Source organism: Artibeus jamaicensis, unplaced genomic scaffold (assembly GCF_021234435.1).
Source record: "Artibeus jamaicensis isolate MK-2021 breed Jamaican fruit bat unplaced genomic scaffold, CSHL_Jam_final contig_1132, whole genome shotgun sequence".
NCBI lineage: Eukaryota > Metazoa > Chordata > Mammalia > Chiroptera > Phyllostomidae > Artibeus > Artibeus jamaicensis.
In genome coordinates, this window is record NW_026521221.1 from 7,573,195 (window position 1) to 7,809,562 (window position 236,368).

Here is a 236,368-nt window from a genome sequence, read left to right on the forward strand (position 1 = left end):
CCAGCAAGAGTCCTTTCACCCCTCTCCTTCCCAGCAAGGTCTCTCCTGCTTCCTAAGCCACATGGCAAAAAGGGAGCACCCCAAAGCTACACGGTCCAAACTTTTGCTAAAGGCACATGGTCCCAAAACCCCCCCAGCATGGGTTTAAATCCCAGCACCAATCTTCCTCTGCAGCCCCATTTCCAACTCCTCCCACAATTGGCTACACTTGCCGGCATTCCTATATTTTTGCAGCTTTACTGGGTTGCCATAGTAAGTCCAGGCAGGCATGGCCCCATGGTGTGGAGTCAATCATCTACAAGCTTTTATGCAGGTGCTATACCCAGGGGGAATTGCCTCCCAGTTGCATCATGGGTTGAAGTTTCTCCCATCCCCCTGGCTCAAACAGGGCCACAGCTATTTAACATATCTATGAAACCAGTTAAAGGTTATAGATATGTTAAATGACCATGCCAGAGGTTATCTGCAAAGCTGTTGCTATTCAAAACAACTCTGAATGGCCCTACTCCATGCATCCCATCCCCCAGCTCAGACTTGTGGGGGTGAGAACATCCTATATATATATATTTTTTCTAATATTGCCTGCACACCCTGAATTCTGGACCCCATTACAAATCCCCATTTGGGCCCCTCCCCCCTTGGCTGCAGTCTGTTATGGTACAAGCTGCCTTTCTTTCACCCTAAGGCAGTATACCAACTCCAAGCAAATAGAGTGCAATCAAAATTAAAGTTTACATAACAAACACACTCAAAAGAAGCCCAAGCTTTGTTAGAAAAATCGGCAAAATCTTATAAAAGTAAATCTACTGAAAAGAAATTAAAACTAGAACATTGCTTCCTATAACATTAACTGTTGTTTGTGACATAAGACAACGGATTCAAAATTCAAAAATAAAGTTAACATTTTTAGCTTTATTGAGATATAACGGACAAATTAAAGTCAATATTTTTAAGAGGTTAAAATAACTAATAAAGTTGTCAGGTACCAATTATTTTTAAACTTACGGCTAAGAGTGTTCATCAGCCCTCTTCAGCCCCTAAAACACAACAAAAACATAGAAGCATAGATTCTTCAAAATATTAAACCCAAGATTTTCCCCTTCTTCAAACACTCTAAACCCAAGTGATGAGAAATAATTCACTCTGGCCACTGGGGACATTTCTTCTGCCAGTGACACAATCAGAAATTTTACTTCTTTCATTATTTAACTTACTCATTCCTATCCTAATCAAATCACAGAAATGTAGGAGTAAGCAAGAGGATATCATTTCCCCTGTAGGCCTACCCCTATAGCTCAGTTGGTTAGAGCACCATGCCAATACACCCAGGCTGTAGGTTCCATCCTGGGTTGCATGGGAACCAACCAATGAATGCATAGATGGGTGGAACAACAAAACAATGTTTCTCTCTCCCTCTCTCTCTCTCTCCCTTGCTCTCTCTCTAAAATCAATAAAAAATAGCTTCAAGTGAGGATTAAAATAAATCGGTAGGTAAAAACAATTTTTTCAAAAATCTTTAAACAAAATTAAATTAAAAATTTAATTCCCCCTGAAGCCTATGAGTGAGGCATAACTAAATTTATAACATGAGAAACTTAAACACCGAGGAAAGCTGTGATGGTAAGGGAGATGAGCCACGTCTGTGGCCTGCAGAACAAACTGTAGATCTCTAAGGCAGATCTGATGAAGAACTTATCCAGGAATCAGTCTCCTCCAAAGCTGGACAGGGAGGAAGTGTAGGAAGCACAGCTTTTCTAAAAAGATGAAACGTGTCACTTGGAGACACTCTGGTTTCCTGAGGAAGGGAAGGAGACACTAAGCCATCTTGTTTTGTGCATTTCACATCTTCCTTGTTTTCCAACATCAGTAATTGTTCTATCTCCTCTTTCAAAGATAAATTTGCTTGAAATTCCTTTTTGAAAATCATCAGGTGTTCCTTCTTATTTGTTTCCTGGTCTTCCGACCTCTCTGACTCAGGGCAAATGATTTTGTTACTGGAATCCTCATGGGCTTCTTGTTTTATGGGAGGTAAATGTGGAAGTTCTGCTGTTGTTTTTCTACTCTTTGCTTCTTCTTTCAGCAAATTTCCATCTTCATTGGATGTAAAACTTAGAGCTTTATCTAGCCTAGAATTTTCACAAAGTAAGAAACTTCTTACTTTTTGCTCTCTCCTTGTCATGTCTATCACTGATTTCTTTGGATGCAGCACTGTCCTTATTAAGAGTCCCTGTGCATTCATCCTATATTCTTTTGTGGCTTTCTCTCTGCGCTGCTTCTGGAAGTCCTTGAGTTGAAGCAGTTCCTCTGGAAGCTCCATAGATGCAGGCTAAGAAAAGAAAATGAACAACAGTATACTCTAACTAAAATTTTGAATATGCCTTAAAACCACTTCTATACTTAACAGTATTTGGCCAGCAAGAAGCTATTGAAATGTACTCTCACAGCACCCTCTAGTGTCTGTAACTATACTTCTATTTTTTGCGTAACAAATAATTTGATTTCAGTTTTGAGTGTATCTTTGTGTGTCTATTAAAACTATACAGTGAAAAGTATATCTCCCAACTGTGATTACATAAATACTACATAATGAATATAATAAGAAAATGTCTTCAACTTCTGGTCACGACAGTGGCATAGGTAAACATGGCTCGCCTACTTGCACAACCACATCATATTTACAGCTAAACTATAGAACAATTATTCAGAACCATCAGAAATCAAGCTGAATGGAAGTCCTACAACTACAGAATTAAAGATGAAACTACGGTGAGACTGGTAGGAGGGATGGAAATGCAGAAAGGTTGGTCCCACCCCTGCAAGTGGCAGATAAAAACTGACCGGGGTATCTTAGGAGTGACGGGTCCCAGCTCCCCAGCTCTAGCCCAGGATTCCAGTACCAGGTAGAGAAGTCACCATATTTCTGGCTGTTAAAATTGGTGGGGATTGAGGCTGTGGAAGACAGAAACAGCTGCACGCCCTGCTTGTTCCTCTTAAAGGACCTATGAGACTCAGGCTCAGACTCACTCCCTCTGAGCTCCAGCATGGAGGCAGAAGATTAAGGCATTAGAGACATACAGGGAAGAACTGAATTGTCCAGAATTGGGGCAGATCTAGGGGTGCATTTTTCTACCAGACAGAAGTGTAGGCAGAGGCCAGGTTTCCTTTTCTAAGCCCTCTCCAAACTAAGCCACACAGCCAGCAGATGAGCACCATATCTGAGACTCCAGCAACCTGGCTCACACCCTACTGATTCCCTGAGGCTCTGCCGCACCCAAATTTTGAGCCTACCCAAGTGTTTTCAGTGACTTTTCTATATGAATGAATTATCTTGGCCCATGATTCAGATTTTCCTAAATTCAATCAAACAAACAGCATCTGGCTTCAGTGAGCCCCATAACTCATGTTAGGTTGCCCTACCCAGCAGTAGCAACAATCGGCCTTGCTTCAGATTGGCCTCTCTTCAGATTGGCCTCTCATAGGTACCTCCAAGCCCAGCACAAGTAGCAGCCATCTGCAGATCACTTTGTAACTTATATTGTGTGACTCTGGACCGAGCACAGGTGGTGGCTCACCTTGCATGTGTCAATAACAATCAAGGCTCAAGTACAACAGGAGGGAGTACATAGCCCACACAGTGTGCACAACTTAAGTACCCAGCTTGGATAATAGGGAGGAGGCTGTGCTACTGGACCCTAAAGGACACTCTACCAAGCCTGGGAGATGTAGCACCTCTACCTAATACATAGAAACAAACACAGGGAGGCTGCCAAAATTAGGAGACAAAGACACATGGCTCAAATAAAAAAACAGAATAAGACTCCAGAAAAAGAACTGAACAAAATGGAGACAAGCAAGCTATCAGATGCGGAGTTCAAAACACTGGTTATAAAGATTCTCAAGGAACTTACTGTTATTTTGCCATATATAATGCATACTTTTTGCCCAAAATTTTCAGGGAAAAATAACGATGCATGTTATAATAGGTATAATGATTACATACCATGGGTATAATAATGGGTATAATGCATACAAAACCATGAGTGTGCATTATACATGGCAAAATATGGTAGGGAGAACTTCAACAAAATAAAAAAGATCCAGTCAGAAATGAAGGATATACTAATTAAAATAAAGAACAATTTACAGGAAATTAACAGTAGAGTGGATGAAGTTAAGGATAAAAACAGCCATTTGGAATATCAGGAAGCAAAAAACCACCAACCAGAAGATCAAGAAGAAAAAAAAAATAAGGATACCCCTGGCTGGTGTGGCTCAGTGGATTGACCACTGGCCTGCAAACCAAAGGATTGCTTGTTCAATTACCAACTGGGGCACATGCCTGGGTTGTGGGCCAGGTCCCCCATCGGGGGCATGGGAGAGACAACTACACATTCATGTTCTTGTCCTCCCTCCCCACGTTTCCCTCTCTCTAAAAATAATTAAATTAAGATAGTGTTAGGAGCCTCTGGGACAACCTCATGTGCACCAACATGAGTATCATGGGTGTGCTGGAAGGAGAGAGCAAGAAATTTGAAATCTATTTTAAAAAATGACAGAAAACTCCCCTACACTTGGTGAAGGAAATAGACATACAAGTCCAGGAAGCACAGAGATTCCCAAACAAGTGAACCAAAAGAAAAGCCCATACCAAGACAAAGAGAGAATCTTAAAAGCAGCAACAGAAAAGCAGTCCGGCCAAACTTCTGGCCAAGATGGAGGCATAGGTAGACACACTGTGCCTCCACACACAACCAAAAGGACAATAACAATTTAAAAACAACTGACACAAAATCAAACTGTATGGAAGTCTGACAACCAAGGAGTTAATAAAGAAGTCACATTCATCCAGACTGGTAGGAGGGGCAGGAGATGAGCAGTCAGGCTGAGAGGACTCATAGCAAGGGGGCAGCTGGCAGACCTAGTGAGGAGGCAGATTGTGGAGCAGGGCAGGTAAGGCTACAGCTGATGGATGGGGCACTCCCACATTCACATGCTGATAAACAAAGAGGAACAACTAGGGGGCAAGATAGACCGCACAACCCAGGGTCCCAGCCCAGGGAAATAAAGCCTCAAACTGCTGATTGAAAACACTGGTGGGGAGTTGAGGCTGCAGCAGGAGAAACTCCCAGCCTTACAGGAGAGTTCGTTGGAGAGACCCATAGGGTCCTAAAATGTACACAAGCCCAACCACCTGGGAATCAGAACCAGAAGGGCCCACTTTGCTTGTGGGAAGCAGGGAAAGTGACTGAAATCCAACAGAGTAGAGCAAGTGCCATTGTTTCCTCTCAGACCTCTGCCCGACATACAGGGCCATAACCCAGAGACTGGGTTGTCCCTCCTGGGCAAACACCTAAGGCTCTGCCCCTCACTACATAACAGGGGCATTGAGACAAGAAAATGGACCAAATGAAAAAACAGATCAAAGCTCCAGAAAAAATACAACTAAGTGACGAAGAGATAGCCAACCTATCAGATGCACAGTTCAGAACACTGGTAATCAGGATGCTCACAGAATTGGTTGAATTTGGTTGCAAATTAGATGAAAAAATGAAGGCTATGCTAAGTGAAATAAAGGAAAATGTACAGGGAACCAATGGTGATGGGAAGGAAACTGGGACTCAAATCAATGAAGTAGACCAGAAGGAAGAAAGAAACAACCACACAGAAAAGAATGGAGAAACAAGAATTTAAAAAAATGAGGAGAGGCTTAGGAACCTTCAGGATATCTTTAAACATTCCAACATCTGAAATATAGAGGTACCAGAAGGAAAAGAAGAGCAAGAAATTGAAAACTTATTTGAACAAATAATGAAGAACTTCCCCAATCTGGCAAAGAAAATAGACTTCCAGGGAGTCCAGGAAGCTCAGAGAGTCCCAAAGAAGTTGGACCCAAGGACAAACACACCAAGGCACATCATAATTACATTACCCAAGACTATAATTAAGGAGAGAATCCTATAAGCAGCAAGAGGAAAGGAGACAGTAACCTACAAAGGAGTTCCCATCAGACTGTCAGCAGATTTCTTAAAAGAGACCTTACTGGCAACAAGGGGCTGGAAAGAAGTATTCCAAGTCATGAAATGCAAGGACCTACATCCAAGATTGCTCTATCCAGCAAAGCTTTCATTTAGAATAGAAGGGCAGATAAAGTGCTTCTCAGATAAGGTCAAGTTCGAGTTTATTATCACCAAGCCCTTATTATATGAAATATTAAAGGAGTTCATCTAAGAAAAAGAAGATAAAAATATGAACAGTAAAATGACAGCAAACTCAGTTATTAACAACTACACTTAAAACAAAAACAAAAGTAAACTAAGCAAACAACTGGAACAGGAACAGAACCACAGAAATGAAGATCACATGGAGGGTTATCAACAGGGGAGTGGGAGAAGGAGAGAGAGGGCAAAGTCACAGAGAATAAGCAGCATAAATGGTATGTAAGAAAATAGACACGGGGAGGGTAAGAATAGCATAGGAAATGTAGAAGCCAAAGAACTCATATGTAGGACCCATGGCCATCAACTAAAGCAGGGGAATGTGGGTGGGAGGGGGTGTGCAGGGTGGAGGGGAATGAAGGGAGGAAAATGAAATAACTGTTATAGCATAATCAAGAAAATATATTTTTTAAAAAGTTCAAGGGAAAAAAAAAAGAAAAGCAGTTAGTTACCTACAAGGGAGCCCCCATAAGACTCTCAGTTGATTTTTCAAAAGAACTTTGCAGGCCAGAAGGGATTGGCAAGAAATATTCAATGTGATAAAAAGCAATGACCTACAACCAAGAATACTCTACCCAGCAAAATTATCATTTAGAATCAAAGGATGGATAAAGAGCTTCCCAGACAAGAAGAAGCTAAAGGAGTTCATTTCCACCAAACCAATATTATATGAAATGTTAAAAGGTCTTCTTTAAGATGAAAAAGAAAATTAAAAAATATAAACAATAAAATGGCAATGAATACATATCTACCAACAATTGAATCTAAAAAACAAAATATACAAACAAGTAGAACAGAAACAGAATGATACAGAGAATGTTTCAATGGTACTAAATGGAAGGAGGGTCAGAGGGATGGATGAAAAAGGTGAAGGGATTAAGAAGTACAATTTAGCAGTTACAGAATAGCCATGGGGATGTAAAGTTCAGCATAGGAAATAGAGTAGCCAAAGAACATATATGCATGACCCACAGACATAGACAGTAGCATGGGTAGGGGTTAGGTAGAGCGGGCAAAGCAGGAAAAACTGGGATGAGTGTAATAGCATAATCAATAAAATATAACTTAAAAAAGAAAAAAGTCACCTTTGTTACAGGAGGTAAATAATTTTTCCTAGGCTGTTTACCTTTGACTTTGTTCAAGGTATTTTTGCCATACAAAATTTTAAAGTCAAATTATTAATTTTTAAGAGTTCTGAGTATTTCTGTGTTGCATAGAAAAGCACATACTCCGACAACTCAATAGCAAAAGAGCAAATAATCTAATTAAAATGAGCAAAGGACCTAAATAAACTTTTTTCCAAGGCATTCAAATGGCCAATAGGTATCAATATATTAAAAAATGCTCTGATGATACTAATCATCAGGAACATGCAAATCAAAACCACAATGAAATATCACCTCACACCTGTTAGAATGTCTGTTATCAAAAAGACAAGAGATAACAAGTACTTTGCGGGGGGACATGTGGAGAAAAAGGAACTCTCATAATGTATATGGGAATGTAAAGTGGTTTAGCCATTATGAAAAAGAGTATGGCAATTCCTCAAAAAATTAAAACTTAGAGCTACCATATGGTCCAACAAATCCACATCTGGGTACGTGTCTGAAGAGAATAAAATCACTGTCTTGAGGACATATCAGCACTCCCATTTTCATTGCATTATTCACAATGGCCAAGGCATGGAAATAACCTAAGTGTCCATAGAGGGATGAATGAATTAAGAAATTGTGGTATGCCCTGGCCAGGTGGCTCAGTTTGTTGGAGCATCATCCTATGTAACAAATGATTGCAGGTTCGATCCCTGCTCAGGTCAGGGTACATACCAAGGATGCAGTTTGATCACTGGCTGCAGTGAGTGCGCAAGGCAACTGATCAATGTTTTGTTTTCTCTCTTCCTCTAAAATCAATAAAACATATCCTGGGGTGAGGACTGAATAAAAACAGAAAGATGTGGTCTGGCCCTGGGCGGTATGGCTCAGTGGACTGAGTACCAGACTGCAAATCAAAAGATGTGGTCTACGTGTACATACAATGAATATCACTCAGCCATTAAAGGAAGGCAATCCTGCCATTTGCAACAACATGAATGAACCTTGAGGGTATTATAAGTAAAATAAGCCCTACAAAGAATGAAAAATACAAAAAAATAGAGCTTATTTTATAGAAACAGAATAGAATGGTGGTTGCCAGCAGTTGAGGGAAATGAGAAGATGTAGGTCAAAGGGCACAAACTTTCAGCTACAAGATGTAATAGTTCTGAGGATCTAATTACAGCATGGTCACTACAGTTACTAATTCCGTATTAAATACTTGAAAGTTGCTGAGAGTAAGTCTTAAGAATTCTCAGCACACACATAAAAAATTAACTATGGACCTCCGGACAAGATAGAGGCATAGGTAGAAATACTGTACCTCCTTGCACAACCAAATTTAAGGACAACAAAGATTTAGAAACAAAAACACAACCAAAACAGACAGAAAATTGAACTGTACCAAAGTTGACAACAACGAACCATTCATCCAGACCGGTAAGAGGGGCAGAGTCGGCAGCTGGTGGAGAGGGGTCCTGGCAGGAAAAGGCAGTGGTTGGAGACCCCACAGGGAGGAAACCAGCAAACCCAGTAAGGCTCACAAGGTGGTTGGCTGACCATGGACACACATTCGCACGCAGATAAACCAGGCAAAAAAACGGGCGGTGAGACAAATTGAGCAACCCAGGGCCCCAGTGACAGGAATTAAAGCCTAAACACCAATTGAAAAAACTTGTGGGGGTTGAGGTGCTGGGAGAGGCTCCCAGCCTCATAGGAGAGTTCATTGGAGAGACACACAGGGTCCTAGAATGTACACAAGCCCATCCACCTGGGGACTAGCACCAGAAGGGCCCAATTTGCTTGTGGGAAGCGGCAGAGGGGACCAAAATCCGAGAGAGCACAGAACAAGCATCATTGCTCCCTCCCTGACCCTGCCCCCACATACAGTGTCATAACCCAGCAACATGGGTTGCCCCGCCCTGGTGAACACCTAAGGCTCGGCCCCTCATACATAACAGGCTCGACCTGACCAAAAATCGCTCAATCAGAAGAAAAAATCAAAGCCCCAGAGCCAATATTTTTAAGCGACCAAGAAGTAGCCAACCTATCAGATGCACAGTTCAAAACATTGGTGATCAGGATGCTCATAGAACTGGTTGATTCTGGTCGCAAATTAGATGAAGAAGTGAAGGCTACACTAAGTGAAATTAAGCAAAATGCACAGGGATCCAATAGTGATGGGAAGAAAACTGGGACTCAAATCAAGGGAGTGGACCAGAAGGAAGAAAGAAACAACCAAACAGAAAAGAATGAAGAAACTGTTCATTCTTCTGTTCCACTGATCTGCCTACACATGTACTAGTTGCAAACTATTTATGTATTATAGACTTATATAGGTTTCTTCAACAGATTTTATTTATTTGCTTTTAGAGAGAGAAGGGAGAGAGGAAGAGAAACATTCATATGCAAGAGATACATCTACCAGTTGCCTCTCACAGCCCCCCAACTGGGGACCTGGCCCACAATCCAGGCATGTGCCCTGACTGGGAATCAGATTGGTGACCTTTTTGTTCATAGACCAGCAGTCAATCCACTGAGCCACACCAGCCAGGGCAACTTATATGTTTCAATATCTGATAGAACTTATTTATTTTTATTGATCTCTACAAACTCTATAATCACAGTTTTCCAAAATAATGCTGGTGTTAATATTTTTCTTGGAATAGAGTTAAATTCAAAAGTTAATTTAGAAATAACTGATAGGTAAAAATACTTAGTGTTTCCATTCAAATTCTCTTTTATGTTATTCAGTAATATTTTAACATTTTCTTCATCTCTACATTCCACATTTCTTTTTTTTTCCTGTGGTTTTCTTTCTTTTTATTCAAAATCAAATTCCTGAGATTGAGCCACACTGATCATATGGCTCATTCATTTTTTTTATAATTTATTTTTTTATTGACTATGCTATTACAGTTGTTCTATTCCCCCTTCATTTCCCTCCACCCTGCACCCCCCACCATTCCCCCCTTTATGACCATGTGTCTCAAGTTCTTTATGACCATGTGTCTCAAGTTCTTTAGATTCTATATTTCCCATACCATTCTTGCCCCCCCATCTATTTTCTATCTACTGTCTATGCTACTTATTTTCTATACCTTCTCCCCCTTTCTCCTCTTCCCACTCCCCTCTTGCTAACCCTCCTTGAGATCTTCATTTCTATGTTCCCACTCCTGATCTAGCTGTCCTTTTAGTTTGCTTTTGTTTTAGGTGTGGTTGTTAATAACTGTGAGTTTGTTGTCCTTTCACTGTTCATGTTTTTTTAACTTCTTTTTCTTAGATAAGTCCCTTTAACATTTCATATAATAAGGGCTTGGTGATGATGAACTCCTTGAATTTGATCTTATCTGAGAAGCACTTTATCTGTCCTTCCATTCTAAATGAAAGTTTTGCTGGACAGAGCAATCTTGGATGTAGGTCTTTGGATTTCATGATTTGGAATACCTCTTTCCAGCCCCTTCTTGCCTGTAAGATCTCTTTTGAGAAATCCGCTGACAGTCTGATGGGAACTCCTTTGTAGGTGACTGTCCCCTTATCTCTTGCTGCTTCTAGGATTCTCTCCTTTATTTTAATCTTGGCTAATGCAATGATGATGTGCCTTGGTGTGTTTCTTCTTGAGTCCAACTTCTTTGGGACACTCTGAGCTTCCTGGATTTCCTGGAAGTCTATTTCCTTTGCCAGATTGGGGAAATTCTCCTTTATTATTTGTTCAAATAAGTTTTCCACTGGTGGCTGTGCCTTTCCCCCTTCTGGTACCCCTATAATTCGGATGTTGGAGCGTTTAAAGATATCCTGGAGGTTCCTAAGACTCTCCTCATTTTTTTGAATTCTTGCTTCTTCACTCTTTTCTATTTGGCCATTATTTGCTTTCTTCTGGTCTACTCCATTGATTTGAGTCTCAGTGTCCTTTTCATCACTATTGGTTTCCTGTGCAATTCCATTCATTTCAATTAGTTTCACCTTCATATGTTTCTCTAATTTGTGGCTATAATCAACCAGTTCTGTGAGGATCCTGATCACCAGTGTTTTAAACTGTGCATCTGAGAGTTTTGCTATTTCTTCATCACTTAGATTTATAGGCTCTGGGGCTTTGAGATCTTCTTGAGCCATTTTTGGTCTGTTCGTGCCAATTAAGTGTGAGGAGCGGAGCCTTGGCCTCCCAGGTTGCTGGGTTGTGATGCTGTATGTGGGGGTGTGGTCAGAGCGGGGAAATGGCGGCCCCCTCTGCTGTTTGGTGCCACTGGGTGAGGAGCAGAGCCTTAGGTGGTTCACCAGGGCTGCGCCACTCAGAGTCACTGGGTTATGACGCTGTATGTGGAGGTGGGGTCAGAGCGGGGAAATGGCCGCACCCTCCACTGCCGCTTGCCATGAGACCCGCTGGGTCCCGGTCCAATCGCCCACTCCCTCACTTGTCTATCCGCGCACCAATGCGCGACCACAGTCAACCCGCAGCCCTGCTCCCTCGCTGTTTCCCCGTGGTCGCTGGGTCTCTCACTAGGTCCAACCCTGTGCCTGGATTCCGCGCGCCTGAGTCCGTCTGACCAAGTTTTCCTGTGCTACCCTGCTTCGCCAGCTGCTGGTTTCGCCCCTCTTACCAGTCAGGCTGAAGAATTTGTTGTTAACAGACTTCCGAAAAGTTCAATTTTCTGTGTTCTGGCTATGTTGCTAATATTTAGTTGTCTCTAAACTTGGTTGTGTGAGAAAGCACGGCGTATCCATCTATGCCTCCATCTTGGTGGAAGTCGTGAGCTCCACATTTCTTGTTGGACTTTTTTCTCGGTTACAAAGAAGTCCAACAAGAAATGGACTTACCTTTTTTGTTACAACTATAAGTTGATGTTTTCTTTCATTAAAATTTCTAGCTGTGTATATGGGTATAGGAAGGCTATGAATTTTTATTTTACATTTGTTGCCACTTTACTAAATTGGTTTTTTGTTTGGTATCTTTCTCAGTTGATTCTCTTCAGTTTTCAGTTGTACCATAGACATGCCATAATCCTGATTCTTCCTATTCAAGTTTTATAGTTCGTTTTTAAAAATTTATAGTTTTTAAAAAAATCTCAGTGGTTAATAACTTCAAAAATAGTAAAGTAATGGTAATAGTCAACATTAAAATGTTTTTCTTTATATTAATGGGAATGCTTTTAGTGTTCCCAATCAAACATTATGTAGCCTTCTTGCTTGAGATATATTTTACCATGTTAGCATATGTATTCCAACTTCAATCAGTAATGTCTGCAAAATAATATAAATGTTTCTAGCATTAAACAGTGGGAGCAAAATATAAAAAAGTTATTAAATTGTCCTTGGCTTTACAGTGATAAATAAAAAACTTTAAAACTCTCCAATCAAACAAGGTATGCAAGAATTTTTGTGTTGTTATTTATTGCTAAACAGTGAGAGCAAGATACAAAATGTTATAATTTTTTCAGCACTTATGGAATAATCATAAGACTTTCTTAGCTCTAGTAAAGTGAAAAATTTCTTAAGATTAAACCATGCTTGCAAATAGAATCCAGCTGGGGTTCATGCTAAAAATGCTAGCACCACATTTAGGACTCAGCATCAGAATTCCTAAGTGAGAAGCTAGCCGCCTGCAAACTTTTTATGTAAGGAGCCAAATAGTAAGTATTTTAGCTTTTGTGAGCCACAGACTGTCTCTGTTGCATACTCTTTTTTTTTAATCCTTTAAAATGGTAAAAACCATTCCTAGTTTGTGAGCAGTACCAACTAGGCCATGGGCCAGATTTAGCCTTAGGCAATAGTTTCTCACCTCCTGGTGTATAGTTTTCTTATATTACACTGGCATTGTAAAGTAACTAATGAAATCTTAAATTTACCTATTCTTTGATAGAAATATTTATTGGAAATATAACTTAATATTTTGAAAAAATGCTCAAGGAGATGAAGGCCAGCCTATAACCCCTTCAAAAATATTTATCACACCCTGACCAGCGTGACTCAGTTGGTTGGGCATCAACCAGCAAAGCAAAAGTTCACCAGTTTGATTCCCAGTCAGGGCTCATGCCTGGGTTGTAGGTCCAGTCCCCAGCTGGGGTGTGTGCAAGAGGCAACTGATTGATGTTTCTCTCACACTTTCATGTTTCACACCCTCTCTTTCTCCCTCCCTTTCCTTCTCTCTAAAAATAAATAAATAAAATATTTTAAAAATCTATTTGTTACCAAGTCTGCCTCATGCAATTTGCGGCAGCTGTGAAGAGTGGGTATCACTGTGCCCTCCAAGAAGAATAGGGCAGAAGCAGAAGTCCTCAGGACACAGCCACAGACAGCTGCACCTACCTCCGCGCCTCCCAGCCAGTCAGCAGACCCTTCTCGGTAGGTGTTCAGGTACCCATCCACCAGGGTGGTTAGGTCAGACATCATCTCGTCTAAGAGCACCAGGCGAAGGGGTAGCAGGTAGGTGGCTTCTAGAGCCAAAATTTTCAGTAAGGAGGGTGGAAGAGGTCGTGTAAACCACACTTCTGTATTCTCCTAGAGACACCAAAACAATTTTCTCTGAATAGTAAGCAAAACCTTAAAGAAAATAATTGTTTATTTAACTGTTGTTTAACTTAAAACACGATTACTGTCATTTTCCTCAGTTATTACCTTCTACTTTCACACTATGGCTGGGCTTTGGAGAATACACACACACTTTATGTGTGTTGTGTGTGTAACTTGGGGGGAATATTCAGGGAGACAGGAATATTCGGGGAGGGGGAGGGAGGAAAGGAGAGAATGGGGAGGGAGGAGAGGGATGGAGACAGGGTGAGGGAGAGAGAGAGAAATCAGAACTTATTTTAAAATGGAGGCCAGAGCAGGGGAGAGGATAATGGGGGAAAGAAGGGGAAGGGCTGTGGAGGAACATGTATAAAGGACCCACAGACAAAGCCAAAGAGGGGCAGGATTGAGGTGCGAGGTGGTCAGTGGGGCAGTGGAGAGTGATGCAGGGAAAATGGAGACAACTGTACTTGAATTAAAAAAAAAAAAAACTGGAGGGAGCAGACTTGGTTATGTGGACAAAATTATAGCCAGTATGGTCTAGACCCCAGTCTGGCATGAAAGACTATCAGGAGGTAAATAAAATCTACTTTACTTTGAGAGAAATAATTGGGATTATTTTTGTTCTATTGCTTAGTCCAAATTCTCAACCTAATCATCTCTCGTCCCAGCTTTGAAATGTATTTCAGACTGCTTTTAAATTGATAAACAACCAATTTGGACCCTGGCTCTTACTCACTTGAGACCACAAACAAACTGTTCCCATTAGGAACAACTGACATTTTAGCAATGTTCCCATGCTTACATGGCAACTGTCATTTCTCTTTGGAATATGCTGATAAACCCACTCAGAAAACCCTTGAAAAAATTAATGTCATAAGGGATATCCTTTAATACTCACCCGAATCAGTTTCTGTCTCTCTTCCAGAAAGGAAAGATATTTAGGGGCTACTTTAAGGTGTCTTATTAAACTCTCCTGTAAAGTACTGATGCAGTTTGGAAGAAAGCCACCTGTTTCCACGGAAAATTGAAGGACATCTGCCACCTGTGGCAATTAAGAAAAAAAAAACACAGACCAATTTGTAGAATGTATACACAGAGCCATCTTCTGGAAGAAATATATTTAGAGAAATGTCTTTAAATACCATTTTCTCCAAGAATCCACATGAAAATTTAAAGTGGTACAGTATACTTATTCTGAAAAATTAGGGGAAAAAAAGAAAAAGGATCACAATTTTAATGTGTCCTTGTCTCCTTTCTTTTCCACTTTTTTATTTGCCTGCTTTATGGCTATTTATTTCTTTTTGGGTACCTTTGGAGAACAGGGAAAGATAAAATTCAAGAATTATTTTTATTAATTTATTAGCAACTCTGGTAAAGTTTTGGTAAGGAAAGTTAATACAATTAGGAATTGAAATAATTATTTAGCTGTGTGTGATTAGCTAAATGATGGTCCCCAAAGATGAACCTGTGAACGTAATTTTATGTGGCAAAATGGAATTTGAAGCTGTAATTGAGGATCTTGAGATGGGGAGATTATCTTGAATTATCTGGGGGCAGGGGCTACATGTATCATAAGTATTCTTATAAGAGGGAGGCTGAGAGAGACTCTGCTGTGGCAGGAGGGACTGGAGTGGTGAGCTGTGAAGATGGAAGGAGCACAAGCCAAAGAACACAGATGGAAACGGAAAAGGCAAGGAGACAGACTCTTCCCCGTCAAAGTCTCCAGAAGAAACCAGCCCTGCTGACACCTTGACTTCAGCCCAATGAGCATGTTTCAGATTTCCGACCTCCACAACTGCAAGGGAGTCTAATGTTGTTTAAGCCACTAAATTTGTGATTTGTTACAACAGCAAGAGAAAACTAGTACATTGCATTAAGGGAAAACAAATTGGGAAAGCTCAATTCCTGTTTCTTACTCTATGGAAATCTGAAAAAAAAATATATGAAAAAATATGCCTGTGTCTTCATTACACAATACACATGGGGTCAAGGGAACAATGAACAATTATCTTGCATTTGGAGTAAACACAAAGGCAATCTCTACAGAGTGAAAGATCCTGAAAGAAGGCCCAAAGGAACATGTAAATGAGCAGATACATAAAGGGCAAACTGAATCACATATAGCAATTAAAAATTGAACTTTTAGGAATTTCCACTCAAAAATAATTGGCAACTCATTAGTTTAACCCCTCTCCAAAGGCTCTAGGGCTTATATATTCAAGATCCCCCTTCCACTAGCATAAACCTAGAAGAACCTTATGAAAACTAGTGGTTTTCCTGCTCTCACAGCCAAATCATGCTCTAAGAGATAGTACAATATAAGAATTTCTCATTTCCCTAGGGTCCTTTAGAGTGGAGAAGAATCACACATCTTCAGGCTATTTGGGGGCCAAAATAGACCTTTGGGGCATGTATAGTACAACCCGCATCCCTGAGCTAGATGCCAACTAGCCACAAGTTTTAACTCATACATATGTGGAGAAGGCAGAGATGTGATTGTTCACCTCATACTAAGTGTCCCATGTCAGACTTCTGAATGACCCCCAACTTGTTCAAGTTTCTAAATGTTGTAGAGTATGGAGCTTGCTCCTTATTTGACAAATTCTGGAGCAAAATAAGGGGGAAAATCCTAAATACTTTTATGTAACTTTTCTGCAGTGATTTTAGAGTTCATCAAATGATCTCACATATTATACAATCATCTTACATGAGAAATGAGTGGGAATGGGACACACATACAGAAAGACTTTCAACTGCTCATCAGACAAGACCTATTTCCTAGAGGAGCTACGTGCAGTAGATTGAGCCAGTGTTTCCTTGCATGTACCTGTGTATCGAAGACATTATTCAGCACAATTCCATACTGATGAGAGAGGCAATCAGAAAGGCAACGACAATCATGGATAACCTAACGTATCAAAAGACAGAGACAGAGTAATTAGAACCTGGCTGCAAATTTTATGAGCAGAGGAATCTGCCTACACACTCACCTTCAAAATTCTCTTGTCTTCTAACACCATCTGTAGTCCATTGTTGAAAGCACGACTTCCCAGCAGGAAAATGTCAAATAAGTAGACACGACTATTTGTAGCCACCTACAATAAACCACCCAGACCCACATGTTATAGAATAGGAAGAACTAGGAAAGGGAATTTGGGGGCCAAGAAAGACATGATAAAATATTTAACAGCCTCACTTTAAAAGTAAACAATAGTGCATTCGATATTCTTAGAGAAATTGGGTTTATAGTGATCTTAAGTTAAGAAAAAAGACAGTATGACTGTAATTTTAAAAAAAAATAGAAATAGACAAGCTGATAATTTAGCCTTTCACTTTTCACTGTCACAACTGTCTTTTACCATTCTCACCTATGGCATTCTAATATTCCAGTCAGTCCCGTGACTATTAGAGGTTTAAGGGGGATAAACAGTATTTCGTTAACAACACAAAATGCTATTTTATGTTTCTGAGTTACCTAATGGGAATGAATGGGTTAAGTATTACAGGAAATTACTCATAAGAGAAGATCCCAGTCCCCTAGCAGGAAAAAACAAAACAAAAAATGGGCAACAAGTATACTGGCACAAATGGCAGGATGTGAAACACTGCTTTATAGATCAATTTCATACAATCATAAGAATTCTTGATTGTTTCTGATCACAAAAGTCACAGAAGCAGCACAGTGAGATTATCTACTGAGTCAGGAAGTGCAAGGCAAAAACGATGCAAATAGGTCTAGAGAGCCAGCCAGCCATGAGACAGGCCGATGCCATCTGTGTCATTTCAGGAGCTAACTGTTGTTATAGCTACAACTGCCAGGCCTACTTGGTGCCTGTCCTTAGATCCTTCATGATAGTTGCTAGAATTTGACACCTAAATAATCAATCGCTGCTCTTTTTCCCTACATTTTTAATTATAAAAATTGAATTAACACTAAAAGTTTGGAAAATAATTCTCTGCTAGACTGTAAATTCTATGAGACAAGAGATTATGTTGGATTCGCCACCACACATGCGACCAGAACAGAGCCAGGCACATGGATGGCTATTACACATTTTTCAGCAGATCAATGCATGCCACCCAGTATTTGCTTTTATTTTTTCATATGCAAAGAATGTACATGGCTCCAATAATATGCATCCAAATCTATACCCTGCTTTTTCCATTAATGAATTTTCAAATATTTTCTACATTACACTTGTCATGATTTTTTTGGCAACCATAAGGAGTTATAAAATGTATTATGACTTCTGTCATTAACTATTTAAATGGTTTCTGATTTTTGACTATTATAAATGATACTAAGATAAATAAATTCTCACATATTCTTTCTTCACATTTTGAATTATTTAGGATAATTCCTAGAAGTGGCCCTGAGAAATGAGCCAAAGGGCATTAAAAAAAACTTCCAACTCTCAACAAATATTTGCTAGCTTCATCTTATTATTTTTTAATTTTAAATAATTTTATATTTTTCAATTACCATTGACATACATTACATTAGTTGCAAACATACAATCCAGTGAGTAGACATTTATATAACTTATGAGGTGATCACCCCCATAAAACTAGTACCCATCTAACACCATTCATAGTTATTACTTGACTATATTACCTATGCTGTACTTTACAGTCCCGTGACTATTCTGTAACTACCAATTTGTACTTCTTAATCCCTTCACATTTTTACCCATTCCCCACTAAGGTACTCATTCCACAACTGGGAATCGAACCAGCAACCCCTTGCTTTATAGGCCAACCCTCATCCACTGAACCACACCAACCAGGGCCATTTTGTTCATCTTTTCTTTTGCTGTGCATAGCTTTTTAGTTTGATGTAGTCTCATTTGTTTATTTTTGGTTTTATTGCTTATGGAGGTTTAAGTAATTTTCATTGGTCCTGCTAACACAAACCTAGTCATCTAAAAGCTAAGGTTTACCTAGACAGTGCAAGGAATGAGAGACGCAATTTAATCCTTAAGCAAAACTGAGCTTGATACCTCCATTTATTTCTCTTCGAGAAGGTGAACATTCCAGAAAAAGAACATCAAAAGGGCAGAATGCCAATCCTAATAAAAAATATCATCTCAGTAGGTGGAGGTACATCTTGACTCAAAGGATAGAGACTTTGTTTGGGTATTCCACCCCTTAAGTGTGGATGCTGCTCACTTTGATGCAAAGGTAGCTACCCAACCTCTAGCTATGCAAGACTCACCACAAAGTTCTTTTGATATAATGGGGATCCTTACCTGACATCTCTCAGGTTCAGAAAAATAAAAAGGATGTAGTAGAAACCTGCTGTGGAAAGCTACCAAACAAAAGGAAAGATGGGCGACTCTCTGCATATCTAAGGCAAGAGAACGGAGCTGGGAAAGAAGACCAGGGTCTGTGGGACGGCAATAACAATGATAAAAGCGAATCTGTGGACAGAAACTCTTCTTTTGAGAAGAATAAATTCAGTAGTAAAAGAGTGGAAGATGTTCCATATAAGTTACAGTACAGTGCTACTTGGGTGACATACAGAAGACAATTAAAATAAATTTACCCAGTGAGTCTACAATCATTTGAAAATGAAAAGTTTTTTAAAAATTATTTTTTACCTGAAGCCAGCATAGTTTCCCATGACGACAAACATTTGCTCCTTCTGCAGCCACACCCAAGACACTCTGCTTCTTGATGTGGAGCATCTAACAAGAAAAGGAAGAAAATACAATTCTCTAGGGAATTAATTTTGCAATTATGATATCATTGATGACACAAGTAAAATTAACAAAGTAGATCATATTTTTTAAACTCACAAAATCTGACTAATCCAAAACAGGAGTCTGCTTCATATACACACCCGCCCCCCCCACCACCACCACCACGTCATACCATTAAACACTTGTGATCCTTTTTTTCAGTTTTCACAGAATTATTCCACAACTGGAAAAATAAATCATTCACATCCCCAATGCTAGTAAGAACTGAAAACTTTGGTACCTTTTGTTACCACTGATGCAACAGAGAAAGATGCATCAAAGAACAGCACCCTAACACAGGGCAACTTACTGTACCTGAAGGGAACTCATGTAGTAGCTGAGTTCCACAGTATCTACTGTTCAGAATCAGAGAAACAAGGATTCAACAGGTCCCTTAAAGTCTTGGATTCATTAAATTACTCAAGACTATGGTCCTTTGATTATCTATACTCTTATCCTACTAGTATTTCAAAAGATTATATAACTCTAGGATTCTTAATCCACAATCTATAAAAATATCTGCATGATATAAGACACTCCGTATTTTATAGGTAGGTAAATTACTCAAGAATTCAAGGGTGTGGTAACTTACACTAACACAATATCTTCCTTTAGAGTAGGGGTGTCAAACTCATTTTCACTGGGGTCCACATCAGCCTTGCAGTTGCCTTCAAAAGGCCGAATGGAATTTTAGGACTGTATAAATGTAGCTACTTCTTAAGTAGGGGCAAGGAGTTCAGCGCTGCCAGGCCAAATAAAACAAGGTGGAGGGCCGGATTCAGCCCGAAGGCCTTGTGTTTGTCACCTGTGCTTTAGAGAGTATCTTTTATCAATGAAAAAAGGAGAATGAAGTTTAGTTTCATTCTCAATCAACAACAAGGCTGCAGAACTGGAAACAAAGGCTGTACTTCCCTATTGATAAGAATTCCCAACTACCTCTTCAAATTTCCCAAACAAAAGTTCTTACTCCATTTCTGTTGTTGTCATGGACCCTTTAAGCAATCTGTTGATATAGAAAGAATTCTTATAACTTAATTTAAAAGTGGGCAAAAGTCAGAAACTACTATAAAGGACACATGGACAAAACCAAGGGGGAAGGTGGAAGCAAGGGAGGGAGGGAGGTTTGACTGGGGTGAGGAGAAAATTCAGACAACTGTAATTGAACAACAATTAAGTAATTTGAAAAAAAAAAAGTCTCAAAAAAAGTGGGCAAAAAATAGACATTTCTCTGAAGAAGGTATTCAAATAGCCAAAAAGCACATTAAAAAATAGTCAGCATTATTGGCTAGCAGGGAAATGCAAATCAAAACCACAGTGAGATGCCATTTCACATCCACTAGGATGACTGCAATCAAAATGACAGGCACCATAGTCTCAAGGCTTTAAATATCACTAGAGGCTAAGTCTTGGATTTGTATCTCCACCTGAGACCATTTTCCTCATCTCTAGAATTACATTCAAACTTAGGTTGACAGAAACTAAAGTCCTAATTTTCTTCCCCAAACCTTTTCCACCCATACTCTTTCCCATCTCAGTTTAACAGCAAGTCCACACTTCAGGTGAGAATGTGGAGAAATCAGAACCCTCCCATCCTGCTGGGGGATCAAATGGTACAGCAGCCTTGGAAAACAGTATGACCAATCCTTAAAAAATTTGACAGCAATTCTACTCCCAGGTATCTATCCAAGAGAAATAAAAACATATATCCACACAAAAACCCGTGCATGAATGTTCACAGCAGCATTGTTTATAATAGCCAAAAAGTAGAAATAATCCACATGTCCCTCAAATGGCAAAAGGATAAATTAAATGTGGTATATCCAAACAAAGGAATATTTGGCAATAGAAGTAAGTGAAATACTGGTATAAGCTATTACATAGATGAACCTTTAAAATGTTATGCTAAGCAAAAGAAGTCAGCTACAAATGAAAATATATTGTATGGTCCCATTTGTATGAAATGCCTTAAACACTCAAATCCATAGAGGCCAGAAATAGGTTAGCAACTGTCTGGGGCCAGGGAGGGGTCAGAGGTGATGGCTAAGGAGTATGAGGTTTCTTGCAGAAGTATTAGAATGTTCTAAAAATTATTTTGGTGATGTATGTACACAACTCTTTTAATACATTAAAAGTTAGAGAACTAACCCTGGCTGGTGTAGCTCAGTGGATTGAGCATGGTTTGATTCCCAGTCAGGGCACATGCCTGGCTGGGTCGCAGGCCAGTTCCCAGCAGGGGCCAGTTCCCAGCAGGAGATGCACTAGAAGCAACCATACATTGATATTTCTCTCCCTCTCTCCTTCCCTTCCCCTCTAAAGATAAATAAATAAAATCTTAAAAAAAAAAAGTTAGAGAACTGTAAATTTTAAGTCAGTGAATTTATGGCACATACATTATATCTCAACAAAGCTATTTTTTTAAAAAAAGAATCTGTTGGAAGGTAATGCTCTCTCAAAAAATGTACCCATGAGGCTTCTGGTCAAGATGGCAGTGTAGGCAGACATGGCTCGCCTACTGTCACAACTATATCAAACTTAACAACTAAAAGATAGAATAACCATCACTCAGGAACATCAGAAATCCAGTTGAATGAAAGTCTGACAACGGAGTTAAAGAAACCACATATATCCAGACTGGTAGGAGGGGTAAGGATGCTGAATGGGCTGGCCCCACACACATGGGTAAAAATTCAGGAGGGATATCTCAGGAGCAAGGAGTCCCAGGCCCCCCACCCAAGAGTTCCAGTGCCAGGAAGATAAGTCCCCACAACTTCTGGCTGCAAAAACGAGCAGAGATTGAGTTGGTGAAGGAGGCTGCTGGAGCCCTAAGCAGTTCCTCTTGGGAACCCACACATGGACTCACCTACTCAGACTCGCTCTCTCTGAGCTCCAGCACCAGAGTGGCAGCTTGAAAGGCTCTAGTACACAGGGAGAGAATGAGTGTCTGGCACTGGGATGAGCAGAGGTCACTGTCCTTTTGCTGAGCTCTCATCACAAGAGCTGGTAGACTGGTACCATATCTGAGATTCCATCAACTAGGCTAACACTGTGGTAACCCACTAGGAGATCTACAGAGGCTCTGCCCCGCCCAATTTATGGCCCCACCCAAGCTGCTTTTCTTTAAGAATGGTTGGTCTTAGCTCCTAAATCCTATCAAACAAGCAACAGCAGGCCTCAGTAAGCTCCAGGCTAGACACTAGAAGCAGCTAGGCTAGACTCACATCTTGGCTCCACCTGGGAATCTATAAGCCCAACACAAGTAGCAGCCATCTCAGAATGCTTTACAGTTCAGGCAGGGTGGCTGTGGGCAAAACACAGGTGTGGCTGACTTTGACTTGCACCACCCAGGACACCCCAGGGTCAAACACCAGTGAACAGCTACAGACTACATCAGAGCACTGCCACCCTGCCCCTGCACAGCTGATCCTCCATGGAGGGTGCAGGTTGGTGGTCAGTGGTCATAGCCAGTCCTTACAGCTCACTGGCCTGGGTAAATCCTTCCCATTGATCTGCCAACAGCAATCAAAGATCAACTACTAGAGTGAGTACTCTACCCACACAAAGGATGCACCTCGAGTTCCCAGCTTGAGTGACAGGGGAGGCTATGCCACTGGACCCTATATGACACCTATATTAGGCCACACTACCAAGATGCAGAGTCAAAGCAGCTCTACCTAATACATAGAAACAAATGCAGGGAGGTTGACAAAATGAGGAGATGAAGAAACATGGCCCAAATGAAAGAACAGATCAAAACTCCAGAAAAAGAGCTAAATGAAATGGAAATGAGCAATCTTTCAGATGCAGAGTTCAAAACACTGTTATAAGGATGCTCAAGGACCTTAAGGAGGACCTCAGCAACATAAAAAGACCCAGTCAGAAACGAAAGACACACTAACTGCAATAAAGAACACTTTACAGGGAAACAAGAGTAGAGTGGATGAAGCCAAGAATCAAATCAATGATTTGGAACATAAGGAAGCAAAAAACAACCACACAGAACAACAAGAAGAAAAAATAATCCAAAAAAATGAGGATAGTATAAACAGTCTCTGGGACAACTTTAAGAGGTCCAACATTTGCTTCATAAGGGTACCAGAAAGAGAAGAGGCAGAGCAAGAAATTGGAAACCTTTTTGAAAATATAGGGAAAGAAAACTTCCCTAATTTGGTGAAGGAAAAAGACATGTAAGTCCAAGAAGTGCAGAGTCCCAATTATGGTGAATGCAAAGAGGTCCACTCCAAGATACACATCATTATTAAAAGGCCAATGGTTAAAGATAAAGAGAGACCCTTAACAGCAAGAGAAGTTACCAGTAGGTTGCCAGATGGGAGAGGGGGAGGGGAAATGGGTGAAGTGGTGAGGGGATTAAGAAGTACTAATAGGTAGTTACAGAATAGGTGTGGGGATGTAAAGTACAGTATAGGAAATGGATTAGCTAAAGAACTTATACAGGACTTCCGCCAAGATGGAGGCATAGGTGGATGTGCCGTGCCTTCTCACACAACCAAGTTTAGAGACAACTAGATATTAGCAACAGAAAACACAACCAGAACACGGAAAATTGAACTTTTTGGAAGTCCGTTAACAACAAATTCTTCAGCCTGACCGGTAAGGGACGAAACCAGCGGCTGGTGAAGTGGGGTTGCACAGGAAAACTCGGTCAGACGGACTCAGGCGCGGAATCCAGACTCGAGGAATCCAGACGCACGGAATCCAGGCACAGGGCTGGACCTAGTGAGCCACTGAGCGAGCAACCAGGCGAGCGACCGTGGGGGAGACAGCGGAGGAGCGGTGCTGCGTGTTGACTGTGGTCGTGCATTTGTGCGTGGGTGGACAGGCGAGGGAGTGGGCGGTTGGACCAGGGCCCGGCGGGTCCTGTGGCAAGCGGCAGTAGAGGGCGCCGCCATTTCCCTGCTCTGACCCCACCTCCACATACAGCGTCATAACCCAGCGACTCTGAGTGGCCCGGCCCAAGGGAACCACCTTAAGCACTGCTCCTCACCCAGCTGTGAGAAACAGCAGAGGGGGTCGCCATTCCCCACTCTGACCATGCCCCCACATACAGCGTCACAACCCAGAGACCTGGGAGTTCAAGGCGCTGCTTCTCACACTTAATTGGCACGAACAGACCAAAAATGGTGCAGGAAGATCTCAAAGCCCCAGAACCTATAGATCTAAGCGATGAAGAAATAGCAAAACTCTCAGACGCACAGTTTAAAACACTGGTGATCAGGATCCTTACAGAACTGGTTGATTATACCCACAAATTAGACAAATATATGAAGGCGAAACTAATTGAAATTAATGGAATTGCACAGGAAACCAATAGCAATGAAAAGGAAACTGGGACTCAAATCAATGGAGTGGACCAGAAGAAAGCAAATAATGGCCAAACAGAAAAGAGTCAAGAAGCAAGAATTCAAAGAAATGAGGAGAGTCTTAGGAACCTCCAGGACATCTTTAAACGCTCCAACATCCGAATTATAGGGGTACCAGAAGGGGGAAAGGCACAGCCGCCAGTGGAAAACTTATTTGAACAAATAATAAAGGAGAATTTCCCCAATCTGGCAAAGGGAAATAGACTTCCAGGAAATCCAGGAAGCTCAGAGAGTCCCAAAGAAGTTGGACCCAAGAAGGAACACACCAAGGCACATCATAATTACATTCGCCAAAATTAAAATGAAGGAGACAATCCTAGAAGCAGCAAGAGCTAAGGGGACAGTCACCTACAAAGGAGTCCCCATCAGACTGTCAGCTGATTTCTCAAAAGAGACCTTACAGGCAAGAAGGGGCTGGAAAGAGGTATTCCAAGTCATGAAATCCAAAGACCTACAACCAAGATTGCTCTATCCAGCAAAACTTTCATTTAGAATGGAAGGACAGATAAAGTGCTTCTCAGATAAGATCAAATTCAAGTAGTTCATCATCACCAAGCCCTTATTATATGAAATGTTAAAGGGACTTATCTAAGAAAAAGAAGTTAAAGAAACATGAACAGTGAAAGGACAACAAACTCACAGTTATTAACAACCACACCTAAAATGAAAGCAAACTAAAAGGACAGCTAGATCAGGAGTGGAAACATAGAAATGAAGATCTCAAGGAGGGTTAGCAACAGGGGAGTGGGAGGAGGAGAAGGGGGGAGAAGGTACAGAAAATAAGTAGCATAGACAGTAGATAGAAAACAGAAGGGGGGGGCAAGAATAGCATGGGAAATATAGAATCTAAAGGACTTGAGACACATGGTCATAAACTAAAGGGGGGGTAATGGAGGGGATGGGGGGTAGGGTGGAGGGGAATGAAAGGGGGAATAGAACAACTGTAACAGCATAATCAATAAAAAAATTTAAAAAAATTAAAAAGAAAAGAACTTATACATATGACCCCTGGACATTAACAATGGACATTGTTTGAGGGAGCAGGGGGTGCTGGGTGGAGGGGGGCAATGGGGGAAATATCAGGATAACTGTAACAGCATAATCAATAAAATAGAATTTAAAAATTAAAAAAAAACCCAGACTGGTGCGGCTCAGTGGATTGAGTGCTGGCCTGTGAACCAAAGGGTTGCCGATTTGATTCCCAGTCAGGGCACATGCCTGGGTGCAGGCCAGGTCCCAAGCTGGGGCGTGCAAAAGGCAAACCACACATTGACGTTTCTCTCTCTCTCTTTCTCTCTCCCTTTAGAAATAAATTAATTAAATCTTTAAAACATTTTTACAAAATGTACCCATGCAGACACAAGCATAAGCTTGCACCTAAACAGAAAGCATAATGACTCCCCAGAAGTCCAACTGTGAACTATACCCCTAAGCTGCCATGCCTCAAAATAATAAATGGTTATAGAAAAACTGCCCAAACAGAGCAACTAGAATTGTGTCTTTAAAACATAAGTAAAAACAAATTTCCAACTTTCCTCTAAAAGTGCCAGGGGTTGTCCATCTCACTCAAGCCAAATTCAAAATCCTTATAATGTCTAAAAAAGCCCTACCTGAACTACTTCCTGTTTCTTCTCACTTCCTGTTACTCTTCTTCACTGTGGTCCTGCCACACTAACCTCCCTGCTGTTCCTTCACACAAGCCACACGTGCTCCAGTTTCAGGGCCTTGGCACTTGCTAATTACACCTTCTTTAATTTCTTTAACTTAGGTAGCCACATCCTTGGCTCTGTTCTTTCAGGTCTGTGTTCCAAAGTCACCTCTTCACAGAGGTTTTCTCTGTCTAAAAACAGAAACTCTCTGTCGCTCTATTCACCACACCACACTTCATTTGTTTTTCATAAATCTTATCACCAGGTGATATATAATTATTCATCTTCTTGCACTAAAATGTAAGCTCCTTGAGGGCTGGAAACTGATTCTTGTTTTATCCCAAACTTCAGAACAATGTCTGGCATACAGTAGGCACTCAAATATTTTGTTAAATTATTAGAGAAAACATCAGTAATCTTATAGTAAGAGAAAAATGTGTGAGACATAGACATGATACTCATATGCAGACAATACTGAGCATGAATGAGGTGATACTTACTGCGGCACCAAACTTCTGCTGGAACTGATCAACGACTGTGTATGTCACCTCTTCTTCCTCTACAGGGGAATGACGGTATGAGATATATTTGTCTTCCTTGGAAATAGAGTAGCCTTCCCACTAATTTTAGCCATATTAATAAATTCCTACTCTATTGTAACTCAAACATCCAATGTTATTTTACTATCGCCTGCATCAGCCCATCACACAGTGAACACTATTAGCATCCTGTTTGTCAACTGAGAATAAACAAAAGCCCCACCATTGATAATTTTATGAATTGGACTATTCAGTCATTTCCTGTGATAATCCAGGAATGTTTTCTTCCTATAGGTTGTCCTAAAATATTTCAAGATATGCACTTTTTTAAACTTTATTTTTATTGTTGACATTATCACAGATGTCCCCATTTCACTCCACCCCTTTGCTTGTCTCCACCCAGCCCTCACCCTGCTTCCCTCTGGCCATCACCACACTGTTGTCTGTGTGCGGGTTATGCTTATATGTTCTTTGGCTAATCTCTTCCCCTTCTTTCATCTAGTGTCTCCCTCCCCAGTCTGTTCCATGTATCCATACCTCTGGGGTTTGTTTTGTTTTTTGTTCAGCAGTTTATTTGGTTTATTAGAACCCACATCTAAGTGAGACCATGTGTTTTTTTTTTCTTCTGGCTGGCTTATTTCACTTAGCATAATAATCTCCAGGTCCATCCATGCTGTCGCAAAAGCATATTCAAAACAAAAAAATTACAGTTTAAAATAAATTTTTTAATTAAAAAAAATTAGTCCTGGAGAAAGGCCAATGTCCAACCTTTTGGAATTCTCTAGGTTCTGAAAATTAAATATTTTTAAATTATGTAATTGAAAAGATTACAATTACAGTATAACATGTAGTTCTTCTTCATCTCCCAACCTCTAAAACTTTGGAGTGGCACAGGACGCAGTCCAGGAACCTCTTTCTTTTTTCTAACCATACTCACTCTTCTGGTGAGCTATGTCTTCTAGTCTCAAGATTTTAAATATCACTTACAGGCTAACTCTTGAATTTATAGCTCTACCTCAGACCTTTCCCCTCATATCTAGACTTAACATTCAAACTTAGGTTGACAGAAACTAAAGTCCTAATTATCTCCCCAAAACCTTTTCCACCCATAGTCTTTCCCATCTCGGCTTAATAACTTAGGCTCAACCCCCTGAAGTCATCCTTGATTCTTCTCTTTCTCTCATATCCACATCTGATCCATCAGTACGCCGTGTATGCTCCACCTCAACATACATCCAGAATTCCACCATTTCTTTTTTTCTTTTAAAGATTTTATTTATTTTTAGAGAGAGGGCAAGGGAGGGAGAAAGAGAGGGAGAAACATCGATGAGAGAGAGAACTATGGATCTATTGCCTCTTGTAGGTGCCCCAACAGAGGGATGGAACCTGAACCCCAGGCATGTTACCTGACCAGGAATTGAACAAGTGGCCTTTTGCTTTGTGGAATGACGCCCTACCCACTGGGCCACATGGGTCAGGGCTGCCACTTCTTACCATCCACACAGCTACTACTACAGTCCAAGCCCCATCATACCCACTCATCTTAAAATATTTCAATAGCCTCCTGTACATGCTTTCATCTTTGCCCTCTTGTCAGCATTTCTCTATACAGCCTTCAGAGAGGCTTGTTCAAACAGAAGTCAGATCATGTTACTCTACTGCTCAAAACTTTCCAATGGGAAATAAAAGTTTTAAAATAGTATACAATAGTATAATATGAAATACTTAGAGATAAATATGGCAAAAAATATAAAGACATGCTGGGGACTATAAAACATTGCTGAGAAATTAAATCTAAAGAAATGGAAAGATATACTAGGTAAATAGACTGGGATACTTAATATTGTTAAGATGCCAATATTTCCCTATCTATAAATTCAATGCAATCTCAATAAAAATTGCAGTGGGGTTTTTTTGGGTAGAAATTAACAGGCTAATTTTAAAGTTCATAGGGAAATTTAAAAAACTGAGAATAGACAAAACAACTTTGAAAAAGAACATCACCAGACTTCAAGCATAAATTGATTGTAAACAGTCTATTGTTGGTGTAAAGATAGAAAAATAGATCAATGTCAGAGAATAGAGTGTTGAGAAATAAACCTACACATTTATAGACAACTGATTTTTGACAAAGGTGCATAAACATAATTGAGTGAAGAATATATAGTCTTTTAAACAAATGGTGCTGGAACAACTGGTTATTCATATGCAAAAAAGAAACTTTGATTCATACCTCACATCTATACAAAGATTAACTGAAAATGGACCATAGACCTAAATGTAAACCTAAAACTTATGAAATAGCTAGAAGAAAATATGGAGAAAATCTTTGTAACTTTGGGTTATGAAAAAATTTCTTAGAAATAATATCAAAAGCATTATCCATAAAAGACAATATAGATAAAATGTGGTTCATCAAAATTTTAAAAGTCTGCCCTTTGATACTTTAAGAGAATGAAAAGCCAGGCCACAGGTTTAGAGAAAATATTTACAAAGCATTTATGAGAAAAGGCTTGTACCCAGAATATATAAAGAACGCCTAACATTGAATAATAAGAAAATACTTCAATAAGAAAAATGAGCAAAAGATATGAACGGACATTTTAGCAAAGATATTCAATGGGAAATAAACACATAAAAAGATCTTCAAAATCCTTAGTCATTGGGGAAATGATAAATCCAAAAACTCCTCAGTGGCTTCTCTTCTCACTTCAGAGTAAAAGCCACTTCAATAATTACAATGTCTCCCATGATCCACTGACCCCGCTTCATCTCCTCTACTCTCCTCCAGCACACTGATCTCCTTGCTGTCATGTCAAGACCCTGACGTGTTCCCATCTCAGGGCCTTTGTATTTGTTTTCTTTCCTGCTCCCCAAATATTTCCCACAGATACCCATATAGCTCCACCCCTCGCCTCCTCCGGGCCATTACTCATGTCACCATTTCAGGAAGGTGTATCCTGGACACCCTAAATTGTAAAACCACCCTCTCCACAGACTTCCACTCTTTCTTCCTTTTTTCTCTCCACAGCATCTCGCACTAGCACACTATATATTATAGCCATGTATCTTATTTAATTATTTAGTGTGTGTTTCCTAAACCAGAGCTCAATGAGGGCACAGATACCACACCTCAGTATACCAAATGTCCAGATATAGTGTGCACTCAAATATTACATCGACCAAGGAAGCAAGATGTTATCTTAATCCAATGACTAAGAAGCAATGACTTAGCTGAACATTCCACATGGAACCCTGACTCAGGGTCATGCCAACTCTGAAGAGTTGTGAACCACAATAAAGAGAGGCCCAGCACTCACCCGACAGGCTGTACTTGAGGTCATTCAGGAGAGAGGTGGTTGGTGCCTCAAAAGCAGGAGAAGGAAGCTCACATACACTTAGGTCTTCATTTTTCATTTTATCCATCCTGGTGCTCTCTGTATTTGGACTGTGCTTACAAAAAAGCAACACTCAGGTGAATTGTTCTTTGTTGTTAAAGCCATACACAGATTTTGCCACATGTCAATGATAAGAACTCTAGACATTCATCTGTTTCATAGCTGGCCCATTCATCCACTGCTTACCTGACTTGGATATACCATCTAAAGATGGGGAAAATACCCATCTATTTTTTTCTCATTTCTATTACCTCAGGTCATTTTAGGAATTACCCAGCTAGTGAATTAGAGTTAAGACATTCTACCCTGACGTGTACATTTGGGTAACATCATAATTAAGAAAATTATTCCATCATACCTAACAGAGGATGACTTTTCTCCCAATGAAGTTTGTCCTGCTTCATCCAGTAGCTCCACTGTAAAATAAACAAATGGCTTCCAACAGTTTCCAACCTGAAAGCAATTAACACCCCATCTATCCTCAGATGGGCTGTGGATGTCTGACTGTATACCACAGACAGTAATTAGAAATGAAATGTTGGTCCCTGGAGGACCTTATACGCTATCTATAAAAGAGAGTAGAAAAGACTATCATTTCGATTACAGTTGACATTCAGTATTGTGTTAGTTTCAGGTGTACAGCATAGTGGTTAGACATTTATATAACTTACTAAGTGATCACCCAGACACCTGGCACCATATATAGTTACTGCAATATTATTGACTGAATTCCGTATGCTATACTTTATATCCCCATGACTATTTTGTAACTGCCAATTTGTGGTTCTTAATCCCCTCACTTTTTTCACCCAGTCTCCCAACCTCCATCCCTTCTGGCAACCACCAGCTGATTCTCTATGAATTTGTTTCGGTTCTGTTGTTCATTTATTTTGTTTTTTAGATTCCATATATGAGTAAAATCATATTTTTCTTTCTCTGATTTGTTTCACTAAGCATAATACCCTCTAGGTTCACCCATGTTGTTGCAAATGGTAAAATTTCATTCTTTTCATGGCCAAGTAATATTCCATTGTATATATGTAGCACTTCTTCTTTATCCAAATGCCTATCACTATATCTCTATGTAGCTTGGCCTTCAGAAGGATTAGAAAACTCTTTACATGTGCCCTTTACCCTTTGTGTTCCAAGGCACCTTTCTGGTAATACAGATTGGTTCTAGAGATATCTTTTTTCTTCTACTCATTCTCATCCTAATGCACTTTCCCTCACACTATATACTGTTTGGGGGTTTTCTACAAAATCATTTACAGAACTGTCCCCTTCAAAACTCTCATAGACTGCTACATTAGTAGTTCAGTGACATGAAAGGTAATAAAAGCTAGACTGGAAGTAATAAAAGATATATAAGAGAAAACATTCCATGAGATTCAGAAACTATTTTTGACCTAGCAGTACAAGGGAATGTAGGAAATATCATATATCATTGATTTGATCAGGCACATTTTAAACAGCTCTGAAATTGTATATGATTTACAGTAACTGCACATGACAATTTAACTGGCAGCTTTTTTTTCCTTCTTAGGATGGGAAAAATAATAGTGTATGTTACAATTAATGGCATCTTGATTCAAGTAAGTACACTTAGTTACTTTTCAGGGGGAAAGGCTGTCAAGGGCCTCTCTCAAATGTCTCTTTCCCCTGCACTACCTAGAAGTGTTGAGCCAGGGGCAGAGAAGGTGAAATTCACTAAAAACAATGATCAGCCCATTATTACCCTTCATCTTGATAATTCTTATTCAAGGTGCTTTTCAGGGAGACCCCCTCCACCCCTGATTGAGACACAGGGCAAAGAAGGAGGAAGTCATTTTTTGAGCTTAACAGTGATGAACAAACACTAAGCCTTGAGAAAGAATTTAGGAGGAGATGAAATCCATGTGTACAGACCACAAGCTAGTCAATGGTTAGTATTCTCCTGAGTTAGGGAGCTGGTAGTACTGATCCCTTCACCTCTCATTATGAGCCCATCCACAGCCTAGCTTGGAGCCAGTCCAGAGCTCTGCTCCTCTGCAAAGGCTAATACTTAAAACACAATGAAAAATCCCACTACTGCCACCACTCTCACTGCCATGTTATAGAAAGGTGTTCCAGGGACAGAGTGCTTACAGTAGCATCTTCAGTGACAAAGGACAGTTAGATAGTTGACTAGAAGTGGGTCTGGATTGGCAGTCATTAATTTGGCAAGATTTTCATCTCTCCCTAAATCTTACTTTTCTTATAAAACAAAGTAATCTTTCAAACAGCAGTAATCTCATTTATAGGAGTCCTTTCCTTTCCTCATATTTGCCCAAATGGTAAGAAGACAGAAACCTATGCAGTCTGAGACCTCCCTCCCTACCACCCTCTCCACCCTGCACTGATCTTCATTCCTCCTTGGTGGGCTTTCTGCTTTTGAGCTCTTGGAAGCAAAAACAGTTCCTGCTCCCAGCCATTTTCTTAGCCCATTTGGCTTGTCTGAAGCACATGGACCAGCTGAGCTTCTGTATTCTTTCAGGCAAACAACTGTACCTATTCTTGCCAAATGGCTTTGGTTGGCAGAAATAAAGAACAGGGCTGTTTCCTGTGATTCCAAAACCCAAAAAAGCTCTGCAAACCAAGAAAAGTTTTGGTAACTCTTTTAGTAGGAAACCCAAACTGACATGCTATTTATAATGCTATATTATTCCACTTAATATGATTATCCGCCCATTTCTCTGTAGAAATGCACTTCGTTATAGAGTGTTGACCAGATCCATTTGAGGTATTATGTAATATGAACAGTACATATCCTGTGTTAGGTTTTCCAAAAGTCCTGAACCATTCTGGACTCTGAAACATTTAGTCTCAAGGTTTCAGACAAGGGACTATGAATGTACTATGAACTAGTAGTGTTAAACTTGCTTGCTGAGCAACACAATTCCTTTCTGTTCAGATTCCTGTCTGGTGGCTGAGTTCTAGTAGTGAGCACCAGCCACCCTCACATTGTGAAACCAAGATGACTAACGACTATCCTGCTCATAATATCCATCGAAACAGTAAGGGTCAACTCTCAAATACCAACTTTAAGAGTTCATACATGCAATATTAAAGGCAAGATAATATATTTTTTCAAACATTAGAATGAGGTAGTGCAGTGAATTTCTTACTAATGAAAATCCCAATATCAGAATTCCAGGAATATGAAGCTCTCACCATTCACAATCTCATGGCCAAAAAACATCTTCACTCCTGGGATACTTCGACCAGTCTCCACATTCTTCACTGTTATAGAAAACAATTCAGTTCGTTAATAAAAAATAATATTCCCTAAAACTATAAGAAAATATGATGCTTCTCAAAAGTGCCCAATCTGAGTTTTATAAAAAATTCCCAAATTATTTTTCCCAAGGAATGAAGAGTGAACAAAAAATTACAAAGCTATAGTTTTGAATCAAGTAGACTAAAAAACAGAGGAAACCGCTCTGGCCGCTGTGGCTTAATTGGTTGGAGCATTGTCCCATAATCCAAGTAGATTGCAAGTTTGATTCCTGGTCAAGGAATACGCTTAGGTAGCAGGTTTAGTCCCTGTTCAGGGCATGTATAAGAGGCAACAAATCAATGTTTCTCTCACATTGATGTCTCTCTCCCTTTCTTCCCCTTCCCTTCCCCTTTCTGTAAAATCAATAAGCATGTCCTTGAGTAAGGATTAAAAAGAAAAAAAAAAAAAAAAACAGAGGGAACCTGCGAGGAACTAAAAGGGCAGCAGTAGCACACTGAATCTGAACTACTCCAAAGAAGCAAAGGCTGGGTAGCTCAGTTGTTTAGAGCATCATCATCCTAATACACCAAGGCTGCAGGTCTGATTCTCTGGTCAAGGCACTTAAAAGAATCAACCAATGAAAGCATAAAGAAGCGGAACAACAAACTGATGTTTTTCTCTCTCTAAAAATCAATAATAAATAAAAATTTAAACTTCTTCCAAGAATATGCTAAAGCCTTTGGGGCTAAGTATATATACTTACTATGTTTTCATTGATTTTTATTCCATCAAACTCCAGAAGAATTTTAAGGCAGCTAACTATTTCTAGGGTTCATGCTCACAACATGCTACATGCTAAAAATATTAATTGGCAGGGACAACAATCAAATTCCTCATAGTAGTTAAGGAATTGGGAGTTTAGATGTCACGTGTACAACATGGTGTTATTTATCTAGATGGAAATGCTCACAGCAGCTGTTACATGAGAAAATACTTGTAATAATGGAAGCTAAAACAACTGTGTATACGACATACCAGACTTATATTATGTCAATTACATAAATCTGTGTCACTAAAGACTAGAGAGAAACTTACCAAAATATTTCATTTGGACTGAATGCTTTGTTGAACAAGCATGAGGCATTTACTGATTATTGTCTACTCAGTATCATCTATTCAGGCTAGAAACACGCTCAACCTCCCTGTAGACAGTGGTGTCCTACTGGACTTCCAGCGCATCTTTTAGGGGACTGACTCAGCTGGGTGGAATACCCTTTCACTGTATTTCCTCTTCCTCTTGTCTGGAACTCCGAGGTTTGAGGTCATGTGCTAAAGATGGAAGAGCAGAAAGATGAAAAACCCCAGATCCCTGACAACTTTGGGGAGTGTCACAATAGGCCTGGGATGTCTGCCTTATAAGAGAGAATAAAATCCTAATTTGTTTAAGCCCCTGGAAGCAAATCCTTCTAGCACCTGAGCATGGTTCCTAATGACACAGCATTAAAATTTGCAAGTAACTAACTTGAAAATTCTTATTCCTCCCACTTAAAAATTTTTTTAAATTTAATTTATTTATTTAGAGAGAGGGGAAGAGAGGGAGATAAACATCACTGTGTGGTTGCCTCTTATGTATCCCCTACTGGGGACCTGGCCTGCAGCCCGGGCATGTGCCCTGACTGGGAATCGAACCAGTGACCCTTTGCTTCCCAGTCCAGTGCTCAATCCACTGAGCCACACCTCACTTAAAAATCTTTCAGATTGTTTCACATTGCTTTCAGAAGTGTCAAAATGATATGATATGTAAGATCCTTCTAAATTATCCATGCCTACTTCTCCAGCCTTATTTCTCACATCTTCACCACTAAAATTTACTTAGGTTTTCTAAATGCAGTAAATTTTCATGTCTCTATATTTTTGTACATGCTGCTACTTCTGCTTAAAACAATAGTTCTCTCAAAGTGCTCCCCAGCATAGCATCAACAATACCTGTAAACTTGTCAGAAATGTAAATTTTGATCCTTGTCCTAGACCTTAAAAAAACAAATCTTCCAGGTTATTCTGATGCACAAAGTTTGAGAACCACTCGCTTAAAACAGCCTGCCCCTTTCTTCCCATCCAGTTAATTCCTACTCACCTGAATAAAGTTCTGCCATCAATTCCTCCTTTAGGGAAGCCTTCCCCACTGTACTAATCCTACCACTCAGATCTAAATTACCGGTACCTGAACCTTTGTGTTTCCAATGCATCTTGTGCGTCCCTTTATCAGAGAGGATATCACACTGTAGTACCGCATTAACACTTCCTTATGTCTCATTACTAGGCTAAGTTTTTTGAGTATGGGGACAGTGTTTTGGTTTTTTTTCTTTTTAAAGATTTTACGCATTTAAGAGAGAGGAAGGAGAGAAGAAAGAGAGAGTAACATCAACACGTGGTTGCCTCTCATGCCTTCAACCCAGGCCTTGTTGGGGACCTGGTCTGCAACCCAGGCGTGTGCCCTCACTGGCAATCAAACCAGCGACCCTTTGGTTTACAGGTCGGCACTCAACACACTGAACCACACCAGCCAGGGCAGAGATGTTACTCTTATCTATATCCTTACTACCTAACACAACCCTGGGATATAAAACTACCAATAAATAGTTACCAAGTGAATTAATGCTAGCCCACAAAAGTCATAATATGGTTAACAATAACACTAATCTCTCAAATGCCCTTTATGCATATTTTAATAGTGAACTTGAAACTTACCATGCCAGGAAAACAACTACCCTAGCAAGTCAATATTCTAGCTGAATAAAAAACTACATATTGTAGCTTCAAGGTAAACACATGGAAGATCCAGGAGAGTGGCACACCCAGAGAGGGCATGAGAGAGTCCCTTCCCACATACCTTGCCCTACGCATCTCTCCCATTTGGCTGTTCCTGAGTTGTATCCTTAGTAATATACCAGAAATGAAGCTGGGAAGCTGGCAGGTGTAGGTTATTTTATTACCATGAGAATAATATTGGGTTGGCCAAATAGTTCATTTAGTTTTTTCTGTATGATGGCTGTAGTAGTGCTTAGTTGTTTTAACTTCAATTGTAACAATTTTGTTAGATTGTATTGTGACAGTTGTCATATTATCGTGCACTTAAAAAAAAACCTTACCAAAATCAGTGGGGTTTTGTGCAGTTATTTTAATATTGAAGATGGAAGAAGATATGTAACATATTTGGCATATTTTGCTTTATTTCAAGAAAGGTAAAAACACAATGGAAATGCAAAAAAAGATTTGTGCAGTGTATGGAGAAGGTACTGTGACTGATGGAACATGTCAAAAGTGGTTTGTGAAATTTCTTGGTACTATTGACATTTTGGCCAAATAATTCTTTACTATGGGACAGTCTAACGCATTGGAAGATGTTTAGAAGCACCCCTGGCCTCTACCCAGTAAAAGCCAATAGCAGGAGATAGCTGACATACTCAAAATATCCAAATCAAGAAAGTTATTCGAGAAAATGAAAAATGCATGGTTTTGGGGGGTTTTTTGCAGAAAACACTAAATGGACTTTTTGGCCACCCCAATAGACAATCACTGAGGTGGCAGAGCGGGAGCACAAGGCATGAGATCCCTCCTGGCATGTGCACTATTCCTAAGCAACCTACCTACCTATGGACTTCTTTTTGCATAAGAAAAATGTCTTTGTGCATTTGTCTGTTGAAGATGAAAGCAATTCTAACTAATGGAGAAGTTATTTATAATTTCAAGATGTATATGGAGAAAAATGAAAAGAACTACCCAATCAAAAAACTCTCTATATTGAAATTGTCCACTATCATGTCAATAAAAGTACAGAAATGGAGACAAATTGGCAAATGCAGCTATGTTGTTCTGCTAGAGAAAATAGCATTCTAATCTTCCTCTTACCCCTTGCCTAAAATAGGAATAATGCCTACTAACGATCCCTGTGGAGCCCACAGTCATCATTCGAACTCAGTTATTAATCTCTATTAAATGGCAGAAGAGTATGAGAAATAACAAGAGACCTTTCTTCAGGACAACAATCTTGTTAGGGTCCACATGCTGGAGCACTCCCTCAAAGATGCCACAGACTAATGTGAGTTTCACCCTTCTCCACAAAATCTGATTGAGGAAATGGTAGTCACTGCTGAGATCCATGCCTTTTGATTCCAGAAGCAGTCTTCACATAATCTTCTTTGAGTATCTAAGCATTTGAAAATAAAAGAGATCTACTATTTTAAAAATATTTTGGGAAGAGTGGGTTTTTTTCCTCTTTCCCCATACCTGGAAGGGACAAGAAAATAAAAACTATGAGAGTAATTCAGTTTCGTTCAACTTTTTAGAATGATAATGAGAAAAAGATCTCTTTAAGCACCAACTCTAATATTTACATGGGAAACAGAAAACCATAGGACTTAAGGCAAGGTAGGCTTGGCTTTTTTGTCTATAAAATGCGGTAATACACTCTTTCCTTCCTTTGCTAAATAAATAAGCACTTAGAGGCTTTTAAATGGCACACACTTATACCTTCTTAATACCAACCCAAAACATGAAAAGAACAAATGAACAAAAATTGATACTAACAACATTTGTGACACATGCTGCAATAAGCTGTTTACCCAGAAATGTCTGTGATCTACCTACCCTCTTCTGGATCTAGCCCCTTCTAGATCAGTAACATTTCCAGAGTTTGACATTTCCAACCAAATCATAAGTGACTTAGAACTCTCACAATTTATCCATTACCATTCCAGCTGCCATGTCACTGCCAGGGCCATTCCATCCAACCTGGGCCACAGCTCGGGCACTGGGCTGCCGGAGTGTCATCAACAAGTCATCACCTAACAGATTAAACTGCCACATGCCATACACAAGTTTTATAAATCCAACTGTTTTGTGAAAATGATGCGTGCTTATTATAAAGAATGATAATGCAGAAATGTACAAAGAAAAAACTTTATCTTATAGACATAAGTATCATTCATAGTAGACACTCATATTTGTAGTGTAACACTGTATATTAAAAGATGAATCTTTTTTAAAGTATCTTTTAGAATCCTGTTATTTGGATGTTCTTGCATATAGAACCCCAGATAAGTTTTCCTCTATGGTTGAAGCTGCTTGCCTTTGCCACACTACAAATAGTCAACCACTGAATTAGCAATTTACTTTAAAATGAAAATTGATGCAATAATTAAGGCATAATTCAACTAGGAAGAAGGTAAGAAGATAAGTAGTAATTTAAGCTAGATACATAACCTATATTTTTATATTTTAAGGTCTAGCAGGGGTGTCCAAACTTGTGGTGTCTCAAGGCTACACTGAAAGAAGAAGAGTAGTTTTGGGCCACAAATTAAATACACTGCAACATGTAATCACACACACACAAAAATCTCACAATATTTTAAGTAAATTTACGATTTTGTGTTGGGCCACATTCATAGCCATCCTGGGCCGTAAACAGCCCACGGCCCCAGGTTGGACACCCCTAGGAGAGTGCTTTCACAAATGTTATTTGTTGCCTACAACAACCACTGCCTAATTTACATATGCAGAAACCGAGGCTTAACAATTTAAGACACCTGCCCAAAGTCACACATTTAGAAGGTAATGGAACCTGAACTAAAACCAGGCACCTAGGGGAGGGTATGTGTAGTCTAGGGCAAGATCAAGCGTCAAGCATCCAAAGAATATTGTCACCAAAGTGTCTGAAAAAATCATTTTTCTTTTTTTAAGTCAATCCAATAGGCAAAAGGGGAATTTTCACAGAAACAATAGGACATAATACTGGAAAAATCAGACCAAAAATTCACTTATATTTTTAAAAGATAAGAAACAAAAGTTTGTGAAATGCTCGGACAGTAAGGCAACTTAAGAAATGCTAAAGTCAGAAACAAACAAACAAACATTAACACAAAGCAAAGAAAGCTTTGACTGAGGACACCTGCAAATGGAAGATTCAAGATTAGGAAGGAAAAACTAAGGTCAGGATCTAGAGATGGGCTTCAAGACGGACTCACAACAGGGACACTCAGGTGGCTGACATCAAGATTTTTCTACCATACCCATACACACAAGATTAAAAAGAAGCTCCTATGGCTTCTAGACAGGCATATCAAAACCATCACACTCTGGACCTGGAAGCAGACATCACCAGCTCCCTCAAGAGCAAATCAGTAATGAAAACAACTCAGTGAGTCTAGAACCTAGGTCTCGTGGTAAGCCATCAAAGTCTTAGGCAAAGGTAAAAACTAATAACCCAAGTTAAATTGGGCAGCTTGCTAAGAGCCCCGCAGTGTGTAGGTATTAAGTGATAGCGCTTAGAATCTGGTTCTAATCATATCTCAAACCTAATCTGTACAAAACATCTCAAGGCCTGGCCCAGCAGCTCAGTTAGGCCAAGGTGGGGAAGGCTGTGGGGCTTGATCCCAGGCCCCTGCACATACAATAATCAACCAATGAATGCATAAATAAGTGGAACAGCAAATCGATATGTGTGTGTGTGTGTGTGAAAATTAAATTTTAAAAATTTAAAAAGAAAAAAAACACTTCAGGGGTGGTGTGAGGAGGTTCTTAAAAGGCACAGGAAAAGACCTACCGGTAGTTCACCTGAGAGGGTGTACTAATTTAACAGGTAGGGTTTCTTCAAGAAAATAAAAATGTGTCATAGGAACAAAATGCAAAATTCCTCATTTTAAAGGCAAAGTAATAAAATAATAATAATAAAAGGCGAACCATACACTAGGAATTTACTCTTCTCTGCTGTTTGGGTTTTTATCCGAAGGGAGTTTGGGAAATCCTGACCCAGTTTTCGCCAAACGGTGAGTTCCTCCAGCTTCAGTCTTTACAACTTTAAAACTGGATTGCTGTTGAAGAAGAACTCTGGGCGAGTTCCAAGCCCAAGGCGGCGGTTATCTAAGGACAAGGGAAACTTAGGGAGCACAGGGAACCCGCTCAACTCAACGGACGCGCCCAACAAGAGGTCCAGCTGTTTCCTGAAGAGCCAATCAGAGCGCGGCCCTGAGACAGATTTCCCAGTGCCCCTAGTGGCCAGGAGGGAGAGAGGGGTTCTCAGAAAAATAAAGAAATGCAACTCCCAGCTTGCGGTTCCCAGGAGACACACCCTAGAGTTAGCCCAAGCGACGTTTTGTCTATTTTTATTGTTTTTCTGCGCCGACTGCTACCCATAGGGTGGGATTTCTATGTTATAGTTCTGTGAGACCCTGCTTGGTTACGGGCTGCCTGTCACAAGTTAGCTTGTTGTAAAGTGAATCAACGGCATTGCCCCTTTAATTGCGGTCGCTAGAGCCAGAGTGGCATTGCCCTTTTAAGGAGTTGCATCACAGTTCCGGGGGCGGGGCTTATCGGTAAAGCTACTCGGCTGGGCGCTCTGGTGATTCATTCTGCTGCCTGAGCTAAGATCACCGACGACGTCGTCTCCGGCGCCGGGCTCAGCCTCGCTCCTGATTGGCCACCCTGGAGGCCGCCCCCGGCCGCGCACCACCCACGGGTACCGTCCCCAGTCGGCGGTGGATACGCTACCCTCTACCTTCCTGACCCCTGGTCCTTCCTCTTTCCCCCCCTTCCCTCCGACTGCCGCAGTCCCTTCTTGCGCGCCTGCTCCCGGAGGAGCTCCTGACTCAGTGATGGGGTCTCGGGCCTCTACGTTACTGCGGGACGAAGAGCTTGAAGAGATCAAGAAGGAGACTGGCTGTGAGTTCGGGTAGCGGGTGGGAACGCGACTACGCGCCTCCGGCAGGCTTCAGGACCGAGGGCTGGTGCCGCTGAGGTCTGGAGCTGGGGTACCTGAAGGTGGCGGGGGCACTGGAACTTCGGGGCTGAGAGCTGGGGAACCTGTTCTTCCAGCTACGGCTACCCGGAGCGGTGTACTGGCTCTTGCGGGGGCTGTCCTTTGCCTCAAAGGCAGGCGTGTAGATTTCTTGTAGGGCTCAGACACTGCTCATTTCTCCTCTCCAAGCTAAGGAAGGCCCCCAACCCCCTTTGTCTTTCTTCTCACCAACCTGAAATTCGGGAATTCTAGATGGACCCTGTAGAAAACAAAATTGCTTTCTGGGCAAGGACATAAAAACCACTGACATCTGTAGGAAATCACAAACAAAATCTTGCCACAGCTGGAAAAAAACACCTGCAGGAAGTCAGTCATATAGTAAGAGTTTGAAAGACGTGACTCGGTGACCGGAGACCTTGAAAGAATCAGGGATCTGACAGTATAAGACTTACGAACTTGTGGAGAAAAAGCAGGATACTGTGACCGCTGGTTTTTACTGACTCAGGATGCTTGCTGTCCCGATTTCTGCTATATTGATTTCTACTGTGCTCTTGTACTTTATGCAGTCACCATGGAAATTGGATATGCTCCAAAAACTTCAGCGTGAATTTGTACTAGGAACTGATTTTTTTAATAGTCCAGTCTATTTTTCATTAACCTGAGCAAAGGAGTTAACAGGGCTTTGGGAATTCAGATCTCTGTAAAACACCATCACCCACGTTGGTATAGCCCTTAATAATGCATATGATACTTTCTATTCTCAATAATCCATTGTGACTCTTGTATTTTACATGAGTTAATGTAAGCATCTGAGATTTGTCTCTTCATGATACCTGTCTTTGATAATGAGGTGACCAGTGAGTAACTCAGCGGCCTATATGCAGTTAATATTGGGGTATAGTGAGAGAACTACAGAATTACATAGGCAGTGTGACCTGAGATCAGTTAAATGCTGTCCATTGCCTTCTGACAAATTAAACTTTCTAGAACCTTAAAGTTGGAAGGGCTATTATTTAGCCTCAGTTCTTGTCAGAGTGGATTACTGCTTTCAGCATCCCCTAACATATGGCCGTTATGCTTCTCCATAAAGACTAATGATGATGAGCTCACTACATACCATTGCTGTCCTTCTCATGGTTTTGGATAATGACAGAAAGTAGTTAGCTGTTTATAATGTGCAGTATTTGTTTGGCTACTTGACTTTCTGGTCAAGCATTTTATTACATTTTATGGCCACGATCCCTGGCCTTTCTTAAAAATATAAGAACTGTGTTAGGTCTAAGGTGACACCAGAGGTAAAACATTTGTGCTTAAAATAAAAAGTCACATTAATGAGGAAATGTAAAGTGTGAGGATGGGAAAAGGCTATTTTTTGCCTCAAGATAAAGGGAGTAGTAATCCCATTCTGACATATTTACATTTGACCAAATGAAAAGGGCCTGGGTGCTATAGGACTCTGGGTTATTTTACTGTATGACTTGTGGAAACACAGAACTAAGTACTCCTGGAAGAGCTGTTTTCCTCCTTACCAAAAAGTGAGTCAAGCCTCACAGAGAGTCTTAATCACAACCAGTGCAAATGTATGTACTGAGCCAGAAAGCCTAAAGAAACAAGTACTTACTAAATTTCTGCAATGTCTGTATTCAGTACTGTTCTAGGTACTCCAAGCAAATGGTGATGAAAGATGCCCATGACTTGGTGGTGGAGATAAACCCACAAGAGTTAGGATTAGCATCAAGACATAAGGTTACTGAAATTGTATGACACCCACGTAGAGAACTCAGGGAAGCTATGTGGGCTGCCCTTATGGAGGACAGGCACTGGGCTTTGACTCATGCATGAACAGGTTACATTTGGGTAAATTAGGGCATTTTGGTGGCTTCCAAGAGCATTACCCCAAGCCTGCTACACAGTTATTCCTCCTCACTGGGAGTTGAGTCATCAGTTTATCTAGTTAGTGTCCATCAGCAGAATTTATTTTATTTTATTTTTTAAGTAAGTTTAAAAGTTTTCAATTACAGTTGACATACAATATATTAGCTCCAGGTATACAATGTAGTGATAGTTATATAACTTACAAAGTGATCACCCCGATAAGTGTAGCATCCACCTGACACCATACATTGTTATTAGAATATTATTGCAGAGTTAATTTTTAAAGTAGTAGTTTGACATGGTGGGGGAGAGAGAGATGGAATTTGTCCTGTTTTTATCTGCTTCTCAGTTTGGGAAACTATCAATCAGAAACACTTCAAGTTAAACACAAGTGTAAGACATTTCACTGTACCCTTTGCATGTAAGGAAATGTAGCATAATTGAGGAAAATTGACTTTAAATTACAAGCAATAAAAGATGTAAACGATTTTTCCTAAGTCTAAATTGATTAGAATTCATGTATCACTAGTGTAGCCAGCATTTGAAATTTAATCTAAGTGATTCTAGGAAAGTAATTATAGGTAAGAATTACTGGTAATACCTAATGTTAATTAAGCCTAGAATTAGTTAACTCTTCCTTCCTGAGAGTTAATTTTGGTATTCTTGATTTAGTTTATTTTGTATTTCCTTTCATTCTTTAGCTTTTAAATTTTTTCCTTTGACACTCTAGTAATGAGTTGAGTCATTTCCCATACAAGAATCAACCAATGAATGCATAAGTGGAACAACAAATCAGTATTTGTCTCTACCTCCCATTATCCTTTCCTCTCTTTCTCTAAAATCAACAAATTAAAAACGCTTTTTAAAAAAATAGTCATTTAGAACATATGCAGTCCTATGTTCATTGAAGCATTATTTGCAATAGCCAAGATATGGAAGCAACCCAAGTGCCCAGGAATAGATAAGTGGATAAAAAAATGGTAATGTGTGTGTGTGTATACATATACACAATGGAATATTACTTGGACATAAATAAGAAAAATCTTAACATTTGGGAAAACGTGAATGAACCTAGAGGGTATTATGCTAAGTGAAATAAGACAGAGAAAGACAAATACCATATGGTTTCACTTATATGAAGAATCTAAAGAGCAAAATAGCCCTGGCTGGTATAGCTCAGTGGATTGAGTACAGGCCTGTAAACCAGAGGGTTGCCAGTTTGATGCCCAGTCAAGGCACATTCCTTGGTTGTGGGCCAGGTCCCCCAGTAGGGGGCCACGTGAGAAGCAACCACACACTGACGTTTCTCTCCCTCTCTTTGTCCCTCTTTTCCCTTCTCTCTAAAAATAAATAAAATCTTTTAAAAAATGGTGGATGTTTATTTTTTTTAAAAGAGCAAAATAAATAGAAACAGACTCAGATACAGAAAATAGACTGATGGTTGCGAGAGGGAGTGGAGTTAGGAGGCTAGCTGAAAAAGTTGAAGGGATTCCCTGGCAAGTGTAGCTCAGTGGATTGAGTGCGGGCCTGTGAACCAAAGGGTCTCTGGTTTGATTCCTACTCAGGTCATATGCCTGGGTTGCAGGCCAGGTGCCCAGTGGTGGCCATGTGAGAGGCAAACACCCATTGATGTTTCTCTCCCTCTCTTTCTCCATCCCTCCCCCTTTCTCTAAAAATAAAGAAAGAAAATATTTTTTTAAAAAGGTGAAGGGATTAAGATATACAAATTGGTTGTAACTATGAAATAGTCATGGGGATATAAAGTACAGCATAGGGAATATAGTCAATAATATTGTAATAACTAGGTACAGTGCCAGATGGGTACTTGAAATATCGGGGGGGACACTTTGTAAAGTATTTGATTGCCTAACCATTATGCTGTACACCTGAAACCAATACAAAATAATATTGAATGTCAACTGTAATTGAAAAATAAAGAGTAGATTCAAGTAAGGGAAAAAATTGAGTTCCACAATCACTTGAGGCAAATCGTGTAAATAAGAAGTAAAACATATTAATACAATGCCTGAATAAATATCAGAATATATATATCCACAAGAAAAGAAATAGCCACTTAATCCTGTGAAAATTAATTTATGCCAACTGATTAGTAATGAATACAGATTCATTTATTTTTAGTCTGCAGCTTCTGGTGTGTGTCATTTGGTATGGGGAGGGTATTAAATTGGTTTACGAAGTAAATTTTACTTCCTGGTGAGGTTTGTGTATGTTTCATAGGTGTAGTGATGATAGAACCAGTATGGACTTCTAGACAGTTGCAACAAAGAGCACGAGGCTGGCAAAGGCAATTGAGAATAATTTCCTGGGCTAGAATATAAGTGGAAGTTCAACTTCAGGCTGTGGCTGCTACTACCTCCTAATGTAGTGACACATGCACTGACCAGCAGTGCCCAAGTAGTTATGGATGATCAAGACAAATTCACACGGACTATCGAATCCTGTGGAGAAAAGGGGCAGGACACTCTCTCTAGGGGAGAGTGCCGCGTACCTTTTGCCTAGACAGGCTTTTATTGGTTTTTTTGCACAGGCATTCAGGTACAAGCTTATTAATCATGGATAGACAGTAAACAGTAGATAGTATACAAAAAATCATTCGGGCTTGTCCTTAAATTAAGGTCTGTCAACTAAAAGGCTATTAAACTATGGGAAAATAAAAACATTTAACTAAAAGCATTCTTAGCAGAGTAGGTCTCACAGGTTTGTTAAGAATTCTTTATCTTGCCAGATTACCTGGGCCCTGTGCTAGCTGGTGAAAGGTTGCACGGTCTTCCCTGTCACAGGTATTTAGGCTTAAGTGGATTAGAGCCAGGAAACGCTTCTCCCAGAGGACATGGGGACTTGGGCTCTGTTAGAGTAGCCAGGTGAGGGTTGAGGGTCTGTCATTCCTTCTTTGTCTCAGCACCCATGATGGCCTCCCACGTGATTGAGTCTGGCTTAGGTTGCCCCCCTAGGGGGCTCTTACCCCTCACTGACTTCCAATCATGCTTTGGGGGCAGGAGAATGAAGCACGGGCAGCATCTGCTGCCATAGACAAGCCTTGTCTCAGTGGCTCACATCCCAGAGGTCACACACTCAGCCTTAAATGGGTACAATTCCTGAAACCGGGCAGAGCAGTTCCCAACAATGCAGGGCCTCTTCCTGGCCCTCATCTGCCATGCCATAGTCCCTGAAGTTTCTGTCACTATAGAAGACCCTTTTATCTTCTGGCTTTAACTGAAATAGAAATGCACATAGTATAACTTAACTCCTGTAGTTGGTTTGGGGTTAAGTGATTTATACATCTCTATACTCGCCCACCCCCCAACTTATTATAATGAAAATTTTCAACTACAAAAAAAGTTGAAATAGTATAATGGTCTATATACACCTTCTACCTTAATTCAACAGTTAACATTATGCTGTATTTACATATTATACATATTTTTAAGGAACCAGTTGAAAGTTAGATATCAGAACTCTTCATCCCTAAATACTTTTGCACCAATAGGGATTTTTCCTACATAACTATAACTCTATTATCACACCTGAGAAAGTTGACAGTAATTCTATTATACTATCCACCATTCAGTCCATATCCAAATTTCCCCCAATTGTAAAAAGGTGGTTTTGGTTTGTTTGGGGTTTTTTAATGGCTTGTAAGTCTTTTATTTTTTTAGATTCCCTACAAGAGTAGCTCAGCTCTTGAAGTTCTCTTGTCAGGGGAAATGCTGGGGTGTGAAGTGTTCAGGGAGAATAATTAGGGGTACAGGGTTTAACACCTCAGTCTTTTATCTAAAGTTACCATTGGTTGCAGTTGTATGCTTTACCTAAGTTATCTGTTTTCCTGCATGAAGATTTAAAATAAAAGTAAGGGCAAAATAACTTTTTTTTGTTTGTTCCTCCCTTTTCATTTTTATTTTTCCCTCTGCTATTCCTCCTTAGTGTTTGGTACTTGTCTGAAATGCCTTCCTCCTCTGAGCTCGAGGCAATGATGATAGAAAGATTAGTAGGGCCTTCTAAATAATCTTTCAACAATATAAAATAATTATTTGTTCATCAGTGGAGAAAAATACAGCTTCATTCAAGACTTGTCCATGTGCACAGCCTTCTGAGAGTAGTTGTTAACTCCTGAGACTTCCTCTGAGTCCAAGATTTGTTCACCCTCCCTGCCGGCTAGCCTAGTGCTTTCTGGTGAGAATGTTTTACTGGAAACTTGTCCTGCCTTCATTGGTGGCAGTTGCAATAGCCTTTCTGCTTCTTGAAGTTGCTCTCAACACTGTGCCTTGAAGATTGCTTTATATTCTTGGTCAGAGTGGATTTAGCACCAAAATTAAAGCTGGAAAACTTTCCCTCCTTCCCTTCCTTCCTTCCTCTCTCCTTCCCTCCCCCCACCTCTGTTTTCTTCTTTTTCCTTTTCTGTCTTTTTTTCTTCTCCTCCTCCTTCAGTTAACAAAATTCTTTTCAACAGTATCATTGTAACGTTAGTTATGAAATTTAGGAAATAGATTTGAGATGTGACTGTATTCAGCTGTGTAAAAAGTTGACATATATAGCCCAGTTAGTCCTAGAAGATAGCAGTCTTATGGTTGTTTGGCTACTTATTTATATACGAATTCATATTTATTTATGAATTTGGCTACCAATTCATATTGGTGAATTATGAACTCAAGTAGCCAGAAACTGGTCTTTTATTCTGAAATATGGGATGTAAATGCCATACCAGTATTTACTAAGAGAATTTAAAAAATTATACTATAAGAGGTTTCAGTGCCCAGTAATTTCAGTTGGTGATCTAGATTAGAAAGGTAGCTGATGGTTCATTTATAAATTGACGGGGTTGGACTAGATGACAACATTCCTTCCAATTTTAAGACTGTATAAATCACTATACATGATTATTTATATACATGTGGAATTTCTAGAAGGATTCACAAAAAAACTGGCAATAATGTTTGCCTCTGGGGAACTCAGTTGCTGCAGAGAATTCAATTTGAATGATTTCCTTGTTAAAGAAAAGTAATCTGCCCTGGCTGGTGTAGCTCAGTGGATTGAGTGTGGGCCTGTGAAACAGAGGGTCGCCAGTTCAACTCCCAGTCAGGGCACATGCCTGGGTTGCAGGACAGGTCGCCAGTAAGGGATACATGAGAGTCAACCACATGGTGATATTTCTCTCCCTCTCTTTCTCCTTCCCTTCCCCTCTCTCTAAAAAAATAAAATATATTTTTTAAAGTAATCTGAAGTATGTATTAGTCTACTAAAAACCAATCCAGTGGACTAAATATTATGCAGTTATTAAAAAGGTCTGCAAGACTTCCGCCAAGATGGACTGCACCTTCTCACACAACTAAGTTTAAAAACAACAAACCACAGAAACTTTGTTTTTTAGCAACAAAAACGCAGCCAAACCACAGAAAATTGAACTACAAGGAAGTCTGACAACAATGAACCCTTCAGCCAAACTGGTAAGAGGGGCAGAGCCAGCAGCAGAGCGGGGTCGGGCAGGAAAGATCCACCGGACTGACCCTGACCCGGGCACGCGACCCAGGTGCGCCAGCAGCCATGGGCGGATCCCAGGTGTGGAGAAGCTGGCAGACCCACTGAGGGCTGATCGCGGTCACACATTCATACGCAGATAAACCGATGAAGGAGCAAGCGGTGAGACAGACTGTGCAGGCCCCAGTGGCAGGAAGCAGAAGAGGGGACCGCTATTGTCCCTCTCTGACCCCGCCCCCACATATAGCGTCACAAACCTGGGTGGCCCTGCCCTGGTGAACAACTAAGGCTCCGCTCCTCATATGTAACAGGCATGAACAGTTCAAAACATGGCTCAAGAACAACTTAGAGCCCCAGAGCCAATAAATCTAAGCAACCAAGAAATAGCCAAACTTTCAGATGCACAGTTCAAAACACTGGTGATCAGGATGCTCACAGAACTGGTTAATTTTAGTCACAAATTAGAGGAACATGTGAAGGCTAAACTAATTGAAATGAAGGGAAATGCACAGGAAACCAATAGTAATGGAAAGGAAATTGGGACTCAAATCAAAGGAGTGGACCAGAAGGAGGAAAAAAATGACCAAGCAGAAAAGGATGAAGAAACAAGAATTCAAAAAAATGAGGAGAGGCTTAGGAACCTTCAGGACATCTTTAAACGTTCCAACATCCGAATTATAGGAGTATCAGAAGGGGAAGAGGAACAGCCACAAGTGGAAAACTTATTTGAACAAATAATAAAGGAGAACTTCCCCAATCTGGCAAAGGCAATAGACTTCCAGGATATCCAGGAAGCTCAGAGAGTCCCAAAGAAGTTAGACCCAAGAAGAAACACACCAAGGCACATCATCATTACATTAGCCAAGATTAAAATGGAGAGAATCCTGGAAGCAGCAGGAGATAAGGGGACAGTCACCTACAAAGGAGTTCTCATCAGACTATCAGCTGATTTCTCAAAAGAGACCTTACAGGCAAGAAGGGGCTTGGAAAGAAGTATTCCAAGTCATGAAATCCAAAGACCTACAACCAAGATTGATCTATCCAGCAAAGCTTTCATTTAGAATGGAAGGACAGATAAAGTGCTTCTCAGATAAGATCAAATTCAAGGAGTTCATCATCACCAAGCCCTTATTATATGAAATGTTAAAGGGACTTAACTAAGAAAAAGGAGATAAAAAAAGATGAACAGTGAAAGGACAGCAAACTCACAGTTAGTAACAACCACATCTAAAACAAAAGCAAACTAAGAGGACAGCTAGACCAGGAGCAGAACCATAGAAATGAAGATCACATGGAGGGTTAGCAACAGGGGAGTGAGAGAAGGAGAAGCGGGGAGAAGGTACAGAAAATAAGTAGCATAGACGGTAGGTAGAAAATAGGGGGAGGGCAAGAATAGTGTGGGAAATACAGAATCTAAAGAACTTGAGACACATGGTCATAAACTAAAGGGGGGGAATGGTGGGGGGGGGGTGTGCAGGGTGGAGGGGAATGAAGGGGGAAATAGAACAACTGTAATGGCATAATCAATAAAATATATATATTTTTTAAAAAGGTCTGCAGAGCAATATAGAAAACTTGTGAATTAGTAAATTAAAAGTAAGCTATCATACCTATGTGGACAAGTGACTGATATTAGATGGTATATGAAAACAGTGCTGTTGAGTTGTGAACAAATTTTGCTTTTTCAAAAAATCTTTTGGGAAAGTTAGTAATTCATTAACTAATTAATTTTGTTAAACTAAAAGGAATTTGAGTTTGAGGCCCCAGGCCAACTCATCAGGTTCCTGAAGAAAGTGACTGTGGCTGGCAGAGAGTTAGGAGAAAGGTGGAGAGTAGTCAGTGCAGATGTAAAACTGCACCTTCAGGCTTGTGATGTAAATCCTTACCTCATGATGATAACAACTAACCTGGAGTGCTTATTACCGTGTGCTGCTTTGGCAAGCGCTGTTGTCTCATCTACTCCATTCGGCCCACAGCCCTGTTCACGCACTCCTCACGGGTAGGCCTGGCGAGGGGCATGGAATCATTCTGTCAACCTGACCCTCCCAACAGTGTACCCTTTAAGGTCCACAGTGCTTCCTTAGTGCCTGGACCCTCCCCGGCTTTGTGCTGGCTGGGGATGATTGGGCCACCTTCTCTGCTCCCTGCTCTCTGATGCTGAAGCAGCCACAGCTGCACCTGGTGTGTCATCTCAGCCTAGCCTTGGGCCACTCACTTCCTGCTTTTCCTGCTGTGCCCCTGTTTACTTCGACCTATTGTTCCTCAAACTGCAAGTACCTTTTTGTTTCAGGAGCAGGGGAGGGAAAGACAATCAGAACTCTTTAAGCCTGACGCACAGCCTGGGACAGAGTCCACATTTGCCACACCCTCTTTGGCTGTTGTCTTTTCTCCTTTGATAACTTTTTTTTTCCTCCTACCTCCAGTCTGTCAGGAGACTAGACTATTTCCCAGAAATTCCTTTTTGCATTTTTCAAAGTTTTATCATGCAGTCATTACCTCATTTTAATTGTCAGCTTGTGCCTGAGTTAATCCAAAATGAGGAGCAAAATAGGTTCTTTGTAGATGTCATGTAACAGTAATATGACAATTTTACGGATTGCCTTGTTTATTTTCCTGGAGCCCATATTCCTTTACTCTGGGAGCTCAGTGGAGCTCTTGCAGTCACAGGAAAGAGGCCGATCCAAGTCCCGTGGTGATCCTTGACTGAGGGAAAGGTCAATACCGAGGGAAAAGATAAAGCCAGTAATGCTTGGTGCAGGAGTAAACCAGATTTTAAAAATAGAACCTGAATGCCCCAGTCTTAAATTCAGTACAAGCTCCCTACCTAGGAGTGCCAACCTGAAACCTCAAACTGATGAATAAGTATGTGTTTTTAAACAAAACACTCATTTTCATAGCCTCTAAGTGAGGGGACTGAAAGGTGGAATTCTCACAATTTCCTTTTAAACAAAAATTGGCTTTGCGTTGTTAAATTTTAACCACCTGAAATTTACTGTGACACCTAGTCTTAATTAAGACTTTATTCCTGAGAGTTAATTTTGGTTGTTCTTGATTTAGTTTATTTTCTAATTCCTTTCATTCTTTAGCTTTTAAATTTTCTCCTTTGTCATTCTGGGGATGTTAGTTGAGTCATTTCCCCCTTTTGCTCACTTTGAAGCAATTAATGGTGGGCTCAGGCCAGAAAGACAGCCAGCTTCCAAAGGGCCACAGGGTTCAATTTGAGTGCAGGGCATCTTCTCCATCTGGGACTAATTTTGTGTTCTTTAGTTTCCCACAGTCAGATCACCCGCCTCTACAGCCGGTTCACCAGCCTGGACAAAGGAGAGAATGGGACTCTCAGGTAGGCAGTTCCATTATTTTCCATCAATGTCTGAATAGCTAGCTCCCTTTATCCCAAAGGCAGACACGATAGGCGCCTCTCGCATGCAGTGAGGCATCTGTTGTTTTTCTTTGACTGTCTTTGATCCGAAAGGGAGTTAAATAAGCAGAATATTACATTTTATTGCTAGGTGCTTGTTGCTGTACTTCAGCTCCCCTTAGTTTGGGTGGCCACTGTTCTGATCCTAAGAATGTACTTTTGAGAATTTCAGTTCTCTCTCCTTGAATTTTCCCACAGCCCTTTCCCAAAAATATTAGTTTTTAGACGGCTGACCCATCATAATCCAAGATGGAGTCAGGCTGTTCTGGCCTCTCTCTTATTTCCCAGCACAACCCATAACACTAGGGTATATCACTTTATATGTATTAGTGTTAGATAAGATGTTCAATATTTTAATCCAGACCAGTGGTGCTCAACTGAGAGCTGTTTTGCTCCTTGGTGGCAAAATGTCTGGAGACATTTTCAATCGTCCCGACTGAGAAATACCGCTCTCCTCTAGTGGGTAGGGGCCAGGAGTCGGTCAGACGTCCTACAGTGCACGGGACACCCTCCCACAACAAAGAATTGTTCTGCCCTAAATGTCAAAAGTGCCACTGGTCTAGATTAAGTACATGATTTCAGAGTAACTTAATGCTGTATCATTTCATATTCATAATTGTTTTATCAAAGTCAAATGAAAATATGCCTCCTTACCACCACGTCCCAACCTAACTTTCAGTAATTTTGTTACTGTTATTCCTCAGCTTTGATTGACTGGTGTAGAATGAAGCTGTCTGCCTTTCTGGTGGCTGGCAGAAAGCAGTTTAGTTCTTCCACAGGCTTTTAGTACATGCGTGGGATGTAGCATAAAGAGGAAAGGAATATAGCAGCTAAGCCTTTATGCATATCCTAAGGCAGAAGAGCTGGAGAATGTTGGCAAATCCATAGAGTTGTGTTTCGTTCAAGGCAAAATCTGCTGTTGCTAGAAGCTGGGATTAACCAAAACCATGCTATACAGTCATTAAAATATGGAATGCCCACCATGTGCAAAGGCCACACTAGGTGCTTTTTCTTATTCTTTTTTAAATTAAGGCAAAACACATATAACATTTACCATTTTAAAGGGCACCGTCAGTGGCATTGTGTTCACAGTGTCATGTAACCATAACCGCTCTCTAGTTCTAGAACATTTTTGTCATAGATGGAGACCCTTACCCGTTAATCGGTCTAGTTTCTCTTCCTCTGGCAACCACTAATCTACTTGCTTTCTCTCTCTGGATATTTTATATAAGTGGAATCATACAGTAGGTGGCCTTTTGTGACTGGCTGTTTTATTTAACATGATGTTTTCAAGGTTCTTACATTATAACAAGTATCAGTACTTCATTCCTTATTATGGCTGAATAATATTCTGTTGTAAGTATATTCCACATTTTATTTATTCATTCATCAGTTGGGTTGTGTATGCCTTTAGGCTATTATGGGTGTGCTACTGTGAAAATTTTTTGTGTGGGCATGTGTTTTAATTCTTTTGGGCGTATACCTAAGAATAGAATTTGAGTCTGTGGTAATTTTATGTTTAATTTACTGAGGAACCACCAACCTATTTTCCCAAGCAGCTGTACTGTTTCATTTTCCCTCCCCACCAGCTGTGTAGGAAGGTTCAAACTTCTCCACAGCCTCACCAATACTTACTATCTCTTTTGATTCTAACTGTGTAAGTGGGTGTGAGTGGTATATCGTTGTGGTTTTGATTTTTACTTCCCTAGTGACTAATCATGCTGAGCATTTTTTCATGTGCTGGTTGGTCAGTTGTATATCTTCTTTGGAGAAATGCCTATTCATGTCTTTTACCTGTTGTTTAATTGGTTTGTTTGTCTTTATTGTTGTTGAGTTTTGGGAGTTCTTCTTATATTCTAGATATTAGACCCTTTTCAGATATATGATTTGCAGATATTTTCTCCAGTTCTGTGGATTGTCTTTTCACTCTTTATAGTATTCTTTGAAGCACAGAAGGTTTAATTTTGATAAAATCCAATTTATCTGACTTTTCTTTTGGTGTGTATGCTTTTTTGATACCATATCTAAGAAACCATTGCCATATGCAAGGTCACAAAGATTTACCCCTGTGCTGTCTTCTCAGAGTTTTGTAGTTTTAATTCATTTTGAGTTATGTATTATATATATATATATATATATATACACAAAAATATGTGTTATATATATATGCTCTCTATATATATATATATATATATATATATATATATATATATATATATATGTATAGTGTGAGGTAAGAGTCAAACTTTTTTTTTTACATGTGGAGATCCGCCTGCCCCAGTACATTTGTTGAAGAGACTATGTAAATTTGCACTTGAAAAATAAACCAGATTAGATTCTCTATGGCTCCTCCAAGACTCCAAATCTTCAGCTCCAATACTTGAATATTTTGCTTGTTTGGGATTACATCTTCCTCATAAATTTAGATTTAACCATTAAGTAAATATATAGATTCAAATTGGTTCTGATTCCTTTTTTTCTTTATATAAAGTGAGTGATTTGTAAATGTGTGTTTTTCATCACTCTCAGTCTTTGCTGGGGAACAGTGGAAAAGCTTTTGTAAAAGGAACTCTTTCTCCTTAGAAAGGGGTGAAAACTTTCCAGATGTCAGCTAATGTTACCTACTCCTTGAAATCTAGGTAACACTTGCTCAACCCTTAAAACATTATTTCACACTGGAAAGCCAATGAATTAACTCACTCATTTGATAGGTATTTATTGAGTACCACTGCTCGCAGTGCTGGCTTCTACAGATTCTTAGTGGGAGAAGAGATACCAGGAAGTGATGGGATAATTCTCGATTTCATGGTTACCTGGATATAACTGATTTTTTAATATCTGGCTTTATAAAATACTAGGTCTTAAACCCGTTCTTTAATCTCCATCATGGTATGCATTAAAATATGGGGGAAGCCCCAAGCCACCTTAAGTGCAAGAAGAAATGGCCTCATTGTACTACATAGTAAACAACTAGAATATCTGTATAAGTCGTCTTGTTGGACCCACCAGCTATCAGTGAGTTCACGCTGGCTATGCCTCCTGACAATGGCCATCTCAGCCTCTGGCCATCTTATTAGATTGTCTTCCCCTCTCCCCCAACCCTGTCTTCTGTTCTACTCCCTCCAGCCTTGAAGATTACCTGGTACACTCTAAATCCTTCTGTCCACATAGAGCAATTTAGTGTCTTCAGTCTCCTACTGCCAAACTCAGTTCAAGGCCTATCTCGACCTTTCCAGAATCTATCAGTGTACCCAACCAAATACTGATGACCTCCAATATTTTGCCTCCTAGAACTACTTTTAGGAGAAATATTTTCTCTTCTACATTTTCTTTACTTTCCTCTTCCAAGATGCTCAATGTCTAAAGCCAAATTCTGCAGAGTGAGAGGCTGTGGCATTTCACCCAAAGCATTCTGCATTCCTTTGTAGCATGGGTCTCAGAGGGAACATGAAGCAGAAACTATGCACGGCTTTGGTTACAAATGGAACTTGTGCAAAGTACTCTCAGAGATTTGCCCAAAAGTATGTTTTATAAAACACTAGTTCCTTGGTCTTCCAACTAAGTGTTGTGTTGAGAAGAAGACAGACAAAAGTTATCCACTAAACTTTGTGAAAGCTTAATAATAAATATGGCTAACCTGGCTTGTACTATGGGGTCTCCCAGCATCTTTAATATGCTCGCGTGAATTGGGCATCTTCAAGAGGGGAGTATTGTAAACAGTGTTTGCCAAATTGATTAATTATTTCTATGCAGAATCCCTTTTACATGGACTGTCTCTTCAAGTTGGTGTTTCATACAATACTGTAACCTCACAAATCTTACTTTCTTCAGATGCCGTAATGTTGGGTGAAATTTAACACTGCCGTTGAAATGGGTCTTTCTGAAAAGGCAGTGGGGTCCTGTAAGGGATCCTGAAATGGTCCGTTGAAGGGCAGATCAAAATGGGAACATTTAAGTATAATTTGTGCTGATCTAATCCATAGTCTTGGAAGTCAAAATATAATTACCATTGGGGACGGGAACAGGTAGAGACAAAGGAGACATCTGAGTACTGATCATTTTCTTGACTCGGGGACCAGTTACAATCTTCACCAGCAAAATTCATCATGCTGAATGCTTCTGGCTTGTCCTCTTTTCTACATATATGTTATACTTCAGTAAAAGTTTACTTTAAAAAGATCCCCTGCCTTGAACATTTTTAATATTGTGTCTTTGTCAGATAATTCTTTTTCTCAAATAAGAGCTTGATGAAAAATATTTCTGGGTATTAAATTCTGTAGGTTAGGTTGACTATAGGGGACAGTACAGACCAGCTAAACTCTGCAACGAAGTTATTACTGGGAATTGCTGGTTGGCTGTATTGTTTGATATCACTTAATGATTACCTGTAAATGTTAGGAGACTGTGTCCTGAGTGGTAGCTGTTTTTCTGCTTAAACAGTAAGTGTTTTTTGAGGTTCATTTTCTTGTTTGATTTTATTGAGGACAGATGATTTCAGTATTCTGGACAAGCACTTGCTCTGTAAACAGTGGTAACAGTCATTTCAGAATGGAGTTTCACAGATGAGAAACATGATGCCAATCTAATTCTCATTTGATTTCTTAAAATTTATTTATTTTTATTGTTGTTCAGTTACATTTGTCCCCAGTTTTCCCCACTGTTGCTCTTCCCTGCCCCGTCCAACCCCTGCTCCCAAAGACAGTCCCCGCCCCATTGTCCTTGTCCACAGGTCTTTTGTACATGTTCCCTATCTTCCCCCCGTTATCCACAACCCTCCCCCACTCCCGTTACTGTCAGTTTGGTCTTTATTTCCATGTCTCTGGTTCTTTTTTGCTCATTTGTTTTGTTCATTAGGTTCCACTTATAGAAGAGATCATATGGTATTTGTCTTTCACCACCTGGCTTATTTCACTTAGCATAATGTTCTCCAGTTCCATCCATGCTGTCGTGAAGGATAGGAGCTCCTTCTTTCTTTCTGCTGCATGGTATTTTATTGTGTAAATGTACCATAGGTTTTTGATCCATTCATTTAGTGATGGGCACCTAGGCCATTTCCATCTCTTGGCTATTATAAATAATGCTGCTATTAACATTGGGGTGTATATGTATAAGTTCTCTTGAATTGGTGTTTCAGGATTCTTAGGGTATATTCCCAGCAGTAGAATCACTGGATCAAAAGGCAGTTGCATTTTTCATCTTTTGAGGAACTTCCATACTGTTTTCCACAGTGGCTGCACCAGTCTGCATTCCCACCAACAGTGTACTATACTAGGGTTCCCTTTTCTCCACAAACTCACCAGCACTTGTTTGTTGATTTGTTTATGACGGCCATTATTTCCTCTCTCAAAGATCCAAATATCTCCTCTTGATATTCTGAAATTTCACAGTGATGTACCTTTTTGTGGGTTATTTTCTATTACTAATTGCTTAGCCTTAGGAGGCCCTTCTCAATCTAAACATATATCCTTTAACTGAAAAGTTTTCTTCTGTTATGTCTTTGAGTATTTCTGTCCCTCTATTAATTTTCCCAAAATACCTTGGTGAGTCCACTCATATTTAAGAAAAGGCCTGGTTGGATTACTGTAGAAAACTGACGTGGGTTGGCTTGTGGTTGGTTCCTCCACAGGTCTTTCCCTTCTATACTCTGAGAAGCACCATCGAGTTGATAGGCTTCATTTTAGGGTATGTGGTCAGGGAGCAAGAGGACAGATTTGCATCCCCCTACTCCAAATAAAAGGACAGTGTTCCTGGGTGGCTGACCTCCCACACTTAGTTGAAGTTCTGCCCAGGTAGGTCAGTTTCTTTCCATAGCAGTGCTCCCATTTTTATACCAGGGACGAATGGCTTTATATTGTGAGGATGGGCACTGGCAATAGTAGGCAGCTGCTGGCCCATTCTTTGTTTCTTTAATTAATTACCCTGAATGCTGCTGCCTTTGCCTGGCAACTTGGAGTGTGGTGCCTTGCTGAGACTCTGCAAATAGAATGTCTCTCTGCTCTGCTACAGCCTTTCATGGGCCTTCTACTTTTACTGTTAATACATTTGTATCTCTTTTCTGACTTCCAGAATTTGTCGAAATCCCTTGTTTACACACTTCTCCCACCCTTCTTGTTTATGTGTCAGATATATTCCCATGTGTAAATTTTTTGCTGACGTGTCAGGGAGTTCTAGAAAATGAGGGCAGGAAAACATGTATGTGCCCACCATCCTCAGCAAAAAGTCAGATGCAGTCTTTGATAAGCCAGTCTGGCCCTTGAAAACTTAAACTAGCAAAGACTGACACTTATTGACACTGTATATTAAGAAAATTCTATTATCTGCCCTGGCCGTAGTGGCTTAGTGAGTTGAGTACCGGCCTGCAAGCCAGGGGGTCACTGGTTCAATTCCTGGTCATGGCACCTGCCTGGGTTGTGGTCTGGGTCCCTGATTGGAAGTGTGTGAGAGGCAACTGATTGATGTTTCTCTCCTGTTCTTCCTCCCTTCCCCTCTCTTTAAAAATAAATATTTTTTTAAAAACAGAATTCTAGCCCTGGCTGGTGTAGCTCAGTGGATTGAGCGTGGGCCTGTGAACCAAGAGTATCAAGGTTCAATTCCCAGTCAGGGCGCATGCCTGGGTTGCAGGCCAGTTCCCAGCAGGGGACCCATGAGAGGCAACCATACATTGATATTTCTCTCCCTCTCTCCTTCCCTTCCCCTCTGAAGATAAATAAATAAAATCTTTAAAAACAAAAACCAGAATTTTATTATCAAAACAATAAAGTTATTTTATCAATTTAATTTAAAATATAATCAAATGCTTTAAATAATAGAAACTACTACCATTTCAATGTTAATAAATATAAATAATTCTAAACATATATTTATATATAATATATAATAAATACAAAATTATAAATAATAAATTATGTGTCTCTATTATACTAAATATGAGAAACTTTTCCTAATTGAATGTGTTCCCATGGGTATGTCCTGTTAACAGATTTTAATGTCTTCATATGTATACTATCTAAGCATTAATCCTGGGTCCCTGAAATATAAGCAGTTACTGCAAGGCCAACTCTCTGAGTAAGAGAAGGGACTTGCACGGTAAGGTTCGGTGTAGAAGGCTGGCGCTCCTGGTTACCAACAGCCTCTCAAAGTCTGGTGTTCCAGAGCATCCCTGGGCCTGTGAGTATCTGGAAAACCACTCTTCATTGGGAATTTTTTGGCCACAAAGACTTGCCTACTACCAGTAATAATGTTTTTTCTTTGAATGTCTCCAAGGAAGATTTTCCTAGGTGTACTGTAAGGTAGAATATAATATCGGTATGCTCTTATATGAGCACATACGAATCTGCATTTCAAGTACACTTGTGGTATGGACTCCTTGGAGTATTTTTCTATTATTATTTGAGAGAGGGAGAGAAACATCGATGTGAGAGAAGAACATTGACGGGTTGCCTCTCATACATGCCCTGACCAAGATGAACCCACAGCCGAGGCATGTGCCCCGACTGGGAATGGAACCCACCACCTTTCGCCTTGCAGGAAGACACCCTACCAACTGAGTCAACACTGGCCAGGACTGGAGTGTTTTTATTATGTTTGTATTGGCGGATAAATTTGAAATGCTAAGTTTAGAGAAATATCCCAGATGACTTTCATTTTATATTTTGTTTAACAGTTTAAAAACTATTTTATAATACTTTTACTTTCATTTTAATACTTTCAACAGTATTCCTATCGGTCTTATAGAACAGCATTGTATTTATAGTATAAATTTTAAGAGTAGAGATTAAAAGTGTCAAAGGACAGGGTGTAGGTCCTTATTAACATTGGAAGTTCGAGATTGGATCCCTTATTGAGACTGCAGGCCCTCAGGCTAGGTCGTGCCTTCGCCACTTGATCCTAGACCTGGTATTTAAACTGTGCTCTTAGCTAAAATTACTTGTTTGTTAGACATTAAACTGAGGTGTGTTGCCATGCATTTCAAGTCACCTTTAATCTTCATATAAAAGGTAATAGTTACTTTTTCTCAACCTCTGTCAAACAAGAGAACATTTTGGTGACAATGTGGACTCCGTAGTATAGTATGAATTATGTAATCAGAGCTTAGTACATATTTGTTGAATTAAATAATCAGGGCCTCAGTAATTTCATTTATCTTTTATCATCTTAAGGAACCTGCTTATGTAGGAATGACTTCTGGTTTATTCATTGCTATAAAGATTATTATCCTACGTGATCAAGGAATATTACAGTCCAGAGTTACTGATCCAGAGCTTTGTCCTCAGTCTCCTGGGTCAGTTTCTGCTTGTGTCACCACCAGATGTGGTGGAGATGAGTTTATTCCTTTTTCTTTTTAAAAATTATTTTTATTTTTTTGTGTTATTTATTACTGTCGTCCCATTTTTCCCCCCTTTGCCCTCCTCCACCCATCCCAGCCCCCACATCCACAGTTCATTCCTTCACTGTGTCCATGTCCCTGAGTCATTCGTACTTGTTCTTTGTCAGGTCCCCTCCCTTCCCCTTCCTTCTACCATTATCTGCCTCCTGCCTCCACTCCAATCACTTTCAGTTGGTTTCATGTTTTCGTGCCTGTGGTTCTATTTTATTTATTAGTTTATTTTGTTCTTTAGATTCATCTTGCACATGAGATCATATGGTATTTGTCTTTCATTAACTGGCTTACTTCACTTAGCATGATACTCTCCACTTCCATCCATACTATCACAAAAGGTAGGAGTTCCTTCTTTCTTTCTGCTGCATGGCATTCCATTGTATAAATGTACCACAACAATTTTAAAAAATAATTTAAAAAAAAAGAGATGAGTTTATTGAATTAAGTATTGTATAAACATTAAACCCTAAGAGAAACAGAGTACTGAAGGTCCCTGGTTAAACAGGAACATTAACATTTCATTTGAAGATGTTGGAGGAGTTTTATCTTTTCTGTTATAAGCATCTTGAAGGCAGGGATCAGATTTACTAAGTTTATATTCCTTCACATACTTGATACCCAGATTTACCAATTGTTAACATTTTGCTACATATTTCATTGTGTATTTCCTATAAGAAGGGCATGCCCATATCAAAATCCAGAAACTTAGCATTTTGATATGATACTATTATATTTCATATTCTTTATGGTTCATATTTCATTTTTACCTGTTGGCTCATTAATTTTTTCATAACAATTTTTCTCCTAGTCTAGCTAGGATTATTGAGCTCAGCCGCATGTCTCTGTGGTCCCCTTTGATCTGAACAATCCTCTGCCTTTCTGCGCCCTTCAGAACATTGAAGGGCGGTATGTTTGAAGAGTACAGCATAGTTATGTTATAGACAGCTTTATATTGGCACAGAATATCAATCAAGTTTTTTTTTTTATCTTCACTGAGAATATGCTTATCGATTTTAGAGAGAAGAGAATGGAGTGAGGGGAGAGAGAGAAACATTAATGTGAAAGAGAAATATAGATCAGATGCCTCTTATATGTGCCCCAACTGGGGACCAAATCTGCAACCTAGGCCCCAACCAGGAATCGAACCCATGGCCTTTTGGTTTATGGGACCATACTCCAACCAACCGAGCCACACCAGCCAGGTCTCAATCAAGTTTGGTTTTTTTTTTTAATACTTACTGAACATTTTGGGGAGGACATCTTTCTTTCAAAATGTTAACAAGGCAAAGAAACGTGGTTTTCAGAAAAAAAGAGCATGTGCTTTGACTTACAGACTTTGATTTAAATCACAGTTCTGGCACTGAACTAGCTTTGTGACATGGGGCAGTTACTTTGTCTTACTCTCAAAAAATTTCCTCAGCTCTAAAATGGTATATAGGTCACAGGTGGCAAACACAAGGCCCGTGGACCTAATCCAGCCTCCACCTTGTTTTATCCAGCCCAGCACCTTGTTTCTACCTGGTGGCAGTGCCCAGCTCCTTGCCCCTAGTTAAGGAGAAGTTACATTTATATTTATACAGACCCAAAATTACATTCGGCCCCTGGTGAAAATGAATTTGACACCCCTGATACAGGTAAAACATTGGCATTAAGAAATGAGATACGATGTCCTGGCTGGTGTGGCTTAGTGGATTGAGTGCTAACCTAAAAACCAAAAGGTCACTGGTTAATTTCCCAGTCAGGACATGTGCCTGGGTTGCAGGATAGGTCCCCATTTGGGGGTGTGTGAGAGGCAACCGATCCATGCATCTCCGACACATCAATGTTTCTCTCCCTCCCTTCCCCTCTCTCCGAAAGTAAATAAACTCTTTTAAAAAAAAACACAAATGAGGTAGTGTATGTAAACAGAGGAGCACATAATGTGTATATAGTGAATGGTAACTAGTACTCACTTTAATATAACTTCCAACTTGTAAAAAGATAACTGCCCTTGCCCTGTTTGAAGATTAAATACTTCTCTAACTCTAATCTGTAGAAGATGGTGGAGAAAAAGTCAGACTCAGAGTAAGAAAGTCTAGAAATCAGTTAGTTGTCACATTTTATTCTTTCCTTGGACTTACACATTGCATATCTAAGTGCTATAGATCTTCCTACCAAGAGCATAGAGGCCCCTCTAAATTTTTGCTGTCATATTCAAGCTCTGTGGTATTTGATACTTTACATGTGCTATTCATTCTCTAAACTTAATAAGTACAAAGTGGTAATGTTCAAAGAATCATTTACAGGGACAACTGAGTGTTTGCTCATCAGTGTGTATTAATGTGACCTATGAGCGGATTCACTGGAACGTGGCATAGTTAAATCTGGCTTCTTCCACTCCAAACTTGGTGCAAGAAACACTCGGCAGCTATTAAATCGCTATTCTTTGCAGTTATTTGCTATAATTTGCCACAGAAGTAAATTCCAGGAGGTAATATCCTTGCTAGGTTGAACTCTTGCATGACTGAAGGAGTTCGTACTAAGGGCCAACGGTCTTTAACTCCAAGTGATTCTCTTGGCAGCCGGGAAGACTTCCAGCGGATTCCAGAACTTGCCATCAACCCACTGGGAGACAGGATCATCAATGCCTTTTTTCCAGAGGGGTGAGTCCTTGTAGTTATTGGGCTTCTTTGTGACACTAATCTGGAATACTGACATTGGTTGAGTCATCTCAGACCATGATCCTCCTGATTATATTGGACATCTCTAACTTGGTCATATCTAGAATATGTTTTTTCTTCTACCTTCCTCCCATTTTAAACTTCAGATAGGTATATAAGCCCATCTTCAAAATTCTGTTTTTAATGTCTTTATCTTTGATGTGAAACTAAACTCTTTAAAAACTGTATTTCGCCCTTACTGGTGTTGTTCAGGGCATTGGACATTGTCCTCCTGCAAACCAACAGGTCACTGGTTCGATTCCCAGTCGGGGCACATGCCTGGGTTGCAGGCCAGGTCCCCAGTTGGAGACATGCAGGGGCAACTAACTGATCGACGTTACTCTCGCTGTCCTTCCCTCCCTCCCTCCCTTCCACTCTCTCTAAAAATAAGTAAATAAAATATTTTTAAAAAACTATTTGGAAATTATTTCAAATTTACAAAAAAATTGAAAATAGTATAAAGAACAAATGTGTATCTTTTACCCAGGCACATCTGTTGTTAAAGCATTGCCTCATTTGCATGTGCTTTACGTCTCTCAGACTGAGCCAATAAAAATATAATCAAGACACATATATGATTATAATTTTCTAGTAGCTACATACTACAACATTAATTCATAAGTGAATAAAGATAAATTAACTGTAGCAAGATTTATTTATTTAATACAATATATTCAAAGTATCATTTAATATGTAATTACTATTTTTAAATTATTAACATATCTTAACATACTTTTTTCAAATACCTTTCATCCAGTGTGCTCTAATAATAAGACAAAATATTAGGTAGTTTATTCTTTTTTTCCAGGTTTCTTGAGATATGATTGACATATAAAATTGTGTAAGTTTAAGGATTACAACATAGTGATTTTATTGATGTATATATTGCACAATGATTACCATAGTAATGTTATTGAGGTTATATCCATCACCTCTTATAGTTAACTACTTTGTGTGTAGTAAGAACTTTTAAAATCTACTTTATAGCACTCCCCACCTTCAATCCAAGATCCAGTCTGCTGTCGTCCAGTCCGTTGTCGGGTGTCCTTAGCCCCCTTTAATCTGGAACACTTGCACAGCCCTTTTTTTGTTGTTTGTTTAAATGACATTGGCAAAGGATACAGTCATCCCCAACACACACTTCCGCAAATAGAGTTGGGTTTGTCTAATGTAAAACTAGGCTTTTGATATGCTTCACTACTTAATGCCCTGCCTTCAGAGTACTGAGTAAATATTTATTGATTTGATTAGGTGCCTTTTCATGAATAAAGTTAATCCTACAATCTTGTTTTAAGTATTCTCTTTAACAATCTCTTCCTGGTTCCTTGTGGCTTCTCTGTATGACCCAGAGGGCTTTAAGAAGTTACATGGTTGCCAGTTCTAAATAATGAGACTAAGTATCAATGAGGACACCATCTGATAAAATGCCTGGAGAGGAAATTTTCTCTGAATTTGAGAGCAAAGGAATTTGCAAGTTGAGAAGTTGGGTTCTCAGCAAATCTGAGTGACAGAGGAGGAACACTGGCAGCAGCCAGTTTATATGGAGTATGAAGGAGTATGAAGACTGAGACCTGCCCTTTTCTGACTGCTGTTGACCATTCAGAGTTCCACAGTCATGCTTGATTATTTGAAGAAGTAACTTGTGGAAAGCTGTTTATAAGGCCAAACCACCTTTGCTGTGACTATAGTATCACCTTACCTGCCATCCTACCCAGATATCTGCCGCTAAATAGGCAGGTGTACGTGAGAATGCTGAGGCCAACACTGGCTACACTGCTAAGCTCTTAGCAGGCTGCACCTGCTGCTTGCTCTGTCTAATCAGTTATAGATTTTTGGCTTCCGGGTTCTTTGTTTTTTCTGTAATCTTGTGCAGGTTGATTTTTTTTAAAGTGGAACATTGGTATTTAATTACTTTTCACTCAGATATTATGGCAGTAAAATATGTACTCATTAATCTGTTTTTGTGTCATATAACTCAAATTTTATTTCATATTACTTGATTCTTCAGATCTTACATTTTTTAAAAGATACTATTCTATTAGTAGTATAGCTGCCTTGGGGAAATGAAGGTCACTCTTTTGAGTACAATGGGTTCATGAGCGTTGAACTCTACCTTTAAAAGGTCTCTGATCTGTGTGTCTACCTGGCACTTGAGAGGCCTGACATACTGCATCTGTTCAATGGGACACACAAAGACTGGGGTTTATTCTTAGGGAGCCATAAGAACCAGGCAACTAACTGTTCTTTTCATGACTGCCTTAGATAAATAACTGTCACATGAGACACACTTTTTTTTCTTTTACTTTATATACTAAGATAACTTAATATGGTTTATTTTACAGTCTCAAATCATGGAGGATATTAACAGTTTTTCCTGTGATGGTTTTCCACTGTATTGTACCAAATCCTTTTCATCATCATTTAATGGTTTTCTGGTCATTTAAAAAGATTTTTATTTATTTATTTTTATAGAGAGAGGGGAAAGGAAGGAGAAAGAGGGAGAGAAACATTGATCAGTTGCCTCTTACATACTTCTAACCAGTGGCCTGGCCCACAGCCCAGGCATGTGCCCTGACAGGGAATCTAAATAGCGACCTTTTGTTTTTTAGGACGACACCCAACCCCCTAAGCCACACAACCCCGGGCTCTGGTCATTTTTTTTTAAGATTTTATTTATTTGCTTTTAGAGAGAGAGGAAAGGATGAAGAAAGACAGGGAGAGAAACAGCAATGTGTAGCTGCCTCTCATACATCCCCTATACTGGGGTCCAGGCCCACAACCCGGGCACACTCCCAACCAGGAATCAAACCAGCGACCCTGTGGTTTGCAGGCCAGCACTCAATCACTGAGCCACACCAGCCAGGGCATCTGGTCATTTTTAAGTGGATTCATCTGCTAGTTCCCATCCCATGTGTGATTTTGTGAAACTCTGTTACCACCCCTCTCACTTTCCACCTAAGTGTAAGCAATCAAGGTGTCAGGAGGGTCCGCTTCTCCGACAGACTCCCTCCTTGGCTTTTAGAAAGCTGTTTCACTCATTGTCTTCACTCGGTCATCCCTCCTTATTGGGACATTCTTCTTCAATAGTAAAGAACTTTCTTCATTTATTCAGATTTTGGAATTATTTCTGAAAGGATTATTGAATAGCCTGTGGCATGATAAAATGCTTTTCTCTAAAGTACCAAAAAGCTTTACACATAAAAAGGTCTTTCAAAACATTATGATCATAAAAAATGGTGGTGGTAGGGGAAATCTGTCCAGTTATGAGGGGCATAATAGAATCATGATATATGATGCAGGCATTTAAAGTGTTTCAAAGTATTTATATTGATTGGAGCTTAAAAGTTTTAAAAAGCAAGATGCAATAGGAACAGACTCATACATACAGAGAACAGACTGATGGTTGACATTAAGGAAGGGTGTCGGGGGATGGGTAGAAAAGGTGAAGGGATAAAGAAGTAGGAAATGGCCCTGGCTGGTGTGGCTCAGTGGATTGATTGAGTGCTAGGCTGCGAAACAAAGGGTCGCTGGTTCGATTCCCAGTCAGGGCACATGCTTGGGTTGTGGGTAGTCGGGGTGTGAGGGGCAATCACACATTGCTGTTTCTCTCCCTCTCTTTATCATTCCCTTCTCTCTCTAAAAATAAATAAATAAAATCTTAAAGAAAAAAGTATGAAATGGTAGTTACACAATAGTCACGGGGATGAATAGTACAGCTTAGGGAATATAGTCAATAATAATGTGATAACTGTAGGGGTGAGGAAAAGTAAGTTTATAGTTGTGATTATGTGAAAACACAGAGTTTATTTTGTATTATTATTTATTTATTAATGATTGTATTATTTTCCATATGAACAATTGTAAACCTATGTTTGCCCCACCCTGTATGTATGGTACCAGGTGGGTACTGAATATATTGAGGGGAATACTTTGTAAAGTATATGATTATCTAACCACTGTGCTGTACACTTCAAATAATATAAAATAATATTGAATATAAACTGTAACTGAAAAATTTAAACTTGAAAATAAATATGTAAAACCAAGATACAAAATCACATATGCAATATCTTCACAATTATCCAAACAGCATAGAAAAATTGCTGGAGGAAAATAATATTAATGATCATTATAATTGATTTTTAGAACAGGAATGGTTTTTTTCTTTCTACTTTTTCCAAAAATGTATTTATTGCTTTTATAACAAAATAAACTTTATTATTTTTTTAAAGATTTTATTTATTTTTAGAGCAAGGGAAAAGCAGGGAGAAGGAGAAGGAAAGAAACATCAGTGTATGAGAGAGACATCGATCAGTTGCCTCTTGCACACCCCAACCAAGGACCTGGCCTGCAACGTAGGCATGTGCCTGACTGGGAACTGAACCAACATCTTTTCGTTTCACAGGCTGGCATTCAATCCACTGAGCCACACCAACCAGCACTAAACTTTATTTTAAAAGCAGCTTTTCCATAGTATGCCTTACCTTAAAATATCACTAGGTATACAGGACTGCAGGGGAGACATGGGAGGTGGTTGGGAGGCATTGGTTTGAAATGACCACCTTGCTGCTTGCTGCAGAGTCTAAAACAGTGAGTTTGAATCCTGGCTTGCCTGATACCATGGCCCTGGAGTTTACTCAAAATCCTCTTTGGGAAAAGAGAGAGAAGTATATCAGTAGGTGACTCTGGCCCTGGTTAATCACTTATAAAATGGGAATAATACTACATGTCTTACAAGGTTTGGGTGAGACTTCAATGAAGATATTTTTATGAGCACTAAAGTATTGTACTGTGCATATGGAAAGAGACTTCGTTAAATCATTGCCAGTGTATTGAATTCATAAGAGATGATTACACGGTGATCATCTGACTGACACGGTGTTGTCTGTTGTTTCCCAATCAGAGAGGACCAGGTAAACTTTCGTGGATTCATGAGAACTTTGGCTCATTTCCGACCCATTGAAGATAATGAAAAGAGTAAAGATGTGAATGGACCAGAACCCCTCAACAGCCGAAGCAACAAACTGCACTGTAAGAAGCTAAAGTCTTCTGTTGTAAAATATTTGCCTTTCACTTCTTACAAATTAATTGCTCATTCATGTATTCAACAAACATTTATAAGAGCATAGTGTTTAAGAGCTCAGACCCTGAAGCTAAACTGACTGTGTTTGAATCCCAGCTCTGCCACTTTTTAACCATGTGACTTTGGGCAAGAGGCCTACTGTGTGCCAGGTACTGTGGTAAGTGCTATGGTGACAACAGTGAAAAAGATCCAGCCCCACCTGTAAGAATAATGATAGTCCTTAGCCCACCTGAGAGAGAATTTGTTAGATATTGGATGTGACTTAAGTAGGAGTGGACAGCTAGGTTAGTGCAAGATTTAATTTTTGTCTCCATGCCTTTTGCCTCCTTCCCTTGGATGTTTGTTTGAGTTCCCTCTGCCCTTGTTGGTTTATATGATATTGCTGTCACTTACAACACTTCTCTAAGACATTTCAATTTAATTTCTTTTTTCATTTAACACAAATCAAAATTGGCATTGAAATTGTATTGAATCAAAACTTCTCTTCAAGGGTACACAATGGTATACAGAGAGGTCTTTGAAAAGGCTTTCTTTTTCAAGATTTTATTTTATTTATCTTTAGAGGAGAAGGGAAGGAGACAGGGAGAGAAACATCAATGTATGGCTGTCTCCCATGCGTCCCCCGTGGGGAGCTGGCCTGCAACCCAGGCATGTGCCCTGACTAGGAACAGAACCACAATCCTTTGGTTCACAGGCCTGCGCTCAATCCTCTGAGCTACGCCAGCCAGGGCAAAAAGGCTTTTTAATATTGAAACAAGTACAGGTTAATATTTATAGACTATCAGGCATAATTTACATTCATTTTGGAAAATGGCACAGAAGACTTAAAACAAACTTTAGATTTGTGACCCTTGGGCCATATTCCCAGTCTCCTTGTCTATAGGATTGGAGTATGAGTTCACTGCTTTGTTCCGGAAAAGAGTTTAAGAAGCACTGAAATAAGTGTTGTTATATAAGATAGGGAAGATTTTTTTTAACCAAAATAATGAAATACTGCTCTTTTTATTACAAGATCATGTACTTAATAAAGAGTAGAACACTTAAATATAAACAAAACTGGATGTAAAAGAAAATAGAACTCTAATGAATTGTGCTCAAATTTACTGTGTACTATATTAGTGAATTTTAGTTGTTTCTTCAAGACTAAATACTGTTTGAGACAAAGCCTTATGTCTTGCATTGTAAGAATTTTAGCATACATTTAGTACATGTTTTCCTGATTCTGACATTGGTGTAGTAGAAATTTTCTTACTCATTTTTATCAGATGAGCAATTGATCAATAATTGAAAAAGTAAGCTCTAGCATAGATTATAGAAAAGGATACACGGTTAAACATTTTATTTTGCCTAATATGGTTAAGAACACATTTACTGTCCAACCTTTTGATATAGCACTAAAAGTTGTTTTGTTTGGTTGTAGTCTTAAGTCTGCTCACGGGAGTGGTGTGACTTTTTGTAGAGCACATCTATAATGTATAGCCTAAGGTTTCTAGTTGCAGTTTAAGGAGAAAGAGAGCTTAAAGATACTCATTAAAGCATTCTGAGAATAGAATCTTCTTAGGTGTTTTTTCCCTCAATATTTTATAGTTGTTCTGCCATAGTTACTTTAGCAAGGTTTTTTTCATTGACTTAATAATTTTAAGTCTTTTAGAAATGGTCTTATTTTCTTAGAAGCAATAACTTTTCACATGTGGTTTGGTTTTTATTAAATTACACAGTTTTATTGAACGTGTAAATAGTACAAATAGTTTTGGGACTATCAACATACCCCGACTCTTTGTAAGCAACTCTTGGAAAACAGGTAGAGGGAACACTCGCAGAGCCTGTCTGCTGCACGTGTCCGGGGTGCCACCGCCTCAGTCAGAGCAGCTTGTAGAGGGGCAGGAGAGCACCCAGGGGTCCGGCGGGTTAGTTGAGAAGAAGATAATGAGACATTTTTTGCGCTTTAAAACTATTGCTTGAGTTCCAGTCCAGGATGAGTGGAAACTTTTTAAAGGTCATCGGGTCTAACACAAACCTGTTGCCTGCGTTTCGTCCACAGCATGGGCTCTACTTTCTCCAAGTCAGAAGTTGGTGAATCTTGTTGACCTCATCTCAGAGTGTTTTGAATCATAAAATAAAATACGTAGGATTAGAAAGGAAACCAATTATATTGAAATACAATTAACAAAATATTAAAACAACTTTGTGATACAGTAATAGATGTGCTTCTTTTTTTTTAATTAATTAATTTTATTTAGTTATTTTTCAAGTACAGTTTTTTTGTCTATTTCTCCCATCCCAGCCTCCCCCGCCCCTTGGGGGGCGTTTGATTACTCTTTTATGAGGTCCCTAGTGTAGTCAGATTCATAGAGAGAAAGTTGCCAGGGCTTGGGACCAGGGGGAGATAGGAGTTATTGTTTAAGCAGAGTTTCAGTTGGGAGAGATGAAAAGATTCTAGAGATGAATGGTGATAATAGTTACATGATAATGCTAAAATGTTTATGCATTTTAAAAGGGTCAAAGTGTAAATTTTATATATATTTTACTATGATTTTTTTTAAAGGACAGTGATTAAAAGGTAAAGGTTTGACTGAGACCATTCATTGGTCTTTCATTAAGCAAATGTATGAGCAATTACTAAGTGTGAGGCACTATTTTAGGCCCGGGATATAATGATTTATAAATCAGATAAGGTCTTCACTTTCATAGAGTTTATGATCTCATAAGGGAGACAGACTATATGGAAAAAGACAAATGAATAAGATTATCATTGTGGCAAGTCCTATGAAGGAAATGAATAAGGTGAGATTAGAAAGTGACAGGGGGCTGTCACAACTTTAGTGGTGAGTGAACTCTTTGAGGAATTGAAATTTGAGCTAAGAATGAGCCAACCGTGTAAAGAACAGAAGAGAGCTCTAGGCAGAGAGACCAACTGGTGGCATAAAGGCCCTTAGGTAGAAAAGAGTACTTGGAGAACAGACAAGCATTATCAAGAAAGGAGTGAGTGGTAGGAGAGGATGGTAGAGAGATGGCAGGTAGATGACACTGATTGAGCGCTTATTGTGTGCCAGGCACAGTTTAAAGTACCTTTCGTGTACCAACTCGTTCAGTGCCCAGAACCCTGTGAGATCGATTCTGTTATTTGTTTGCACCCCTCAGGAAACTGAGTTACTTTGCCAGTATGTGTCAGAGCCAGGGTTCGGCAGAGCCAGTGTCTTGACCACTGTACTATCTCGCTCTGAGGAGCTCAGGCGAGGGGTCTGAGCTGGAGCTGCATGTTTGGAAGTGGTTGAAATTAGATGACATTTGAAGTTGTGGAACTGGAGATTTGACATGGCAGCTCTGGAGACAAGAGTGTCCAAGTCATAGGACCAAGAATCAGGAAAGGGAGAGAACCTAGTAGAATGCTGTCATTTGTTCATATGGCCGTTATCTTAGGGAAAGTGTTTCTGCTGGTTCAGGGCCAGAGCATACTGACAGGAATCCAATTCAGTTGAGAAATAACTACTGTTACTGCAGTTTTTTTTTTAAAGGCCCTATCAAGTGATGATCTCTCTAGTTACTCCTCTGCTGGTGTTTTATTCTGCTCAGGCCACTATAACACGATACCCTAGCTGGGTGGCTTCAACAACAGATATTTCTCATAGTTTTGGAGGCTGGGAAGTCTGAGATCAGGATGCCACGTGGTCAGGTTCTTGGTGAAGATGCTGTACTGGTTCACAGGCAGTCATCTTTTTTATTTTTTTAAGATTTTATTTATTTATCTTTAGAGAGAGGGGAAGGGGGGAGAAAGAGAGGGAGAGAAACATCAGTGTGTGTTTGCCTCTCACATGCCCCTACCAGAGTCCTGGCCTGCAACCCAGGCATGTGCTCTGACTGGGAATCGAACTGGTGACCCTTTGGTTTGCAAGCTGGCATTCAATCCACTGAGCCACACCAGCCAAGCCAACAGTCACCTTCTTACTGTGTCCTCACCTGGGGAGGGAGAGAGAGAGAAAGAGAAACACAAGGAAAGGAGAAAGGGATCTCCTCCCATCATCAGGGCCCCACCCTCATAACATAATGTGACCCTAATTAACCCCAAAGACTCTACCTCCTAATAGCATCACATTGGGGGTTAGGGTTCCAACATGAATTTCGGGGGGACACAAACATTCAGCCATGGCAGCTGAGTTTCAAGAATAAGCAGTTCAATACAAATGGCCAACAGATACATAAAAAGATGCTCAGGTTCACTAGCTGTAAGGGAAATGCAAATCAAAACCAGAGCCCTGGTTGGTGTTGGTCAGTGGATTGAGTGGCCACTTGGAAACTGAGAGGTCGCTGGTTTGATTCCCAGTCAGCGCACATGCCCGGGCTGCGGGCCATGAGCCCAGTTGGGGGTGCGTGAGAGGCAACCAATCCATGTATCTCACAGATATCAATGTTTCCCTCCCTCTCTTCCTCCCTTCCCCTCTCTCTAAAAATAAATAAATAAAATCTTAAAAACACCACAGTGAGTACCACCTCATACCTGTTAGAATGGCTGTTATGAATAAGACAAGAAATAACAAGTATTGGAGAGGATGTGGAAAACCATCATACACTGCCGGTGGGAATGTAAACTGGTACAGGCAGTATGGAAACCAGTATGAAGTTCCTCAAAAAAAGTAAGAATAGACCATATGATTCAGCAATCTCTCTTCTGGGCATCTGCCTGAAAAATTTGAAAACAATTCTTTGTAAAGGTATATGTACCCCTGTGGTCATTGCAGCATTACTCATGGTAGCCAAGACATGGAAACAACCTGTGTCCTTTGATGAATGATTAGATAAAGATGTGGTCATATATGCAATGGAATACTATTCAGCTGTCAGAAAGAATGACACTGCTATTCTCGACAATGTGGATGGATGTCGAGAGTATCAAGTTAGGCTAAATAAGTCAGATAGCAAGAACATATGATTTCACTCATGTGGAATATAAAACAAAGCAATAAGCAAACAAGCAAAACAAACAGCTCATAAACACAGGCAACAGTATAGTGGTTACCAGAGGAGGAAGGGGTGGGGGAGGGATGAAGACCGTAAAGAGGGTCAAATAAATGGTGGCAGAAGAGACTAGACTTTGGGTGGTGAGTACACAATGCAATATACAGATTATGTGCTACAGATTTGTACACATGAAACTTATAGAATGTTATTAACCAATGTCACCCCAATAAATTCAGTTTTTTTTAAATTAGTAGTTCAGGCTTCTGTATATAGTTTGGCAGAAAGGAATGTAAGTGTTCATTCCAGTTGCCCAATTAAAATTCAGAAATTAAAGAATTTAATTTAAAATTCTTTAATTTTAAATTTCTTTTAAAAAATTCAGAATGAGATATTTATGGGTTGTATAGCAAACAGGCTTCCATCCCCAAATCATCCTGAAGATAGCTTAGTAGATAACACATTTTATGGTTACTTCAGAAAGCCGACAGCATAAGCAGAAGTGTGTCTGTTTAATTTGGTGAATATAGTAAACATATTCCTTTAGGAATACTTTTGATCCTCATCTCCTCTTTCCCTCTTAGACTCTAAACTGCTTAAGCATATAAATTCTCAAATTTGGTAGTTACTCAACTAACCAAATTAAGAACAAACATCAGAGAAAAATCTCTCCCATTACTTCCCACTCAAGAATTTTGCCTTATGTACCTTATGTACCTTAGGAAGAGTAAATTAGATTTAAAAAATTTTTTACTTTCTCTTTTAGAGGATGCACTCCTTTTTTTAGGAAGGGTGTGGTGTTTAACTGTGTAGATACTTATCCGTGTTCTCATGCCTTTGTACCTAGTGTTAGCTGTGCCTGGAATGCCACTTCTTGTCAGACTTGTTTAAATGTTACTTGAACCAGAAAGGCATAGCTCCCTTTGTCACCCTGAATTTCAGATGTATGATGGCACTTTGGATGTGTTAAAGTGAGCAGTGCACTCTCCTCTACTAAAGCATGAGTCCCTGAGGACCAGACCTGTATCTGTGCTTTATAATAACTGTAGGGCAGTGGACTTTGGCCTTTTAGTATTCACAGCCCTCTACTGAAAATCAGAAATCTTCGTGGCATACTTGAAGTGATCCCAAGCCTCAAAACCACACTGAATTCAGATACGATTACAAGGCCCTCACTTCCGCAGTGCGACTGCCTATTAAGTCATCCATTATCACACAGTTCGTGTGGTAGCCCTTCTGCCGCTTGACTGAATGATTTTTGCTCTTCTCGATTCTCTCTCTTATGTATCTATCCTACTTTCTACAAGCTTTATCTGTTGTTAAAGAGAAAGAAACATGAGAAGGTTAGAAGGCCATCAAATTCTTGGCATTTTTATTTGAAACTGAAGTTTTTTACCTATAGGACTCCCAAGTGGTAGAGAATTATTTGAAAATTGGCTCAAATTTGCCAGTGGACACTTTCCCAGGGCAGTACTTGGTGTGGTCCGCCCTTTGGTGCCTGTAGGGCTCTGATGGTTGGCTCCCCTGAGTGGTGCTCGGTGGGCTTGATGGCTTATGTGAGATGGCCTAACTGACAGAACCACCTTTATGGGGTTTTGTTAAAATTCTAAGATAAGAAAAAGGACATTTGACTTCTTTCTTTTTTAAAATTGTATTTATTTATTTTTAGAGAGGGGGGAGGGAAGGAAAAAGAGGGAGAGGAACATTGATGTGTGAGGGAAGCACTAATCAGTTGCCTCTCGCATGCACCCCAATGAGGAACCAGCCTGCAACTCAGGCATCTGCCCTGACCAGGAATCGAACCCATGAACTTTCACTTTGTGGGATGATGCCCAACCAGCTGAGCCAGGACAGCCAGGGCTGACTTTTTCTTATTGTTTTCTTATTTGTTCCACAAGGGTCCTCTATTTTATCAAATGTAAGATGCCATCAATTATGAGATGTATCTCAATTTCTTAAATGTTACAAAGCTTTTGAAAGCTCTACAAGTAATAGAAATTGCTCTGGGGAAAACTGTTAATTGACTTCATTTTCTGTCTAGTGTCCTTCACATTTTAGTTCCTTGAGAAGGGGCAACACACTACTGAATTTCCACTAACTTCATGTTTTTTCCTACCAGTTGCTTTTCGACTGTATGATTTGGATAAAGATGACAAGATCTCCCGCGATGAGCTGTTACAGGTATGTGGGAAAGCTCCCATACACAGATAACTTGTGTTTGGGCCCTGCCTGCTGCTGCTGCTTCTTTTTTTTAAAGATTTTATTTATTTATCTTCAGAGACAGTAAAGGAGGGAGAAAGAGAGGGAGAGGAACATCAGTGTGTGGTTGTCTCTTATGCGCCCCCCACCAAGAACCTGGCCCTCAACCTGGGCGTGTGCCCTGACTGGGAATCAAACCAGTGGCCCTTTGCATTGAAGTACGGTGCTCAATCCACTGAGCCACACCAGCCAGGGCCTGCCTACTTATTCTTGTGGACGGGAATTGTTCTTTACTTGTAGGAAGCATTTATTTAACACCTGCTTTGTGCAGAGTTGTATCCTAGATATAAGACAAAGCAAATAAGCTAGGGAAATTTGAAATGGCTCATTGAGTTCTCACAGACAGATGTCTTCACTATTTAAAAGGTAACTTTAAATGTGTTTTGGGTGCTGGCTAGCACAACTAAGTTATGTGAGATGATTTAGATTAAAATGTTTTGTTATTGTCCAGTCAGTTTATTGGCAGCCAGGTAATTCTGATGACACTTGGGTAATTACCGCTGTGTCGTCTATTTTGGGGTTTGACATAAGACACAAGGAACTGCTGCTGGCCTATTGGCTCCTTGTCCTTTGTTGCTCCTGTGGATAAGTTCCCTGTCCTCTTCTAGTAGTGACTGACATTTCATCCTGCTCACCATTCCCTTCTATTTTTCCTCTCCTCCCTCTCCAAAACACGAGTTTAGGAGGGGAGAAAACCCTCCTCTTTTCTTTTTAAAATATTGTAAATCTGGAGGACCCTAGGAGGCTAAAACTTTCAGGACTTCATGTAGAGAAATTTGTCTATTTCAAGATGCACCTAAAAAGTAAAGTGGTTTTTATTCACCTTGAAGTAAATCTGAACTCATTTGGTGAATTGAGTGTCTTCAGAAATCTTTTAAGTTGCAGGTAACTCAGGTCAGATGAAGCTCCATCTCAAGGTATTCCTATACTTCTATGTCTGAGTAAAAACTGAAGTGGTCTACAGGTCAGTGTTAGCATCCTTTGCTTCTTAGTTGGATATCTTTCTTCAGTGGGAAGAATTTATTTCAAATTGCTACGTACAAGTTCTGAAGAGAAAAAATGGAGGCAGTCACCTACAGGTGTGTGTTTTCATCCTCTGGCCCAGATCTGGCTGCCAGAAGATTTTTTTTGGTTTTTTGGAGTGGAGGGTTGATTTATTTTCTGTGATTTAGGATTTGAAAAGCCTGAAGCAGGGAGTTGTGGGGGCAACTTTTCCCGCAAGTACCCCTGTCCACCACAGATGAACGTAAACACTACCAAGACATGATCTGCTTGGGGAGGAGAGGTGGCTGATCCCTCAAAGGGGAAGGGCCTTGAGCAGTGGCCAGTTTCTTAGGGGAAAAAGGCCTTGAGCCCCTTCCTCTAGGGACTTTTATTGGGTTATAATACACAGGAATACAGGGAGGCAAGGATCAAACAGTAGATAACATTTCAAAGCAATCTGAGGGCTTAGTCTGAGTCAGAGTCTGTCAGGAAGGGAGTTTTGCAGAAACTTTGGGGTTTCCTGCTTGGACCCTTAACATGTGGATGAAAGCACTCTTAGCAGAGCAGGTTTCACAGGTTTCCAGGAATTCTTTGTGATGCCCTATTCCCTCCCCCACCCTGAGATCAAGATCGCTCTGGCAAGGCGAGGAGCTGCACCCCTCCCCATCAGGTATTCAGGCTTAAGTGGATTAGAGCCAGAAGCACTTCTCCCAGAGGACAAGGGGACTCGGGCTACGTCACATAGCCAGGGGGCAAGGGTCTAATGCTCACTCTTTGTTGCAGCCCCCCCCCCCACCTTTCATGAGGCATCCCAAGTGATCATGTCTGGCTTAGGTTGCTTTGGGGGCAGGAAGAGGAAACTGAGGCAGCGTTTGCTACCAGAGACAAGCCTTGTCTCCTGTGGCTCGCAGTCTGGAGGTCACTTGCTCATCCTTAGCCACGGGGGTAGAGTTACAATTCCTGAAACCAGGCAGACCAGTCCACAACAGGGAGTAGCGCCAGAGTGCCAGGCAGTGCCACTAGAATGTTCCTTAGGCCTGAAACAACTTTTGGACAAAAGTGCTCACAGTCTGTTGAGATGTCAGAGAACTAGGTTTATCCTAGCCAAGAGAGGGTATGAACAGTTTACCAAAATGAGAAGGGAACAAAACCTACCTTTCAGATACTACCATTTCTAAACATTTGGTGACATGCAGTTCTTAACTATTCGGTGGATGTTAAAAAGTTTGTGGTGAGTGTATCCTAAGGAAAGGCTGAGTGGTCATGTTTTCTTGATATGATTTTTGTAAAAGTCTTGGCTTGTTTTTGTTGAAGTCTTGGTTTTGCTTTTGGGGGGATAGATAATTCATTATTTTGATTATGGTGATGGTTTTATAGGTAGGCACATATATCAAAACTTATCCTAGTGTACATTTAAATATGTACATTTTATTGTGGATCAATTATACTTCAATAAAGGCAGTTGCTGTAATCATTTTATGAAGCTGACATAACTTTGATATGGGAACCTTGTAAACACTGTACAAAAAAAGATTACAGCACATTCTCTTTCATTCATATAGATGTAAAAATCCTAAATAAAATATTAACACACTGAATCCAGCAATATATAAAAAAGACACTATGTTATAGCCTAGGTGGGTTTTATACGAGGAGTTCAAAATTGGTTTAAAATGAGAAAATCAGTGTATTTTGCACATTAATCGATTGCAAAAGAAAAACCGAATAGCCCTTTCCATAGAAAAAAGGGCATTTGGTAAAATTCATATTCACTCATGATTTTTTAAAAAGAAGTCTTAGAAAAACAGAGAAGAGAGCTTCCCTTCACTAGTAAAGGGTATATACAAAAAAACCTCACCAGACATTAAAATAATAATAATAAAAGTCCCATCTGCTAGTAAACACTTCTGGCCGGAACCGAGAGTGGGACCGTGGAGAGGTGGAAAGCGCACCAGCTGGCCAGGGAACCCTGGGCGGACAGCTCAGGGCCCAAGTGCTGCGACCTGTATCCACCCTCTTCCTCACGTCCTCACTGATGGACTGGTTGAGTGATTTTGAAGACACCACCACTCCTGTCCCCACCCCCTATACACACAGCACACCTGCACGATTCACTTTCACAATTCTAAAAATAGAACACAAAGTGTTATCTTTAAACACTTTAAAGAATAATTAGGCTGAGATCTGAGCTGCCAAAGAGGTTTGAGGATAGAGTGATTTGTCCAGTTGGCCACAAGCAGTCAGGAAAGACAGCAAATGGCTTGGCTATTTTTTTATTTTCACTAGCATTGCCTCTTTTTATTAGTCCTTCAATTTGTGTACATTTGTGCCGCAAATGTACAACTTCCAATTTTCAAGAACTGAGTTGTGAGAAAAATGGTCACCATTGATACACATCAATATTTCAGCTCTTCTTTTCAGAAAAAAATGTAATTTACTTTTTAAAAATCGTTTCATAAGATTGGAGAAGGCTGTAAAGGAGTGGGGGAGTGGAAGGTGGGTGAATGCTGGGCGAGGAGGCCTTCTTTCCCTGTGTGAAGTCTCCGCCCTTTCGAAGACAGAGGCAGCTGACTGCAGTGATGTGAGGCGGCGCAGAAGTGCCCTTTTTCCCATTTCATATTGTCTTAGGGTCGTATGGTTAGAGTGGTTTATTTTGTTTAAGGTAGCAATTTTCAAAGTATATTTACACCATAAAGGTGTTAGCAGAATCAGGAGGGGGCATATTTGTTATATTTGAGACAAATTTGGTGAAACAGTGTTAACTCTCTACTGCAGTTCCCACAGCCCTTTAATCTTATTTCAGATGTATGATAGCACTTAGAAATGGAGGATTTAGTATTTAACCCTTCAAGGATCTTAATGTTTCTTGGCCATACTTTAAGGATGCCCAAACTTATAAATGAGTGAGAAGCTAGTTTGCTCCCTGGCTGAGCTAAAACACAGATGTCATGCCCGAGCAGAGCAGCACAGAGCAGAACACCACAGCGTAAAACAGACCAGCACGGAGCAAAGCCAAGCCAATAGAACATAGAGGAACAGAGCAGAGCTATCTAGCCAGAGATGAGCCTGGCCGCAGGTGCTGTTTTTACAGTGGTGCTGGGTCACAATTGAGCTTTTGTGCACCAAATAAAGTTTTCTTCCTTCACTATAAATGAATGAATGAACAAATGAACAAAAACAAACTATTTTGCCTCATGCAGTAAGTCTGGGCATAGATTGTCCAAGTTGATACAGTGCCTAAATGAAGTCCAGGAACCAAACTTCTGTACTCTTGCTCTGACATTCATAGCACACATGATTTTTTTTTTCACCTCAAGGTCTCAGGATAGCTGCTGTTCCACCAGGAATTATATCTACATTCCAGGCGGGAAGAACAGGGAAAAGCAAAATGCAGAGGACTTTGCCCAATGAGACTTGCTTTCCTATTCAGTGACCTTGCCAGAGAATTCTGTTCATGTCATTGTCTAGAATGGTCTACATGAGAAGATAAGGGTGTTGGCTTTCTGGCTATTGTATTTAAGGGCATCTAAGGAAAAGAGGTTTGGGCTTTATCATCAATCTTAGTAAAAGAGTCCCCCTGACCTTAGTCTCATGTAATCCTGGTTCTTCATCCGGCAGGTGCTACGCATGATGGTTGGAGTGAACATCTCAGATGAACAGCTGGGCAGCATCGCAGACAGGACCATCCAAGAGGCTGATCAAGATGGGGACAGCGCCATATCTTTCACAGAATTTGTTAAGGTCAGTCAGTCATCTCGTGGTTTGAAAAGTTAAGCTCTGCATAGGAGGGAGGGAAAAAACATTCAGAGAAGAGCATGGGACAGTTTCTGTAATTGTTTTTTTCCCCCCAGGTTTTGGAGAAGGTGGACGTAGAACAGAAAATGAGCATCCGATTTCTTCACTAAAGGACCGAGACCAAACTATTCCTTGCTGTCTAGTATTTAAGAACTGGAACTTGGGAGTCCTCCTGTCCACCACCCAACTTCCACCCCATCATTCACCTTTTCCCAAAGTACTACTGCTGTTGCATGACACCCCCCAATATGTTCTGCCAACATAAACTTGCCTTTGGTGTATAAACAGGGCATTACAGAATGGTACACCCGGTCTGTATCTGTTCCGTATCTTTCACCGGTTATCTCCATTTCTAAATATTTTTCCCGACCCCAGCCCCACCCCCCGTTCTGCTGCTGAATGCTACATGTGCATCTCATCCGAGAAAGTGAGAAACTGAATCAGATCAAGAACCAGCCAGCATAGCTCTTTCATTGGATGTAAACTATAGCCACACTGTCTTCCCTCCAACAAGGCTTTGGCGTGCTCCTCTATCCTTTTTATGTGTTATTTGCTTTCGGCTTCTCTTTTACCCAACACATCGTTCACTTAGCCTTTCAGTCTCCCAGCTTTTTCTCCCCGCTTTTTAAGCTTCGATCTCCTGTTCTACTTAGCACCCCAAGCTATGCCCGTTCAGTGTATTTCTGACTTGGCAGGATAGTTCGGTGGTCTGGCAGTTTTGAACTACCTTTACTCTTAAACAGATCTCTGGGATGTTGCCTCCAGGAGCTTTTCAATAACCAACACTTCTGTCAGAAAACCGTGATTGTCTGGTGCCCTGCACTCTGCTTGGTGTGCCTGCACTCTGCTTTGTCATCAAAGGGCTATGGGTTGGAGATGTTCTTGAAAGGTGGTAGCCTCAGTGAGAGGTATAGAGCACAGCCTTTCAGCTGACTTGCCCAGGTAGCTCTTCCTCTGGCCTCTAATTCTCAACATTCATACCTACATGGCTGCTCTTGCTAGTACAGTGTTGACTTTTCAGAAAAGAGCCATATGCCAACAGATTTGCTTAGTTTTGGGAGACTGTTACCACCAGAATGGCTGCTCTGACAATATGCTTTGGGACTTTCTCATGGCTTTTTGAGCAAGGAGGCTGGACATCCTAGAAGCCTCATGTATTCCCACACCTGCAGCATGGTTTATGCCTCAGTGTTATGTGCCCTGGAATATTTTTCACTTCACATTTCCAAATAGAAAGATTAGTGTTACAGAAGTGCCTACTTACACCAGTGCAAGAGATTTAAAGATTGTCCTCAGTGTCTTGAAGTTTTGCACAAAATACTTTATGAATTTAACACTTGGCAAATGTTAATGCTGGAAGCCATAGTCAGCTCCTAAGACAGGTCCAGAGCTTTGAAAGTGTTGTATCATTAGTAGCCTGGTTACACTGCTTTCCTAGCTCCTCTCTGACCACTGCTAATCCCCTAGAAGCAAGGGGTCTGGCCCTGCTGGCACAACCTGAGATGGCATTACAGGCCTCTGCATGAGCCAGAGCAAATTTTCTGCCTAAGTCAGTTTAGTATGAACCTCATTGAATCAGGCTGTTGTCATCCTAATATCTGTCTTTATGAGTGTTCATCCTTATAACTGCCCTTGGCTGATTTTGTCTGACTCATTGCTTGCTTGCATGTTTCTTGCTTTGGAAGGCTATCCAAGATGTATGTATAATACTTTAGGAAGGGAATTGCTAAAAAGAAGAAGAAGAAAAAGAAATACCACTGCAAGAGATTAGGAACAGTGGAGCACAGAGGAGTGGCAGACTGGAAGACTCAAATATAAATGACTGAATAATTCTTAGTGAAGTATCAGTCTGACTTTGTAATCGAGTGAAGTAGGGTAGGAGTCATAAAAGGGAAGATTTGCCTGACATTGATCTGTTAGAGAGGTACTTCACAGGCTCCTTGACTTGCATATTTAAAGTTCCTAAAATTAATGGCTTTTTCCTCCTTTTGGCTGTATAGCAAACTGTTTTAATCCACGGTTGTGCCTTATTGTTCCATTAAAACTGTATTCTCTGATTCATCAATAAATACTTGTAGTTAAAACAATACAGCTTGGTTGATTTTGTCCATGTTTTTTACAAAAATTTTATATAACTCAGTCACCTTCAAGTTTGAAATCAGTGTCTCCTGTAAGGTGTGTCTGCAACATCGAATGCGGGTCTTCTCAGCTGCTGCCAGGTGGGGCATCACGTAGGGCCAGCACCGCCTGCCTCTGGGCACAGCGGTGTCAGCCTCAGACACTTCCCACTCACTCCAGGTAAGATTCGATTTCTGTTTTTGACTCCCTGGCTCTTTAAACACAGAAAAGGCCTAAAGCCCTCGTGCATGTTTTGCCTCAATGACATACTGTACCCAGCTTTTATTGCATGGCTTTTCACATCTTCAAGCTTTAGTGACTGCTTAATCTGTGTAGGCTATGAGTATCTCTTCTTATTTTAAGGTTTAGTAGCAGTAATAGCTGGAATCAGTTATGCAAATTCTAACACAATACCTTCTCCTTTTGCCATCTCTCTGCTTCAAATTCTATTCATAATGACACACACAGTGTTTAATCTTTGCTTCACTTTGAGTCCAATTTTAGGATTTGGAAAAAATGAAAAATAGATAGAGTGACCAAATAGGAAATTTTGGAGGAACCGTAATGTTACTTGACCATGTCTATAGGTATACCAGTATGTGACTAAAATGAAACAATACTGTAAAAAAATTTAAAAATCATTATAACATTAAATACAGTTGGAGGAGAATCTCTAACCAATTTTATTTCCCTTTCTCCCTCTGTTCCATCCATGCATTACATATTTGAGATTAAATGAAACATAACACAATTGTATTGGCTTTTAAAAATTAACATTGTAGCCTTGGCCGACATGGCTAAATTGCTTGGGTGTTGTCCCACAAAGCAAAAGATTAGTGTTACAGAAGTGCCGGTTTGATTCCCAGTCAGGACACATGGCCAGGTTGTAGGTTGGTCCAGTTGAGGTACATACCAATCGATGTATCTTTTCACACATCTATGTTTCTCTCCTCTTTCTGTCTCTCTAAAAATAAATAATCTTAAAAAATTAACATTGTAATATTTCTGTGTTATCTGTTCTTCCCAGTTTGTATTAATGATTACATAATATTTTACCAAATGATGTAATATTTAACCATTTGTTTGCCTTTTGTTTCCAAGTTTATCTGTTATAAAATGATACGATGAATACCTTTCTGCATATGACTTTTCCTTGAAGGAAATATATAGGAATAGGATTATTAGGTCAAAGTTTGGGCATATACTTAGAAAAAGAAATGAATGCCACAAGCTATCAAATTACTCTTGTTCTTTTTATTCTTTTTATTTTTTTAATTTTACTTTTTAGGTATAAAAGCGAAAAATTTAAGGCTATTTTATTAATTGTGCTGTTACAGTTGTCCCATTTTTTCCCCTTTGCTCCCCCCCTGCTCAGTACCCTCTTCTATCCAGCAGATAGATTTCTAATTTCTTGCTCTCTCTCTTCTCCTTCTGTCACGCCTATGAAGCAAATGTTGGACCTCTTGAAGTTGCCCCAGAGGCTGCTTTTACTACTCTCATTTTTTTTATTCTTCTTTTCTTGTTCTGATGGGTTGTTTTTCTGCTTCCTTGTATTCCAAATCATAGTGGAGTCTCAGGTTCATCCACTCTATTGTTGTTTCCCTATAAATTGTTTATTTCAGTTAGTGAATCCTTTGTTTCTGACTAGATGTACTTTATGCCATTGAGGTCCTCACTAAGTTCCTTGAGCATCCTTATAACCAGTGTTTTGAACTCTGCATCTGATAGATTGCTTACCTCCATTTAATTTAGCTCTTTTTCTGGAGTTTCAATCTGTTCTTTCATTTGCACTGTGTTTCTTTGTCTATTCATTTTGGCAGTCCCCCTGTGTTTTTTCTATGTGTTAAGTAGGGCTGCTCTGTCTCTCTATATTCATAGTGAGCCTTAATATGATAGACGTCCTATGGGGTGCAGTGGCAGAGCCTCCTCTCTATCACCCAGGCTGGGTATTTGAGGTGCACCCTTTGTGTGGACTGAGTATACCCTTCTCTTGTAGTTGAGCGTTGGTTGCTGTTGGAAGATCAATGGGAGGGATTTACCCAGGCCAGTGAACAGAAGGACTGGCTGTGACCACTGACCACCAACCTCCGCCCTCCATGGAGGATCAGCTGTGCAGGGGCAAGGGTGGTAGTGCTCCAACGTGGTCTGTAGCTGTCCACTGGAGATTTGGCCCTGGGGTGTCCTGGACGGTACAGGCCAAGGTCAGCCCCAACCCATGCTTCCCCCCCCAACCCCGGGCCACCCTTCCTGAGTAATAAAGCAATCTGAGAAGTCTGCTACTTGTGCTGGGCTTGGAGTTTCACAGGTGAAGCCAAGCTATGAAACTAATCTGGCTGCTGCTAGTGCCAGGCCTGGAGCTCACTGAGGCCAGCTGTTGCTTGTTTGATAGGGTTTAGGAGCCAAGACCAACCATTCATATGGATATGCAGCTTGGGTGCACCTGTACTTTGGGTGGGGCAGAGTCTCTGGGGATCTCCAAGGCAAGTCAAACAGTGTTAGCCAGGTTGATAAAGTCTCAAGTATGGCACTAGCCTGTTGGCTCCATGGCTCTGCAGGGGGAGGGCTCAGGAAAGGGACGATTGCCTGTGCCAGACATGTTAGCCTGTCCCAGTGTGCCACTGGTGCCTTTCAAGCTGCTACCCTGGCACTGGAGCTAGGAGGGAGTGAATCTGAGTAGGTAAGTCTGTGTGTGGGTTCTTTAAGAAGTACTGCTTGGGGCTCCAGAAGTTTGTTCCACCAACTCAATCCCCACTGGTTTTTGTAGCCAGAAGTTACAGGGATTTATCTTCCTGGCGCTGGAATCCTGGGTTGGATGGCCTGGTTCAGGTCCGGGACTCCTCACTCCCGAGATATCCCTCCTGAGTTTTCATCCATGTGGGTGTGGGGCTAGCCCACTCCACGTCTGCGCCCCTCCTAGTGGTCTGGATGGATGTGGTTTCTTCAAGTCTGTTGTTCGTTCTCAGACTTCCATTCAACTCGATTTTGTAGTTGTCATACTTCAGTCAACTTGATTTCTGATGTTCCTGACTGATGGATGTTCTATATTTTAGTTGTAATTTTGATGTGTTTGTGCAAAAAAGCAAGCCATGTCTGCCATCTTGACCAGAAGATGTGTCTAATGTTGTTTTTAGAATATCCTTTATAGTCATGTTTTTTTTCAAATTATGAAAAAAAAATTTATAATCATGTTCATTTTTATATTAAAAACAGAATAGTTTATGTTGATTGGGATTTAGAGAAAGTATTTACTGCAGAGATGCCTCAGAGAGGACTGTCTTTACAAACTGGATTTCTTATGCTACAAACCAGATATTTATCCTGTTCATCAAACACTGATTGCAGAATTACTTGGGAGGAAACCATTGCAACTGGACTGATACTCCCTTAGCTAAAATAAATTCACATTATTTTAGATAAGCTTTGACTCAACGAGTGATTCAAACTAATGATGGCTATTTGGTATTTGCCAATATAGACTTGTTTAACATTTAGTTTAGTAGAAACTCCAATTTAGAGATTTTATTATTCTTTTCCTTTACATCAAGCAGTGATGGGAAATTTACCTGGTAAGTTTGTTAGGTACTGAAGACTTTCTTGGGGAGAAAGGAAGCAATGGGGGAGAACAGACAGCAATGAAGAGTTTCATGTCTTTTAAAATGAGTAAGTAACTAGACTGACATCTTTACCCAAGGTATAGGCTAATCAAGTACTTAATCTTGAGATGACAAGACTCAGTCTTCTAAGCACTAGATTCTGATCTCACATCAAAACTATCAGGACTGTGTATTTGGAGACATAGTCTTGACACTTTGCAGTCTATTGAACTGAACCAGGTAGATGATTGTTATATCTAGTACCTGAAGGTGGCTGGAGAAATAGCAATTGGTCAAAGAACATCTGTGGGCTATTACAACAGATATTAATAACCATTAAATTAACCACAGTTTGAGTATTTTATTCACAAGAGAAGAAAATCTTTTACTCCTGAAATTATTTCTTTAGGAATACTTTGATAAATTCTAGTAAACTTGCCCTGGCTGGCATAGCTCAGTGTATTGAGCTCAGGCTGCAAACCAAAGGGTCACCGGTTCAATTTTCAGTCAGGGCACATGCCTGGGTTGGGGGCCAGGTCCCCAGTGGGGGCCACATGAGAGGCAACCACACATTGGTGTTTCCCTCTCTCCCTTCCTTCCCCTCTGGCTAAAAATAAATAAATAAAACATTTAACAAATTCTAATAAACTTGGTGATTTGGTCACCCAGTCTAGAACAATTTGAAAATAGTTATATTAATGGATGGGGACACTGCTAGAAATGGGGATGTTGACAATCAAAAAGGACTGCTGACAAAGACTATATGAAAATCAAGTCACTTGGTAGACATTTCATTATAGACCAAATAATCCTGAGCAGTTCATTAACCCTGAAGCTATCACAGCCTGAGCTTATAGAAAAGGCCTTCAGTCATCAAGAACTGGTCTAATAGGTTTAAGCTTTAGTAAAATGGACATTTACTTAAGTGAAGCATTCCTGACAATGTTATTGCATGTAATTCAGGCTGTACCTGAACCTATGTAACTTAATACTACATGTCCTGATTGAGCTCAATGATTTCTTGTCTGGTTTCCTACAGGCATCAAAGCTTTTTCCTTACCGATTTGGAAACAACCTTATGGACAGTGGAGACAAAAAGCATTTTTGTCCATAATGCAAAGTTTCTTGAGGGTAGAAGTTGTCCTTTCTGCCAGCGAAATAACAGATTTCTAGCTGTTGCTCAAATATCTTCTGCACAGCCCTGACCAGGTGGCTCAGTTTGTTAGAGCATTGTCCCAACACGCCAAAGTTGAAGGTTTGATACCCAGGACACATCAAGAATCAACCAATGAATGCATGAATAGGTGGAGCAACAAATCGATCTCTCTCTCTCATAAATAAATTAATCTTCTGCACAAAAGAAAAAATAACCTGCAGGATGTTAGTTGGGAGAAAGCTGCCATGGAGACTTCCATTATTTTATTAAACATTTTCTCAGAACTGACTCAATTTCTGAGTAAAAACTTTCCATTTTAGAATATACACGCTAAATTTTAAATGTATTTTATGATGCCTGCTGCTTCTTCCTGACATTGTGGAGGCAGAATCACAAATCTGGATCAGTATGATGACGTTTGGTAATCTCATCTGTGCCCATGAGATTAGGGGCAATTCTGGTAGCTTCATAATCATGGAGATACAGATATTGGGAGATGGTTAGAGAACAGAGAGAGGCAGATACCAGCAAAGTTTGCAAAATGGGACAAGGGCAAATTTCAGATATGATCCACTCACCTGATTGACATCCCCCAGCAGAATATTGGAATGGGTCATTACATGGTTTCTGAAGACATGGACAAGAATTTGATGATTGCCAGGATGTTGATGTATTTAACAAAAAATTATGCCAAATTACTCTCCATTTATTTCAAAGCTTTATGAAATTTACATGTTAGATCAATGAGATAGTCACAGCATTGATTTTGCAAAGCACATGTCTCTCAGTATTTATAGTTAAGATGGAGAAAGTTGGGTTGGATTATAGCTGATGTATTTGAAGATGGTAGTTATCCATAAACCAAGAATGTAGACAATATGATTAGTTTTGTTTTTTAAAGAGTGAGAAGAAGGGAGAGAGAAAGAAACATTCATTTGTTGATTCCACTTATTAATGCATCCTTGACTGATTCTTATGTGTGCCTGACCGGGGGTGGTACCAACAACCTTGGTGTATCAGGATGAGAACACTAGCCAACTGAGCTACCAGGCCAGGGCCATAATTAGATAGTTCAATGTAGAATTTAAGAGCATGGACTTTGGAAACAGATTGGGTGAGTTTAGATCCTGGTGCTGCCACTTAACCACGCACACGAGCTTGAACAATTCACATAACCTTTGTATCCTTTTTCCTCGACTGCGTAAGCATATTGATGGTGATGATAATAGTATCAAACCCACAGGTTGCTGTGAGGATTAAATGAGTGCCTGACGCATGCTAAGCATTATATAAAATTTATTAATGATGAATGGAAGTAATAGGTTGACATATTCTAGATTACTTTAATGAGGAAGAATTTTCTAATAATTATTCAAATGAAGAACAGGATATCCCTAAAGCTGGTGTACTCCCTAGCTGGTTGGTTGCTGGGCAAAACCTGGAATGACCATTTTTCACTTGGTTAGTCACATGGCCTACCTTACTGGTGAGGAAGCTTGGGAAATATGATCTCTTTTCTTAAGGAAGAAGTAGGACACTGGGGGTACCCAGCAGTCTCTGCACAGGCTCAAGCAAAATCTTGAATGACCGTCTTTGTCAGAGATCTTTCAGAATTCCTGTATTACAACAGAGGTTTACCTAGGTGATCTAGAATTTCTGATGGTTAATTCATAATATACTAGGTTCTCCAAGTAGATATATTTGTCTTTGTTTGGGGGAACACCCATAGGTATATCTGCAGAATTTTTAAAGATGAAAGGGGATGGCTGTTAACAGAAAAATTAATGAGAAACAATCTGTGTTATTCCAGTTGACACTATTTTATGATTTTGGCTTTTCTCTAGTTGCCTGGGTCCCAGGAAGAATAATATCCATACTGGGGGAGGGGTAATAATCTTCAAAATATTCTACTACTAATTCAGCATTGATCAATCAGAATGTAGGGCTGCACTGACCAATCAGAATGTAGATCAGAATTGGAGTCCTGGAGATCCTCTGCTATGCTGGGTAGTAAGCCCTTCAGTTGTTGCATAGATGGTATTCTGGGAGGTCCTGAAAAAGTGAGGCAAGAGAGGGAAGCAGGTGTGGAAAAATGGCTACTACTTCCATACTTCAAGCAAGTATGGAAGTATGTTAATATTTTAATAATTGAGTTATAAATCAACCTGGCCATTATCCTGAATTGAAGAGACTATCCTTTCCCCAGTGAATAATCTTGGCATCTTGGCCAAAAACTGACCACAATTTTAAGAGTTTGTTTCTGGATTCTCAATTTCCATTCCATTGATTCTTCATGCTCTCCTAGTGACAATACTACACTGTCCGGATCACTGTAGCTTTGTAGTCAGTTTTGAAATCAGGTAGTGTAACTCCTCCAATTTTATTCTTTAATTGTCTTAGCTATTCTAGGTCCTTTGTATTTCCATATACATCTCAGGACCAGCTTGTCCGTTTCTACAAAAAAAAAAAAAAAAAAAAAAAAAAAAAGAGTGCTGGGATTTTGTTACCAATTGCATTCAATCTAATCCATTTGAACCAATTGCACTGAATCTAATCCATTTGAGAACTTCTATCTTAATATTGAGTCTAACAATCCATGAACATGGGGAGTCTTTCCACTTACTTTATTTTTTATCCTCACCTAAGGACGTTTTTGCTTTCAGAGAGAGAGGAAGGGAAAGAGAAATATCCATGGGAGAGAGAAGTATCAATCTGTTGCCTCCCATACGTGCCCAGACTGGAGATACTAAGTGTCTGAACCAGGGGTTCCTTGCACACCATGACTGGCCCAGGTATCAAATCTGCAACCTAGGTATGTGCCCTGACTGGAAATCCAACCTGCAACCTTTTGATTACCGGAGGATGCTCCTACCAACTTAGCCACACCAGTCAGGGCTCTCCACTTACTGAGATCTTCGTTTCTCTCAGCATATTTTGTAGTTTCCAGTGTATGAATTTGGACTTGTTTTATTAATTTTTTCCTAAGTATTTTACTTTTTGATGCTATTGTGAATACAATTGCTTTCTTAATTCATTTTTGTTATTCATATAGAGAAATATAGTTGATTTCTGCATAGTTATCTTGTATCCTACAACTTTGTTAAACAGTTTCTAGAATAGAGAGAAATAGGGAGAGAGAAATATTAATTTGTTATTCCACTTATTTTATGCATTTATTAGTTGATTCATTTTTTTTTTTTATCCTCATAGGGACAGACTTGCAACATGGGCATGTGCCCTGACCAGGAATGAACCTGCAAACTTCCTGTTTATGAGATGATGCTCCAACCAACTGAAACATACCCGCCAGGGGTGGTTGATTCTTGTATATGCTCTGACTAGGATCAAAACTTGTTGTATTAGGATTACACTCAGCCCCAGCTGGTGTGGCTCAGCGGACTGAGTGCCAGCCTGCCAACCAAAGAACTATGCTGTAACCAACTGATCTACACAGCCAGGGCCCTTATATGCTTTTGTAAAGAGGATTGTATCATAGGCAAATAAAGGCAATCTTTTTTCTTCCAATCTGGATGCCTTTTATTTGTTAGCCTCTTGCACTAGCAACACCCTCCAGAATAATGTTGAATAAAGATAGTAGGAGCCTGTGTCCTTGCCTTGTTTCTGATCTTAAATAGAAAAGTATGAAGTCTCACCAATAAGTACATTAGCTGTAGGTTTCCCTTAGACACCTTTTATCATATGTTTCTGTTAAAATAAGATGGCTTGGTCTCATCCAAAGACTTAAGAATTGGATCTCGAGGAATTGCAGCCTAGGCAATCTGTACTCTAGGGAGTGGCTCAGATGACAGTTAGTGGTGTTTGAGGACATACACCAACCAACCAAGAGCCTCTCGCAGAAGCGGGAACTGGGCCGAAGGGCCCTCAAAGAAAAGTGACAAATTTTGTACAGCTGTTAACAGCAGCCCAACGTTTCGGTCCTTTAAAAGTCGAAATAGGTCAAAGTTAGAGAAAAACTGGAGCAATTAAATTGTTTGCTTAGGTCGTTATGCCCAGGATTAAAATCTCCAGGGCCTGAGTATGAAATAATTAGTATTATTGTTTAGCCTAATGGTGGTTTATAATAGTCATGCGGCCTAGCCAAACTACCACAAAGTAACACTGTCTCTATGCGGAAATAATTTTACATTCTTAACAAACGAATTACAAAAGCAATTTTTCTGTTACCTCAACCCTGGGACCCAATCCAACAAACGAGGGACGGAAAGAATGTAGCTAACACTATTGATTGACGTGCATTCCAACCAACCTGCAACGGAAGGAGAGCTCGCCCGCACAAGTTGTTATCCAATCAGTACGCGGCGGCAGAGGCGGGGCTTGTGGAAACGGCCAGCACAAGGTTGGCGGACTTGTGAAGGAGCAAAGATGGCGGAGTAAGGCGCTCCGCTGCGATCCGGCCTTTGGGCCGGGGTAGGCCGGTCCCCGGGCGGTCCACTGCTTCTGCTGGCTCGTGCGAGGTAAGCTGAGAAGGCCAGCGACGAGAGGACAGCCAGGAATTGGCAGTCCAGCCCTGCGGTGGAGCCTGCCTGCAGCTGGCGCGGGCTTCGGCCGGGCGTGGGTTTCCTCCCGAGCTGCCCGAGGGCGGCCGCACCCGCCTTCCCCGAAGTGTGTTATCACCACTCAGTCCTCGACGGGCCACTGACTGACCTCAATACCATGTCTGACTGCTGGGTGTTCCCCAGTGGTTGCGCCCACGAGGGCGTGTGTCTGGCAGCCTCTGCGTCCGCCGTTGGTTTATCCTCTGAAGAATATATTTATACTCCTCGCTTCACGGCTTCATTGTCACTGTATTGCCTGAGGCTCCGGTATTGACCCAGGCCTGTTTGGTTAGGAGTATTTTGTGTCCTTGGTCCGTCGACCTTGAGATTTGGTCTAACAGGTTGCTCGTAGGATTTTTTTGTTGTTGTTCCAAAATCAGAGATCCCCAGGATTTTAATTCGGGTCTGTGTATGGTGCATGTCCCCTTGCTACCCATGCTACAGCCATTCGTTCCCATCCCACTTCAAACTCTAAAGAGCTCAGTAAGCAGCTTTGTCCCTGTATGACCTCATAATTCCCTAAAGGGCGTTAATCTCGGCTTTCTCTGGGTCTCGGTAGAATTCTCCGTTGTTTTCCAGAGCTAGAGTCAGTATACAGTTTTTACTTACTCATTTCTTTATAGAGAGAATTGAGAGTTTGGGGAATTGTTAGAACGTTATTTAGTGTGGTGAAATTTAGCGTAATACAGTGTGGTTGCAAAATCAGGCATTTGTTTCAGTTTTTGTTTAACGTTATGGGGTATCTTTCTTTGTAATTTGGGTCGTTAAATTTTGGAAACGGTTCCTGTTTCAGGTTTGTGGATTGGTGAAGCCTGTTTAAAACAGCACGTCAGTTGGGTCCAGTTCAAATGACATGTCATAATACAAATAAATGTTTCTGCTACGCTGTTTGTTTGCCCTGGATTGAGCAGAGCTGAAAAATATCAGGTAAAGGACTTTTAAATGTGATCTTTCTGTTGATTTCTTCAGGAGTAGGTTTTTTCATTTCATTAGGGAGAAGAAAGAAGAAACGGGGTGGAGGAAAGGAAGAGCATTCTTCCTCCCTGCCTTACAGAGGGGAGTGGTCATCTGTACCAAAGCAGAGGTCTTTTGTGGGGAGAAGAGAGTTGTAGCATCATCATCAAGTTGGATAGTGTACCATAAAAACTTGAGAAACACTGGTCCAAGAGTTTTGACATCTCTGTGAAATTAATGCCAGTGCAGGTAGACAGTAACTCCTGATTGTTTCTTCTGAATAGTTTTTGATAGTGACGTTTGTTAGAAAAGCTTGACTTATTTTGAATAATTTTGCACAAGAATGCAAATAGCACCACTGAGGGCTGTATCCTTACTGTAATGTTCTTTTTATTTTTCCTTATCACAGGAAGGACATTTTCCTTGACTTTTAGGTGCTTTTATATTCATCCAGAAAAGAAAAAATTCTGAACTCAGGATTTGTCAAGTGAGTAATAGTCGCTAATACTTCCAAATACTGTTTAAGCAACTTGAAAATAGCTAGATAGAAGAGGAACAATAAACCATTAGCTAAAACAGAAAATGAACATTCAAAGTAACTATAAATAATTGAAGCTTAATAAATATAAATTAAGATTAAGCTTACATTTCCATTGAAATGTAAGCTTAATTTTTATTTTCAGCAATAGCAATGTCTTTAGTATAAAAAAGAAAAGACTTAATCTTTTGCCCAAATCCACTGAGCTACAACATGATAAAATGATAAATTTAAAAAATTTTTTAAATTTTTTGACTTTAGAGAGAGAGAGGAAGGGAAAGAGAAACATCGATTTGTTGTTCAGCTTATTTTTGTATTCATTGGTTTGATTCTTACTGTGCCCTGACTGGGGATTGAACCCACAACCTTGACTTTATAGGGACAACACTCTTAACTAACTGAGCTACCTGGCTAAGGCATGATAAATTTTATGTTACATGTATTGTACCACAATTTTAAAAAATGGAAAAAAGATAAGTGAAAAAACTCCCAACTATAGCCCTAGTTGGCTCAGTTGGTTGTAGCATTGTCCTGTAAATCAAAAGGTCACAGGTTTGATTCCAGGCAGGGCACATGCCTAGGTTGCAGGTTTGGACCCTAGGCAGAGCAGTTAAGAGAAGCAACCGATTGATGTTTCTCCCTCTCTCTCTCTTCCCCCCCCCCCCGCCTTCCCCCTTCTCTAAAATCAATAAGCTTGTCCTCTGGTAAGGATTTAAAAATAAAAAACTCCCACTATATATTTCAATATTAAGAAAAGGAATAAAAACTGGGCAAAATGCCTTTTAAGTGATAGAGTATTTATCATATGATTTACAGGAGAGGCTTTATTGCTTAGATTTAGAACCTAAAGGTCAACAGTAATAGAAACTTGACATTGGGCATAGCACAATATTGCTAGCAATTTACATATCCATAGGGAAACGATATAAATAAATGTAGGTGCTTGTGAGAAGTATTAACAAGGTAGCTTTAATTCTGGAAATATAATGATCTTATATATATTAAAGGAAAAAGCACAGTGCAAAACTAAATGTATGCTTTCATAATGGGGGAAGAAATAAATCTACTTACACAGATTTTATGTAGCTGTAGAATATCTCTAAAAGGATATGCAAGAGACACTGTATATCTTATTTCACTTTGTCCTATCATGTGCATTCATTACCTTTCAAGTAAATAATTTAAAATATCCAAACAAAGGAAGCACTCAATAAATATTTGATAAATGACTGAGAAGTTAAATTTTTGCCCAGGCAGTAATTTTACATTACTATAGTCCATTCATATCTGGGGACAGAAACAAGCCCAACACCTTTTTTTAAAATTCCTCATCCAAGGATATGTTCATTGATTTTTAGAGAGGAAGGGAAAGTGAGAGAAACATCTATTGGTTGCTTCCCCTATGTGCTTTGACTGGGGATCAAACTCACAACCTAGGTATGTGCCCTCACCTGGAAATAAATCCGCAGCATTTGATGTTCTGGATGAAGCTCTAACCAACTGAGTCACCTGGCCAGGGCCCCAACATTTTTTTTTAATAAGACACTGGAAAAATTTAATTAGAATGATAGTGATAGCCACTGTGCTTTGTGAAACGTGTTCTGAATTTATGGCTTACATAGCAACGTAAGAAAGGAGTATTTCACTCTCAAGTCCTTAGAGGAAGCAAAGTGTATTGATGCATGACAAATGACCTAAAATTTATTGGATTAAAATAATAGTATATCACCCTGGCTGGTGTGGTCCAGTGGATTGAATGGTGGCCTGTGAACCAGAGGGGCACTGGTTCAATTCCTAGTCAGGGCACATGCCTGGGTTGCAGGCCAGTGCCCAGCAGGGGACACAGGAGAGGCAACCATACATTGATATTTCTCTCCCTCTCTCCTTCCCTTACCCTCTAAAGATAAAGAATTAAAATCTTAAAAAAAAAATTTTTTATCTTTACTCCCCACAAAAAACCAAAAAACAAAACTGCAGTATATCCCTGACTGGTGTGGCTCAGTGGGTTGGTTCATACCACAAAGTGAAAGGTTGCCAGTTTGATTCCCAGTCAGAGCACAAGCTTGGGTTGTGGGCCTGGTCCCTGGTTGGGGTGCATGTGAGAGGCAGCCAATCTTTGTTTCTCTCACACATTTGTGTTTCTCTCCCTCTCTCCCTCCCTCCCTCCCCCTCTCTCTTAAAAAGAAAGAAAATCTTAAGAAAAAAACTAGTATACATGTATTAACTCTCACAGATTTATGTAGGTCAGAAGTTAGGGAGCAGCTTAGCTGGGGATTTCTGGCTTGAGGTCTCATAAGGTTTCAGGCAAGATATTGTCTGGATTGGCAGTCATCAGCTCTAATTCCATGGTGGCTCATTCACGTGGCTGGCAAATTCATGCTGGTGATGGAAAACATCAGTTCTTTGTGATGTTAGCCTCCTTCCCAGTTGCTTGACTGTTGTCATAATACAACATCTGCCTTCTCCCAGAACAGGCAATCTAGGACAATAAAGTAGAAGCCGGCGTTCCATCTATAACCTTGGCTCAGAAGTTACTATCATTTCCTCCTTCAGTTGGTCACTGTTTTAATACCAACTAGTGTACTTTTATACAGTAAGTCAAAGGGCAAGGTCCCCAATAAGACTTCCCTCATGTTAAATGCCAGTTGTATGTTGGAGGATTCCCAAGCCACATGAATGTCCGAACAACTGGCCACAAATTCATGGCTTCCTATGACTCTGTCCAAACCAACTTATGGTCTTGTTGACTTTCTCTATTTTCATGTTTTATTTAACTCTGCTCTAATTTTTTCCCCCTTCCTTCTTGATAGCTTTCCATTTAGTTTATTCTTTTTCTAGTTAAGGTATGAAGTTAGGTTGTTGCTTTGAGATCTTTGTTTTTTAATGTGAGCCTTTACAGCTTTAAATTTTTCTCTTAGGACTGCTTTTGCTGCATCCCGTAAGTTTTGGTGTGTTGTGTTTTTGGTTTTGTCTCAAGATATTTTCTAATTTCCCTTGTGATTACTTCGACCCATTGGTTGTTTTGGTGTGTTGTTTAATTTCCACAGGCTCATTTATTGTAAACAGGAATTTAGAGTCTCCCTACCAGGAACAAAAGCCAGTTAAATTATTTATTATTCAACCCTGTTTGGTGTAGCTCAGTGAATTGAACACTGGTATGCAAACTGAAAGTCGCCAGTTCTATTCCTTGTCAGGGCACTTGCCCAGGTTGCCCAGTTGGGGGTGTACAAAAGGCATCTGATGATAGATGTTTCTCTGTGCATTGGCACATTGATGTTTTCTCTTTCTCCTTCCCTTCCTTCTAAAAGTAAACCAAATCTTTAAAAAGTAAACAATTTGAAAATTCATTATTATACAGTAGTCACCTAGATCAACCCTGATGCTTTATTAGAGGGACTATAAAAAAGTGTGACTACTGGGAGGCAGCAATGACCAGGGACCATTTTGGAAGCTAACTGCCACATGAAGTCATTTGACTCAGATCTGACTAGGACAAGTCCTGCATTGAAATTCCCTGCTTTCCCTTTACATTCATTTTAGTAAGTCAGGTTTTCTGATACAAAGTTACTTGTATAAGCAACAGCACTGAGCAGAAGACTTCAGAGACAGAGGTGCCAGGTAAGCTGCCAACTTTACAGGGATATATTTGTGTTTTATAGATCAGAGTGTCTAGTTGTAGTTTCCTCACCTAACTCTAGAACCTATGTCTATTTAAATTTTAACTCATGTTGGCTCAGTGTATTTAATAGCCCTGCTATTCTCATTCATTCAACAATTTTTTATTAAGTGCTTACCATGGGTCACACCCTATTCTTGAGATTCATCAGTTAACAAAATGGGTTCCTTCCTGGTGGACCTTACATTTTAGACAAGACAGTAAATGAGAAACATAGTAAGTACCTTATGTAGTAGGTTAGATAGTATTCTGTGCAATGGATAAAAGGAAAGTAGAGCAGGGTAAAGAGAAATGGTGGGAGTGTGTCTGTGGGTGGGATTGCAGGGGTTGGTGTAACCTAAATAGGGACTCAAAATAGGCCTCGTTGAGAAGATAGCATTGGAGTAAAGGTGAGGGGACTTAACTAAGCAGATACCTGGAGAAGAGTCTTCTCACAAAGGTGATGGCCAATACAAAGGCTGTAAGGTAGGCGCATACCTGACATTTGAGGAAGAGCAAGGAGTCCACTGTGGTTGGAACCCATGATGGAGGCAGGGAGGGGTATGGAGTTGAGGGTCAGAAGAGGTATGGTGGAAGGGAGTGATGTAAGTCTTAAGGGGAATCTTGCAGGTCAATCTTTGGTCAGAACTTTATATTGAGCTGTTTATTCAGTTTTCAAAAGGGTCCAACAGTTTGTGATACATATGAGGTCTGTCTGGAAAAAGTCCAGCCATTGTTAATATAATGAGAATGGTTTGTGCAACATTGATGTAACCTGGCTGCCAAGGAGAATGGACTGGAATACACAAGCATGAACAATGATGACTTCACTGTACTGGTCAGTGGGGGCAGTAGACACTGTTGAGTGAGCATGTGTACTGTATGGCCATTGCATTCAAACCAACTTGAGTAAGAGCGATGAATCTGCATCAAATCTTGCATTAAGTTTGCACATTTCCTCTGTGGAAACTATTCCGTTGATTCAGAATGCTGCAGCTATGGGCAACTGGTGACTGGCAGCTTTATCACAAATGCACCCACTCATGCATCATGTTTCCTACAGAGATTTTTCACAAAATATTTAATCACTTAGGTGACTAAGCCCTCCTGTACAGCCCAGATTTGGTGCCTTGCAACTATTGGGTTTTCCCAAAACTAAAGTCACCTTTGAAAGAGAAGAGATTTCAGACCATCAGTGAGATTCAGGAAAATACAGTGGAGCAGTTGATGGCAATTGTATGAGGTCCCAAGGTGCCTATTTGTAGGGGGGACTGAACTCCCCTACAAATTAACCTATGTACATGGTTTCTTCTGTCTTGTATCTTCTTCAGTAAATGACTCTATATTTCATGTCACGTGGCTGGATACCTTCTGGACAGACCTCGTATGTGTATATGTTTAGAGTGTAGAAAATGGAATAGTCATGTCTAATACCTGAAATTGGGTATTTTGAAGAAAATACAAGCTTATGATCTAGCATTATTTCCTAATATTAAGATAATGATTGTATGCATTTTTATTAGTGCTGCAGAAGGAATATGAAGAAATATAAATTTTTTTAGTGCTGCATTTTTATTAGTGCTGCTGAAGAAAAAAAAGATACGTATTTTTTAAGGCTTGTTTTGTGCTTGTTTGGTTACATATTCTGTAAAGAACTAGCTTTTTTTAAAAAAATCCTCAGCCAAGAATATGTTTATTGATTCTAGAGAGAGAGGAGGAGGGAAAGAAAAAAAGAGAAGAAGACATCAGTGTGGAAGAAAAGCAAGGATCAGTTGTTTCCCATATACACCCCAACTGGGAATCAAACCCATAACCCAGGTATGACCCCGGACTGGGAATCCAGCCTGCAACAGTTTGGTGCACCAGCCAGTGCTCCAACTAACTGGCCGTCTGGCCAGCTCACTGCCAATTATCTTGCCATCAGAATTCAACTGTCTGACTCTAGTGGCTGGCGCAAGCTTTGAATCAGCCTGAGTAAGCTTATGTAATGAAACAGCCCTGTTGCTGGTACAGTTATAAAGGCCTGTCTGTGAATTGACTGTATTTTTTTCCCTTACACTGCTGCTTTGCAACAAGTGCAAATTCCATAATTCTCTTACTCTTGATTTGATTCTAACTTAATTACATTTGCCTTTCGTAAGTTTTGATTCAGAACTGTGTCACCTTCCACCAGAAGAGGTTATTTATATTCAGTGAAATAACTTTTCGTAAATATATATGACGTACTATAAAAGAAGGGCTAATTAGCTAATTGCTATTTGCCATTTTTGTAAGCCATAGTAATTTAAGCTGTTGATAGCATTGGTGATTTTTAAATGCTTTATTATAAAATATACATAATGTAAATAAAAGTTATCATTTTAACCATTTTTAAATGTACAATTCATTGGCATTAAGTACATTCACATTGTTTTGCAACCATTACTAGCATCTATTTCTAGAACTTCCTTATCATCCCATACAGAAACTCAGTTCCCATTAATCAATAACTCCCAATTCCACTTTTTGTCCCTATGAATGTGCTTTTTGTAGGTATCTCAACTACAGGAATTATACAGTATTTATTCTTTTTTGTCTGATTGACTTTTGTAGATCTTGCAATTTAACAAGTGCTATGTTTAACAGCAGTGAACTGCTAATGTTTTGAAATGCTTGCATTTGGTGATCATGATACTGTACAAATTATTTTACAATTGTTCAGTGTTAGTCTTGTGTAGTTGAAGATAATTCAAAGTAAGATGATTCATATATGGCATGAGTATTGAGTATTTAGACATCAGATTTGGAGTATAGTATTGCTTTTATCTATTACCTATTTTAATCCTCACCTGAGGGGATATGTTTATTGATATTTTAGAGAGAGACAGAAACATCCATTGGTTACCTTGTGTACACAGCCTAACTGGGGATTGAACCCACAACCTTTTGGTGAATGGTATGGTGCTCAAAACACCCGAGCCACCTGGCCAGGGCAAGTACCACACTGCTTTTAAACACAAATGTTTCATATCATTTTATGGCTATAAAAACTTAGAGTACATTACCCCATTCGTATAAGAGGAAATTAATGTATATATTTCACTTTATGTAAGTGTTTATATACATCTCACTTTTTTGTATCATACTTAATGGTTTTTTCTGGCTACTGCTTTTGCTTTTATGATGACAATACTGAATTTAGTATTATGGTTGGACATTTTCTTGTAACCCAGAACATTGTTTTCTTTCTATGTGTTAAATATTATTTTTAAAAGTAAGCTCATGCAGGAAGTACCTGTTCTAATCTTCCTGTTTTTTAACTTATTTTGTATTTCTAGGTATTTCTGTGTTGTCTTCTGGAGTGGGTAGTCCTGTCTCTTCTATCCAATTACTTCCCATAATCTTGAAATGTGAATATTTCTTCTCTACACTTTACCTCCATGATTTGGATTGGAAAGGCTGCTTTTCTCTTTTCCCCACGTCAAAAGTTCAACACAGAGAAGCTCCTAGGATGCAGTCATTCTGCCAGCTTCTTCAGGAAGAAAGAAGCAACCGACATGTTTCTTCTGCCATTTTCTTAATTGTAAAGAAATTACTTTGCAAGCTGAAGAGTGATGTTAATTTGAAACAGGTGCTTAGATAGTAGGCATTTGTGAACTTTTTACCTTTTGTTCCCAGCAAGAAGACTATATAAATAGCAAGTACCAAGGTTTTTGTTGTTGTTTTTAAATGTCTTCCAGTTTTAACACTATCATAAGCACAGTTGCAACTACAGGAGTAAATTACCAATGTGTTGTAATTGGAAATGAAAGAGATACTAAATATATATATCTTCTGGCTTATCCTGTGACATAAATTAACTGGCTAAGAACAGAGGTCCAATATTGCAGTTAAACCTTTGTTGTGATAAAGAAGGATAAAAACAAAATATCAGAAAGCTAATTTAATGTCTGAATAAATCAAAACCATCTCTGTATAAATACATATTTTAACATGTGTAAATCCACATTTTTGGAAGAGAAGAGCAATTTTTCTCCTAGATAAAGAAGCTGTTCTTTCTCAGAAGTCTTTGGACATTTGGTATTTTAAAATGTTTTTATCTGTTCTAAGGAAGGGTCATATTGTGCAGATGCTAACCCTACGAATGCACGCTTGGGGTTAGTGAAAGTTTGGTAAAAGGAGACAGAAGGAACCCTGTTCACCTCCCTAGGATGAGAAACTGCTGTTACAAATGACTTCATTCTTCTTTGTGAAGTCTTATATAGCACTTAAGACTTTTTCCATGCTGCTAAGCTGGAAGATAAGTGGCATAAGTTGTTTTTCTGTTTGAAGATGGGATGGACCCTACAGCATAACCTGCGTTCAACTTTGGGCATGAAGGAATGGGGCAAAATGAGAAAACTTGCCCCGTGACTCCCCTCTCCTAAGAAAAGGAAGCAAAAATGACTTACAGTTCCACCTGACTTGATGGCGTTTTATATCCTATAGTTGTTTTTTGTAAAAGTATAAATAACTTTTTCATTTGATCCAGACCAGTACTTGGATGTTTGATTTCTTTTTCTAGATGACAGCTGTAGAGTTGGGCTGAAAAGGCTGGGACTCAGGTAACTTTCCTCATTCTCATCAGAGAATGGGCCTCAGACGCAATGTGCCTGAACTGGTCATTGGTTCAGTGTTCAAGAAATTCGGGTCTGAAAAAAAAAAACCTGAAACAAGAAAATAGTTCCAATAAGAAGTATGGGTCTTACTTTCCCTTAAAACTTATTCTGTAGAGAAACAAACTATAGTGTAGAGCTGTTTTTCCTTCAGAATCAGCAGAGGACAATGTGTACATTGTTAGGTCTCTGCATAAAAAGAATGACATCTTTATGAGTCTTTGTGACTGGAGAAAGAATTTAAAGCTTCTTAGTTGAAAATAAGAACAAATCAACTTAGATTATCTCTGTGATTTAGGGAATGTTTGCCTAGGGGCAAACATGCTGTGATGTTGAAAACTTGGGGCAGATTTACCAAAATTTGAGAGTGATAGAACTGGCCAAAAATTGGAGATGTTGAGCACTCTTGATTAGTTTAATTGGTCAACCCAATTTGAAATGGCATAAGAAAGCTTTGTAGTAAAAATAAATAGATAAAATATTACCAAGTGGTAAAAGTATAGAAGTAACTTTGGATAAAGGTAACAATTTTTTCTCAAACTCCCAGCCACTTCCTGATATTTTAGTGTTTTGGAATCATTAAGACAATAGAATTTACATACATGGGTTCCACTGGTATAATGAGACTATCACATAGAAAAGTCGTATCTTTAGTTGTTTGTTACCTATCTTCCTCCTGTTCTTTTGGCAACTTTTTGGGTAGGACCATTTGGCAGGAAATAGGGGCCCTGTAGTATGAATGTAGTGAAACCATCCCTGGCCCACTTGTTTGAATAGGTATCAGACTTGGCTTCTCTGGTTGCTTTACATTTTTTCATTTCATAGCTAAGAGAACCACTGTTTAATGTTCTTTAAAGTTGTTTCTGCATCTTGTTAGCAAATGGCATTTAACAAAATGAGTATATTCCACTCGTCCAGCGTTTACTTATTAGACATTTTTTTCCTGGTCTATTTTGGTCCTCTTCTTATGGCAAAAGTAATTTTAGACAGGACTATGCCTCAAGCTGTAGCTGTGCCTACTTCCTCTCCTTTGCTCATCCATGTTAGCTGACAGGTTTTGGGGAGCTTTTTTGTTTGTTTTTAAGTTAAAAACGGGATATGTGCAATAGAAATATATATATGTATATTTTAATACTTGTGGACAAATGTTACAAGTTGTTTCAGAACAACAAAATCACCAATGTCTTCCATTTTGAGATGTGTATAGTTTTGTAAGCATTAGTGCTTGGTAGCATATTGTAGTGCCATGTTAGGAGTTAGTGCATGAACCTAGTAATAATTTAAAACTTCAGGATGAATTATAATAACCAATAGTGTAAAAAGTGGAAAATTTAGACTTTTTCTTTTTTCATAAGTTTCTGTACCCATGATATTCTCCCTGGGGAGAGAATAGGCCAAAAAGACTCATTTATAAATAGTAATGTGGGATCACAATGTGAAATACTGTGTTTGAGGATATTTAAGCTTTCCATGAGGTAGCTGGAAACCAGCTGCCATTGTGTCTTATGAAACCTCACATCAAAACGTGGCCCCATTTCATGATTCCGCTTTGCTCAGATTGAGGTGAGATTGTTCTTATGCTGTTTTCACATTTTATGTCTTTTATGTTTATTATTTTCCTACTCCTTTTGCATCAAGAAACTATTATTGCATGTCTTACTGAGATGCTCTGTTAGTTGCTTAAATGAAAGCTTTTCTAATCTGCAGGTCATTTACACTTTGTCTGCAGCATGCCACATGTCAGTAGTTCAGAGTGTCCTGCATTAATTTGTCATGTGCTTTTCTCATTTCCAAATTTGCTGAATTGTGTATTGTTGGAATTCCAGACCTTTTCATGGAATTGGAAATTCAGCCAACAGAGCCTATGTAGGTTGCCATGTAGTAACTAACTTTTGGTTGGTCATAGCTGCCTCAGATGGCTTTCACTTTCCTACTTTCCTTGCAGACATAAAAGTTATTTTGTTCTGAAAGCATAAGATAGCTTACTGTAGAAAAGAAGTTCCTACCTCTAAAAGCTGCCTTGAGAACTGGGAAGTGGCAGTTTTCTGGGGTGATTTTTAAATCTCAGTATCAGGAAGAGTCCAGGATTTATTGACACAGGTCCTACAGTCAAGCATGATAGGAAATGCAAAACTAGTTTAATGTGGTATGTCTTGTGTGTAGAAGCAGACTTGGACAAATAGACTGTTCTGCAGCAGATCTCCAGGGACCCAGGTTTCAATTCTCATAGTGTACTTTAAGTAGTTGTACTCTTGGCTCAAATAGTTTAGTGCCTGTGAGAATCCATTTCTGAAAAGCGTTTAAACATTTTTTAAAAATACCTCTGAAAAGGTAATGAATGCAAAATAGCACAGTATATATAGCAAAGGGTATTCCCTATTGCAAAAAAAAAAAAGCCATAAAATGAACTGATACTTTTTGAGAAGTAGAATTTTAGTAGCAATAACAGTTTTGGCATGTGTAGTAAGCTTCATTAGCAAGATTGTATAGTAGAGTAAGTATCACTAGAGTTTGTGATGCTCTGTGGTTAACAGAGTTGCACAAAAGGATGTTCTAGATAAAGAGCATATAAAAGGTACTTTTAAAACTATGAATGTATGTGAATATATCAGTGAGAAATAGCAACTTTGTGTAAGTTAAAGGTTAAAGACCTTATTGGTTTCCTAGAGCAGAGGGTTAGAGCCATTGAATGAAATTTTTCTAGTGCTTAACCTGGAAATAAATGTACACTTACTGATGAAATCCCACTGAAGCCATCATGTGGGCTTTTGCTTATGATTTTTTTTTTTAAGCATCAGGCTAACAGTATACTTTCTGTTTTGTCACCGTATCTTTCTTCATTAGTTTCCTGGGTGCACTTTTAAAAAAGGAAAAGTTTGTTGTGTATATGTATTTAGGGTTAAAAAGAACAAGAACTTGGATAGCTAGCTGACCTATGGTTAGTTTAGGGGAGTTAAGATTTAAAGATGTAAAACAAAAGGATTGAAGGGAATAGCCAAAGACAGTATGTTTGTTTTTTAAACCTTGTCTAATATAGATGTGCTAGGCCTGTGGCCTGTAACTACTTATTTTAATGGGAACCCAGCAGACTAGTTCTTGATCTGAACAAGCTTAGAACTCACATCCGGATATAATAGTGAAAAAGTGGAATGATGATGACTTCTTACTCCCTTTTACCTCATGTCATCTTGGCCATTTAGCACCTTGAAGACAACCCTGAGAAGACTTGGTCTCTGTTCCCTGGTTTTTCCCGGGGAAGAAAAAAACTAAAAGATAAATGGAGAAGATCTAAGAAAATAGTGCCTCTTGAATATTTAATTCTTATATGGCAACTCCAAAGGATAGGGAGGCTATAGTAAATTGATTATAGCCCCTCTTTAAATGTTCCACGCCATCAGTTGGTGTTGGAGACATTGGAATAACCAAGCAATATTCACACATCCGCATGATCATGAGGACACCAGGTGTATTACTGTGATGTCAACAGTTTAGTTTCTTAGAACAATTAAAGCTTACCCTTAACAGCCACATCAGTGGTTCCAAATGCTAAAATGTGCTACAAGTTTTTGTAGTTTCAAAGTATACAATTAATTACTTTCAGTGTTGTGGTCTCATGTTTACTCTTTGTGTACCTGTGATATGCAAAATATGAAGAGACCCTTGTTCTCCAGGAGTTTACATTATCATGGTGCTGCTGGTGCAAGCAAATTACTTCTAGTTTATTCAGAACATTGCTTGGCTATTAATCATACCATATTTGGAAGGATCCCTTGACCAACTGTTCTCAAAACCAGAGGGCTATGCTAAATTTCAGGGCATTGATTTTTGCGTTTACATTGTATTAACTCTGCTGTTCATAAACTCCTTTCCCCCGGGAGCTGTGCAGGTAATGCTCTTAATATGAATTAAAGAAGAAACCATTCTAAGAGCACCTTTACCATCCCTACACCACTTATGCTCCTCTATGCTACAGCAGTCAAAAGGCCAAGAAACTTACTGCTCCAGAAGACTGTGCATCTCAATTCTCTTTCTTTTCCCAGAGTTTTTACATCATTCTCTATCCAGAAGGACCAGGATTTGAAATTAAGCCTTTTATAACTGAATAGTGGTCCTAATTTTAAATTTTGTGACTTTTGTACCTCTATTCTGAAGCAGCATTGTGATAGATGTGGAGCACCTGCCTGCATTTCTAAGCAATTACTTTATTAACCCCCATTTTTGATTAAAACTTTGCATGTATCCTTGTTTCTAATTCCTCTGAATCAAGGGATTTACTTTGCATGTTTATTAAAACTGGGTCTGGATGAAAGTGCAAGAGATAGTAGCAGGCCTATAACTCTTGATTTTAGAGTACTGATATTCTAATGCATGACTGATTCAAAATGTCCAGTATTACGTGGCTACTAGTAATTATATATATATGCATTTATTAATTAATAATGAAGCAATAGACTTAAACCAGTAGCTTGAATTTATTTGGATCATTAGATTTCAGTTTCTAATTAAAGATGATCTTAACTTCCATTGAAAATGGGAGCTAGATGATAAACAGGAGTAACTGTAAGACATTCAGTCAGGAATAGAGCATAACAGTGCTCATCACCCTCTAACCTCTTGCCTGTTTCCCTTAGTCCCCAAGCATGTTTTAAAACAATATAAAAGGCACAAACTAAGCATGTGGAATTAAATAAATATAACTATGGCTATAGTAATCGGGTGCAGAGTTTCAGAAAGAATAGGGAAGTAGGGAATATAAGTGTGGAGTATGTAAAATAATTAGATAGGGGTTTGTCTGATAAAGTTTATGTGGCTCAAATTTGCATCTCATAACTAGGATCTTGGAAGTGAATAGAGGCAGTGTGCACATATTTCATGTTTCCGGATTTCCAGATAACTAGGCTACTTTCTGGATGGTAGTTAGTGGTATGGTATCCAAGAAGGATCCCAGCAGGAAAGAAACTGCTCCATTTTGTGAAAATAGTCCTGAAAATATTAACATACTTGTGGGTTAGTTTCTCTTTTGTTACTGTATTACATTAACTTTTTTTTTTAACAACCAGAGTTTTATTCTTGCTACTTTGATCAGATGGCATTTCTTGCCTAAAGCTTTTGATACCAGCCAAACAGGAGCAAGTTTTCATATTTGTTTATTATGGTAGCTTAACATTTTTTAGATGATTCCTAACTTTGGAATAATCCTTGTAAATGATGGATACATATGTAAATGGGTTAATGTAAATGGGTTAATTATATCTGAAAGAGGCCTAAACAGGATTAGACTAGACACTTAGCTGTGGGATTTCACTCAGTACCTTTTGGGGATGGGTAAGTTTAACATCATTGCAATATCTGGTCTCCACTCAAATACAGGAAGTGAGATGTCATATCCCATGTGTAAATCTTCTCTTTGCCATGTATTAGTAACGTGCCTGTCAACCAGTGAAACCAGTGAAGATTTAAGGACCGAGTTTCTCTAAGCTGCTCTCCCATTATTCCACTAAGGCATATTAAAAGTTACTGGGAAAACAGACATCACAGGTTTCTCCACAAGTCCATATACCTAAGCTTCCTTTTAATTCAAAATAGATATTTTAGGGTTACTAAGAGTCTTCAGAAGATTTTGTGTCCTGTTGTGATGGTTTGCCATGCCATTGATTGAAATCTATTTTTCTCCCAGGGATAAGAAAGATATTCTGGCAATACATTATCAGTCCTTAAACAACAGTAATCACTTTAGGGCTTACCCTAAAATTACTCATCACTTGTCATTTAAGATTCCCATTAGAGTACCCTTCACATAGAATTTTATGTACTGTCCTGTTGAGTACAGTTGTTGCTGTTTTTACTTGCTGTTCTGCATTTTCTCCCTTGCACCATTGGTATAGACGATAATGTTAAAAGAATTTCATTGAATGTTAAAGTATTACAAAAGGCAGCTTGCTTTTTAATCTATGCATCTTTGGGATTTTAGAAAAGATTTTATTCTTTGATGTAAAAAGGAACTGTTTTAAGAGTTGGAAACTCTGCACCTCTCTGTATATTTTGGCAATAAAGCAGCATGGGCTGAGAATGCACCAAAATTTCACTGTGTTGTTACTTGGAATGGGTCATTTCTAATGATGCCATAAATTATGGAGATGGGAAAAGGAACCTATCCACAAACCTGTGCTGAGGTCCAGGCTCCAGGTACCTGTGGTTTCCAGTGTCCAAAGGAACAGACAACCATCTGAAGAAAGAGGCATCCCATTTATTTATTTTCAAGTTGTAAGAGAATGTTTATTTAGAAAGTTACAGAGATAGAAATGAGGCATCTGGGCTGCATAGGTCACAGAGGCAAAAGAAAGGTCTTTGGAGCTTAGGAAGAAGACAAGGAAGGAAAAGGTGGGGGCATGCTCCCAAAGGGACAAAACACTGAGAGGAATACCATTTAAACTTGCTCCATTCCCTTCTTTGGGGCCAGACTTATGCTAGATCTGTGAGCAAATGTTTCTGGTGAAGAAATAGTGACCTAAGTACAGTAATGACAACACTGCAGGGAATCGTTCCTACCTGAAATACATAAAGCATTTAAGACCTTGTAATATTGAAATGTTGGCTAAGTTAAAACTAAAGATGTTTTAACACTACAAGAAGAGATCCATCTTGATTCAGGTGAAAGGAATTTTTTCAAGTGAAAAGTAAAAAATCAGACCTTACAGATTTCTTTGGGATTGAATATTATAAATGTAGAGGAACAAAAGCTGTGTGCTTTTTTTTTATGGTGTGACTAATTTAATAGTGCCTTTGATTTATGAGACTATTCACTTAACATACAGTTACTGATAACATTTCGTTCCCAGGTACTCTGCTAGATATTGGGCTTACAATAATGAAGATGGTTTCTGCTGTTAATTAAGGAGCTTTTGAGTTTAAAACTCAGGGACCTTCAGTATGCAGGTTTATTCTTACAGTTACATGGACTCTTGAAACTACTTTTATTCAATATACAATGATACGTGGTATCAAACTTTAGTAAAGTAGCCTTAGAATCTGTTAGTGTCAGCCACTCTATCATCAATGTTTGTTCGACTCTGAGAGGGGCTCTTACACTACCTAAAGCACATTTAAAAAGTCAGCTACTTGTGAGAATATCAACTAGTATGACATTTATGAAAGGAGTAATATCAAAATTGTAAATGCACATGTCCTTTGACACTGTACTACTTTAAAAGTCACTCTTACAGAAATATCAGTACAGATACACATATATACAAGGATCGACTATAAGAATGATTAAATTCTGATATATTTGTATTACTGAGTTAATGTTAAAAATGAATGAAATAACAACTGTAATGGCATAATCAATAAAATAAAAATTTAAAAAAATAAAAATGAATGAAATAATTTGTATATGGGCTGCTAGAGAAAGTTGTCCATGACATTTATTGTGTGAAAAGCAGGTTGCAGTATAATGTTAAAAATATAATTGCCTTTATGCCTGTATATGTATATCCACACACATGAAGGTTGTAATAGCTAGTTTATTGAGCACTTACTATACCAAGCATTGCTCTGATTTGTGGGGGAGCTTTTCCCAGCAGCACCTCCCCAACCATCACAGATAAGAATAAGTCTACCAAGACGTGATCTGCTGAGGGAGGAAAGGTGGCCAGTCTCTCAGAGAAGGGCCTTGAGCCTGTTCTTCAATGGGCTTTTATTGGGTTCGATTTGCATAGGAATACAGATAAAGTTCATCAATCATTGTCAGGCAGTAGTGATCAAACATACAAAGAACTAGACAACATACAAAGAACTGTGAGGGCTTATTCTGGATCAGGATCAGTTAGCTAGAGGGCTATAAAACTTTGGGAAACTCATTTCATGCTGGGACCCTCAACCAGAAAATCGAGGGCATTCTTAGCAAAACAGGTTTCACAGGATTTTATGCATTCCTTCTTAGGGCTAATTGCCCCAGGGGGACCGCTCTGCTTGCCCAGGGCTGCACCACCCTCTGTCTTTGTTTCAGGCTTAAATTAGGCAGGGGAAGTAAGGCAGCTAAGAGATTGGGAGACTTCTCAAAGACAGAATGAGGACTCAGGCTATGTAAAAGCCAAGGGGTGAGGATTCATCACCCTCTTTTTCTGTACAACCCCAAGTCCTTCCTTGAGGGCCTCCACATTGATCACATGCCTGTCTTAGGTCAACCCTCCCTTAAGGAATCTTACCTGTTATTGGCTAAACAGTCATCTGCCCGGGGCCAAGCAGGGTGAAGTAAAAGGGGCAGAGGTGGCACCTTTGCCAGGAAGATAAGCTTTGTGTCCTTAGTGGCTTATGGTCCCAAGGTCCTTTATTCAGCCTTAGCCGTAGTGGGGGCAGGGGGGTTACAGCTTCTGAACCCAGGCAGGGCAGTTCCCTACACTGATTATCTTAGGTGTATTCATTAACTTGTTTTAAATCCACACTATATCCCTAGTTTTTAATCCCTATTTTACAAGAATGGCTTCAGTCAATTCTTCAAGTTCATAGCTAGTAAGTATCCAGGGCACAATCTGAAACCAAATTGTTTGGCTCCAGAGCTTGCCCACTTCTCAGCATGCTATATCATGCCTCTCAAAAATGGAAAGGGAACGTGTACAGGCTTAATTTTGTCACATACCTATACCTGCATGTTTTCTAAGTGAGCATATAATTTGCATTTGGAAAAAAAAGTCTCTTTAAAACCAGCCAGCTTAATTTGATGTCAGGTTCAAGCATTTAATTTTCTGTTGAAAGTCTACCAAATGGCAGATCCAGAAGTTAAAGAAAATACCTACATAAGAACAGCTTTTTAATTGAGATCAAGGAAATATTTTGAGACAGATAGACCGACATACAGTAAAAAACCTCAGACGATTCAATATAGTGCTAATTTTCTGATACTGTTTGTTGCCAGAGGCTTTACACCCTTGCTTACAAAGCCAGATTTTGCAACTCAAAAGCATAAAGCAAATCAGAATTTTCAACAACTTAAAATATTTCAAAGGAAATATCCTTTTGCAGTATAAAATGGAAAGAATCTGCTTTTAAAAAAATCTAGCTACATCTGAACCAAGTTAACTTCTCTAAGCACTACCCCTTGGTCCCATGTGTTGATTGTGCCAGTGTTAGCCCCTCCCACCCATTCTCCACAGGACAGCCATCAAGAGGTTCTCAGGATCTGAGCCTGCCACAGTCCTCTGAAAATTCTTCCAGGGTTTCTCATTACTCTTGGGATAAAAACAAACAGCCTTCCAGAGTCCAGCAAGACCTTGCACATTCTGGTCTCTGGCTACCAGAACTGCTGCAGGACTTCTTCTAAGAGCTTTACAGGGCCTTTGAATAGGCTGTTCCTCCACCTCGTTAACTCCTACTTGCCTTTCAGACCACCGCTGAAACTTCACTTGACCCCCGAGGCCAGTTCAGTTACCTGCTACGTGTGCTTGTAATTCTATGTCCCTTTTCTTCGAACCCTTACTACAGCTGCTGTGAGCCAAAGTGCTATGTACAGCCAAATACAAAAAAGCCCCATAGCATTTCGGTGAATGTCTAATGATTTATTACTCATTACCTTATTAAACTCAGCTTCTAATTGAAAAGTGAAAAATTGTGTATTGTCCAACTTATTGAATATTATCTATAGAATATGTATATACCTATATTTTACATTAAAAAAAAAAGACTGTCAGTATTCATATAACTGCTCCATGTAGGAATCACAATAGTCAGCATTAAGTACTTTATTTTCACAAGCCTCTTTAGATCGGAGCACGGCACACTGCCTCTTAATCCCTAAATGTGAAATTGAAGATGTTTTAAGAAATTATTATGAAACTGGTAAGAAAGCTAAAATAATTTCTGAAGGCAAATAGCTATGAAACCTGGACAGAAGTCTCCTTAGTTTCTCATCTTCGAGAAACAGCTTCACAGATCACTTGGAAAATCAGCAAAGAGGTAAACATAATAAACTGTATTTGCTGTCCATTCTTGAAGTCAATCTTTCTCAAGAAATTATCACACAGCACCTGTTTTTTGAAGATAGCAGTAAGGCCTGACCCTGGTACTCAGACTCTGGTTCTGGATCAGTTTTCTGCCTTGGACTGGTCAGGAGCCACTTCCTTCAACATCTCCATCAGTGAATTTAAGTGACTATGCATTAACATTATCTTCTCTTTCAGCTGGGGAGAGAAATATACACATATCAGGGCATCATGAACTTATCTCTCAATTTGCTGATTCTAGAAGTCATTTCAAATTCAAGCTAGTTACTGGGAACTGGCAGTGTTTCAACACATTTATTAATACATTTGTTCTATTTCCAAAAGAAATGTATATAAATATAAGAGTACAATAAGATACTCAGATACAAAGTTTCACATGAAAAAAGACCATCTATTGCTGCTGAACATCACTGCTTGTCTCCTCCTTGCCTAATCCTATCATCAGGCTGAAACTCCAAAAACTGAGAAGACAAGAATAAAGTAGAACTTGTGGAGAGAAGCATCAACTAGTCTTCCTTTCCTTTTCCAGTGGCAAGAATACATATTTTTTCTAACTCTGTTCATAGTACAAAAAAAATGACTTTAATATTCTGCTAATGATCAAAAGTAGCTCTGCTTCCCAGGTTTAGAAGAGATATTTATTGCAATTCACTAATTTTCAATAGTTCTTGCACCTTAAAGTAGCTGTATTTAGAATCTAACATCATGGTGTACTCAGCATGCGGTATGTACTTAGACTCAATAAACTTATAAATTTATCATGGAATACAGAATAATGAATAACAGCCTTCTGCTGAAGTCAGGGTTAATAAAAATATTTGCTATTATCTTATTGGGGTGCTCTTGGATGGGATAATTTTTTTTTCTCCTTTCAAGATTATTTTCAGTGTATATTCCAACACTTTTACTATGATGTGCTGGGGTACAGGTCTCTGCATTTATCCTTCTTGAGCTTGCAAATATGTGGATTCATGTTTCCCATCAATTTGAAAATTTTTCAACCATTATTTCCTTGAACAGTTTTTCTACTGCTGATAGAAGGAGAGAATAGTTTTTCTCTCCTCTCCGATTTGTAGCCTCATTACCAGTGTATTTATGTGTACTTGATATGTCCAGCAGGTCTCTTAGGTTCATTCAGTTCATTTCTGTTCAGTTTCTCTCCTCTTCAGACTGCATGAGATCATCAGTCTGTATCTCCAAGTTAGCTGATTCTTTCTTTGAACAGTTCAACTGAGCCCCCTAGTGAATCTTTTGTTTCAGCTATTGTACTTTTCAACTCATAAAATTTTTATTATGTATTTTTTATAATTCCTCTCTCTTTAGGGATATTCTCTATTTTGGGGTTTTTTTTTTGAATCCTCACTTGAGGACATATTTATTGATTTTAGATAAAGAGAGGAAGGGAGGGATGGAGAAAGGGTGAGAAACAGAGAGAAATATCAATTGGTTGTCTCCCATACGCACCCTAGCTGAGGACTGAACCTCTGGTGTACTGGAAAACTCTTCAGCTAAGCCACCTAACCAGCACAGGGATATTCTCTATTTAATGAGACATGGTCGCCTTACATTTTTTTCTTTTGGAAAAAAATCAATACAGAAGCCTTTTACTTTTCCACACTCATCATGCCATGAACTCCTAGGGGATGGGCTCCAGCAGCCCAGGCTCCTTCCCACTGGTTCTCACGCGGTGTTGCTCCTCTGGGTGGTGCAGGCTGAGGCCTCAGCTGAACCCAGGTACCTTTCTCTTCAGTGTCCTTCCTTTTCTGATCATTTTCCTTTACCTGTTTCAGGAAGCTATCTTGGCTCTTAGAGAGCTTTATATGCTAATATGTGCATTAACTCTCTTGGCAAGAACATGGCCCTTGTTTGTTTACAACAGTGCCCACTGCATGCTGGGTGGCCATGTAGACTTTTCCAGTTTTGCCATGGGAATGTCTCTGGGGCATTCCTTTTTAAACAGTGCCCATTCCCTTGATGCCTGCAATATCACTTTTCTTGTAGATTCTCATGTATGTGGCCAGAGGAGCAACTCCCTGTTTTCTTAAAGGCCTAGAGAACACAGAGTGGGTACCTCTCCTCTTTCCCTTTGTCTCAATCGTTTTGGCAAATTAATAAAAGATGGAAGTTCTGGCCAAAAAAGCTCCTTTACTTCTTTAAGCATGGTTTTCTTTAGTTTTTGGGGCCAACTAATAATAGCTGCTTTGAAGGCTTTTCCTTCTAAGTCCAATATTTGGGCCACTTAAAAGGTAGTTTCTGATGCCTGCTTTTTATTCTGTGTATGGGTCATACTTTGTGTCTCCTAATTTTTACCACAATTCTTTAAACTTGGTTTGACATACCTTATTGAATTTGTGACACAAAGCAAAACACTAGCAACTGCATTCCATCTGATTCCCTGTTAAATGTGTAACTAGCAAGGAATAAACTATTAACACTTCTAAGAACAAAATCAACAAATTTTTCTGCAGGTAGTAAAATTATAACCAAATTTCCACCAAGAGACAAGCTACCAAAACAAAGTTGCTTTAACTCAAAACCATCAACCACTAGTAAAAACCCACTTAAATAAGAATTTTTTTAAAATATATTTTATTGATTATGCCATTACAGTTGTCCCATTCCCCCCTGCACACCCCTTCCCCACCATTCCCTTTTATGACCATGTGTCTCCAGTTCTTTAGATTCTATATTTCCCATACTATTTTTGCCCTCCCCCTATTTTCTACCTACCATCTATGCTACTTATTTTCTGTGCCTTCTCCCCGCTTTTCCTCCTCCCACTCCCCTGTTGCTAACCCTCCATGTGATCTTCATTTCTATGGTTCCACTCCTGATCTAGCTGTCCTCTTAGTTTGCTTTTGTTTTAGGTGTGGTTCTTAATTGTGAGTTTACTGTCCTTTCACTGTTCATATTTTTTAACTTCTTGCTCTTAGATAAGTCCCTTTAACATTTCATATAATGAGGGCTTGGTGATGATGAACTCCTTGAATTTGATCTTATCTGAGAAGCACTTTATCAGCCCTTCCATTCTAAATGAAAGCTTGGGCGGACAGAGCAATCTTGGATGTAGGTCTTTGGGTTTCATGACTTAGAATACTTCTTTCCAGCCCCTTCTTGCCTGGAAGGTCTCTTTGGAGAAATCAGCTGACAGTCTGATGGGAACTCCTTTGTAGGTGACTGTCCCCTTATCTCTTGCTGCTTCTAGAATTCTTTCATTTTAATCTTGGCTAATGTAATTATGATGTGCCTTGGTGTGTTCCTTCTTGGGTCCAACTGCTTTGGGGCTCTCTGAGCTTCCTGGACTTCCTGGAAGTCTATTTCCTTTGCCAGATTGGGGAGGTTCTCCTTTATTATTTGTTCAAATAAGTGTTCCACTGGTCGCTCTTCATCTTCCCCTTCTGGTACCCCTATAATTCGGATGTTGGAACATTTAAAGATGTCCTGGAGGTTCCTAAACCTCTCCTCCTTTTTTTTTAATTCTTCTTTCTTCATTCTTTTCTGTTTGGTCATTTTTTTCTTCCTTCTGGTCCACTCCCTTGATTTGAGTCCCAGTTTCCTTTCCATCACTATTGGTTTCCTGTGCATTTCCCTTCATTTCGATTAGTTTAGCCTTCATTTGTTCCTCTAATTTGTGACTAAAATCAACCAGTTCTGAGAGCATCCTGATCACCAGTGTTTTGAATTGTGCATCTGATAGGTTGGCTATCTCTTGGTTGCTGAGAATTATTGGCTCTGGGGCTTCGAGCTATTCTTCTTGAGCCATAATGTTTTGGTCTGTTCGTGCCTGTTATGTAAGAGGGGTGGAGCCTTAGGTGTTCACCAGTGTGAACACCTGGGTTGCTGGGTTGTGAGGTCAGAGAGGGGCAATGGCGTCTGTTCTGCTCTCTCGGATTTCGGTCCCCTTTGCTGTCTCTCGCAAGCAAACCTGGCACCTCTGGTGCCGGCTCCTGGGTGTGTGGGCCTGTGCACCCTCCAGTACCCCGTGAGTCTCTCCAACAAACTGTGAGCCTGGGAGCTTCTCCCAGCACCTCGACCCTGAAAGTTTTTCCAACTAGTGCTTTTAGGCTTTAATTCCCATCGCTGGGGCCCTAGCCTGCGTGGTCTGTCTCCCTGCTCACTCCTTTGCCTGGTTTATCTGAGCGCGAATGTGTGACTGCAGTCAGCCAGCCACCTTGCGCCCTCACTGGGTCTGCCTGTTGCCACCCCACACCTGGGATCTGCCAACCAACACCTGCGCGTCTGGGTCAGTCTGACCACTTTTTCCTGTATGAACCTACTCTGCCAGCTGATGACTCCGCCCCTCTTACCGGTCTGGGTGAATGGTTTGTTGTTGTCGGACCTCCATACAGTTCAAATTTCTGTATTTTGGTTGCATTTTTGTTACTAAAACTTTGTTGTCTTTAAACTTGGTTGTGCGAGGAGACACAGTGTTTCCACCTACGCCTCCATCTTGGCCAGAAGTTAAATAAGAATTATTATTATTTTTTTTTAAGATTTTATTTATTTATCTTTAGAGGGAAAGGGAAGGAGAGAGGGAGAGAAACATCAATGTATGGTTGCCTTTCATGCATCCCCTGCTGGGAATTGGCCTGCAGGGAACTGGCCTGCAACCCAGGAATGTGCCCTGACCGGGAATCGAACTGCGATTGTCTGGTTCACAGGCCCATGCTCAATCCACTGAGCTACACCAGCCAGGGCTTAAATAAGAATTCTTAATGGTCATTTTACCACTCTTTCCTCTAAGACATCTAAGTATATGTCATGTGCAAAGAGGACAGATCTGTGCACGATGACAGCATCCACTCCTGGCACAGGACAGAGAGTAGAGGAACGAGGGAGTGGAGTGGCTTTCCAGCTTCCCCTGAACTAGACCTTTCAACAGGACTTTAATATTTTGCTGTGTCACAAATTCAATAAGGTATGTCAAAGCAAGTATAAAGAACTGCTGGGGGGAGGAAAAAAAAGAATAGTTCGAGTATCACATCACTTCATCGCCTCCAAGTTTATTAGTAGAAATTATCAGGAGTTGTCTAGATTAAAGGAAACATACAACAATTATGAAATTTTACCTCTGCAATCTTTTCCGGTAGAGGCATGTTGTGAATATCCACCTCAGATGCACTTACGATGGCTTTCGTTTCTAAGAGGTAGCTAGGCAGAAAACAAAGTTTTAGTACTGTATTATAGTTCAGATTATCAATGAACCAAACTTGCCCTCTCAGGCAATATCTGTCAAGTAAAGACTGCCTTCTTACTGATTTTCACTTCAAGATTCATAATGTATCATGTAGGAAAAACAAATTCTCAAGTAACAAGCCATCAGCAAGCCAAGTTCCTCATCCCAGCCCTTGCTAGCCAGGAATACACAAGACAAAATTATCCCAGGAAAAACTAGACAAAAACCAGGATCACATAATCGTGAGGAGTCTAAGCTTCCCACTCTACAGTAGATACTGCAGCACGGTTAGAAGAAAAATAATCACATGACAACTGTTGGTTGCCTATCCAGAAGCCATTCCTCAGTTCTTTGGTGTTAATGGAGCCAAGACTCTGTTTAGGGCAGCAGTGCACTCTGTCCTAGAGCTGAACCATAATTGTTCTAAGCCAACTATGGCAATTTTGTTCCCTATTTCCACAGACTTGTTTACCCAGCTTAAGGAAATCGTGTGACATAGCTCTGGCCAATAATTATTTTGCTGATAAAAGAAGACCTTTCCCTATATTCCCATACTTCCCTTATCCTTTTCCTTCCAGGTGGGGAGGCTGCTGTCTATGGATAATTCCGGCAGTGATGCCAACCCAGAGCCTTGTCATGGCTGAGCCACTAGAAGACTCCCAGAGTGGATAAACACCCCCACCCTGAGTTGTGAAAGCCACTGTTAGCCTTTCTGTGACTGGCAACCAAATTCATTTTGATACACACAGGTATAGATTTACTATCTTCCCAGACTCATGCTACCTATCTATACTTTCCCAATTTCTACTTAATTAAAAAGACTACACAGACCTTTGGGTCCAACTCACTTTAAAGATTAAGAAATTGCCCTGACCAGGGCAACTCAGTTGATTGAGTGTCACTCTGCAAAGCAAAACATTGCCAGTTGATTCCCAGTTAGAGCACATGCTTAGGTTGTGGGTTTGGTTCCTGGTCAGGGCACATTGGATAGGCGACTGATTGATGTCTTTCTCCCTCTCTTCCCCTCTCTAAAAATAAATAAATTCTTAAAAAAAATAAAAAAGAATATCTAAGTCTACTCACCACATCATTTTGTCACTGGAAAGGCAGAAGTGTCCTCTCAAGGCAGCCAGGGCAGCATGGGTAGAATACAGATGGAAACCAATGGGAATCCCACAGGAACTACAGAATAAGAGGTTGTAAGTGCTGGAAGAAAAAAAAAGCAGAATACGGGTAAGAAAGAAAATCAGAAGCAAATAGAAAACAACCAGTCTCTGAAAGCATTCCCCAAAACTATGCTATCATAGGACTGTCACATTCAAGAAAGGTTAACTCAGATTTTAATATAATGACACCTTAGATGACAGATAACCTTGTAGATTTCGGCCACAAAAGAAACCATGGAAAAAGGACTCATGGTCATGGACAACAATGTGGTGACTGTGGGGGGGAACTAAATGGTAATGGAAAAAAATATATCATTTAAAAAAATTATGGATGCACAACCGTCACTTCAACAGAGAAAAGTAATTTATGTCTGGAAAGCAGAAAAGGAGCTAACTAATCAGATTAACATTTAAACATACAAAACTACACATGACCATTTAAATTATCTACCAATGAGCAATCAAGTTGACTAGGCCTTACTAAACAATTTATTAATAGCATTCAAACAAGGATGTTTATTTTGCAGATGAAAAAACTTTTTAAAAAGAAAAAGAATCCTATTACTCTAGCAAGCCATCCATTTTCTTTTTCTTCATCCTCTGAAACACTACTGGATGAAGAATCAGGAAATGTTGATTTTAGTGTTAGTTATACCACTTGGGTAAGTCATTTACCATATTTACTCGTATACACGAACATCCAAATATTACAAAGAAATGTTTTAGGAAAACTAAATCATATTACCTTATGCATGTACTGAAAGTAATTTTATTTACTTTTTAGTTTTATTTTTGAAGGCAATTTTAAAGTGGCTTGGTAAGAGAAGAAATCTGTATGGAGTAAAATTGAGTACAAAAATCACATGGCTAAAAAGAAACAGATTCATATCAATGCATACTAAAAAACCCAAGCAACAAAATATACTAAATTTATTGGTGAATGAAGTCCTATACTTCACATGTAGTATTGCAATTTTTGTGATGATGGCAACCACAAAGCCAGCCAAGAAATAAAGTTGCATTAATTTGAATTAAATCCTATGTAGAAATTAATTACATCAAACAAAGCATAATAACTATAGACCTTCCAACATTTTTCATCTCATAGCACACATAAACTAATTACTAAAATTTTGTGGGACACCAAAAAATATATTTTTTGCCAATCTGAGAAAAAAATAGGTATAATATTGGCTGTTGGGTCGGCTGTGGTCATTTTAACTGAATATTAGTCTGCTAATGGCTCAGGTCCTTCACAAAGGTTTGTACCCCGACACCAGGTAAAGAACTATGGCCAGTGGAGTGCTTGCTGAAGGCAGAAGGAATACACAATGAGCAGAAGAAGGTAGTTACAAACAGCAGCTATGACCACATGACCAGTTATAGAAAAGAGAGCTGTAACTGTCATGAGTATTTATTTCCACTGTATTTTGTTATGAATGTCTGTGTGTATATGCGTTTTCTTCCCTTTCTTATTCCCTTATCATGTAACATTAAAGTATATTATCTATAACATTACTGTTAAATTTGTACCATAGTATTTAAGTTATGAGAAAGCAAGGAGAAAAGTAAACATCAGTTACAGACTTTACCCCCTTTTCTGGAGAAGGGGTTGGTTCATTTTCAGTTATATGTAAAATAGTTGCACCATGTTACACAATTACGATCTTATTATCTTTATTTGAAGATTAAGTATGGTTTTAAGAGATACATGTGGGTGCCAAGTTAATAAGTAATAGTTAGCTCTGGCTGGTGTAGCTCAGTGGATTGAGCGCGGGCCTGCGAACCAGACAATTGCGGTTCGATCCCAGTCAGGGCACATACTGGGGTTGCAGGCAGGTTCCCTGCAGGCCAGTTCCCAGCAGGGGATGCATGAAAGGCAACCATACATTGATGTTTCTCTCCTTCTCTCCTTCCCTTCCCCTCTAAAGATAAATAAATAAAATCTTAAATTTAAAAAAAAAAAAAAAGTAATAGTTAAATTCTGTATGTCAACTTAAGTGAGCCACAGTGTGCCCAGTTATTTTGTCAAACATCATCTCAAATGTGTTTCTGAGGGTGCTTTTGAAAGAGATTAACATTTCAGTCAGCAGACTGAGTAAAGCAGACTGCGCAGACCCAGGTGGGTGGCCCTCATCTCATCAGTGCTGGACTAGAACAAAAGACCGACTCTCTCAAAAGTAAGAGGGATCTCTTGCCTGACTGCTTTGAACTCTAGCATTGGTCCTTCATCCTGCCTTTGGACTTAAACTGAAATGTAGGCTCCGCTTGGCTCTAGAGCCTGCTGGCTTCTGGACTAGAACTTATCCCTTTGGCTCGCTCCCCTGGTTTTCAGGCCCATGAACTTGGACTGGAGATAAACAAATGGCTCTCTGGTGTATCCAGCTTGCTAACTACAGCTCTGAGACTTCTCATCCTCCATAACTGCACAAGCAAATTCCTGACAATAAGTCTCTTCCTGCCAAGTCCCGCTGCTGTCCTTATTCCAAAAATACCCAGATACGTGGTTCTTTCCCTCCAGCGTTGTATAAACCATCTAGATCAGAACTGTTCAACAGGAATACGTGAGCCACATTAAGTAATTTAAAATTCTATCAGTTAAAAATAATTTTTAAGCAGGTGAAATTATTTTTAATATGTTTTATGCTACCCAATATATCAAAAAGTAATCATTATTTCTAAATATTAACTTTTTGGTACCAAGTGTTCAAAATCCAGTATGTATTTTGCACTCACAGCATATCTCAAGTCAGAATGGCCACAGTGCTGAATAACTAGATGTGGCTAGTGGTTACAGCACTGAACAGCATGGGTCTAGGTGCATTATCCTCCTTCTAAGGTGACATTCAGGGAGCTTCTGTCTCTGACCCCATAGGGTCCCATTCCAAGCAGCCCACCACTCCTCCCCTCTGTTCCCTTTAGGTGGGAAGAGGACACTCCAGTAAAGATAGAGTCATTCAGCTGGGAAAGTGGAGCAACAGAACTCTTCCTGGTTACTAACTAAAGCATAGAAGAATCCCTATACTTTAACCCTAAAACCGAACCAAACTGGTTAGAATGAACTATCTTGCTGTTAAAGCCAACACTCAAAATTGAGGAGCCTTATCATACTAAATTCACTGAGCACTTTGTTGTCACTTGTAAATCACAGTACAGGCAAGATGCAAAGTTTACTAGGCAATACAGTAGTACCCCTTATCCTCAGTAGATACTTTTTTAAAAAAAATTGTATTTATTTTTAAAGAGGTGAAAGGAGAATGAAAGAGAGGGAGAGAAACATCAATATGTGAGAAAAACATTGATTGGTTGCCTCTCCACGCTCCCAACAGGGGACCTGGCCCACAACCCAGGCATGTGCTCTGACCAAGAACCAAAATGGTGACCTTTTGGGTCCACAGGATGGTGCTCAGTCCACTGAACCACACCAGACTTATATTCTAAGACTCCCAAGGAATGCTGAAACCATGGATAGTACTAAACTATTTATATACATATATATCCTCACCCCAAAACATATTTATTGATTTATTTTAGAGAGAGAAGGGAAGAGAGGGGATGGGGGGATGGGGAGAGACAGAAACATCCGTTGATTGTCTGCCACACACACCCCAAACAGGGATGGACCTGCAACACAGGCATGTGCCTGGACCAGGAACTGAAACAACACCCTTTCTTGGGTGCACAGAACAACGCTCCACCTAACTGAGCAAGGCAACTAGCACTGAACCCTATTTATATTGTGTTTTCCTACATATACACACGTTACAGCTTCTCTTCTTTTTTTTTTTTTTAAGATTTTATTTATTTATCTTTAGAGGGGAAGGGAAGGAGAAAAGGAGAGATACATCAATGTATGATTGCCTCTCGTGCATCTCCCGCTGGGAAATGGCCTGCAACCCAGGCATGTGCCCTGACTGGGAATCGAACCACGATCCCCTGGTTCAGAGGCCCACGCTCAATCCACTGAGCTACACCAGCCAGGGCATAGCTTCTCTTCTTATATTTGAATAGCCAGCAGTACTACTCTTTCACTTTGGGACCGTTATTAAGTAAAGTAAGGATTACTTGAACACAAACACTGGCACTGTGACCACTACTCTGACAATTGAGCCAGCTAGTAAACAACTAACCATCAGGTAGTATATACAGCATAGACACACTGGACAAAAAGCAGGACATTTAAAATTTCATCACACTCTTCAGAATGACGAACAATTTAAAACTTATGAATTGTGTATTTCTGAAATTTTCCATTATTTTCAGACTGATTGAGCCTGGGTACCTGAAAGCATGGAAAGCAAAACCATGGGTAACAGGGACTGATCACTGTATTCAAGAACATATACTTCAGCTGTGTTTGTCCCCCAGTGTTCTGGGTTACAGCAGAATTAGTCCTGCCATTGCTTATTACAAACTCCAGGTTAAATGCAAACTTAAAAATCCTAGTTACCTCAAAGGGTGTGTTTTCTAATAAGTTATTCTCACTATATACCAAAAGATAGTTTTCTCCTTTTTCCTTTACTACAATAGCATTTTTCAACTGCTGTGCAGCAAGAATTTTTGAAATATACAGTACATGGCTATTTAGTCTGGGGCACTGACCTCTCTTTCCTTAGACTGTCAAATAAAAGAATGACAACAGCCAACACAACAGCCAAATTTATACCTATCTGTCGTCAGATTGGCAATATATATATATATATATATATATATATATATATATATATATATATTTTTTTTTTTTTTTGGTGTACCACAGAATTTTACTAATTAGTTTGTGTGTGCCATGAGATGAGAAAGGTTAAAAATCACTGTTCTACTAGATATAGCTTTCTTAGCCTCACTTCACTTGCACCAACTACTAGGGATATGTGACCCTCAGAAAGACTTTTTTTACAAAGAAATTTTATTTATTTACTTTTAGAGGGAAGGGAGGGAGAAAGAGTGGGAGAGACATCAACATGTGAAGAGGTACATGGACTGGTTGCCTCCCACACCCCCAACTGGGGACCTGCCCCCCACCCCAACCCAGGCATGTGCCCTGACTGGGAATTGAACCAGCGAGCTTTCTGTTCGGAAGCCAGCACCCAGTCCACTGAGCCACACCAGCCAGGGCCAGGAAGATCTTAAAATCTACACAAATACAACTTTTCCATTCATTAATGCATCAAGGTTTTAGAAGACTGAAACAAGTAAAAGGAGTATATACTTCCAGTGCACTGTAGAATGAAATAAACTTTCTTCTAGCGCACAATTGAAACTGTTTTCTCCTTGTACAGGTCCGTTCTACGTTCTCCAGTATCAAGTCAGGGACTAGAGTCGCATCTGGAACTCAGTACGTACCTGCCTTTGAGTAAACCTTCAATGCCAACTAGAAAGGGCTCTTCCAAAATCACGTTATTTGTAACCCCTGGGAAAAAAGAAAAGCTGGTCAGAATGAATAGCTGTGGGGCCTTGAAAGGGAAAACTACCCCTTCCAGGTAGGCTCATCAAGTCCACAAAATTTGCCCCCATCCCTGGCAATGCGTTAATTTCCAAGTCCTAATCCAGTTTTCTATCCCAGCCGGCATTCGGCCACCCCGAGAGAAAGCTGGAACACCCTCTTGGGGACCCTCCTTCACCTTCCCCAAACACTGCCCCCACTCACTGGAGAAGACAGTGGCTCCGAGGGACCGCGAGAGGTCCCAAGCGAGGTGCACCGAGTCAGCGAGCACTGCGTGGCATTGCGCGCACTGGAACACAATGCACCTCTTGGGCTGCAGCCAAGACGGCAGCTGCGGGCCTAAAGACGGCTCTTCCGTCCCCATTCGTGAGGGGCCAAGCGGCGAGGACCCCTTCACCACCTGTGTGTCCCACTCCATGGAAGTCGTAAAAGAAGTTTCATCAATTGTCTTAGTGCCATCACAAAAGTCACCCTCCTGCGGCTTTGCATAACAGGAGAGATGCCACCGCGAGCGAGCCGCCATTTTCTCTCGGCCACCGCCTAGATTCGAACAGGCACTAGGCCCCGCCCCAAGCCCGGCTCCTGCGTTTTCATTGGACACCTGGAGCCGGACACACGCCCTTCAGCGCCTAAGCTTGGGTGAGGGGTCAGGTAGAACTTGGGTTTGATAAGAGGAGTCAGCCTTTCTATTGGCCAGCTCCAGGAAACCCCGCCCTCAACATTGTTAACCAATGGAAGTGCAGCGTTCTTAATTTAAACTGTCTATAGCCCTTAGGTTGGTCAACGCTTACAGTGGCGCCAGAGTTTTGAACGGTGCGGCTGAGGTGGCGAATACCCTGTGTAGTTGCCTGCGTTGCAGACCGCGATGACCGTCCCCTCACTGGAGGAGCTGGACTCCTTAAAGTACAGTGACCTGCAGAACCTGGCCAAGAGTCTGGGCCTCCGGGCTAACCTGAGGGTATGGAGCCGGTGACTCAGGACGGTAGGGGGTGGGGTAGGCTGAGTAGCCTTTGGGAGTCGCTGTGAGAAGGGATCGAACCCGTCCCTGTGGGGTTAGATTTGGTTCGTTAGTATTCCTCCAGCTGCACAATTTGGGCGGAAAGGGCCTCGGTTTCAGAAAGGTTTGTTTGGTTTGCTTTTACTCTGTGATACTTTCCAGGGCATCATTTACGAATGCAGGCCCAGAAAGCTCAAGGAACGCTAGCTCTAATGCCGATTAATGTTAGCCAGTCGCGGAAATAACAGCCTTGGCTTTTGGAAAATTCAAAAGTTACACTTATGTACATTGTAATAGCGCCCAGAATCTCTTGCTACTTTATTGGGGGACATAGAAGAAAGGATGGTTTTTAGGGACCACCCCCATGGACACATTTTTATAATTCAGCCGTGATCTGAAATGATCGTTCATTTATTGATCGCTATTGTGTTAGTGTCTCCAAACCAGTAAGGTCTTTGACTCCGAGGCTGCAAAATATTGCAGGGAAATGTGGGGATTCGGTTTGAGATTGGGTTTCTATATTAGATTCTAGTGGAGTTTTCCCACATAATGCTAATGTACACTCTGGAAATTTGTTCTTCTGGCTATGATATTCACACTGAATAGAATGCCTAAATCAGCCATCCCAAATGTTTTTAAATGACTTAAATAAAATAATTAATGCCCATCTGTTGGGGCCGAATGATAAAGGGGTGTCTTTGGAGATAATTCTGCTATGATCTTTAATGGCACCCGAATATTTCATAAACAAAGCCTAATACCTTAGCATAAATCCCTTAGGCTTTTTGCAGTCTTTTATCCAAGAGTGCATCGCAACTGGACTGGTCACTGAACCCTTGGTACCGTTGTCCTTCTTTGTACCTTTGCTAATTTTGACTTTTCGGCTTCAGATCCCCTTCTCCCTCTGTCTTTATCAGCATGAATAATTTCCCGTTATTCTCCACAATCTCCCTGAACTGACTTCACTCACTTGGTGCCCCATCCCCTCCTCTTTCCCTTAGTTACAGGTCCACCAACCCAATCATCCCGGGAGCCCCCTGTGCTTTTAAACAGTTTAATTTCAAGTACTGTCTTTGAGCACTTGCAGGCTTCTACCTTGTACTCTGGTTATTTGTGTGTGTATGTTATCTTCTCTACGAACATTTAAGTCCCTTGAACAGGGATTTCATTCTTCCACCTTGGAAGTCTTTACAGAATTAATTGCAGTACATTTTATATAAGAGATGCTGAATAGTTGATCAAGTTTGTCTGAGAAGTGGTACCTCTCAACAAATATTTGACACTATGTACCAGAAATTGTGTGCTAGGTGGGCAACGGGGTCTGTAGTGACAAATACTGTGCTACCGCACCTCTATGAAACCAGATAACCGACTACCCCAGATCGGGGGCGATTCAGACTATTATTTACACCTACTCTGTGGCAGTGCACCAGATGGTAGCAAGAGAGTTGCAGGGGAGGCTTCCTACCGGAATTCAGAGCTCTGGCTAACAGTGAGACCCCAGACCCACGTGGATCTCCGAAGAGCTGCAAACAGTCCCACCCTCATTGTGTCTTGAAGCACCTGATCCGGGGTAGTCCGTAACCTGTTTTCATAGAGGTGCAGTAGTAGAGTAGTTGTCACTGTTACAGACCCCGTTGACTGCCTAGCACACAGTTTCTGGCACATATTGTCAAATGTTTGTCGAGAGGTACCATTTGTCAGACAAATTTGATAATACAAGGCTTTATTATAGCCAATTATAAAAAGACACCTTGGAGACAGAAAATTAAACTCAGACTAGGTATTAAATTATATTAAAGTATTGTTAATTTTGTTGGGTATGATAATGGTATTGTGGTTATGTTTCTGTCTCTTTTTTTTAAGTCCCTATCTCTCGATAATACATACCAAGTGTTTTCAGGTGGAATGTTATATGATGCCTTGGATTTGCTATAAAATACTTGAAGGAAAAAGAGGGGGTTAGAAGAACAGCAGAATGTTATAATTGTTGAAACATGGGGGCTCATAACACTAGTCTCTATTTTTGTATTTGAAATTTTCCATAATTAAAATGTTTTAAATTATGTACAGTCGGTGTAGTCCAGGAGCTCATTAGTTAGTTGCCGTTTTAAATTTCAAGCACTTAGCAAAAAATGAATAAATTACTCTAAGAAAATATCAAGATTTGATTTTTTAAAAATGTTCTCACCAGCATGATGACATTCTAAATAGATTTAGAAGAGAAAATATTAGTTCTTGATCGAGATCCTGTTATCAGTGGTAAAGCAAAAAAAAAAAAACATGGAGTCGGTTAGCAATGTGTATTGTGTGGCCACGGGTCCTTTTCTCTTCTCACTCAGGCCCTCCCTCTCCTTCCCGCCAGTTTGGATTATGAAGACCAGCTCTGTTTCCACTTGTAGTGCTCCTCCCTCACCTGGCAAAACTCTAAGGCCTGATTAAATTCAGCTTTGTGCTTAATCCTTGCCTATATGTAACCAGCTGATCCTAGCTGGAAAAAAAAAATGACCTAAGTTTGTTGGCTGAACTTAATTTAAATTTATAAGCATAAATTGTAAAAGTGCCATTTGATTCTCTCACACTTCTTGGTAGTCATTAACTTTCCCATTTTTAAGGACAATTATTTCATATCTTCTCCCCTCAGATTGGCTCCCCTTCCTCACTTGATGCTTTTCCTCATATGCCAAGGAAAAATAGATGCAATCAGCTGAGCATTACCTCATCTTTCCACCCCCAAACACTGCAGGCAGCCTGCACCTGTCCCTGCCTACTCTGCCTCCCTCCTACTGCTCTAAAAGGCTGGGCCTAAGGGTGGCCTTGCCATTTGTGCTGGGGATCCTGTTTCTTTCTCTATGGTACACTCCTATAATGTCTCTTTCCTGCATCAGTTTCTCCCATTCTGCCGCTCATTTCCGTGATGCATACAATCAAATCTTAACATCACCTATTTTTTTTCTCTTACGATTGACAGTTAATATCATGTTAGTTTAGTTTCAGGTGTGCAGCATAGTGGTTAGACATTCATATAACTTACAGATTTCACCATCTTTAAAAAAAAATAAAACCACTCCTGACCCCACATCCTTTATCTACTGCCCAATTTCTCTGTTCTTTTCCACTGAAGTCGCTCCTATTGAAGCCATGCCCTGTATCTTACAAAACCTGTGGTCCATCTCTTTGATATTTCATTTCGTCTTGCCTTACTAGCACTTTCTTCTAGTCTCCTTCGCTGGTCTTCCTCTGTCAAATCTCTAACTGTAGAGTGCCCCACAGTTCTCTCCTTGGCCTTTTCTCTAACTGTGCTTTCTCCCTAGTGACCTTATCCATTCTTCTAGGACTAATGACTCCGAAACCCACCATCTCCTGTGCAAACTCTCCCCTGAGCTGCTGGCTCATGTATTTAAGTGCATCTTAAACAGCTTGGTCAGTTCAAAACAATTAAGATCTCTTCCCAATCTCAGTAAATGATTCAGACCTGCTTTAGATCACTCTCCTTCCTCCCTTCACAGCTCACAACCATCCACCCTTGTCAGCTCTTCCTCAGAAGCAACTTGAAATCTGACCTCTGTGCGCCATCTCCAGTGCTATGGCCTGGGCCACGCACCCTTGGCCCTTGGCCACTGCTTTGGCCTGTCTAATGCTCTCCTTGCCTCTACTCATGCCTCACAATAGTGTCCTCTTGATGGTGGAGAGCTACTTGCAACTTAGAACGTGTCATTTTCTTTCTGCCCAGTGACCTCCAGTGACTTTCCTTACACCTAAAGTAAAATTCAAACTCCTCCAAAAGTAATATGAGAAATTTGGCTTGGTCCTGATTTGAAGGGAAATTTTTAAAAAGAAAACAGCTAACATTGGAGACGGTTGAGGAAATTTGATCGTGGGCTATGTATCAGAAGACATTAGGAAATCATTACCTTTCTTAGGTATGGTAATTCATTCAAGGTTATATAGGAAAATATCTCCTTATTTTTAGCAGATGTGGCTGATGTGTTTAGTGGTAAAGTATCATGTCTGGAACTCACTTTCAAATAGCTCTGGTAAGAAGTATATTAATACAGAGAGAAAGCAAACATGAGACAATATTAACAAGTATTGAATCTAGGTGGGGAGTATAAGAGTATTTACTAAACTATTTTGACTTTTGTAATAGCAAGTTAAGAGGAAGAGATCCCCGCAGCTAGCTGCAGCCCACAGCCCTCTCCTGACCCGGCCTCTGGTCACGTGCATGGTCTCCCTGCCCTCCTCTTGCCCAGGTGATCACCATGTGGCTTCTTTCTGTCCTTCACGTTCACCAACCGTCCCAGGGCCTCTGGGCATGGTGTCCCTTGCTTGGGATGCTCCTCCCTCCCATTTCACCTGCTGCGTTGTCCTCTGACTCACATCTCACCTCAAAAGTCACACCTCTGAGAGGCCTCTCCTGACCACCCTAACTCGGGTAGTGCCCCCGATCTAGTTACTGGTGTTGCTTTCTGTCTCACAGAACCTGAGCCATATTTGCTTCAGCTCACTTGGTTAGTAGGCAGTTCTCCTACTGTTCCACTGCTGGAGGCTCCTGAAGGCGGAGGCCTCACCTCCTTTGTTCACCACTGTCTCTCCATTGCCCGGGACAGTGTCAGACGCCATCGATGCCCGGGCAGAGCATGAGTGAGTGTGTGCTAGCACCACACCTGGGCCTCCAGCCCATCCTCTTGAGCATCACCCCATATCATACAGCCTGCTAGAAGACCCCCCTGGCTCTGCCACACACACACCACATCAACGTTCTTGTGTGTGGGCTGAGACTTTCATGATATTTCAAGGTGTCCTGGAAATCTGTATGATGTGGAATTTATGATTAAAAATACTATATCATATACCTAAAACTTTGCTAGGAAGATAGGTCTTAGTTGAGTGCTCATACCACCAAAAAACCCAAAAGTGTGTAGGAAACTGCTGGAGGTGATGGATCGCTTATGGCAGTGATGATGGATTTATAGGTGTATTCTTAACCTCCAAACACGTCAAGTTGTGTACATTAAATATCTACAGCTTTGGGGAGTCAACCATACTCCAGTAAAGTGGTTGAGGGGGGAAAGATGTTAGTGACAGCAGAACCAAGAATGCCTAAATTCTGCTCTGCTGATCATCCCCCACACAGGGACAACCCCAGGAGAGGCTCACGTGTTACAGGAAAGGGGGGGACTGGCCCCGAGCAGGTCTGCCTGGAGCCCGCCCGTAGTGTGTGAGTTCTTGACTTTGTACAGGAAAGAGTTCACGAGTGCAGGTGATTTTCAGAGTATGTTTATTAATGCCGGGGACAGTGAAATGAGGAAGGGCCTAGAAGCAACAGGCCAGGGACAAGCAGGGAAATGAGCCTGGGCAGTGCTGCTTTGGCTCACTAAGAGGTCAGAGAAAGGGGGCCCTGGGAAAGGTTCAGGGGTGAGCCCAGGACGAGCTGCCACTGCCCACTGCTCCCTGGCTACAAGTCTCATGGGGACCCTTAGAGTTTAGGAGATGCCATGCCTGTGGGGGCAGAAGTATGTATGCTCCTGAGCCAGTGCCGTGGCTTCTGTTTTTGTTTTTGTTGTTGTTGTTGTTGTTGTTGTTTTGAGGATTTTAAATGCTGGGAGTTTAGGGAGGACTTAGCGGAGGGTCTCAATAGAACAGTCACCAGCTTTATGCTGATGGGCCAAAATGAGATTTACCGCATTCCCTTAACTTTATCTGCCCTGGGTGTGGTTGGCACAAATGGCGCTAATTGGATTTCTAGTCTGTCTCCCTGAGAAGGGCGAGTTAAGCTCTTTGCCCTCTGGTTGGTGAGGAGTGTACACCACTTACTCTTAAGTGTCCTTGGTTTAGGAAAGATGGGATTTATTATTAGATCGCTGCCAACTGTTTATCTGTCTCACTTTCCCTTATCCAGATGTCCTGGCTTACTAGCCTGTCTCACAGGAACAAAGGCAAGTAGAAAATAAGGTACCACTTTATTACTAGCTGGGATGTGCAGAGCATTCTGGTAAAATGGGCTGGAGCATGTTCTTCACACCATAAACGCTCCGGCCAAGTCATCTCTGGTTTCCTACAACAGTCCCTTGGCCGTTTCCCTGTCTTCCATCAGACCCTCATCAAATGCACCCTGCACATCATTCAACCAGAGTGGTCATTCCAAGTAAGGCAGAATTGGTCACCCACTGCCCTGCTGCTGTGGATTCTTCAGAGACTGGCCTTTATCCTGAGGGTAAAAATTATGTACTTAAGAAACTTAAGAAACTTAAGAAGTTTCTTAAGAAGAACTTAAGAAGAACTTAAGAAACTTATGTACTTAAGAAACTTAGAAGAAACTTAGAAGAAACTTAGAAGTTTCTTCTTAAGAAACTTAAGAAGAACTTAAGAAACTTATGTACTTAAGAAACTTAGAAGGCTCAAGTCCTGCCCACTTCCCCAGCGTTCTCTCAGCATCTCCTTCAACAGCTCCACACTCCAGCCACACTGAACTGTAGGGTTTCAAACTTCACGCTCATTCTTTCCTTCCCTGCTTTTTTTTACCTTTTTTCCCCATGACCCACTCTCTCCTAATCATCCTTCAGACATCAGCAGCTAGAGGCATCAAGTCTGCTTAGAACTAGTGTGTTCAGTGACCTGCTGAAGTCTGCACCCTAGTGGGCAAGCACACCTGTGTTCTCTCACAACATCCTGGGCTTCCTCATGTTGGCCTTGACCCCACTGCAGTGTCATTGCCGCTTCACTTTTCTGACTTCACTCTGCTTTGAAATCTGTGAGGGCAGAGGCTGATTCCGTTTTGGTCTTCATTCTATTCCCAGAGCCTGCCCAAGGGACGCTTGAATACAAGAACAGGAGAAAATGTTCAGTGTATCTGTCTTGCATATTTGATTTCTGGCTCTACTGTTAAAATCTTTAACTTTCCTGCAGGCAGACAAGTTGCTGAAATCCTTGAAAGCCCACCTGAAACAGCAAGCAAGAAAAGAAAGTGAAAATCAGGTAAGCAAGGTTTCTCATCACCTATTTAGCAAAATTGTCATATTTAGTTCATGAATAAGAAGCACAATTAGTGGTGGCTTTTAAGAGATGCTGTTTTTTCAACAGAGATCATTATTGGTTATAGTTAAAGTCCTTTCATTATAACTACTAGGTAAAAATGGCAAAACTGCCTTGCAGCAAGTGATGTGTTGAATAAGACACTCCTGCACAAATGCAAGAGTTAACTCCTAGTTGCCAAAAAGTATAAGAGATAGCATGATGTGAGTATCTCTTCCCTACGCAAGATGTGCGTAGGGAAGGAAGCCGATTCAAAGTCAGAACAACCCCAGTTCAGTAGCAGCTCTATCATTTCTTATGTGACCTGGGGAAACGCATACTCCTTGATTCTTAGTTCCCTGCTCTGCTGTGGGAGTCTCAGGGGAGTCAGACTGTGGAGGAGAACCACAGTGACCCACAAACCACCGCCGTCGGGAGGGGTTGTCATGGCTGCTTCGAATCCACATCAGAGAGTTCTGAGAAGGCAGGACACTGAAAGGGTCAGTGGCTCGTTAGGGCCGGGTTTCTTCACTCGAGACAGAGGAAAGTGTTGAGAGGCCATAAGGAACTGGGCCTTGGCGAGCATATGCTCTATGCCTGAAAGTGAAGGTAAGTATAAATGTAAACTGAAAATCTAACTTGCTCGTCTCTATAAGTATATTCTGAGTTACAAACATTTTAAACTTTCAATATTCAAAATTTTTCTGATTCCAGGATTTAATTAACTAGAAATAGGAAAAAAACTTTAGTTAATTGAAAGCTTTTACATCAAGTAAACCATTTAATTTATATATGTACTCGTATGTGCTTTAAATTATTAAGGATAGCCCTGACTGGCAGCTCAGGGGGTTGGGTGTCGACCCACAGACCAAAAGGTCTCCAGTTCAATTCTGGGTCAGGGCACGTGCTGGGGTTGCCCTGAGCATCACCAAAACTGAGGGTGACTGCACTCTCGGAAGGTAGGGTCCAGGAACCGTAGTGAAATGGACTGAACAGTCAGGATACAAAGCAGCCTACTTCACGTGCAGAGTACCAGGTGTCTACTACAGTCTAAAATATTAGAAGGTTTCTCTGTAAGGAAAGTAAGTGGTTATCAAGCAAACGCTTCTGGCATTCAAGGATCTGCTGAGTGATAGCCTCCTCCTCAAGTAAGGAACCTAGTAGGTCAGATCCCACCAGATAACAGGCTACACATCAAGCTACTAATGAGGTTTTTGCTCCAAAATATGAATAAAAGGCCAACAATCATGGACATTTGAGGAAAGCCTGTAGTCTGAGAGAGTTTAAGAGAAACAAAGTGAAAAAGATTACCCTAAAGAAAACAAAGATGATGTAGAAAACAAAAGCTTAAAAAAATGCAACTTTATACCCTGACCAATGTGGCTCAGTTGGCTAGGCACCATCCTGCAAAATGAAAGGGCAGTCACGGATTCAATCCCCGGGCACGGCATGTGCCTGGGCTGTGGGTTCAGGGTGCTTACAAGACCAATCAGTGTTTCTCTCTCATGTTGATGTTTGTCTTCCTCTCTTTATCCCTCTCTTCTCCTCAATAAATAAATAAATAGACAGGTAGATAAATACATCTTTTCTTAAAAAGCCTTACAATCAGTTATTTATCAGCTTTTAGAAACCGGCTACCCAGAAAAGGCACAGATGGTTCGATTAGGGTTACGTAACAGGCTGTAATGTCAGCGACTCGGAAACTTAAAAAGAGTAGATGACATGTTGAGAGGCGAGGGGACATATAAGGGTGCTAGTAGGTTTACAAGCTGGATATTTCATATACAGTTGTGGAACAAGATGTAAGGTCTGTAAGTGTGTTTAAAACTCCACAGGGAGCCATTAGAGTGACTAATGCAGTAAGAGTCTGTTAGGGAGAAGACGGGGAGACCAGTGGTGCAAATGAGCTAAGTTTAGCACGTGATAGGCACTAAAAATAGCTATTGAAAATGTAAGTAAAAAAAGAAAATGTAAGTGAATATCTCTTCAGCAAATCACTAGTGGTGTATAAGTAATCTCCTGAAATTAAACCTGAGAAATAGGAAGCCTAGGCAGAGAACTAATTATTTTCATTGTAATCTCATTAGTATTTTTTAAAGATTTTATTTATTTATTTATTTTGGGGGAGGGGCAGGGAGGGAGAGAAGGAGAGAAACATCAGTATGTGGTTGCGCACCCCCTGCTGGGGACCTGGCCTGCAATGAGGTAATTCATATAAACCATCCAAAAAAGTTGCGACATTAACTGTAATTACTGTTAGTCATACTGTTACAGTATACTGCCCGGCACATAGCATATATTCAATAAATTAATACACTTTTAGTAATTTGCTTACTTACACTAAAATAACGTGTGCTTTCCTAGCCTAGTCTTTTAGCCTGGGTTATTAAATGTGATTATTTCCTTTTGAACACTCTGTATGTCTTGCCCTCCTTGCCTGTAATTTAGTGCTCAAGAGTTTTAAAAATGTCTTTTGTATGTGTACTGTATGTTTTTTATTCAGTCTAAATGCTGATTCTTTCTGAGCATTATACTTCTATACTTAGGACATAGCAGATCAATGTCTCTTTTCAGGATGAAAGTCAGACTTCTGCATCCTCTTGTGATGAGACCGAGGTGCAGATGACCAGCCGGGAACAAGCTGAGAGGCACCCAGCTGGGCATTTCACCAAGACAAGGAGAAGGCGCAGGACTGTCCACAGCAATCCTGACTCCCAACTAAATGGATGTGTGAAAACTGAAGATAAGCCACTACCAATGTCAAAATTGGTATATTCTTAGGGAACTTTCTTTTAACTTCCCTTATGCTCTCAGGTAGCGGTAAACCCTGGGTGTTGTGAGTCCCATGAACACACAGAGCCAGTGTAGACTGCTCTCCGCCTGCCCTGGTGCTGGCGCTCAGGAAGCACTTATTAAGTATTAATCACAAAGCAAATATTTGTTGGAGAAACATGAAACTTCATTACGTTTTTACTTAAGTGAGGTGTAGTAAATAAGAAGGCAATAAAAACCAACACTAAATATGTTTTTTTTCTCTCTTTCTTATCCTGTCCCAGGCCATGTGATTGCAGGGGCCTTGCTCACTTGCTTTGAGAGGACTCTGATTATATTATCCTTTCATTCAAATGTAGTTTTTACAAAACATGGTCCTAGTATGAATTTTCTAGCTTTGTATAGTCCCTTAGTCGTTAGCCTATCAGGGTCTCAGCGTTATTTCTCATCCCTAAGAGAGTTGGTCCTGCCTATTGTGCCTTCCAACGATCCCCGATATTTCCTAGTCCCAGATTCATACACTGTGACTCTTGGTGAGGCAGAGAACCAAATCTGCCACACGGAAATTTTACTCTCCTATACCTACCTAGCTGGTATAACTCACAGGATTGAGCACAGGCTGCAAACCAAAGGATCGCAGATTCGATTCCCAGTCAGGAAAAATTGGTATATTCTTAGGGAACTAAGAGTACCAGGTACTCTAGAAGGTTTTCTAATATTTTAGAAATATTAGAAAATATTGTCCCCCATTCAGGCATACCTGAGTTTCAGGCCAGGTCCCTAGTGGAGGACACTTGAGAAGCAACCACACATTGATGTTTCTCTCCCTCTCTTTCTCCTTCCCTTCCCCTCTCTCTAAAAATACATAAATAAAACTTACTCTCCTACTTTTCTTTAACTCCTCCTACTTTTCTTTAACTCCTTTGCCTCCTCACCTTGGTACCTAGATTTTTTTTTTTTTTAATTAAAGATTTTGTTTATTTATCTTTAGAGGGGAAGGGAAGGAGAGAGGGAGAGAAATGTCAATACATGGTTGCCTCTCATGCGTCCCCTGCTGGGACCTGGCCTGCAATCCAGGCACGTGCCCTGACTGGGAATCGAACTGTGATCCTTTGGTTCGCATGCCTGCGCTCAATCCACTGAGCTACGCCAGCCAGGGCAATGTTTTTAAATTTTTTAACGATGTATTTTTATATCAAGATATAAGTGACATAAAAGATTACTTTAGTTTCAGGCGTACAGCCTAATGATTCAATCAATGTTTGTACATATGGCAAAATGAGCACCATTTGTCTGGTTAATATACATCACCATACATAATTATAAAAATGTTTTTCTTGTGATGAGAACTTTTAAGATGCACTGTCTTAGCAACTTGCAAATTCGATAACCTCTTATTTATCATTTAAATCACTTATTTCCTTTTAAAATATGTAACAGGATGATTCAGAGATAAAAACAAGTGATCCCACTGAGTTCAAGAATCAAGAAAAGCAGGACACCCAGATTCTCAGAACTGCTGCAGAAGTTCCTTCTCCACCAGATGAGAGCCAAGGAGTAGAGAATATGGTGCCCTCAGGGAAAAAAAGGAGAATAAATGGTATGCCACTTAACTAAAAATCCAAAATTGCAAGGGCAGCCAAGTGCCTTATGTTTTTGTGGTTGCTGTCACAAAGCGCTGCATTCGGGCGCCTGGAAACCACACGTCTGTTCTCTCATGTTCTGGGGACGGGACGTCTGAAACCAAGGTGCCAACAGGACCTTGCTCCTCCTCCACTCCAGGTGGAGTCCTGGCCTCGATCTACCTCCTGGTGGTAGGTGGCAGCTGACCCTTGGTGTTTCTCGGCTTGCAGCTGCATCACTGTTTCTGCCTCTGTTGTGTGACATTCTCCCTGTCTGCTTCTAAGGACACTGGTCACATTGGATTAGGGTTTCCACCGAATGTCCTCCTCTTAACTTGACTATATCTACAAAGACCCTATTTCCAAATAAAGTTATCACAGTTACTGGAGGTAAAGATTTGAGCATATCTTTTGGGGGGATAGAGTGCAACCCATAACATCATTATGTAGAACTTTTAAGGGTTTGACAAAGCAAAATTAGAACCAAATGTCATAGGCCATCAGATCATCTTTAATTATAAAAACCAGATAAGAATGGTAGCTGGGAAGTTCAGGGAAGTCAATGTCTCTCAGTGATGAGGAAAGCCCGCGTTTTGTTCATTGACTCCTGGCCTACTCCAGAGACAGGTGCGAAGACCAGTTCACCTCTCAGGCAGAATTTTTTTTTAAAGACTTTATTTCTAGAGAGAGGTGAAGGGAGGGAGAGAAATATCAATGTGTGGTTGCCTCTCATGCATCCTCTACTGGGGACCTGGCCCAAAACCCAGGCATGTGCCCTGACTGGGAATCGAACCGATGACTCTTTGGTGTGCAGGCTGGCACTCAGTCCACTGAGCCACACCAGCCAGGCCTCAACCAGGATATTTAAGTGGAGCTGCAAAGTCTACCTTCCGGTGGTGTGACCTTTTTTATTATGATAAATATTCTTCTTAGACTCTAACCTCCTAAAACCTCTCCCATAAACTTTCTCAACTAAAAGTTTGTTTCAATAAGACCAGAAAACTTCCCTTTTGCATGCCTAACAGGACTTGACACCTTCCGATTCCGTTCCTCAGGAAGCGTGCAGCAGCTCCTTGGTGTTCATTTCAGCCCAGCCCCTCTGCCTTGGCTAGTGCCCACCAAGCGGTTAAATGCAGAATTTCCCATGTTGGGCCTTCCCATTTTCCCCAGAACTTTGCGTTTCTTACTAAATCTAGTTCCAAAAGGTTGAGGTTCTGTTTCAGTAGGTGAGTCTGGTAGTCTGCAGTTTTTAATAAGCACCCCAGGTTTGAAACTTCCTTTGTCTGCTGGTGCATAGGCCATATATACCCATTTTAAAGTCATGATTTAGATAGTTGTCAGGAAATATGACAAAGAAGAGGGTGTGGAATTACAAATGCCCTCCATTCCACCAATTACTGTGTTCAGGAGACGTAGGTCTAGGACTCAGTTTCTATGTCAGAAAAACTGAGTGTGGACCCATTAAGTCAAGTTTGCCTAATGAAACATAGGCTATTTGAAGGAGAAAAATCTGATCATGTAGCTAGTTTCTGGTAAGAGAACATTTTTAAACTTTTTTTGGACATTGTTTGCAAACTTAAAGTTGCAAAAATAGTACCAAGAATTGCTGTGTATGTTTAACCTACATTTCCCAAATGTTAACGCTTTCCTACATTTTTCTCTGTATATTTATGTACACATTGTACATACATGTATGTGTGGTGTACATTTGCCCCCCGAACTATTTGAGAGTGAGTTGCAGATATGTGCCTCTTTGCAGACCTAAACACTTCAATGTGTATTTCTTAAGAACACAACTACCTTCTCTGACAAAGGTACGGAGTATAAAAAGTTTGTTGATGTGGCTTCGTGCTCCACGTTGCAGCTAACCGTTAAGAACTGCCGCTTCTCCAGTTATGGCGCGGTCTCAAAGAATACGCATAGGTGCCGGAGGGGCTATGGAAATGCTCCTTCCTTTCAACCACACGTCTGCGCGTGGCAGCCTTTGTCCTCAGAGATGTGTACTTCAACCAGAACGACACTTCTCAACATGTATCTGCAGAAGCAGGGAATCTGAATGCCTGTTACGAGTAAAATACTAAAGAAATTGTGAAAAAATGCTACTCTACTCGCTATTTTTGTTAGAAATTTTAGCCATTTTTCATAAATTTATTTGTTAACATTTAATGGACATATTGTTAATTTTAATAAATCAAATGTTTTTAAGTGTCTGGCACATATTGATAGATATAACTAATATACATAAAAAATTCTTTGGGGTCTCAATAATTTTTGAGAGTATAAAGGGATTCTGGGACTAGAAAGTATGAGAAATTCTAATCTAATCTATATAGATCTTATTTAGTTGCATCAGTTATTTCAGTAATCATTCCAATATAATTCTACCATTATGTCCCTTAAAGGAAAATCTCAGCTCATCCTTTGCAAATTCATTATCACCTTTCTTTAATCTACTTTAACCTTTAATTCTCAGTCTTCCATTGTCTTTCAGGATGTTGATATTTTTAATATAGGCAGGTTTGCCAGGGCAGGGCAGGGGGGGGGGTCCTCTGATTTTGTTTGTCTTATGTGCTGATGGTTAGATTCAGATCAGCCGCTTGTGGCTGGAGTCCCACAGAGTAATGTTGTGTCCTCGAGAGTCAGCACTCGAGAAAGCACGGGGGTTAGTTTGCCCTGTGAGTAGTCATGTTAACTTCTATTATCCAGTTGTGGTGGTGTTTCATAAGTTGCTTCTCTGTAAAATTACTATTTTTCTTTTCTCATTTACTTTTTAGAGAGAGGGGAAGGGAGGGAGTAAGAGGAGAAGTGAGAGAAACATCTATGGGTTGCCTCTCACACCCTAACTAGGGACCTGGCCCTCAACCCAGGCAGGTGCCCTGGCTGGGAATCAAATCGGCAACCTTTCTTTCACAAGCCAACGCTCAATCCACTGAGCCACAGCAGCCACAGCTAAAGTTACTATTTTTACATTTGTAATTAATAAGTATCTTGTGAAGAGTGACTGACGCTGTAAATATCCTTTCTTCTCTTTCTTCCCAGAACTTTTCTCTCTGGTTTTAGAGCCATGGTCCAAGCAGCAGCCCCTGTACCAGGTGCAGAGGAGCGGGGGAAGTACGCCAGAATGCTAGTGGCGATTCCTAGGCTGGTGGAATTGTGTGATTTTATCATTCTGGTTATAATAAGAAAATACTTATAGCAAAAGTTCTGAAAAAAGTGTTTTTAAACTTCTGGTCTAACTTCTATACCAGGCAGCATAACGTTTCTGACTACTTGAAGCACGTGAGTTCAGATGTTAGTGGTGCCGTAGCACGTTCTCTGTGCGCCCTTGTGCCGTGGCCCTGCCACCTTGGCGTAGCCTGTCACTAGAGTGTGTGTGTGTTGCCTTCCAGACATTTCTCAATGGCAAGAATTTGTTGAAATCTCTTCATTAGTTCCATATCTTTGTATTCAGGTAATGCAGATTCAAAGGTACCTTCAGAAAGAAAGAAGTCTGTCTACACAGATGGGTTTTCCAAATCTGGAAAAAATAAAAGAATTGCAAGCACAACTCCAAGTAAGTTTCACACACAAAGAAGCAAAGTGACGGTGGCCCCCAGCTGCTATGGAGAGCCAGTATGCCCGGGGCGCGGACCTCGGGCCAGCATCTGCGTTCTCTCACTTCCTGGCTGCGAGACCTCGGGCAACTTACTTATCCTCAGTAAACCCACCTCAGTGAAAAGTGGGAATGGTTGTAGTGTGTATTTCATCAGACCGATAAATAGATTAATTGAGACTGTTTTTCCACTTCTGATTACCTAGAACAGTAACTAGCATGTAGCAAGTACTCAATAAATATTTGAAAATGAATGTCTGTAAAGTACTTGGCACAGGGTCCACCTTGTAGTAAATTCCCTTTAAAAAAAATAATTCTAAGGGACTCCATTTTTATACAAGTCTGCCCTGTTGCTTGGCACATCGAATACTGATCACTTGGCATATATCAGAATTTCATATACTTAATTAAAATATTCCTTTTTAAAATTGATTTTAGGGAGAGAGGGGAAGATCGATTTGTTGTTCCACTTGTTTATAGTTATTGGTTGATTCTTGTATGTGCCCCGTCCAGGGATCAAACCTGCAACCTTGGCACATCTGAATGACGTTCTAACCAACTGAGCTAACTACCTGGCCAGGGCAAATATTCTTAAATAGAATGTACATATATATTCAATTAAAATAACACAGAGCAGGGATCAGCAAACTACTGCCTGCCTTGGCCTATCTTATAGCCCTTGAGCTAAGAATGGTGTTTACAGTTTTAAAGGGTTTTATTAGAAAAGAAGAATATGAGACAGACCATACTGTTTGTGGCCACAAAGCCTAAAATATTTACTATCTGCCCTTTACAGGAAAAGTATGCCAATGCTTGGCGTAGAACTTCCTAAGCATTTTAAAACATCAAAGTTATGGTTAAATAATGCCATGTGATTAACTGCTGAGGTGAGAGGACAAATCTGCTATTCATTTCTTATCCTCTGGACGAAACCAAACTGTCAGCAGTGAAAGGGACAGTGGGGAGACGGGGAATGTTTGCTCATTTTAGGGTATGTTTTGTCCATGAGTTCCAAAAACTAAATGTTTTGAAATGAAATTTTGGTAAAGATGATGTTGAAATTGAATGTCAGGGATGCAGAGGAGAAAATAAGTGTTAACGGAAGAACAAAGGGAAGGTGAATTTTGCTTTGTTACTAATTTTCATATTTCATGGAATTTTCTAGACTTTAAGAAGCTTCATGAGGCTCGTTTTAAGGAAATGGAGTCCATTGATCAATACGTTAAAAGAAAAAAGGAACATTTTGAACAACACAACTTACTTAACGAGCTAAAGGTAATTATGTTTTTAATGGGACTAAGGTATTTGATTTTTTTTTTTTTTAATCCCCACCCGAGGACTTTTTGTTTTCATTGCTTTTGGAGAGAGAAGAAGGGAAGGATGGATGGGGGGAGAGAATGGGAGAAACATCCATTAGTTGCCTTTTGTACATGCCCCAACTGGCGTCGCCCTGACTTGGAATCGAACCCTCAACCTGCCAGTGTAGAGAAATGCTCCAACCAGCTGAACCAATCTGGCCAGAGATAAACTATTTGATTTTAATGTTGATACTGTGTATATGCCATGATTAATACAGCCAGCTTTCTATTACTCCGCTAGTGGAATGGATTTGTTTGACTTTAATGTATCTTTATTATCTTAAATTTCTTTCCCTCACCATGAGAATTTTCAAATCCCTCCAGACAAAACAGTGACACCTCATACACAGTGAATTCCAAAGTGGCAATAAGTTACACTGTTTCCTACACTCAGACATGGTGCCTCTCACCTTTGTTGAGGATGGACTGATCTGTGGCTGAAGTCATCTTTTCCTGTCTCCCACACAGAGGAAAAAGGGGTGACTAGCAGCGGCTGACACAAAGGCTTTCGGTGATCACTGAGCTCCCTGGGAGCCTCCAGTCCAGCTCCTACAGGCCGCTACCCGCCGGGCTGGGTTAGCAGGGTAGTGAGCTGATGACATCCCGGGAAGTTGATGCCCTTGTCCTACTTGGTATCTGGTATTCGCGCACACAGAGGCCTGGGAAACATTTATTTTAGAAATTTTAATACATAACCAACCACCTGCTATTTCTCAAAAAGAATTTGAGGCAGTTTGTAGTATTACAACACAAAACAGTATACAGTAGATTTAGAAAGGGCAGAAAATGAGCACTTTCGCAGGGACATTGTCATTTTATCACTCAGTTGAGTTTTGAATGTTCTGATGCTGATGCCAACAGGGAAATCCACTGGGTGATAAATTCTAAACCATAATTTAAAAAACATATAAGCTTCTCAGTAAGCAGCTTAATCTTGGGAAATAAACATTCATTTGAACACATTTATAAAACCACTGTTGCACGATTGAAGACACTGTGGATCAATCTTCAAGCAAAGTGCAACAAAGCCAAGTCACAGCTTTAAACATCGCCATTCCTTCACAGGAATTCCTTCCATGTTTGTGACTGAACAACACGGGTAGAGAATCAGAAAGGCGATGTTTAGTGTGTCCATAGTACTTTGTTAAATACTAACAAGGACTAGGTATCATTGCATTCACAGCTGAGTACTGGGACAAGACGCCCATGCCGACTCCATAGAAAGTAGACACTTAGCTTCTCTTTCTGCATAGACATGAGCTAGTGGCAAATATGCCCGGACACAGGGCCATTCATTCTTTTTACTGTGAAGCTAGGTCTGCTTAAGTACTTGATTGAAAGTCAAGCTTTCTGTATGACAGAACATGGGTGAGTTGATTTTCCAGGTAAAAAAAAAGTAAAGGGCAGGACAGTTGTCTCAGTGGTGAACTTGAGTGTAGCCTTGAAGGTATGTTGAATAAATGAGTAGCTTGTCTTATTTTTTAGTGTCAGCCCCCTCTGAATGAGTTTAGTTCTAAAATGCTGTCCCACAGCCCTTATTTAAGGGATTGGCCTACAGATGGGTTACTTAGTATTGGACTGACTTGGAGAATGGAGAATAAGAGCAGCCACAGTGACTCCGCCATAGCCGATATGAAGTTTGGGGACTGGACCTTTGGATAGTGATAGTAATGAATGAGCAAATCATCTTTCCTCGATTTCCACGATTAGAAAGGGGACCCCCCTTCGATTTGCGGCCAAATGGCTCTCTGCAAAAAATCAGAAACCTTGTGCCCTGAGATGCCTTCTTACTTCGTTAACAGTGATGATAATCAAAGTTTTAAAAACTTTGAAAATATGAAAAAAATCCCAACTGGTATTTCTGTAATCATTCTGTTACATGCTGTTTATATGTTATATATCTTTTTATGTTATAATTGGCTATTTTTCTTTGAACTTATTTAAATTTTTGCACATTTATAAGCCATTAATCTATATTAATGATATATATTACATGTTACAAATATTTTCCCACAGTTTATCTTTTAACTATATTCATGGTGGCTTTGACCTTGTAGAAGATGTTTTTGTTTTATTTTTACTTAAATCTACCCAGCTTTTTGTTTTAAGGCTCTGAGTTTTGTTTATGCTCTACCTATCCCAAGTTCATAAAAATGTGCTCTTACATTTCTATTTACCATTTTGTTTTTTTCCTTTGTTTAATCTACAACCCATGTTTTTATTTTTGTGTATTATATAACTGAGTTCCTTTTTTCATTAGAACAAGATTTTTATTGCTGAAAGAAAGGGAGGGATGGATCGGATATTTGGCTAACAAAATGAATTAGTACCACCAGAGTCAGCAGTATAATGTTATACCTGAAACAAAGCCAAGAAGATCGGTTCTCAGTACACACAGACTCATTTGTATGTTATGTGCCACTCAAGCAGAGACGTAGAGTGGATGGTCCTGGCGCCAGCTGTGAACTGCAGGGAGACACCTCGAGGAGGGGGATTTTAGGGGTTGAACAGAAGAAGGCGTAAAAGGTGTGATTAGATACAATAGTACACCTCACACGTCTGGCCTGGGTCCTCAGCTCACAGCGGAGATGTATACTCACTAAATGTTTGTTTTAAATCTGTCTCACAACATTAGCATCTCTTCTGTTCACATGTCAAAATGAGAAGTTAGCATAATTCTCTAGCTGTTTGTATTTATAGGATATAATCAGAATTTTTTTTGTCATTTGGCTTTTCGTCATGGATTTCAGTCATTCTGCCTCTGTTGTCAGTTAGTGAAGTGACATTTCTTCTGCTTGCACCACAGCTTAGACTAAAGACAATAAAACATCCAATTATTCTGTCTGCCTTGACAAATGATAACCTAAGTACAGCTCTTCTCAGCCATTTCAAACAGAGCATATTCTTCCCTCCCTTCTTTTCTTTAGGTTTTTATTTTTTAAGAATTTTAAAAAACTATGTGGGGGTGGAGTAGGGGTAGGATTATTTGTAGATTCTACTTGCTAATCATGTTTTAGGTTCTTCTTTGAGTCTGTATTTAGTAATAATATGCATGTCATGCTCTCAAAGTTACCATATCTCCAAGACAACCTACTTATTCTCCCTTTCTGGCCATAGGATCTCTTTAAGCCACATTATATTTCTCTAATTAGAAAATACCTTGGTGCTTGGGAATTGGGAATGGCTTTACTCAGCACATCCATAAGTTACTGTTAATTCAGAGTCACCATAGCAGGGAGGTTAGGATGAGGTAGTGGGGTTAAAAGTGGGGATTGAACAGGATAAATGGGGGAGCTCTTCTGCACTTTGCCAAGGAGACAATACTAAGAGGTCAAGCATTAACGGTGCACTTGCCTTTCTTCAGAAGCAGCCCATCACTAAGGACGTGGTGGGAACTCCAGTTGGTCTCCAGGGAAGACTCTCCATAGCTCGTACGCCTGCCAGCCGGCGGCATCCACAGAGCCGGGCCCGGGGCGCTGCAGATCAGAGCAGCCTGTGTGCGGGAGGGCCGGTCAAGCGCTCCGCTCTCTCCGCGACTAAAATGAACGTCAGGTAAAGAGCTCCAGAGTGTGGCTGAGGGCAGATCCGAAAGCTCGGCAGCTTCTGAAACACATTAGGTGGACTTCATCAGATATGTTTTCATGGTCATAGAAAAAGAGTGAGGAAGAGGATTGGAACAGAGAAAAAGATCCGCAGGTGGCTTTTATAAGTTCTGATCTTTTCCTTTAAATTTGTATTTGGTTTTCTTCTTTTATCCAGCTTTCCTAAGCTCACATTTATTTGATTCATAAGTAAAGATAGAAAATAAGATATATGTGACTATTTTCCATTTCATTAGTTTTAGGTATACCTGCAAAGATGTGTAAAGAGACATCTTTCCACTGACTTAAATACAAAGTTGAAGCTAAATTCCTACAGAAAATCTCTCAGTGCAGTGAATTGAAAAAAATGGCACATCCGAAAGTATGAACGCTGTACCTGTCAGGCGCTGCAGTAACATAGCTGTCTCATGCCCATCAATCCCTGTTGGTTTGCTTGTACCTTTCCTGACATCAGGGTACCCCTCAACTATGACTGTCCCCAAAGAAGAAGATCTTCATGCTCCTTTTCCTTATTTTTAAATTTATTTATTTTTATCCTCCCCCGAAATTATGTTTATTGATTTTAGAGAGAGGGGAAGGGGGTGGGGAGAGAAACATTAATCGGTCGCCTCCCATATGCACCCCAACCAGGAATCAAACCTGCAACCTAAGTGTATGCCCTGACTGGGAGTCCGACCCGCAACCTTCTGGTGCATGGAATGACGCTCCAGCCAACTGAGCCACCAGCCAGGGCACACTCCTTTCTTTTAATATTCTCTCTTTTTTAAAGAGCATTTGTAGTATCTGATAGAGCTGGTGCATGGTAATGTATCCCCACTGTGTGTGATTATCTGGCATAGTTTTTAACACTTAAAAATGCCCTTGAGTTTGGAGTTGTATTCACCGACTCAGCTTGGAATGTAAGCTACTACACTCGGCAGTTCTGATCGTATCTAGTCCTGTTTCAGAGTGCCATGGTCGGGGTCTATCCCCCGGTTTACTGCAGTGTTCAAACAGCCTGGACTTCACAGCATCTGACCGAGCACATCCAGTTTCCCCAGCTCTGTTGTAGAGTCTTTGGTAATAATTTAGGGTATTGATTCAGGATCACCATCAAATTATAAGTTGCAAGTCCAGAGGTTCCCTATCAACCCTCCACCACCAACCTTACGTACATTTATATCTGTCATCAGTAGTATTCATTGAATGTGAGATACCATCAACTGAGGACTCACCATTATTTTATGGGCCAGTAAAAAAGGTCACTGCCAGCTAACTATGACATGTTATCATTTAAAAATATATCCCAATATCAGAGATATTAAAATGTAGGAAAGCTACGTATCAGAGAACCCATGAAATACATTTATGGCAAATGAATAACATTCTTCTAGGGATATGTAAGTCTGTTTCCATCACTCATCTCACATAGCAATCTCTAGTTCCCTCTAACCTGCCATCACCAGGAAGAGGAGAAATAAGGGAGCTCCTTTGAGCACCTTCTAATGTGTAACTCAGTCTGCAGCATGTCCTTCAGGTGCTGCCTTGCACTGTCATTGGCTAAGATGGTGAGAAGGGAATATAAGCTGTATTTTATACACTTGACATAAGTTTCTCTTGGCACAACTCACGTCTTGTACTCCACTGTCCCATTTAGGTTTTCAGCTGCTACTAAAGATAATGAGTACAAGCGTTCACTGACCAAGACTCCAGCCAGAAAGTCTCCACACGTGCTCGCATCTGGGAATACCCCGACAGGCCAGGCTGTGCTTGGGACAAACCAGTTAAAGACCACAAAGAGGGATTCTGCTACAGGTAAAAACAAACTGTTGGTTCACCTTTAACCCATGTAACTTCCTGAAATTAAGTAAATCTGTTTCCTTGAAGCCTCTCCACATGTGTAAAATCTAAAGCAAACATTTCACTGTAGCATATTTTTCATTTTATACAAGTGAGGGAAATGCCAGAGACACAAAGTAAAAACTGGTGTCCACCTGAGGACTCTGTCCTTCCTGTCCAAGAGGACTCCTACAATGGTGACCCTCCCCAAAGAACATTCAGCCCCTTCTCAAACCCGGGGATTAAAAGGAGGATCACAGTATTCATTACAGCCTCCAGATGGTGCTGCAGGACCCTGACCTAACGTGAACAGAGGTCTCAGTGTTGACTAGCAGACTGGATAAGCCAGAATGAGCCTTATATGTGCCTTATCCACACTGTCCACTTCATTATCACTACAATGACCAGCAGGTTTTCAAAAGAATACTGTAAAACCACATGGATGTTTAAAATAGTATCACCAACAGGTTGAGGCCAGTGTTAGAAGTGAGTAGGTCAAGGTTCTCCTGAGAGTCCTATTGCATATGTCGGTCAAGAGCCTTGATTATGCAGAAAGGATTGCCAATTCCCTGAGACTAGAGGAATCCAGCAGGACTTCAACTGGATCGTTGTTCAGAGTGGAGACTCTGAGGATTTCTTCATGCCTTTGAGACCTAAATTAAGGACTGAATAGTGAGACTGACAACTGAATTTCAAGAGAAAGACCAGAGGTGGGAATAGTACATTTATATGATTCTTCCTCTACGTGATCTCTCATTCCCACCCTAATCCTTATTCATATCTATACCAGCTAGCAAATGTTCCATGGAACATTCTAAATCATTCTGTAGTAAGGAAGAAAGGGACTTAGGCAGAGGGCAGTGCTAAAAAATGGAGAGTGGTCTTGCCTGACAAACGACACTATCATTATACGGAGAGCACTGTGCCCTCAGCTCACTGAGCACCCCCCCTTGTAATGGGAAGGGACTCACAAACGCTCTCAGATAAGGGCATGAGGCAGAAACTTCATGTGTTCCATGTTTCGAGCTTTCTCCTCGAAGTAATTCAGGACTGTGCCCAGTTGAGGTTAAATATTTTATTCCCCAGATATCAAATATGAATTTTGTAAATATGAAATCCTACTGTATGGTTTTTGTTTTTGCTGTGACTGCTTCTTTCACTCAGCATAATGTTTCAAGAATCATCCGTATTTCCCCAGCCAGTGTGGCTCAGCTGGGTGTTGTCCTGCAAAGTGAAAGGTTGTTTGTTCAATTCCCATTGGGGCCCAAGCCTGGGCTGCAGATCCAGCCCCTGGTTGAGGCCTGTATAAAAGGCAACAACTGATGTTTCTCTCTTGCGTCAGTGTTTCTCCTCCCTCTCTTCCCCTCTGTCTAAAGTAAAAAATAAGATTTAAATTTAAAAAAGGAATCATTCATATTGATAAATGAGCTCAAGGTCATGCATTTTCAGTTTTTCAATAATACGGATATACGAGGTCTCTCCAGAAAGTATCTAGCCATGTAATATGAAAAGTAGAGACATTTACTGAAGATACAAGATACAAGAAAACTTGTACACAGGACAATGACACCTCAGTCCCCTTCAAAGTTGGTGCCATAGGACCTCACATAGCTCCCCCAGTCGCCATCAGCTCCCCTGTTGTATTTTTCTGAATCTCATCAGTGGTCTGAAATCTCTTCTCTTTCAAAGGTGATTTTAGTTTTGGTAAAAGCCAGAAGTTGCAGGGCACCAAATCTGGGCTGTAGGGGGTGCTAGTCACCTGAGTGATCAAAGAACTCTGCACAAGATACTATGCATGGTTGTGATGAAGATGCCAATCACCAGTTCCCCGTAACTGCTGACTTCTGAATTATTCAAATAGTTTCCATGGAGGAATGTTCAAGCTTAATTCAAAATTCGATGCAGATTTGTTGCCATACTCAGTCATTTTGAATGCAACAGCCACACAGTGCACATGCTCACTCAACAGCGTCTACCACCCCCACTGACTAGTGGAGTGAGGTCGTCATTGTTCACACGTGCCTTCCAGTCCACTCACCTTGGCTGCCAGGTTACATTGATGTCAGGCAAACCATTCTCATTATATCAACAAATGGCTGGACTGTTTCCAGACAGACCTTGTATTTCAGTTTATCTATTTTACTGCTGATAGACATGGTTATTTCCAATTTTTGTTATTATATATTGTGACCATTCTTGAATACATGTGTAAGAATTTCTCTAGACCGTGGAGTGGGGCTGCCGGTGAGGATATGCAAGTTTACTGTACTCGCTGAATTGTACCACTTGACACTCTCAGCAGCAGTCCGTGACAACGGCATTGATCCCCTCCTTCCCACTCTTTAATATTGACAGAGCATGGTTGCTTACACACAGGGCTTTGTGCTTTTCTGTTTCAACCAGGAGGGCCTAGATTCTCATCACCTACACAAGCAAGGGCTTGACAGTAGCCCGTACAGCCTTCGAGCAGAGATGGCTAGTAAATGTGTGCCAGGTGTACGGAGCCCAGCTGTAGAAATACTTGGTTTACTAAATTATACCATCCTGGTATACTTTTTCTGTGGTACAAAAATTCACATTCTTAAATAGCTTTTGTTAATAATAAACAGAATCATGAATCTTTTCATCTATATATGATTAGGTTGCTTGCAGGCTTTATATTTGTATTGATGGAAACGCTACTACTGACATACAATTTTTAAGAAGGGTAAGTAATATCAGGTAAATAGCTTGAAAAATTACCCAGTTAATTCTTTTTTAGTTTTTTAAAGGTTTTATTTTTAGAGAAGGGGAAGGGACGGAGAAAGAGAGGGAGAGAAACATCGTTCAGTTGCCTTTTCATACACACCCCCACCAGGGACGGAAACCACAACCCAGGCATGTGCCTAACCAGGAATTGAACCATCGACCTTTCGCTTTGGAGGACAGTGTCCAACCAGCTGAGCCACACCAGTCAGAGCTGCCCAGTTAATTCTTTAAACCAGATTCTAAACTCCCACCTGATGTAGGAAATGTCACCTGATCTAGTAACTAACTATTCCTCAGTTACTCTTTTCTCTTTCTTTTTTACCCTATATCTGTTTCAAATTGTTTGTATAGATCGTATTTTTAAGCTTGAGAGTGATACTTAATTTAAAAAAACCACAGCAGGTCTTTTTATCTCTAACTACACCCTCGGGTTTTGTGTGTTGGCTTTTTCTAGTGTTTACCCCGTTCAAGCTGTCGGCTGGCGCAGCACAGACTCCAGTTTCCAGTAGGAAACCAGTATTTGACCTGAAAGCAAGTTTGTCTCGTCCCCTCACCTATGAGCCACACAAAGGTATGTGTGACGTTTTGAAGCACAAGACATGTGAAGACTTACAATTAACCAGTTTCACATCCGAGCATGAGACTCAGATGGAACCCTGCTTGACCACCTAGGGTTCCTGCCTGCCCCCCATGATTAAAAAAAAGTCCATTAAATAAGTATTAAATAATTGATTCGGTTAACATTTTTGTTATTCAAAGACAATTTCTAATCCGCGTTACTACAAAGAATTAATAAAATTTCAGCCCAAATCAAGAAACTCAGGAGTAAGCCTATGGGAAAATGAGTGTTCTATTCACAGCTTTCAAAGGATCCCAGGCTAGCTGCAAACTACCAGTTCAACCACCTGCTGCACTGAGCGACCAGAGGTCATTCTTGGGCATATATGAAAGTATTCTTACATCTGTTTAAAATATCAATAGTTAAAAATATATAAGTAAATAAAATATCAGTAGTTAATGTGATCTACCTTTCTTTGCTTTTGGAATTACATTAAAACAAAACAAAAAGTTCCTACAATAATCGTGCTTATGTAACATTTATCTTTACATTACTAATGTCAGTGAAACAAACATAATGTAAACATAAATCTTTTTAAAATATTTATTTATAGAGAGAGGGGGAAGGGAGGGATAAAGAGGAGAGATATATCAGTGTGCATTTGCCTGTCACACACCCCAGCTGGGGACCCAGCCCGCAACCCAGGCACGTGCCCTGACTGGGAATTGAACTGGCCGCCCTTTGGTTCTCAGGCCAGTGCTCAATCCACTGAGCCACACCAGCCAGGGCTGAAAACATAAATCTTATTTACCTGTTAGAGTCAGGTTATCTGTGGTAGAAGGAAGAAGAGAAATGTTTACTTCTCCACACAACCCACTTATTCTCCCCAGGTTTTGCCATCTGTGGCAGTGGCCCCTCCTCTCACCAATACGTTGTCTACTGAGTTGTCCGGGCAGAAACCTCAGAGTCCTCTTTGAGCTAGTCTTTTTACCTTTACCTTTAAAAAAGATCTTTAATCTGACTGCTTTTCACCCCTCCACTTTGGTCCCAATCATCTCTTCTTTGGGCTTCTACAAGAGCCTCTTTGCCCCATTACAACCTTAGAGTCAAACAGCACATTACTGCCTTGCTTACAACCTCCCGAGGTTTCCCATCTCCCAACCTCAGTCATCACGTTCTCTCTTCTCTCTCTCACTTTGGGACAATCACACAGCTGTTTGAGCTCCTCAGACACCAAGCTCATTGCCACCTCCAGGTCCTTGAACTTGTTATCCCTCTCCTCTACCCAGAATACTGTGTCCACAGACCTTTGCATAGCTTGCTCCCTCGTTTTAATGGGACTTCCACTGAGCTGCCACGAGCTCAGGCCTTTACTCCCTGCCTCCCAGTCTTTACTCCTTAGCCTGTTCCCCATTTCTTCACAGCACATGGCACCACCTGATGCTGTGTTTAGTTGACTATCATCTACTTCTACCACTGGCGCGCCAGCCCAAGAGAGCAAGGATTTTGACTACTTGGTTTACTGCTTATGTCCTCAGCACCCACGACAGTGCCAGGGACTCAAGAAGTGTTTGCTGTGGGAATGACTGTGACCACCACTAACTAAGCAGTACTTTAGCAGTTACTGATTGAATGGTAGTGATGGTGCGACAGTCATTTTTATAAAATGGGAAACTGCACAGGGTAATCACTGGTTCTCGGGCATGGGTCAGACACTGCAAGTGGAGCTCTGTATAACACTCGGAAACTTGGTCCCAGTTCTAAAGCCAACAAATTATCCCACTTGTTCCATTCTAAATACAATTTAATGTGTAATAGTAATAAACTGCACAGGTAAAATACCACTTTAATATTAAACATAATACAGTGCAACCTTGGGATAAACTACTTGGTTGCGATGGCTTCTTTTAAATTACTATGTAATGGGAGTTTTTGTGTGTGTGTGTTTGTTTCTAGTATTAAGGTTTACTCTGTGAGTTTCCAAGGATTAAAACGTAGAACACAGCCCTGCCCAGTGTGGTCCAGTTGGCTGAACATCATCCCATGAGGCAAAATGTTGCATCCGGGTTGCAGGCCCAGCCCCTGGCTGGGGTGTGTGTGAGAGGCAACTGATTGATGTTTCTTTTTCTTTCTTCTTCTCTTCCCCCTAAAAATAAATAAACAAATAAATATTTTGAGAAAGCAGAAAACAATGTTAGAGAAAAATGCAATTTATATGTGTGGGCTATGAAATTGAAATTAATAAAAGACATACTGGCAAATGTGTATTAAAATATACATGTTGATAGAAAGCAAGTAGCCACAGATGTATAAAATTAGGAATATACACAAGAGCCTTCATTAATTTGTCTTTGTCTCTGGTTCTAAACTAGGAAAACTTAAGCCATGGGGACAATCTAAAGAAAATAAATCCCTGAATGAGCATGTAAGCCGAGTTAGCTTCCACAAGAAAACTTACAAACAACCTCGTCTCCAGACCAGGTCAGTATATAATTATCCACTTCTATAATTCTTTTAATTTTGAAAGACTACATATAAAAGCAGAGCCTATCTGCCCAAACAACACACCTGGATATCCCTCCAGTCACCAGTCCAAGTGCCCAGGGTACCTCGGTGTGCAGACAAATGTAAATTCGTCACTTCAGGGGAACCAGGTTTGCCAGGGTTCAAGGGCCTGCACAGGATGGCAGGGCCCTACACGGATGATCCTTAGAGGCTTCCTTCTGCCTGAAGACCAAGTTAAAGCCAGAGCTTGAGTGGATTCCCTGCATGAAACCCTCCTGAGATAAGAGTTAGCTGTCATGTGACTTGTCTACACACCCACCTGCCACCAGACCTTTACTAATTATATTTGCTATTAAAATCATTAACTGATCTCTGGGCTTTTTTTTTTTTCCCTTAATCCCATTTCTAATGCTAAAGTCAGATCCTGGTTCCTAGTTCCAGCATTTTCACCAGACTAGTTAACTTTAAGCTTGACATTTGACTTCCAGAGATAGAGATTTATCAATTAAAACAAAAACTACAGGGGTTGGGTTCAAGCACCAAGGTGCTTTCTAGTTTCAGGTCTGTGCTTGACTTTAGGATGCTCATTAAATTAGTGGGAAATACCAATTTACAGCCCTTTGACACAGCAGCAATTTTCATCACAGACCCCCAGGTAGACAGCAGTATAGCTATAAGTGTATTTAAGTTTGGATGTTAGTCTAACTGATGCTTTAGAGTGGTCTGTTGTGAGTTTCACCAGAGCCTAATTAACATGCACTTGTGCCTTTTAGGGAGGAGCAACGCATGAAACATGAGCAAGAACGAAAGGAGAAAAAAGCAAAGGTTTTGGGAACTCGAAGGGGTCTCATTATGGCTGCAGATTAATAGTTTAACATCCTGTAAATATTCCTTCATTCTGAACCTTTTTTTGTAAATATATTGTACTGTTTTTCCCACTTTAGTCAAAAGATCTTTTTCTTTCTCTGTTCTAAAGTAGCATGTGTTCATTACCTTAAAACTCTAAAAATCTTCCAAATGGTTTTAACGTAAGTCCCAGTACAACTCAGTTTTCTAATGAGACCCAGCCTATAGATTTTTTTAAGTTCCATCCTATATATTCTTGACCTACATTATTGTCAAGTTCCCTCTGCTGGCTCTGTTATTAACATAGTTGCGATCCTCTTCTAGGCAAGAGGATTTACCTGACGGTAACTAGTTACACCTCGAGCTTTAGTAGAAATTGAACAGTAGGAACATGAGTAGGATAAGCTGGCCAAAGTCACCTCTCCATCCTCTAGAGAATCTAATCCCTTAATGAAAATGGGGGCCATATGGGTTGGTTATGGCATCAATAGTTTACCCATGTTGAAGTGTTTTTTTTCAAGCTTATACACTTTTGTTTAGATCATGTCATGTAATTGCCATCTCACTCAATATATTCTTAAAAACAAAAACTCTGTAGCTCATTCTAGCGTTGCTTGTTTAACAATATACGGAGCCATACTGAAACTGGAGGATTGCTGCTTTAAGGATTACTGTGCTGTCAAACTTACATCTTATTTAGTTAATGGAGAGACTGGAGTTGCTCAGCATCATAACCATGTTTGCTCTTCTGGAGTTTGTGCTGCCTCAGATTTTCATGAATAAAATTTTTCCTCACAGTCGCAGATTCATTCTTTGTAAACCATTATCTTCTTAGATTTGGCTGACCAACTAAGATGGACAAGGTCACTGGTGCTCCTCCTCCTTCCCTGCCCACCCTGCCCACCCCAAGAAGAAGGGACCGTGTCCTTCTGTATTTCTACACCGCTGAACCCACAGAACATGACACACTCCCGGGTGCTTAATCAACTTAGATTTCACTATCAAGAGGCAGAGATCAGATAAATCAAGAAATCGTGGGGTAACTGTCAAAATACATTGCTGCTGAGGTGAAATTATATAACCACCTTGAAAACCAGTTTAGTAGTTTCTTTAAAAAGTTCAATGTATGTGTATCATATGACCCAGCAATTCTGTACCTAGGTATACATGAGATCTGTCCAGAAAGTATCCTGCCACGTAAATGAAAAATGGAGACATTTACTGAAGAAGATATAAGAAACATTGTACACAGGACAATGATGCCTCAGTCCCCTTCAAAGCAGGCACCTTTGGACCTCACTCAGTTCCCCCAATCATCATCAGCTCCCCCGTCATATTTTCCTGAATCTCATCAACAGTCTGAAATCTCTTCCCTTCCAAAGGTGATTATAGTTTTGGGAAAAGCCAGAAGTTGTGGGGCACCAACTCTGGGCTGTAGGGGGGCTAAGTCACCTGAATGATTTATATTCTCTTATTTTAAACTTGGCTCTCTTAGGGTACTCTTAATTATAATATAGCTTTACTCTGACTATAATAATAGTTTCCTATCTCCTTTCTGTAAGATGATAAGATCAATTTAAAACCCTGTTAATCATTCTTAGTTTTGGTCTATGCAATCTCTGTGATGCTTAAAATGACTGGGGAAGTTTAGGGGACATTAGTTTGATACCTGATTTAGTTTCTCTAATGGTTACATCAAAGTCACTATAAAGTAAGAACTGGTAAGGATCATGCATTTTTGGAAAACTAGTTCTCTATGCATTATGGATTACATGTCTATGTTGCCCCAAAATTCACACATTAAACCCCAATTTCCAAAATGATGGTACTTGGAGGTGGGAGGGCCTTTGGAAGGCAACTAGGTCATGAGGGTGGAGTACTTGTGATGAAATTAGTGTCTTTTAAGAAGGAGACCACTGTAAGGATACAGCAAGAAGGCAGCTGTCTATAACCAAAGAAGCAGACACTTGGCAGACACCAGCTATGCAGGTACCTTGATCTTAACACTACTCAGCACCCAGAACTGTGGGGAGTGCATGTATGTGTGTTTAAGCCACCTGGTCTACGGTAATTTGTTATAGCAGCCTGAGCAGACTAAGATGGTAGGTGTGTCTTTTCTCAGTGACTTATCTTCATATTCTCAGCAGTCTCCCTCAAAGATGGACTAGAAAACAGAAGAAACCTTTAAGGAACAGAGTGGTAGGAGGCCATCGGTAGTCATCTCAGACGCCTTGCTTTGGAAACCATGCAGGACTTGCTTCTAATAGGAATCATTCTCACTAACCGAGAACAGTTCCTTACATAGCCCCTGTGCATCAGTATAGTACTTGCACTCCCTAAGTTAAGGTACAGCTTAGAACCTGGTTTCACGCTGTGTTCCCTCTATATGGATGGTCCCTCTTGGGAGCAGCACTTTAGCCTTGTCTTAGGGACTACATACCAGCCACTGATTGGATGCCATTAAAGAAATACTTTATTTTGTCTATCATCATAAATACTACTACCCTAGTTTAGTAATACAAAACTATCACATGATCACTATTTAAAAAGTCTTGGGTTAAGCACTGGAGAATTTTCATAGGCAAATTCTTCTGTGTGGGCTGGATCATTAAATACTCCAATAAAATCTATTTCCAGGAAGAATGGGCCATCCACTTTATCAGCCAGGGTGAATCCAATAGAAGAGATCTAAATTTAAAATAGAGAAATTGATTAAAATCGCAAGCACTAAAGGTACTGATGTTTGTTCCTGGGCTTTCCCATTCCATGAGCTGATTACTATGGCTGGGTCTTCATACTATCAGCCCTTAGCAAGTAGAGTCCTTAGCACAGTTCTCAAAGTAGCACAGGGCTACTTTCCACATTCAACTTCCTCTCCTCTTCCTTTAATGTAGTGTCACTATAGGCTGGTAAGGGCAGCATGGATGTCTAACAGGTTCTTGATGCTCTCCAGAACTCTTAGTACTATTCTCTTATTTTAAAGCTAAAGTAAAAGGCGGGCATGCTGAAATGAAGACCATAATGCAATTCTCCAGGACAGGGGTTTGGCTCAAAGGATAGGTCTGTGCCAACATCTGTGCGGATATAAGGGGTGGCCTTCAGTAGCAATTTCCACCTTTCCTTTGCCAGCCTTCAAATATGGACTGAACTCCTCCTCACAGTGGTTCTGTTTCACTAAAGGTAATACAGTTCTGAGTCAAAGTAGAGAACAATGTTACCTTGTCAAGCAGAAGCTGGTGCTGGGCATCCCGGATTCTCCCTTGATTAGAGAAGAAAAATTTGGAGAACGGAATCTGAAAAAAGAAGAAACCATTTACCTCACAGCTAAAATGTAAGTACCTGAGACCTTTGTATGTAATTGTAATGATAAAAGAATAATAGTTAAATTCTCAAATTATTTAATATATGCAATTATGACGAGTGGCCAGTCATTGGATCACAAATAATAGACCTAAGAAAAAGATTAAACAACCCAATAGAAAAATGGGGATGGAGAGAAATGGACACACTTGTGAAGGAGTGCAAATTATTGCAACTCGTTCAGAGGGCAGCCAGCAATTGTAGGCAGGATTCTGAGATGGCCCCCAAGATGTCCTAATTCTAGTAGACACACACCTTCAAGTTATTCAAACACTAATCTCCATGCTGCTATGAAGGAACTGTGTGAGAGGTCCTCAGTCAGTTGACTTTTATATAAGGAAGATTATTTCCTATAGGCCTAACTTAATCTCTTGCACCCATACAAGGGATCTGACTGGTGAAAGAGATTAAAAGCATGAAAGGGGTTTGGGGGGCAGGGTGGGGAGATAGATTCTCAACTGACGGCTTTGAAGATAGATGGGGCTCAGTGGCCGTGAATGCAAAAATTTTTAATTTCTTTAAAATTTTTTTAAAGAAAAAAACTTGTCTATATCTTACCTTTTCATGAATCAGAAAAACATACATGTCTCTAAGTTAGTCTCATGCAGCTTCTAGGAGCTGAGAGTGGCTCCCCATCTGACGGCTAGTAAAGAAATGGGGTAACAGCCCTTCAAGTCACAGGAACTGAATTTAGCTAATCAACAGGAATGACCTTGAAAGATTCTTCCCCAGAGCCTCTGGAAAGGAGTAGAGCCCAGCTAACACTTTGATTACAACCTCATAAGGCTCTGAGTGTAAGTCCCAACTTACAACCTACAGAACTATAAGCTAACAATTTTGTTTTTGAAGCTGCTAAGTTTATGGTAAGCTTTTTATACAGAAATAGAAAACAGCATTATCTAACAAAATCTGAAATGCTATAACTTTGACCTACCAATTTCATATTTAGAAATTTGTATTTCACTTCCGCCAAGATGGAGGCGTAGGTGTAAACACTTTGCTTCCTCACACAACCAAATCTAAAAACAACAAAGTTTTAACAACAATAAATGCAACCAAATCACAGAAAATGGAACAATATGGAGACCGAACCACTCAGCTACACTAGTGAGAGGGGTGAAGCCAGCAGCGGAGTGGGTCGGGCAAAAACGATCTCCCGAGCCAGGCGGTGCACAGGCAGCTGAGGGCGTGGATCCCAGGTGCGGGGTAGCTATAAGAAGGCGTGGCGCAGCTAGCTGTCTGAGGTCGTGCACTTGCACGCAGATAAACCAGTGAAGAGACCTGCATTGAGACAGACCGCGCAGGCCCTGGCGCAGGTCGGAGGGCTCGCACATTTGCACTCAGATAAACAGGCAGGGGCAAGTGGTGAGGCGGACTGGGTGAGCAGAGAGGACCGCCATTGCTCCCTTTCTGACCCCACCCCCACATACAGTGTCACAACCCAGCGACCTGGGTGGCCCCACCCTGGTGAACACCTAGGGCTCTGCCCCTCATACATAACAGGTGTGAACAGACCAAAACATGGCTCAAGAAGAACTCAAAGCCCCAGAGCCAATAACTCTAAGTGACCAAGAAATAGCCAAACTTTCAGATGCACAGTTCAAAACACTGGTGATCAGGATGCTCACAGAACTGGTTGATTTTAGTCACAAATTAGAGGAACATATGAAGGCTAAACTAATTGAAATGAATGGAAATGCACAGGAAACCAATAGTAATGGAAAGGAGACTGGGACTCAAATCAAGGGAGTGGACCAGAAGGAAGGAAAAAATGACCAAACAGAAAAATATGAAGAAACAAGAATTCAAAAAAATGAGGAGAGACTTAGGAACCTCCAGGACATCTTTAAACGCTCCAACATCCGAATTATAGGGGTACCAGAAGGGGAAGAGGAACAGTCACCAGTGGAAACCTTATTTGAACAAATAATAAAAGAGAATTTCCCCATTCTGGAAAAGGAAATAGACTTCCAGGAAATCCAGGAAGCTCAGAGAGTCCCAAAGAAGTTGGATCTGAGAAGAAACAAACCAAGGCACATCATCATTACATTAGCCAAGATTAAAATGAAGGAGAGAATCCTAGAAGCAGTAAGAGATAAGGGGACGGTCACCTACAAAGGAGTTCCCATCAGACTGTCAGCTGATTTCTCAAAAGAGACCTTACAGGCAAGAAGGGGCTTGGAAAGAAGTATTCCAACTCATGAAAACCAAAGACCTACAACCAAGATTGCTCTATCCAGCAAAGCTTTCATTTAGAATGGAAGGACAGATAAAGTGCTTCTCAGATAAGATCAAATTCAAGGAGTTCATCATCACCAAGCCCTTACGGGACTTACCTAAGAAAAAGAAGATAAAAAAGATTAACAGTGAAAGGACAGCAAACTCAGTTATTAACAACCACACCTAAAACAAAAGCAAATTAAGAGGACAGCTAGATCAGGAGTGAACCACAGAAATGAAGATCACATGGAGGATTAGCAGCAGGGGAGTGGGAGAAGGAGAAGGGGGGAGAAGGTACAGAAAATAAGTAGCATAGACAGTAGATAGAAAATAGGGGGGAGGGTAAGAATAGTAGGGGAAATATAGAATCTAAAGAACTGAGACACGTGTTCATGAACTAAAGGAGAGGGAATGGTGGGGGAGGGGTGTGCAGGGTGGAGGGGAATGAAGGGGGGAAACAGACAAATGTAATGGCATAATCAATAAAATAAAATATAAAAATAAAAATAAAGAAATTTGTATTTCAGATAAACTCCGACAAATACATCAAGATATATCTTTTTGTAATAACGCCCCCACAAAAGACCTCCACAATGTATTAGTAAGTTAGACATAAGAAGAAACAGGAAGGAAAGGAGTGATAAGCACCAGCCGAAGAGTGTGCATAAGACTAACTTAGAGACATGTATGTTTTTCTGATTCATGAAAAGGTAAGATATAGACAAGTTTTTTTCTTTAAAAAAATTTTTTTAAACATCTCAAAAACTGTAATAATGTATTTACCATAGCAATTGTTAACAACTCAAGTGACTACCAATACAGGATTTATTCAATCAACAATGGGATAGCTGCCCTGGCCCTGGCCCATGTGGCTCAGTTGGTTGGGTGTCGTCCTACAAGCCAAAAGGTCACTGGTTCAGTTCCCAGACAGGGCACATGCCTGGGTTACAGGTTCAGTCCCCAGTCAAGGTGCACACAGAAGGCAACCAAACGATGTTTCTCTCCTTCTCTTTCTCCCCCATGCACCTCTAATGAAAAAAAGTTTAATTTTTAAAATAAATATTAAAAAATAAAATGGGTTGTCCGCATAACAAAAAATACCGCCCCCCTCCCCCCAGAAAAAGAAGGATAAAGAATAACTCCCTGTGGTGATATGGAGGCTCTCCAGAATCTACAGTTAAAAAATATAAACAGGTGCAGAAGATGCACAGAGTGTGCCGTTTTTATTTATTTATTTTAAAGATTTTAATGTATTTTTAGAGATAGGAAAAGGGAGGGAGAAAGAGAGGGAGAGAACCATCAATGAGTGGTACATCAAATGGTTGCCTCTTGCACACCTCCAACGGGGGACCTGGCCTGCAACCCAGGTATGTATGTGCCATGACTAGGAATCGAACTGGTGACCTTTCAGTTCGCAGGCCAGTGCTCAATCCACTGAGCCACACCAGCCAGGTAAGGAAATACCAATCTTGATAATTATAAATTATGAAGTATTTATTCCTCTTAAGGGAGCCTTTCTACTAAGTTAGGGACATCAGCTTAGTAGAGTTGCCTTGAAGAGATGATACAGCAGAAACTTAGGCTCAAAGCAAAGATGGACCCACTTAGCATGCACTTGGCCATAATCTTATCAAAAATATTTTTTGGCTAATAGGCTAATATTTATATGATTCAATTACATAAATCTTGCCCCAGGTCCTCCTTGTTTCCTTCCCACACCTTCCAATACAAACTGATAAGAAAGAAAAAAAACTACAATGTAACTGTGATCTCAAAAGTTCTCATTTCATACACAGTAAAGGCTTGTGCAGTTACCTTGACCTCCTGCCAGTAGGGCCCCCCACGGGTGAACATGAAGTAACTGTACATCTGATTCTTCCTCTGGATCATATCCATGTCCTCCCTGATATTCACCATCCAAGGCCGACCATCTCCACGGACGCGCAGATACAGAGTGTTGAACTGGGACCAATCGTAAGATCTCTTTATTTCAAAAGAGCCCTAAGGTGCAGAAAGGAAAGTTCATTTCACTTCATTTTCCACTGTTAGCAAAATGTGAGTCATCACCTTTTATAGCAACAAAAGGAGCCACTAGCCACTTTTTCTTTTCCAGCTGTTACCATACGGAGGCAGATAAATTTGGTGATTCTTATTTTAGTACCAAATACTGACATAGTTTATATGTTTCTAAGGTAATGCTCAAGACCGGACTGGCCCAGGACCGTGTTTACATGGCGTAGGCACCCACTTGTGTCACTGCGTGGAAAAGAGTTCCTGTTGGGCACCTTCCTTCCCTGGGCCAGCGCAGCAATGGCTTCTGAACAGGCCGTTTAATGACAACTGCCTTCCTGTAAATTTGAAAACTATGAAAGAGCTCAAGTTCTAAAATTGGTATTTTTATAGCAAGTGCTACCATTCATTGAAAACTTAAATCAACTTGGCACACAAAATGTAACCCTCACAACAACCCTAGGAAACAGGTACTATCATTGCAGTCCATTTTATAGATGAAGACACTGAGCACTCAATTATTAATACCGATAAATCCAGTACTCTTTAACTCCAAAATCTGTGTTCTTAACATCTGTACTGTCTCTTTCAAAGTAGGGTTTCGTGTTAATTTCCAAAGGTGTTTATTTAGAGCAATCTCAGAGGTAATCTGATTTCAAGAAAACCAGTGTGCAGATATGAACTATTATTTATTATCTGTATAATTTTGGACAAATTACTAAATCTCCCCAAGGCTCAGTTTCCTCATCTGTAAAATGGAGATGATCATACCTTAAAATATTGTTGTGAGGAATAAAGGGGATGATACATATAAACTAATCAGCACAAGGGCTGGCAGGTACACTTAATAAATGTTATCAATATTTTCCATTATTCCACAGTGCATATCTAGCCATAGCATTATTTTCTACTGTGGACTGATTAAATCCATTTTGTAGATTTGTAGGGCCTGAAAAAAAATCCTGTATGCATGGTCTATTGCTTCTAAAAGAATTCCTACCTTTCTTTTTTCATCATCTGGAGAGAGGAAACCTAATATTATTCATAACATTTGTCTTTCTCTTTAAAGCACAATATCCAAGGGGCTGTGGCCAAGGCCAGGCACGGGAACCTGTCCAGGGCAGCCCTGAAACAGTACCTTGTCAACAGATCTGCAAAAAGCCATAGGCCAGTGGAGAAATAAATGAACTGACCTAAGTAACTTTCAAAATACTGTTCTTGCCCTGGCTGCTGTAGTTCAGTGGATTGAGCAGGTCCTGTGAACCAAAGGGTCTCTGGTTCAACTCCCAGTCAGGGTACATGCCTGTGCTGCAGGCCAGGTCCTCAGTAGGGGGCGCACAAGAGGCAACCGCACATTGATGTTTCTCTCCTTTTTCCCTCCTCCTCTTTCTTCTTTCCTTTCCCTCTCTCTAAAAACAAATAAAATCCTTTTTAAAAAATAGTGTTCTAACTGGAAATTATATAGCTAAATAAACTGTATTCTACTTGATAAAGTTGTCTCACAGAGTTATGGGTTAAAAATTCTGAAACTGCTCTATATGTATATTGAGGTTAAACTAGTAAGTGAATGAATGGTACATGGTGGGAGATGTTTCTCACTGTTACAGATGAGCAAGAGGGGGAAGGCTAGAATGAACCACATGGTAGTGACTGAGTCAGAGCGTTACTATGAACTCATATTTAGCTTACTATGGACACAGAAATAATTACAGATGCGTGTGTTCCCATGGCTGGTATGCATACATATACTTCCTAGGTATGTCCACTGAGACATCCCGGACTTAACATCAACCCAGTAGCAACGAGCATGCTCAATGCCCAGATTTTGGTTTCTAATGCCATTTTCCATAAAAAAGGAGCCAGGGCTCCTTCAAGAAATGGCATATTACAGCGCTGGGCCAGGGAAAATACAAGGTGAGCCAGAACATCTTGAAGAGTCAAAAAGTGCTCAAAAAAAACAAAAGGATGGCTGCAGATAGGAGGGAGAGGAGCCAACCTGAAAGAGCTCCCAACAGCCAAAGCTGGAACAATTTGAGCAACAAAATAAATAACACAGTACTGGGTTATAACCCAAAGTATGAGTTCACACTAAATAATAAATGTGAGAGAAGAAACAAATCTTTTCTGAAGAATCTCAAATAATTTATGTGTTTACCGCACCTTCCGGGAGACACAACTTCATCCCACAGCCTTCCTGACTTGAAGGTGGAGTGCGTTTAGTGCCTTGCTTCCAAAGAACACGGTATAGAAAGAAGAAAGTAACTGAACGATGGAGTGACCTGGCAAATACCACCCTGACCGGGTGGACCAAGGCTAACACGTCAGTGGTAAGTCATGTTGCTAGCATGTACCTTTCCTATGATGTGATGGGAAGGACACTTACGCTCCGTGTCATTCTTCCTGAAAACCCACAACCCCAATCTAATCAGGAGGAAACAACATCAGAAAATCCCACACTGAGGGTCATTTTACAAAATGCCTGACCAGTATTTGTCAGATCTTCATGAAAAATAAGAAAAGACTAAGAAACTGTTACAGACCAGAGGACTAAGGAGACCTGACAGCTAGATGTAATGAGGGTTCCTGGATCAGAAAAAAAAATATTGGTGGGAACACTGGTGAAACCCAGAGAGAGTGTGGAATGAGTCAACAGTACTGCAGCGTCTCAGCAGGACTCACACACTGCAGCCGGGTAAGACGGTAACAACCAGAGGAGCTGGGGAAGAGCCCACGGGAACTCTGCACCACTGTGCAATTTTCCTGTCAAACTACAGAAGTACCCTAAAACTGTTTAATTTTTTTAAAGATTGTATTTCTTTATCTTTAGAGGGGAAAGGAAGGAGAGAGGGAGAGAATATCAAGGTATGGTTGCCTCTCATGGGTCCCCCACTGGGAACTGGCCTGCAACCCAGGCATGTGCCCTGACTGGGAATTGAACCTCAATCCTCTGGTTCACAGGCCTGCGCTCAATCCACTGAGCTACACCAGCCAAGGCAAAACTGTTTAATTTTTTTGAAAAGCCACAGGCTGACCCTGCAGCCACTGTAAGGAGCCCTGGCCACTGCAGTCCATGTAGGGAACACGCGGACCTCCCCAGATCGTGATCCAGCTGTCTACCCCTCGGGGCTCCTCAGACAGGAGAGCGCCCCGCTCTACCCCAAAGTGGTGCCCAGAAACAAGCAGCCCCTGATCGGCAACTGCCTCCCTGGGGCTTCACTCTGCACTCATGCTCAGTGGCTATTCACCCCACACCAGATGAGGTGTTTTCATTCACAGAAACAAAAGCTCTTGGCTACAGTCCACGCCGCAATGAAGTTCAGCCCAGTGCACTAGAAAACTCAGGTTCCCGGGTCTAACCTACCCGTGGGACCCTGGACATCATCGTGCAGTACCCACTGCGGCCACCCTCACCGTCCTGAGGCGCCTCGGAGCTCAGAGTTCCATACAGCAGTGCACTTTGGTTATTCCTGCCCATTTTCAGGAACACTTCACTTCTGCCCCCAATTGTCTTATCTGAAGTCACTGTCCACTTATCCAAATCTTCTTTTCCACGGAACTGCCAGACAACTTTGGCTTGTTCCATCAAGACCTCATGCAGAGGACGGCCTTCGGGCCCTATCCAATGATTCACCATATCATCCTTCAAACGCCTCAAATGGTCCTTTATTTCATCTTTAATTGCTTTATCAAAACTAACTTCAGGCTTGTCCTCAGGAGAGGTTATATCCAAAGCAACTTCTCTCTGGTGATCTCCCTGTAAACCCCCTTCAGTGTTCCTCTGAGTGGATGCTTTGCCAGGAGTAGCCACCGGTTTCTGAAGACCACTGGAACAATAGTCTGCAAAGCGAGTGCTCAAAAATGGACGTGAGGCATCGCTTAGCTTCAGGCACTTTCTAAGACTGTAAGTGCCATTCATCCATTTGTGAACCAAAGCCATGGTAAGAAAAAGTCAAAATGTGGGTTTCTCCCTAAGCTACCAGGGGAAGAAGCTTCAGCCAACAGCCCAATCCAACCTGTAGTAGAAGAGACATTGAAGAGTTACCACTACAGCAAAAAATACATCACGATTTCAACTTCGACATGGATCATGTATGGTGAAATTCATGAACTCATTTTCAAATTCTATAAACATTCACCCAGGGCTTACCATGAGAACCCTGGCTGCACCGTGAGTACTGCACCCCACTGCCTTGTCAAAAATACCAAAATGAATATAAACACTGGTCCCTTCATGGAGTTTATAACCAACCCCAAAATAATTCAAGTATGTGTTTCATAAGATTGCATCAATTTTTAAAAAGATTTTACTTACAGAGAGAGGGAAAGGAAAGGAGAGAGAGACACTGATTAGTTGCCTCTCACACACCCCCAACAGGAGCTCTAGCCTGCAGCCCTGGCATAGCCCTGACCAGGAACTGACCTGGAAATCCGGTTTGTGGGACGATGCCCAGCCACTGAGCCACACCAGTCAGGATAAGATTGTGTCAACTTTAAAACAAATTTTTATGCTCCATTTTGTTTACTTGTTTGTTTGGGGTTTTCTGTTTATTTGTTTTCATTTTTTGTTTATTTTTATGGTGACTCCACTGCAACAGGATTTCTAAAGAAATAATTGATTTCTAAAATAAAGTATTCACCTAATTCAATCCAGGGCCTCAGCTAACTGACATATTAGCACTTCATTTAAAAAAGGCACACTTACAGTGCACACTGTGTATGGAGTTAGAGAACTTGGACATGACACCAGGCTCCACTCTACCTGGCCCTGCCCTCTCACTGGGTTGTATTTGTGAATACTGACAGTCTTGTGTGGCTAAACCTAATAAAGCTGTTTACCCTCAAGTAAAGTAGTTGATGTTTTAAGGTCTCCATTCCTTGGGGGTAAGATTGTGTTAACACCTCCCCTATCTACCTTAAGGGAGTCTTCTGAAGATCAGATGGAACGGTGGCTATAAGAGGGGTCTCTGATACAGTAAGTCTAACAAGCTCAAGTCCAAGGCTCACACTTTGAGAAACAAAGCTTTGACTATCAGTCACTATTTGAGCTCCTCAAAGATAGAAACTAAACAACTGTAGCACAATACCATCACATTTAAACACCATTTTTAATATTTTCAAGTCATCTTGACATTAATACACAGATGACTCCTGAAGGACAAGGCAGGTGGCTACATCCCTCCTCCAGCAAAGACACAAACAGGTTAAGTGACTCCCTAAGCTCACAATGCTAACAGTAAAGAAGCGAGAACTAGACCACTGGCCTGAAGTCCTTCCACTTTATGCTGCTGCCTCTCTCTATGTAAAGGATTAGCGACGTAACTTCTATAGCTCTAGTATAATAGTAACTTTGCCTTAGCAGCAACAAGTCATAAGTGCTAGCGGGAAGTGTTGCCAGAACCTGGAAGACTAAATAGTCCCCTCTCCTACTTGTTCCAACTACCTCTAAAAGGAAATAAAATATGTAATGTTAGTTTGTCTTTGTCCTGTCTTGACCCTAGAAACCAGGAGAGAGAAAAAATAAAAATGGAAACTTACCCACTAGTCTGAATGATTTTAACTCTACATATACAGGAATTTGGGAGACAAATGATATGCTCATAAAATGGAATATGCACAATCATAAAAATGATTCTCCTGAACTCCATACACAGCCTAAACGAAGTGGCAAACAAGAAGGAATCAAAATCGCATATATGCTAACATTACAATATAAAAACGTACGGAAGAAATATTTAGGCAGGGTTGGGAGATAAAAGTCTTCAAGTCTCATGTAGGATGATGGGATTATGAGTAACATCCACCCTATTTTTTCAAGCCCTCAGTAGTGTTATGTCCCTAATACAACTTTAATTATAAATGTTTTGTTTCATATTTTTACCAGTAAGTCAATTCCGTTAACGGATGATCCCCGCGAAGTGGGTGACTTTTGACAGCAACATAACCCATGCAGAAAAATGAGGCAGTCTTTTTAAAGATTGTATATTCAGGGCTTACCATGTGCCAGAAACTGTTCTAAGCGTATTTTCATTGCCTCTTCACAACAACCCTGAGAAATACGATTATTACTCCAATTACAGAGATAGAAAGCGAAGGTTCCAAAATAAAATTGCCCGAGGTCATACAGCTAGCTAGCGGCAAAACTCTCTTGCGCTCCGGCGTCAAGCTCTCAGTCCCAGTCGGGGAGCGGTCAGGGCCACGATGCAGCGCAGTGGTCCCCTCACTCCTCACCTGCTCTTGTCGTGCAGCCCTCGCCCGTCCAGGAAGCACGAACTGCCGGCAAAAGCCCACTGGCCTGCCCCGCCGGCGCTGAAGAGAGGCTTCCTCCGCGTCCCCAGCTTTTCTCCACCGGGTAATCCAGTTTCCCGTGTAAGTCCATCTGCTTTCACTCTCCGGCGCCAAACCAGGCGTTTTGATCGAGTTCCGGCCCAATACAGAGGTTTTGGAATAGTAATGAGGCTCCCCAAGTCACGCGCCCTGAGGCTTTTGGTCGACTAGTTTTACAAAGAGCCCGTCTTTCACCACTCCTGACATTTCCTGCCCTGTGTGGAAAAAACGGAGAGAATTTAGACGAGTTATTCGCCTCTTCTTCCTGCATCCCATCTTTTGGCTGCAAACTCCATCCCGCATCTTTCAAATAGGACCCTGATATCGCCAACTTTCCTTCGCCCGGAGGCTCCAAGGTCCCCTCGCGTCCCATCGCCCTGCAGCCGCCTAAGAGCTATAATCTCAGAGAATTGGTTCTTCTGGAATTGCCCCCGCGGAAATCTTTGGAAACCCAGCAAGCACGGGAACAGCAAGCCGTCCTACCCGCGGTTTCCCTATCCGGCCGGATGGGGTCGCCCACTCTGCAGGGCGTTACTATCTTGCGCACACCTGTTTAAACACTTTCAACATTGTATCTTAGTTGTTTAGTTCTCACTTTCTTTAACACACCGTGAGCTTCTTGGGTCCAGACTGTGCTGTTCTTCCTGTCCTCAGCACCTAGTATAATGCTAGCAGGAGTTAAGGGCTCAGCTTGAAGTGGAAGTGTAGCCCTCGACAGTCAACACCGTTCCTCTCCAGGGCTCTGAAAAGACCTCACCAAATATAATTGCCTTTTCCAAGTGTCCTTCATCATCGGTTTCCACGCCCCATCTTCCTTTTTGAATTCTACTCTCATTTCTCTAGTCTCTACACTTGCCTCTCTCTCCTACCTTCTGAAACCTTCCCTAGCTGCCTCCTTCACTGATTCTTCTTTCTCTTCCCACAACCTTAAATAGGGTTGTTTCCAAGGCCCAGACTGTGCCTTCCTGTTTTCTAGTTTCAGAGATGAGTTATCTCAAAAGACTGTGATAACCTCCTTCCCTACACCCCAGTAAACATTTCCAGCTTCTTCATAGCAGTTCCAGCAGGGGGATATACCACTACTTCAGTATGTCTAAAACTGAACTATATTTACCTACACTAACTCCTATCATCCCTATTTCTGTAAATGCCCACATCCTATTAAACTGGATATCCTAGGTCTATCCTTGACTTCTTGAGACCTCCTCTCACCAGCCCTAAATCCCATGGAGCCCTCTTTGCTGTCTTTGATCTTTTGCTCCTTCTCCCCAAACCCAGTGAAACCCAGATAGTTACTGCTCTTATACAACCTGCATTCAGTCTGCTGACTGCCCTACGCTGGACACAACAGTTTGCCTACTTACATTTTTAAATGTGGCACCCAAGCTAACAACCATATTCCTTTGGCCTCCAGATGTGCCACTACATAAATTCTAAACCTACCATAATAGCCTACTCCATCAAGCATTCTTATACTTAGCCTCAATTTCTCATCCAAGCTGGTATCCGCCTAAACCAAACTCAATCCTCCTCATAACCAAGTTAATATTTTCTCTGCTCAGCATTCCTCCCTCTTCCTCATGAGGTAAGTTTGACCTCAGATGTTTACTTGACTCTCCCCACTTCAGCTGATTGGTCCAATAGTAAGCACTTGGTTTGCACTGGGCCAATCAGGTTATTCCCAGGAATTTTCTGAACTAAAACTTGGAAGAGCCCTTTTATCTCTAGTGGCTCTTCTGGAGCTCCTGAGTTACCTGCTAATATTGTGAAGAAAATTGGTTTGCAGCAAGATAAAATAAAGGTGCTAACAAAGGCAGTAATGGGAGGATAAAAGAAGGTTCAGTCAGCATTTATTTTGCCAGTTCTAGCTGGTCCTGAGACTCGGCTGCATCAATTGTCTTGCCATGGTTTGGTTGTTGAATATTTCCTAGAAACCTGCATGGAAATGCACCAATAAATTCCCTTCACCTAAATTAATCTGAGTTGGGTTTATATCACTTAAAACTAATAGATCCTAATTAATACAATGACTGCACCTATTCAAAACACACCTTAAATCCCATGTTTGCCTTAAAGACTTTCCCTAATGCATTTGTCTCATAATGATTGCTATTTCTGACATCCTACAATCGATTTTTTTTTTAGAGAGAGAGGAAAAGAGAGAATGAGAGAAACACCAACTTGTTGTTCCACCCATTTATGCATCCATTGGTTGCTTCTTGTACATTGGCTGCTTCTTGAACCCACAGCCTTGGTGTATGGGGATGACGCTTTAACCAACTGAGTTACCCGGCTGGAGCCTGACCTCCTATATTTATGCTATACACACTGACAGTTACGTTCAAGTGAAAACTAGATTATAGATGTGACTAAACTGCTCACTCATCGGTATATTTACAAGCCTTTTCTCTTCAACAGGAAGGTAGAAACCTTGAAGGTAGTGATTTTGTGATACACTTTAAAATATGTCTTCTACAGTAACCTGCACAAATTTAAACGCAGAATGGGTACTGCCTCAAGAGGCCAAAGGACAAATATCATGAAAAACTTTAGGAAGCGCTGTAGTGACACAGGCCAACAAAAATAACATTGCAATGGTTCAGGCAGGAGGCAATATGATCCAACAATGTCGTATCTTGATGGAGTCCCTTCAGAGTTTAAGGATGATTAGGGCATGATCCAAGCAAAGGAAATAAATGATTGTAGAAAAGGAAATTACCTCATGGGAATTTGGGGTTGTGGTGGGGTCACTACAGATCCTGGGTTAATTCTCTGCTCTGCTGATTCAGAACCTCGGTTATATCTGTTTGCTCAGAGGATTACTTCGTGCCAAGCAACTTCACAGGAGCATAAATGACAAAGAAGAATGACTGTTTACTAATCTACAACAGGAAATGGGCCCAATTTGAGGTTCAAGGCCCATTCATTCAGAGTCCTTCCTGATAGGGAAGCCCACCTTGCAGTCCAGACAGACTGGTGCATGAGGAGAGTCACCTAATTAGAAAGAGCTGGCAGTGTTCAAGGGGATTTTCCATTAAACAAGATGAATCGCCTATCCTCTTTTTAGGATATTTATATCTGCAGCTCTCAAGTCAAGCATTTTGTGAAGTTACTTGAATAAATATCTGGACACAGACCAATTCTTTTTCTGTGGCTCAGGTCTTCATCCACTCCAGGCAGGTAAAACCCCACCCTTCCTCTGCCAATATCACTCGACACCAAGGCAGTTTTATTCTACTTTGTAGCTACGGTCTCAGCACCCTCCTGACTTGGATTTGGGAACAACCTGCTACATCTGCCGCACCATTAAAACATTCTCAACCTGAACTGCTTTTGGCTAAACATCACTGGCCAGGGTACGAGAATTGAACAGACTTAATAGTTTCGGTTCCTGCTTGGCATTTCCTTACCTGGTCCTCATATCCAGCAGTTGAGCCCTGTGGGGAAAACTACTCATTGACTCCTGATATTTGTTTTTCATTCATTTTATTGTAATAGAATATTTAACTGGACACATGAATAAGTTTACATTTCCCAGCTTCCTTTGCAGGTACCAATGGGAGCGGAAATGCCATGCGATTCCTTAAAAGACAACTGGCTTGTGTCTTCCCCCTCTTTCATTTGGCTGTCACATTACTGCCTAGAACTTGGTAATGATAGTTAAAAAAACTCCATCTTTTAAAAAAAATTTATTGATTGATTTAGAGGGAGAGAAAGAAAGGGAGGGAGAGCAAGAGGCAGAGAACATGGATTCGTTCCCCTTATTTATGCATTCATTGGTTGCTTCTTGTTTGTGCCCTGACTGGAACTCGAACCTACAAGTTTGTCATATTAAGACAATGTTCTTACCAACTGAGCTACCTGGCCAGGGCCCAAGGTCCAATCTTGAGCCATGAGGTTGAGAGCAACCTCCTGCAGAAGTAATATAAAATAGGAAGGAGACTGGGACCTTGAGGTCTATGTGCATCAGAGCAGCTAAAAGAGCCCTAAATTGCCTACACCTGGACTAGGACTTTAACATGAAAAGTAAACTTTTTCCCTATTTAAGTCATTGCTTGTGTGGGTATATCACCCACTATGTCCCAATCCTAAATTATATATCCCAGTTTGTGCCACCATCTCTAAGTAGACAGACAGCTTGACCAACTTTTAAAATTTTAATAGAAATAGCATGTCTAGGCAGACCCAGTGGGAAATACAAGCAAATATGCAGAGAACTTCTGAACAGACAGAACTCTCTGTGAAAATGGCAATATTCCATATCAGTCCCATACGGTGGTATTCTACACGGTAGCCTCTGGCCAAATGCAGCTCTCGAGTACTTGAAACGTGGCTAGTATCACTGAGGAATTGAATTTTTATTTTATTTAATTTTAACTAATTTCAGTTTAAATAGCCACATGTGGCTAGTGGCTACCATATTGGAGAGTGAAGTTTTAGATAATGAGAGAAAACTCTGAATTACTCCTGAACTGGTCAGCATGTGAAAGCCAGAGATTAATAGATGTGATATGACCCTGGCTGGTGTAGCTCAGTGGATTGAGCGTGAGCCACAAACCAAAAGGTCACCTGTTCAATTCCCAGTCAGGGCACATGCCTGGGTTGCTGGCCAGGTCCCCAGTATGGAGCACATGAGAGGCAACCACATACTGCTACTTCTCTCCCTCTCTTTCCTTCTCTTCCCCCTCTCTAAAAATGAATAAATAAAATCTTTAAAAAATTGACATGATATGAAAAGTAGGATTAAATCAAGCATAAATTTTTGCCACAGTTTAAACATTCAGAAGATTCAGGTAGTATTGGCTTGAATAGTTTTAACCAGTAGGGCATTATTCAGCACTACTTCCCTCATCCGCTAAATGTGGGTTTTCTCGAGACTTAGTCCTAAGCCTTTGTTCCCCTTTGAGGTTTCATCCACTTCTACTACTTCACTGTAACCTCATTTGGCATTCAATCTGCTTTATATTCTCACACCAGATTGTACTTTCATTCAGGTTTAGCTCCAACTGCCTGTGCAAATGCCTGTGTAGAGCACCTGGAGGGAAACATTTCTGAGCAACTCAATTATGCTAAGGATCACCTGGTGTGACAAGGGACACTCAGTCTGCAGAATTTGCAGTCAAAATGGCAAATTTTCCTGTTAGAATATGAGAATGTATTCCACCCCGTGAGGCAGAATGCTGAGGCTTGGCAAAATTAATGATCTGGGCATGGGGAACAATTCTTATCCTGGATTCAAGGCTAAAGTATAAGTGGAAGGCCCTGGCTGAGTAACTCAGTTATTTACAGCATTGTATGTACATACCAAGGTTGTGGGTTCAACCCCCTGGTCAGGGCACATCCAAGAATCAACCAATGAATGCATAAATAAATGGAACAACAAATTGATCTCTCAGTCTCTCTCTCTCTCTCCCCCCTTCTCTTCCTCTCTCTAAAATCAATGGATAAAAAATATAAAATAAAGCTTATGCACTGCTATAAAAAGAAGAGAAAGTGGAGGATGAACTAGCCTATAATTCCAGAAGCATGGCTCTTACACCAAGCATTTCCTCTCCTTTTAGGTCCATGTCCCCAAATATTCTCCTCGTTCTCAGCCATGTGATTTGGACAGGATTAACTCCAAATCCAACTCCAAGGGTTGCCCTGCCTGGCTTAATTCAATTGGCACAGCCCATCCCTTTGGCTCCAGGGACTGGTTCAGTAATTGACAACTAACCCAATCAGTGCCAAGGAGTTACGGGACCCTTTCAGGGAGAAGTGGCTTCCTCCTTCTTCCTCGGAGGCTCCTGAGACAGATCATCTATCTTTCCCTTGGTGATGTGGTGGGCAAATATGAGCCATTTTGCAAACGTGAGGAGAGAGAATCTACAGCTGCCTTGGTGTGAGTGGGGTGGAACACCAAGGAGTAAGGCAGAGCCGAGAACAGAAAGAACAGAAAGTTGGCTCCTTCTCATACCATTTGAGCTGCTGAATCAAGCTTTACCTAAAGCCAGAACTGCTCCTGGACTTTTCAGTCATAAGAGCCAGTAGATGCTTTTGTTTAAGCTGATGTAAGTTGAATTTTCTGCTACTTGCAGCCAAAAGCATCCTAACTGAAAGGGCTGTGAAGAAGAGAACATGATTATAGCAAAAGGAGACACATTTTTACTTTACTTTTCTTCTTTTAAGTCTCACCTGAGGATATGTTTATTGATTTTAGAGAGAGAGGAAGGAAGAGAGAAATGTTGATGTGCGAGAGAAACACTAATTGGTTGTCTCCCTGACAACCAATGCACGCCCTGACCAGAGACTGTGCCCCCAACCTGGGTGTGTGCCCAGACCAAGGACTGAACCTGCAACCTTTTTGGTGTACAGAACATTTCAGCTAACTGAGCCACCTGTCCAGGGCCATATTTTTACTTTCCAGACAAAAAAGATGTGTTAAAAAGAAGGAGCCAGTAGAAAAAGAGATTGAAGACCTGGAGAAGAAGAACAATAATCAACAGAGTAATGCTGCTGAGAAGTAGAAATAACAGAAGGTAGGACATAGTGGGAGCTTTAGACATTAGTAAATGCCCCGCAGTGTCCGGGTCAAAGTAGGCATTCGATAAACATTTAAGCACATAATGATTCAGAATCTTCTGAAAAACTACATGTTGACAACTTGTTTATGGAAGGCTGCACTCTTCTGCATTTTGAACCTACCCAGGGCATTCTCAGTGGGCCATCCCAACTCCAGCTTTTGGAACACTTCATTACCATGTGCATGGACTGCTTATTTCAGGGAACTTTGGGCACAGAAAAACGTCCCCGATCCCAAACCCCTTATATGCTTTTTGAACCTCTCTCTGTCTCCAGACTAGTTTTTCAAAATGAGACCCATACACTTGGGGAATTGCTATGGGTATCTGTTAAAAATACAGATTCCTCACCTACTGAATCAGACTGCATTTTAACAAGCCCCTAGGTGCTCCTCAGTAAAGCTCAAAAACTGTCACGCCCTGGTGTAAACAGGGATGGTGTCTTGTTCACCTTTGTTTTCCCAGCACCTGGTTCAGTGCCTGGCACAGGACAGGAGCTCGACTGAATGTCTGACACACGAACGCATAAATCAGGGGACCCTGTGCTGCTAAATAAACCCCAAGATAGGCTTTGTTTAATATCTAGCATTTTTAATTATTGTTCAAGTACAGTTTTCTGTCTTTTGCTCCCATCCCAGCCCCCCCCAGTGCTCCCCACCTCCCTCCCATTTCCACCCCCCTTAGTTGTTGTCCATGTGTCCTTTATACTAGTTTCTGTAAATCCTTCCCCTTTTTCCCCTGAAATTCCCTCCCCTCTCCCCTCTGGTCACTGTCCCCTTGTTCTCTACTTCAGTGTCTTTGTTTTTATTTTGCTTGCTTGTTTGTTTTGTTGTTTAGGTTCCTGTTAAAGGTGAAATCAAATGGTATTTGTCTTTCACCACCTGGCTTATTTCACTCAGTATAATGCTTTCCAGTTCCATCCATGCTGTTGCAAAGGGTAGGAGCTCCTCCAAGATAGGCTTTTGATAAAGAATTTAAATTGTGGGATTCACTTGTGTTAGTGTCTTGAAGTATGTTACAATCACTTGTGATATGTCTCAAGTAATGAGTAATTAATCACACTTAAATATGAAAGTTGGCAAATAATTAACTTATAAAATAAATTTGAAGATATGTTATCCCTATGGCAACATACCTTTCATTCCTTGGCATTCTGACATGCTTTCTTAAGTACTTTAATTTTTTAACACTTCTTTAATCCTTATCCAAGGATATATTTATTAATTTTAGAGATGAAAGGGGAGAAAGAGAAACATTGATCAGTTGCCTCCCATACACACTCCAGTGAGGGATTGAACCTGCTACCTAGGCATGTGCCCTGACCAGGGATGAACCCCTAATTTTTTTTGCCGTATGCGACAATTCTCCAACGAACTAAGCCATGCAGCCAGGGCTTGAGTCCTTTTTGATGAGAGGACACTTCAGAGTATGTGCATATAGATAGCATCTGTTATGTGTGCTTAGGTTATAAACCATGAAGCTAAAATGAGAGGCCTTACATACTCAAATTAGTTCTTGCTTCCAAGGAAGGAACAGTAAATACAAGGAAACCCATATTTCCCATTTATTTTTAAAGATATTTCATTTATTTATTTTTAGAGAGGGCAAGAGAAGGGGAGAGAGAGGGAGAGAAATACCAATGTGTGACTGCCTCTCACGGTCCCCCCACTGGGGACCCAGTCTGCAACCCAGACACGTGCCCTGGGTTGGGAATCTAGCCGGCACTCGATCCACTGAGCCACACCAGCCAGGGGTTTTATTTTCTGAGAGAGGTGAAGGGAGGGAAACATCAATGTGAGAGAAACATTGGTCAGCTGCCTCTCAAACGACCCTAACCAGGAGGAACCCACAACCTAGGCACGTGCCCTGACCAGGAATTCAACTGGTGACCTTTCCCTTTGTGGGATGACACTCCAACCAACTGAGCCACACCAGTCGGGGCTCCATGTTTCCCATTTAATACAAATTCAATCTGTACAACTTAGTCACAGAGCCCAGGCCTATGGCGAGAGGTTATTACCTTGTGGTTGCACACAGTGCTTCCTCAGACTCCCTTGGGCAGCGGCGGCCTGAGTTGCACCTGCTGGGAGAGGCTAACACTGCTGGGAGAGAGCACCTTACAGGCTGATACATGTTATATGATCATGCTTTTTGGGTGTGTTTGCATGTGTTCCCCACAAGGTCTGGAACAATGAACACCAAACTGGTCATAGGCATTATTCCTGTGGAATGAAATTGAGAGAGAAATGTAGTGAGGGATTTCTTTTTATGTATTTGGATTTTTTTCTTTTCTTTTTTTGGTGGTGGTGGTGGGGTGGGTGGTGTGTACCAGTACTTGGATTTCTTATCTACAATGGACATATATTAATCCTGCACTTTAAAAACTAAATTTAAAAGAGCTGGGAGAGATTAGAACATGCCCTACATTGTCCTAACTCTCCAAATTACACTTTACTCAGAGGAACAGAACCTAGGCACCTGTGTGGCCTTTACTGGTGTTCAAAAAGCATCTGTTGGATGAATACAGGAAGAGCATAGAGAAGACACCAAAAGCAACTTTGGCTTTAAGCTCTTCCTTCAACACAGCAGGAGTTTGCCTTCTTCCTCTCCTTTTAATTTCATCTTTTCCTTTTTTCCCTCTTTTACTGTTAAAAAAAAAAAAAAAGGAACAGCATTCCTGGCTGGTATGGGTCAGTGGATTGAGTGCCAGCCTGTGAACTGAAGGATTGCTGGTTCGATTCTCAGTCAAGGCACATGCCTGGGTTGTGGGCCGGGTCCCTGGTGGGGGGGCACATGGCAGGCAACCACACATTGATGTTTATCTCCTTCTTTTCCCCCGGCCTAAAATTAATTAATTTTTTAAAGAAACATTGTATAACAAAGGAGTATGACCATGCCACCTTCTAGTAATAGGAACCACAGAAGTACATGAGAATAGTGGATAGAAAAATATTACTCCATCCATACAATGGGCATTAGGGGTTGATTTTAGGCTGCAAGAGTCACCCAGTCCAAAACAGAGAAGAAAGAGGAAGGGCCATCCAAGAAAAGTATGGCATTATCCTGAGGAGGAACATAAACTTAGGCTCCAGCCTACTGCTTCTCCCTCCTCAAAGTCTGGCTGCTCAGTTCATTATTGAAAAAAGATCAAACTCTGGCAAACCAGTTCCCACTGACCAAAGGCAAAGGGACTGATTTATGAGATTGACCAACAATTTACTATGAGAAGGATGTTTGCCAAGTATATCTGTGTCAGCAAAGCTATACAGTCTCCTTCCAAGAGGAAAAGCCTCCTTGGATTAGGGACTGCTTGGAGAACAGGGCTTCAAAGGACGTGGACTTGGAGGCTGTGAAGTGCTGTTTTGTCTGAACTGTGGAAGCGGTGTATCATTCTCTCCCAGGCTCCCAGGAGATGTAGCCAGGGTGATGGACAGGGCATGCCAGCTGCCCAAGGCCCCTCTCCTGCAGGACTGCAGACCAACTAGAAAACTTCTCCTTTCCTGGTCCCCTCTTTGGTTACTGTGGTTCTGCCTCTGTGTCCTGTCTAGACCACCTTTACAGTCTTGTCCCTCTACCTGTTTTATACTAAAGTTATTTCCAGCAGGCCAGCTCCTGACTGCTTTGGATAAGCAGGCTATAGTTGCATGCCTACCAGACTAGCCAGAGGTGGTAGGTGACCGTAGTTAAGACCACCACTCTGGAATCACACTGGCTCCATTATTTACCAACTGAGTTACTTTAGGAACCTTACTGTGCTTCAGTTTCTAGATGGACAAAGAAATGTGTCATCTAGGAAGGAAGGGTCTGCTGGCCTAGCTGATCGCGTTTAGCTCTTAGATACTTCAGCCTCTGGCTAAGCTGCAAAGAGAGAGATCCCTTACCCAGGGTCACAGCTTTCCCAGAAGGCCTCCACCAAATGACTGAATGAGGCAGGGCTATAAAGGTCTAGCCACTTCAGCCCAGTGTGGGACAACTCAGACCATCTATTTTAGTGCAGTCAGGCACACACTGCAGTTCAGCTTCTCCCACTTTCCCTCCCTTCCACAGCTGTCGATTCCAGGGACACCCCCTGATAAACATCCTGAACACTAAACTCCATCTCAGAGTCTGCTTCTTGGATAACCCAATCTGCAACAGCAGGTGCTAAGAGTAGTCCAAGAAAGAAGGCAATAAAATACTGTTTAGAAACTGAGTTACCACACAGCTGGCAATGAAGATCTGGTGGTACAACTGTTAAATAGTTCATCACTGGTAAATAGTGATAGTATGTTGGTAGAAGGGAATGTGCCAGCTGGTTGGGGTGTATAAAGGCATTTGAAAAATATTGGAGGGGGGCACGGTAACTATAATATGGAATTGGGTTGCTATTACTGAAAATCAAGTGTGGACACCAGAGGGCTTCCTTAATAGCATATGAAGAGGACTTCAATAGGGTGGGCAGGGAAAGCTGAGGCCCAGGATAATCATCAAAGCAGTCTGAACTTCAGTAAGGTTATCCTCCCAAAGGATAGGTTGGCTAAGGCAGGTTGGCTAAGCCAAGGCCAAGGCCTAGGCCCTAGTAATTGGACCATGACATTTGGGATGGGGCTAATTGATGCCACTGAAGATCTTAATTCTCAGAGTCTCCTGAATCCCCTTAACTTGAAGAAATGGCTCACCATCCAGCAAACCTATCTGGTTATTAGACTGTGAAGAGGCCTGTACCCTGTAAGACCATATAGGCGCCCTCCTCAATATCTGCCCTTATTTCCCTCCTGGACACTAGGCCAATAACTAGGGTTAAAATACCACATAACCCAGTGGGGGGACATATTGGACCTGATGAGGGAGGAAAGGGACTATACCCTAAAGGAGCTACAAGAACTAGTTAAGAATGTAATGGCAAAAGCTGGGAGAGCAGCAAGACAATGGATTCTGAGGATGCTTGATCAAGGGGACTAGAATGTAAAATTGGATTAGGGAAAGTTTATTGATTTGGAAGCACTCTCCAGAGATACAGAACTTATCACTCTGCCAAGGACCCCAGGAAGTGATCCAAATTTATTACTACAATGGTTCTGAGAAGCATGGAAAATTCTACAACCCACATGCCAGGACTGCAAAAACATAAGGTGTAGTAGGGGATTGAAAAGCTGGGAAGTAAGCACAAACAACAAAATGGATGTACTATATGAGGCCGGAAATTTCACCAAATGATTATGTTCCATGGGAAGTTGGAGAGGATACTCCATTTACCAAGGCCGTAAGGAATGTGACGGTAAGAGGTACACCAGCATCACTAGAAGTTCAGCAGAGAGGCTGTTACAAAACTTGGCTAACAGCAGTGGGGTGATAGGATCTTGAAACAAGAGGCTGTTAGCCAGGTGGCAGCACTTAACTGCCTTAAGCTAGGTAGATGCAATTATTATGAGTAGAAAGGTCAGAGTATACCCGAGAAGGCCTGATCCCCGGAGAATTATGGAAATACCTAACAGAACACAGCATCCCCAAGGGCAAAATACATGGGCAACCAAAAAGAGTTCTCAACTTTCAATCAGAAGAAAACAATGTTGGGTGGCCAGGGGGCTGAGGGCAGTTCTTGTCCCACTTTCAGATCTGAGCCAGTTTTTAGACCCTCAGCCCAATAAGAGATGGCTGGGTCACCGAAAGGAAGACCCTACCTTGCAGAAGGGCACCAGGCTCCAATGTGGCTAGAAATGGGGGAGTTGGCCTGGTCATTCTGGATCATCTTGGCCATAGCCTCAGTTCTAAGGATGTCCTGGGGGAGAGAAGTCTAGGGTTTGTATCTTAGAAAAACTCCTTTGGAGTAAAGCAGTAGTCGGGCATTGGTTTTCTGTACCTGAATCCTAAACACCTTTTCAAGCTAACTGGCAGCAAACTAGACATCTACGTATGTGTCTGGTTCCAGAAATGTTTCTGTGATATACTTTATTACTTATTTTACATTACATTATTTTCTTTGACTTATTTTAAGTCATGCACCTTTGTGATATGTGTTATAAACCTGCTGGAAAATACAAAATTTAGACAGAAAAAGAGGACCAGAGACCAAGGATGCATCAGCCTGCCTCTGCCCAATAATGCTCTGGGACGTCTGGGATCTAACTCCCAGATTCACTACCAGAATAATGAGTTAATGGATTCCAAAAAGTTTTGGGAACAGTTTCAAGTTGTTATTTCTTATTCTCCTAACCCTATATAACAAATCCCACAAAGAAATCACTTCTGGAGCTGCCCTTTTTATTGGCTGGCCACAAACTCAAGAGGCATAAAACTGACCTTATTTTCCACATACATACGTCAGTTTCCCAAACCTCCTCCCACAGAGGTTGCTTATCTCGAGGAAGGGCCCACTTACCACCAGCTTCCTATGCCAGAATCTGAACATCGTTATGTCTGGGACCTCACCTTATCTACCCCTCTCCCCCACTAATCTCCAAGTCGAGCTAATTTTACCTTCCAAATATCCGTTCATTTCCGAAGGCTTCTTCCTTCATTCAGGAAACCATCCCTTGCTAAAATGATACCAATAGCCTAAATGGTCTCCCTGCCCTAAGTCTCCCTCTCTTTGAATGCATTCACCACACTGCAGTCAGGGTAATCTTTTAAAAACACAAGTCTAATAACGTCATTCTTCAGTTTCAAATCTTTCAATACTTTCTCATATAGCTTATTAGCCTCTGAATGATGTGGCCGCTGGGTCCTTTCGCATCCGTATCCCCCACTCCATAGCGTCTGGTCAGCCATAATAAACTTGCAGTTCCCTGAACTCAACTTTTTCTATTATCGTGGCTTTTGCCCACGTGGTTCTCTATGCTCAGAACACCCTTCCCTCTACTTTTTGGGGGGAAAGGGTGACTAAGATGCATCCTTCAGGTCCCAGCTCAGTTGCCACTTGCTCAGCTGAACCTGGAACCTACTTAGGTAGGAAAGCTTCATTCCCCCAACGGGTGCCCCGGCGCGGTCCAAGTGACTTGTGTCTTCCAGGAGGGCAGCTCCTGACGTCGCCCTCGACACTTCAACAGCGTAGGACAGTTGAAAGGCTCCTTAGAGAGGACCCAGATGCTTGCAGCTCCAGTCCACGACAGGTAGGCAGGACATGGAGCTTTGGTCCTGCGCCGTAAACACAGCCAAGGTGTCCAGGGGCACGCGCAGGGAAAGGGAAAGTGACCCACTGCCGGGAACCTAGCGTGATGCTGCGCCCGCCTCCCACGGTACGTCGGGAGCAGGGTAGGGCGGGGCGCCGAGCGCCGGCGAACGGCGTGCTCCGAGCGGGGGGCGGGGCCAGGGGCGGAGCGGAGCGCGCATGCGCGGTCGCCTTTGTGTGGGTCGAGCGGCGGCGGCGGCGGCGGCGGCGGCAGTGACCGTGGCGGTCCCACTGGCAGGCGGGCTAGCGGGAAGTCCGGGTGGCGTCCGGCGTGGGAGCCGGGGGACCACCATGGTAAAGAAGCGGAAAGGCCGCGTGGTGATCGACTCGGACACGGACAGCGTCAGCGATGAAAACCTGGATCAGGTGAGGGCAGGCCGCGGAGGCGCGGGCTGGCGGAGCGGGAGGGCTCAGTCCGGGCCACGGGAGCCGGGAGCCGGTCGGGCCCTGGGCCTCCGGTCTCCAGCGCCCGGCCCGCCCCATGTCCTGACTGCCGCTGCCTCCTCCTTCCTGCTCTCCCCGCAGCTCCTGGGGCCCTCGGAGTATGACCGGGGCCTGGAGACGGAGCCCCGAGGACTTGGCGCCTTGGGCGGGGAGGCGGGGCAGGGACCAGGCTGGTGGGCCTCGGACTCGGGGGACCAGAAGGGTCCGTGATCTGTTGGGGCCAGATCGGGGCCGCGGACTGCAGGCCAGGCGATCCGGGCCAGGAGAGATAGGAAGTATCGCCCGCCAACCCGAGAGCTTGGGAGGTTTTGGAGGAGGTGCAAGGGGTAAGCGTGGGGCTTGAGGGTGGGGGTGGCTAAGAAGGTGCGGGCTCTGGGAGATGAAGTTTTTCAGTCTAGGGGTGTGGACGGAAAGGAGGGACAATCCTAAATGTCCGAGAGAACCTCTGCCGTGTTGGACTTAGGTGCGCGCACGAATCTATTTGGTTGAGAAGGGTCCCTGATGAGATGTCAGATTGAAGAAAACTCTTAGGATGAGGAAAGAGGGCAGAAGTGAAGAAATGTAGGGCTGCATGGAGGGGCTATGACCGAGGCCTCTTGGCCGTTTTCATGCAGCATCCCAGAATTCTTTCTTACTTGAAGATTGTGCAGGAACTGTTGAAAGTAACTTTTGGTCTTATGTCTTGGGGTTGCTTGAACTATTTATTTACTCTAGAAAATACTGTACGGAGAAAGCTGTCCTTTGTAGCAATGCTATAGTGATACCAGAAAATTCAAAGAGAGTTTCCCCCCAGATGCTTGCAGCTCCAGTCCGTTTTGTGAACAAACGATATAAAGACAATGCAAGAAGTTGTAGCTTTATAAGTTAAGTAGGGAAAAGTACTGAACCTGGAATCTGAAAACTCGTGTTCTAGGCTGGGCTACGCTGTTTTCTAGCCATGTATCTTTGGTCATAACTGTAAAATCTAGATATAACTTTAGCCTTGTATATCTGATTGGGCTATTGTTAGTATCAAGTATTTGTAAGAATGTTGGTACAAGCACTTGCAAAAGCTTTTGTACAAATGGTTTTGTGCAAGTCCTTCGTATTAGGCCTGAGGTCTCAGAACAAAATTATTAGGGCCTGAAATGGGAGGACTTATAAAGGGGGAGCTGGAGATTATTGAAGAAAAGAGGGCTATTTTGAAAATGGTGGAATGGGAGTGAGGAAGTAATGGGGCCTATGGAGAGCTATCAGAGTGTTTTGGGATAGGATTCTAAAGGTAAGTTGAAAGTGTTCTCACTAAAAGGCTCCTGACATTTACAAAAATATACATTCTTGACTCTAAAAGTTTTAATAATTTTAGACTAACACTTAGGAGACATTAGAACCCTTTTTTATTTTTTTTACTATTATCCCACCTAGAATGTAGATATATCCACAATAACATCAGCTACCATTTGCATAGTGCCTAGAGTGAACTAGTCACCTTAATTTTTGACACTGTTTTATTTACAGTGTCAAGTTTTCAAATTATGGTGAAGTTGGTATCATTTTCTCCTTTTACATATGAGGAAAATGGAGATGGAAGAAGTAACTTATTGAGATTTATACAACTTGTAAGTGGTAGAGTTGGAATTTAAACCCCAATCTGCAGGACAACAAGACATACACTTTTTCTACTATACTGACTTAACCTGTTAGTCTTTTTAGTTTTTATATTGCAAAATGAGAATGTTTCAAGGCCATTTTCATTTAGCTACAATGTGTGTTTCTAAAGTATATTGAATAGTTTAGACAGGGGCTTCCTTGGGAAAGCACTCTCAAGAAATCTGTTCAGATGACGAATGAACTGAGCAAATTATTCTGTCCTTAGTGATTTTCCACAGAATCTGACAAATGAAATGAGTTGAGAGCTTCCTTTTGTGGTAGACAGATCCACACAGAACTTTTCTGAACTAGGAATTGGAGAGGATTGCAATTTTAAACCCAACTATCCATTTATAAAAAGAAATTAGCATGAGATGTGTAAGTAATACCTAATACATTTTAACAGCAATTTCTACTTCCTTCTCTTGAACCATTCACTGGTATTCTTTTATCAGATAGGAACCAGATCAGAATTCCCTTTCCCTGCACATCCTAACAGAGGCACCAGTGCCTTCCGTCTGTCTGTTCAGCACTGTGCCGGGCTGTCAAGAGTCAGAGAAAGATCTCTACTCTCCAGAAGTTTCACCAGACACTCTTAGAAGAAGTTCAAAGTCAGCCTGCTGCAGGGTTCTTTAAGGATCCTCAGAGCAAAACTTAATTTATTCTGGGCCTCTCCTAACCAAGATGCCTTGGGCTGCTCCATTTAGTTCTAGGTCTTCGTTGGGGTTATAACATCGTATTTGCTGCCTCATGTATTGTCCTTGTGGAAAAGAACAAACCATGACAAATCTCTGAGTGTCTAGTGTGATAGTGGAGCACATTTAGTAAGGAGGTCCTTTGTCCTTGGGTTTTCCAGATGGCAATCTAAGCCTTCCATGTCAGAAATACTATCTTCAACTTAGTTGTTACCAAAGGTGAGGCAGGTGAGCCATCTGTGCTATTTTTTTCTGGTAGTAGGAGGACCACCTGTGTCCAAAGCAACCTGGTTTGCTTATTCAAAATATGCTTTGCAGGGACTCCCATTCCAGACCTACTAAATCAGACCCTTAGGGGCTAGAGCTTGGGACTCTGCATTTTTACCAGGTACAGCCCAGGTACTTATGTTAATGATTTAGATCACTGTCTGTGTGTAAGTTAATCTTTTTAGTAAGACACTCTTAAGTAGTTTGGGAGAGAAATAACTTCCTGTCTTGTCAGAGTGCGTACAGATATAACTGAAGAAACTTAACAGAGATGTTTAAGGTGGCAGAGCTGCTGGTTCTTGTATATCTGTTAGGCTATTTGAATTGTGGGGATCCTTTTTATTGAGGCCTCTTTCTTTTTGCCATTCTGCTCGATGGTAAGAAATATGTAGTAACTGAATCGAAGTTGTTTAAATTTGTATTAACTCTCCGAGCTTTTTAAAACTCAAAACTTAGAGAATTTGAAGGATTTCTTTGTATTTTTAAAAATTTTTATTTATTCATCTTTTTGAGGGAAAGGGAAGGAGAGAAGTATCAGTGTATGGTTGCCTCTCATGAGTCCCTTGCTGGGAACTGGCCTGTAACCCATGCATGTGCCCTGACTGGGAATTGAACCACAAGCCTTTGGTTCACAGGCTGGAACCTAATCCACTGAGCTACACCAGCCAGGGCTGAAGGATTTCTTTTTAACATGTTACTTGATAGCAACCTTGCTTTTTATGTTGGCCACATTCTTTTTTCAACATTTAAAAATTGCAAATCATGAAGATACTTGCCTTTGGTACCTCTGGGAAAAAGAAAACACAACAGAATTTGAGGCATATCTAGGCTTTTTACCCCATCATTTGCTTCCATGGAGATAATTGTAGTGTGTGTGTATGTATGTATGTGTGTGTGTGTCATTTCTCGTGGAATAATATTTATGCAGTGGGTCCTAGAAAATGAAAAGTGTCCAAGGTAATAAAGGAATTAGAGTTCTCTATTCAGATCAATACAGCATCTATAAAAACTTTGCCCTTTCAAGACAAAAAAATGAGCTACATGCATATTAACATGCTTTATTTCATAATTTCCTTTCTTATTTAAAATAGTGATAAAATTGCCACATCCTTTTTCTCTCCTTTCACTCTATTTAAAGTAATAATAATTAAATTTGTCTTTGAGAGAATAGGTACCCTAAAGTATTTTCTAGGAATTATTTTTAGACAATGTATACAAAAAATATCAATGTTACAAAGTATTCTTTCATAAACCTCTGTTAAAGTTGAGAAGGTTAAAAGCTGCGCTTCTTACTAATACAGTCTTTTTTAAAACTAGAACACAGTTTAATTTTTTTATTATTACTGATTTGAGAGAGAGAGGGAGGGAGACATCGATTTGTTGTTCCACTCATTTGTGCATTCCTTGGTTGATTCTTGCATGTGCCCTGGCCGGGATCTAACCCATAACCTTGGCTTATCTGGGTGACATTCTGACCAACTGAGCTCCTGGCCAGGGCTATGGAGCAGAGTTTAAGTCTAAGATGAACTTGTGAGAAGTGTCTGTGTTGACTTGTGAAGTGTTTAATTTGTGTCATAATTTTGCATGTAACTCATTTCTTAATTCTACTATACTTTCTTAGAAATAATACTGGGAGGGTTGAGTCCCATGGCAGCTTTAATAGAGAGGCTTTTAGGAAATACTCAAAACCCAACTTTTGACACCGGTTCTGTCAGTGTACTTATTGCTCCCTTCCTATATTATAAGTTCCCTAACAACAGAGGTTATTTTTCAATAAAAGTGTTGGACAGTGCTACGTACTAGGGCTGTTGGGTGAACAAAATGGAAGCAGTTTCTGTCTTCAGGGAGCTTACATGAGAGAGAGAAAAGGAGGGAAGTCGGAGCAGGGTGGGAGGGAGGGCAGGGGCAGCCTTGCTCAGAGTCATTTCACTCTAGACTGTGTATGAAGGAAGAATCCTATACTAGCCTGGTGGGAGTAACATTTGAACCGAGCCTGGGAATATGTGTTAGGAAAAGGAGATTAGGAGACTCAGGAGTGCAGGAAGTGCTGACTGTTCATGGTTGAGGGACTGGCACATACAAAAGCATTAAAGGCAGGAAGGTTGTAGCGCTGTCATGAAACTGAAAGAAGCGCAGTTACTGAAATTGGAGCTAGAGAGGTACAAACGAATCTGCAGAAACAGTCTGTTTGGACCTTCTGAGGGTGGAAAACCTAGTATTGGATCGCAACCAGCATTAAGAATAGAAATGAAGTTGAAGCAAACAGAAAACATTAAGTGTGTCAGACCTAGTAATAATATTATTTTGTGAAACTTGTGTTTTATGTATATACATGTACGTGTATGTATACTGGGTTATAAGGTATAATTTTATCTTATGGTGTGCTGGGGTTAAAAAGTGTAAAGCCACTGGCAGTGTTGGGAATGTTAAGGACTTTGGATTTTATTCTGAGGGTAATGAGAGACCTTTGAAGGGTTTTCAAACTGGAAGAGATGTTAAGGTTTGCCTTTTAAAAAGTTTGCCCAGGGCCCTGGCTGGTGTGGTTCAGTGGACTGAGCTGGCCTGCGAACCAAATAGTCACTGGTTTGATTCCCTGTGAGGGCACATGCCTGAGTTTTGGGCCAGATCACCAGTAGGGGGGTGTGCGAGAGGCAACTGTACATCTCGCTCTCATTCTCCCTCCCTTCACCTAACCTCATAAACAAACAAACAAACAAACAAACAAACCCACCTTAAGGGGGGAAAAAAAAGGTTGCCCAGGCTGCTGTGTAGATAGTCATCTTGAGAGAGAGCACCAGTTGGGTAGCAGATAGAGTCCAGGTGGAAGAAGCTTCACTAGAATGGAAACTTCAGGAGGGTGAGGCTATTTGTTCACTGTAGTATCCCTGCACCTAGAACAATGCCTGGCTTGCAGCAGGCACCCTGTCAATGTTTGTTGAGTACCTGACTTGGACTGGTATGGTAGTTAGAGAGAGAACAGAAAGTAGATGTGATTGGACATAATATTCAGGATAGAACTGAGAGGACTTGACTGACTGGATGTTGGGGTGAGGATAGGAGGCTCTGGTTGGAGACAGGGAACTCTGGGGGAAGATCAGGTTTAAAGGTTAAGATCATGAGTCATTCTTAACATTCGTAGAGTTTAAAGTTGACTATGAGATATCTAGGTGGAGGCATCAAGTAGGTAGTCGAAAATAATGCCTGACTGACAAAAGGTAGGACTTAATAAGCCTTTGTTGAATAAGCACATGCTACTTAGCAAATGCTACTTACCAAGTTTTCTAACCTGGTTAGAGTAGGATCGCTGTTAGAGCTAAGCTAAGGGACATTGTCAGTTTGGGGTTCTTAGTGTAGCCCCTCTGCTATAATAATGATATCCCTTTAAGGGGTAAAAATGTACTTAGTTAGAAGGTACATTAGGAGAGGGAGCTAAGTAAAAACAAGTAATAGTAGTGGAATTTTTAAAAACTTTTATGGCCCTGACTGGTGTGGCTCAGTAGGTTAGGCATCATTCTGCAAACCGAAAGCTCACCAGTTCAGTTCCTGGTCAGAGCACATGTCTGGGTTTCGAACCAGCTCCCCAGCAGGGGGTGAGGGAGCGGCAACTAATGAATGTTTCTCTCTCACATCAATGTTTCTCTTCCTCTCTTCCTTCTCTCTAAAAAATAAATTTTAAAAAAATTTAAACTTATTTTGAATGGGTCGAAAACTGATTTTATTTTATAAATTCCGTAAAATTGTGGGCATTTATATAACTCAGTATTTTATCTACAATTATAAATACTTTGCTGGAAATTTGAAGGGAAAGTTCCCACATTTTGTGCCAATTGTGTGAAATGTAAAGGATTGGTATACTGCTACTTGGGAATTATTACTTCAGGGGGTTTGGTTCTTTGTTCATTGTTTTGATTTTTTCTTTTGTTATTTTTTAATTATAAAAATAGTACATTCTGTTGAGAAAGTTCCAACAAAACAGAAATACCCGTGTCACAAAACCATACTGACAGGACGGTTCTGTTCCTTACTCCTGAAAAGTAACCAGTGTCCACTCTTGGAATCATGTTCCTCCTCTTAACATTTCAGATTTAAACCTCTGTGAATTACCGCTGTTCCCTCCGTGTCTCTTAGGCCTTCCCACTTTTCTCTGGTCTGTGGTTACTCACCTTGTCCGGGTCACCGTCTCCTCTGATGACACTGGTGTGGGTTCCTTCTGACTCCTCTCTGCACTTCCACCCTGGCCCCTCTAGGCGGCTCCAGCAGTCAGGAGTGCTTTTTTTCCTCCATTGATTCTAGAGAGGGGAGAAGGGAGGGAGAAAGAGGGGGATAGAAACATTGACTGGTCACCTCTTCTACCCGCCTGACTTGGGACCAAACCTGCGACCCAGGCATGTGCCCTCCCCGGGAGACTTTTTGGTCTAGAGGGTGACACCCAACCAACTGAGCCACGATGGCCAGGGCCAGAGTGCTCTTTGAAAAGGGGATGGTTACTCCCCTGCCTAAAACCATTTGTTGGGGGGGGGGGGGAGATGAAAACACTCAGTGGCTCCCTACCACCTTTGAATAAAAGCCAGGTTCCTGGTCCTGTTTTATGAACCACAGAGTGATCTGGCTTCTTCTTGCCTCCAATCTGCCTCATTCTGCTCCCCCTTGCCTGCTAAAGTCCATTCACATTGGTTCTCTTTCTGTTATTTGACTAAATCAAGCTGTTGTCAGCTTGTCAGCGTTAGGGCCGTAACTGTTCTGTTTGGAGACTTCTGTCCAAAATACTGCTCCCTCTTCCCTCTCCCAAAGTTTCTAGCTTCAGCCTAAATGCCCCCTGCCCCAGAGAAGCCTCCCCTGATCCCCTGTCACAGATGGGTTTCCCATTCACTTGATTCACTTGATTCACTTCCTTCTTAACACTTTCACTAGATATAGTGAATTTCTTTTGTATAAGAGAGAAATATCAATGTGTGGCTGCCTCTCACACACCCTGTACTGGGGACCTAGCCTGCAACCCAGGCATGTGCCCTGACTGGGAATAAAAACAGCTACCCTTTGGTTTGCAGCCCGCACTCAATCCACTGAGCTATACCAGCCTGGGCTAATTAATTTTTTTAAAATCCTTACCCAAGGACATTTCTTCATTGCTTTGAGAGAGACAGACAGACATCAGTGTGAGAGAAACATTGATTGGTTGCCTTCTCATACACACCCTGACCAGGAATCAAACCTGCATCCTGGTTTTGGTCATCCTAGCTGGTAGTAATTACTTTATTCGTTATATTTGTGGAATGAATAAGTCAAAAAGAGCCGAGCATGCTCATTGGCTATAAAAACCTCAGCTTTGTCCATATGGACTTTTATTCCATATGTCTAGGGTGTGGAATATGTATCCCATTTACATGTGATTATGGGACTTTTGATTAAAGGGATGAGTTTGTTTTTTGTGGTTTTTTTTTAGTAAGTGAGAGGGAGCAAAGTTGCTGTAAGTTGATTCTGACATGACATCACAGAAAGCATACTATTCGTGAATGACAGGTGGGGGAATTAAATCTTAAGGTTTGAGTCTTCACAAATTGGTGGATTAGAAACCTAATCTTAACCAGGATAATGCTGTTTTAATAAATATTACCTTAGTTCAGTTAGACTTGCTTTATTATAGGGTCTCAGTTAACAGCTATATAACTGTTTAACAGCTATATTTAACATTAAACTAACATTAGCTAATTTAATGTTAAATATAGCTTTTAAGCAATGTTAATTAAACTGCTCTAGAAGTCATACGTGGCATCCTACACAGCTATACCAGCAGTATGTTGGGCTTTGGCGTTACTTTAGGCAGGTCTTTAGTTCAGCTTAAATTCGATACACTGTGCTGGCACTTCACACTGCCATTCCCCTAGAGGAATGCTGAGATCGAGGATCGAGGAGGATGGTTTTCACCGGGTGAGGTGAAATAGAGGGATGGTGGTGAGGGAGAGCCAATGGACACAGAAATGTCAGCACGAAGCAGGTGGGAAGATGAGACCTGTGGAGGGACCCAGCCCCTGCACGTGAATCAGTTTGAGATGGCTTTGCTGAGCGCAGGCGTTAGATAAATCAGCCCCTGCAGGTAGAAGATGTGATGGTCTGTTCACGTTCACGTTGTTGGAAAGAACTTTCCATTGCACGTTGATCCGTTCAGCTTAGTTATGAGCCCTCAATAGAATATAAAAGACCCAACTGTAAAGAGTAGCTTTGCCCTAAGTTCCCCCAGTAACTTCCTATACAATTCTCAACTTACAGGTATTTTTCACAGTATTTAGAAGGTGTTTGTGGTCTCCATAGTATTGTGAATATGGTATTTAAGGTCATGTAGGAGGAGGGACTGTACCCATGAGATGCATTTGTTTGTTGATGAAGAAGAGCCATTTGTTAGGTTTTTAGTACAGAGTGGAACCTCTTTAACAGAAAGGCAGTACTAACAATGCTTTGATACAGTAACTTTTAATGGATGTCTACTGCATGTAATAGTTAATTGTTTCAAAGAAGAATTTGATTGATAGCATATCCAAATCCCTGTTATAATGATTGGGTATCAACTCATTATATAGAATTCTGGTGTATTTGTGAACCTCAAAGGAAAGAGATTAATTACCAGAAGGCTTTTTAAAGCTTATAAATTTCCATTAAGGTAATACAGGAAAAAAGATAATAGTTAAGACCATGCACAAATTACTGTATAACCCAATGATCCCACTCATAGATAATTACCAAAGTAAAATGAAAACTTAGTGTTTATACAAAAACTTGTATCAACATAAAATTGCCCTAAAGTGGGAACAGCCCAAATGTTTTTCAGCTGTTAAGTGGATAAACAAAGTATCCATTTCATAGACTACTACCTAGGAATAAAAAGGAGTAAATTACTGAAACTTGCTGCAAGATGAATGAATCTCAAATGCATTATGCTAAGAAGCCAGACTCAAAAGGCTGCATATTATATTATGTCATTTATATGATACTCTACGATAAGCAGCTCTGTAGGGACAAATAGGGCTGTGGTTGCCAGGGGCTGGGGGAAGGGTATGAAGAGCGCTGACTTTCAGAAAGACTGAGAATAGGAACATTCACTTGTTCATACCGAAACAGTAACTCCTATTGACCAAATACAAATTACAGCAACATTTGGGGTGGTGATGGTACTATCATATATCTTAATTGTGGGGGTGGTTCACCTGTTTGTCAAACCCATAGAACTGTACATCAGAAAGGATAAAATGTACTGTACGTCAGTTGCACCTCAAGTTTTGAAGATGCCATGAACACAGATATTGCTGTAACCTGCTGTCTGTTAATAGGAGTTAACTGTTTTGGTATGAAAAAGTAGTGTTGTCTTAAGCCTTTTCAGGAGGTTGGTGTGCTAGCTCCCTCTAATGAAATGAGAAGAGTAACATTTCATGACTGCTTATGAAAGAGAGTGCGCCAGCTGTTAATCTGAGAAGGTCATTTTCTCATTCTGGCCAAGGAAGATATGCTCCTAAAATAGAAAGAAACTGGAAGGAGAAAACAGATACTTTTTAGTAGTCTATTATTTTAAAATCTGTCTTGGCACTTGACCCATTGTTGTATAGCACCATCATCTCAAGGAATGATACTACTTGTAATTATCAGTTGTATTTTTCTCTTTTTGGCAGAAGGGGAAAAATGTTTTAGACTAGTAAAAGTGCCTGAATTAGGAACTAGGATTCTGTATGGTTTGAATCCCAGCTCTATCATGTACTAGCTGTGTTACCTTGGGTAAGTTACTTAACCTCTCCTGTTCTTTAGTTTCTTTATTTTTAAATGCGATGGTTACATTTAAATGAACAAATAGGTAAATAAATAAATAGTTGGCAAGAAAAAAATTAGAGCACCCAATAACCAACTGGCTGCATATCCTTGCTTTGCTCTGGGAAGTAGTGCATGGGGTCTGCATCAAGCCACTTTGCAGCAGTCATGTTCCTCCATCCTCTACACTTGTGAGTGTACAACATAGACAGTTAGTATGTGAATTCCGTCCTCATCAGACTATATGAGGAACACAGCCCCATCGAGACACTGAGGAAACATAAAAGGGTCCATTTTAGCCAGTTTCTAAGTGACAGAGCCCACCCTCAATCCTTAAAAAAAAAAAAAAAAGAAAGAAAAGAAAAAAATTGGGATTATAATGATAGTTACCTTAAGGTTGTTGTGCAGGTTAAATGTTAGATGCTTAGAAAAGTACCCGGCATCTAGTAAGGACAGTATAATCGTGGGCTGGTATTGACACATTAGCAGAGAGCAGGAATCAGAGCAAGGGTCCTTTTGTTGCACTTTTAAGTGACTGGGCTGAGTTGGAAGGGAGTAGCAGGACGGGGGAGCCCTGTGAGAGAGCAGATCCTGGTTGTAACCATAATTTAATGCCATTAATTGCCCCGATGAATTATTAAATCAGCTGGACAAAGCAGAAGTACTAAATGGGGATGTTGGGATTGTCAAATTAGGATTCTTTTTTAAAGTTTTTATTTATTGATTTTAGAGAGAGGAAAGTGGAAGGAAAGATAGACAGAAACATCAATTTGCTGTTTCACTTATTTATGCATTCATTGGTTGATTCTTGTATGTGCTGTGACTGGGAATTGAACCCACCACCTTAGCATGTTGAACGGCGCTCTAACTAACTGAGCCACGTGGCCAGGGCTAATTAGGATTCTGATGTAGCGGTCAGCACATTTGCTGCCTGTTGTCAGACCCTGGATTAACCACTGGAAATAGACCTTTTTTTTTTCCTGACTTAAGCATCCAAAATAAAACATATAGTTTGTTAGTTTATTTAAGTCAGTCTCACAAATGTCAGTTTTACTATGAATTACAGGAAGAGAATGCTCAGAGAATTGGTTAGCTATACCAGCAAGAACAGTGAGCAAATTACCTTTGTATACATGGTTCTTTCACATATATTCCTGAGAATCAGTGCTTCTGTAGATTATAGAGAAAATGGTGACAATTTGGAAGTAGCCTCCAGGTCACTTTTATATTCACTTTTCCATTTCAGACATATATTTGCCATTAAAAGGGAGGGGACAATTTTGAAAACATTCCTTTTAGCACTTAGGATCATTGGTAGTTGGTCCATTCATGTGATAAAAATCCCCTTCAATTGAAAGCGCAAAGAAATAGAAGAGATCTAGGGAGGGTGAGCATTTTATTATTCCTGGATATTTCTTTTCTGTTGAGTAAAACTCATGTGATTACTTCCGCCCTATTAGGAGCTCTTGTCCCTGGCAAAGCGGAAACGCAGTGACTCTGAGGAGAAGGAGCCCCCTGTGACTCAGCCCGCAGCCTCCTCGGACTCGGAGACGTCGGACAGCGATGACGAGGTGGGTGTGCGTGAGCCCGGCCGCTGGGCTGACGGGGGTCGGAGGGGCCCTGTGCTGGTGACTGCTGATGGCCTTCCTTAAACTGAGACCCACAACCCAAGATCTGCAAGAACTGCTTAGGGAAAGAAAACTGAAAGGAAAACTCTTGAATTGTCCTGTTCCCTCTACTGCCCTCTTCAGGGCATTTGTGGACAGTGTTTAGTCTTTTGTTCTCAGTCCTACTGCAGAAGAAGGGGCACAACTTGTTAATCATCATCTCTTTTTTTATTCTTCATTGTTTTAATCCCATTTTTGTGTTAGAAAAGAAATTCTATCAAGAACGTCATATTTTAGTAGGAAATACTTTAGCCAGACAAGAAACTTTCTTACAAGAAATGGAAGGATATGTGGTTCAGGAGGGGCTTTTTTTTCTCTTACAGGAGCAGTGTCTGTGGGGCTTGGCAGTGGCTCCCTCACGCTCACAGCACCTGAATTTCTAGTGCACAGATCTCAGTGGGTCGGCCACCGACCTGTTTGAGGGGAGCCTTTCCCTGCAGCACTACATCTTCCAGGGGTACTGGAGCTCTCCTAAATCGAGCTAAATTCTCTTTTTAAAGATTTTATTTATTTATTTTGAGAGAGAGGGGAAGGGAGGGAGAAAGAGAGGGAGAGAAACATCAGTGTGAGAGAGAAACATTGATCGGTTGCTTCTTGTTTATTCCCTGACCATGGGACCGAATCTGCAACCCAGGCATGTGCCCTGACTGGGAATTGAACTGGCAACCCTTTGCTTTTTGGGACATCGCCCAACCAGCTGAAACATACCAGTTAGGGCCATTGCTGTAAATTCTGTGTTGAGGACCAAAGATCCTGTATAATGATACAGGTCCTCCGGAACTATCTTAACAACTATTAATTGTCACTGCCACTTCAGTAAAAGTTTCTTGTGATCGTGTAGAATAAGCCTGTTGCTGTACTTTGGAAATATTTTCAGGTCATAACGCTTTAAAGCATAGAAAAGTTTCATTTCTTCCATCAGTTCTCTGCTAGAAAGAGCCATTTGTGCCAGACAGGGGCAATGGAACCAAAACAGATTTCCAAAGTCAAATATTGTGTCCTCAGTTCAATACCCTCTTCCACATTAAATACCCTCTTTTTAATTTTTTTTTTTGGATTGATTTTAGGGAGGAAGGGAGAGAGAGAGCAACACTGATTTGTTATTCTACTTACCCACATATTTATTGGTTGACTCTGCATGTGCCTTAACTGGGGATTGAACCTGCAACTTTGGTGTATCAGGGTGATGCTCCTACCAACCCAGCTATCCTGCCAGGGCAAACACCCTCTTTTTTAAATGAATGCCACAAAGTTCCTTCATCCAACCACTGCTCCAGTATGCAGTAGCCAAAACCAAACTGCCATGACAATTTCCTACATTCCTATATGTCTCCATCATGATTTCTTTTTTTTTTTTTTTTAATTTTTTATTTATCTCTAGAAGGGAAGGGAAAGAGAGAGGGAGAGAAATATCAATGTATGGTTGCCTCTCATGTGTCCCCTGCTGGGAACTGGCCTGAAGGGAACTGGCCTGCAACCCAGGCATGCGCCCTGACTGGGAATCGAACCATGATCTTTTGGTTTGCAGGCTCGTGCTCAATCCACTGAGCTATACCAGGGCTCCATCATGATTTCTTATTCATACTGCACCTCAGGCCACCTTTTATTCCTTCTTGTTAGTCCCTATTATGGTGATCTGGGCCTCACCCAGCCAGTTTCTCCTTGATATTTGCGGTCAACCCAGTGCACCTCCCTGTGCATGGAGCAGCATTGACAGCTTCAATGTTCTCTTTCTGACCTTGTCGGGAGGGACTGGGGAGGCTTGTGGGGCAGCGCTTATAAAGTCTGCAGTGGTGTGCAGTAACGTCCTAGGTCCGCACAGTCACCACTCCCTCGCTGACTCGCCCAGAGCAGCTTTGAATCCTGTAAGCTCCATTCTTGGTAAGTGCCCTGTATAGATGTACCATTTTTTAATCTTCTTTTTTTCAAACATTAAAAAAATTTTTTTAGCCCTGGCTGGTGTAGCTCAGTGCATTGAGCACGGGCCTGTGAACCAAACAATGACAGTTTGATTCCCAGTCAGGGCACATGCCTGGGTTGCAGGCCAGTTCCCAGCAGGGGGTGCGTGAGAGGCAACCATACATTGATATTTCCCTCTCTCTACTTTCCTTCCTTTCTAAAGATAAATAAATAAAATCTTAAAAAAAAATTTTTATTGTTCAGTCACATTTGTCCCCATTTCCCCCCCATTACTCTTAACAATATGGAACGCTTCACGGATTTGCATGCCATCCTTGCACAGGGGCCATGCTAATCTCTGTATTGTTCCAGTTTTAGTGTATGTGCTGCCAAAGCGAGCACCACTTTTTAATCTTTTATGCCATACTTTTACCTTACCTTTTCTGTATTTAGATGTGCTTAGATGCACAACTACTAACCACTGTGTCGTCAGCACAGTAACATGCTGTGCAGCCGTGTAGCCTGGGAGCAGTAGGCCAGACCAGATAGCCTAGGTGCGTACCGTCCAGGTTTGCGTAGGAATGCTCTGTGACGTTCCCACAGTGACCAAATCACCTAACCACGCATTTCTCAGGACACACCCCCATTGTGGCATGACTGTAAATGCCTGGAGAGAGGCCAGATATCACCTTTCTGTTTAATCTTTTACCCTGTAGTCTAGGAAAATATTTTTAACAATGTACTTACCTTGTTTTATAGTTCCACTAAAGTAAAAAGTGTTTTTTATTATAATGAAATTTAATTAGCAACTAGAGCTGTATTTACTGTTGCCCTGCATATGCACATAGGGATGATTGCATTATAATTGACTCTAGTGATGTTCTCTTAATTTTAAATAATTTAATATACCGAAACTTGCTTTTCACAGCAAGAGGTAGTGGATATGTGAGGGGTGTGTGTGTGTGTGTTTATTTTTAATGGAGGAGCTTTAATTCCTCTCAGATTGATAATAATTCAGTCTGTTAGAAAAGCAGTGGGCTGTGTGAAGTAATGTCTTCATTTTGTTTTTCCATTTTCTTTTCTTTTTTTTTTTTTTTAAGATTTTATTTATTTATCTTTAGAGGGGAAGGGAAGGAGAGAGGAAGAGAAACATCAATGTATGGTTGCCTTTTGTGCGTCCTCTGCTGGGAAGTGGCCTGCAGGAAACCAGCCTGCAACCCAGGACTGTGCCCTGACTGGGAATCGAACCAAGATTGTCTGGTTCACAGGCCCGCGCTCAATCCACTGAGCTACACCAGCCAGGGCTCTCCATTTTCTTTTCTTTAAATGCAGAGACAGTGCAGGAAAATCTTGGCTGATTTCCTTTTCCCACTACTCCTACATCAACTACTTTTATTTTTCATGTTTCAGGAGTCAGCCACTGTGGGCTTCTTCCCCCTGCCTCCCAATATTCTATTATATTTGAATTTGTGGTATGTCTAGAATACCCTGTAACATGTTTATGGTCTTTGCAAAATTTCTTAAGATACAAGCAATAACTACCCTGTATAGTATTTCATTCTTTATATTTGTCTGCTTCTGTCAGGAAGGCAGAGTGTGTGGCAACTCTACAGCACTAGAGGAGCCCAAAACTTGTGCTAGAGTACATCCAGAGTCCACACAAACCTTTACAGCTTAGGGTTTCTCACAGCTACTTGGCCATGTCTAAAGGTCCTCACCTTAGAATGCTGTCCCACTGCTCACGCACTGATTGGAGAAAAAGCTGACAGGCAAGTTGCATTCTGCTCAGTAGGTAATGCGACTTTGGATAACTCTCTCTTTACAAGGTTCTTAGCTCCTGCTTCTGCCTTCCGGCCCCAGTCCCCCAGGCCCACAAGTCTCTTGTAGCTCTACCCCAGTCTCCTTTCCCCTAGATCCACTGGAAACAGCAGCCTCAATATCATGGCCATTCTGAAAGGTACCTGTTCTTCAGTCTGCAGCATCACTCTTTGCCCTATATCACTAGCTGAGCACTGCAGACTTAGGGTGAATATTTTACTACTTAAGTCTGGCCAACTATAAACTCAGATTTATGACTACCAGAGAGATATTTTGGATTGCACAGGGAATTCCTGAAAGATCCTTAGAATATAAAGTTTGAGATGAGGCTCTTGCCTATTTTTCTCTCTCGTAACGATATTCATACCTTTTTGTAGGTAAAAACTATCTACTGAGGTAATTGGCTATGTCTTCTCATTTCTGCTGTGTCTTTTATATCCTTATTACTTACAAACTAGCCTTTTAGAAATTTGGTTGTTAACGCAGTTCTCAGCTGGATGGGGAGTTGTACCAGATGCTGCTCTGTAACGTTTTCGAATACACCTCCCAGTCTTTCTCCGCTCCCACCGCTTTTATCATTCATTGTCATTAGTGAACAGTGAATACAGGTGGGAAAAGTATGTCGGTCCATCTGATTTGCTGTGACAGAGAACTGGTCAAGAGCAGTTGAGAAGGATAATGGGTGGTTTGTTATAAGTAGAGACATGCACTGAGAGCAAGAAGATATCTAGCTAAAAGTTATGAAAGTTTCCAGAAAAAGTGAGTGCATTGGACGTTAAGTATAACGTTCAATCAGGCAAGGAATACTAGATGTTTCATTATAGTATCTTCATGGGGGTGGGAACTCCTGAGTTGAATGAAAGCGAATATACTTACATATTATTTTTGGTGAATGAATTATTCTCACTGATAACTTGGGGCTCATGTAAAACTGTGAACTAGGAGTCTTTTTTTTTTTTTTAATTTTAAAAGTTTTCTTAAAATATTTTATTTATTTATTTTTCGAGAGAGGGGAAGGGAAGGAGAAAGAGTGGGAGAGAAATATCAATGTATGGTTGCCTCTTATGCGTCCCATGCTTGGAACTGGCCTGCAACCCAGGCATGTGCCCTGACTGGGAATCGAACCTCGATACTCTGGTTCACAGGCCCACGCTCAATCCACTGAGCTACGCCAGCCAGGGCAGGAGTCTTTTATAAGGTTTACTTTGACCAAGCCTGGGAAATTGGAAGCCGTGATGCTGTGCTGTGGCATGTTGGTGCTATGTCTTCCTGTCCCTGAAAGCCTTTGATAAGAGAAGCCCCACAAGGGTGCGAACAGGAGTGGCAGGGAAGGAAACTAACGAGGTTAGGAGGAGAGCTAGCAGCAGCTCACTCACGTGATGAGATTTTTTTTTTAATGGCCAAAACAAAAAAGTCCATTTGTTAGGAGAAATGGAGTCCTGAATTAAGTACTCCAGAGTCCTTTTTAGAAACATGGTGGATCATATAGGAACAGATAACTGCAGCTAGATAAGGAAAAAACCTAGATTTTCACTTTTTACCTGTAAGACTCACATTGGATACCTAGAAAACTTTTTTGTTGTTCAAAATTGAGTGTAAATACATTGATGTAGTGAAGAAACTGATGAATTATGTTCTAATACCCTCTGCCTAAATGAGAATTACTGTTTTTTAAAGCTTCATGTATAGTCTTGTTTTCACCATTTTTGAGAAACTGCAGCATGTGGCCCAGCCCTGCAGTTCCCATGTCACGCTTCCGTTTTCTTCCCCAAGACTCTGGTCGGCCTTCCGGGTTGCGTTCATCCCCACGCTTGCTGCCCCAGAGACTCTGGCCCCTTCTTACTTCTCCCTGACTCCATTTTTTTGTTTGTTTGTTTCTGAGCCTCTTCCTTCTCTTTTTCTTCTGTTGCATCTGATGTTTCAGATTCTCCCACTTTGATCCAGTTATGCTCCTAATTCTCACTGTGTTGTCTCCTGCTGGCTCCAATATTTTTATTAATAGAACATTCTGAAAAGATAACTTTTACTTACAAATTCATTTAGTAACAACTTTTCTAGGAAGTTGGCCTAGATGTTCAAGAGGATTTTGTTATTGCTTTACCATACAGATGATGATAAGTAATTAGCACGTGCTTCCCATAAAGACCTTTACTACCAAGCTAGAATTTTCCTGTGTATGTATCGGCTCGGTACAGTTTTCACACATAGTTCCTCTGGAACAAGATGTTCCACACAGATGAATTGTCCTAATACTGAAACTAAACTCTTGAAAGTTTAAATATAAAGCACACTACATTTGAACAGTTTTTTTGATAGATATTATTATATACAGTTGTTTTTCTTATTGATGTAGTCATGATTATGAGTGGCAGTTCCTATACCATAAAATAGTGACTCCCCAAATTGTGAGCCTTGTGGTACTGCTCGTTACACCTTCTCTTTCTCTCCGCTGCTGTAGGTGAGAAGTGGCCGTTGTGCTCATCTTTTGGTAATCTGCTCTGCTTCCAACTTCCTGCATCCGATCTGCTCTGGGGTCAGGAAACCAGGGGACCCTGTAGAGTTTAGGTTGGAATACTCTTCTTTAGTACTTGAACTTAGTGATAGCTATTGGATTGCTTATAAACCTTATTTTTATATACTTCTTAGTTCTTGGCTATGTAATAATCACATAGTAGCACCTCATTTATCTGGGTATCATTAAAATTTCATCACAAGAATTTGAAAAATAAAGTGATTTTTATAGACTACTTGCTCAAACTTGTTTACAACAGATTCTGATAACTTTTACCTAGCAGTGGGATGGAGTACTGATTATATTTTACATTAAAATTTTTTTATTATCCAATTACATTTGTCCCCATGTTTCCTCCATTGCTCTCACCTGCCCTGCTCACCCCCACATCCCACATTCAGTACCCCCCCCACATTTTTTTGTATTATATCTGTTGCACTCTCATTTTTAACTCCATAACCAGACTTTAAGTTTTTGTGAATGAGTTACGTTTCCAGTTAAATATGTCATTGCTTGGTTATAAAATACAGTAGGGTCTTTTGTCTTTTATCTGATGAATTATATAGTAGAAAAGAAAGCCAAGCTATCCTTCATGTTCTTTGGGCTGACATTAAATTGTATTGACTCTTCAACCCCACTGACCCTTTTCTGCTTTCCAGGGGCGGGAAAAACACCTAAGTCAGGAACCGTGCCCTTCTCACGCGCCTCTTTGCTGGCTGCTGTCAGGATCTAGAATAATGACTACAGAACCCTTCGGAAAATTGCTTGGCTTAGCATAACACTCAGTTCATACAGAACCTTACAACCTTAGAACTAACTCCAAGGGGCCATAGAGATCATCTGGACTCCTGTATTCCAGATTGTAAAATAGTCCCCTGGCTTTATATGGAACTTAATGGTTTCTGATACACTCTAAACTTCTTTTACTCTTTCTTCTTTTGAGTCTCACACTACCCTACTGAGTGGTCAAGGCTTGTTTATCCTACTTTACAGATAAGGAAACCATCTTCAGGTTAAGGGCTTGGGCTGTGTGTATTGCAGTTCTTTTAACCCCTAATCCCAGTATGGTTTATCACTAGCCCAGATGTTCTTTTTGAATTCTACTTGCCTCAAAGTATTTGTCTTCACGTGTAAGTTCATTTCAGACTATGGTTTCTATTCTGAATCCTGAGACCTAGAGTGTAACCTTCTTTGCCCATTAGATGTAGCCTCTCTGAAGACTTGAAGTTTCTTTGCCTCTTCAAGAATGCTCTGAATGCTCAGCATCTCAATGTTACCTAAATCCAGAGCAGCTGCTTCCCACCCCATGTTTCTTCCCGTCTTTTGGTTGGAGAGCCAGGAAGGCCAGTTGCTTCCCCAATCAGGGTCCCATGTGTATCACCTACACATACACTCTCAGGCTAGCACAGGGTTGTGTAGTACTAACCCTCCTGTGTCATTAGATGATTACTGTCCATCAGAGTATCTGTTACATCAGTGAGAGTCAAACTACTAATCTTTTTTAATTTATTAACAGAACATCTTCCAGTCTCTGTTTTAGGTTTTGTTCACTGCATATAGGTTGGGGCAAAAGTAGGCTTACAATTATTTGTTTGGAAAATAATACAGTAATTATTACATAATGATACAAAAAAAACCCTGTGTTTTGTGTACTCACAGCTGTATACTTCCTTTTGCCCCACCTTGCATATATACACTTCCCTTGTTATGTGTGGGTCTGAGTACATGTGGACTGCTTGGGAACGCAGGACTACAGTGCGTGTGAGTGCTGACCGACCCGGGCCCTTTCGTTTTCCCAGACTGTCATTGAGCGGCCCTCCCTGGGGGTGGCTCCGGCCTCTGTGCTCAGGTGCACATCACCAGGCACTCATTTTCTCATTCTTGCCTTCTGTGTGGTTCACTTTAGTGCACTTTTAAGGTCACAACAGCTTAACAGAGCCACAGTTCCCAAAACAAATTAAGAAATGCCTGGTCATTTCCTCTCCTCTGTGCTCGATGGAGGGGGCCTAAGAGCATACTTTGAATCCTGTCCTCCACTTTTGAGACTCCATTACTACCATACTCTGGCAACGAAGGAGGAATTCATTTTCCCTCGATCTCCAAGCAACAGAATAAGGCTTTTGCAGAAATAGAGGAGCAATTTCAGGGCTAATGGCCAGATTAAGAGATTTCTATGTCAGTTTTGTCTGCCATGAGCCTTACCCATCCTTATGGTTCATCCTTATGGTTCTATAATTGGGAAAACAGGTACTGGACAAATATTTAAAATACGTGATTAGAACAAAAACATTTGGGAACCTTTGGTTTACAGGAGTGAATGTAAAATATAACAAATGTGATCTATTCTCTTGGGGGTGGAATCTTTAGATTAATGGAACCCATTTAAGTCTCTTTTTCTATTAATTAGGAATAATAGGAATAAATAAGAATTATGCTGGCCCCCAATTTTTAAAAAAGATTTTATTTATTTATCTTTGGACGGGGAAGGGAAGGAGAGAAGGAGAGAAACATGTAAGGTCTGAATGTATGGTTGCATCTTGTGAGTCCCTTGCTCCCCTGCTGGGAACTGGCTTGCAACCCAGGCATGGGCCCTGACCTAAAATCAAAACAGCGACCTTTCACTTTGCGGAATGATATCCAACCAACTGAGCCACACTACTCAAGGCTTCTTTTAGCTTTAAAAATATTTTTCTGTTTTTTAAAGCTGCATATAATGAACACATTTTTCTTAAAATTAGATTTTAAAGGTTTATCAAAAATCAGGTATATTCTTAGAAAGTGTTGTATGTGCAAGGCAAATAGCTTAATCTAGCTTCTCAGTACTGAAACGTTATTCATAAGAAATTTTATTTTTTTAAAGTAAATTCACCTACATTATTATAATTCCCCAATAATTCTGTCACATATAGTGAGTTCGGTTGTTGCCGCTGGCATGACAAACCCTGTTGACTTAGCCTCATTGGAGGTGAGGCACCTTTGTCATCTCATTTCTTTTGAAAATTGATGGAAAGAAAAATGAGGTTCCCTTCTCACATTCAGATTTTATCAGGAGAGTCCTTTTTAAATGGAAGCATTTTATTTTCTATTTTTACTATTATCTTTTCTCCATCTTCCCCAAGGGGTAGACATCACAGACTGTGAATGAGTGACAGCTGCTAAGTTCAGACAGTGGCAGATTGAAGCAGACAGAAGGTGGAAGGAAGGCTAAGGAAGCCACCTAGCTTCCTAGTGCCTCCTGAATTGGATTCACCTGTGTGACTTCCTATTTAGATCTTTAATGCACTCAAAAACACTTTTTCTCCCTACGGAGTCCAGAATTTGGCTCCGCTGTACATGAGAAACCCACATCTGTAGACAAAAATAGACCTAATGACTCTAAAACACATGTGAGCCTGGCCACTCAGCCTGTACCCTTTTGGCCTCACATTCCCATTGGGTAGAAGTACAGAGGGCCAAGACACCCTGTTTGGAAGAGGTGGGTGATGCCCATTTTTATAACAAACCAGTAAATATTGACTAATATGAGTGGAGTTGTGCTACTTGTAACCAGAGCCAATGCAAAAGACGTTTTATATATGGTGTTGCCTCTAGTAGTAGATAAGGGTTGTCAACATAGGAAGTTGATATATTTTAGCTCCATTAACTGAGATATTCAATACCTTAACCCTTTTTGAATTCTTTCAAATTCACCTGAAATTATCTTCCTTGAATGATTAAAATTTGAAATGGTTAAGTGCCATATTTGAGTCTTTATCAACCTAGGTAACGCTCTTCGCCCTGCTCTGGTGATTCCCTGAGACCCTGCCACACCCCCTTTGTGGGCCCACCCAAGCTGCTTCCAGTGGTTTCTTCATACAAATGGCCTATCTTGGTTCATGCTGGAGAATTTTCTAAAATCTAAGGTCCACAAACCCCAAACATGCAGCATCTGGCCTGAGTGTGCCCTGTACCTTTTGCTAAGTAGCCCAAGGCCCAGCACTAGTGGCAGCCGGCCTTGGTTTGCAGTGTGGCCTCTCCTGGGCCCCTCCGAGCCCAGCACAAGTAGCAGCCACCTGCAGATCACTCTGTAGCTCATGCCAGGTGGCCCTGGGCAGGGCACAGGCAGCAGCTGATCTTGGTCTGCACTTCCCAGGAGGCCCCAGAGCCAGCAGTCCCTGTGGACAGCTTCAAACCCCGCCGGAGCACTACCCAACCACCTCTACGAATGACACACTCAAGGGGTGAACTCGTTGGGCACCAGAACCCCGCTAAAGGGAGTCCTCTCTGGGGGCTTTGCCTCGGCCATCACTCCCTCTGATGTGCCAACAGCATTCAAAGAATCTCTGGGACAACTTCAAGTGTGACAACATTCCCATCAGGGGGGCGCTGTAAGAAGAGAGAGAGCAAGGAATTGAAAACTTATTTGAAAAAATAATGATGGAGAACGTCCTCAACTGGAGACAGAAAAGACAAGCCCAAGAAGCACAGAGAGTCCCAAACAAGATGAATCCAAAGAGGCCCACACCAAGACACACCAAAATTAAAATGCCAAAGAAAGAATCTTAAAAGCAGCAAGAAAAAATCAGTTACCTACAAGAGAGCTCCTATAAAACTGTCAGTTGATTTCTCATCAGTAACTTCGAAGGCCAAAAGGGATTGGCACAAAATATTCAGGGAGAAAAGCAGGGACCTACAACCAAGATTACTCTACCTAGCAAAGCTATTATTTATAATTGAAGAACAGATAAAGAGCTTCCCAGACAGAAAAAAGCTAAAGGAGCTCATCACTACCAAATTGTATTATAAGAAATGTTAAAAGGTTTTATATGAGAAGAAAAAACATCAATAATAAAATGACAACAAATACATATATAAATACCAATAATTATTTATTTATTTTTAAATATATTTTATTGATTATGCCATTACAGTTCTATTTCCCCCTTCATTCTCCTCCACCCTGCACACCCCTCCCCCATCAGTCATTCCCCCCCTTTAGTTTATGACCACGTGTCTCAAGTTCTTTAGATTCTATATCTCCCCTACTATTCTTGCCCTCCCCCCATCTATTTTCTACCTACCATCTATGGTACTTATTCTCTATACCTTCTCCCCCCTTCTCCTCCCACTCCCCTGTTGCTAACCCTCCATGAGATCTTCATTTCTATGGTTCTGCTCCTGATCTAGCTGTCCTCTTAATTTGCTTTTGTTTTAGGTGTGGTTGTTAATAACTGTGAGTTTGCTGTCCTTTCACTGTTAATCTTTTTTATCTTCTTTTTCTTAGATAAGTCCCTTTAACATTTCATATAATATGGGCTTGGTGATGATGAACTCCTTAAATTTGATCTTATCTGAGAAGCACTTTGTCTGTCTTTCCATTCTTAATGAAAGCTTTGCTGGATAGATCAATCTTGGATGTAGGTCTTTGGATTTCATGACTTGGAATACTTCTTTCCAGCCCCTTCTTGCCTGTAAGGTCTCTTTTGAGAAATCAGCTGACAGTCTGATGGGAACTCCTTTGTAGGTGACTGTCCCCTTATCTCTTGCTGCTTCTAGGATTCTCTCTCTCATTGAGTCTTGGCTAATGTAATTATGGTGTGCCTTGGTTTGTTCCTTCTTGGGTCCAACTTCTTTGGGACTCTCTGGGCTTCCTGGATTTCCTGGAAGTCTGTTGCCTTTGCCAGATTGGGGAAATTCTCCTTTATTATTTGTTCAAATAAATTTTCCACTCATGGCTGTTCCTCTTCCCCTTCTGGTACTCCTATAATTTGGATGTTGGAACATTTAAAGATGTCCTGGAGGATCCTAAGCCTCTCCTCATTTTTTTGAATTCTTGTTTCTATTTTCTTTTCTGTTTGGTCATTTTTTTCCTCTTTCTGGTCCACTCCTTTGATTTGAGTCCCAGTTTCCTTTCCATTACTATTGGTTTCCTGTGCATTTCCATTCATTTCAATTAGTTTAGCCTTCATATGTTCCTCTAATTTGTGATTAAAATCAACCAGTTCTGTGAGCATCCTGATCACCAGTGTTTTGAACTGTGCATCTGAAAGTTTGGCTATTTCTTCCTCACTTAGATTTATTGGCTCTGGGGCTCTGAGTTGTTCTTGAGCCATGTTTTGATCTGTTCGTGCTTATTAGGTATGAGGAGCGGAGCCTTAGTTGTTCACCAGGGTGGGGCCACCCAGGTCGCTGGTTTGTGAAGCTGCAGGTGGGGGCGGGGTCAGAGAGGGACAATGGCAGTCCCCTCTGCCGCTTCCTGCCACTGGGCCTGCATGGTCTGTCTCACTGCTCGCTCCTTTGCCGGTTTATCTGCGCACAAATGTGTGACCATGGTCAGCCCTCAGTGAGTCCGCCGCCCCGCGCCCTCAGTGGGTCTGCCCGCTTCTCCACACCTGGGATCCACCTATGGCTGCTGGCGCGCCTGGGTCGCGCACCCGGGTTGGTCCAGTGGATCTTTCCTGCCCAACCCAGCTCTGCTGCTGACTCTGACCCTCTTACCGGTATGGCTGAAAGGTTCGTTGTTGTCAGACTTCCGTGAAGTTCAATTTTCTGTGGTTTTGGCTGCGTTTTTGTTGCTAAAACTTTGTTGTTTTTAATTGGTTGTGGGAGGAGACACAGTGCTTCCACCTACGCCTCCATCTTGGCAGAAGTCCCCAATAATTACTTTAAAAACAAATAGATTATATGTGCCAATCAAAATACATAGGGTTGCTAAATGAATAAGAAATGAAGACCCTTACATATGAGGGGACCAAAAAAACCCCAGAATAAATGAATTTAAAAATTGTGTACTCTTACATGTTTAAACTTCAGTCACCTTCAAAGTATTCTCCATTTGATGCCCTACACCTATTGAACCTTTTTTTCCCCACTGCTCAAAACAGTTTTTGAACTCAGTAATTTTGATGCACTTTAGTGCTTCTGCTGTTTTTGTTTCACCTCTTCAACGTCAGCAAAACCTTTCCCTTTAAGGACTTTTTTTCATTCTGGGAAACAACAACAAAAAATGGTTGCTTAGGGCAAGAACAAGTGAATAGGGAGGGTGGGGCGTAGGGATCATGTCATTATTTTGGTCAAAAACTGCTGAACACTCAGCACAGTGTGGGCAGGTACGCTCATAAATCATCCATCATGAAATAGGCAAATGCATTGAGTCTTCAAAAAAAAATTAATTGAAACCAAATGCAGCCTCTTCAACAACAGCAGCTGCTGGTACACTGATACAGATGGGTTCCTAGAACACTCACCTAGTTGGGGAAGCCTGTACTACAGGGGGCCCACCCTCCAGAAGATAATTCTGGTTTTGGGGGCCCCCACTCATACTCTGTCTACAAGAGACTCACTTCAGATCAAAAGACACAGACTGAAAAGAAAGTAAAGGATGGAAAAGATATTTCATGGGAACAAACAAAAAAGCTGAGGTAGCAACACTTATACCAGACAAAATAGACTTTAATACAAAGCCTATAACAAGAGATAATGAAGGACCCAACAATTCCACTTCTTGGTATTTATCTGAAGAAGTTCAGTACACTCAGTTGAAAAGACATACACATCTATACGTTCATTGCAGCATTATTTACAGTAGCTGAGATATGGGAACAACCTGTGTCCATCAGTAATGAATGAATTTAAAAAATGGTGCATGTCGATGAAATATGATTCAACCATTAAAAAAAATGAAATCTTGCCATCTGCAACAACATGGTACTGAATAAATAAGTCAGACAGAGAAAGACAAATGTCATATAATTTCACTTGTATGTGGAACCTAAAAAAACAAAATAATAAGCAGACCAGTAACAGACTCAATACAGAAAAATTTTGATGGTTGTCAGATGTGAGGGGTTTGGGACAATGGGTGAAAAAGATGAAGGGATTAAGAAGTAGAATTGGACAGAATAGTTGTGGGGATGTAAAGTACAGCATAGGAAATATAATCAGTAATGTGCTAACTGTGTACAGTGTCAGGTGGGTACTAGATTTATCAGGGTGATGACTTTGTAAGTTATATGAATGTCTTGTCACTGGGTTTTACACCTGAAACCAATATAATACTGTGTCAACTATAACTGAAAAATAAAACATATTTATAAAAAGAAAAAGGAAAACATGTTGAAATGATTGGGAAATAGGCTTTAGAAGAGAGAAGCATTAGGATTTCTTTCTAAATGATGTAGGTGTTGAAACGTGCAAGTTTGAGAAGTAAATTAACTTACAAAGGGAAATCAACATTCATTTAAAGTATCTAACATTCTATAACGTGTTTTTATTTTCATTTGTACCATTTCCCTAGCTCTTGAGTACAAAAGTAAAGTGGCAATTTGAATAACTAAGTAAATTTAAAATGGAAAAATCAGAAGATTAAAATAGTACTCTTTCACAGTATTTTATTAAATTAAACTAGCAGACTCTGGTTCTTAAGAATAGCTCATATGGACCATTTCTGAAAGGGAAAGCTCATCAGAACAACTTCTCCAACCCCCCACAAAAAAAAATAAACTTAACTTGTGATATTAGCCATTGTGAAGTAGCGGTTGTGATAACATTGTAGGAGCAAAAGACTTGCTGCATTTGTTGACTATTAGATATAGAAACTTTATGTTAATAACAGAGTTATAATTCAACCTGTGATGCTGAAAAGATTGTTCTTTATAGTACATAAAGCCCCCAAATAAAGTATTCTTCATCTAAAATCATTCTCCTAAATATACAAGTTAAAATATCAAAGGAGGTGTAGTTTAATATAACTTGTCTTCATGAATTTTTAAAACAGTCGAATGGTCTTTCAGCCTTATAATTAAAATGCCTGTTTAAGTGTTTCGTGTGTGTGTTTTGCTTGTTTTTTGTTTTGGCCATGAAATGATGACCTGTAATGTCATTTGCCTGTTATTTTCATAATGCAGACTGCAGGTTCCTTACATTTAGATGTGTGGAATCTCTTACTTATGATTCCATTTTAAAATATCTTGTATATAATATATGGAGATTTTTTTAAGATGCATACACACACATATAAAATGATCTTCTTTACCTTCCTCCTCTTTGGAGTTGGTACAGTGTTACGGTCCTTGCCAAAGCTGGGCCTCCTCCCTCCTCCCTCCTCCCTCCTCCCTCCTCCCTCCTCCCTCCTCCCTCCTCCCTCCTCCCTCCCCCTCCTCCCTCCTCCCTCCCCCTCCTCCCTCCTCCCTCCTCCCTCCCCGTCCTCCCTCCCCTCCCCCCTCCTCCCTCCTCCCTCCTCCTTCCTCCCTCCTCCCTCCCCGTCCTCCCTCCCCCCTCCTCCCTCCTCCCTCCTCCCTGTGCTTCTGGGGTTTTCTTCTGCTGACGAGCTTTATTCCCTGCCTTCCCATACTCCACTCCAGAAGTAAACCATTCTCTGCATATTCACACCAGACGTGCCAACCCCTAGCAATCACGCCCTCTCTGCCACAGGAAACATTAGAACCTGATTTCTGTAACAAATGTGTTTTAGTTAATATCTTTGTTTAATTGACATCTTTGTTTTTCTGTTGTGATAAAAGTGCACTAATTAAATTGTATCAATTACCTACTTCCTCTGAGAAATTAGAAATCATATTCATATCTTCATGTAAAGTATATTTATTTTGGGTCCAAAGCAATAAAGACTCTTGTAATCAATCATTTTGCCCAACATCAGAGACTCTTAACTCTTGAATCTTCCAGCTTTTCCCACTAATGTCTGTTTTGTTTTTCCTTTTTTTTTTCTCCTTTTAGTGGACATTTGGGAGCAATAAAAATAAGAAGAAAGGAAAGGCCAGAAAAATAGAGAAGAAAGGAACCATGAAGAAACAGGCTAATAAAACAGCTTCCTCGGGCAGTTCGGACAAAGACAGCTCAGCCGAGAGCTCAGCCCCTGAGGAAGGTGAGCCAGGCAGCCAGACCGTGGGGGTTCACTCCCACCGTCGTGGGGTTTGAGAAGCAGAGTCAGAAGTGGAGGGGGAAGTGCAGCATTATAGCAGTTCATAATGTTTTCTGTAGTCACGGATCTTTCGAGACTTCAAATGAAGCAAGAAAAGTACATGCAGTTCTGAAGGTTAATAAGGTCTGTGAAACTCATCCAGGAGGAAACCCCTAAGGAGCCCCTGCATTGCTCTCACTTTACCCTGAGTACTTCCCTTCCCTCTTTCTTACGCATTGTCTGACAGAGGAGGAAAATCCTTAAACCGGATACAAAACCCAGTAAAAAAATGTTCTTTACTAGGAATTCACTAATCAATTTAATAACTCATTAAAACATTGATTTTTTTTAAAACATCAACTAATAAATGTAGAAGAAAGGATAGAAAAATCACCATTTTTCAACCATCACAGTAATAATTGGTTTACTCAAGAATTGTCAGCTAGTGTTAAAACTACTAGGTGAGAGTTTGTTGGAGAGCAAGATGTTTACGGTCTCAAAGCCTCTCCCTATTACACTTACTACAAAGGAGAAAACAAAATGCCTTTACAAAGAAGAAATGTGGGCAATGCCACCTTAATCAGAAATCCAAATTAATATCATCAGTAACAGAACAAATGGCAGGTGTCTCCTGAAGTGATACTTTGAAAAGGACACCATCACTTAGGGAGTATTTGTGCCAAAAATTTATAACCTAGATAGTGCTTGGTGAAGCCAACCAAAGCAAATTGGGGCATTTGATAACTGTGGCTAGTTAAATTTGAATTAATTAAAACCTAAAAATTGTGTGTCTCAGTTAATTGCACCAGCCACATTTTAATTGCTCAGTACCTGTATGTGGTAGCTACTGCTCAAAGAATGTTTTCATTATCACCTCATAAATGTTCTTTATTCATTTTGTACTCTTCACCCAAGGACATGCTTATTGGATTTAGAGAGAGGGAAGGGAAGGAGAAAGAGAGAGGGAAACATTGATGCGAGAAGGAAATACTGATTGTCCTGGCCTGTGCTTTCTTTGCTCCCCTGTGCTCAGTTGTAACAGGGGAGTCTGGCAGGACACACAGCAATCTCCCTCTCAGTTTAGGAGGGCCATCCTGAGTTTAGGGCTGGTTCTTAAAGGCACGAGAGGACAATAAGGAAAAAAAAAGAGAAAAAAAAAAGAAAAAGAAATATTGACTGGTTGCTTCTTTCAGGTGCCCTGATTGGGGACCAAATCTACAAACTGCTGGCTCACAGGACGATGCTCCAACCCACTGAGCCAGACCAGCCAGGGTTCATAAAATTCTATTAGATGATTTGGGGGCTTATATTCTTCAAAAATTCAATGGCATGGAAAAAAATTTAGTGGCATGAAAGATAAGACCCCCAAAAAATGGCTGTTGCGGGTTAAAGGGTAGTAGAGAAACATGGCAACCAAAGCAATGTGTGATCCTACATTGAGTCCTTTGGCTGCAAAGTGGCTGTAAAAGCGCTTGTTAGAATAGCTGGTGAAATTTGAATATGAGGTATGTTAGATAAGGGTATTGCATCAATGTTAAATTTCCTGAATTTGATAGTTACAAATGGGTTATGAAAAGACTCTTTTTTAGAAATGTTCAGGGATAAAGGCTTACAATCTCTGCAACTTTCAGTTCAGCAAAATGAACAGTAAAAACATATGCATTATTTTATATATGTAGAAAAAGTAAATTAGCAATATTAACAATGGATGAACCTAAGTTAAAAGATGTATTCTTGCAACTTTATTCTTTGGGTCTGCAGTTCTTTTCACAATAAAAATTTAAATTACAAAGAACATTCTGACTTATATTCCAGCCTCAGTTTCCCTAACCTGTGTTTACATTTGCCAAAGGCAGATCAAGGGAGCTGGGATGGCCACATACCACTTTACCTAGGACAGTCGCCTGTGGCCTCTCTTCTCTGGCAGAGCCTGATCTTGTGTTTGGGTCTTTGCTGCAGGCGAAGTGTCTGATTCTGACAGCAACAGCTCCTCCTCGAGTTCAGACTCAGACTCTTCTTCAGAAGATGAAGAGTTCCACGATGGCTACGGAGAGGACCTCATGGGAGATGAGGAAGACAGGGCTCGTCTGGAGCAGATGACGGAGAAGGAAAGAGAGCAAGAACTGTTCAACCGCATAGAGAAGAGGGAGGTGTTGAAAAGAAGGTAAGGTTGTAGTTCCTTAATGATTAAATGAAATAATAAAATCATTTCCCAGAATTCACATTTGGAGGCCTGTCTCCACAGGATTTAATTAGGAGTTGGGATTTACCATCGTTATGTACAAATTAGGTATTTCTCTACCTTTTCACCATGGTCTTTGTATTTTTTAAACCCTCAAATGTTAAGTTGCTGTTTGATATTCAGAAGCCATGTTTAAATGGCAAAAGTTCTTCCTTAACTCCTAAGAGAATTTTAAGGTAAAAATAAACTTAGCTTTTGTCTCAGGAAATAAAATTATCCTCAAAACTAGGATTTTTCCATATCTACCTAATATCATACCATAAAATAGAAGCCTTTTCTTTGACAGCAGTTAGTTCTACTTACCTGCGAGTCTGTTAGTCCCTCCTAGAGACCATGTTAACTGTGGTGCGTTATCATCCTAAAGAAGAATATTTGGCTTTTAGTTAGCAGCTAATAGGCATTTGGTTTCAGTGTGAATGCTTCTGAGGTTGCCTGTACTGGAACAAACAAGACTTAACAAACTGTGCCAAAGTTGCCAGGTGGTTTGGGATGACTTTTATAATTTGTATTTCTGAACTATGGAAAACAGAGATTTCTTACATAAGGCCAATAGGGCCCTATGAGAAAATCAAAGAAGCTCAAGAGTAATGGGTGGCTTATCTCAAGATTTTTATTATATTTTGGTTTTTATATTTTTTATCTCATGTGAATGAGGCAGTTGGCTGATTAAGTGACTTTTTTTTAGTGACTGGAAAAATGTTTTACAGTGATGATAATTAAGATAGAAGTTCTAAGCCATTCACAGAAAAGTGAGGATTTTTTTTTTACCCACACCTGAAGACATTTATTCATTGCTTTTATAGAGGAAGGGAGAGAGAAGCATCAGTGTGAGAGAAAAACATCAGTTGGTTGTCTTCCATGTGCACCTGGGTTGAGGACCAAACCCACAATCCAGGCATGTGCCCTGACTGGGAATCGAACCTGTGACCCTTTGGTTCACAGGCCAGTGCTCAATCCACTGAGCCACACCAGCCAGGGCTAATATTTATTATATTCCTTTATCCCACCCATAAAGTTCCTTAAATTCACCAGGAAAAAAGTTTTATTTCATAAAAGCCTGATTTCTGTTATAAGGAGGGAGCCTAGATTGCATTTGTTTAAGAGCTAGCATATATATTGATATGTTTGCTGGGGTAGAGGTGGAGGCATTTTTTCTAATGAAAGAGGGGAAACAAACTTGTTCAAATACAACCTTTGTCTTGAGCACTTCAAAATGGTTGTCAGTGGTTGTCTGTGGTTTCATTCTGTTTCTGGTGGAATGCCATTGGTGATTTGAAATCAATTACTTTATTATGTGAAGGACGGGGAAGAGCTGTGTGTTACCAACAGGATATAATAGGATCCTGAATATTTTCCCTCATTTCAAATCTATTCCAGCTTAATGCTTTTAAGTACTTTTGGTGTACATATATTCAATATTCTTTATGATACTTGTACATTGGAGTTTGTTGCAAGAAGCCAAAAGGTTTATTAACTCCTTCCTTCTACTTACTTCCTTTCTCCTATCTAATAGATATCAGTCTTTAGAAATGTTTCATTGCCACTTAAAAACCAAACAAATATCTTTTAACCAGATTTGAAATCAAGAAAAAACTCAAAACAGCCAAAAAGAAAGAAAAGAAAGAAAAAAAGAAAAAGCAAGAAGAAGAGCAGGAAAAGAAAAAGCTGACACAGATTCAGGAATCTCAGGTAAGAGATTTGATGGATGTCGTTATCCTAAGAGTAAAATCTCTGTTTTGAGTGTGTGTATATAAAAGACAGGTCTATATTAATCAGCAAATATTAGCTATGATCTAGGGTGTCCTTGAAAGTCCTGCTTTAATTCTTAAGCTTTCTGCTCTTTAGGTAGGAAAGCCAGGGGTTGATTTTACTTCTCTATCCTCTTTGTCCACAAGAGGATGCTCTCTCCCTTTAAGCAACTTTCAGTTTCTGCAGCCAGTGTAGATTCACAGTAAAGAACTAAGTGATTGTTGGGGATAGAAGATTTATCGGCACTTAGTAAATAGAGCCATCCTATGGATCTTTCCTTCCCAGGTAACATCCCACAACAAGGAACGGCGTTCCAAACGGGATGAGAAACTAGATAAGAAATCTCAAGCCATGGAGGAGCTAAAAGCAGAGAGAGAGAAACGGAAGAACAGAACAGGTAAGTGGGAAAAATACAATGCTACTTTGTATCTTTGGTCACATATATGATTTGACTTCCTGGTGCCTGTTTTTCTTTTTCCCATTTCTCAGTTCTTTATTGTGGGAAATTCCAAACACATACAGAGTATAGTGTAATGAACCTCCATGAATCCATCGTCACCCAGCCTCAACAGTCAGTGCATGGCCAATCGTTTTGTTTTGTTTTTTAGGAGTTACAATAAAAATCTTTATTTAGTCCCTAGGTGGTGTGGCTTGGTTAGTTGGAGCATTGACCAAAGGTCGTGGGTTCGATTCCTGGTTAGGGCACGTGCCTAGGTTGTGGGTTTGGTGCCCAATCAGGGCATGTATGGGAGGCACCTGATTGATGTTTCTATCTCTTCCCCTTCCTATCTCTCTGGAATACAAAAAAATTGAAGGCAGTTTTTTGGTTTTTGTTTTGATCTTTTTTTAGGTTATGTCAGTGTAGATAAGGTCCACTGGAGTCATAGCACAGCATGCACTAACTGAGTACAATGGTTCATAAAGACTGAGTAACTACACACACAGATGTCTTAAAGGTTCTGTCGCCTAAAGAGAAAATGCACAGATGTACAGTGGAAAAACTAACACTGCGACTGCTGTGGGGCTCCATCAGTAAGTCGGACTCCTGGTGATGAAACTGCTGGGCCGGGCAAGCCTGGCGGTTTTCACCCCACATCTGCGCCGCCAGGTCCGAGCGGTGCAGGAGAATAACGGCAACGCGTGGCCGGTCTTGTTAAAGCTGCACTCCCTCTGCCCTCGCGTCCAGTAAACCCCAACGCCATTGTGTTTCGGCCGTAATTCAGAGTATTGGAAAGATAGAGACTCTTGTTTTAAATAGAACTATAATACCAGTACATTACCTAAAAATGGTAACAGCGAATCCCTTAATATTATATTCCTTTATCCAAATATCTAGTCAGAGTTCAAATTTCTCTGGTTGTTTTCTAATTAAAATACACTAATTTGATCATTTGAATAAGGATTGTATATAAAATCCAGACATTGTGATTTGTTTCCATATCCCCAGAGTTACTTAATCTATAGGTTCTCCTGTCCATCTCTCTTTTTTAGCCCCTTCCAGCTTATTTGTTGAAGAAACCAGGTCATTTATCCTTAGCTTCTCACAGATGCTGAGTACATTACATTGGTGGTGTTGAATGTGTTCTTCTGGTCCCTCAAAATTCCTGTAATTCATAGTTGGAGCTAGAGAATTGGGCAGATTTGGATTTATTCTGTTTCTGTTTTGCTTTTGGGAAGAAGGCTGAGTTTTTAAGATTTTATTTATTTTACTTTTAGAGAGAGGGGAAGGGAAGGAGACAGAGAGGGAGAGAAACATCAATATGTAAAAGATACATCAGTCTGTTGCCTTTCACACACCCCCAACTGGGGAACTGGCCTGCAACCCAGGCATGTGCCCTGACTGGGAATCGAACCTGTGATTTCAGTTCACAGGCTGGCACTCAGTCCACTGAGCCACAGCAGCCAGGGCAGGTATCAGGAGACCCAGAATATCAGCTTGTCTCTCGTTTTGTGATATTACCAGCTCTCACTTAATTTTTATCATAATAATGTGAAAGAACAAACCACCCCCAACTTAGATAAACAGTCATTTGTTCTTACTCATGCATCTGCAATTCAGCTAGGGGTTGCCTAAATTACAGGTCGAGCTGGGATTGTCCCCAAGGTTTAGGATAGAACCAGGTCTGTTCCACCTATCTTTCTCCAACCTCAGACCAGTATAACTAAGGTACATTCTTCTCATGGTGATGGCCGCTGAAGTATGATAAAGGCAAGGAGAAGCAAGAGAAGCTTCTTATGGCCTAGACTTGGAATGGGTAGTGTCCGGTGTGTGCACATTCCATTGATCAAAGCAAGTCATGTGACCAAGCCCAACATTAACAGCTGGGAGGAACCACTGAGTCACATGGCAAAGGGCATGAATACAGGGAAGGATGAAGAGCTGGAAATAATAGTATGTTCTGTCCCAACAGTCATTGATAAGTATTACCTAGTTCATTTAATTTATTATGAGTTGCAAAAGGGTGATAATGTTCTGCTCTATTATTCTTTCTTCATTTATTTTCTGATCTACTTTTATAAACAGAAACTTCTCATCAGCTATTTAGTTACTATGCTCAATAGTTACAGGTGCTATTTTTTATGGGAAAGGCAGAATAGTGCTTGATTTTTTTTTTTTTTTTTGCTATACTAGTTTTCAGAAGAATGAGATAGTTCCTTAACAACTTCCAAAGGTGACCAGCGAAGTTTGTTTGTTAATTTTGAATTAACCCTGGGAAGTCATGGATTTTAAGATACTTTATGCATTTTAATCTATTGAAGTTGTTGTTGTTATTATTATTACTAGTTGTAGCCCGAGTCCTTTTGACATGAGACCCCCAGTATTTAATACCTGTCTTGCTTTCTGGATTTGGAGTCAGCCATCCCTCTAAGGAACCCTGGTTTCTTTCTCCTGAGACATTGTATTTAGACATCACGGTCTAGGCCCAGCAAGTGCTCGTGCTACTGGGTTGGCCATTACGTCTAAGCCTTTTCAGTGTCCAGAGCTGGGATATTTATAAATAATTTATCTTACAGTTGGTATACAATATTGTATTAGTCTCAGGTGCACAACCCAGTGATTAGACATCTATATGACTTACAAAGTGGTCACCTCGATGAATGTAGTGCTCATCTCGCAGAGTAGATAGTTATCACAGTATCATCAACTATATTCCCTATGCTGCGTTGTAACTGCCAATTCGTATAATACTTCTTAATCCCTCCACCTTTTTCAACCATTCCCCCACCAAATTCCTCTTCCATCTGGCAGCTGTCAAAATGTTCTTTGTATCATTGAGTCTTCTGGTCTGTTTGTTCATTTATTGTGTTCTTTAGATTTCACATAGAAGTGAAATAGTATGTCTTTCTCTATCTAGCTTATCACACTCAGTGTAATACCTTGTAGGTCCATCCATGTTGTTGCAGATAGCAAGATATCATTCTTTTTTTATGGCTGAGTCATTTCACTGTGTATATACACCACTTTTTTTATCCATTCATCTGTGGATGGATGCTTAGGTTGCTTTTATATCTTGGCTATTGTAAATAACATTTCAGTGAATCTATGGATGCATATGTCTTTTCAATTTAGTGTTTTGGGCTTCTCAGGTAAATACCCAGAGGTCAAGTTGCTGGATCCTTCATTATCACTGGTTAAACCTTTGTTTAATATCTGTTTTGTATGGTACAAGTATTCCTACACCAGTTTTGTTTTTGTTTGTTTGTTTCCATTATCGACAAATGTCTTCTTTGCTCTGGCCAAAGGTGACTCAGTTGGCTGGAGCATAAGATCACAGGTTCGATTCCTGGTCGAGGCATGTGCCTAAGTTGCAGATTCAAAGTGCATACAAGGGGCAGCCGACTGATGTTTCTCTCACATCAGTGTTTCCCTCCCTTTCTTTCTCTCTAAAATCAATAAGCATGTCCTCAAGTGAGGATAAAAAAAGAAAAAGAAATACCGTTTTTCATCTCTTTCAGTTGGTGTGCCCTATGATCTCAATGAATCTCTTGTAAACAGCATATGTTAGGGGCCTGTTTTCTTATCCATTTTGATAGATGTGCATTTATGACCATTTTATTTCTTTTATCTTTCCATCTTGAATAACCTTTATCAATTCTTGTAATACTTGTTTGGTGGTGATGAATTCCTTAGCTTTTCTTACCTGGGAAGTTGTTTATCTGTCCTTCAATTCTAAATGATAGCTTTGCTGGGGAGAGCAATCTTGGTTGTAGGTGTTTGCTTTTCATCACTTTGAATATTTCTTACCAGTCCCTTCTGACCTGCAAAGTTTCTGTTAAGAAATCAGCCAACAATCTTATGGGTGCTCCCTTGTAGGTAACTAACTGCTCTTCTCTTGATGTTTTAAGATTCTCTCTTTGTCTTTACTCTTTGGCATTTTAATTATGATGCGTCTTAGTGTGGGCCTCTTGAATTTGCCTTGTTTTGGACTCTGTGCTTCCCAGACTTGTATGTCTATTTTCTTCTTTAGATTAGGGAAGTTTTCCATCATTATATGTTCAAATAGGTTTTCAATTACTTTTTCTCTTCTCCTTCCAGCACCTCCATGATGCTAATGTTGATATGCTTGAAGTTGTCCCAGAGGCTCCTTAACTATCCTCGTTTTTTTCTTTTTGCTGTTCTGATTGGGTGTTTTCTGCTTGCTTGTTTTCCAGATCACTGATTTGATCCTCTGCTTCATGTACTCTACTGCTGCTTCTCTGTGATGTATTCTTCATTTAACTTTTTGTATTCATTATTTCTGATTGGTTCTTTTTTATATTTTCTATCTCCATGTTTTTTAATCTCTTTGTTGAAGTTCTCACAAACTTCATTAACTCTTCCCCTAAGTTCATTGAACATCCTTATAACCAGTGTTTTAAACTCTGCATCTAGTAGATTGCTTGTCTCCATTTTACATTAGTTCTTTTTCTGGAGTTTTGTTCTTCTCTGTCATTTGGGCCGTGTTTCTTTGTCCCCTCATTTTGGCTGCCCCCTGCATTTGTTTCTATGTATTAGGTAGAGCTGCTAAATCCCAATCTTGGTAGTGTGGCCTAATGTAGTAGGTGTCCTGTAGGATCCAGTGGCACAGCCTCCCCTATCACCTAAGCTGGGTACTTGAGGTGCGCCCTTTGTGTGGGCTGAGTACACCCTCTTGTAGTCGAGCCTTGATTGCTGTTGGCAGGTCAGTGGGAGGGATTTACCAGGCCAGTCAGTTGCAAGGATTGGCTGTGACCACTGACCACCAACCTCCATCCTCTGTGGAGGATCAGCTGTGCAGGGGCAGGGTGGTGGTGCTCTGACGTGGTCTGCAGCTGTCCACTGGGTGCGCTGGCCCTAGGGTTTCCTGGGTGGTGCAGACCAAGGTCAGGCCCTACCGGTATTTCACCCAGGTCACCTGCCTGAGCTATAGAGCAATCTGAGATGGCTGCTGCTTGTGTTGGGCTTGGACATTCCCAGGTGAAACCAAGCTGTGATTCTAATCTGGCTGCCATTACGGTTCATTGAAGCTAGCTGTTGCTTGTTTTGATAGGATTTAGGAGCCATGAGGGGGCCATTCTTATGGAAAAGCAGCTTGGGTAGGCCCATAAGTTGTGTGGAGTAGAGCCTCTGTGGATCTCCAAGGTGGGTCACACAGTGTTGGCCAGGTTGATGGAGTATCAGATATGGCACCAGCCTGCAAGGGGAGATCTGAGCAAAGGGACAATGGCCTCTGCTCACCCCAGTGCCAGACCCTTCAGTCTCTACCTGTGTACCACTGATGCCCTTCATGCTGCCACCAGGGTGCTGGAGCTCAGAAAGAGTGAGTCTGAGTAGATGAGTCCATGTGCGGGTTCCCCAAGAGGAACTGCTCAGGGCTCCAGCAGCCTCATTCACTGACTCATTCCCTGCTGGTTTTTGCAGCCAGAAGTTGTGGGGACTTATCTTCCTGGCACTGAAATCCTGGTTTGGGGACTTGGTGTGGGTCTGGGACTACTTACTCCCAAGACATCCATCTTTAATTTTTATCCATGTGGGGATGGGGCCAGCATGTTCCCCGTCCACGCCCCTTCCTCCAGTCTGGATGGATGTGGGCTCTTCAATTCCGTAGTTGTCAGGCTTCCATTCAACTCAATTTCTGATGTTCCTGGGTTTTGGTGGTTCTATATTTTAGTGTAATTTTGATGTGGTTGTGCAGGAGGCAAGCTGTGCCTGCCTATATCACCATCTTGACAGGTAGCCTCAGAACCATTTTTTTTTAAATACTGTTGTTTCCCCATTGAATGGTCTTCACACCTTTGTAAAAAATCATTTGACCATATACACAAGGGTTTATTTCTGGGCTTTTATTCTATTTGTCTATATGTAAGTCTTTTGAAAGGGTATGTTTTAAAGTCTCTTGTCATAGTTCTTTCTTGTATGGTTACGCCATCAAATTAATATTTTGCTTCATTTTGATTGTGATGTATAGGTTTTTTAAATTATTTTGTTTTATGATTACATAAAATACAAGGTTCTAAAGTCAAATCTGTTAAACAAGGTATATTCAAAAAAGTTTGGCACTAGACCTTTTTATTTCACTCCTTGCCTTCTTCCCAAACTAGGTAACCACTTGAAAATTTTTGTATCCTTTTTTCCCCTAAACAAAAGGACACAGATTCACCTCCTATATTAGATTAATAGTAGCATGCTATGCACTTTTCTCTACCTTGCTTTTTTTTACTTAACAGTATATCCTAGAAATCACTCTTTAGTTTTATATTGAACAGCAGCTGATAGACTGCCTTTTTATAAGTAAAATTTTATTGAAATATAGTGATGTCCATATGTCTCATAATTATCTATAGCTGCTTTCTTTCTTTTTAAAACTGATTTGAGAGAGAGAGAGAGAAACATCAATTTTGTTGTTCCACTTAGCTGTGCATTGGTTGCTTCTTGTACATTCCCTGAGCAGAGATGGAACCCGCAACCTTGACATACTGGGACAGTGCTCTAACCACGCGCCGCCCAGCAAGGCCTATGGCTGCTTTCCATCTACAACAACAAAGTTGAGTGGCTAAGACAGTTGCCATACAAAGCTTCACTCAAACACTCTCTGAGGACATCATAAATGTTTTTCCCATCTTACATGCCCATCATTGAGTGTCTTCGGTGCAATAGAAGACAACTGTCAGTAGCATTGGCAACCCTTTCTGCCCATTTAGCAATAATCCCGGCTCTTTTTTGTTTACTGAGGCTTGACATTTGGTGCCTCAATCATTTTTACTATGGTTTAACTCACTTCTGTAGATAGTCCAAGCAATCACAGTCCAGTCCAGAGAACATGGAGCTGTCAAGTCATTTCCCATGTTCTTTTTCAAAGGTTAGAAGTGAGGAATGCTTCAGTTCCCCATTGAAGACCCTAGGTAAACATTTCCCACTTTTTTTTAGCTGAGCTTCTCGCCAAAAAACAGCCATTAAAAACCAGTGAGGTGTACTCCGATGATGAGGAGGAAGAAGAGGATGACAAGTCCAGTGAAAAGTCGGACCGCTCATCCCGAACGTCGTCATCTGATGAGGAGGAAGAGTAAGCTTCTGTGCACTTTGGCCTGGTAGTTAGGGCAGGTGGGCTGTTTGAGGAGAAGCTTGCTGTAATTTCTAAAATCTCTGATAGGGCTGTGAATTCTGTTTGGTTCAGTACCCTGAATTTCTGAACTGAGTTGCCCAGGACATTTTCCCAAACATGTCCCTGCCTTTGGCTGTTGTCCTTCAGCCCTGGACATTCCATGTCGGCCCAGTCGACAGGAACTGACTTCACATCACCTGCATGTTGGCCAGGAGCTTCCATTTGTTTTCTCACTGTGATCAGTTATCTGGGGTGACAGACTATCAGCACAGTTCACACTGCTGCTTAGGAACAGGATTCTTTTACCCCTCTCTCCCTTTGGCTTGTTTATTTCTCCTAGAACCTTAACACATGGACTTTGTGTTAAGATTTAAGAAATTGGTATTATTGATTCATCTTGATATCTTTTTATGATGAACACTTTTCCAAGTGCCCCTTGTTTCTCACAGGAAAGAAGAGATCCCTCCAAAGTCACAGCCAGTCTCCTTACCTGAGGAATTGAATCGGGTTCGATTATCACGGCATAAGCTAGAGCGTTGGTGCCATATGCCCTTCTTCGCTAAGACTGTCACAGGCTGTTTTGTACGAATTGGCATCGGAAACCACAACAGCAAACCAGTTTACCGGGTCAGTGTTTCTTTCCTCGGGCACTTGTCTATGTTTTCAGTATAATGACTCTCACTCGGGAGTAAGAGCTACTCCATAAATCTGTCCCTCTTCTAGTCCCGTGTGATGGGACCATAGACTCCAGTCATGATGCCTGTAGGATAGTGGCGATCGAGGTCACCAGGGATCATGCGTGACGTGCTGCCAGGAAGAGTACGTAGGGCCTGGTGGGTTTAGGTGTGGAATGATTTTCTCTACCTTCCTTCCGTATAAAAATAAAAAGCGAGAGATTTTACGAAGTATTTGTTGTTACATAATCTGGAAGCTTTGTTCATTTGAAAAATAAATACAGCAAGTTCTTCCTAAACATTGTCAATAGGTTTTTGAAAACTGTGACTTTAAAGGAAACAAAATACAATAAAACCAGTTTTACCATAGATATAAACAACAGTTAAGGTTCTGTGACATATTTCAGGTCACACAAAAGTCACCAAACATTTAAATAGACACCCAAAATGCATCTGATATTAAACATTGGAATAGTGTGAGTTATACATACATTTAAGAAAGACTAATGAAAACAAGTAAGGGGTTCCTGGTCAAGATGGCAGCGTAGGTAAACAGTGCTCACATCATTCCACAGCCTCATCAGAAACTAAACTACAAACACCCATTCTTCAGAACCACTTGAGATTACAACTACGGATGTAAAGAAGAAGCCATATTGAGACTGGTGGGGGGGGATATGTAAAGCCAGCTGGACCCACACGCAGGTGGCTGCGGAGGTCCCCCTTGAGGAGCAAGGCGTCCCAGCCCCACACCAGGCACCCAGCCCAGTGTTCCAGTGCCAGGAAGAGGAGTCCCCATGTCTGATTATAAAAATCAGCAGAGATTGTGGCTTCTGAACTCCCAGACAGTTCCTCTTAAAGGGCTCATACACAGATTTACTCACACTTACTCTCTGAGTTCCAGCACTCAAAAGGCACCAGAGACATACAGAGAGGATCTGACGTGTCTGGCATTAGGGCAAGAAGTAGAGGAATGGGGGTCGGGTGGCAGCTTTCTGCCAGACAGAAATGTAGGCAGAGGCTGTTGTTCCTCTGATGAGCTTTCCCTCCACAGAGCTGCTGGCAAGTGGGGAGGGGAGCCATATCTGAATCTCCATGACCTGGCTATCACTGTTTGTCCCTGTCCTGATGGTTCCCTGAGACCACGCCCGCCAATCACCTAGCCCACCCTAGCTCTTTCCAGAGGCTTTCCTATACAAATGGCCTGTCTTGGCTCATGCTTCAGACTTTCCTAAAATCTGTCAAAGAAGCAGCGTCGGGCCTCAGTATACCCTGTACCTCTAGGCTAAGTGGCCCACGGCCCGGCACTAGCAGCAGCCAGCCTCAGTTCACAGTTTGGCCTCTCCTGGGCACCTCCAAACCCAGCAGAAGTAGCAGCCATCTGCAGATAGCTTTATAGTTCAGGTGGGGTGGCCCTGGGCAGAACACAGGTGGAGGCGGACCTTGGTCTATATATTCTGGGAGGCTGCAGAGCCAGTGCACCCAGTGGACAGCTTCAGTTCATGTCAAAGCACCCAACCATCTCCACAAACAACACACTTAAGGGGGGACTTGGAACACTAGAGCCCGTCTGAAGTAAGTCCTGCTCCATGGTGTGGACCCCTGTACAGCTCATCTTCCACAGTGGTGGCAGCTAATAGGCCTGAGGGTTAATCCCTCCCATTGATATACCAATAGCAATCCAGGCTCAACTACAACAGGAGGATGTACACAGCCCACATCGGGGCAGTGCACCTGGAGTGCCCGTCTCAGGTGAGCCAGGAGGCTGTGCCACTGGGCTATAGAGGACGGCGACTACAATAGGCCACTCTACCAAGACCAGGAGATAGATGCAGCAGCTCTACTGAATACATAGAAGCAAACACAGGGAAGCTCCCAAAACGAAGAGACAAAGAAACGTGTCCCAAATGACAGAACAGAACAAAACTCCAGAAGAACTAATGTAAAATAGAGGCAAGCAGCCTACCAGATGCAGGTTTCAAAATACTGTTTGTAAGTTTTCTCAAGGAACTTAGGGAAGGAATAGATGAACTTAGAAGTTCAACAGCATAAAAAATTACATACAAACCATAAAAAGTACCAGTCAGAAATCAAGAATACACTAACTGAAATAAGGAATGATTTACAGGGAGTCAACAGTAGAGTAGATGAAGCCAAGAATCAAAACAGCAATTTGGGTATTTTTTCTTCCTTATATTCCAATCAGAACAGCAAAAAGAAGAATCCAGAAACTGAAGGTAATATAAGGAGCCTCTGCAAACATCAACGTTTGCATCATGAGTGTCCCGGAAGGAGAAAACAGAACAAGAAATTAAAAACCTATATGAGAAAGTAATGGTGGGAAACTTCCCAAACCTGGTGAAGAAAATAGACATACAAGCCCAGTAGGCACAGAGAGTCCCAAACAAGATGAACCCAAAGAAGCCCAGAGCAAGACACATAATTAAAATATCAAAGGTCAAAGACAAAAAGAATCTTAAAACAGCCAGAGAAAAGCAGTTTACGAGGGAGCTCCCATAAGACTGTCAGCTGATTTCTCAACAGAAACTTTGCAGGTCAGAAGGGATTGGTAAGAAATATTCAAAGTAAGGAGAACAAGGACCTACAACCAAAATTACTCTACCCAACAAAGCTATCATTTAGAATCAAAGGACAGGTAAAGAGCTTCCCAGACAAGGAAAAGCTAAAGGAGTTCATCACCACCATACCAATATTATGTGAAATGTTAAAGGGAGGTGAAAACCCACAGACTAGGAAGAAGTTGCAAACCGCACAGACAGTAGTTATGGCTGGGAATCAATTTTGTTTTTATCAACATTATAACAAAATGGCTGAACAAAACAACATTACTTGAGGACCTGCTGTAAATGAAAGTGTGCCATGTTGCATACTAAGTGACTTCTGGATCAAAATTATATTGTGGTTTTGTAAAAAATAAAAAGCCCTCAACCAACTAGAGGTTCTTTTGTTGGCTCCAGCACTGCTGCCGTGGCCCAGAAGGCTGGGACACTGCTGTTTGCCTTGTTTGTTCTCTTCTGCTCTTGGTCGTATGGTTGTAACATACCAAGCCTTGGAAAACTTGGCACTGGAAACTGACCCCCATGCCCTTCATGTTTGACTGTTAAAACCAGCCTCTGAAACTCCAGGTGCATCCCCTAAGTAGAATTAAGGTGAACAGGAAGCTTCTAACAAGCCCCTGCAGGCTAACCACCTCCTCTCCTGGCATTTGCTTACTCTGGGCACAGGGCTCCTAGTACTTGGCCCTTAGTTCTAAACCTGAGAAAGGTGCTCAGAACACCTTGCAGCTGTGGGCTCTCTCAGTGCAGGGTCTCAGGCTGATAGAGCCAAATGAAGCGGTGCGGAGAACTCTGAGTGAGTCTGTGTTTGAATATTGTCTCTGTCCTCTCACTCAGGTCGCTGAGATCACAGGTGTTGTGGAAACCGCTAAAGTTTACCAGCTCGGTGGCACCAGAACAAACAAAGGGCTACAACTACGGTAGGAGAGGTGTTTGTGTGTGGGAGCTTCCGCTCCCATTGCCAGCAGGCACTGTCTGGGTGGGCTGTCATTCTCTCCCAGTGTGAAGTTTTTCTGGGACTTGGAGGGAATCTTACTCTGCTGTAGCTAGAGAGAAAGTGGGATGTAGCTGCCTCAGGAAACCAGGGATGTGAAGTGGTGGAACACAGAGAAGGAAAAAGTCAGATTGTGAGATTCCCCCGCCCAGAGCCCCGGAGGCATTTCCCAAGCTGGTCCGAGGCTCACTTCTGGTCCTGGCTCTGTCACTGACTCACCTGGTCTTTGACAAGTCAGGTCATTGTTTTGGACTTAGTTTCCTCTTTAGTAACATGCTGTTTGCTGAATGCCTGGTACGTGCCAGTGTCTAGGCATTAGGATAGAAGAGAGAACAAAATAGACACACAAATTCCTGCCTTGGAGCCTGAAAATTCTACAGCCCCATATAGGAAGGGATAGAAGCAGTTTGCCAGGAGCATTGCAAACAGCATGTAATAGACACAGCTCTACTGGGCCTACTGTGGTCTTTCTGGGCTCTGGCCATTCCCTTCTCCCACCCCCATTTTCTCTCTTGGTCTGTTTAAAAAGAGCTAGTTGGGCCCTGGCTGGTATGGCTCAGTTGGTTGTGCGTCATACTGCAGAGCGAAAGGTCACTGGTTCAATTCCCAGTCAGGGCATATTTGTGAGAGGCAACTGGTCACTGTTTCTCTCCCTTCACTGCTCTCTAAAATTTAATAAATAAAATCTTTAAATAAAAACAACTAGCTGGGGAGGCCACAGCCACAGTGTGCAGCGAGCGTTTCCAGGAAAGGGCACTGACTCACTTAACTCCGTGGGCGCAGGGGCCAGTAGAGAGGCCGCGCCGTTCCTCTCTGGGGAGCACTCGCCCTGTCATTCAGATGGGTACGCACAGTCCATGTTCTGGATGCGGTTGACGGATGGATTTATTGTAAATGGACTTTTGAATTACTGGCCGAGTCCGTTTGTCCCCACTGCTTCCTTTGGTTTCTAATCTTGGTTGCCCATGAGAACAATCTGGGGGCTTTTATTTGTTAATTCAGTGCCTGGTTCCTGCTCCCAAAGATTCCGATTCAGTTAATGTATACAGTGGTGCTTCGGCACAGGAATTTTTATAGATCTTAATGATGCTGACGGGTAGCCAGGATGGAGAGCCCCGGAGCTAGACGGTGCACAGACTGGCACGGCTGCGTTGCTGGTGTGTCGGTCATGTGCCCGTCCTCGGAGCTGCTGTCTCTCTCTCACGTAGGCATGGCAGCGACCAGCGGGTGTTCCGCCTGGAGTTCGTCTCCAACCAAGAATTCACTGAAAGCGAATTCATGAAGTGGAAAGAAGCGGTAAGTGGATAGACAGCACCTAGCTGTTTCTCTGAAAATAGTGACAGCCTCTCTTTCCAAAATCCCATATTAATATAAGCTTTTATCATGCTTTGGTCCAGATGTTCTCTGCCAGCATGCAGTTGCCCACTCTAGATGAAATCAATAAGAAGGAATTATCTATTAAAGAAGCTCTTAATTATAAATTCAATGATCAGGACATCGAAGAGGTAAGAAAGCTGGTGCTCCAGAGGCTGCAGGCCCACAGGAGCTGGTGCGGGAGATGAGCGTGGCTGCCCTTTCCCTCCCTGTACCTCGATGCTGTAGCTGTGCCACCACTGCACGAGGATGAGGGGCTGCTGATACTGCTGTCGCACTGTTTACAGTTTGTCAGGACTTTTTCTGTCATCCTCATTTGAAGTCATAAGCTGTATAGAAGCATATTCAGGGTCCAGAGATATGTATTCTGCTAGACTTGGTCCTTCAAGAGTTCTTTTTTTCTCCAACACATTTTGGTAAAATTCTTTGATCTCTGTTCTCTTGGACAGTGGCTAGCCTTACAATACCAGGCCTTTGGGCTGCTGCTGTTTCTTGGTGCATGTTCCTTCAGACTGTCCCGGAAGAATCTCCGTGACCCTGGAAGCAGCATAGTATCCCTTGGAATGAACTCGCTGTCTCTCTGGGGCATGCCACTGCTGTGGGAAGAGCGGCCCCCTTTTAACTAGCTGCTTGCCTCCAAAATGGGCTCACTTAGCCTGTCTACAGAAATAGTTTAGGAATACCTCACTGCTGGTATCTCCTCTCTGGTGCAGATTGTAAAAGAGAAAGAAAGGTTCAGGAAAGCTCCACCCAACTATGCTATGAAGAAGACTCAGCTGCTAAAGGAAAAGGTAAGGATTTGCATCCCACCCTCGTTCCCTGTCCTGTGGGGAGACGAGGAAATCAAACTTTTCACCCTCTGTCAAGGTAGTGGTGGCAGGATTTTCCTTTCTCTAAATTGACACTGATCTCACGTACTCCATTCTTCTTACTTTCTTATCACTTCAGTGTGGTGCATAATCAGACAGACCCCAGGGTAGTATCAGCACTGTCGATACTATCTAGCACTGTAGTATCAGGTCTGAACAGATGAGTGATATTGCCAAGGCCAGATGCATTAGGTGGCTTTCTATTCTTCACCTCAAGAAGGGGCAAGCCTTGTTGGAGTGAGTTAGCCGTATAGGACCTGGGTTGTAAGGCTGATATGATACATCACTGATAGCAGGGGCACAGAGCCAGAAAGGTGTTACTACTGTAGGTGCAGTAAAAATTGTTACTTTGCATTTGTAAAGTTTGCTTTCAGTATTCTTTCACATCTGTCATTTGTTCCTCATTCGAGATAGCTTGGCTATGCTGGAAGTCAGGGGAGACTTGATACAAATCATAGCCAAAAACACACACTTTTCTCTGTGTGCAGGCCATGGCTGAGGACCTGGGGGATCAGGATAAGGCCAAACAAATCCAAGACCAGCTGAATGAGCTGGAGGAGCGGGCAGAGGCCCTGGACCGCCAGCGGACCAAGAACATATCTGCTATCAGGTATGTTACAGAACCTGCTTTCATTGGGCTCCTGTCCTCAGCCCACATACCTCGCCACAATTCTTAGGCAGATCTGTACGTTCTGTGCTACACTGGCTCCATGTGTTCCCTCCCTCCCTCCAAGCCCACTGATTCCTCCCCTTATTTACCCCCTAGTTACATCAACCAGCGGAACCGGGAATGGAACATTGTAGAGTCTGAGAAGGCCCTTGTGGTGAGTAAGAGCTTTATCTGGGTCACTGAACGTAATCTTAATTAAGAAAATGATACCAAATCCTCTCGACATCTTGCTTGAGTTTATTTTTTAAATTATTGAAATAATGTATTCACTGAACATACACATATTCCCTCTATATATATATATATACATCCACCAATATAATTTATTAATTTATGCTGAAAAGCAGCAGTCTTCTGCCCTGCCCTGTCCTATTCATCCCCACCCTTAGATTCTACTCCACAGTATTTGTTTCTATCCATTTCCAGGTTTGTGCCTTAGGTCATCGCCCCCTATCTATTCTGGTGCTCGTGCAGGGGAAAGAATGATAGACAGCTTTCACTTTTCCAGGACCTTACAAGGCCTGTTGTTTATGTGTGAGCTCATGGGGAGAGAAGGGAGAAGGAGAGAGTTCTGTAATGCACGCTCTCTGTTTCAGGCTGAAAGTCACAACATGAAAAACCAACAGATGGATCCCTTTACCAGGCGGCAGTGCAAACCGACCATCGTGTCTAATGTGAGTGCCTAAAGAGGACGTTTCAGTCAGGACCTAGATTCTGGGACATACAGCGAATTCCACCAGGAAATTAATGAAGAAGTTAAAAATAATGTTGTCTTTGTGGGATTTGCTTGCCTCAAACTCTCGGGTCTGTATGCTTCCTTTTTTATCTTGCTGTAGGACATCCAGGTGGTAAGAACCTGGCATGGATTTACAGAAACCTGTAGACCAAACCCCCTGTGCCACAGACATTAGGAATGTGGAGGCTGAGCCCCAGCTGCTGTGGCTCAGTGGATTGAGTGCTGGCCCGCAAACCAAAAGGTTGCCAGTTCGATTACCAGTCAGGGTGCATGTGAGAGCCAACTGATTTTCTCTCATACATCAATAGTTCTCTCCCTCTTTCTGCCTCTCTCCCCCTCTCTTTAAAAATAAATAAAATATTAAAATAAAGCCCTGGCTGGTGTGGCTCAGTGGATTGGGCACCAGCCTGTGAACCAAAGGGACGCTTATTTGATTCCCTTTCAGGACGCGTGCCCGGGTTGTGGGTCAGGTCCCATGGGGGGTGCACAGGGGGCGGCCATGCACTGGTGTCTCTCTCCCCCTTTCTCCTTCCCTTCACCTCTCTAAAGTGGAGAAATGGAATCTTTTTAAAAATATTAAAATAAAAATGGTTAAGATGAAAAATCTTACATTTAAAAAAAAGAAATGTGTAGGCTGGGTCACCTACCTAGTCCTGGCTAGGCTGGGTTTGGTTTCAAAGCTTTTAATTGCCTCTTTTTGCTGCCTTGAAGAAAACCCCACTGAGCTGCTGACAGGGCCTTAGTGGCGCCTGCATGTTAGTGGTGGTAGGTGGGACGGATTCACAGTAGGACTGTGCTTAGTGTTGAACAATCTGTAAAATAACTTGTTTTCTCTTTCAGTCCAGAGACCCAGCTGTTCAAGCTGCCATCTTGGCCCAGCTGAATGCAAAATACGGTTCTGGAGTGTTGCCGGATGCTCCGAAGGAAATGAGCAAGGCAAGTGCAGCACTGCCCTGCCCTGCGGCCTGCGGAGCTGGGCTGCCAGCCTGGGCTCCGGAGCAAGCACCTTGCCTAGTTTGGGCTTGATTTTCCCACCTGAAGAAACATGGAGTCCCACTGGCCATCCTTTCTCCATCCAAGTCGTGTACAAACGTGGCAACAGCTGTTGAAGTTTGGTCAGCCGACCTAAATTCTAAACCCAACACCACTACTTAACTAAGACCTTTACTGAGGCATTAGGCAACTGACATCTAGTGCTCTGGTCCACATTTGCTCTTATGTAAAGTGGGCAGATACTCCATACCCTACCGATCTCACGGGATAATTAAGAGGAGCAGATGACATGTAAGGATCAGACTTTTACAAAAGTGAAAGCTCTTTGAAACAGAAACGTTAAACTGAGAGCAGCTGCCCATTCAGAAGTACCTTTCTGCTTTAGGCCTTTTACTGTGGAGCCCCAAGTGTCCCAGGAACCCCTGAAACCTTAGGTCAGGAGGTTGGCTCATCCTAAGCCTGTCCTTTCTACCCTCACCGCAGACAGGAGCCTGCCCTCTCTTCTTTGCTTTTAGGCTTCAGAAAAGAAACTTCTGTGTCTGTGGCCTCCTGTCCTCTGAGAAAAGGAATTAGAAAAGGGCCTCAGTTAGAAGACCTAATGAACTTGAGCAAGAGCTTTTACCATTAGTGGCTGCTGCTGCTTTAAGTCCACTTACATGTATACTTTTATAATTAGTTTTTCTCTTCGTGTTGCAGGGTCAGGGAAAGGATAAAGATTTGAATTCTAAGTCAGCCAGCGACCTCTCAGAAGACTTGTTCAAAGTACACGATTTCGATGTGAAGATTGATTTACAGGTTCCCAGCTCAGGTAGGTGAAGGCCGGGGTGGCGGTGGCCAAGGATCGGGTCGTTCCGTAGCCCTTTCAGCCTGCAAGGTGGCCTGTTTCAGGGAAGAAGTGGGCGTTTCTGCTCATCAGTGTTTATAGAGGCTGCAAGAGTGTTTTGAGAGGGAATAGGGACAGTTAGAAAGGCTACTGAAGGAGTGAGGCACAAGACAAAAAGGACTGTGTAGGTTCCTTAGCCGCCAATTTGCTCTTCTTTCCCATAGAGTCAAAGGCTTTGGCCATCACCTCCAAGGCTCCACCAGCCAAAGATGGAGCTCCACGGAGATCTCTGAACTTGGAAGACTACAAAAAACGACGGGGGCTCATCTGAGCACACCCAGCCTGCTGCTTCTGACCCCGCATGCCCCATCAGTGCCCCACCGCTCCTCTTTTCCTTTGATTTGCCCTGTTTGGGCTGGAGCAGCAGTAGAAACTGGGAAGAGACTCTAAACTGCCAGTCGCCTGTAATATAAACCATTAACTGTATAGACCCCCCCTTGTCCGCACCATCTCCCATCATCACCCCCTCCCGCCCGGGCCTCATGCAGTGTGGATCTGGGCTCTTGGGCTTTTTCCATGTCTTGAGATTTGTGTTTGCCTTTTTTTTAAACTGGCACAGTTCATTGGCCACTCTGCACGCATTCAGTATTACCGTGGAGCTGGGGTTCTTGCGGGGAGCCCCTGGTGGCGAGAGCAGCAGCACTGGGCAGTCTCCTCGATTGCCTTGGACCCAAACCTGAACATTCAGCACCGGCCCATGTGGAGGGAGTGGGTTCTGAGCACCGACAGTTCTCCTTCCTCTCTCATCTTTCTCTTCTTCCCATCTCTGCAGAAGAGGGGTTTTCAAAACCCAATTTAGTTTCCCAAAAGTGTACATTTGTGGGGAGGGAGAGGGGTCTGTTTGTGTGAGAGAGAGTGTGTGTGTGTGTGTGTGTGTGTGTGTAAGTGTGTGGGTTTTTTTATCTTTTTTTTTAAATGCAGTAATCTTTGTATCAGTCTGTCATGGGTCTATAGCTGTTTCAGATTTTTTTCAGCTGTACTTGAGCATCTGAAACTGCAAGAAAGAAACTCATTAAATGTGATTCTTCTTACTAAACAGGCCTGGCTGCTGTAGCTGTGTAACTTCCTCTTCCCTACCTCCTCCTCTTCTTCATCATCTCCCCATCACAGAGAAAACTCCCCAGTTCAGTCCCTCCCCTGCCGGCTGTGTCCCAGCAGCGGCAGTGGGAGGGAAGCCCATGGCCAAGTTCTGCCAAGTTCCAGGTCAGGCAGGGCAGGGCAGGGCGGGCTTCTTGCTTTTCCCATGGGTATGGCCAAGGCTTCTTGGCTGAATGCAGAGTGAATCTTTTTCCAGCCCCTTGTACTTGTCCCTTTCTAGTGATTCTGTTTTGCTGTTTCAGTAAGCATAATATTTTGTTCTCAAGAGAAAGTATTCAACGTGATGAGGAGAGAACAAACACAAAAAGATTTAGGCTGCAGATGTTACAAGCATGTGCAGTTTTGTGTGTGTGTGTGTGCATATATATATGGTGAGCTCGGGTGGAGCCGGCAAAGAAGTGTGTGTGTCTTTATGAAATGTTTGAAAAGAGATAAGCTGACTGCTTGATAATCATTCTCAGGTGTAAAGCTCCAAGTGTAAATAAAAGTGGCATTTAACAAATCTTTTCAGAACAAAGTACAGCTGACTATATATACCAAGAACTAAGCTAAAGAAAGAGCTGAGAGCTGCTGATTTCCACAAAAGGGAGAGGGATCTAGAAGCTCTGCTTTGCACTGCTTCCTTACTTTCCTGTAGGGAAGTAGGGTGATGGGAAATCATGGAGTTAAGTTGTATTTAAACATAAAAATGAACTTGCTAACTCTTCTGGGTTTGGTAGAGCCTCAGCATTGCTTTAACTTAGTTTACACTTTATTTTAAAAAAGCAGTAATGGATGGTTTTTAAAAAGTATTGTGATTGTAAAATTGATAAATATGACTGTCACACAGCTATGTGGCATCTGTGACGGTTCAGTGGGATGGAGGAGTGGTGATGGGCTCGTTAAAATCATCTGCACCTGACCAGCCCGTCGACCAGGACCCTTTGTGCACTGTTGTGTGAATGCGGAATCACAGACTGTCAAACATCGGACTCTGGTGGAGTCCCGGAGGCTGCTGGGACCTCTCCTATCATGACAAACATGGTTTTTTCTTTCTCTTTCTGGTTTTAAAAGATATGAAATTATAGAATCCATATAATTTGCTGGAGTCATTCTGATTCACCATGTAGATCTGTATTTAATATCATTTGGATTTGGAGAAGTGTCTATTACATTATGGCTGTGTAATAAAATTTTTATTAAAACTGCATCACACTGTAGCCACTCCACCATTACCTCCCCACATGCAGCTGCTGAAACTTTCGTTCTGAGACGCCAAAATAGCAGGGAGAAAAGCCAACCAAAGAAGACCGAAAGTTAACTCGTCACCTGAGTAGCCTGCTTGGTGATTGGAATCAAGACCGAGGACTTGGCCCCAGTCTCAGCTGAGGCAGGGCCTCTGAACTAAGAGTCCGACCAGGCCTAAGACATGAAATTACAAAATCAACGGGGCTTCATGGTGTTTCTTGTGTTGGGAAAAAGCTGCAGAGGCCCCCACTGCATACGCCTCCTCCCCCCACATGGTTTCAGTGTTGAAAGGTGCAGCACCTAAGGCTGTTTTATACATTTTTCACTTCCTGCCAAGAAACGAAAAGGCCAGTGTCCATATGCCTAGCTCATGATGTATGGGTCTGTTTGTCTGTCTCGCTTCTGACAGGTGCAGGGAAAGTCTACACCTGCAACTTCCCTTGAAAAAGAATGCTTTGTTTTCTTTGTTTCTGTTGTAAAATCCTGACCTGTCACTCAAACTGTACAGATATTTGTAAATAAATTTTATGCCCTGTTTTTAACAAGAGGATCGGGTTTGGTCCAAGGATTGCATCCTGAGTGGCAACTCTCAAAGTCATGCTTTGAAAGTCCAAGAGAGCCTCTCTTGCTTTGTTTCTCTCCTTTCTTGTAGCACTGTGTGCCCCCAAAATATTTTCAGCTCTTCAGCAGCCTGGTTCCCCAGAAGCCTGTCTGGTGTGGCAGTTGTGTAGAGCCAAGGCAACCTCCACTTGGCCTCGTTTACTTCCTACCTTGGAAGACACCACCAAGCTGTAACGACTAGGTAGACCCTGGCACACGGCCTGACCCTAGTGAGCATCTGGTCCTTTAAGCTTTCAGGTGGCTTACGAGCAGTTCCTTTGCTATCTATCCTGTGTACCTGGGAAGGGGGAACTGGAGGTGTCTGTGTGGCCCTGGAGGAACTACTGGTAACTTTCCCTCTTGCCCAGACCAGTAAGGGCTCCACGTGTCCACTGCCTGAGGCTGAGGCTGAGGCCTTACTGACCTAGCTAGGGAGGCCTTACGGACCTGCCCTTTAGAGATGAAAGGGTGGGAGTCCAGTCCAAAGCCTGCCTCTAGTGTGGGGCCAGCTGGGTCCCAGGTTCACCCAGCAGCTCCCTGTGAGGTATTCAGTGAGGTTTTTCTCCACCTCCCTATCACTCCTGTACCTGACTGTTGGGAAGCATTGCTCCCTGGGCTCTAGAGAGCTGGGATTTGAGCAGAGGACAGCCAAGTCCACTTTTCTCCCTTCTGATGCTGTGGACCAGCAGCATGCTGCCCAGTTCAGCTAGGGGAAGAGGGAAGAGGGAGGGATGCCGAAGGGAGTGGGGTGCAGGGCTAGTCAGCTTCTTTTGGAGTTGGGGCGGGCGTTTGGCTTTCCTTGGGTAATCCTGTGTGGCAGTGTCCACCAGCTCCCCCGAGTAGGGAAGCCCCTGACCCGCAGCTCCTCTTCTTTGCATGAATGACTTCCAGACCAGCATCCTGCCTTCTCTGCAAAGTACCCCAGGCCCGCCCCAGTGCAGACTGAGCAGAGCCTGGAGGTGGAGTTTCTTGGTCTTGCTGAGGGTTTAGCCACTGCAAAGGCACATCTGGGGCTTCCAACTGGAGCTGTGGGCCCGAGGGAGAACCATGAGGCATAAGGCAGCCGAGTGCAGCGTTCATTTCACAGTCCGCCACTTAACTACCTTTAACTCCTCTAGGCCACAATGTCCCTATCTTTATATAAAATCTGTCAGAATCATGTTGAAGATTAAATGGTCCTTTCCCCAATAAGGGTTCAATAAATACTGTTGGTAGTGAGAGCAGAGGCTGCGGGGCCTCGGCGGAGCCCTAGGTATGGAAGGAGGGGACTGAAGCTACAGAACAACCCCAGCGCGGGGGTTGGGCAGAGGCCAAGACCAGAAGCTGGAGCGCAAGGCCCTGAGACTCCTGGCAGCCCTCACCCCGGCGCGGGGAAGGGAGGCAAGAAACTCCTTCAGGTTGAAGTTCCGACCAATGGGTGGTGTTCGCTTCGGCCGGTCTAGGGAACAGTCCAGAGAAGCAAGCTGCCCTCCAGCCCTCCACGCACAGCCTCTTTGCAGGTGGCCAGGTGGCGGGTCTCAAAGCATTGTCCGGTTCTCCTTCGGTGGCTCCGGAGACCGCCACTTCGCCGCCGCCCCAGCAGGCTCCAACCTCCGCCCCACCACCAAGAGTAATGAAAATGGCACAAAACCGGGAAATAAGTAAAAATACGTCCAAAGTTCTGATCCTTCCCATGATGACTATTTAAATACCTCCTTCAAAATACCAAATTCTTACATTAAAAAAAATTTTTATAAGACTTTGTTTGAGCCAAAACCGGTTACAATTGCTGGAAGCAAGATCTTAAATGCTCCAATACCAAATTCTTAAAAATGTGTTCTCTTGTAGCCGTCTGGCCCTGCTTTGCTGATCGTGGGCGGATACCGCATCTTGTGGGCGCACGTACATTCACCCCGCCTGGAGTGCACTGGTCTATCTCCATTGATTTTCCCTGGAGAACTCCTCCTCACTCTTAAGCGCGCAGTTGAAAGGTCACCTCCTCCGGGAAGCCTTCCCTGATCTCTCCCTCCGCTCCGGTTTGGAAGCACCTCTCGCTGGTTTTCCCTAGCGTGGCACTCGCCACACTGTACTCTTATTTGAGTCTCCACCCCCAGCCTGGAAGCTACTTGTATTGCAGCATGAATCTCCATAAGCCCCAGCACCCAGCGCTGCCTGGCCTTTAGTTAACGCCCAATAAACGTGGTGGCGGGCAGCGGGGGTGAGGGGAGCGCAAGTGCACGGCCGGCAGCAGGAGCTGCGTTCCGAGGCCTTTGGCCATACCTCTTCCCGCCCGCCTTGCCCCCAGACCGCAGCGCACCGAATGAGACCTGGTGCGCCGCCGGGCGTGCGCTACCCGCGGTTGACGTCCGGCTTCGCATCTTTCCTGTTTGACCCCAGGCCGCGAGAAACGCGGCTGCCGTAGATGGAAGCCGCGGGCCGGCTACCCTGATGCGCCGCAGCCCCGACAGACCCACGAGCCAAGAGCCTCCGCTTCTGTTCGTCCCCTCAGGGTCCGACAGCCACTGCCCATACAGGCGGGCGTGTTTGGGTGTAGACCCGGGCCGGGCTCAAGTGCCGGCGACATCCCAGCGTTGGTGGCAGAGGCCCAGCTTTTCAGTTGCAGCTGGCTCGGGGCACCCCGCAGCCGACCGGACGCTCTGTGGACACAGTCACTGCGCACCGGACGGAGGTCACGCTGGCAGGCAGAACCATCGCAAGTGGAACTAGGGGCTGCACCCACACCCTGCGGTTACAAGATTGGGTCGGGGAGCCTGAGAGGCAAAGGCGACCCCCTGGGGGGGGGGCCTAGAGCAGTTGCCTTGACCAACACCACTGGCCACATCCCTGACCCCAGACGGTCTCTCCACTTGGCCACGAGGAGAGATCCTGCAAGTTATGAATTCTGAAAAGAAACAGGAGGGAGGAGACCACAGGAACAAGGGCCCCTGCAAAGAATAGGAAACATCGTTTATGAAATATGTCAGGAGAGAAATGATC

The 236,368-nt window shown here is 41.3% G+C and overlaps 6 protein-coding genes, 1 long non-coding RNA gene and 2 other non-coding genes across 14 annotated transcripts; 5 read left to right on the forward strand and 4 right to left on the reverse strand.

Annotated features, from left to right (window-relative positions):
* Positions 1–1,030: 1,030 nt before the first annotated feature.
* EXD1 (exonuclease 3'-5' domain containing 1) lies at positions 1,031–40,616 on the reverse strand. The gene is made up of 12 exons (XM_037161795.2): positions 40,497–40,616; positions 37,782–37,960; positions 33,708–33,776; positions 30,877–30,934; positions 30,441–30,568; positions 27,082–27,140; positions 19,414–19,500; positions 16,804–16,908; positions 16,641–16,721; positions 14,712–14,855; positions 13,610–13,801; positions 1,031–2,326 (listed from the first exon to the last, which is right to left on the reverse strand). The coding sequence occupies exons 2-12, from the start codon at positions 37,912–37,914 to the stop codon at positions 1,670–1,672; spliced, it is 1,713 nt and encodes a 570-aa protein (XP_037017690.2). The 5' UTR covers positions 37,915–37,960; positions 40,497–40,616; the 3' UTR covers positions 1,031–1,669.
* A 554-nt stretch (positions 40,617–41,170) lies between these two features.
* On the forward strand, positions 41,171–82,573 carry CHP1 (calcineurin like EF-hand protein 1). Its single transcript, XM_037161699.2, has 7 exons — positions 41,171–41,469; positions 52,181–52,253; positions 63,273–63,353; positions 68,314–68,441; positions 75,566–75,627; positions 80,308–80,430; positions 80,541–82,573. Exons 1-7 carry the CDS (start codon positions 41,403–41,405, stop codon positions 80,592–80,594), a joined length of 588 nt encoding a protein of 195 aa, XP_037017594.1. The 5' UTR covers positions 41,171–41,402; the 3' UTR covers positions 80,595–82,573.
* Positions 82,574–91,717: 9,144 nt separating this feature from the next.
* Positions 91,718–107,768, forward strand: LOC119061253 (uncharacterized). Its single transcript, XR_005084744.2, has 5 exons — positions 91,718–91,826; positions 92,701–92,834; positions 93,271–93,348; positions 98,761–98,872; positions 100,372–107,768. It is a non-coding gene; the product is annotated as an uncharacterized LOC119061253 (long non-coding RNA).
* A 1,423-nt stretch (positions 107,769–109,191) lies between these two features.
* Positions 109,192–124,041, reverse strand: OIP5 (Opa interacting protein 5). The gene is made up of 5 exons (XM_037161789.2): positions 123,676–124,041; positions 123,372–123,438; positions 117,946–118,068; positions 116,756–116,837; positions 109,192–111,863 (listed from the first exon to the last, which is right to left on the reverse strand). The coding sequence occupies exons 1-5, from the start codon at positions 123,992–123,994 to the stop codon at positions 111,768–111,770; spliced, it is 687 nt and encodes a 228-aa protein (XP_037017684.2). The 5' UTR covers positions 123,995–124,041; the 3' UTR covers positions 109,192–111,767.
* Positions 117,513–153,700, forward strand: NUSAP1 (nucleolar and spindle associated protein 1). 5 transcript variants are annotated; one of them, XM_037161785.2, is made up of 13 exons: positions 117,513–117,611; positions 123,308–123,363; positions 124,240–124,429; positions 131,378–131,446; positions 134,039–134,251; positions 135,695–135,854; positions 139,328–139,429; positions 140,634–140,743; positions 144,194–144,378; positions 146,065–146,222; positions 149,449–149,565; positions 151,926–152,034; positions 152,832–153,700. In XM_037161785.2, the coding sequence occupies exons 3-13, from the start codon at positions 124,337–124,339 to the stop codon at positions 152,923–152,925; spliced, it is 1,410 nt and encodes a 469-aa protein (XP_037017680.2). In that variant the 5' UTR covers positions 117,513–117,611; positions 123,308–123,363; positions 124,240–124,336; the 3' UTR covers positions 152,926–153,700. The 5 variants fall into 5 exon arrangements, with proteins under 5 accessions (XP_037017680.2, XP_037017679.2, XP_037017683.2 ...); XM_037161784.2 differs by having other exon boundaries at positions 117,515–117,611; positions 144,191–144,378; XM_037161788.2 differs by having other exon boundaries at positions 117,515–117,611; positions 134,057–134,251.
* A 1,659-nt stretch (positions 153,701–155,359) lies between these two features.
* Positions 155,360–166,837, reverse strand: NDUFAF1 (NADH:ubiquinone oxidoreductase complex assembly factor 1). Of its 2 annotated transcripts, none has more exons than XM_053665694.1 (5): positions 166,723–166,837; positions 163,856–164,507; positions 160,300–160,485; positions 156,123–156,197; positions 155,360–155,592 (listed from the first exon to the last, which is right to left on the reverse strand). In XM_053665694.1, exons 2-5 carry the CDS (start codon positions 164,429–164,431, stop codon positions 155,443–155,445), a joined length of 987 nt encoding a protein of 328 aa, XP_053521669.1. In that variant the 5' UTR covers positions 164,432–164,507; positions 166,723–166,837; the 3' UTR covers positions 155,360–155,442. The 2 variants fall into 2 exon arrangements, with proteins under 2 accessions (XP_053521669.1, XP_037017721.2); XM_037161826.2 differs by lacking the exon at positions 166,723–166,837 and adding an exon at positions 166,489–166,716.
* A 13,847-nt stretch (positions 166,838–180,684) lies between these two features.
* Positions 180,685–233,339, forward strand: RTF1 (RTF1 homolog, Paf1/RNA polymerase II complex component). Its single transcript, XM_037161722.2, has 18 exons — positions 180,685–180,891; positions 192,812–192,922; positions 208,962–209,109; positions 211,105–211,309; positions 212,962–213,076; positions 213,422–213,533; positions 220,524–220,659; positions 221,148–221,325; positions 224,786–224,868; positions 226,151–226,238; positions 226,340–226,447; positions 227,030–227,107; positions 227,674–227,795; positions 227,952–228,009; positions 228,452–228,529; positions 229,432–229,527; positions 230,281–230,392; positions 230,632–233,339. The coding sequence occupies exons 1-18, from the start codon at positions 180,685–180,687 to the stop codon at positions 230,736–230,738; spliced, it is 2,142 nt and encodes a 713-aa protein (XP_037017617.2). The 3' UTR covers positions 230,739–233,339.
* LOC119061324 (U6 spliceosomal RNA) lies at positions 195,216–195,319 on the reverse strand. The gene has a single exon (XR_005084755.2). It is a non-coding gene; the product is annotated as a U6 spliceosomal RNA (small nuclear RNA).
* LOC119061331 (small Cajal body-specific RNA 11) lies at positions 210,140–210,279 on the forward strand. Its single transcript, XR_005084760.1, has one exon. It is a non-coding gene; the product is annotated as a small Cajal body-specific RNA 11 (non-coding RNA).
* Positions 233,340–236,368: the final 3,029 nt, after the last annotated feature.

Bases quoted from the DNA above. Each gene is read 5' to 3' on its own strand.
- EXD1 (XM_037161795.2), bottom strand. From the start codon at position 37,914: ATGGATCTCAGCAGTGACTACCATTTCCTCAATCAGATTTTGTGGAGA. The intron at 30,935-33,707 runs GTGAGAGCTTCA...TTTATTTTACAG, and splicing joins TGGCCATGAGATTGTGAATG to TGGAGCTACTGGATGAAGCA. The intron at 16,722-16,803 runs GTGAGTGTGTAG...TTGATACGTTAG, and splicing joins AAGACAAGAGAATTTTGAAG to GTTATCCATGATTGTCGTTG.
- CHP1 (XM_037161699.2), top strand. From the start codon at position 41,403: ATGGGGTCTCGGGCCTCTACGTTACTGCGGGACGAAGAGCTTGAAGAG. The intron at 52,254-63,272 runs GTAGGCAGTTCC...TTCTCTTGGCAG, and splicing joins GGAGAGAATGGGACTCTCAG to CCGGGAAGACTTCCAGCGGA. The intron at 68,442-75,565 runs GTAAGAAGCTAA...TTTTCCTACCAG, and splicing joins CCGAAGCAACAAACTGCACT to TTGCTTTTCGACTGTATGAT.
- OIP5 (XM_037161789.2), bottom strand. From the start codon at position 123,994: ATGGCGGCTCGCTCGCGGTGGCATCTCTCCTGTTATGCAAAGCCGCAG. The intron at 123,439-123,675 runs GTGAGTGGGGGC...CTTTTTTCCCAG, and splicing joins CGGAGCCACTGTCTTCTCCA to GGGTTACAAATAACGTGATT. The intron at 118,069-123,371 runs GTACGTACTGAG...TTTTTCTTCCAG, and splicing joins GAAGGTTTACTCAAAGGCAG to CACTTACAACCTCTTATTCT.
- NUSAP1 (XM_037161784.2), top strand. From the start codon at position 124,337: ATGACCGTCCCCTCACTGGAGGAGCTGGACTCCTTAAAGTACAGTGAC. The intron at 144,379-146,064 runs GTAAAGAGCTCC...TGTCCCATTTAG, and splicing joins GCGACTAAAATGAACGTCAG to GTTTTCAGCTGCTACTAAAG. The intron at 149,566-151,925 runs GTATGTGTGACG...GTTCTAAACTAG, and splicing joins CACCTATGAGCCACACAAAG to GAAAACTTAAGCCATGGGGA.
- NDUFAF1 (XM_053665694.1), bottom strand. From the start codon at position 164,431: ATGGCTTTGGTTCACAAATGGATGAATGGCACTTACAGTCTTAGAAAG. The intron at 160,486-163,855 runs GTAGGTTAGACC...TCTGCACCTTAG, and splicing joins TGATGTCCAGGGTCCCACGG to GGCTCTTTTGAAATAAAGAG. The intron at 155,593-156,122 runs GTAACATTGTTC...TTTTAAATTTAG, and splicing joins ACCAGCTTCTGCTTGACAAG to ATCTCTTCTATTGGATTCAC.
- RTF1 (XM_037161722.2), top strand. From the start codon at position 180,685: ATGCGCGGTCGCCTTTGTGTGGGTCGAGCGGCGGCGGCGGCGGCGGCG. The intron at 226,448-227,029 runs GTAAGAAAGCTG...TCTCTGGTGCAG, and splicing joins ATGATCAGGACATCGAAGAG to ATTGTAAAAGAGAAAGAAAG. The intron at 228,530-229,431 runs GTGAGTGCCTAA...TTTCTCTTTCAG, and splicing joins AACCGACCATCGTGTCTAAT to TCCAGAGACCCAGCTGTTCA.